Raw genomic sequence first — 288,358 nt, 5'->3', positions numbered from 1 at the left:
CAGCCCTAATCTGCTCTGCCAAATCTATCTTGGAACTCCATGATCTTACACAACAATCTATATTTGTAGGAAACTATAGCAACAGAGCACACCACTGCCTAGCACACAGATTATTAAATGGTTAGAAATATCACATCACCTAGCTCTGTCTCAGCTACTGTAACTACAATACACAGACTTCTCTGTAAGTCAAAAAATTGCCCAGCCCTTAATTACTTAATAGAACACTTCTCACCAAATAGAATTTTACACTGTAGAGAAAAATCACTAATCACTCTAACCAGATCACCTAATACTGTAGGTGACTTTCTATATTCAAATAGTGTGGCTAAACTATGGAACCACATCCCATTACCACTGAAATCTATTTAGAATGTAAACCCATTTAAAATACAACTACAATTTCACCCATCAAACCAATGGATTTGCTCCCATATATCTCTAGGATAAATGCCATTGCAATCTTCAGCTTGCCACATCTACAAACTCTCTCTCTTCAGAATCACATGCTCCACAACCAGTATTTACCAATGCTGGAAACATTTCTACTGCCACTCCAAACCATATACATAGTTTATGGAACACTGCTTGCCCCAATCTCTATACTGCCAATATAAACCTTATAGCCATATATAATGGTCCCCAAACCTGCTTAATACCCCTCCTCTTAACTACAACGTTAACATTTTCTCATATTCATAGTTCCTTCTCCTACTTCAATGTATTTGAATTTCTAAACACTAATCACAATATCTATTAGGTATATGACAGACCCACTAATACACCTATTTCAATGCTCAGTGTTCAACATCTACCAAATGCATAAGTTTTATGTTGTAACAGTTGCCTTTATTTCATATGTTGGTAATCTAATTAGCAAATGTATGAGTAATTATTAATCTATATTACTTAATGTCTCTTCATGCAACTACTGAATGTCTTTTAAAAATCTTTCTAATATGTTGAAGCATTTATCCTCAGACTTGCACTGAAAAAGTATTTTAACTAAACCCAGTCAAACAAACCCAATAAATAAAGGCAAAATAAATAAATACATTGTAGTTGAGGCTTAATTTAAAGAAGCTTTGGTTGGATAAGGAAGCTCTGACATAGTACAACCATAAGAGCTATGCTTTGTGAAGGAAGCATAGGAAATCCCAGAATCAACAAATACAAAGAGAGTTTAAAATGTTTTATAAAAGATTTAACCTATCAGTAAAATATGTTGCATTTTAAGTGTATAAACCAACGGCAAAAAATGAAAAACAAGAAAAATACCAAACGAGGTCCTTGCCAGCACAGTGAACTCCACCAAACAATCCTTAACGCAATTTTATTCTCATATAAAACAAGCGTTTTCGCCACAGGAAACTGTAGCTTCATCAGAGGAAGTATAAAACCAAGAAGTGCACTCCGTATTTAACATAAGAGATACCGGAAGTGACATATTACAAACTTCACAGGTTAATACATAGATTCCAACTTTAGAAAATATTTACTAATGTATGTGTTATACAATAGAAAAAAGTAAAAACAGGAGTATACTCCACATATTTAAAAACCCTATGTACTTTAATACATTAAAAGTCACATTTAATAAAATATTATATAAAATAATAAAGAATTCTTTTTTTATTATTATTTTTTAAGAAAGAAATATCCATTTAACATCGGAAACAAGACCAGCTAAAAGAATTTTTGGGATGTCTATAATGTGGTACACTAATTATTGCTTAATTATTATTTGTTTAAAGCAGTTAAGTGTGTAACATATATGTTTTGGTCAGCTCTCAACCAACACGTATTTAATAAATTGGAACAAAAAATACTGCCCAAATTATTAACAAATGCCAAAAATAAAGGTTGTTTTTCATGTTGAAACTATGGTCCTCAAAACCATACATTTTACCCTAAAAGATGAAATTAACAACCCCATTGTTACTATTAACCATTTTGTACAATTCTGTGAATAGCTTAATAGAGGAAACAAACATTTCTCCATTTTATGCATTATCTAAGATAACTCCTAAGTTTTAAAACTGGGGCTATATTACAATTGCTATTAAGTCCAGGGTATCTGAACGTGTCCAGGCGCAACTGCCATTCTAGTTCTCGATTCTCGAGAATTAGTGAAAACGGGCCACCTCTCATCTTCAAAGGAACTTGATCGATGGCCATAAACTGGAAGCTGTGACCTGGGTTTAAACCTATATGTTTTGCTAGTGCGTTGTCATTTTTATCATTCTTGATTGCGTATATATGTTCATACATACGGTCACATACCCTACGGTCCGTTTTTCCGATGTAGAACGCTTGACAACACACACACATAGCTATGTAAATAATAGATTTACTTTCACAATTTAATGTGAGCCTAATATGGTATTTTCTATCCCTGACCTTAAATGTCTCACTTGTTCTGACCTTATTACACAATTTGCAAAAGCCACACTTAAACATCCCACTCCTTTTCTGAAATATATTTTGCGGTCCATCTCTCTGAACTAGTTCTTTCAAGTTGTGTGACTTTTAATGTACTAAAGTACATAGGGTTTTTAAATATGTGGAGTATACTCCTGTTTTTACTTTTTTCTATTGTATAACACATACATTAGTAAATATTTTCTAAAGTTGGAATCTATGTATTAACCTGTGAAGTTTGTAATATGTCACTTCCGGTATCTCTTATGTTAAATACGGAGTGCACTTCTTGGTTTTATACTTCCTCTGATGAAGCTACAGTTTCCTGTGGCGAAAACGCTTGTTTTATATGAGAATAAAATTGCGTTAAGGATTGTTTGGTGGAGTTCACTGTGCTGGCAAGGACCTCGTTTGGTATTTTTCTTGTTTTTTATTTTTTGCCGTTGGTTTGTGGTCTTTTTGTGCACGAGGTGTCCTGTTAGTCGGCATTGCTTGCTCCACTGTTATACTACTTTATGGCAGGCGTTAATGAAAACGTCAATACTGACCTTGCCGGCTTAATAGCCGGACTAACTGAAAGACTCGACCAGCTTAATACCAGGATGGATGATATGCAAGCCGCAATACGTACGTCGAGGGCGGTAACATCTAATGTGGGGAACGTTACTACTTTGAGTCAAACCAGTCTTGATGACTGGATTCCGGCAGGACAACCGGAACGCCATCAATCTTCGAATAGTACAAACCTGGGGCCAAACAGTATTATGGACAGTACGGCTTCACAACTCAGTAATGGACTACAGGTTAATGAATCGACAGTACGACCAGCCAGCTATGCCGGTGTAGTCACCAACGAACGCCCTATTGCACGGACTGACAGAAGGGAAACAGTGAGTGCAATTCCTAGACTTGACGTTACGAATTCTGGCTTGCCAGATTTAGGTGACTGGTTATTGGACACTACCAACCTGACTTTTGGACAGCAAAGTATGTCAGTCAATAATGATGGTTTAAATAACAGAAATGTATGTTTAGCAGACAAATTGAAAACTTTTGACATAAAATTGCTTAAGTTAAAGAAATTACAATTAGAGTCTGCTTATTTCAAACAATGTGTCAATGAGAATATTATACCTAAAGGGTTACGTAACAGTTTTGTACCATCAGGTTTAATAACTGACCAAGCTTTCTCTTCTGATTTAGAAGATCTTTTCCAACAGCAGGGGATTCAACTGCTGGAACTTATCATTAAATACTATGCAAAACACATAGACTTGTTAATGGAAGAAATTAACATACTGGATAATGACATAAAAACAGATTTAGATTTTAATAGATATAAATTTGATTATGGAAGGATCTTATCCAGTATTGATACTTTACTATTCAAGTTAAAATCTAATAAAAGTAAGAAACTTGTTAGAGATAGAGAAGCTTACTCTAACAATTGCGCTTATCCCAAATTGAAGGGATTTAAAGCCACTCGATCAAGCCCTGTGAGTGATAGTCAGATGACAGAAACAGTGGATGATAGGGGAGGTCTTGATGACATAATAGAAGAAAATAATGAAGCCCATAGTAGTACTGGGCCAAGACGGAGCAATAGAATAAAAGGCTCGGACAGTAAACATAGTGGGTCAGGAAACAATCAGAACAACACTGGTGGTAGCAATAATGTAGCGAATCATGGTAATAATAATTTTTTAGGCAAACGCAACAACAAGCGTTATGCGAACAGGAGAAAGAACTAGAAAATATGTTCGATGTGGATGGACTCATTGACTCTAATACATCAACCATACATTTAACCCAGGACTCCCCAGTTATATTGACCAATAGAAATAGAGATTTCAAAATATACAACTTCTCCGATGTAATGCTGGATGAGCAACTAATAGAACTACTAGCTTATGGTAACTCATTTGTTCCAAGAACTCCTGGAAGTATATCTAGGGAGATCATTGAGTTGAAGTCTTTTGTAAGAAAAATGAATTTAAAGCTATTATTTAACCAACAAAATGAGGTGGTTAATCAGAATACTGAAAGGTACAGCAATGGCCTGCCAAATTTAAAACTAGCTAGTGTCTTTAATCCACCTTTGCATGCAGATCTACAACTCTTTGAGAATATCTGTGAAGTAGATCTTAGACATCTTGCTGGTAAAAAAGTTGTTGGTATAAACCAAGGCAATTTGAACATCACTAAGGAACAACTTATGTTACTGGATGAGCTTTGTAGGTTACCAGTACGCTTAATAAAACCTGACAAGGGAGGGGGCCTGGTCCTACTAGACAATCTCACATATAATGAGAAAATGGCAAAGGTGTTAAACACTGACGCTTACATCAAGGCTTCAATAAATGAGGTGAATGGACAAACTCAGATGATCAGAGGTTATTTTAGGGATTTATTCTTGACTGGGAAAATAGATATAGATTTATATAACTATATTGATATAAACTGCCCAAAAACACCAGTCATGTTTGGAATCCCTAAAATCCATAAGAGCATTAATGACCCCCCTATGAGAGCATTGATAGACGGGAGGTCGTCTATCACATACCCTTGTTCTAAGCTCATCACCAACATCTTGGATAAGTATATTAAGGCCATCCCTAGCATATGTAAAGATTCTTGGTCTTTCCTGCGTAACATCAATGATGTCCCACACAATGGTGAAAATAATTTTCTAACCATTGATGTGGTGGACTTATACACCTGTATACCTCACCAAGAAGCGGTAGAGTGGACTGGTTCCTTGCTTCAAAGCTTGGGGGCCTCTAGATTAGAAGTGGATTTGGTAACAGAATTGCTCGATATTGTTCTAACCTCCAACTACTTCATTTTTAATGGCGACTTCTTCCTCCAAAAACGAGGTGTGGCGATGGGTTCCCCTTGTGGGGCTGGAGTAGCCAACTATGTTATGGGTTATTGGGAAGCCAACATGTTAAGGAAGATTCCTGGAATAACCGAACATGTGGTGTTCTACACCAGGTTTCTGGACGACATTTTCATACTATTCAGGGGTTCCGAATTGGAAGCTGTGGGCCTGGTTGAAAGTATGAACTCTACAACAGAATTTTTAAAATTCACATTTAAATTTTCAACATGTGAAACTGATTACCTTGATGTTAGACTTATAAAGGATGTGGTAAATGGAGGATTGACCTCCACAGTTTTCAGAAAGCCAACCTACTGTAATTCTTTCCTGCACTTCACCAGCTTCCACCCGTTCCAACAGAAACGATCTATCGTTAAAGGACAGCTGGTGAGGGCGGGAAGAATGTGCAGTACGCTAAATGACTTTAAAAAAGAATGTGAATTACTGAGAGAAATGTTCAGAAACCGAGGATACCCTGACCAAATGTTGGTAGACCTAGTCGAAGAAGTAACTATTAAGAGAGTAAATGGTTTTTATAAACCTTTACTACTCGTACATGACTTCAGTGACATGTACCCTACTATAAATTTAGCACAAAGTGAGACTAACGTGGACAATGAGGTGACAGAATTAATTACAACTTCAAGTGAAGAATGTGATTATTCACTAAGTTTTATCACCATGTTCAGTAGTAACTCTAGGGGGGTTCTGGCCATAATATGCAAAAACTGGCACTTTATTTCTTCAAATCCACTTCTGGCTGCAAAATTGGGAAATAAACCAAGGTTTATCTTTAAGAGATCACACAACTTGAAAGAACTAGTTCAGAGAGATGGACCGCAAAATATATTTCAGAAAAGGAGTGGGATGTTTAAGTGTGGCTTTTGCAAATTGTGTAATAAGGTCAGAACAGGTGAGACATTTAAGGTCAGGGATAGAAAATACCATATTAGGCTCACATTAAATTGTGAAAGTAAATCTATTATTTACATAGCTATGTGTGTGTGTTGTCAAGCGTTCTACATCAGAAAAACGGACCGTAGGGTACGTGACCGTATGTATGAACATATATACGCAATCAAGAATGATAAAAATGACAACGCACTAGCAAAACATATAGGTTTAAACCCAGGTCACAGCTTCCAGTTTATGGCCATCGATCAAGTTCCTTTGAAGATGAGAGGTGGCCCGTTTTCACTAATTCTCGAGAATCGAGAACTAGAATGGCAGTTGCGCCTGGACGCGTTCAGATACCCTGGACTTAATAGCAATTGTAATATAGCCCCAGTTTTAAAACTTAGGAGTTATCTTAGATAATGCATAAAATGGAGAAATGTTTGTTTCCTCTATTAAGCTATTCACAGAATTGTACAAAATGGTTAATAGTAACAATGGGGTTGTTAATTTCATCTTTTAGGGTAAAATGTATGGTTTTGAGGACCATAGTTTCAACATGAAAAACAACCTTTATTTTTGGCATTTGTTAATAATTTGGGCAGTATTTTTTGTTCCAATTTATTAAATACTTGTTGGTTGAGAGCTGACCAAAACATATATGTTACACACTTAACTGCTTTAAACAAATAATAATTAAGCAATAATTAGTGTACCACATTATAGACATCCCAAAAATTCTTTTAGCTGGTCTTGTTTCCGATGTTAAATGGATATTTCTTTCTTAAAAAATAATAATAAAAAAAGAATTCTTTATTATTTTATATAATATTTTATTAAATGTGACTTTTAATGTACTAAAGTACATAGGGTTTTTAAATATGTGGAGTATACTCCTGTTTTTACTTTTTTCTATTGTATAACACATACATTAGTAAATATTTTCTAAAGTTGGAATCTATGTATTAACCTGTGAAGTTTGTAATATGTCACTTCCGGTATCTCTTATGTTAAATACGGAGTGCACTTCTTGGTTTTATACTTCCTCTGATGAAGCTACAGTTTCCTGTGGCGAAAACGCTTGTTTTATATGAGAATAAAATTGCGTTAAGGATTGTTTGGTGGAGTTCACTGTGCTGGCAAGGACCTCGTTTGGTATTTTTCTTGCATTTTAAGTGTATGTCAAGTAAATGAGGTTTGGGAACAAACCGATTTGTCCAGGGACATCTTTAGTGTTTTGGGGTGTTAGGCAAAGATGATAAGAAAGGGATTAGGATTGGCAGAAGGGGGGTGGGGGAAGGATGTTAAGGCTAGGATGAAGAGGAAGGAGGTTAGGTAGAGCTGTGGGGAAAGAAGTGTTATTTCAATGTGGGGAAATGGGAGGATGTGAGATAGGTGTGGGGTGAGACTTAGAGGATTTTATGTCAGATTAGGTGGGAAAGGGATCAGATTTAGGAGTGAATTTGCTACCCACCCTCCATCCCTCTTTTTAAGGATATTTTGGATTTTGTTTACCTTTGCAGTTTGGGTGCTTGAGCAGAGAAGAGGGGTAAGCTTGTCCCTCTTCTGTTTTCACTCTGGTGTTGGGAGTCTGATGCAAGGAGTTTGGGGGATAAAAGCAAGCGGTAGGACACTGCTTTTATAAGTAAGAATAAGTGAGCAGTGATGAAGATGCTGCTTATTTCAGCAGGGTGAGCGGGGATACGCTGACCTGTTGAATCTTTATAGGGATGTTCATGTTGTGATTAATAAATTAAAATGGTTTGATAAAGTTATGTTAATGGAAGTTTAATAAAAAACCTGCACCAACTGGAAAGGTCACAGAAATACCTCACAAAAAGAATCTATAGCCTCCAACATCTGTCCTATGTGTACAGGCTCAGATCACTATCACTGTACTGGGCATCTTACAGATTTCTCAAAGATGATATGTGTCTCGCCTACAAGGCAATATCAGACCCTGCCCTACTAGAGATGTTCCATATCCATAAGTCTAACTCCTTGCACATTACCCACTTGTTAGTCCTTAATCTAATAAGTGACATCAACAAAACCTGCTGGAGAGACAGGTTTGTCTCCCAGAGGCTGCCCTGTCCCTGGAATAGACTTCCCATACATTTCAAACAGAGTACCTCGCTGACCCTCTTCAACAGCAACCTCGATGAGTAGATGGGAAATCACAAATTTCTCCCAGGGGTTCCACCTATGCCCCTCACTGACAGGGGCGACAGGTGCTGACTAAGGTTTCTTTTTTGGGGATAAACTCTTGGCTAGGCTTTTAAGGGCCCCAGGGCATTAGCCTAGTAACCTCCTATGATCCTATGATAAAAGGTCACCAAATCCCATTTTGGTGTGGTGTGTTTTATTGAAGTGTATCTGGACAAATAGTTTAAAATCTTTAGTAAAAAGATTTAACCTTTCAGTAAAACATATTGTATTTTCAGGATATGTCAAGTAGTAATTAGTTTTCTGAATGATGAGAAAAGCTGTACTTAAAGAACTTTATACAGATCACCCTGGAACCGTAAGAATGAATGCAACAGGAAGAAGGGTAGTCTGGTGGTGAAAGCTAGCTGAAGAGACTGTAAATGTATTTAAATGTTTTTTGTCACTTTATATGTAACAGAAAATCTGTAGGCAAGCACCAATATATCCACAGACATTTACATATATATATTGGGAAGGTTTCAATATGGTCTTTGTCAGAATATTTAGTAATAGGTTCATAGATTCATAGGTAGATACTAGGCTATCTGCCCTAGGGCATTTATAAGCCTAGCCAGAGTGTATTTGGCTTCCACCTCCTTATTAGATTAGCCTACTGTGCCTCTGTAAAGTAGGCCACAGAAGGTACCTCTTTAAGCATCGGAGCTTTCAAGAAATACCCACTGCAGAACCATTATTTTTTTCTTGTTAACAGACTTATCTAAGAGCCAATAAACCATGTATCCCCAGTAGGGTGAACCGTGACATGTTGGTAAACTCCCAGCTTTTGAGCAAGGAGGACAATAACCAAAAATAAATAAATAACCTACGGTTACCTGTTTTGAACTGTGGAAACCAACCGTGTCAGATTCCTCAAGGAATACTCTGTAAGAGCAGTTGATCAGCTCATGTGCTGAACTTCTTTCTATAATTAAAGGACTGAGTTGATTTTGAACTGTACTGTCTCCTGGTCATTTTTTATTTTTTTATTTTTTTTTGTGGAGCTGTTAAGACAAGCTACTGGAATTCTTCGTTTCAGTATAAAGGACATTTTGAGAACCCTGGAAGTTGGATGACCCGAGTGGCATGAAATGAACTACCGACTGACTGATGTTATGGAATAGTCCCAGAAATATCTGGTGTAATGGGTTTCCACAGTTCAGAACAGGTAGCCATAGGTTTTTATTTATTTTTGCTATTAACAGACTTGAAAATAAGTAAGCAAATAAATAAAATTCCCTTGTCATGAGAACCTTGAATGTAAAATTGCCACTTTAAAGTTTTCCTTTTCTACCTTTGTTCTTTCCTGTTACAGAATGTTGTACTATTTTTATAGTAGTACCAGTCTTGTGAAATCCTCTTCATTATACTGTATTTTCCATGCTGGTAGAGTTTGTTTATCATTTTTTGGCCCCATCTACCACAGCCAAGGTGGCCACCCCCCCTTCTGTACTTGGTGCTTTACTTGCATTATGGAGCATAGGGTGTTTATCATATTGCTCACTGTTGCAGTAGCCTTAGCTGTATGGGTTATATCCTGCCAAGGATGTAACAGCTGACCAGCTTTCATAGCTTCAGGGCACTTTCCATGCACCTGAACTGTCAAGCAGCTTGAGCTGAGCTGACTAAAAGACAAGTTTGGGAGTGAAGCCCTTAAGAGCTTTACTGACATTGAAGTGTATGCTCCTGTGAGGCTTTTAAGGATTGATGGTCATCTTGTGCTTTTCTCTGCTGGGCAGATAAGTTCCCCTTGGGGGAAAAATGTCCATTTTCTTGATTTTTGGTGATGTTTTAGTACTTTCTTCTTCAGGAAAGTTATCTTAAAGCTTAGGAGTGTTTTGTTTTAATGGACTGTCTCGAGACTGTAACATACTTTTAAATGGAGGACTTGTTTTTTTCCTGTCAATTTAAATGTAGTGTAAAGTAACTGCAAACATTTTTTCTGTGGAGAATTTGTTTATTTTTCTTTGTGGGGCTGGCATAGTGTTCTAAAGTACTTTTTACTGTGTGTTTTTTTTTTCTGTCAAAAAAGTAACTTTTGTGGACTGGTTGTGTTTACCAGCAATTGCTTCTTGTCTTTCCCAGGAAAGTGTCAACATTTTTGGCTTGACCATGGAACAACATATTGGTCCTATGGGTGGTCCTTCTTTCAGCCCTTAGGAATTTGTCTCAGCCTCAGGTGGGTGACTCTGCAGTTGCAATTTATTATATCTTAGGCCACTCATTTTATCATGGATCCCTCTGATGTAGCACCTGTAGCCACTATGGTTCTGGGGTTAGCCACGTCCTCTGCAGCTGTTGGGGTCCCGTCAGTGGGCAAAGGAGAGCCACTCTAGACAGTCTTGGGAGAGGGAACAGGTGAAGCTTCCCTGTTTTGTTAGAATGCTGTGCCCATGCCTGGAGAAGCAGCTGTTGCCATTAGTAACATGGCTGACCCCATTTTTTCCTGACAAAAAGAAACAGAAAATCAAGCACGTATCTACGCCTCCTTAAGTTTCTTTGGATAGGAGATGTTTACTGGTTCTGGCTCAGGGTTTAATTTAGGTTATTGATCCTTCATATAAAATAGTTTCTGTAAAAGAAATAGGGATTCCTCTTTTCCTGAAGAGATTCAAGATTCTAAATTTGAACAGGAAGATGCAGGAACAGATGCATTTTTTTCCTCAGCTTTTTGATTCAGACTGAGAAGAGAGCTCAGTTTCTGATTCCCCCTGTGGGTTTTTTTTTCTCTAAAACTATTTCTAGAATGTGCCAGTGTTTCAATGAGAGAACACAAGGTTTCTCAGTCCCTCAGAGAATACTATGAGTTGTTACAGAAGGATTTTCCACAACCTACAACTGATCCTCCTGTTCTGACAGATTTTGAATAAAGTGTCTGTTACTGCCTGCAGTCTTCCTGATAGTTAGCCAGCTGCCCCTGAAAAGGCAGATAGGATGTATAAAGTTCCTTCTTCTCTTTCATCTTTTCCCGTTACGGGTCGCCACAGCAGATCATCTGTTTCCATTTCTTCCTGTCCTCTGCATCTTGCTCTGTCACACCAACCACCTGCATGTCCTCTCTCACTGCATCCATAAACCTTATCTTAGGCCTTCCTCTTTTCCTCTTACCTGGCAGCTCCATCCTTAGCATCCTTTTCCCAGTATACCCAGTTTCCCTCCTCAGCACATGTCCAATCTCGCCTCTCTGACTTTGTTTCCAAACCGTCCACCCTGATCTGACCCTCTAATATACTGATTCCTAATCCTGTCCATCCTTGTCACACCCAGTGCAAATCTTAACATCTTTAACTCTGCCACTTCCAGCTCTGACTCCTGCCTTTTTGTCAATGCCACCGTCTCCAACCCATATAACATAGCTGGTCTCACTGCCCTCTTGTAGATCTTCCCTTTCACTCTTACTGGTACCCATCTGTCACAAATCATGCCTGACACTCTTCTGCACCCATTCCACCCTGCCTGTACTCTCTTCTTCACCTCTCTTCCATACTCACTGTTACCCTGAACTGTTGATCCCAAGTACTTAAACTCATCCATCTTCGCCACCTCTACTCCTTGCACCCTCACCATTCCTCTACCCTCCCTCTCATTCACACACACATATTCAGTCTTAGTCCTGCTGATCTTCATTCCTCTCCTCTCTAGAGCATATCTCCACCTCTCCAGGGTCTCCTCAACCTGGTCCCTACTCACTAGAGATCACAATGTCATCTGCAGACATCATAGTCCATGGGGCCTCCTGTCTGATCTCATCTGTCAACCTGTCCATCACCATTGCAAATAAGAAAGGGCTCAGAGCTGATCCTTGATGTAATCCCACCTCCACCTTAAATGCATCTGTCACTCCCACTGCAGACCTCACCACTGTCACACTACCCTCGTACATATCCTGTACCACTCTTACATACTTCTCTGCCACTCCTGACGTCCTCATACAATACCACAACTCCTCTCTAGGCACCCTATCATATGCTTTCTCCAAGTCTATAAAGACACAATGCATCTCCTTCTGACCTTCTCTGTATTTCTCCAACAACACTCTCAGAGCAAACATCGCATCTGTAGTGCTCCTTCCTGGCATGAAACCATACTGCTGATCACTAATCATCACCTCCCTTCTTAACCTTGCTTCCACTACTCTTTCCCATAACTTCAAGCTGTGACTGGTCAGTTTTATCCCTCTGTAGTTACTACAGCTCTACCCATCACCCTTATTCTTAAAAATAGGTACCAAAACACTTTTTCTCCACTCCTCAGGCATCCTCTGACTTTCCAAGATTTCTCTGGTTAAAAACTCCACTGACATTTCTCCTAAGCATCTCCATGCTTCCACTGGTATGTCATCTGGGCCAACAGCCTTTCCATTCTTCATCCTCTTCGTAGCTGTCCGTACTTCCTCCTTGCTAATCTGTTTCACTTCTTGATTCACTATCCTCACATCATCCAACCTTCTCTCTCTCTCATTCTCTTCATTCATCAGCCCCACAAAGTATTCTTTCCATCTGCTCAACACACTCTCCTCGCTGGTGAGTACATTTCCCTCACTATCCTTTATCACACTTACCTGCTGCACATCTTTCCCTGATCAGTCCCTCTGTCTAGCCAATTGGTACAGGTCCTTTTCTCCCTCTTTAGTGTCCAACCTTTCATACAACTCTCCATATGCCTTATCCGTAGCCACCTCTCTCTTTGCCATGCTCCTCATCTCCTTATACTCCTGTCTTCTTTCTTCATCTCTCTGACACTCCCACTTCTTTGCCAGCCTCTACCTCTGTATACTCTCCTGCACTTCCTCATTCCACCACCAGGTCTCCTTGTCCTCCTTCCTCTGTCCAGATGTCACACCAAGCACCTTTCTAGCTGTCTCCCTTACCATCTCTGCTGTAGTTACCCAGCTATTTGGTAACTCTTTACTGCCCCCCAGTGCCTGTTTTAACTCTTCCCTGAACTCCACCTCACACTCCACCTCACAATCACCCTTATTCAACTTCCACCATTTGATCCTTGGCACTGCTCTTACACTTGTCCTTCTCTTCTTGATCATCAACATCATCCTACAGACCACCATTTTATGCTGCCTAACTACACTTTCCCCTGTCACCACTTTACAGTCTTTAATCTCCTTCAGACTGGCCCTCATGCATAGGATATAATCCACCTGTGTGCATCTTCCTCTGCTTTTGTACATCACCCTATGCTCCTCCCTCTTCTTAAAATACGTATTCACAAAGTCCACTACCATCTGACCTTCTGCATTCCTCTACTTAACACCATACCTGCCCATCACTTCCTCATCCCTGTGTTCCCATCACCAACATGCCCATTGAAATCCGCTCCAATCACCAGTCTCTCACCCTTGGGTACACTCCCCACCACTTCATCCAACTCACTCCAAAATTTTTCTTTCTCATCCATTGCACACCCAACTTGCGGAGCGTATGCACTAACAACATTCATCATTACACCATCGGTTTCCAGCTTCATAAACATTACTCTGTCCGAAACTCTTTTCACCTCCAAAACACTCTTGGCATACTGTTCCTTCAGGATAGCCCCTACCCCATTTCTCCTCCCATTCACACCATGATAGAACAATTTGAACCCACATCCTATACACCTGGCCTTACTCCCCTTCCCATCTGGTCTCTTGCACACACAATATATCAACTTACCTTCTCTCCATCATATCAGCTAGCTCTCTCCCTATACCAGTCATACTACCAACATTCAAAGTTCATACCCTCACTACTGCACTTCTAACCTTCCTCCTTTCTTTCTGCTTTCAGGCATGCCTTCCCCCTCTTCTTCTCCTTCGGCCAACAGTAGCCCAATTTCCGCCAGCACCCTGTTGGCGAACAGTACTGGTGGCGGTCGTTGTTAACCTGGGCCTCGACTGATCTGGTATGGAAATCTGTATTGTTGTCCGCATATATTATTTGGCAGAGGTTTTACACCGGATGCCCTTCCTGACGTAACCCTTCCCATTTATCCGGGCTTGGGACTGGAATGAAGAAATGCACTGGCTTGTACATCCCCAGTAGCTGGGTTTAAATGTTTAGACATTATTCCAAAACTGACCCAGCAGTTATAGCTTTAGTCGATTCCACTGCTGCTAAGCACTTGGTGAATTCTAATCCTTCTGTTTCTAATAAGGATGGAAAAAGTATTGATGAGAATGGGGAGAAAGTGTGTACTTCTGCAAGTTTTATTTTCAGAATTTTAAATTATCACACACACAAGTATGAGGAAAAATCTGCTTTAAGAACATCCACAATCCCTTTTTCTCATTTTTGCACATGGCGTCAGGGTATCACAGTTTATTTTATTGCACAGGTCACTACTCATTGTTTGCAGCTTGTGTGACCGGTGATACTTCTTCAAGGGCTATGGCCATGGCCTCTGGTATTGTTTTAAAGAGGTTTGCATGGCTGCATTCTCAGAACATCACAAATGATAAAAATGAGATTTAAAATTCTACCTCAGACAGAGATTTAGTGCGTAGCCCCTCTGCTGCAGAAGTGATCAAAAAGTATGACGAAAGGGGCAAGGCTGATCGAGGGAATCCCTATCAGTTTTCTGCCCTCCTTTTCCAAATTGTCCAAGGGATTTTTTTTATCTCCTCATCCAGTTTTGACAAAAAAAAAACAGAATAAACAGTCTAAGAAAAATTCAGGTGAACAGACATTTAAGAAGAATCCTCCAGATCAGACTCTCACGTTTCCACGTGTTCCTCATCACATGCTGTCCCAGAGAGTGATAGAACCAGATGTTCTTCGTGTTTCACTGTATGTTCTTCGTGTTTTACTGTTGTAGTCATCACATTTGGGTTATCCCTGTCAGGGTAGCCCTCGGCTGGCCAGAATGCCAGAGGCTTAGTATTTCTGCGTCAGTTTCTGTCACTTCAGGACTGATGTCAGGTCGTCAGTAGTATAAAGTAAGGCAGCAAACACCATTACAGTAGTCTTTCTTGCCGCGGAGCCCGAAGCAGAAGCAGTTCACACGAATGCTGCTGTTGTACGCATGATACTGACAGTTTAATACACAACATGGTTGGATGGCTGTCATATACTTGAGCTCACATCTCAGTCTACAGATGCTTATCTGATAAGACTTATTGTTTACTATGGCTTACCTGGACATACTGTGACTGAGAACAGAACCCAGTTCTCAGTTGTGGAATGCTGCAGTTTTGTAGAATTTATTCATGAGCTGCACCACCACATCACAAGTCAATTTCTTAGCTGAAAGAAGAAGATACACATTTCAAGGCAGCTATGAAGCTACTAAGATTCAATGTTGTAAATCGATAAGTTTAACTTTTCCAGTTACATTACATAACAACTCTGAAATGCACAGGGCAGGGCACACAACTGCAGAACTGCTCTCTATTAGACACACCAGAGCCAGAATTGACTTCAAACTGACTGAGTGAAATTGTCAGAAAGAAACAGAACTTACAAAAATTCCACGCAAAGTGTACATCATTCAGTTGGAAAAGATCCATTCTGTTGTTGGGATACAACTGCATAAGTCTGTAGTGGACTCCAGGAATCACTGTGGATAAAAGATTACAAATCATTAAACAAAAGTATGTTAAGATTCAATTATGTGTGCTGCTAACATACTTGGGAAATGCATTTAAATACTTTGGGCTCTCATTTTGTTTGAATACATATTTTAATGTTATCTCAGCGGGACAGACCAGACTACTGACCCCCCCCAACACACACACACACACACACACACACACACACACACACACACACACACACACACACACACACACACACACACACAAATGCACCCACCTTTCTAAGCTGTTTTCTGGCTGCAGAAGGTACTGCTTAGAATGTTTGTTGTGGAATTCATGATGTCACATGATGTCACAATACTGACACATCAGTCATTAGGCTTCTAGAATGTACTACCAACTAGAATGTGGTAAGAAAGTGCAGTTTCACAAGGAATACAGGTAGTTAACTGCTTTCCTGAGAAAAGAAATTCACCCCACAGCAGGAAAATGTAGAAGGCTGGTTGTGACTGACCAGCAAGAAGAAAATAGTAAGAAGAATATATATAATGCAGAACATTTCTCGTTTATTTTGGTCTGAAAATGAGAGTGGTAATCAAAAAATACACTTACTCAGTCTATTTTTTATTTGCCAAAAGCTCATGTTTAGGCCCAAATGATAACTAATGATGTTTAAGGGTAACAATAAGTACTCTTTGTTGAATTATCATATCTTTAACAGTTAATTCTAAATGATATGCTGATCTGCAATACCTGCTGACTGGTCAAATCACATATTACCTCTGCTTTTATGTTATCTCCCGTAGGTTATCTACAAATCTGAATGTTCTCATTTTATATTCATATCATCCTTATTTTCTTTTATCTGCCTGATATTAATGCACATTTTTTTTCATTTTACTGGTTATCAACAAGTGATATAATTCTACAACTTATTTAGTGATTAATGAGCACAATTTTTCTCTTTATATAACAGACAACCAATTGGTGTACATTTTCCACCAGCTGTTTGCCAGAATACAGTGGAAAAACTTATTTTAGTATCTGAGTTCAGCTGCATAGTCACTGATTAATGGGAAGATAGAAAGTGAGCATCTCTGGATGGAGATGTAAGATTTTGTAAATGGAGCAAGACTTTAATATGACATATAAAACATGAAAATGTGTCTTTGGTAAACCATACATAAAATATACTGAACACGTTTCAGACACAAAATGGATGGTCATTATACAGGAGATATAAAAGCCACTCATAATGTTCTCCCTTCACAAGCTTCCACAAGCCAAAAGGCATGAGAGGCACATCTCTTGTCTTGTCTTGATCAAATACTTTTGAAAGTTTTGTGTCTACCAAGTACAATGTTAGCATCACTGCATAGGTGGTGAAACATAATGTGGCATAGGATTAGAAATGGTTTGAGAATAGTACTTTCTGGAACAGTAAAATCTATTAAGTTGCAGTAAGCTATTTTACTCTAATCAAGGATTGTTAGTATCACTTGCGTCTAATACCTTAGCTTACAGCGTATTTATTAATTTGTCTTTGTTAACTAGGATTGAGCACTGATCCACATGAACCTTTTTCAGATTCAGCTTGGGAGAACCGTCTAGTTAAGCTCAGATTCAGAGACTACGCAAATAAAGTCTGAGGATATAAAACCAACGTCTGTGGGAAACAGCTCATGATCAGTTTAATTTTTTTGCACTTGAGTGTGACATAGGTGCTGTCATTCAAGCAGCAATGCCTTCAGGAGATGGAAAATAAACCCCTTACCCATTAAGATGAACTTTTCCATGTAGAAACAAGTATTCTGAAAACAAGAAGAAAAGATTTATGAATATTTGCATTATTTCATTCAATCAATTCCTGAGGGCTAGAATTCAAACTGCTTACTCACCACAAAATTTACTTACATTATTTGTCGAGCCTAAGAGTTTGCCTACAATGGCAGATGCAATAATTGAGAGATACAGTGTAATATTGCAAACCTAGCACAAATAATTTATAAAGTTTCCAAAGGTCACACCAAGACTGATGGACTCCATACAGCTCCTTTACTTGATATTCTCAGATAATCTCACAGAAGTAATAATAGAGCAGGGGAACGATGTATCCAAAGAACACATTCAGGACATTCCTGTTAAAGCAATTTGTAAACTTATTTGTTCCTTACCGCATGTCAGCCATCAGCCCTCCTATAACTAACAGTTTCATTCATTGCCCATTAAAGAGAAAACCAGTTGCGGGGGACTGTTATCTAGGAACCCATCAGGTTTTCTATTTTAAAGGCACAACTTCTGCCCTGGGAGTTAACATCCCACTTGGAACACAAGTGTTCTGTGCTAACTTCTCCCACCAGAGTCAGCAGGCCTCAATGCACCCCTCATGTGGGGACTTTGACCCCTCCCATCCTTACTTATATATACTAACTCCATGACTGCACAGCCACCAAGAAAAATAAAAACACCACACACAGTGAAACAGTATTGGAGCACAAATACAAGCAGCTACAAATCTGGGAGTAAAACATGATGCTGACCATTGCAGCCCACACATACTCTGCTAGACTCACTCCCATATTAATTCCTAAGATAAAAAATGACACCAACATAAACTTTTTATAGACTCCAGCACTTTTCAGAGAAATTAGTTTAGCTGGAATGAAATTTCAATGAAATGATATAAACCCAATGCCCAACATAGATAGACTATTTTCATATGCTTGATCTCACATCTAATCAATAGATAAGCACTTCTTACTGCTTAGGGCTTACCGTGGTTTACCTGGACATATTATGACTGACACCAAAAGCCAGTTCACATCTATGGAATGATTTTATTTCAATAAAACTGAATAATTCATCCATGAGGTGCACAATCCATTCATCCAACCATCCATGCATCCATCTACAACCTTTTTTCCCATTTTTGCACATGAGGACAGGGTGTCACTTTAACAGTGACAGTCATCTGGAGCCAAGGTTCACACTGCTGGGTTACTAGCTGCAGCAACACAAAACAAATGTCCTCATCTGAAAATAGCATACATATATCTTCAAGGCAGTTATGAAGTGACTATGATACAACTGTGTAAATTAATAAGTTTCACTTTTCCAGGTACAGCACAGAACAATTCTGAATTGCACAGAGCAGGGCACAAACTTACAGAACTACTGTCAACTAGACATATCACAGCCAGGCTGGACTTCAAACTGATTCTGAGTGAAATTGTCAGAAAGAAATAGAATTTATAAAACTTCCATCATGGCAGTCATGCAGAGCATATATCATTCAAGTGATGAAGATTCATCCACACCTTGGGATACTACTGGAGCCATCTAAACTGACCTCCACAAATCACTGTGGATAAAAGATTAGAAATCATTAAGTAACAGTATGATCAGATTCAAACGTGTGCACTGCTAACAAACTTAGGAAATGCAGTCTGGGTCGACTATTTGCAAATACAGTTTGTGAGATAAACCAGACAACTGAACCCTCCCAACCATACATTAACATATACAGACATATTCCTAAGTTGCTCTTATCGATGGCTACAGAAAGCTCTGCTTAAAATGTTAGTTGTAGAATTCATGATGTCACATGATATCACAACACTGACGTAGCACTAACTAGACTGTGGTAAGAAAGTTCAGTTTGACAACAACGATTTCACATAGTTAACTGCTTTCCTAAGAGAGGAAATGTATCCCCACTAATTGGAAAATATAGAAGGACAGTCCTGACTGCATATCAAGAAGACGGGGTAAGAAAAACTATGTATAATAACAAAGTATACAGTGGAGAGTGATAGTCAAAAACTATACTTATTTTGTTTGATCTTTTTTTCAAAGTCTCACGATTAGGCCTAAATGACAGCTATCACACTATAAAAGTAATAGAAAGATCTTTGATGTAATATCAATTTATTAATTGTAAATTCCAAATGATGTGCTATCTGGAATACCTTCTGATTGGTCATATCACTTACTCCCTCTTCTGTTACGTTATATTCCTCATGTTATATACAAATCTGAACTTTCTGATTTTATAGTGATATCATAATTTTGTTTTGCCTACCTTATGTTATTTACAAAATTGTATTGTTTTATTTTACTGCTTATCAGCAAGTCTTGATGATATATGTGATGCTTAATATACACAGAAGATTTTTTTTTGTATAATAAAGAACCACTTGCTATATGTTTTGCACCAGTTGTTTGTCAGAATTCCTTGGAAAACGTTCCTAAGCATCTGAATTCCTGCACATATTTGCACAATTTCCTGACTGTTTGGAAATACAGAAAGTGACCTTCCTGGGAAATTAAGTAAGATGTTATAATTGCTGCAAGACTACAGTATGAGAAATAAAACCCAAAAATGTGAGTTTGGTAAATAATACATAGAATATATAGACTTTGCTACAGAGAGAAACAGGATGCTCCTTCTACAGAAAAAGTGAAAGCCATTCCTGAGGCCTCCCTTCACAAATTTCCACAAGCCAGAATGAATGAGAGATAGTTTTTTGTTTTCCTTTCCTTGGTCCATTACTATGGTAAGTGTGTGCCTACCAAGTACAATGTTAACACCACTGTATAGGCTGCTGAAATATAATGTGCCCTGGAATAGAAAAGACTGGAAAATAATGCTTTCAAGAGCTCTAAAAATTGAATTGTAATAAGTAATTTCTACCCTAATATACACTTAACCATTATCACTTGCTCTTGACATCTGAGCTTGTAGCATATTTATTAATTTATTGGTCTTTTTTAAGTAGCATAAAACATTGATTCACATGGACCATTTTCAGACATCCTGTGAGCACTGCCAAGTTAAGATCAGATTTACACACTATGTAGACAGAGGCTGAGAGTATGAATCCACAGTGTACAAGGAGCAACTCATTAGCAGCTCATAGCCAGAATGTTCTGCACTAACTGCCAAAGAGGTGCAAAGATTCAGGATGGCATACCTTCACAAGAAGAAAGATCAATTGCTTACCTATGAAGAAGCCTTTCTCCAACTTGTAAAAAGTATTCTCAATACAAGAAGGAAAAAGATTTTTGTAATACAGAAATTCCACCAATTTCTATAGGCCAGAAAATTCAAGTTGGTTACTAACCACAAAACTTGCTTTCATTATTTGTAGAGCCTATAAGTTTACCTGCAATAACAGCAGCAATAATACAGAGGTATGGTTCCCATATGACAAAACAACAGATGGCACAGGAAGAAACTGAAGAGAATGTGCCACAGCAAGATGCTATAGAACTTTCTATAGAATGCCCGCAGGAAGTGGAAAACAAAAAATATGTCCTCAGTTTAGAAAAAAAATGAGCTAAGAGAAGAGTTGCTTGATTTAATAGAGATAGATAAACATTAATATCAATGAAAGAAACAGACTGCAGAAGGTCAATAAAACCCAAAAAGTCAGAAGTTTGATAAAACAAATGAGCACAATAATTAGGACTCTCCATAGAGATCCATGTTGTATAACAGAAGTAAACAGGTTATATTACTGTGCAGCTAAATGAATAACTGATAAAGTTCTATCACAAGAGCATACTCTAAGGTAGTAAGGGAAAGGAAGGGGAGAAATCAAATATTATCATGGAAGTATTGAATACAGAAAACTATAAAGCAATTAAGACAAGAAGTGTCATTAAGAGTATAGACGAGGGAACAGATAAACAAAGATACTTAGAAAAATAGACGTGATAAAAACAATGCGAAGTATTAGAACACATCAGGATCTATCATGCACTATCGCAAATAAACTAAAAATCTCAGCACAGATGGAAAAACGTAGAAGATACACATATAAATATAAAGGAAAAGTACAAAATAAGCAACCAAAAACGTTTTACAAAGAATTGGGAAACAAGGTAAAACAAACTGAAATACCACCAAAAAAGAAGAAATAAATACATTTTGGAGAAGTATTTATGAAGATCCTGTAGAACATAACAAAGATGCTAAATTGACAGAAGAAATAAAAGAAAGAATAAAAAGTTTAAAGGTAAAGGATATGAAATGGGATGAAGTAACAGCTAGAGAGATTCAAACAAAGTTAAGAAAAGCCTCTCACTGGAAAGCCCCAGGCCCAGATGCAGTACCTAACTTCTGGTTTAAAGTATTAACATCTTTGCATGAAGATTTAGCCATGAGTAAGAACTATTTATATGCACATCCCGAACAGACACCAACCTGGCTAACAACAGGAAAAACAATGCTCCTACTTAAGGGTGACCCTGTAAGCTACCCTAAAAATTATAGACCAATAACGTGCCTTCTGATGGCGTATAAACTATACACTGGAATTCATGCCGAAAGAGTTTATAGTCATTTAGAAGAAAATTCAATTATGGCAATAGAACAAAAGGGCAAGAAAGTCATATGGAAGAAAGGATCATTTGTTGTTAAATAAAGTGATAATGAAGAACTGTAAAAAGTGGAAGAATCTAAGTATGGCATGGATTGACTACAAAAAGCATTTCATAGTATCCCACATTCATGAATAAAAGAGTGCTTAAAAATGCATAAGATACAACCTACACTGATTGAATACAATACAGTGACCATGAAATAGTGGCAGACTACTTTGCAATTAAGCCATGATAAAGGACAAATTATTATTCCAGGGATAAAAATTCAATGGGGGATATTTCAGGGTGACGCTCCATCACCACTTCTATTCTGTCTTACCCTTAATCAACTAAGCTGTCTACTTAACAGCTTAGGCCATGGTTATAATTTGGCATCTAGAAAGCAACAAAGTGTAAAGACTTCTCATCTTCTCTTTGCTGATGGTTTAAAACTGTATAGCTATCAGATGGGGACCTGAAAGCACAACTGCAAGTTGTCAAAACTTTTTCAGGTGATATAAGAATGTAATTTGGTCTTGATAAATGTGCAAAAGCAACCTTTAAAGCAGGAAAACTGCAGCACCAGGAAAATATCGGTTTGGGACAGGAATGTGATATAAAAGAACTTGAGCAAGAGGGAGCTTATAAATATGTGGTAATTCATGAAGGATCAACAATAAAACATGAACAAACGTGAATAAAACTTAGTAAAGAATACTTTATAAATTAATCCTGAAAACAGCACTGACATTTAGGAACAAAATCCAAGCTATAAACCAATTTGCTCTTCCTGTCCTAACTTAGTTTTGGAGTGATTGACTGGCCATAAAATGTGTTGGATAGATTAGATATTAAAGCAAGAAGGATGCTTCATGCTCACCAAATGATTTGTAAAAATCAGTGCATACCAAGATTATATATTCCCCTTTTTGAAGGAGGGATGGGCCTCCTTGAAGTTGATTACATCAATAGATCTGCAATTGTGGGACTGCACACGTATTTGATGATCTCACAAGATGCAAATGTAGTGAAAGTTTTGAAACATGAGGAGAATAAATCTAAGATGACTTCCCTGCTTAGGCTAGCAGAAGCATATCGGCGTCAAGCAGGAATGGAAATTAAACCAGAAGTAGATAAAAAATCAGGGACCAACTGAATGTGCCAAAAAACAAAAGAAAGAATATAAGGTGAAGAACCAGATGAGAAGGCAAGAAATGTGGAAAATGCATAAATATAGTTGCAAACATATACCCACAGAACTGCTCTTCATTAAACATATCAGAGCCAGACTGGACTTGAAATTGATAGGCAGTGAAATTGTCAGAAAGAAATAATACAAAAAAGTTCCATCATGGCAGTTGTGCAGATCATGCATCATTCAAATGAAGGGATACTACTGGCAAGGTCTGTAGTGGACTCCAGGAATCTCTTTGGATAAAAGATTACAAATCATTTAAGTAAAACTATGCTAAGATTCATGTAAATAAAACTATGTTAAGATACAAATATATGCACTGTCAACATACATGGGAAATTAATTTGAACACTCAGGGCCCACATTTTGAAAAATAAACTTTAAGGTTTTCTCTCTTTGTGGGACAAAGCAGACTACCAACACCACCCTCCACACACACACACACACACACACACACACACACACACACACACACACACACACACACACACACACACACACACATCATCATCATCATCACAAACACACAACTTCATAAGTGCTTTTTCTGCCTGGCTACAGAAATCCTGCTTAGAAAGTCAGCTGCGGAACTTGTGATGTCACATGATCTCACAATCGTGATGCATCAGTCATTAGGCTTCGAGAATGTACTACCAACTAGAATGTGGTAAGAAAGTGCAGTTTCACCAGGTGTTCAGCTTATTAACTGCTTTCCTGTATATCAAGAAGAAGTTGTAATAAAACTGATATATAATGCAGAACATTGCTGACTTATTTATGTTTGAAAATCAGAGTGTGATCGTCAAACTATGCTTACATTGTTTGATCTTCTTTTATTTCTTATAAGTTCATCTTTAGGGAAAATATTACACAACTAATTCTATGAAAAATGTGACAGTAAGATTGTTGATGTGTTATCAGTTTGTCAGTTCCAAATAGTGTATTTGCAATACAACCAAATTGGTCAAATCACATCTTAACTCTTATTTTTATGTTTTCTTTGTGCTATATACAAATTGATTTTTCTGATTTGATAGTGTTATCCTCCTTATTTAGTGTTGTCTATTTAACTAATTTTGTACTGTTTGATTTTATTGCTTATCAACAAGTCTGGATGACTCTAAAAAGTATGTGGTGATTAATATGTACAGAGCCTTTTCTCTGTAGAATAGACAATCACTTGGTTTACGTTTTGCACCAGCTATTTAACATCATACAATGGAAAACTTATTTTTTAGCTTATTCCATCACTACTGGAGCTTCTCTTGCAATTAATATAAGTACTCCTCTTTGGTGCTGCAGTAGCGTTGTCGCCTCACAGTAAGATGTTGTCCTGTTCGATTCTCAGCTAAAGCGTCTTCTGTGTGGAGACATGCATGAAGGGGCGTACCTTCGTTGAAGGTTGTGCATCAGGGCTGGCAACTCAGCACGTAAAAAATCTACTGCCAATCATTAGCGGACCAGAGTTCCGCTGTGGCGACCCCTAACCGGGAAAAGCCTAAAGACACAACTCCTCTTTTCCTTTGCCCCAGGTATTCTGCAGAATAACCATTCTGAAAACCTTTCTTTATTAAATCCACATGTTCAGTTCTTTCTGAGTGCGTCTCCTGTAACATAGCTATTTAAGAATTTTAATTCACATGTATTTTTGCACAATTTGCTGATTATTGAGAAGACAGAAAGTAAACATCTCTGAAAATTATACAATGCTGAAAGTCTACAGTATGAGAAATAAAAGCTGAAAATGTGACTTTGGTAATGTACAATATATAGAATATGTTCCAGACAGAAAACGAATGCTCATTCTGCAGACAATGTCCCTTCATATACCACTACATGTCAAAAAGCACAAGGCTTACATTTTTATTTTGCCTTCATAAATTACGATGAAAAGTGTGCATCTACCAAGTACCATGTTAACACCAGTATATAGGCTGCTGCAAAGTAAAGACTTACTTTTACACAAACTGTAAAAAACTCTTGAATAATAATCAGTCATTTCAACACTAATCAATTATCAAAATCACTTGCATGTGATCCCTCAGTGTGTAGCACTGAAAATGAATCAGAACTTAATCTATGAGGAAAAAAACAAATGGTTAACAGTAAATAAGCAAAGCATCACAGGGTCAGTATAGTTTATTGGGTTAGAATCAACTGAGAAAGATTGAAGCTGACTGTCTCAGCATGAACACAAATTCAGAGGCTACAATCCTGTCTCTACTACAAAAATAGAATTTAGCTTTTATCGTTTGAAAATGTGTTGTTTCTCAGAGCTTACTTTATAAATGCTGTCAGATGCATTCTATTTTTAAACAAGATATTCCTGTTATAAGCACTTCTTATTCATTCAGCATTAATGTCAAACTAATTACTCATTCCATTTATCTTATTCATAGGTTCATAGGTAAAGGCCATTTTATGCATAGCCAGTTTCTCTTTTTGTGGTTGAAATAACTTGGTCCATTGTAAAGACTTACACTGGGTGATGCCATATTTTCACCATGCCACATTTGATGGCAACAATTACTAGGCTCACACAACCTGGAATGCCAACTATAATCAGTACAAGCTGCATTATTTTTTCCTCCCCAGCCATTGATAGAACCTTTCAGCCAACAGAACCAAGTTTCTTTTTTATAATTGTGCTTTTTTGAGTAGTTTCCTCAATTAGCCTGAAGAGGTTCCTGCTTTCAGGTTCCTTATTAGAAATATAAGAATAAAAATGCAGCATTTTGTAAGGAACACAAACATTCCAGCAAAGCAATCATGCAGGGAATGCATCATTCAAGTGATAAAGATTCATTCTTTCCTTGCAATACTACTACAGAGGTTTGAAGAGGACTCAGGAATCACTGTGGATAAAAGATTACAAATCATTAAGTAAAAGTATAATAATACTGAAATGTGCATGCTGTTAGCACACTTGTAAAATGCATTTGAACACTTTGGGACCACTTTCAGAATATACACTTTTGTGCTGTTTTAATGGAATAAACTGTACTACTGAACCCCCCCCCCACACACACACACACACACACATACACACATAAATACACAAATACAAACATAGACCTTCCGAAGCTATTTTTTTACCTGACTACAGGGAGCTCTACATAGAATACAAGTTCTTAAATTCATGATGTCACATGATAACACAGTAGTGATCCTTCATTCATTAGGTTTCTAGAATGTACTACTGTCTAGATTGTGATAAGAAAGTGTAGATTCACAGTAGGGAGTTGAGGTAGTTAAGTGCTTTCTAAAGAAATTTACCCACCACATTGGAAAATGTAGGATAGTTGTGACTATATTTAGAAAAAGAGGCAAGAAAACTGGTATGGAAGGTAAAAAGTAAAAAATGCACCAAGATAACACACAGCAAAACGTTTAATCACAGCAAAGTACAAAGTGGTAAGCGCTTTCACAACCGAAGTTGCTTCATCAGACCTGCTATACCTAGAAAACTGGTATATAATGCAGAACATTCATGACTTATTTATGTCTCAGAATGAGAGCATGATAGTCAAAACATGCTGACTTTTATTGATTGTTTTTTTATTTGTCAAAAGCTCATGTTTCAGACCAAATGATATCTAATATTCTGTAAAGGTAACGTTAAGATCTTTCAGGTATTATCATATCATTAATTGTCAATTCCAAATGAAAGCTGCTGAAACTTAATGTTTCACAGCAACTGTAAAAAACATTGAATTGTAATGTCATTTCTACACTAATCAAGAGTTACCAATATCACTTGCTTGTGACACCTTAGCTTACAGCATATTTATCAATTTATTAGTCTTCATTAACTAGGATAGACACTGATCCACATGGACCATTTTCAGAACCAGCATGGGAGCACTGTCTGTTTAATTTCATATTTGCAGACTATGGAAACAGAGACTGCTGGGTATAAAACCACAGTGTGCAGGATGCAGCTCATTAACAGCTTATAGCCGGAATATTCTACACTACCTGCCAGAGAGGTGTAGTGATTCAAGAAGGTGTGCTTTCAGGAGATGAAAGTTCGGTTACTTACCCATTCAGAAACCTTTCTCAAACTAGAAAACAAATATTTTAATTTTTGCAATAGCTCCTGTAGGCTATAAAGTTCAACTTGGTTACTGACCATACAGTTTGCTAACATTACTTAGTTAGCATAATAGTCTGTCTACCATAACAGCAGCACTAATTCAGAGAGAGAGAGAGAGAGAGAATAATATTATAAATGTAGGAGTAACAAAGAGTTTAGAGTTTCCAAATGTCAGTCTAAGGCTGATGGAGGGTGATCGACTCCATACAACTCTTATTACTTGACATTTCAGATAATACTACAGAAGTAATAATAAGGAACGATACCCTTCCTGAACTATATGGTAGAGTTGTATAAACTTTTGAGAAAACCCAAATGATACATCAATCATCAGTGTGTATAACAATTATACAAACGTAACAATCAAAAGCATGTTGATTCATCAATAGCAGATCTTTAGAATGATGGCTGATAGAAAAAATTGCCAAAACAACTTTCAAAAAACATTGAAAGATTTTTTTATAGGTGGGGCAAGCCTTCTGCCCTGTTCATATTTGAGGACACCCTACAACTCCTCCCCAGACTGATAAATACATACTCCGAAGTTGCACAACAGTGGAGAAAAGCACATCAGTAAAAGTTGCTTCATCTTTAATTTGATTGACAGGCATTCAGTAGATTTGCTGTCGATAAACTGACAGGTTCTTTGACAATCAATCCTATGATACATCAATCATCAGTGTAAAGCCCAATTCAGAGATTTTTTGAGATGAGACATATAGAAGCCTAGACAAAAATTCTTGATAAAGCTTGGCTTGTTCTTACTTACCATAAAAGTGACTTTTTCCAGCCCCCTTTTACCTCGTATCATTTTTATGAAAATAAATAACTGCATCATTGTGAAGGTGGCACAATCGAATAATTCACAGTCTGCATAAGGAAGCAGGAGATTTTTCATACTCCCTGGGAATCTAGCTAAATGCTAGTAATCACTGGTCTCTCATAAATCCTGCAAATGATGTAACTTAGGAACTCTTCCTGTCTTTATAAAATTCACAGTCCCTTTTTATGTGCATTTGCACTGTATGCCTGTGGGATACAAAAAGTTCAGTCATGCGTTTTTCACTGGCTGCTTCAAATCCAGGTACACTTAGCAGCATCCACCAAGAAGAAGATACAGGCCAAGGCTTACCCAGCTGAACTTTGAAGATCAGGAAATTCTAGATAGAGTTATAATTAACAAGGACATAGAATGGGCTTTGGTGAGTTTGTATGGCCCACAGATGGGGAATGGGAGGGATGTGTGAGCTTTCTATACCCATGGATACCAAGGTATATATAGTCTTCACTATAACTGCCATGGGGACCTTCCATAGACAAACTGGGGACATATTAGGTATTAATTGCCAAAAGTATGCCAATACGGGAAATGGTGCACGGCTGAAATTGAAAATCTCAAACAACAAAAAGCCAGCACCAACGATCAATATCCAAGTTCCTCCTTTAATTAAAATAACATGATAGCACAAGGCAAACAGACTGGTTTTGGCTAGCAAGTCTTCATCAGTGTGTGATAATTCCAGTGAAATCAAATCCCAACATTTATAAACAATGTCATGCCCTCATTATCCAATCACAAGTGTTCATTTAAACCCGGTGAAAAAAGAGCACCGACATAATAATCCACTTCTTTTTTCTTGTTAAGGATGTCATGCCAACCCATTTTATCCTTTAGAGCTTTTGCATCAGGAAATTATATTATTTCCATGGGACCTATACCAACACAGGATCTGTTTTGAATAAAACTGAGTGATGGTATGTTTATTTAACATGGAATACCAGCGTCCATTGGAATATTACATTTTTTCATCTGGATTTACATCAACAAAGGACTCTTTTTGATTTCAACTGTGTGATGGTATGTTGATTTATGATGGAATATTAGTGTCCATCTACATATGCATTTGTTTGAGTCATGTTGATGGCAGATTATGTTTATTATATTCTCTGCTTATGAACATTGGCTGTGGACATTTTTTGACTATGGACTTTGGCACAGTTGGCATTTAATGTTTGCTGCATTAATGAGAAAGTCTAATTGAATTTCATATCATATCATGTTTTTGTCTGTTGTATATATATCTTTGTAAATATATTTCTGCTACAGTGTTTTGACAATATATACTGAAGTTTATTGGCAGGTCTAATGCACTTATAGGCCCTAAGTTTGATTATTGACAGTATTGTTATGGCCAACATGGATCTTACTAAGTTATTAGAAGGCCCAGCAGCAGATAAGGAAGATGTCAGGATTTTTGATAACTTAGTCAGTAAGGATTTGGAATGTGGGGTGCCTGAAAACTCCTGCACTGAGGCCTTTCAACAACTAGGGATGATTATGAAAGAGTTAAGATCCAATGTATGGCACCAGAAGTTGTTTAGGGCATATTGTTCTAATAAGTTTTGCCCTAGAGGGCTTAGGATATGGTTACAACCATTTGCCAAGTCTCCCGATGACCAATTGATGTCAGAATGGAGAGCGGCTTTACAAGAAGCCTCTATGATGTTTGTAAACATTCTTCATTCTTTTTCTGAAAGACAGACCAGTGAATTTATTACACAGGTTGGTCAGTTATGTGATAAGATCAAAAGATATGAGGGCGACTCAACATTTCACTAAAGAATTAATTGATAAGGAAAAGGATCTCAAAACACATATGGTAAATAAATTTTCAAGGGATTCTAGGGATTATAAGCTAGGCCAATCTTTTGTAATTCAGAAAAATGTTAAATTTGCTGATATTAGACCATCCCCCTGGGTACCCTCTAGATGCAAAAAGAAAAAATCCATTCTTAAGAAAAGTGGGCCTGGATTGGGAACCTCAGGTACATCTGGTGAAGAGTTTTTCTCCACTACCGATACAGATTGGGGTACACCTAATACATCCCCTTTACCTAAAGAGAGAAATTATGGTTTCCCTTTAGGCAAACCAGGAGGAGGAGGGGGGGGGGGCTGCAAACATCATAGGCATCAACCACACATTGGAGACATTACTTCAACTGATGGCTACATTGATATTACCAATAATGTGTTGAACATCTCTTCTTATGTTTTGAATTCGGATGAAATTGAGTTACTAAATAAAGGTTTAAATTTCGTACCCAGTTATTTGGTTGGAGAGGAGATTTTTCCACAGGATGTTATTAATTTCTGTAGAATATTGAATCTCTGGTTGTTTTTTTCAAACTCAATCTAATTGTAACAGAAATTTAGATCCTGGGATGTTTCATTTTAAAGCATCCACGTTTATGCCACCTCCCAACGGGAATGTTATGGTGTTCCAGGATTTAGTCTTGAAGGACCTACATACCAATTATGGTTCACATGTGAAAATTTCTCCACATAATCTTTCCCATTTAGAACAGCAAGCATTAGACAAACTGAGCAAAAATAAAGAAATAGTGGTGAGCCCAGATGATAAATGGGGACTGGTGGTAGTGCGTGACTGACAAATGTATCTGATGAAGGCACGTGCACAATTGTTGGATCAAGGGACTTATAAGAAGATGTTTTTGGATCCCACACTGGTATTTAAAAAACAGATTAATGATTTTTTGGAATTAGCTAGAGAGGAAGGCATTATAAGCAAAGAAAACAAATTAGAGCTTATGGTCAAGGAACCATTGAAGCATTATATATATTTGTTACCTAAGACACATAAGAGCTTGCAAAAACCTCCTTGTAGACCCATAGTGTCAGGGACAGAGTCTTTAACAGAGCCACTCTCAGCCTTTCTGACATACTATTTGAAGCCCCTTTTGATTCATGTGAGGTCTAGAAAACAAGATACAATGGAATTTTTGAACATCATTCAGGATACACAAATTGAACCAGGGTGGCACATGTGCACCTTGGATGTCAGGTTCCTATATGCAAACATAACACACTGGGCAGGCCTACAAGCCTTGGACTATTGGTTGGGAAAAAACTGCCTTATATAGTCCAGGCTTTAATACTCTATTGGTTTGTCTAGCGGAACATGTGTTGACAAACAATGTGTTCTATTTCCAACAAGAACGCTATCTACAACTTAGGGGAACAGTGATGGGAGCATCTTTTGCTCCCATCTATGCCAATTTATTTATGGGTTTTGTGGAGGAACAAGTGATCTATGATCTTATGCATAATATATATCTTGAATCAATGGACATATGGTGTAGGTACCTTGATGACTGTTGGTTGGTGTGTCGATCTGGGGTTGAATATCTACAGGAGTTTGTTGAGTACCTCAATGATAATAAATGGGGACTACATTTTACGGTGGATTATAGCACAACTAAAATTGTGTTTTTGGATGTGGATATACAGGTAAAATCTGATGGCATTATGTTGAGTCAGGTACATAGAAAACATCCAGAGATTAATACCTTGTTACATTAGGAAAGCTGTCATCCCAAACACGTAATCCATAATATTCCAAAATCCCAATACATGAGGGTATGACTTATATGTTCATCGGATGAGATGTTTTCAACACATAGTAAACAATTGACGGATAGAGTTTTGAATAGGGGTTGCAACAAGAAACAAATCTGGATATTAGTAACAATGCCCAGAAATGGGATTGTAACTCTTTATTGCAGTATCAGAGACATGAACCCAAAACCGATAATCAACTCAGGCTAGTCACTCAGTATGGTAATAACATTTCTGTACTGATCAACATAGTTAATAAGTATTGGTATATTTTGACTTCAAATGATAGTTTGAATAATGTAGACCTCCTCAAATGTCTCTTTTCATATAGAAGAGGCAAAACTATGGGGGGGTGAATCATTACAAATGGTCATGTTATAGTATGGCCAATACTCAACAAACTACTTTGGGTGGAGGACTAGTCAGAGGTTGCCATCCTTGCAATCACTGTAGTTTTTGTAAATACATTAACACTACCAAGAAATTTAATTCCAAGAATACATCTCGGGTTTTTGATATACATATGCAGGGAGATTATATTTTGGAATGGATGATTTACTTAGTGACCTGCAGTTGTCAGGCATTCTACGTAGGACAAACTTCACATCCATTTAAGTTACATATTTCAGAACATTTGAGTGACATAAGGTGTGCTAGACATAACAATGCCCTTTATAAATACACATTAAAACATGATTCAGCTCAGTTTAGGTTCACTATTATTGATGGAATTAGGTTCAAAGATGTGGATAAAATGGGTTGGCATGACATCCTTAACAAGAAAGAAAAGAAATGGATTATTATGTTGGGTGATCTTTTTTCACCGGGTTTAAATGAACACTTGTGATTGGATAATGAGGGCATGACATTGTTTATAAATGTTAGGATTTGGTTTCACTGGAATTATCACACACCGATGAAGGCTTGCTAGCCGAAACCAGTCTGTTTGCCTTGTGCTATCATGTTATTTTAATTAAAGGAGAAACTTGGATGCTGATCGTTGGTGTTGGCTTTTTGTTGTTTGACATATTAGGTATCCCACATACTTCTCTTTTGAGAGTACTTCAGCATTTCGTTGACATACTTTTGGCATACATGGATCTGCACATCTATTTCCTGGTGTAACCTCAGGACAAAGACAGTACTGTGCATGACTTCTATGGGATGATATTCTTTCCTGGGGTACTTGATGCAATAGATTGCAGCCTTGTTACCTTCATGGCCACATCTGGACCATGGGAGGGAGTGGTACCATAACAGGAAGGACTACTATTCCATCAATTACCCGATAGTGTGTGACGCATGGGGTGCATCACAAACATATCAGGCCTGCATCCTAGTATGGCCCATGATTCTCATATTTTCATATAAGCTCTCTCTTGTGTCTCTTTCTACATGGTAGGATCCTTCGTGGTCACTAAATTGATAAATGAAAAGCGTGTCATTTTTCCCTGCCTTTCCTTTCACAGTATCACCACAGTGATAGTATAAGTATTACTGAGTAATTAGGGCCCCTTTTTTATGTATTTCCCCTGTTTTGTTGTGCAGGTGATGCAGACTTCTTACTCAGACATTGGCTAACAATAGCTGTCCATAACTCCCAGGAGATTCTGAGGAACATTTCAACACCACTGTGTCCCAGACATGGATTGTGATTGAGTAAGTGTTTAATCTGCTGCAAGCCCATGTCTATTCCCTGGATGAGTCTTGGCAGTACCCTTCAGTATGACCTTACTAATGCATGCTGAGTTACTCTGATGGTAGTATCTGCTAGATGCAGGTGAACCTCTTGACACTGACCTAATAGTTCGTGTATGAACTAGACCTAGATCTTGACAGTGAAGTCCTTACATGTATTGTGAAAGTGTGATGAGGCCTGGCTACCTCCTTCATTGAGGAATCCACTGGAATGCCTGCTATATTTTCTTGTGATACACGTGGTGTGTGGCCTATTCATCTGCCACATGCTTAGACAGTTCCCCAGCCATGTTCTCCCGTCTGCCCAATGTTTGTCTGGCAGTCCTACAAGTGTGCATATAGAGGATGACATGGATTTTGTGTGTGCAATCATACTGCACATGTGAATCAGCATGGCATTATCCCTAGCCTCACTCATTCCCATGTCCTAGTAAAAGTCCTTCTGTATTCCCTGAAGTGCTCTAATCATCTCTACCTGATGATCACTGGCAGTAACCTGTGCATGAACTATGTCAAGGCACATCTACTGTTTGGCAGCGAAGGCATCACATGTCTGGAGTGAACTTTAACATATGCCTTCATCTGGTACCGCTGTGTACAGGTGTGACAGTATGTACTGCTACCTCAGACAGCATAGTCTCTTCATCAAATGGTCTCTGCTGTACACAGGAAGCAGGTGTTGAGCTGCATGCTGTCCCCATGAGGTAAAGATGCATCCTCATTTTGCTACTTGTGGTAAGACATTGTCGCTTGCTAAGGAGTTATTCAGTTGTGATGTAGGTAGTTCAGCCAGCACACTTTGCCACTGTGTGCCACTGTCCTCGGGTTGTGACATGACTATTAGAGTTATGGTGTCATTGTTGACATCCGCCCTGCAGTCAACATCTGCCTGCTGTGCTAAGGCACAGGATGTGTCTGGCTCTGGTTCTGGACCTTTGAAGAGACCTGTGAACAGCAGTATAGATAGGAGAAGGCAAAAGGAGCAACTTCCCTAGGTTCAAAGTCTTGGGGAGGGGTGCAATCAGCTGGTCCATATTTCCTTAATGCTTTTGAAAGCACTGTAATGATGTGTGTGTTGTCTAAACTGTAGCAAACTGCTTGCTACATTGTAACAAGTAGTTTGCTACAGTTCATAGGTTCATAGGTGTTTACTAGGTTAACGACCACAGGGGCCTTTTTAAGCCTAGTCATGCATACCAAATCTCTGACAAGTTCTTGTATCCTTGATAAGACTAAGCAGAGGCTTGGGAGATGAAACATTTACAAGCAGGAGCATAGTCAGTTAGCCATTTACAGGCTGCCTATGTCCATTAGCGATGAATTAATTTTCCCCATCCAGTTGCTACAAAGTAATACAAAGCTTAGGTTTTTCACATAGTCCTTCTTATCTGCTGAACCTTTGAATTTAGAAAGTTTAGTCTTTTGGTTTCCTCCCACATCCCAAAGACATGCGGTAGGTGGATTGGACACTCTAAAATTGGTCCTAGGTGTGAGTGTGTGTGTGTGTGTGTGTGTGTGTGTGTGTGTGTGTGTGTGTGTGTGCCTTCTGTGGAAGGTTGGGCGCCGGGCTGACAACTCGACACCGTAAAACTCCACTGCTAATCATGAGCAGACAGATGATCTGCTGTGGCGATCCCTAACCAGGAAAAGCAGAAAGAAGAAGAAGAAGAAGTCTTTTGACATAAGCGGGCATGTTCTTCAAAATACCTTTGCTTTTCCTTATTTATCACAAATGCGCTGCACTTAAGTTATTTACATATAAGTGTAGAGGTACTTCTCAGATATAAATCACTAGATATGTGAAACTACTGGACTATGCATACCACCCGATGCCACAATACTGATGCATCATCAGAAGGATTGTAGAATGTAGGGCTGACTAGACTGTGGTAAGAATGGGGAGTCTCACAACAGGGATCTCAGTCAGTTAACTGTTTTCCTGAGAGAAGAAATTTATCCCACTGAATGGGAAAATACAGAAGGATAGATGTGACTGCATATGAAGGAGAAGTGGTATGAAAATCTACACATAGTGTGTAACATTTCTGATTTTTTATGTTTCAAGGTGAGAGTATGATAGTTAGCAAATATGCTTACTTTGATATTTTTGAATTTTCTGAGGTTTATGTTTAAGCTCAGTTGTTAAGTATTACTTACTGTAAAGCGGTGGCATGATTATCTTTGATGTTTTATGATTTCATTAATTGTCACTATCAAATTATGTGTTATCTGCACTACCTGCTGATTTGTCAATTCACTTATAACCTATTCTCTGATGTTATCTTCCTTATGTTATATTCAAATCTGAAATTTCTGATTTTATAGTGTTATCATTTTTTTCTGTCTTATGTTATATAAAAATGTACTGCTGGATTTTACTGTTTCTCAAGTCTTGTTGATTATAAAACATATGTGGTGATTAATATGCACACAGAGCCTTTTTACCTATATAATAGACAACCACTTGTTGTAACTTTTGTATCAGCTGTTTATCAGAATATGATGGAAAACTTATTAAAACATCTCAGTTCATCTGCATATTGCTGATTACCGGGAATAGAGAAACTCAGCATCTAGGGAAATTATGCAAAGTGTTATAGATGCTACAAGACTATAATATCTGAAATAAAAGCTGAAAATGTGAGTTTTGTAAATCATATGTAGAATATATATAGAAAATTATTCCAGACTGGAAAGGGATGCTTCTTTAAACAACAATGTGAAAGCCATTCATGAGGGCTTCCCTTCACATATTTGGATATGCAAAAATGCATGAGAGTTGCAGTTTTGTTTCTAGCCTTAAACTATTACTGCGAAAACTTTGTATATACACAGGCTGAGGATATGAAACCACCATCTACAGGAAGCAGCTTATTAATGGCTCAAAGCCTCAATTTTCTACACTGAGGGAGATGCGGTGATTCAAGAAGCCATTCTTTCAAGAGATGAAAAATCAATTACTTACCTATTAAGTAGCCTTTTGCCGGCAAGGGAATAGTATTCTCAAAACAAGAAGGAAACAGTTGTATTAGTTTTTGTAATACAGAAATTCCATATCATTAAGGCAGTTATGAAGCAACTAAGATACAATGTTGTAAATTGATGTTTCACTTTTCCACTTACATTACAGAACTAGTCTAAATTGCACAGGGCAAGGCAAACAGCTACAGAACTACTGACTATTAGACACATCAGAGCCAGAATGTACTTCAAACTGACTGATGGAAATTGTCAGAAAGAAATAATACTTACAAAAATTCCAGCATGACAGTCATGCAGAGTATAAATCATTCAAGTGGAAAATATTCATTCTGTTGTTGGGATACTACTGCAGAAGTCTGCAGTGGATGCCAGGAAACACTTTGGATAAAAGATTAAAAATCAGTAAGTAAAAGTATGTTAAGATTCAATTATGTGTGCTGCTAACATACTTGGCAAACGTATTTGAATACTTTGGGCTCACTTTTGTTTGAATGCATACTTTAATGTTATCTGAGTGGGACAAATCAGACTACTGCCCCCCCCCCCCCCCCCCACACACACACACACACAAAGAAATGCACCCATCTTTGTAACATGTTTTTCCTGTTGGCTACAGAAAGTACTGTTTTAGAATGTTAGTTGTGGAATTCATGATGCCGCATGATGTCACAATACTGACACATCAGTCATTAGGCTTCTAGAATGTGCTACCAACTAGGTTGTGGTAAGAAAGTGGAGTTTCACAAGGAATTCAGTTAGTTACCTGGTTTCCTAAGAGATAAAACTCACCCTACAGCACAAACATGTAGACGGATAGCAGTGACTGACTAGGAAAAGGAAATGGTAAGAAAAATATACAGTATATTTATTTTGTTCTGAAAATGAGACTGGCAATCAACTTCAGCTGTTTATATCATATTTACCCCCCAGATGATAACTTATACTGTTTCAGAGTAACAATAAGTTCTTTGAAATTCTAAATGATACATGATCTGTAATACCTGCCGATTGGTCAAATCACTTATTACCACTGCTTTTTATATTATCTCCCATATGTTATTTATAAATCGTAATTTTGTAATTTTACATTAAGATGCCACCTCACAGCAAGAGGTTCACTGCTTTGATTTTTGGTTGAGATGCCTTTTGTGCGAAGTCTGCATGTCCTCCCTGTGGTCGTGTGTTTTTTCTCCAGGTGCTCTGGTTTCCTTCCACATTCCAAAGACATGCAGTAGGTGGACTGGACACTCTAAATTTGCTGAAGGTGTGAGTGTGTGCACGAGTGAGTGGTATGGATAAACTACCACAGCAGGGCTAGCCACCTGATGGTGTAAATCTTGGCTCGAGATGATTGTCACTGTTGAAGTGACACCCCGACCCTACGTGCAAAATGGGAAAAAGGGCTTGAGGGTAGATGGATTATTCTTATTTTGTTTTGTCTGCCTGGTGATTATGCACATTTTTACTTTCATTTTACTGGTTATCAAAAAGTCTTAAGTGATGATTCTAAAAGTTAGTTAGGGATTAATATGCACAGAGGTTTTTCTTTATATAGCAGACAACCAGAACTAATAATAGAGTAGGGAACGATGTGTCCAAAGAACACATTCAGGACATTCCTGTTAAAGCAATCTGTATGCTTTTTTTGTCCCTTACTGCCTGTCAGCCATCAGCCCTCCAGTAAATAGTAGTTTTATTCAATGCCCATTAAAGAGAAAAGGAGATTCAGAGGACTGTTATCCAGGTACCCATCAGGGTTCTCTGCTTTAAAGGCACATCTACTATCCTGGGAGTTGATATCCCACTTGGAACACAAAAGTTCTGTGATGTCCTCTCCCACCGAGTCTACACCCATGTGTGGAGGTTGTCTCCACCCTTCCTTACTTTTATATATATATATATATATATATATATATATATATATATATATATATATATTAACTCCATGGTTGCACAGCCTCAGAGAATAATAAAAACACAGGACACAGTGAATCAGTTCTGGTGCCACGATACAAGCAGCTACAAATCTGGGAGCACAAAATGATGCTGACCATTGCAATCCACACATACTCTGCAGGAGCACAACATGATGCTGACCATTGCAGTCCACAAATACTCTGTGGGAGCACAACATGATGCTGACCATTGCAGCCCACACATACTCTGCTAGACTCACTTCCATATTAATTCCTATGATAAACAATGACACCATCAGATACTTTCGATAGACTTCTACACTTTTCAATGAAATAAGTTTAGATGGAATGAACTTTAGAAGAAATTATATAAACTCAATAAACAACATGGATTGACTGTTTTTATATGCTTGAGCTCATGTCTTAGCTGGTCATCTGAAAGCACTTTTTACTGCTTAGGGTTTATTATGGTTTACCTGGACATATTGAGACTGACATTGGAACACAGATCACATCTACAGAATGACTTAAGTAAAACTGAATAATTCACTCAAACGCAACCTGGATAACTGGATGAGGAACAGAAAATACACCCCTGGGATTCCACCTGTGTCCCTGTTGGACAGGGACATCGGGTCCTGACTTGTCGAAACATGGGCAAAATTCTTGGCTAGGCTTGTGTGGGTATCAGGGCCAATAGCCTAGTAACTTCCTATGATCCTGTGAGGTGCACCATCCATCCATACATCCACCCATCAATCCACAACCCCTATTTTTCCTATTTTACATGTGTCGGGGTCAGTTTAACAGTGACAGTTATCTAGAGCCATGGTTCACACTGATGGGTGGCTAGCCATAGCAACACAAAACAATTTCCTCATTTGAAAAAAGCATACATATATCTTCAAGGCAGTTGTGAAGCAATTGTGAGACAATGTTGGAAAATGGTAGCTTTCACTTTTTCATTTACATTACAGAACAACTTTGAATTGCACAGGGCAGGATACACACCTACAGAACTGTTCTCAATTCTGCACATCAGAGCCAGAATGGACTTCAAACTGACTCTAAGGGAAATTGTCAGAGTGAAATAATACTTGCAAAAATTCGAACATGGCAATCATGCAGAGTGTAAATCATTCATGTGACAAAGATTCATTATCTCCCTGGAATACAGCTGTTGACATCTAAACTTGAATCTATGGATCACTATGGATAAAAGATTACAAATCATTAAGTAACAGGATGATCAGATTCAAACGTGTGCACTGCTAACATACTTGGAAAATGTGCTGAACATTTTGGGTCCAATTTTTTGCATATACATTTTAATGTTATCTCTGTTTGTGGGATAAACCAGACAACTGAACCCTCCCAACCATACGCTAACACAATCGAATGAGAAACGCTATTAGTAGGATACCTTAGAAGTAAGCACGAATCCAACAAGCAATAATACCACCAGTTTAATAAAAATATTTAAAACATATACTTCAAATTGTTTGTGTCTTTCGGCTTTTCCCGGTTAGGGGTCGCCACAGCGAAACTCTGGTCCACTAATGATTGGCAGTTGATTTTTACGTACCGGCTTGCCAGGCCTGATGCACAACCTTCAACGAAGGTACACCCATTCACGCATGCCTCCATGCAGAGGATGCTCTAGCTGAGAATTGAACCTGTCAGCGTCTTACTGTGAGGCGACAACGCTACTGCAGCACCACCATCGCAGGTAAAACATATACTTCAAATACATATCGGATTTAGCGCTTTCATCCACTGCAATGTGGACTTCTTCAGAATAGTTTTAATTAATCAATTAGCCCCTTTATATACCTTCAGGCGCCAAAATAACAAATTTCATTCCTTTAAAAAGACATGCACTAATAAAAACATTTTTTATACCTATATTATATAAAAAAATATAAAAAGTATAAAAAAATGCTTTTATTAGTGCATGTCTTTTTAAAGGAATGAAATTTATTTTGGCGCCTGAAAGTATATAAAGGGGCTAATTGATTAATTAAAACTATTCTGAAAAAGTCCACATTGCAGTGGATGAAAGCGCTAAATCCGATGTGTATTTGAAGTATATGTTTTAAATATTTTTATTAAACTGGTGGTATTATTGCTTGTTGGATTCGTGCTTACTTGTAAGGTATCCTACTAATAGCTTTCTCAGTCGATTGATTCGTTAGTTGTTGTAAACGCTATTTAATTGTTTTTTCATACACTAGCACACACAGACATATTCCTAAGTTGTTTTTCTCTCTGCCTATAGAATGTTCTGCTTAGAATGTTAGTTGTAGAATTCATAATGTCACATGATATCACAACACTGATGTAGTACCAACTAGACTGTGGTAAGAAAGTTCAGTTTCACAAGAAAGATTTCACATAGTTAACTGCTTTTCTGGCAGAAGAAATTTACCTTCTCTAAGTGGGAAAATGTAGAATAATCATTGTGACTGCATATCAAGAAGAAGGGGTAAGAAAAGCTATGTAAAATACACAGCATGCAGTGGAGACTGATAGTCAAAAATTATGTTATTTTGTTTGATATGCTTTTTTTCTTCAAAAGCTCATGTTTAGGTGCTCATGATAACTATCTCATAAGATCTTTAACGTGATATCAATTTATTAATTCTGAATTCCATATGATGTCTTATCTGCTATACCTTCTGATTAGTCATATCACTTACTCCTTCTTCTGTTATGCTATATTCCCTATATTATGTACAAATCTGAATTTTCTGATTTTATACTCATATCATCCTTAGTTTGTTTTCTCTACCTTATGTTATTTACAAAACTGCATTGCTTGATTTTACTGCTTATCAGCAAGTCTTGATGATATATATGATGCTTAATATACACAGAAGATTTTCTCTGTATAATAAAGAACCACTTGTATGTTTTGCAGCAACTGTTTGACAGAATTCCTTGGAAAAATTTTCTTAAGCATCTGAATTCATGCACATATTTGCACAATTTAGTGAATGCTGGGAAAACAGAAAGCGACCTTCCTGGGAAATTACATAAGATGCTGTAATTACTACAAGACACAGTATGAGAAATAAAAGCTGAAAATGTGAGTTTGGTAAATAGTACATAGAATATATATACCATGCTCCAGACAAGAGCAGGATATTCCTTCTACAAAAAAATGTGAAAACCTTTGATGAGGACCTCCCTTCACAAAATTCCACAAGTCAAAATGCTTGATCAAGTACTATGGTAAGTTTGGAAAGCATGTGTCCACCAAGTACAATGTTATCACCACTTTACAGGCTGCTGAAATGAAATGTGCCATAGAATAGAAATGACTACAAAATAATGCTTTCAAGAACTTAAAAGTAATTTCTGCACTAATATAGACTTACCACTATCACTTGCTCATGACACCTGGGCTTATACCATATTTATTAATTTATTGGTCTTTTTTAAGTAGCATAAAACATTGATTCACATGGACCATTTTCAGACATCCTGTGAGCACTGCCAAGTTAAGATCAGATTTACACACTATGTAGACAGAGGCTGAGAGTATGAATCCACAGTGTACAAGGAGCAACTCATTAGCAGCTCATAGCCAGAATGTTCTGCACTAACTGCCAAAGAGGTGCAAAGATTCAGGATGGCATACCTTCACAAGAAGAAAGATCAATTGCTTACCGATGAAGAAGCCTTTCTCCAACTTGTAAAAAGTATGTGCAATATAAGAAGGAAACAGATTTTTTGTATTACAGAAATCCCTTCACTTTCTATAAGCCAGAAAATTCAGTTTGGTTATTAAACATAAAAAATGCTTTCGTTATTTGTAGAGCCTACGAGTTTACCTACAATAACAGCAGCAATAATACAGAGATAGAGGATAATATTGTAAAAATAGGGTTTATATTAAAATCAGCAAACACTTAAAAAAGCGAACACTGATTAATCGATCCATGTAAGCGAAAGCTTACAATCCCGAACACTCGGAACAGCGAATTTTTTTTTCCCAGGGAAAAAAATCACTATTCCACAAAAAATAAATAAATAAATAATAAACACCCCCCCTACCTAAATATACCAATTTCGAGATCACACTGCATTGACAAAAACTGCAAAGTAACGGAGGCGGCCAAGCAATTTCTTTCCCCGGGAAAGAAATCGTTTATATGCAGTTTCACTATTTTGTTGTTTCGTGCTTTCAAGTTTGATCAAGATGCATTCCAAGGATTGAATCTTTGATTATATAATAGGAACCCTACAAATAGTAGCCAAAACCAGTTTAGAGTTTCCAAATGTCACACTAAGGCAGACTGACTCCACTGACCTGCATTACTTGACATTTCAAATAATACTACAGGAGTAATAACTGAGTAGGTGAATGCTTTGTCCAAAGAATACTTTCAAAACATTCTTGCAAAGCAGTTTTATATTTTTTGTCCCCTACTGCCTGTCAGCCATCAGCCCTTCTGTTTATAATAGGCCCATTTACTGCCCATTAAAGAGAGATCCAGTTGCAGGGGACTATTATCCAGGTACAGATCAGGGTTTTCTGCGTTAAATCCACAAGTACTACCCTGGTAGCTGACATCCCACTTAGAACACAAGAGTTCTGTGATACCTTCCTCCTCTAGAGTCAGCATGTACATTACTGCATACAGTCCCCCTGGAAGAATACTGCACTATTCCACCACAACAGAGCCAGAATCACATCTGTGGCCCATATGCAGGCTGTACTGTTGTTTTACTCATCGAGTCTGTCTCATAGCAGGTCTAATCAACTCTGCCCTACCAGAATAGGTGGGCCAACATTGACAGCATACACCCACCTTACTGACATGGCTCTCCTTCACATCACAGGTTGCAAATCCAACACTGATCATTTCTTCGTCACCAAGGCCCTACCCTTTTATTCCATAGAACCTGGTCCTATAAATGCAGCTTTGCTAGAATAAGTAAGCTCTGACATCATACTACTGTGAGTGTTAAATTTTGAGAAGGAAGCCTGACAATTCCCAGAATCATCAAATGTTAAAAGAGACTTTAGAATGCTTTATAAAAAAACGATTTAACCTTTAAGTGCAACATGCTGGGTCTTGAGGGGCTGTCAAGTATTAATAGTTCACCCATGTGCATTCTGAGAGCTGCTTCTCATAACTGGTTTACACCTGTCTTTTTTGAGGAATTGATAACAGTCAATTAAATGTCCCATAGTAATAGTTTTGCTCTGGATAGAGAGAGTTTTATACAAGCATTAAATACTAATAATCTGTCTTTGCTGAGGCCCTTCAGCCTGGCAATGTATTCTCTTGCAGCATTTTATCTTTTTATTAATGCTTAGCATATTTCAAACTACCACTTACATTTATATGAAAGGTTGTCCACATATTTTATTCAGAAAGAAGATTCTGTATGCTGGTATCTCAGTTTTATTTGAGATTCCAATATTATAACAGTTCCCCCTGAACAATCATGAGGGTCCATGTTTGCTATTCTTGCTCAGTGGGTATGAGTATTCAGACTTCATGAAGCATGCTATATATTGGAGCCGATGTGCTTGGTCCATGGTCAGGACTTACACTGGGTGATGCCTTACATACACCATTCCACATTTGATGGCAACAAGTACTAGGCTCACACAACCTGGCATGTCAGCTGTAAATGGTATAAGCTGCATATTTTTTTCTTCCCCAACCATTGATAGAACCTTTCAACCAAAAGAACAATGTTTTTTTCCCCCATTTGTGTTTTTTTTGTGTGTGTGTTTTCAATTAGCCTGAGTTGGCTCCTGATTTCAGGCGCATTACTAGAAATATAAGAATATAAGTATAGTATTAAGGAAGGAACACAAACATTCCAGCATGGCAATCATGCAGGGTATGCATTATTCAAGTGATAAAGATTCATTCTTTCCTTGGGATCCTATTACAGAGGTCTGCAGTGGACTCCAGAAATCACTGTGGGTAAACGATTACAAATCAAGTGAAAGTATAATAATATTCAAATGTGCATACTGTTACCACACTTGTAAAATGCATTTGAGCACTTTGGGACCACTTTCTGAATATACACTTTTATGTTATCTTAGTGTGATAAACTGTATTACTGAACTCCCACACGCAAGCACACAAATATAGATACACACTTTCATATGCTGTTTTTCTGTCTGATTACAGGAAGTTCTACATAGAATGTGAATTCTTGAATTCATGATGCCATATTAGTGATCTCTCAGTCACCAGGCTTCTAGAATGTTGTACTGCCTAGATTGTGGTACGAAAGTGCAGATTCACAACAAAACAAATTCACTGTGCAATGAAACAGTTCATTAAACCAAGAGTAAAACAAAATAACAAAAATGGAGAGTCATGATGACAGTATCCACAATATCCACATTTAATGAGAGAAACCACCATGAGTAAAAAACACTCCCCGGGATTCGTGAAGCTTGCACCATGCGCCAGAGTAGCGTCAGCGATCTAGCGTCAAATATGGCCGTCGAGCGATTCAGGTAAGAGTTGTTTCCACATGTACTACCAGCGTATGCCAGAGCTGCGCAGCCCCCGGCGCATGTATGCTAATTACCACTTGCGCAGCAGTGTAGCATGCAAATGATGTTATATAGCGATTCATGAAATTGTGCAGGCGTAGCGTAAGCATGTAGAAATGTAAACCAAAAAAAAAAAAAAAAACGGTTAAATTTTGTCAGACATAAAATCGGAGCCATGAAAGCAGACCAAACTTACGTATTATAATGTTAATATATGCCAATGGCTAAATATATAGCCAATGGCATAAAACAGCATGCACAACATATAAAAAAATAACATTTAATTTCATGCCTACACCAACGCAAAGTGAAACCGCAGTGCATCTGTGCGCAAATGGGATCATAAGGAAAATATATTTAGATGTCATAAAACTGTAATGTAACGCAATTCATTGATATCCCCATAATAGTCAATGGCACGCATGCTACACCACAACCATGGCGCAAAGGTTGCTAAGGGTCTGTGACAGTGTTCCTTGCAGTAACTAGGAATTAGCAGTTAATGTCATGCAAATGAGTCAAGTAATACTGAATCGCAAATGCCCTGCCAGCGTAAGGATGTACCACATGGTGTAGCATTACAACACCGAGGAGTGGCCTTGAGGTAAACATGACATCAAGAGAGGAGCGCACCATCGTAGCTGTAAGCACATTGGATCATTGCTAGTCCATGTTGCGTGTTGCTAAGCAAAACTGCAGGATAGGGGTGTGGAAGTAGCCATAGCTTTGCTTAGCTGAGAGCACACAAAGTAACTGAAAGTTAATGTGAACGTGGATGGAAATGTGCACGAAACCCAGTAAACAGCTTTGCACGACACGCACCACAGCTGAAACAGGAAGGATACGGGAAGACAATAAGGAAATGCTGCAGCATGGTAATTGGAGTACAAATGAGTAATTAACACCTAGAAACTCACAGTAGGTCATAGACAACAGCTAACAAGGCTGCTAGCAGCTACCTGCAGAACAGGAAAGGGGAGGTGCCGTACAGCAAAGAAAAGAGAACTGTCACAGCAGAACAAAGCAAACTTGCAGTATATCAGCTACATAACACATTTCCCAACACAGTCCTGGGTTGTGGAAGCACAAAACAAGAAAGGCGGCAGCTGGATGCATGCCTGACAATGGGAGGTGAATCAGGTTGAAAATAGAAGTAAAGGGCAATAGATGAATCACGGCAGACAAGCATAAGTCAACACCAAAGGCCCCACAATAGTAGTACCTGCTGTAAAACCAATAATTAAGACCCTGCAGCTGGAATAGCACAAATACACCCAGTTACACCAGCATCATCCATTGTAGAATAGTATAAGGTGTGAAAGCCCCCCCCACACACACAGACACACACACACACACACACTTGTGTATTCCCAGACACTCTGCACCATTGGTGTATACAGACGGAGAACTTTTAATAGGTATATGTTAGGGACTGCCATAGCTTTGATTCACCAGCATGTGTTGGAGACTGACAGTGGTGTGGAGGATGATGCTGACAACCATCTCAGGCACTGGAGGAGGAGACGAGTGTTCAGACCCAGGGTAACCTACCAGGGGCTACATGATCTGGAGATAGTAGAGTGTTACAGGGTGGACAGGAACACCATACAGCAACTTGTTGAGCTGTGCTGGCCATGCCTCAGAGCCAGAAGTAACAGAGGGGAGCCCATCCCAGTGGACACAAAGGTATGTGTAAGCTTGAGAATACTAGCCACAGGTACCTTCCAAAGGCCAACTGGGGATATAATGGGGATCTCACAGGAATCAGCATCCAGGGTACTCCACCAGTTCCTGGATGCCATGTTACCACATGCCAATGAGCACATATACTTCCCCCAAATGCAGGAGGAGTTGGCCAGTAAAATGCGTCTCTTCCACTATATGGCAGACAACCTGGAGGTACTGGGTGCAATAGACTGCATGCACATACACATCAAGTCACCACCTGGTGAGCAGGGCAGGTGCTACATAAACCGCAAGGGATTCCCCTCCATCAACTGCCAGGTCATGTTCAATGCCCACGGCATTATCATGGATGTGTGTGCTGGCAGTCCTGGAAGCTATCATGACTCCCACATCTGGCATGCCTCACAGATGTTTCAGGTATTTGCCAGGGGGGATGCTGGCTATGCACTGGAACCGTGGATGATGACTCCCATCAGAAATGCACACACACAGCCACGCAAGAACGCCATAATGAGGCACACACAGAAACCAGAATCATCATGGAGCATGTGCTTGGGATGCTGAAATCACAATTCCGTTGCTTGGACATATCTGGTGGAGCCTTGCAGTACTCTCCAGGAATGTGTGCCCACATCTTCATAGTATGTGCCATGCTACACAATATGATCCTGCGGAAACAGTTGCAGCAGGAACAGAATGGTGAAGGCCCTCACAGCCTACCTCCATTGCCAAGGGACCCACAGGCCAGGGGGACTCAGACCACAAACACCCTGTGCTAGCCCCAGTAGGCAGACGGAGGTGTGCCCAGTATGCCCATGCCTTGGCAAAGAGGGAACGTATAGCACATACACTGACAGTGTAGGCACTCATGGACTGACACCCTTCTCCACCTGCACACACAGCAAACATGGATGGCACACACACACACACACACACGACCACCTGTAAATTGTCATGTATAGGTTGTCTACTGTGTGCATCCTACATAGGTAGCCCTCAACTATTGTACACACAACTGCCATTGGCACAAGGTAAGTCAATACCTGAACAGTAAATTAAGCTATCAGCATGTGTCCATACTGTATGTACAGGTTCATAGAGACATAGGTAGGTACATGACCAACCACCGAGGCCACTCATAAGCATAGGCAAAATGTGTCTGCTGTCGCCACCCCATCGATCAACTAACTGTCTCTCTGTGGAGCAGAGCCACTTGCGGGATCCCTGGGGTGTAGCTACTGTTCACCATCCATTCTGCAAGGATTCCCTGGAGTGTCATTGAGGGGATTTGTATAATGTAATCAGGGATGTAGTTTAAAATAATGGGGAGTATCCCTGATAGGAATCTTCACAGATGTGTACATGTTACATAGTATACCTTAAACACAGCTTACATATATAGGTAGTTCTCCACAGAATAATAAACATGTGGAACACACAACCGCTGAAATGTGCGTTAATCACCCTTGCACTACCAGTGCCTGCTCTGAGAGGTAGGATATCACTACCAGGATTAGAACATGCAACCATGCACACATTCATCACAATAACATACCACTAAGCTACCTGAGATGAACCAATGGCAGTCATGTATACTGACAGGATAAAACATAAAAGGTAGGAATGTGTTGAAATAGGACAAACCAGCATGTACCCAATGAAAGGTGTATGTTATATATATAAAAAAATATATATATATATATATATATATATATATATATATATATATATATATATATATATATATACATCATCATTATATATATTGAGAGGGAGAGAGAAAGAGAGAGAGATATGTCGATATATGGGGATCTACATATATATCTAGATATATAGATAGGTTAACAACATCTACATAACCATGGAGGTACATATAAATGGAATACCTACCACATACCGACTGCTTTACATACAGATGCTCGTAATCCTGAGGCTTAAGGTCCGAAAGAAAACAGTACCGAAACACCAGATGCACGAGGTGTAATCTCACGATGTTAATGGACAGTTAGTCTGTGCTTCTGGTGTTGCGGATTGGGTAGGTTACTGTGTGTACATGTGTTTCTTAGGGCTGTAATGTGTGTGTAAGTGTGTGTTCTGTGTGTGGTGTGTGTTTTTGGGGGACTGTAATGTGTGGTTGTGGATTAGCTTTGTACGTCTGTTTGCACGACCTAACATGTAGAATATAAAAGTAGGGGGTGGTGTGGGAGGCACAGACACCTACATGGGAGGTGTAGGGGGGGCATGGCCACCTGCTCATATGTAGTGTAGGATGGTTTGTTTGGATGTGTTGGGTAGCAGTGTATCTGTGTGTGCATGTGTGTGTTCCATGTTCGTGTTACCTTCTCGAGTTACTGTCGATGTCAGTAATGTGGGGCATGGGAGTCTGGTCCCGGTACTGTGTGAGTCGGAACACTGTGGTTCCGGGATTCCATAGGTCTCCCGTATACAGCGGTTGAAGTGTTCATATATGCATATAATATAGACCATAGCAATCACACATTCCGCCACTACCAACCTTTATGAACAAAGAATAAGGAGAATATATGCCTATACACTATTACAAATATGCGCTATGGACATGAGCCAGTGATAGTGTTACCACCTGTCCCACTTTGCGAGGAACACTCCCTCTTTGGGCGGTTGTGTCCTGACCAAATATATTAAATGTGGCAAATGTCCTGGGATTGTAGGACATAATTATGTACCATATGTACTGCAATAGTTGCATACAATAGTTACTTCTGTATCTAAAATACCTACATGTTACAGGAAACAGGATAAGCAACTAAACTGCTACAACAATAAGCTTATAATTAGGCAAGAAGGGAAAGTTCTATCCCTTGTACTGACCGTGGGTTTGTGTTGGCCTGTAAAATTAGATATGTGTCCCGAAAAGGACCCACTATGGCCATATGAAAATGTGGCAACCCTAGCCAAAGAGGGTCAGTCACCAACACAACTACGATGACTGCAAATACCTATGACATAAATACACAGCTATCATGTAGCAACACGTTATTACATTCAGATTTATTACCAAAGGGATTCAAGGACTAACATCACCTGCATGCTATACAGGAACCACATAACAGTGCCTTAATGAATCAGCCATTGTATTAGTCCACAAAAGGATAGGTGTTCAAATAGGGAAGGAACCCTCACGCACATAGCGATTATGTATAAAAGCAGTTCCTACACACCTGCATCTGCTATGCACACCCACCATCACCCCCACACCCAAACATATTACAATACAAACTGTAATAACATCACAAATCATTCACACACTGTACGACATCTGTAGAAGCCTTAACATACCTTGTCAGAGACACACTAACATGGCCCTATGTGAAATAGCTGCTGTTATACAGTGGAACAGCTGCTGATATAATAGGGTTTGTTTGCACTAATCCCGTTACAGAGGGTTGTATGTACACGGGGATGTGTTAGCAATTAGTGAGTAACAGCACAGTATGCTACACTTGTACACCAAATCAAGGATGTCTGGTGAGCACACTGTACACCACATAACAGTTCATGCATAGCCATATGGCCTTGAGCTGGCCAAACATCCTTGCCAGACTTAAACATCTGCAGAAGTATCAGGTGCAAACAAACCCTGCATAAGTAGCACTGTTCCGAAATATAACAGCTGTACTCACATGTAGAACTAAATCATCTGGCCATTACTCACAGTCCACGGGAGTCATGAAGCTAATATAGCTCTGTGTGTCTCCATATAGCTGTTGAAATATATCGCAATAACACATCTAGGCCATCTCCCTCAAAAGTAAGGCAAACGGACAACGCCCAAAAGGAGTACTCACTTATACACCACTGTTGCCATGGTATTGGCTAATGGAGTAGTTGCACAGCTGATGTGCATCCAATTAACTACTTTGAAACAGCAATTGGTGGAAAGGATACCACATGTTACCGATATGTAACTAGAAAAGGATGTGTTATCACACATTCAAACCATCCGTATATACCAGCAGAACGTTACAAAGAACATTGAAATGCAAACCGAAAAGGATTGAATCAACAGTTAACGACACCTCGGGTTACTAATAAGGTATGTAGAACAGTCAGTATGTCTGTGTATGTAGTACTATTCTGTAGTATTTAAAGTGCACGCAATCCATATAGTGGAAACAGTTATCTTGTAGTGATGTATTGTTGAGCATAGTAACGCTTGTAGCATTTGTGTGTACTGCTGTAGGTCACAAGGCAAACACTGCATACACCACAAGGGATGCTATATAAGGGCTTAGAAAAGAAATACTCCTCACCAGCCAATGTCAGTGGCAGGGCTGGTCCAACAAGTATGTGCTATAACAGGGGATATTATATGATAATGTATTGTAACTGTAGCCATATGTATGGGTGTATTACAGAGAATAACATGTGGAAGGTCAGGCCACTGTGCAAGTATGTTTTGCATTGTGGGATATTGTGCCAATAACTGTGTAATGTACAGTAGTGTAGGCAGATATGTATTACAAGCTACATAGCATTACTGTAATGCTAGGAAAACATTAGTTATGTCAATTGGCATTTACAATACACAATAACAGGCTACATACATCTTTTAGTGAGCCGACAGTTTATCAGCATGATAGCAAAGTAAAATGGAAGAGCTATTTAACTATCCATGCACATAAGACATGTAATATGTGCAAAGGTAGGTACTAGGCTGTCTTACCAAGGGTATCTGTAAGCCTAGCTAGCATGTGTTGGCTTTCACCAGCCCCATAGGTTGGTTCCCTGTGCCTCTGAATGGCAGAGCCAATAGTTCCCTGTGCCTCTGTCCAGCAGAGCCACTGCAGTGATCCCCGGGGTACATGTCTGTCTCCCATCCACACATCAAGGTTTCCTTTGAAGAGTGCTCATAAGGAGCCCTGCCTGATGTACATTGGAATCATGTTCCAAAGCATAGGGAGTGTCCAGGTCAGGAATCTATCCGTCCAGCACGTCCTACTCATTGTTGTGGTTAGGTGTATATCCCTAGAGCATGTGGCTCTCAGGGGCTACTGTTTAGGTAGAGCATATCCAACAATACAGGGTTGGACATGGGACTTGTATGTCAAGCAGAAATCACCTGTGAGTATGCGATATGCAACTGAGTACAGCTAGAGTTTCGTAGGTTGGGCTGCATAGGTCATCTGTTTGAGGTCAGTAATCCTCTTGGTGTGGTACTGGTGTGGTCTTCCAAGCTGCTGCAGTTGTCTTGTAAGGTATATCCCAAATGGGGTGTTGTATTCTTTAATGGGTCTAATATGACATGTGTAGAGTCACAGTGGCCCCTCTGATCTGGACAATAAGAGCACAAACAAAACCCAGAAGACCAAGTATACGAGAAGAAACACAGACTGGCTGAAAAATGAATCCCTTTACTTCGAATAAGTTAAAATAATACAGACATAAAGGCAAATATCTAAATGAAGTAAGCGCTTTCGTTTGGCGGTTGCCAAACTTTTTCAAACAAGTAAAACATCACTTCCTGTTAATTAAATACCCTAATTTAGTGATGTAATACATACTTGAGAGACAGCCTTACAAGACTATCTGCAAATATATAGAGCTGAGTATATTTTTCTGTATTATTCTGTATTATAGAGCTAAATAGTTGCTTAGATATCTGTTGTCTTAGTGTTCTGCAAATATACAGAGATCAGTATATATTTTTTTGGTTTTATAATTTGCACTCTGATTCCTGACATCTCTATTGAAACTTTCTTTCCCACCCCCTCAATTTGGTTTCTATTGCTTGTGTGTTGTTAACTCAAGGGTCCCTTAATTTGAACTGTTAATAGCAGCAGTCTGCATTTAAAGTGTTGAGAGACAGCCTTACAAGACTATCTGCAAATATATAGAGCTGAGTATATTTTTCTGTATTATTCTGTATTATAGAGCTAAATTGTTGCTTAGATATCTGTTGTCTTAGTGTTCTGCAAATATACAGAGATCAGTATATATTTTTTGGTTTTATAATTTGCACTCTGATTCCTCACATCTCTGTTGAAACTGTCTTCGCCACCCACCCCCCTCATTTTGGTTTATATTGCTTGTATGTTGTTAACTCAAAGTTCCCTTAATTTGAACTGTTAATAGCAGCAGTCTGCATTTAAAGTGTTGAGAGACAGCCTTACAAGACTATCTGCAAATATACAGAGCTGAGTATATTTTTCTGTATTATTCTGTATTATAGAGCTAAATTGTTGCTTAGATATCTGTTGTCTTACTGTTCTGCAAATATACAGAGATCAGTATATATTTTTTTGGTTTTATAATTTGCACTCTGATTCCTCACATCTCTGTTGAAACTGTCTTCCCCACCCCACCCCCTCATTTTAGTTTCTATTGCTTGTGTGTTGTTAACTCAAGGTTCCCTTAATTTGAACTGTTAATAGCAGCAGTCTGCATTTAAAATGTTGAAAGACAGCCTTACAAGACTATCTGCAAATATATAGAGCTGAGTATATTTTTCTGCATCTGTATTATTCTGTATTATAGAGCTAAATTGTTGCTTAGATATCTGTTGTCTTAGTGTTCTGCAAATATACAGAGATCAGTATATATTTTTTTGGTTTTATAATTTGCACTCTGATTCCTCACATCTCTAATGAAACTTCCTTCCCCAACCCCCACCCCCCTCATTTTGGTTTCTATTGCTTGTGTGTTGTTAACTCAAGGTTCCCTTAATTTGAACTGTTAATAGCAGCAGTCTGCATTTAATGTGTTGAGAGACAGCCTTACAAGACTATCTGCAAATATATAGAGCTGAGTATATTTTTTCTGTATTATTCTGTATTATAGAGCTAAATTGTTGCTTAGATATCTGTTGTCTTAGTGTTCTGCAAATATACAGAGATCAGTATATATTTTTTTGGTTTTATAATTTGCACTCTGATTCCTCACATCTCTGTTGAAACTTTCTTCCCCACCCCCCCCCCTCATTTTGGTTTCTATTGCTCGTGCGCTGTTAACTCAAGGTTCCCTTAATTTGGACTGTTAATAGCAGCAGTCTGCATTTAAAGTGTTGAGAGACAGCCTTACAAGACTATCTGCAAATATATAGAGCTGAGTATATTTTTCTGTATTATTCTGTATTATAGAGCTAAATTGTGGCTTAGATATCTGTTGTCTTAGTGTTCTGCAAATATACAGAGATCAGTATATATTTTTTTGGTTTTATAATTTGCACTCTGATTCCTCACATCTCTGTTGAAACGCCCCCCCCCCCCCGTTCTTGGTTGTAGTTTAAATTTGGTGGCTTTTGCAGTGCCTGCCCCACTGTAGATTTGATCTAGGACACTCCCCCAGTCCCATCTCTTTACCGCATTCTACCTAATAAACCCTTTCTGCACTTGCTTTTAGTCCTTTTTAATTTAATTACATTTTTTCAAACTGTGTGTGGACTAATATTGCTACATACTCAAGTGTGCCAGCTTGCACTGCATGTGAATTGTTTTTACTACTGTTTTTGCTACTTTTCTGAAAAAAAAAATGTAAGCCTGTTTCCTACCTTTCCTGTAATTAGTGTTCCAGATACAGATTTGCTGTATCCAGGACTATTTGTAAGCTTCTGAGCCCCCAAGCCTTTCTGTGTTGGAAGGAAGCCTTCTAGCTTATCAGTGGAAGTGGTAAGCACTAGGTAACCTGTCTACCACATAAGGAGTGATTCTGGCCCAGAATTTGTAGATATTAGCCATTTGGGCGGTCCTTAATCTCTCTCAACTTTCTGATTTGAAGGCCTGCATTTGCACTTGTTTCTGTCCTGTAACTCCTGGGCCCATCTCATTTGCTCACTCAAAAAAAAAATTATCTGCTTTTACTGTATTTATGTTTCTTCCTACTTTATTTTGCTTTTGCGTCATCTTAAAAGAACTCAATTGTATTTATTACTGCTTGGTGTAACTCATTCTAAGATTTTTAGTTTAAGCATTTGGGCTTCAGACCAGTTGTTTTACATTAGGAAGGTTTGTGGTCTGCACTGTGGTGGCAGAACAGGTAGCTTACATCCTTCTAAGTTGGGAACTGCTGATTGATGGCTCAGTGTCTGTTATTCTAAAAGTGTATTAATTCTGTTTTAAGCACTTGGGCTTCAGGCCAGTTATTTTACATTAAAAGGGTTCGTGGTCTGCACTCTTGTGGGAGGAGAGGCTGGACTCTGCCCTTCTAGCTGGGAATTTCTGGTTAAAGGCTTATAGTGCCTGCATATCTAAACTTCCTCTTACTGAAATTGGTACACCTTGTTTGCTGTAGCATAGACTAGATCCAGGCCTGCTGAATCTAGCTTTGTTTATATAACTTGAGCACTAATCCAGGCATTCTTTAAAGTATTCAATTGTATTTATTACTGCTTGGTAGTAACTTGATTAAAGTGTAGCTATCATTCTAAGTCTTTTGGATTAAGCACTTGGGCTTCAGACCAGTTGTTTTACATTAGGACGGTTTGTGGCCTGCACTGTGGGGGCAGGACAGGTAGCTTACATCCTTCTAATTTGGGAACTGCTGATTGAGGGCTCAGTGTCTGTTATTCTAAAAGTGTATTAATTCTGGTTAGAACAGGTAGCTTACATCCTTCTAAGTTGGGAACTGCTGATTGATGGCTCAGTGTCTGTTATTCTAAAAGTGTATTAATTCTGGTTTAAGCACTTGGGCTTCAGGCCAGTTATTTTACATTAAAAGGGTTCGTGGTCTGCACTCTTGTGGGAGGAGAGGCTGGACTCTGCCCTTCTGAGCTGGGAATTTCTGGTTAAAGGCTTACAGTGCCTGCATATTTGAACTGCTTCTTACTGAAATTGGTACACCTTGTTTGCTGTAGCATAGACTAGATCCAGGCCTGCTGAATCTAGCTTTGTTTGTATAACTTGAGCAATAATCCAGGCATTCTTTAAAGTATTCAGTTGTATTTATTACTGCTTGGTAGTAACTTGATTAAAGTGTAGCTATCATTCTAAGTCTTTTGGATTAAGCACTTGGGCTTCAGACCAGTTGTTTTACATCAGGAAGGTTTGTGGCCTGCAATCTGGTGGCAGGACAGGTAGCTTACATCCTTCTAAGTTGGGAACTGCTGATTGAGGGCTCAGTGTCTATTATTCTAAAAGTGTATTAGTTCTGGTTTAAGCACTTGGGCTTCAGGCCAGTTATTTTACATTAAGAAGGTTCGTGGTCTGCACTCTTGTGAGAGGAGAGGCTGGACTCTGCCCTTCTGAGCTGGGAATTTCTGGTTAAAGGCTTATAATGCCTGCATATCTGAACTGTTTCTTACTGAAATTGGTACACCTTGTTTGCTGTAGCATAGACTAGATCCAGGCCTGGTGAATCTAGCTTTATTTGCATGCTTGTTGTTTGTTTGCTTGTTATTTCCCTGAAACGCTAATTCCACCTAAAACGCAGCTTTTCAGCGCTTCTGTGGATCCCTAGTGATATCTGCATTGCTTACTGTACTTATTTCCTTGTTTCACTTGAAAGAAAGTTACTGTTTGTCGTTTTTGCATTTAAGTTACCTGTAACACATTGCATTTAAGTTACCTGCCACTTGCTCACTAAAGCAATTATATAAGTCAGCACTAAAATATTAAAAGCACTACACCCTCAAAAACTCCCCTTGAGTACCTCGTTCCCCATTGGCCCTTTTTTTTTCAATTATAAAGGAATTCCCAATACTTTTCTAGCATGTCCAAAGGTCAGCTGTCAATCTCCTCTCCATTCCAGCTGGTGAATCTGGGAATCTTGAGGCAATGCTACAACTGCCTCATGTACACAGACAACCCTCTCCTCCTCCCAACAAATTGCAACACATGTGAGAGATGCAACCATATAGCCATACTGGAGGCTAAGCTCTCTCAACTCAGTACTGGTGAAACCAGTCAGGAGGAGAAGGAAACCACACTCACTACAATTCCAGTCTCACATAGACCTACCATGACAGCAAACCAAACACATAAACACACAAAAACATACTCAGAGGCTCTAAATAAAAATCTGCCTAAGCAGCAGAGACCTCCAAAGCAGGCACCCAAGCAACCGCTACCCCAAAACAAAACACTTGCAAAACATAGCTCACAAAGCCAGTGTGCCGAACAGTCACAGCCCTTAAGGCTAAACAACACACCTGATACACTTGTAATAGGTGACTCTATCGTCAGGCACACTGACGTCCTGCTCACAAGGCTGAACAAGGAGAAGGTCATGGTGAGCTGCCTGTCGGGCACTAGGATCCGTCACATAACACAAGCACTCAGGTCACTCCAAGGCAAGAACAAATATGACTCAGTCATTGTCCATGCTGGTGTGAATGACCTGAGACGTACCTCCCTGGACTACATGAAAAGAGACATAGAGGAGCTCTCTGAGCATGTAGCCCAGGCCGGTATGACCCTGACCTTGAGTAGCATCTTACCCTCACCAAGAATTATGCCACAATATGAAGACAAGATGATCAGTTTCAACAATTGGCTTAAGTATTGGTGTCATTCAAAGGGGATCCAATGCCTGTCAGCCTGGGATGACATACTCGACAAGCCACGATGCTTCGCTAGGGACGGCTTGCACCTGTCACACCTGGGCTTTCAGATATTGGCAAATGCTCTTGCTACCCCCATAGTGCCTTTTTTATGCAAGGCTCAAAAGACAAACCCACCTCCATAGGTATCACAAGGGATAAGAAACTAAGAGTAATGCTACTCAATGCCAGAAGTCTAAACCTCAAGATGCACACACTCGAAACTCTCCTTAGCATGGAGAACATCGATATCTGTGCAGTAACAGAAACCTGATTCAAGGCTCCCGAGAGCACCCCAGCACTGCCAGGTTATACCTCATACCATGCTTTTCGGCCCCAAAACTTGGACCGAACCACAAAAGGAGGGGGAGTATCAATATTCGTCAAAGATACCCACACCTCCAAGTTGGTGGCACAGCACGAAGCATCAGAGACTATCCATGTGCAACTAACAGTGGGTAAAACTGCCTTCCAGTTTATAGCCTGCTACAGACCACCTTCCCAAACCCAGGAACCCCACTCAGCCTTCCTGAGAACACTGGAAAATAAGAGGGTCTCTCCAAATACCATTATATTGGGTGACTTCAACTACCCAAACATAGACTGGGAGCATTACTCTAGCTCCATCACCTTAGCCCAAAGGTTCCTAGAATTTATAAACTCAAATGCTATGGAACAACTTGTTACCACTCCCACAAGAGGGGAAAACATACTGGATCTGATCATCACCAACATGGGGACTCTATGCTCCAGACCAGAAGTGTATCCCTCACTGGTAAGATCAGACCATAAACTAATCTCACTGGATATTCACATCCTGACTCCACCCCCTGCCCTGAAAACCACAGTGAAAAACTTCTCTAAAGCAAATTTCACACTCCTCAAAACCGAGGTGGAATCCTTCAAAGTCCCCGGGCCTGGGGAAAATACGGCCCAGACCGCAGAATCCTTTATAAACGCATTCTATGAACACCTTCAGGAATGCATGGATCATGCAATCCCAAATAAAACCAAGACCCAATCCTCCAAAGGCAGACGTCCTGTCTGGTGGACCCCAGCCATAAACAAACTATACAATAGAAGGAGGAAGCTACTGCATGTTAGAGCAAAATCCCAAAAAGGAAAGGCATCTCTGATCAGTATTAGCAAAAAACTATGGGCACTCGTAAAATCGTCTAAGGCCAGCTTCAAGAGAAAAATTGCACAGGACACTAAGGATAATCACAAGGCTTTCTTTAGTTATGTTATGAACCTGGGTGGGAATTCCCAGATATGCTCAGAATTAGTCCAAAATGACAAAAAATACACCGAACCCACAGACATTGCCAACATCCTAGCTGACAGGTTCAGCGCAAACTTCTCCCCCCCTCCCCACCAAAAGGGCAAATATCTATCCCAGCAGAGTGCTGCCCCCCCTGACATCTCAAATGCTCAGGTAAGAGCTGCCCTCTCCAAAGCAAAAAACACAGCATCAATGGGACCAGACGGTGTCCCGGGTTGCGTCCTACATGAACTCCAATAAGAGCTAAACCCAAATATAAAACTACTGTTCAAGTCTCAGCCTTACTACAGGATATGTACCCAAAGAGAGGCATACAGCAACAGTGGTTCCTATCCAAAAAGGTGGTGCCTCAATGGATCCTGGAAACTATCGCCCCATAAGCCTGACTAGCTTGGTCTGCAAAGCTATGGAAAGGATCATCATGGACCTCATAAATAAAGATATTGGGGACCTACAGACACTGGATCCTACCCAGTTCGACTTTGTTAAGGTCAGATCCTGCCTCTTAAACCTGGTTGATTTCTTTGAAACAGTCCCCAAGGCCATTGACATGGGGAAGGTGGTCCACACAGCCTACCTGGACCTCGCAAAAGCCTTCGAAACAATACCCCACTCGGGCATTATAGATAAGCTCACCAGCTTAAATATAAACCTCTATATCACTAGATGGGTTGCAAACTGGCTCAAGGATAGAACCCACATGATTAGAATTGCTGGAGCCATGTCAGACTCCAAACCAGTTACAAGTGGCGTCCCACAAGGCTCAGTCCTGGGACCTCTCTTGTTCGGTATATATTTCTCGGAGGTACAGGCCAACACGGAAGGACTGTGGCTGACCAAGTTTGCAGATGACTGCAAACTGGGCGCCATAATCGATTCTACAGCCAACACAAGCATCCTCCAAAAGGTCCTCATAGAAACAGACAACTGGCGCCAAAGCCATGGCCTCAAGCTAAACGCCAAAAAGTGTATAGTCATCCCCTATGGCAAAAACAAAGTGCCCACAAATTACCACATAGGTGGTAATCCAGTAAGTACAGAAGAAGTAATTAGGGACCTGGGGACCCAAGTTGATAGCAATCTCTCATTTGACAACCACGTGGCCAAAGTGGTTAGAAAAACATTTTATATAGCCCACCTAATCATGAAGGGATTCACATCTAGATCAGGGGAGGTCATCGTGCCTCTTTACTCATCCCTCATCAGGCCCATAATTGAGTACAATGCCCCTTTTAGGATGTACCTTACTAGACACCTGCAGCAACTGGAAATACCCCAAATGTACCTCACCAAGAGGATCAAAGTGCTCAAACAGATGCCATATGCTGCCCGGTTAAAGAAACTCCAGCTTTACTCAATGGCATACCACCTGCTCAGAGGCAATCTGTGCCTGGCATATAAAGCCATGTCCAACCCGGAATTAATGGACATGCTGCACCTCAGAAAATCCAAATCCCATCGAGCTACGCGCTCGAGAAACTTGAACCTCAGCACTGAAATAAATAGGACATGCTGGAGGGACAGATTCATAACCCAGAGGCTCCCTTCACTCTGGAATAAAATCCCAGTCCAGGTTAGGCAGAGTCCCTCATTGACTCTCTTCAAGAGGAATCTTGATGAGTGGATGGGAGATCATAGGTTTACCCCGGGTATCACTTCTGTGTCACTGTTAGACAGTGGCACAGTATACTAACCTTGAAAAAGGGCATAGCAAAATTAATTTAAAATGGGTGGCGAAAGCCAAACGCACTCTGGCTAGGCTTATAAAAGCTCTAGGTCAGATAGCCTAGTATGAACCTATGAACCTATGAACACTTTAAAGAAACAATGTGTCCTAAATAATGTAACAAATAAACATTGCGTTTTATGGATCAACTGATAACTTCTGTCAACCACGTAATGCACTGTCGCTTCTATCAATCAATAACCAAACATTCAAACCATTCATAAAATCCTCAAAAAATAAACCGTATGAAACCCAAAATTTTCCATTTGTAACTTCTTTATTTTTAACAGAACATGATCTAATTCAGTCAATTTATCATGGTAAGTTTTAGGCATACCTGAATTAGAATTCGTTGTAGGTAGAAAACCGAGGTCTTTATTTAACCAGGAAGAAAAATCATCATTTCTTATTGTAGTAGTAACTGCTGCTCTGGATGGCCATTCATCCATACCTGCATCTATTCGATTCAAGGGGGTAGTAGTAGGTGAAGTAGAAACCCTTACATCAGGTTCCCCAGTGTTCGACCCATTTATATCCACAAACGGGTTAGAATGGAGTGAAAGATTGGAACATTGCGACAGGTTACGTTGTTCAAGCCGGTCAGGCCTGTCAGTTAGTTTTTGAATTAACTGTGTTAAGCTGCCAAGCATGTTATCTGATCCAGTTTCAGTCTCCATCTCAGCCAAATCCATGTAACTTAAAAAACCAAGACAATAAGAGCACAAACGAAGACCAGAAGACCAAGTATACGAGAATAAACACAGACTGGCTGAAAAATGAATCCCTTTACTTCGAATAAGTTAAAATAATACAAACATAAAGGCAAATATCCAAGTGAAGTAAGCGCTTTCATTTGGCGGTTGCCAAACTTTTTCAAACAAGTAAAACATCACTTCCTGTTAATTAAATACCCTAATTTAGTAATGTAATACATACTTTAACCATGAACACTTTAAAGAAACAATGTGTCCTAAATAATGTAACAAATAAACATTGCATTTTATGGATCAACTGATAACTTCTGTCAACCACGTAATGCACTGTTGCTTCTATCAATCAATAACCAAACATTCAAACCATCCATATAATCCTCAAAAAATAAACCGTATGAAACCCAAAATTTTCTTATATACATATTAACATAATGGAATGTGTAAAAGTTAAGTTATGTTAATATAAACTGAATTAAATTGAACTTTTGATTAACATTAATTAACATTAATTTACTTTCACGAAAAACCCTACAACTACCCAATACCTAAGCAGTCTCTGTTGCACGTGTTTCTTTGACAAACCTTTTGTCAACAGGTAAATGTCATCAGTTTTACATAAATTATTCCACATGCAACGGTAACTGTGAAAAAAACCTTTTATCGTACTTGTTCCTTTTTTGATTACAATTCCAAAGTTTTTGTGCGATGTACACAGATAGTAAACCAGACCTGTAAATAGACTTGTGAAAATATATTTAAAAGAATGTATTTAAAAGAAAAAGTACATGTTTAAAAGAAAAAGGCTTCAAAACACCCGAAATGAAGGTGTAGTGATTCAATACTATATGTAGTGCGTGTAATATTAGTAAACCTTTGCCTGACAAATCTAAACCTAGCATAAATATTGTTTTAAGTTGTGTTTTTATTAGAATTGTTGTTTTTATTATTTTGAATTTTGTTTATATTATTTTTAAATGAAATGTGCAACTACCTTAATAAATTAAAAACAAATTTTCAATGATATATAATTAATTTATTGATCTATTGTGATAGCGTGTACAATAATAATAATGAATATAATATCTTCAATAAATAATTATTAGTACTTCAGTGATAATGTAATTGATATGTAAATGTATAAATGTATAAATATTAATGTATAAATGTAAATATAAATATGTAAGTATATAAATATGTAAATATGTATATATATATATATATATATATATATATATATATATATATAATTATATAAAAACTATGTGAATGCATAATGTAGCAATATAACCACTTAAGTATACAAATACTAAAAATAAAAATAAGTACTAAAAGTAATAAAATGCTAAAAGTAATGAATGTATTAATAATGTATGTATATATATATGTAAATAATGTAAACAATGTGCCTGTAATGGAAATAAAGGCACATGTCAAAGAACAAAGTGTAGATCCTAGTACAATGTAAGTACTACATAGTGGAAACCTAAAAAGACACTCAATAAAATAAAACATAGCTGTGCAAGAATGTATGAAAATGTAAAAATAGTTATGTAAATTCCTAAAATACATATTGTTTATGTAATTTATGTATATTTTATGTATAATTTATATGTGTACCCAAGAAGGATGACCTATAAACAAGTTATCTCACAAGAGATTTTAATTTTAAAATACTAGCAATAGAGATTGCATTATTCAGTCCTGGCCAATTATGTGCATTAAGTTTTATTTGCCATTGTAATTCTAGTTTTTCTACTACTTGTTGACATGCACCACCCCTGGCGTCCAAATTTAAAACATCTAGAACAACAAATTTGAAAGAATGGGATGTATGAGTATTAACGTGTTTAGCTAAGGCATTCATTTCATTACAATCACGTATAGCTCTAATGTGTTCTTCCATATGGTCTTTCAATTTCCTTTCTGTTTTACCTACTTAAAATGCCGTACAGGCACAACATAGGGCGCAATATACTATCTTTTCACTGGTACAACTGACTTTTCCTTTATTTGAATCTTTGTACCATTAATTATTAATTCAGTGGTTTCAAACATGTAACAGCAGTATTTACACCTACCACATTTATACATTCTGCCATATTTTGTATTATGTGTGTTTTCCAAACATTTTTTTCAAATTTGTACCCTTTCTGTACACTATGGATGGGTTGTAATCAAAATGCTGGTGTAATGATGGATCACCTGTTAAAAGTTGCCAATTTTTTGTGAGTATCTTGTTAATGAAACCACTGTCAGAGTTAAAAGTAGTAATGAAACTTCTAGTGAAGCTTTTTACATCACTAACAGTTTGAATGTTAGTAACATTGTGCATAGAATTAATCAAGATTGAAGTATTCAGTTGTATATTAATTTATCCCATAGTGCAAGCCTTCGTAGCATCTGTAGTTATATTGTACACTTGGTTCAACAGAGGTTTAAAATATAAATTGTCACGTTTTGTTGTTATTGCTAACATAACATTGTTTATCAGTCTATTGGGATACCCTCTATTTTTGAACATTTCACTTAAATTCAGACGTTCAGATATAAAATCCTCCCTATTACTAATCATTCTTGCTGCTCTAACAAATTGGCCTTTTAGAACTGCTTTTTTTGAACATAAGGATGGCAACTATCAAAGTGCAAAAAACTATTACTGTAGGTCTTTTTTCTAAATATTTTTGATGTAGCTCTCTCGTTATTATAATCTTTTTCTAATAATACATCCAAATAAGCTATTGAATTATTATTAAATGTGGCTGTAAATTTTAAAAAGGAAGTAGTTAAATTAATATAATTTAAAAATTCATCTATCCCTTCTTCATTTCCATTCCATAAAATAAATATATCGTCTAATAAACACAAATAAGTTTTACAATAAATAAAAAATGGGGAATTAAAAATACATTTTTTCCCATACACACATTACTATATTTGCATAGAGGCCTCCGCATGGAGACCCCATAGCTACACCTTCATTTTGTAAATAAATGTTGTTGTTGAAAAGTATAAAATTGTTTTTTAAAATAATATCTAATAGTTGATAAAATAAATTAATACTGTTTTAAATTAAACCCTTTTCCATCAAATATAACTTTACCTAATCCATTCCTTGTTGATGCGGAATGACAGAGTACAAGTCTTTAACGTCTATAGTTTTTATAGTTTCAGACCCATTGTGGATGCACAGGGTTCTATCACTAATCCAATAGCAAAATTTATTGACAACAAATTGAAACCATATATACATTCAGAAAAACATTTACTAAAAGATTCTAGGGATTTTTTGTCCACAATAGGGTCTGTAACATATAATGAAAAGGATATTTTCCTCACTATAGATGTTAAAGACTTGTACTCCGTCATTCCACATCAACAAGGAATGGATTGGGTAAATTTATATTTGATGGAAAAGGGTTTAATTCAAAATAGTATTAATTTATTTGATCAACGATTAGATATTATTTTAAAAAACAGTTTTATACTTTTCAACAACAACATTTATTTACAAAATGAAGGTGTAGCTATGGGGTCTCCATGCGGAGGCCTCTATGCAAATATAGTAATGTGTGTATGGGGAAAAAAAATTATTTTTACTTCCCCATTTTTTATTTATTGTAAAACTTATTTGCGTTTTTTAGACAATATATTTATTTTATGGAATGGAAATGAAGAAGGGATAGATGAATTTTTAAATTATATTAATTTAACTACTTCCTTTTTAAAATTTACAGCCACATTTAATAATAATTCAACAGCTTATTTGGATGTATTATTAGAAAAATATTATAATAACAAGAGATATACATCAAAAATATTTCCAAAAAAGATCTACAGTAATAGTTTTTTGCACTTTGATAGTTGCCATCCTTATGCTAAAAAAAAGCAGTTCTAAAAGGCCAATTTGTTAGAGCAGCAAGAATGATTAATAATAGGGAGGTTTTTATATCTGAATGTCTGAATTTAAGTGAAATGTTCAAAAATAGAGGGTATCCCAATAGACTGATAAACAATGTCATGTTAGAAATAACAACAAAACGTGACAATTTATATTTTAAACCTCTGTTGAACCAAGTGTACAATATAACTACAGATGCTACAGAGGCTTGCACTATGGGAGAAATGAATATACAACTGAATACTTCAGACTCGATTAATTCTATGCACAATGTTACTAACATTCAAACTATTAGTGATGTAAAAACCTTCACTAGAAGTTTCATTACTACTTTTAACTCTGACAGTGGTTTCATTAACAAGATGCTCACAAACAATTGGCAACTTTTAACAGCTGATCCATCATTACACCAGCATTTTGATTACAACCCATCAATAGTGTACAAAAAGGGTACAAATTTGAAAAAATGTTTGGAAAATACACATAATACAAAATATGGGAGAATGTATAAATGTGGTAGGTGTAAATACTGCTGTTACATGTTTGAAACCACTGAATTAATAATTAATGGTACAAAGATTCGAATAAAGGAAAAAGTCAGTTGTACCAGTGAAAAGATAGTATATTGCACCCTATGTTGTGCCTGTACAGCATTTTATGTAGGTAAAACAGAAGGGAAATTGAAAGACCTTATGGGAGAACACATTAGAGCTATACGTGATTGTAATTAAATGAATGCCTTAGCTAAACACGTTAATACTCATACATCCCATTCTTTCAAATTTGTTGTTCTAGATATTTTAAATTTGGACACCAGGGGTGGTGCATGGCAACCACTACTAGAAAAACTGGAATTACAATGGCAAATAAAACTTAATGCACATAATTGGCCAGGACTGAATAATGCAATCTCTATTGCTAGTATTTTAAAATTAAAATCTCTTGTGAGATAACTTGTTCATAGGTCATCCTTATTGGGTACACATATAAATTATATATAAAATATACATAAATTACATAAACAATATGTATTTTAGGATTTTACATAACTATTTTTACATTTTCATACATTCTTGCACAGCTATGTTTTATTTTATTGAGTGTCTTTTTAGGTTTCCAGTATGTAGTACTTACATTTTACTAGGATCTACACTTAGTTCTATGACATGTGCCTTTATTTCCCTTACAGGCACATTGTTTACATTATTTACATATATATATATATATATATATATATATATATATATATATATACATACATTATTAATACATTCATTACTTTTAGCATTTTATTATTTTTAGTACTTATTTTTATTTTTAGTATTTGTATACTTAAGTGGTTATATTGATACATTATACATTCACATAGTTTATATATATATATATATATATATATATATATATATATATATATATATATATATATATATTTACATATTTATATACTTACATATTTATATTTACATTTACATTTATACATTAATATTTATACATTTATACATTTACATATCAATTACATTATCATTGAAGTACTATTAATTATTTATCGAAGATGTTATATTCATTATTATTATTATTACTTTACACACTATCACAATAGATCAATAAATTAATTATATATCATTTTAAAAAAAATTTAATTTATTAAGGTAGTTGCACATTTCATTTAAAAATAATATAAACAAAATTCAAAATAATAAAAACAACAATTTTAATAAAAACACAACTTAAAACAATATTTATGCTAGGTTTAGATTTGTCAGGCAAAGGTTTACTAATATTACACATACTACATATAGTACTGAATCACTACACCTTCATTTCGGGTGTTTTGAAGCCTTTTTCTTTTAAACATGTACTTTTTCTTTTAAATACATTCTTTTAAATATATTTTCACAAGTCTATTTACAGGTCTGGTTTACTATCTGTACATCGCACAAAAACTTTGGAATTGTAATCAAAAAAGGAACGAGTATGATAAAAGTTTTTTTTCACAGTTACCATTGCATGTGGAATAACTTATGTAAAACTGATGACATTTACCTGTTGACAAAAGGTTTGTCAAAGAAACACGTGCAACAGAGACTGCTTAGGTATTGGGTAGTTGTAGGGTTTTTCGTGGAAAGTAAATTAATGTTAATTAATGTTAATCAAAAGTTCAATTTAATTCAGTTTATATTAACATAAACTTAACTTTTACAAATTCCATTATGTTAATATGTATATAAGAAAATTTTGGGTTTCATACGGTTTATTTTTTGAGGATTTTATGAATGGTTTGCATGTTTGGTTATTGATTGATAGAAGCGACAGTGCATTACGTGGTTGACAGAAGTTATCAGTTGATCCATAAAGCACAATGTTTATTTGTTACATTATTTAGGACACATTGTTTCTTTAAAGTGTTCATGGTTAAAGTATGTATTACATCACTAAATTAGGGTATTTAATTAACAGGAAGTGATGTTTTACTTGTTTGAAAAAGTTTGGCAACTGCCAAATGAAAGCACTTACTTCACTTGGATATTTGCCTTTATGTTTGCATTATTTTAACTTATTCGAAGTAAAGGGATTCATTTTTCAGCCAGTCTGTGTTTCTTCTCGTATACTTGCCCCTCTGATCTGGATGCTAACCCATTAGAGATTAGGGGGGCCATGTAGAAGGATATTCTAACCACCTTGTCATTATGGGTATCAAAGGAGAGATTGCAATCTACTGGGGTTTCCAGATCCCATATAAAATTTTCTGTATGTAGGGGACTAGAACCTATGTGGTAGTCCATGGGTAATTAGTTATATCCAAAGGGGATGACTATGCACTTTTAGGCATTCAGCTTGACGCCATGATATTAACACCATGTATCCGTCTCAGTCTGACTCTTCCAGAAGGTGTCTGTAACAGCTGGGGAAACAATTGTGTCCCCTAGTTTGCAGTCGTCTGCAAACCTTTTCAGTCAAAGCCCTTCTGTGCTTGTCTGTACATCAGAGAAGTATATACTGAACATGAGGGGTCCTAGGACTGAGCCCTAAGGGACGCCAGTTGTAACTGGTATACAGTTGGACCTTGGGTATGCAACTCCCACTGTGTGGGTTCTGTCCATGAGCCACTTTGCAAACCATCACATGATGTAGGGGTTAATGTTCAGGAGGATGGGTATGTTGATAATACTAGAAGGAGGAATGGTGTTGAAAGCCTATGCGGGATCTAGGTAGGCTGTGTGGACCTCCTTACCCTCATCTAATGCCTTGGTAACTGCCTCTAAGAAGTCCACCAGGTTTAGGAGGCATGGTCCGGCCTTAACAATGCCAAACAGGGAGGGGTCAAAGGTTGGGAGGTACCCAATGTCTCTGTGACAGTGATTCATGATGTGCACCATAGCCTTGCAGACCAGGCTAGTCAGGCCTATAGGGAAATAGGTCCTGTGGTCTGTTGTGGTGCCACATTTGTGGAGTGGGATAACTGTTGGTGTGTGCCATTCAGGGGGAACTATGCCCAATGTTAGGCTATTATTGAACATGGTGCATAGGTGGGGAGACAGTACAATCTGAAGTTTGTGTAAAACGCAGCCTGGGATGTTGTCCAGTCCCATGGATGCTGTGATATTGCCTTTAGAGTGTGCAGCTTTGAGAGGGATCTGCCAGGATGTTGCCAATATCAGTTGTTTCTGTAATGTTCATGCCTTTGTGCTGTAACTCAGAAGAGATCTGGTTGTTGACATTGAGATATGTGACATAGCTATAGAATGCTTTGTGGTTGTTGTTGGTATTAGTTGCATTATAGTTTTCATAGCTAACTTTGGAGGATCTTATAAGGGATCTCACCTTCTTACTGAGGCTGGCCAGGGATCTCCTCCATGCATGGTATTGTACTCTCGTTTGCAACAGTGTCTTCCTCCTGTAGTACAATATGTTTATGGCAGGGGACCACCAGATTGGTTTAGTTAATTAGGAGTATATCGTCCTGGTTCTGTTTGGGATAGCGCAAGCCATGCACTCCTGTAAGTGCTTATAGAGTGCATTTGTGTAGGATTCAGCAGTTGTAACAGTACTGTCCATCTGCACGGATGTCATGAAGTCCACCACGTCTGTCTTAAGAAGCATGTAGTTGGCCTTGTAGACATATTATACTGTGGTTCCCTTAATGGGAGGTAGGTGTGGGATGTGGATATCAATGGTGTTCAGCACATGGTCTGATTGGACCAACGAGTTTGCTACAGCACATAGGTTCAGAAGTGATCACTAGGCTAACAACCACAAGAGCCTCTTTAAGCTTAGTCATGGATCTCAAATCTCTGGCAAGTTCTGGTATCCTTGATAAGCGTAAGCAGGTCCTTGGAAGATGAAACATTTAGAAAGCAGAGGCCTGAGAGAGGAACCATTTACAGGCTACCTGGATCCATTAACAAGATAGGTGTCAAACCAGGGATTCATTTCCTGTTCTCCATCTAGTTGTCCAAGTTACAATTGAACTGGGTCAAGGAGAAACTCTGCTTCACTTGAATGCAGAGTCTTTTACAGAGAAGGGATAGTCTCTGGGATACAAACACATGGAACATGAATGACACCATATTAGAGCAGTATTGATACAATGTTGTTATCCAAACTTACTCTATTGTGTTGTCCTCTGCTATAATAGTAATACATATGCATGTATGTGCTTGCTGTGAGGGCATGGTATTCAGTAGATTAAAGTACTTAATAAAATAGTTCAAATTAATTAACATTTGTTGTTTGCCTTCCCTTTATGCAGTGACAGTGACAACTGTCAGCAGTGAACCTCTTGACAGATGTAGACAGTATGAAAATGGGACCTTACACATTCCCGATCATGTCATTCATAATCCATGGCAATAATATTAACTGTTATATCTTACATAGAGAGAAACTGGTCTATAGAGCACAATGAATTATACTGATTACAGCCTTTTCCTATTAATGCTTATCCCTGTTAAGAAATGATTTTCAGTCATATGTTCTTCTCAAGGACTGCCAGCAAAGAAAGAAGCCTAAAGTGGCAGACAGACCAGTGAAATTTGAAGCTCACTGAAATCCAAAATGGCAGACTGAGGCCATTTGGCATAAACTGTGAATGATTTAAGAAGTTCTTATGCAAACGAGGCTCAGCCATTCTGAGCTCTATGAATCAAACTGCTGTGCAAATGTGTATTCGTTTCTATAGGTGTAAATGCATTTCAGCTAGCTGTAGATGAGGATGAGGTGAGTTTAGGTCAAGAACATGTGAAACTGCAAATCACACCTGTCACATTCCAGCATGCTATACATTGGGTATTTTATAGATGTAATTCCAAGACTGAGAAAGACAGAAGTAACTCTTTCTGACTGATGCCAATCCACATTACCTTACTTGCCTTTCACAGTCCCTATGACATGATGCAAGGAAATACCAGCAACCTAACCCAGGGTAAAAAAAATAATGTAGCAACAAATGACCAACTCTAAGGTTAACTGAGTCTGTAAGATAAGTGTAACTATTAAACAAAAACTACAGACTACGGAAACGCTTAGTAGCTCAAAATTTTAATATGAACAGATATCATATAGCAACAAAGCTTTTGGGCAAACAGACCCTTCTCAGTGCAATTTAGTCAAACTATAGAAGTGTATGCAATCACTTAATATAACATTTAAAATTATCACATGATGCAGCATACCAATCAATAACATTCACAATCATCCACTGAGACTCTTAAAGAGATATTGTGAAATTCTATACAATGTAACAATACAGATTTAAAAACAGAATGTATCAGCTAGAGGTCTGTGAATATAACTGGATTACTCGTATGCAATCTGCCTTGTTACCTGGAATTAATGGTATGGTTAGTATTAAATCAATATTAAAGCTGAAGCAGAACTGTTTCCACTGACATTTTAAATTTTTATAGCTGATATATTCTGTTTTTAACGCATAAAATACTAGTATTTCTTAAAAAATAAATGTTAATTACTGCATGTTTCAAATCATTGTCCTGATAGTGTATCCCAGGAAGGTTTTAACTGATTTACACAAAGGAAAATAACTTGTAACAAATGGAACTGCATGGGACTACATGTCTTTTTAGTACATGGGGACCATGAATGATACTGTATTAGAGAATTCTAATTATCATTTCAACAGGTATCAGCCCTATATGGGTGTATGGGCTGGGTAGAGTGATGTCACACCACACAGGGTGTGCTTCACACCCTACTATTCCCTATTTCAGACTTCTATATATCATTCTTGTATTGCCACTCTGAAGACATGTCATCTGTTAAAGCCCAGAGTCAAATCCCAAACTGTTCGACCAAGGACCTCAAACTGCTTATATACCTGGTGCAGGAGTCACACCTACAGAAGCTGGAACAAACAGCAACTGGTTCAGAATGGGAAAAAATTATATTTGGTAGGAATTAGAGAGATCACCTGTAATCCCTTGCAGAGATTCCCCACTCCATGGCCCAGGTCTGGTACAGGTACGATGAGCAGCAAAGGTGGAGCAAGGACTAGCTGGCTGGTGGGATTCAGAGGCTCAAAGAAGAAGGACAGAGTTCTATATAAAGTAAAGCAATGTCTTTCAGCTTTTCCCAGTTAGGGGTCACCACAGTGGATCACCAGTCCACAGATTGACTAGCAGTGAATTTTTATGGTGTTGAGTTGTCAGCCCAGCACCCAACCTTCACAGAGGGCACACATGCATGCACCTACCTGGATGTTTTTAAAACTCATTAGACCACAGGGAGAACATGCAGACTCCACACAGAAGGTGCTCCAGCTAAAAGTCAAACTGGAGAACCTTTTGCTGTGAGGCAACAACACTAATCACTGCACCACTGTAGCTGATAGAGTTATGCATAAAGTACTGTGTTTTATTTCTAATATGGTAATGTACACACACACACACATACACACACACACACACACACACACACACACACACACACACACACACACACACACACACACACACACACACACACACACACACACACACACACACACACACACACACACACACACACACACACACACACACATCACACACACACACACACACACACACACACACACACACACACACACACACACACCACACACACACACACACACACACACACACACACACACACTTTATGAATATGATATGCAAAGCTATGGAACACATCATTATAGACCTAATAAACAAGGATATAAATAATCCCCAAACTCTGGATGCCACACAGTTTGGTTTTCTGAAGGGTAGAGCATGCCTGCTCAACTTGGTTGACTTCTTTGAGTCAGTCACTAGAGCTGTGGATGAAGGCAAGGTGGTTCACACAGCCTACCTTGATCTGGCCAAGGCCTTTGATACCATTCCCCACTCAGGAATCATAGAAAAACTCAGCAAAACTAGGCATCAACCCCTATATCACTAGGTGGGTAGCAAACTGGCTCACAGATAGAACCCACAGTATTAAAGTAGCTGACTCCAAGTCAGACTGCAGACTAGTCACAAGTGGAGTCTCACAGGGTTCGGTCCTGGGTCCTCTCCTGTTTGGTATCTACTTCTCTGAAGTCCAGGCCAACACAAAGGGACTCTGGCTGACAGAGTTTGCAGATGATTGCAAGTTGGGAGCTATTATTAACTCCCCAAGTGATGTTGACATTCTACAGAATGGCCTTACTGAGACCAATGACTGGTGTCAGAACCATGGCCTTAAGCTCAATGCCAAAAAAATGTGCTGTCATCCCCTTTGAGAAAAGTCCGGTTCCCATGAATTACAATATCAATGGTAGTCCACTGAACGCAGAAGGCATTATAAGAGATCTGGGAACACAGGTTGACAGCAACCTCTCTTTTGATCATCACATTGCCACTGTGGTCAGAAAGTCCTTCTATGTGGCACATCTCATTACTAAGCGTTTTGCATCCAGGAAGAAAGAGGTCATTGTCTCCCTCCACTCTTCCCTCATTAGGCCAAACATTGAGTACAATGTCCCATTTGGCATGTACCTCACTAGACACCTACAACAACTGGAGAGCCCATAAAATTACCTCACAAACAGGATCCTAGGCCTTAAACACTTGTCCTATATGGACAGACTCAAAAAACTCCAACTATTCTCTGTCTCATATCGCCTACTTAGAGGCGATCTCTGCATGACTTACAAAGCCATTTCTGACCCAGCTCTGATAGAAATGCTACATCTAAAGAAATCCCAATCCCTCCACACCACATGCTACAGAGACCTCAACCTCATTACCACCATCAACAGAACGTACTGGAGGGATAGGTTCATAACCCAGAGACTGCCCATGCTATGGAATAGACTTCCCATACATGTCAAGCAGAGCACCTTGCTGACCCTCTTCAAGAGAAACTTGATGAGTGGATGGGAAATAGGAAGTTCACCCCGGGGATAACTCCAGTGGCTCTACTTGACAGAGGCACTGAGAACTAAGGTCAGGTGGCACGATGCCAGGATAATCTTATGGATAGACTTGTAAAGGCCCCAGGGCCATTAGCCTAGTACACACCTATGAACCTATATATATATATATATATATATATATATATATATATATATATATATATAAATGTGTGTGTGTGTGTGTGTGTGTGTATGTGTGTGTATATATACAAGTAGTTGGATACTTTAATGCTTCTTAATGTTTACATATGTCAGTATGTATATTTACACCAAAATACCCACAGACACAAATTTTATATATATATATATATATATATATATATATATATATACTGAAAGCTCATTTGCCCGACACTCATTTTTCCCAGACCAAATGACTGAAAGCTCATTTGCCTGAAAGCTCATTTGCCCGAAAGCTCATTTGACTGACAACTAGTATTAGCAAGAAAATGGAATATGCCCCCCTCCCCACTGCAGTGCGACCCTGAAGTTAGAATATATAGTTAGGGGGGGTGTGGGGGGTGAAGCCCCCCACTTACTTTCCTGTTACTAAGCAATATTACATCAAAAGGTAACAATATCATATGAAATGAAGTGGGGGCTTCGCCCCCCACACCCTGCTAGGGCTGTGCCCCCCACACACCCCTACCTATATATTCTAACTCCAGGGTCGCACTGCAGTGGGGAGGGGGGCATATTCCATTTTCTTGCTAATACTAGTTGTCAGTCAAATGAGCTTTCGGGCAAATGAGATTTCAGGCAATTGAGCTTTCAGTCATTTGGTCTGGGGAAAATGAGTGTCGGGCAAATGAGCTTTCAGGCAAATGAAGGTGATCCATATATATATATATATATATGTGTGTGTGTGTGTGTGTGTGTGTGTGTATGTGTTTCTGTGTGATATGACTATGTATATATCAGAAAATCAGTTTTAATACATTATTCAAACCAGTACCAATTTTAAGTTTATTCCTTTCTTTTTTTTTTTTTTTGGAAAAAAAAGTATTGTTGGTGCCATGTCAAAGTCATAACTACAATATTTCCAATGAAACATTTATTACCAGGATTTGTTAAGCACCAGAGTTCAGTATGAATTGCTGCATAAAGTTTGCTACTTAATCATAGTTACAATTCTATTTGTAGTGTGAAAGACATTATAATTATTTTGAAATGTCATCTATAGACACATTTGCAATGTTTTGTGATTTCTAGAAAATTCTTCTTCACCCAAAATGACTGAATAGAGCAAAGCCCCACACCCAAGCTAGTATGGGGGGGGGGGGCATGAAGCAATTGGATTCTCTGCATAACTTTCATAATGTTTCCCTTATCACAAACTGAACTGCTTTAGGCCACTCTAAATTAATTACAAAATTATCATACCAAAAAACTAATGGAAACCATCATAAATATATTGATACACACAGTTACACATTGATGAGAACTTTCATTAGAGTTTAAACTGGTCACTTGAAATTTTCTGCAGACTTAACCCTTGTATTAATCTTGACTTCCTTCCTGAAACTATCTTCCAAAGCTTTTATGACAACATACTTCTCTGAACCCGATCAATACAGCAATAAGCAAACATCACACTCCTACACAGACACTATGTATCATATTAGGAATGTTGAGAACTGGCATTAACAATTTGTTAAAGTAACTCACTATAGTCTTCAAAACAGAAAAGCATACACCATAAAAGGTTAAAAAGAATTAACACCTTGACAAGTCTGAATAGTTTTGCAAGAAATACTTTCCCATTGCCCAGTCACACATCAGGCAAAATAGTAGAGTTCTTCAGAACATGAGGTATGCATGAGGTAAACATTTTATGACATCTGTCCCAGCTGGTGTCGACTGCATCACCACAGACCCTACCCCCTCGATATTGGATCCTCCACTATCCTACCAACAGTCAGTGGAAATGTTTGAGGCTCAGTGGGCTGGGAGTCCTGCAGGTGCTTCAGCCTCTTCTTCCGTTATCCTTTCACCTATACCCTCTTACCTTTTTCACACCTACATGACCCTCTCATATAAAAAACTTTTGAAAAACTAGGGGGCTCTATCACCTGAGAAAAACATCATGTACCACCTCTCCCACCTTCATTAGCACAACCCTCTTGATGTTTTTCCCTTCTGTGTTCCCCTCATCGTTGTGTTTCCCCTTTTGCAAACTTTCCTGTCTCTCTCTTTCCGTTCTTTATTGAAACTGTCAGGGTGCCCATTTAAGGATACCCCAATATAAAATATGTTAAATCTTGTATTTATTTATTTATTTATTTTTAATATCAGTAAACAACCAAAACCAACAGCATAAAACAAGGTAACCAAAAAATAAAAAAGACTGCTGTACCAGATGTCACTTGGACTGTAAACCAGGTTTAATGTTTTTTTTTAAACAAAAAAAAAACATTTTTATTAAATTATCATGTATGATATAGGCCATGTTATTATTATATAAATGGCAATAAACCATAACAACACAAGCTCACTTGAATACATTATACCTTACAAACCGTTACAACACGACTGTAGCTGCAAACATTATACATCACTTCTAATATATCCAGTCATTGTCAGTCAAACATTACACACAGTAGCTGATGTAAATTCTGCCTTCTTTTAAACTCATTCCTCCTCTGCATGAATTGGTCCCACATTTCCCATTTTTCCCTATGTAATTTGCTCCTACCCTTTTCCAAAGATCCCAGTTCCAGTTGTTTTATCTCTGTTACTATCTTCGTTACTTCTAGTAAAGTTGGTTGAGACTTTGATTTCTACTTCCTAGTACTTGCTTTTTTGGCAGCCATCATAATTAGACTTAGCAAGGCCTTACTATGTCTATGCAATTCCGATTCTGTATCATAGCTCAAAAAGATCATTTCCCTAGTTACTCCAATTTGCTCACCCAGCATCTCCAACAGTGCAGACTGCAGGGAATCTTTAAAGTCCGCCAACTCATTACACTCCCAGAAAATATGCTTCTAGTTGCCTCTTTCTTCCCCATCACACCTCCAACATTTGCTGTCTACCTGAGGAAAAATTCGTTGGAGCCTGCTAGAGGTATAAAAATACCTATGTAAACACTTCCAGGCAAAGATCCTAAATATTCTAGATTTGTTGCATATTTGGGAGACATACATATATTCCCCCATTGTTTCTTTGTGAATCACTTATCCAGTCTCTCTTCCCAATCCTTCCTAACCTTCTCTGATTGATTCTTATAGTGATCATGCAATATTTTATATGTTCTACTAATTATTCCTTTCTTAACAACAATTTCTGTTCCAGATTCTACCAAAAACTCTTCCAGTGCTGGTCTTTCATTTAGGACCCCCCTATTTCTTTCTCTTTGCCTATAATCTGATATCAATCCTTCATAAAAAAGGCAATCTGTAACCTGCAGTCCAGATAAGTTCTTGGCGTCTTCCCATTCTATTACCTTTCCTTGTCTAGTTATTTGCTCCCAACACCTTGGTTCCTTTGACAGTTTTTTCCAATATATTCCAGCCCCCTCTTGCCTATTGTCTGCATCCCTAATTGCAGTCATTCCTATCAGCAGAGTCTCCTTTCTCCACTCCCATATTGGCTTAGTTCTTAGAATACCTTCTGCTACTTTATGAATATAATGTTCAGTATGATTATTATTGTTCTCCTTAAAGGTCTATATCCAAAATCCCACTCTCTCCCTGTTACTTGAGCTCCCCCCCCCCCCATTTCATCATTATCTCGTTCCATTTTGAATTATAGTTTTCTGCTTGTGCTATGCATAGGAGGTTTAACTGTATTGCTTGGAAATACCCCCTCAACTCGCGTAATCCTAATCTGCCCTGTTCTACTGGAAAAATAAGCTTATCCCACTTGACTCTTGTCGTCTTCCCCTCCCATATAAAATCCTTCAGCTCTTTATTAATTATTATCCACAACTTCTCCTCTGGTTGATAAAAATATGCCTGACCTGTGTATAAGAGTAAAGGGACTAAAAACATTTTAACTGCTTGTATCTTACTATCAATATCCATACAACAGAGCTTCCACTTTCTCAGTTTTTGTATTTTTTGTATTATGTTTTGTTTAGTCTCTTCCCACATGTCCTTAGCTGTCACACTGGTATCATTTTTAATCCATACTCCTAAATAGTTCATTTTCTCATGTCCCTATAAGTATGGATATTTATTTAACATTTGCATAGCAGGAAAGTCCGACTTGGAACAAAGCCAATTTTCAGCAAAGGCCCGGGGAGAAATGCTCCAAATGCATGTCTTTGTAACATTGGAGGACACAGAATACCCGAGGAAACCCACATGAATCCAGGGAGGACATGCAGTATCCACATAGAAGGCACCCCAGCCGAGAATTGAACTAGAGAACCTCTTGCTGTGAGGTGATAATGCTACCACTGCGCTGTCCTATTTTGCTGAACCAATTCATATGTCAGTACATAGTTTCCCATAATTGTTTTTGTTTTAGCTTCATTAATTTTGTATCTTAAAAAGATCTGAAACTATCTCAGTATGTTCCATAGCACTGTAATGTCCCTTTCTGGTTTTGTCAGGTATAAGAAAGCACTGGGAACTAACGTTGGGTGACACGATGCCGGACCACTTCTATTGGCTAGGCTTGTAAAGGCTCCAGGACCATTAGCCCAGTACACACCTATGAACCTATGAACTTATAAAATAATGTCATCTGCAAATACAGCCAGCTTTTCTTGACTACCATACCAATTATATAATTGAATGCCTGAGTCCCTTATTTTCTTTGCCAATTGTTCTAAATATAATGCAAATAACAAAGGGGAGCGAGGACACTTCTGCCTGGTTCCTCTGCTTAAGCAGAGATTATCAGAGAGGACCCCACCCACTTTAATTTCACCTCTGACCCCTCAAATATCTTCCTAATCAATCTTATAATTTTATCACCCACTTTAATTTTGCCTCTGATCCCTCAAATATCCTCCTAATCAACCTTATAATTTTATCAGGGAATGCAAATGATTCCATTGCTCTGCTCATAAAGTCCCAGCTTACTCTGTCTAATGCTTTCTCTGCATCAAGACCTACCAACCAGTGGTATTTTCTTACATTCTGCTTCCCTCTGGATCATTATTCTTCTGTTAATGTTGTCAAATGTCTGCCTCCCCTCCACAAAACCACATTGATCCATACTTATCAAATTTGGCATCACTTTTGCCATTCTTTTACCCATTATAGACATAAACACTTTATAATCATGATTTAGTATTGAAATGGGCCTGTATGAAGCTGGATCTAATAGGTTTTTACCCTCTTTAGATATTACAGCTACTACCACTTTCTTCCAGGATGTTGGTACTTCTCCTCTTAAAATACTGTTAAACAAAACCTTCCAGATCTTTATCAGTTTTTCTCCTCTTAGCTTCCAAACTTCCACAGGAATACCATCTATTCCTGGGGACTTTCCTGTAGATTGGTTATACATCACTATTTTTAGCTTATCTCCTCCTATCCTAACCATTAGTAATTGAGCCTCCTCTCCCTCTAGCCTTGGCATATTTAATTCTTCCATAAATATTTCCATTTGTACCTTTTCTTGATTTCCATATTTCTCTGCTTTATACAGACCTTTATAGAATTTCCAAAATATTTCTAATAGTTCTAGAGGATCCCTTGTTATCTTCCTTGTTATAAGCTCCATAAGCTTGGTGACAGCCCAGTCTACTTTCTGTTGCCTAAATCTTTGTGCTAAAACTTTTTGTGCACTAGAGTTATTATCAAAAAACAATTGCTTAATAGCAGTCTTTTTAAACTCATGCATATTGTTGAGGTAATCCCTCATTTTATGTTTAGCATTCTGCAGTTGCTCTTCTTCTTGTTCTGTGAGATTCCCCCTATACTGCAATACTTTAACATTTGTCAAAGTAATTCTTGCTACTTCTTAACCATATCTCCCTTCCTTTTATTTCCACTCTACTTTAAATTCCACTTTAATTTTATCCCATTCCCTAGGTATACTTTCTGAAGACATTTCTATCTTCTCTAATATCTCCTGAATAATTTCCACTGCCCATTCCTTAAATTCTTTTCAGCAAATAGATGGGAAAGCACCAGTGTCTCATTTTTATTTCATCACCCTGTGTTTTCATTTATGTTACTATTGGCACATGATCTGAAATAGTTATTGGGTGCAGATCAAAACCTTCAGTTAAATGCACATGTTCCTGTAAAATGTAAATTCTGTCTAGTGTAGCCCAGTTTTTGTATCTTGAGGAATAATATGTAAATTCACTCCAAACTCCTGTTACTGAATTCATGTCTTCCTTGTCAAATATTTTCATAAATATCTTTAAAAATCTACCCTCCTTTATTATATTTTCCCTTCTTGGCCCCTCAGACACATCTTCACTGTTGCAAATCAAATTCCAGTCCCCACCTATAAAAAATATTCCTTGCTGACAGCTGATTATTTCTCCCAGAATTTTCTTAAGCTCCATTATAGCAGTTTTCAGTGGAATGTAAATACATGTCAGTGTAATCCTTCTCCCTTTCCAGGAGCCCTTTAGAAATACAAATCTGTCATTATTATCTTTTATATTTTCTTCTACTATTATTGGAGTTCCTCTTGAAATTAATATACGTACTCCTCTCTTCCTTTGCCCCAGGTATTCTGCTGAATAACCATCCTGAAAACCTTTCTTTATCAAATTCACATATTAATTTATTTCCAATTGTGTCTCCTGGAGCATAGCTATTTGCACTCTACATTTTTTAATATAGTTCACTTCTCTTTCTTTTTTGTATTTATCTGTGAGACCATTAACATTTAAAGACATTATCATATTCTTGACAGATTATTATTTCCATCATTTATATATAACAGCTTTTTTGTTAAATGTCAGGTTCCAGCTTTTGCGTTACAAGCATGCAGCATTTGGCAGGTTAATCTTTTATACAATTGTTTCTTTTCATCTCCATTTGAGCCTATGCCTCATCTTGCAGAATTTTTTGTTTTATTGAAAACCTTCAAACAAAATACACACACACACACACACACACACACACACACACACACACACACACACACACACACACACACACACCCATGCCCCCCTAAAACCTATTAACTTAATAATAACACACAAAACTATATACATAATAAAAACAAATGTTCTAAACTGATAGCCACACCCACAGCCTAGAGACAACCAGAAAGAAAGGTAATTTTGCTAAGATGCATGATACAGCCTGTGCTTTTTGTAAGTGCTATCTGGTTTTGTCTTATCTTTATAGCTCTCCCAGCTAAGAAAATACTTGAATGCTTTCAGTAAACATTTTCTCCAAGCCATTTCTCTTTATCAGATTGTCTTCTGTTGACACGCAAACCCGACACATACTGCTAAGGATACTTTGTTTACCAGAAAAAACGTATAATATTTAATATTGTTTTCCATTTATATGCTTTGTAGTAAACTTGTTGCTGAATAAATCCTAGGGTTAACTCAATCATTTCCCTATGCAGGCATGAGAAAAAGCACACTAATTTTTCTTTTGTCATGCTGTAATAACCAGTCTTTTCCTCTCTCTATCCCCCCCCCCACATTGCAGTATCTACATTTCTTAAAACTGAACAAGGAAAATGAGAGAAGAAGGGAGAATAAGAAAAAAAACGAAAGCACCTGCTTATATTAGTATCGCCATTACATAAAAAAAGAACTAAGAAAACTTTACTTCATAGCGTGCTAAGAAAGTCATGCAGCATTTAAACATTATCATTAATAAAAAAAGAACTTAGTTTTACTTACAATTAACTTACTCCCTTCTTTTCCCCTCTCCAAAGTAGTTTTCTGAAGATTAATGACATAATGTAGGGCATACACTTTAGAGTGCCCTACAAGTTTAACAAAATCCACAATTATTGATTTATCATCCCACAGTTGTTGATTTCCAAGTTACTAACTTAAATCCTGTTCATCTCCATCTCCCAAATCCTGTCTCTATTTCATTTCCAACAAGTTCTCAATTCTTCTAGTTAATTATTGCATTTTCTTCCTTCTATCAGGCAACTGAAACAGTGGACAAGATTTTACGGGCTCAGGCTCCCCATAGTCTTTATCACCAGGAGAACACAAAGCAGAACCTCCCTCTGATTCACAGCTCACCCTTTGTTGGACAAAATTTTGTATTTCCTCCTTAGCATGTACCTTATCAAAAAATAATTTTGCCCCTCCAGTGAAAAACAGTGAATATGGCTGGGTACAGCAGTTTGAATCTCATACCTGCTTTTTGACATTCCCTAAATAATGGAATACATTTACTCCCCTTTTGCCTGGTATACACTGAGTAATCATTCTCCACAAACACTCTACTGTCTTCCACTTTTAGCACATTATCCTTCTGCCACAGTTCTGTCAGAATCAACTCCTTTTGCCGATAAGACTGCATCTTTACTAGTAACAATCTAGGTTATTTTCTAGTAACCAGATATGGAGCGTACACATCATGTGCCCTTTCAATTAACAGTTCTTGTTGTGGAATACCAGTCCAGATGCTTATTTGTGCTTTCATAAAATTAGTACATAAAATTAATACATAAAATCTCAGTTTTTTCCCAAAGTGCTCTATCCTCCAAATCTATTATTTTTTTTAAACATCTCTTCTTATGCAGTCTCATATCAGCCAGCCTTTTCTTCATTTCAACCTCTGAGTTTTGCACTTCTGTCACCTTATTTGGACATCTGTTTAAAGCTTCTTCCATTTTCCAGCTTTTTATTGTTTGTGTTTATATACTCCATCAATGTTTCATTTATTTTAACCAGTTCTGTGTGCAGCTGCTTTATACTCTCTTCTAGGTTACTGGAAGACATGTCAGGAACTTTTATTGATTTTTGCTGAACTGCAGTACTCCTCTCAGTCTGTGTTTCTTTCTCATCTTTTGTAGCTGATTTTCTTCCAGGTCCTTTATATTTCTTTTTTCCTGGCATCCAGGCAGTAGACTCACTAGCCAGTTGCTGAAATTTACCCAGAAATCTAAGTCCACTGCCTTTTTTTGCTAAGTTACTGTTTTCAGACTGGGACAGCCAGAATTAAGCTGTTACTGAATGTGCGGCCATCTTGGAAAGTTCCAAACCATGCTTAATGTTTAAAAACAACTGAGTTTAAACACTTTCCATTCAATTCAAGCAATAACTTCTTCAGTAACAAAGTAGCAACTGTTATGGTGGATTATAAAACCTTATAGGTGCCAAGTTTAATATATTTAATTAAAGCTTACCATGTTGTTCTTCATACTGAATGCTGCTAAATTTTTGTTGCATTTATATATATGTATGTGTATATATATATATATATATATATATATATATATATATATATATATATATATCTTTATAGGGTACCTGTCAAATCTTTGAACGCTCAAAATTTCGAACGTTACATGGTCGAGACCAAACGTTCGAAATTTTGAATGCTCAAAGATAAACTTTCAACTGTACCGTACGGTGCAAATAGGGAGAATTTCCCTTTTCTGCACTGAAGTGTGGTCTCGGAGTTGGTATATTTAAGTAGCCCCCTGCCTACATTGTTGCAGTGTTTTTTACTGTGTTTTCTTTTTTTTTTTTTTTTTTTTTTTTTTTTTTTTTTTTTTTTTTATGTCGAACATCCAAATGTTGAACATTTCTTCTCGACCATGTAATTTTCAACATTTTGGATGTTCGAACATTTAACATAGACCCTATATATATATATATATATATATATATATATATATATATATATATATATATATATATATACTTGTTCGATAAAGAAAAGTAGATCCCCACTTCAGCGAAAGTGCACTTCAATGAAACTGCACTTTCGCTGAAGTATACTCACTGGATCCCTATCGTAAACAACAAACACACAAAAAACATCTTTTGCAGGGGGGCAAGCTCCCCTGCACCCCCACCCCCCACTTTAATATTCTCACTCTGAGATTGCACTACAGTGGGGAAAAGGGAATATTCCCTTATCCCCACTGTACCATGATCTCAGCACTAGTTTGCTTAGTTGTACAAAATGTCGATATACAACTAAGATGATATGCAAACTACATGTTTTTATAACTACTTTTTTTTTCTTATTTTGATATTCCCACGAAAGTGCATTTTCAACAAAATGCACTTTCGCTGAAGTGCACTCGCAAATTTACGTTTCGTTGAAACATAAATTCATTGCAGTGACTGGATCCTGTTTTTGCGAATACCTTGCTTTCTTTTAGTCAGGCTTAATTATCATTTCTTACTCTTCTATGATGACTTAAAAGACAGAGATAATCACACAGAACGGTATTCTCAGCACCTGTTACTTCTTTTCCTTTTTGTGGCCAGTTTCATCATTTTGTTATGCCTGAGTTGTAGTCCTTAAAGTCATCTTCCCTCCCCCTAAACACATTCCCTTCATATTTGTCAAACTGGCAAATTTGAGCTGTTTGCTGCTGTGACTGATCACATCAGGAGACAAAGTTCATGTGCTGAGAGCAATGTTCTGTGTGATTATTCTTGTTTGTTTTTTAAGTAGTCATTGAAAAGAAAGAAATGGTAAATAAACCTGACTGACAAAAAGAAAGCAGGGTGTATGTGGAGACACATGTAAAGTTAATGCATTAAATGGAGCTTAGGGGCTATGGTGTAATATTTTAAAACCAAACACTGCATTGTGGAATACCAGGAGGTAGACTAAAAAAATCAAGATGCCAAACCCATGTGGGCAGACTATGGAATTACATTTAAGAATATAAAAAAGTATATAGAGTCCAAAAGTAGTGTTAAAATGTAGGAAACATCAAGGCTTGATGAAATAAACATGTTTTTTTTTTCAGTCTGTGGGTACGGATCTCGTTTAACATATTTACATATAGGCGTAGTGGAACTTCTCATGCATAACCACTACATATGTGAAACTACTGGACTATGCATACCACCCGATGCCACAATACTGATGCATCATCAGAAGGATTGTAGAATATAGTACTGACTAGACTGTGGTAAGAATGGGGAGTTTCACAACAAGGATCTCAGTCAGTTAACTGTTTTCCTAAGAGAAGAAATTTATCCCACTGAATGGGAAAATACAGGATAGATGTGACTGCATATGAAGGGGAAGTGGTATGAAAATCTACACATAGTCCATAACATTTCTGAATTTTTTTATGTTTCAAGGTGAGAGTATGATAGTCAACAAATATGCTTAAGTTGATCTTTTTTATTTGTCTAAAGGACATAGTAAGGCTGATGGACTCAGCTGAGATCCATTACTTGACATTTCAAAGAATAATACAGAAGTAATAATAGAGTATATGAATGCTTTGTCAAAACAACACACTCAGGACAATAATATTAAAACATTTCATTAATCTGTTTTGTCCAGTACTGCCTTTCAGCCATCAGCCCCCTTATAACTGAAAGGCTTATTCATTACCCATTAAAGAAAGACCCAGTTGCAAGGGACTGTTATCCAGGTACCCATCAGGAGTTTCTGCCTTGAATGCACAAGTACTGCCCTGGGAGTTAACATCCCACTTGGAACACAAGAGTTCTGGGATGTCTTCTCCCACCAGAGTCAGCAAGTCCCTCTGCATCCCCCATGTCGGGACTTTGTCCCCTCCCATCCTTGCTTATATATATTAACTCCATGGTCACACAACCTTCAAGAAAAATAAAAGCACTGCACACAGTGAATCAGTACTGGAGCAAAAATACATGTAGCTACAAATCTGGGAGTACATGATGGTGACCATTGCAGTCCACACATACTCTGTTAGACTCACTTCCATATTAATTACTGTGATAACAAATGACACCATCAGATACTTTCTATAAACGAGTACACTTTTCTATTAAATGAGTTAGGATGGAATGAGCTTTAGATGAAATAATATGAACCCAATACACAGCATGGATACACTGTTTTCATATGCTTGAGCTCAGATCTCAGTCTAACGCTGGTAATTTGAAAGCACTTTTTATTGCTTAGGGCTGACCATGGTTTACTTGGACATGTTATGACTGACATTTGAACCCAGTTAGACATTGTTATTTAAGTAAAACTGAATAATTCACTCGTGAGGTACACCATCCATCCATCCACAACCTTTTTTCCCATTTTTACACATGGGATCAGAGTGTCACCTTAACAGTGAAAATAATCTAGAGTCAAGGTTCACACTGCCATGTGGCTAGCCATTGCAACACAAAACAACATCCTTATCTGAAAGAAGCATACATATATCTACAAGGCACTTATGAAGTGAATATGATACAGTGTTGTAAATTGGTAAAGTTCACTTTTCTAGTTGCATTATAGAGCACCTCTGAATTACATAAGGCAGGGTAAACACCTGCAGAACTACTCTCTATTCACCACATCAGAGCCAGATTGGACTTCAGACTCTGATTGAAATTGTCAGAAAGGGATAATACAAAAATTCCATATTGGCAGTCATGCACAGTATACATCATTCAAGCGGAAAAGATTCATTCTGTTGTTGGGATACTACTGCAGACTTCTGTAGTGGACTCCAGGAATCACTGTAGATAAAAGACTACAAATCATTAAGTAAAAGTATATTAAGATTCAAATCTGTGTGCTGCTAACTTACTTGGGAAATGCATTTGAACACTCAGGGCCCCCACATTTTGAATGCAAACTTTAGGATTATCGCTGTTTGTGGGATAAACCAGACTACTAACCTACCTCCACACACACAAATCATCATTATCACAAACACATACCTTTCTAAGATCTTTTACTGCTTGCCTACAGAAATCTCTGCTTAGAATATCAACTGTGGAACTTGTGATGTCACATGATGTCACAATACTGATGCATCAGTCATAAGGCTTGTAGAATGTAAAACCAAGAAGAATGTGTGAAGAAAGTGCAGTTTCACAAGGTATTCAGCTAGTTGACTGCTTTCCTGTATATCAAGACGAAGTGGAGCATCGGGTGCTGACTTGTCGGAACATGGGCTAAATTTGTGGCTAGGCTTGTAAGGGCCTCAGAGCCAATAGCCTAGTAACTTCCTATGATCCTATGATCCTATAATATATAACATTGCTGACTTATTTATGTTGGAAAATCAGAGTGTGATAGTCAAAATATACTCACTTTGTCTTATCTGTTTTTTATGTCTAGGTAAAACATTATACAACTAATACTATGGAGAGGTAATGGTAACATTGCTGATGCATTATCAATTCATTGTCAGTTTCAAGTGGTGTGTTATCTGCAATGCCTCCTGTCTGGTCAAATCACATATTAACTCTTATTTTTATGTTTTCTTTGTGTTATATACAAATTGATTTTTCTGATTTGATAGTTTTATCCTTCTTATTTTGTTTTGTCTATTTTATATTTAAATTTGTATTGTTTGATTTTACTGTTTACCAACAAGTCTTGATGATTCTAAAAAGTATGTGGTGATTAATATACACAGATCCTGTTGCTGTGTATAATAGACAATAATAAGGTTTAAGTTTTGCACCAGCTATCTGTTGGCGTACAGTGGAAAACTTGTTTAAGCATTTTAATTCATATGCATATTAGGACAACAATGGCATTGACAAAAAGGCAAGAGTTTGAGCTGGATGTGGCAGAATTAAAGATGTTAAGATTTGCACTGGGTGTGACAAGGGTGGACAGGATTAGGAATAAGTATATTAGAGGGTCAGCCCAGGTTGGAAGGTTTGGAGACAAAGCCAGAGAGGCACGATTACGTTGGTTTGGACATGTGCTGAGGAGGGATGCTGAGTATATTGGGAAAAAGATGCTAAGGATGAAGCTACCAGGTAACAGGAAAAGAGGAAGGTCTAAGATAAGGTTTATGGATGTGGTGAGAGAGGACATGCAGGTGGTTGGTGTGACAGATCAAGATGCAGAGGACAGGAAGAAATGGAAACAGGTGATCTGCTGTGGTGACCCCTAACGGGAACAGCCGAAAGAAGATGATGATTAGGACGATTTGCTGATTACTGCGAAGACAGAAAGTGAGCATGTCTGGAATTTATATAACATGTTGTAAATGCTGAAAGATTATAATATGAGAAATAAAAGCTGAAAATGTGAGTTTGGTGAGTCATATGTCCTATATATAGAATACATTCCAGATAGGAAAGGGATGCTCCTTCTGCAGGCAATGTAAACATCATTGATGAGGTCCTCCTTTCATGTACATCCCCATGTCAAAATGCACGAGGGTTACTGTTTTATCTTACCTTTATTAATTACTATGAAAAGTGTATATCTGCCAAGTACAATGTTAACACCACTGTATAGGCTGCTGAAATGCAATGTGTTACACCAGTAGAAAAGACTTGCTTTCACAAACTGTAAAAATATTGAATTGCAATGACTCAGTTCAGCATTGATAAAGTGTTATCACTATCACCTGCATGTGACACCTCCGTGTATAGCACTAAAAATGAGTTAAAATTTATACATGGGAAAAAAGTGATTAAACAGTAAATAAGCAAAGCATCATGGCTTCAGTATAGATTATTAGCTTGGAATCAACTGACAGAGATTGAATCTCAGCTTTTATATATATTCAAAGGATATAGTCCTGCCGTTATGAGAAAAATAGAATTTAGCTCTTATCCTTTTAAAATATGCTTTTTCACAGAGCTTGCTTTAGAAATGCTGTCTGAGGGGAGACAAAGATGGCCACCATTCTGTAGACACTGTACATCTACAGCTCTCCAGATACTCGGAATAAAAATCAACCCTGAGATTATACTACAAGATTTTTTGTATTAATCGTTGGATATAACTATTCTACTACAATCAAACATTGCCTGAAAGGTAAAAGAACAGAAGGAAACTAATTAAATTCACAGGATTAGAGCTGATTGTCTGCCTGACTCTGAACAGAGTATTAAACAAAGGAACTGTCTGACTTCTGTTTCACAATGTCAAAAGAGGAAAAAAGCATGGAAACAACAACAACTAAAACCAAATTATCAGCACTGCAGTGACCAGAAAAAGATTCAACAATCAAAAGGCAGAAAACTGTAAAACAACAGGAACTTTTAAAAGCTGGAATGACAAATAAACCGGATCAGCTGGCTAACATGGAAGACATCAAAACTGCTTTGTTGCCCATACAAGAAGCTTTAAAAGAACTTTCAAACCAGGTACTTTCTTTTGGTGCCACATGCAGTCAAATTCTTGAAAGGATGGATAAATCAGAAGCTAGGATATCCGAAAATGAGGACAGAATAACATTGCTTACAAAAAAACAGATATTCATGACCTGGACATTCAATCTATGCAAAACAAGATTCTGGACTTGGAGGCAAGATCCAGAAGGAACAACATAATTATTAGAGGAATTCCTGAAACTATTCAATATAATGATTTAATGTCTACCATTATACAAATACTGGAAATATTGTTCAAGGACTCTGATATGGCTAAGCAAATTGTTATAGAAAGAGCCCATAGAGATCTCAGAGAAACACAAGCCTTAAATATTCCTAGACCGGTTTATGTCAAAATTCTCAACTACCAGGATGTAAATAAAATAATTCTAACTGTTAAAAAGAATGGAGGTTATGTTATGTGGCAAAATAATAGAGTTTCTATGGGACAGGATTTACCATTGCAAATAAGACAAGCCAGACAAGCATTAGCTCCATACTGCAAGTTCCTTATTGAAAAGAATATTAAATTCCAGATGAAATACCCTAACACATTAATTTTTACAGTTGATGGATCCAAATATTCCATTTCTACAAAAAAAGAAGCAAAACTTACCTTTTTGAAGATTTTCAAATCCCTCCCAACTTTGGAAGCTTAACTCGACCATTCAGTCTGTTTACAGCAACGTGGATACTGGGATTCCCTGCCTACTATACCTCGAGGCTCCAAAATCCTTTGTTTGTTCTTTCTTCTTCACCAGGCCCCTTGGTTAATAATTAACAAGTTTTTTTTTGCAGGTCCAGCTTGTTTACGAAGATTCCACGAACTTTTACAGCTTCTACAAACTGTGTTCCTTCGTGAAGCAACAAGAAGTCCTTTAGATGCTGCTGAGGGTCCGCTTTCATTGTGGCACATCCGGAAGTCCGCCCACATAATGGTTCCCCCTTCGCGAATTCGAAGACAAGATTTCATGACCAGGAAGTAGATAGAGCTCTGTGGAAGAAGGGGAACCTACTGGGAACGTAAAACGAGGCTTTGTGGACTTTTAATGTATGTTTCAACTTTTATTTCTGTAAAAGGGAATGTGAATTCATTCAGGTAGGATTTAAACTGAATATTAATGTAGTGGTCAAAATGTGTCATTTAACTAATATGGTAGAAGTAACATAAAGTCATCATAGTTATTCTATTTTCCTAGGTAGTTTGCCTGAATGTGGATGTGCTAATAATATTGTACTGTACTGCAATATTTATTCTCCTGCTTTTAGATTGTGTTTTAATACTGTAAATGTTTAGATACAAAGGGGTTTTAATGCTGGGATAGTTAGTAAATTAAAAGCACATAATATATCCTGGAATTTCTAGGAAAATGAAGGTTATTTTTCTGATGTGGTTCTGAATGTTTTGAGAACTGTGCTATTTAGATATTATTTTATATATTTAAATATAGTATCTGCTAAGCATAGTTAATGCTACTTGTATTCACCAATGATGCTGTCATCACAATGTTAAATAAATTAGATTAGATAAACAATGTCAGATTTAATGCTTTAAATATAAATTAAACATATAGTGAATTATCTTGAAGTCAATAACATTACTGTTTAATAGGAGTACTGTCATATATCTGTTTAGGTTAGATTTAAATAAGATAATTAGATATTCTAGGGTAATATAACCAAATTATAGAGCTAATAATATATGTTAACTATTAGAGAGGTAGAATAGTAATTTTGAATGTAAGGAATATCATTTGTGTTAACTAAATAATGTGTTCAAGAGCTGTAGATAGATACCAGTGTTTAGTAGGGAATGTTTTGGTTAGGTTTTGTAGAGTTAGATGTAGTTATTATAGGTTTTTTGCATGTTTTTAGTGTGCTATTTTGTAAGATAAAGAACAGATATTTAGTAATGATGTGTACCAATAGAAGTTTATACAGTGTAAAAAACCTATGTATGTCCTGGTCCAGGGGAATAGTGGATAGGCACTGGTTAGGGATGGGACATCAAGATTGCTTCCAGATATTATATACTGTGCTAATACATCTGAATCTAGTATCGTCTTTCAATTTTAAAATATACTTTAAAGTTTTAGAAATCTTAGTATGTGGATAATAGACTCATGGAATGTTAAAGGGTTCCAGAACTTGAAAAAAAGGAAATTATTTTTTCATTTACTCCTCCAGTCAAAAGCATGTTTTATTTTATTACAAGAAACCCATTTGACTAACGATCAATGGACTGCCCTTAAAAATAAGAAATGGATCAGAGAGGTGGTAGCTTCGGAAGGGACAACTAATAGTGCAGGGGTGGCGATTATTATTAAAAGTCAGTACCAAGAGAAAATCCTAGATTTTAAAATGGACAAAGAGGGAAGATGGTGTTATGTGGTTCTTGTATCCAAACTTTACGATAAACCAGTGATACTTCTTAACATATATGCCCCATGTACCAATCAACAATTTTTCATAACATCACTTTATTTTATCCTGAATCAATATAATAATTACTATATAATAATAGGAGGTGACTGGAACACATACCAAGACCCTAAATTAGATAAATCAAGCTCCCATAGGTCCTTTAATAACCAAGCAGTGATAGCACTACAGGAATTTAAAACAGATTTTAAATTATATGATCCATTTAAATACAATAAGAATCAAATGAATGCAAATAACTTTACATTTTATTCAAGTTGTCATAAAATGTGGTCCAGGATCGACTTTTTTCTAATTTCAGACGCACTAATGTTTTTTGATCCCTATACATACATACAAACTCGACATTTGCCGGATCATTCTAGGATTACATTAACTTTCAATAAGGACACTAGTCATAAGATACGTTTTAGAGGTTATAATTGGACATTAAATCCATATTTATTGAATAAAGAAGATGTAATAAAAGAAGTTCAGGAGTCCTTTAACCAATTACTAGCTAATCTTTCGGAACACCGTCATCCGTCTGACATAGAATGAGCAACTACCAAAGCACAAATTAGAGGAATGTTTCTCCAAAAGGCTACTTATTACAAGAAATTACAAGTGAGAGACATACAAGAATTGGAAACTAAAATTAAATTACTGGATCAGGATCTAATTGGGAATTATAGTAAACAAACTGAAACAGAGTTATTAAAATGTCAGAAGGACCTTTTTTTACTACAAAACAGTAAATTATTTTATGAACAGAAAATGCTGGTAAAATACGCCAATCACATATAGACCCCTTCAAAAGCATTAGCACGTATCATTAATCAATCGAAAATACCTTCTCAAATCTCTGAAATACACTTTAATAATAAAACATATACCAATACTGAAGATATCATGAAGGCATTTGAACTAATATTTTCTCAAGTATATGGTGAGCAGCAGGAAGTAAATATTTTTTTTCAATAATCATTTTTATTGTTTTGCCAAACCATTATACATTTCACACACTATTTACATTATGTACAATATTGCTTCCAATGTTTTAGTTCCATTTTGAATTTCCCTATAATACATTAAGAATAAATATCATTTTAACCAAGTACAGGAAATTTAAATCACAAAAAATTAAACATAAAAGCATCTACAATAGACAATTATAAACCAACTCAAGCCAATAATTTGTATTATTTCTACATTTTCTATCTAATCCAAGAATGTGTTGGTACACATACAGAATGTCCTGACGGAAAGTGGATAGGAACCGCTACGCCAAAATAATATTAAAGATTTGTTCCCAAATTTTTATGCTGTTTATACTTTTCTTATTATTTCTAATTAACAATTTGTGCGCTAATATATGCTTAATCGCTAACAGCCTGAAATTTTGCCACGACACCTGTGCTGGGTTAGCAGGAAGTAAATATAAATAAGAGTAATAATGATTTTCTGCAGAAAATTATCTTTCCGAAGATTGGTGATGAGCTTCATATGAACTTAGTTAAACCAATTTCTTCAGAGGAGATAACTGATGCAATTAAGAAGTTGAAGCCATATAAAGCTCTGGGACCGGATGGTTTGACCACGGAATTCTATAAAACTTTTAGTGATATATTGGGGAAAATACTTCCACAGGTATTTAACTATATAATTAACAATAAAATTACTGACCCGCACTTTAATGCTTCGAAAACTATTCTTATACCGAAAGAGAATGCTGATTTACAAAACCCGGATAACTATAGACCTATTTCACTTTTGAATATAGACATGAAAATTATGACATCGATTTTGGCTAATAGATTGAAGAAGGTAATTAACCTGATAATATCAGAAGAACAAGCCGGTTTTATAAATGGCAGACAAACTACAGATAATACGTTATCACTTCATACACTGATTTCTTATGCCACTCACAGGAACTTTAATGCGTATGCACTCATAATTGACGCGCAAAAAGCTTTTGATAGAGTGAACTTAGAATGTTTGTTTGATATTTTAGCATGTTTTAATATACCGCAAGAATTCATTTTAACTTTAAAAAAACTATATAATGATCCTTATACAAATCTAGTTATTAATAGGAATCTCTCAAAAAGAATTCAAATTAAGAATGGTACCCGCCAAGGAGGTCCGTTATCTCCTATATTATTCAATCTATATTTAGAACCATATTTCTACATATCAAACAAAATATTTATCACAATGCTCCAATAATTTATGGTACGAATATTTCCATGGCTGCTTTTGTGGACGATCTGAATATTTACTGCACAACACCTGTTTCAGATATTAAGAAAATATTAAAAGCTGTGGAAGACTTTGCAAAAATATCTAACTACAAAATAAATTTAAAAAAAAACAAGGTATTCCCATTAAAGACGCCTACACCCTTCTCGCTTTTACCATTGGTAGGGCAGGTAAAATCCGAAGAAAAAATTAAATATTTAGGGGTTGTTTTTTCAACAGATAATATAGACTTTTACGTAAATAATGTTAAGTTAATTTGGGAGCAGATAGTCTCTGATTTAAAAAGATGGGATAATCTGAAATTACCAGTAATGGCAAAGACCTCAGTTATTAAAATGAACATACTTCCCAGAATATTATATATCTTTAGAGCTACTCAAGTTCAAATTTCCAGGAAATTCTTCAAACAACTTCATACAGAATTAGCTAGATTTGTATGGGAACCTAGAAAAGTTAGGATATCTTATGACAAACTGATGACTCCGAAAAACAGGGGTGGGTTGGAACTACCGAATTTTGAAACATATTATTTAATAATAAATGCTAATAGAATTCTAAGAGTAGTTAACTTTGATAGGATCAATTCGAAATGGGCTCCTAAGTGGTTGATTCTAAATCATAAACATGTTGCTGGTCTGGGTATTAATTGTAAGGCATTACCTTTTTTAAATAAAGATACCCTTAAAATGTACGCTTTGATGGAGCATATCAGAATATATATAATATCAGTACAAAGTCTGTTTAACTCACTAAATCTTTTACAATATATGATGATTTTTCAACCATTTCATAAAAACCCGAATTTGAAAATTGGTAATCAGTTGATAGACCTTAAGAAATTCCCACTTATAAGTAACTTAACCATACTCGATTTATATCCCTTTCTAGGTATCTCAATACATAACATACTAAGAGAGATGGATCTCCCTAACTCGTATTTAATTATAATAAGACAGTTAAGGGAATTATCAATAAGCTATTTTAGTAATAGGAATTTCAAAATTAAAGAAGAAGATTTAAACATTTGCCTAAACTTATGGCAAACTTTAACACAGGAATGTAAATATATAACAGCGTCATATAGTTTGATGAAAGATGTGAAATACAATAACCAAATACTTTTATCGAAATACTGGAAGGAGAAATTGTTAACGATTGAAGATAGTAAAATAGTGAGAGCAATTAACTTAACCTTAAAATCAGTGTCCCTTCAAAAGTTATTATTTACTCAGTTGATGATATCTAATAATGCGTATTATACGCGTCTCACTTTACATAAATTTAACTCAAAAAATTCACCCAAATGCCCATATTGTATAGATCAAATGGCTGACCTTTTACACATGTTCTGGAGTTGTAAATGTATTTTTAAACTCTGGAATTCTTTGAAATTCCAACTACAAAAAATGGGATATCAACAGTCTACACTTTCTTGGGAGTTTATGATTCTGCATATTCCGCCAACTAATTTGGATAGATCCCAAAGGATCATACTCGTAAATATTTTTTTGTTAATGAAGCTGTATATAGCTACAAATTGGTTGAATCCATCCCAGACTTCATGGAAAAACTTCAAGAGTGTAGCGATCAAACATATCTTAGCACACAAATTATTAATTAATGATCATAAGAAAAGTGTAAATAATACAAAAATATGGGAGCAAATCTTTAACATTGTCTTAGCTTAAGGTTCCAATCCACTTTTCTCTAGGAAGTACAGACTAATTATGGAGTTTTCTATAGATAAGCCTTATATTGATACTAGATTTTTATTCTCTTTTTCTGTAATATCTATTTAGAAGTATATATTTATGTATAATGACTCTATGTAACTGTTGGAAGCATTCATGTATATATTGTAAATATGTTGTAGTATTGTATTAACATTTAGAAAAAAAGAAAAATAAAGAATTATTATTGAAAAAAAAAAAGAAATGCTGTCTGAAGCATTTTATTTTAAAACAAGCTATAGCTGTTATAAGCACTTCTTATTCATTCAGCTTTAATATCACATTATATATTCATTTCATTTATGTAATTTATACATTCATAGGTAAGTACTAAGTAGACTACCCTTACAGGCCATTGTAAGCTTAGCCAGATTCACTTTTTGTGCTTGAAGTATCCTATACCATTTGGTTACAGATTGACCTTACCCAAACCTTGGTCGATAATTATATATTACACCTAATAAGAATAACTAGGGTTATACCATAGACAATTTGAGAGGACCCATGCATGAGATACAACATTTAGGAGCTGCTTCTGTCCATTAGTAGTACATTTGGTGAGGAAAGAATTATATTATCATTATTATTACATGAGATAAATGAGGGCAGTACAGTGGTGCGGTGATTAACATTGCCGCCTCACAGCAAGAGGTTTTCCGGTTTGATTCTCAGCTGGAGTGCCTTCTGTGTGGAGTCTTTATGTCTTCCCTGCATTCGCGTGGGTTTCCTCCGGGTACTCCAGTTTCCTCACACATTCCAGAGACATGCCTCAGGAGTGTTTCTCCCCGGGTTTCTGTTGAAAATAGGCACTATCGAGTCAGACTTTCCCAGTCAACAAATGTTAACTAAAATAAATAATAAAATAGTTGTCAGGCTGTGCTATACAGTAACAAAATAGCAAAATGACAAACAGTAACTAGGAATTAATAAAAATTAATTTGCAGCATAAAAAAGTACTGCAACAGTAATAAGAACAGCTGATGCAGAACTTAATGTAATCAGTCTGCAGAAAGTGTCAGGTATCTTGGGCAAGTCACAGAAGTGAGGCACAATGTGTGTTTCTATTCTTCACATTTAGACAACATAAAAAAAGTAAAAGTAATGCATATGTTTTTGTCCCTTATACATATTATTTAAATTATTGTCATGATATATGTATATATATATATATATATATATATATATATATATATATATATATATATATATATATATATATCTAGATATATATATATATGGCTCCCCTTCAGTAGATCGAACATATAACAAGTTCGAACCTCATATGGCCGAGACCATATGTTTGAACTTGTAAATGTTCGATCGGACTGGAAGGAGATCTCCATACAGTGCGGAACGGGAAGATTTCCCTTTTCTATAATGTAGTGTGATCTTTGAGTTGGTATATTTAAGTAAGGGGGTGTGGAGGGTGCAGGGGGTGTAGCCCCCCTGCTACAGACGTTTAATTTTGTTTTTTGTTGTTTTTTCTTTTTTTACTTCAGTGTTCGAACTATTACTAGTTTGAACATATGGTCTCAGCCATATGTGGTTCGAACTTGTAATATGTTCGATCTACTGAAGTAGATCTATATATATATATATATATATATATATATATATATATATATATATATATATATATACTTTATATATTTTCACACATTTAAGTATGTTTTAATAGAAAATTATAGGTTAAGATGTATTTTATATTTTCTTAACAGAATATTAACTGTGCTGTAACTGAATATAATATGTCAGGCATCAATGCCTGACTTTTTTTTCCATTCTGCTGATCCATAGTCAACTGATTTTCATGCTAATTTTATCTAGTAACATGCTAATCATGTACTTTCTGAGAGATGCTTCTTATAACTGGCTTATATATGCCTTTTTGAGGAATTAAAAACAGTCACTTAAATGTTCCTTTATAGTGATAGTTGTGCTTTTGACAGAGAATGGAATTTTATATAAGCATTAAACATTTATAATCTGTCTTGGCCAAGGCCTTTAGCCTGGCACTGTATTCTCTTGCAGCTTTTTATTTCTTTATTAATTCTTAACATATTTCCAGCCACCACTCACATTTATATGAAAGATTGCCTGCATACATTATCCAGAGGGAAGATTTTGTTTGCTGGAGTCTTATATTTGAGATTTCAATACTATAACAGTTCTCCCTGAACAAACATGAGGTCCCATACTTGCTCTTCTTGCTCAGTGGGTATCAGTATTCAGACTTCATAAATTGCCCTATATGTTGGACCCGATAAGCTTGGTCCATTGTCAAGACTTGAACTGGTTGTTGCCCTACATACTCCATTCCACATTTGTGGCAAAAGCTTTTAGGCTCACACAACCTGGAATGCCAACCAGAGGTGCCGGAAGTTGTTGAAGGCTGGGTAGGGCAGAGGCTGAGAGGACCACTTAGTGATCTAAAAAGGGCAATTTTTTAAAACTATTTACAATTTTTTTAAACTATTTACTACCACAACATAGGTTCACTTGGAGGACATTTTGAGCATAGCCAATTTCCCTTTTGGTGCTTGAATTAACATTTCCTGATTGGGCTTACCTATCCCATGGCTGATAATTGTATATTAGCCATAGTGAAAATAACTGTGATCATACTATAAAGAAATGAACCACTGGTGGGAAAGCAGCAAATACACAAACGACCAAAAAAAACCACTTCCAAGCCGATAACTAGTCCCCGTACACTCAAAGGAAACCAACTGGTGTGAAAAAATACCACCGGTCTTTAAACACACTTTATTACATAAAATAACAAAAGGTCAAGCGCGTCAAATAGACTTCCTCAGAACAATGGGTATCTAAAATCATTCAGCTTTTATACCTTTGAAATCAATCAATTGATCAATTAATGAACCATTTAAAGCTACAGGAACACAATATAAATAACTTGTGTATATACTCATTTAAATACTTTTGAATCATTGGATAACGCATTAAAAAACATAAAAATAAGGATGAAAATATAAAACTTAAAAGTACAAAGGTTTGAATCAATAAAATATTGTACTTAAAGTACATATACCAGTTATTTTATTCTATTAGCTCTGTATCTCAACTCAGGTTTGATACTAATGGCATCGTTGATGCCCGGGAATTCACATGCATTGACCATAAGTTGCCACCTAGTTTCTGCCCTAAGCAACTTATTGGTCCAATACCCCCTCTAGGATCCTTACTAACTATTTCCAAAATACCAAACTTGAAACCATGAGTAGGATTACTTTTGATATGTTTGTACAGGGCATTTTTCTCGTCCATTTTTATAACATTGTAACAGTGTTCATAAATCCTACGGTTCATCCTTCTTTCTGTTTTTCCAATGTAAAAACATTGGCAAACTGTACAAAGGGCTAAATAAACTAAACCTATTGTAGTGCAGGAGCCCGAAACCAAATTTATCTCAATCCTAAAGGGGCCCAATCTCACCTTGGGGGTCTCCAAAATGTATTTACATTGTTCACAGGCCCCACATTTATGTGTCCCTTCCTTTCTTTTCTTTCCTTGGTAACTATGTTCCAGAATATTCTTTAAAGTTTTATTTACTTTATAAGTAAATAGGGGTTCAGTGCCTAATATTCCCAGTACTTCCTTATTCCCCTTGAACATGACCCAGTTATTCTTAATAATCTTCTTTACTTCTTCGGATGTTTCCCCATAGGTAAGAACCATAGCCTGGGTGAAGTCCTTCAAGTCTTTAGGATCTCTCTTCATGACTTCCCCACCCGTTCCCAATAAGGGAATATATCTGTGGTTCCATTCACTCATAACCTGATTCCTAATTTGTTCCAAAAGGTCCGATGGATACCCCCTATTCAGGAACATATCCATTACCAATCTGGTTTCTTCTTCTGCATATTCCATCTTGGAACACATCCTTACCACCCTCACCATTTGTCCTTTAACAATATTTTGTTTAATATATGGGGGGTGGTTACTGGAGTATTCCAAATAATCATTAGAAAACGTAGGTTTCCTAAAAATTCTAGATTGAAATTTATTAATTTCAGAATCCCTAGAAAGTTTAACATCTAAACAGGAAATCTCGTTTGAATTACCATTACCTGTAAATTTAAAATAATCACACACTTGGTTAATATATTCCATAAAAGAATGGAACGACTCTACATTCTTCCATAAAATAAAAAGGTCATCCAAAAACCTAAAATATAAATGCCAATCATTATTGTATATCGAATTTAAAACATATCTTTTCTCCCACTGGTACATAACTAAGTTTGCAAAAATGGAGGCACAGCTACTACCCATGGCCACACCATTAATTTGTCTATAAAATTCTCCTTGAAATGTGAAAAAATTATTCTTTAAAACAATCTCCATAAGTTCTATTATAAAATTAATAGTGCTCCCCCTTAAATTGGTATGACTCACCAAAATTTCACAAAAAAATTCCAACCCTATCTCATGCGGGATGGAAGTAAAAAGATCAACTACATCTATTGAAGAAAAATACATTTCATTACTATAACATTCATCTTTCACTTTTCTCAAAAAATCCCAGGAGTCAATTAAAATGTGTTGAATGGGTGTTAAGGCCTGTCTCACAATCCGATCAATATAAATACCTATAGCGTAGGTAACACTATTATGGGCGGATATAATGAGCCTGTAAGGAGGATCCTTTATATCCTTGTGTGTTTTTGGAATACGAAATACTATAGGTATTACAGGATATTCAACGCTAAGGAAGTTATATTCTTCCTCATTAATGACCCCTTGAAATAAGGAGTCTTCCAACATAAATTTTATTCATCCTTATTTTATGTTTTTTAATGCGTTATCCAATGATTCAAAAGTATTTAAATGAGTATATACACAAGTTATTTATATTGTGTTCCTGTAGTTTTAAATGGTTCATTAATTGGTCAATTGATTGATTTCAAAGGTATAAAAGCTGAGTGATTTTAGATACCCATTGTTCTGAGGAAGTCTATTTGATGAAAGCGCTTGACCTTTTGTTATTTTATGTAATAAAGTGTGTTTAAAGACCGGTGGTATTTTTTCATACCAGTTGGTTTCCTTTGAGTGTATGGGGACTAGTTATCGGCTTGGAAGTGGGGTTTTTTTTGTGATCATACTATAGATAATTTGAGGGGACCCATGTAAGAGACGCAGCATTTAGTGGCATGAGTGGCAGTCCTGGAGTATGTTTTCTATTACCCATCTTTAGATCCAAGTTGCATTTGAATATGGATGAATGAGTTTTGCTTTATTTTTATGGATAGTCTGTTACGGAACAGTGGTAGCTTCTGTGATATATATCCATTTCTCCACAACATTCAGTTTAGATACCTGGACTGAGTATTTCTGATACCATTTGACTTGCTGATGTTCAGTAGGTCCATCTGTATTATGTCGGAGGATACTTTGTATGCCAGACATGTCTTCTCTAAGCACTCTGTAGGACACTGAGTATAGTAATAAATCTTTGAGGTGGTCCATGCAAAACCTATTGTTTAAGACTTGTATCCTTTTAGTAAGGTATCTCTGTGGGTATTCCAATTGTTGCATGGATCTGGACAGATACATGCCAAAGTGAGCATTATACAAAATGATTGACCTAATGAGGGCTTTGTAAAGGGGGAAAATAACATCTCTATATCTAGTCACAATCAATTTGTTTATAAGCTGTGCAATATAGAAAGTCTTTCTTATGACTCTGGGCACATGTTGGTCAAAAGTTAGGTCACTGTACACACAAGTTCCCAAATGCCAAACAACGGGGTCATTTCTCAGGGGACATTGTTAATTTGGCAGTTCCCTGGTGTAGATGACTTCCCAAAGGATATAATAATGTATTTTTGTAGTTTTGTTTCAATTCATGATTCTGGCACCAGTTATTGTTTAAGACAAACCTTCTTGCATGATGATTAAGTCATTTGGAGATTCAATAACTGCTACTAGCTTGCAGTCATATCAAACTTAGTCGGCCAAAGCCCTTTGGTATTTCCTTTTACATTTGAGATGTATATGCCAAACAGAAAAAGTCCATTGATGACTGGTCTCTTCCCCTATTTTGATCTCTTGCATCCTGTGAGCAAGTTGTCAATCCAGCCAGTGATGTAAGTGTTCCTACATTATTCATCCTTTGTACTACACCTAAGTAGGGGTTGTGTCAAAACACTTGGCCAGGTCAAGGTAATGTGGTGTGAACTGTTTTACCTTCATCCATTGCTTTCGTGGCAAGAGCAAAGCTTAAAATTTGCCCATGATTTTGAACCTTTCACACTTTCTTCCAATTCTTGCCCTAAGAAGTTGAGAGATCAAAGCATATGTTTGGCTGTCCCTGATTTTTGTGTCATATTTTTGATCTGTTCCTCATATGTGTGATTTTCTGGCAAATGCATGAGGATTGCAAAACTTAAATAATGATAGACACTTGAGTTTCGGACAAACACTGAGCCATTTGCTAAGCAAACAATACTGTCTCACAATGAAAACAAATTTACCATGAGCAGTAAACCTCTCTGCTCTTGAAATTCACATTCATTGAAATGGCATGAAAACCCGTATTAATTTTGCATCTAGCCAGTGGAGGACTAAGCTTACCTCTGGGCTGTTTTCAAACCATAGGCTCCTTACACATTTTTAGGGCCATGCATAACATGTATGTGTTCTTTGATTCACCTTCATGATTGTATTAAATTATATTCCTTGTATAATGCAGCACCACTTGTTAGAATGTGTTTTAAATTTGTAGTTTTGAGCAGTCTTCTAGTAAGCAATGAAACAAATTCAGAAAATGTCAAACATAAAAGGCCACACAAACTTCTGTCATTACAATCCACCAATATCAGTAAATATGCAAAATCTCTGCAGAAGTAAGTAATCTAAATCATTCGGCATTAAAGTGATCTGTAACTAATGAAGAGGTTGCTGCTAGCAAACAACTTTATGTTTCATTGTTTCATCTACAAACAAAGTGCCTGTTGTCCTTGAAGAATAAATTGCCTATGTTTCATTAAAAAAATGATAAGCTAGTAATATTGCAATAGGGAATGTATGGCAAACTGATAACAGGTTCATAGTTATTAGGTAACTCCTCTAAAGGAGGACATTCATAGGACTGCAGCATCTACTCTCTTTAAAGTACAACACAGTACAGTATTAGAGATTCATCTGCATACTGTGGGAGTAGAACCCACAGCTTTCTGCATCAAAAGCAAATATTCAATGCAAACAACTTAGCATAAGGAGCATTAAACTTATCTTCCCCTGAAGCTCTCAGCTCCTTGTAAAATACACTTGACACTTAATCTCTCAACTTCACAGCACAAAAAAATCTGGAAAAAGCTGAAATGTATTTGGGGGGGGCAAAGGCCCAAAACCGGGGACGCATTTTAAATATTGCTTGTATAATCTTAGAAAGTGGCTAAACTAAAGTGTTTTGTTTTACCATGTGTTTCCTGAATGTTAGGAAGACTGAAACTTAAAGGGCTATCATTATTTAGTGAATTCAGTTCTCACTGATTTGCCAGAAAACCACAAATTTTAAGAGGAACAGACCAAAAGTATGAGCCAAATATTCTGTGAAAATCTGGACATTTGAGAGCTATGGACTCAACTGCCTGAATCACAAGTGGTGGTATGGGTGGAGAATCCAGGCTCTTGTTCCTTGTACCTAAGGTACAGGGTTTGAGCCTGAGTAACACTAACCACCAGGTATACCTAACTGGGCCATTTACACACACACACACACACACACACACACACACACACACACACACACACACACACACACACACACACACACACCACAAACTCTCTGAAAGCAATGGGCAGCAGTCAACTCTCTGGCAGCAATGATCACCACTTGGGGGGCAGCATAACTTCTGTAACACAGAATAATAAGAGAACAAAACTCTCCTTACTGCCGGTAAGGAAGCACGGCTCTGGCAGTTTAACTTCCATGCGTGGATTCCATGTTAGTGTGCATGCATGCATGAGTCCTCCAAACTCTTTAGTTTAACTTCTGTGCAAATCCACAGCTAGTTACTTTTTAGTTTAACTTCCATGAGAATCCATGTTCACATGCAACACATGCATGGGTCCTCCAAACTCCACTTCATTAATCTTGCAGCTGTAAATGTGGGGGGTGGGTGCTGCCTCCCCCTTGCTCTACGGTTCCAGCCATTGATGCCAGCTATAAACAGTATACTGAATTAATTTTTTACTACACAGCCACTGATAGAACCTTTCAGTCAAGAGAACTATGTTTCTTTTTCTATTTTGGCTTTTTTTCATTAGTTTCCTCAATTAACCTGAGGTGGCTTCTGATTTCAGATTCAATATTAGAAATATAAAAATATAAGTACAGCATTATGTAAGGAACGCAAATATTCCAGCATGGCAATCATGCTGGGTATACATCATTCAAATGATGAAGATTCATTCTTTCCTTGCAATACTACTACAGAGGTTTGAAGAGTACTCAGGAATCACTGTGGATAAAAGATGACAAATCGTTAAATAAAAGTATAATAATTCTCAAATGTGTGCATTGTTAACACACTTGTAAAATGCATTTGAATACTTTGGCCTACTTTCTAAATATACCCTAATATGTTACCTTATTGTGGTAAACTGTACAACTTAACTCCCACACACAACTATGCAAATATAAACATGCACTTTCCTAAACTGTTTTTTCTGACTACAGGAAGTTCTACATAGAATGCGAGTTCTTGAATTCATATGTCACATGATGACACAATAGTGATCATTCAGTCATCAGGCTTCTAGAATGTAGTACTCTCTAAACTGTGGCAAGAAAGTGTAGATTCACAGCAAGTAGTTCAGGTAATTAACTACTTTCTAAATAAATTTACCCCGCCAAGTGGGAAAAGTTTGAAGGATAGTTGTGACTGCATATCTAGAAGAAGTGATAAGAAAATTGGGTAGTTACGTATTATCGCAACCAGATTTTGCAATACAATCTACTTTATAGACGTTTAGTTAGCAAGTGAAAAAGAAACGTATTAAAAGGGTAAAGTGTTCAAAAGTATTCTGGGATATTGGTAGTGCTTCTTTTGGCAATTATCACATACAATTTTTAGGATTTGTAGGTAGCATGCTGTAAAAACATTAAGCGTTGAGTTCAGCACTGAGAGTGGTTACTCGTCTACGTTTATTGGCTTGAAAGCACTGTGGGACTTGGCGTACGATATGTAAGTTGCTTTCATATTTGAAGACACACATTGATCCATGTATGAACACTACACATCTTTTCCATTGACATACCAGGTGACATACATGTCCTTATTACCAAAAAAATGTAGAATCCCACATGTGAGTAGCTCTGCTTGTAATACCACATGACAGGCTTCGTGTTTGTCAGAAAGAGAGCATCCAATTCAAGTGTGTGTGTGTGTAATGCACGTAAAACTGAAAGACTGTTTCTTGAAAAGTTTGACAGCCTGAAGGTACTGCAAACTTTTTTTTCTGCAATAACGACTTTAAAAACACCGAACCGTGTTTTCTGAAGTCATTTCTATTCCAGGAAGCGAATTTCGCAACCCCAAAAATCTGGTTGCGATAATACGTAAGTACCAAAAATTGGTATATAATGCAGAATGTTCCTGACTTATTTATATCTGAAGATGAGACCATGATATTCAAAATATGCTTACTTTGATCTTTTTTTTTGTGAAAGTTCATGTTTAGAACCAAATGATATCTTATATAAAAGTAGCATTAAGACCTTTGATGTATTATCAGTTCATTAATTGTCAATTCTAAAAGAATGCTGATGAAAGATAGTTTATCATAGCAACTGTAATAAAAAATTGAATTATAATAAGACATTTGTACATTGACAAAGAGTTAGCAGCAGCACTGTTTGTGATCAGCGTACAGCATATTTATTAATGTATTCGTCTTCATTAACAAGGATAAACACTGATCCACATGGACCATTTTCAGAACCAACCCAGGAGCACTGTCTGGATAAGCTCTTATTTGCAGACTATGGAAATAGAGACTGCTGGGTATAAATCCTCAGTCTGCAGGATGCAGCTCATTAACAGCTTATAGCCTGAATTTTCTATACTACCTGCCAGAGAGGTGCAGTGATTCAAGAAGCTGTGCTATCAGGAGATGAAAGTTTGATTACTTACCCATTAAGAAGGCTTTCTCAAACTAGAAAACAAATATTTTAATTTTTGCAATACAGAAACTCTATTAGTTCCTGTAGGCTATAAAGTTCAAATTGATTACTGACCATACAATTTGCTGACATTATTTGGTGAGCATAATAGTCTGTCTACAATAGCAACAGCACTAATTCAGAGAGAGTATAAAATTATAAATCTAGGAGTAACAAAGAGTTTAGAGTTTCCAAATATTAGTAAGGCTGATGGAGGCTGATGGACTCCATACAGCTCTATTACTTGACATTTTAGACAATACTACAAAAGTAATAATATACCCGCAGTAGTGGTGCTGCGGTAGCGTTGTTGCCTCACAGCAAGACGTTGTCCCATTCGATTCTCAGCTAGAGCGTCTTCTGTGTGGAGGCATACGTGAATGGGCATGCCTTCACTGAAGGTTGTGCATCAGGGCTGGTAACTCGGCTCATAAAAATCCACTACCAAACATTAGCGGACCGGAGTTCCACTGTGGCGACCCCTAACCGGGATAAGCCAAAAGACACAACAACAACAACAACTACAAAAGTAATAATAAGGAATGATACCCTTTCTCAACTATAGGGTAGTTATATAAATGTGTGACAGATGCTGCTATGATACATCAATGATCAATGTGTATGACAATTATACAAACATGTAACAATAAAAAGCATATTGCTTCAGCAGCAGATCTAAAGAATGATGGCAGATTCAAAAATTTTGAAACAACTTTCTATAAACCTTGAAACAATATCTTTTTACAGTTGGGAAAGCATCCTTCCCCCTTCATAGGTTCATAGGTTTGTACTAGATTGGCCCTAAGGCCTATACAAGCCTAGCCATAACAATTCCCTGGCTATTTCTTTCCACAGTATTTACTTCCCTTGACCCCTGTCTAGCAGGGTGACTGATGTGATCTCCCATCCAATCATCAAGGTTCCTTTTGAAGAGGGCCAAAGAGGCGCTCTGCTTGACATGTATGGGCAGTCTATTCCAGAGTCTGGGGAGTCTCTGGGTCAGCAATCTATCCCACCAGTCATCTGTGAAATTTGTTAGCCAGAGTCCCTTAGTGTTGGCCTGTACTTCAGAGAAGTAGATGCCAAACAAGAGTGGTCCCAGGACTGAACCCTGAGGTACTCCACTTGTTTGTCTGAAGATGAATCTGGAGTAAGCTACTTTTACAGTGTGAGTTCTGTCAGTAAGCCAGTTGGCAACCCATTGAGTGATGTAGGGATTAATGCCCAGCTTAGTAAGTTTATCTATGATTCCAGAGTGGAGGATGGTGTTGAAGGCCTTGGCGAGGTCCAGATAGGCTGTGTGGACCACCTTACCCTTGTCCACGGCTCTGGAGACTGATTAGAAGAAGTCAATCAGGTTCAGGAGACAAGATCGGCCCTTCATGAACCCAAACTGCATGGGATCCAGTATTTGAAGGTTGCCAATCTCTTTGTTTATAAGTTCCATGATAATACGTTCCATGGCCTTGCAGATCAGGCTCGTCAGACTGATGGGGCGGTAGTTCCCGGGATCCAAGGTGGATCCCCCCTTGTGGAGTGTGATAACTGTAGCTGTGCACCACTCAGTGGGCATGAAGCCTGAGGTGAGGCTATGATTAAACATGACACTTAGGTGAGGTGCCAGTTCATTTTGTAGTTCATATAGTACACAGCCTGGGATGTCGTCTGGTCCCATGGATGCTGTATTCTTAGCTTTGGAGAGTGTGTTTTTTACCTGTGTGGCCATTATTACCTAAATTTGGCAATCCTTTAGTATTGGGATGGGCCCTTTAGGGGGTGAGAGGGGGGTAAGGTTTGCACTGCATCGATCTGACAGGATATTGGCAATATCCTTGGGATCAGTATATTTAATGCCATTTTGTTGTAGCTCAGATCAGATCTGAGCATTGCCATTTAGATTCTTGACATAGCTATAGAAGACTTTCTGGTTGTCTTTGGAATCTTTGGCAATTTTATTTTTGTAACTAGTTTTGGAGGATTTTATGAGGGATCTCAGCTTCTTACTGAGGCTGGTAAGGGAGTTTTTTGCATCCTGGGATTTTCCTCTTTTCTGCAACAGTTTCTTCCTTTTGTTGTAAAGTTTCTTTATGACAAGGGACCACCAGATTGGCTTCCTTTTGTTGGAGGAGAGCATCTTGGTTCTATTGGGGATGGCATGATTCATGCATGAGTGGATGTGCTCATACAGTGCCTTAGTGTAGGACTCAGAAGTCGAACTTTCAGTTCCCGTCTGCATGGGTGTCATGAAGTTTGTCACTTCTGACTTGAGTAGCATGAAGTTGGCTTTGGAGAAGTTTTTTACAGAGGTTTCCTTACTGGGGGGTGAGGGTGGGATGTGGATGTCAAGGGTGATTAGCTTATGGTCAGACCTGACTAACGAGGGGGTGACCATGGGTTTGGAGCATCGATTTCCCATGATGGTAATGACCAGGTCTAGGATATTGGAGCCCCTGGTGGGACTAAGGATTAGTTGATCCAGGGTGTTGGAATTTATGAATTCCAAGAACCGTTGGGCAAAGATGTTGGTACACAAGTAGTTTTCCCAGTTAATGGCAGGGTAGTTGAAATCGCCCAGTATTAGGGTGTTTGTTTGCATCTTAATATTTTCCAGTATGTTTAGAAAGGGGTAGTGAGAATCTTGGGGCATGGTGGGGGATCTGTAGCAAGCTACAGTTTGGATTGCAGTCTTACCTAGTGTTGTTAGTTGCACCTGGAGAATTTCAGACGCATTGTGTTGGGCAACTAGCCTGGTGTTGTGAACATCCTTGGTGAATATGGACACTCCTCCACCTTTAGTGTTTTGGTCCTAGTTTGGTGGCTGAAAAGTGTGGTAAGAGTTGTAGCCTGGTATTGCAGGGGTGCTCTCTGGAGCCTTAAACCAGGTCTCAGTTACTGCACAGATGCCGATGTTCTCCATTTTTAGGAGTGCCTCGAGAGAGTGCATTTTGAGGTTTAGACTTCTACCATTGAGTAGCATTACCTTCAGATTTTGCATGCTTGTACCTGTTATGATGGTGGATTTGTCCTTTGAACTTTCCCTAAAAAAGGCACTATAGGGATGGCAAGAGCCTTAGCTAATAACCTGAATCCCAGGGGCAACAGGTGCAAACCCTCTCTGGCAAAGCATCATGGTCTGTCGATTATGTCATCCCAGGCAGACAAATACTGGATCCCCTTTGAATGACCCCAGAAGCTTAGCCAATTGTTGAAGTCAATCATTTTGTCCTTATACTGTGGTATCATTCTGGGCAAAGGCAGGATGCTACTCAGGGCTAGGATCATACCTGCCTGGGCCACATGATCTGGGAGCTCTTCCCTGTCTCTTTTCATGTAGTCCAGGGAGGTACATTTCAAGTCCTTCACTCCAACATGAACAATGACAGAATCATATTAGTACTTGTTGTGGAGTGACTTGAGTGCATGCTTTATGTGGTGGATCCTGGCACCCCACAGGCAGCTGACTGCAATTTTCTCCTTGTTCAGCCTGGTGAGTGGGACATCAGTGTGCCTGACTATAGCGTCACCTATGACTAAAGTGTTGGGTACGTTGTCTTGCCTTAGGGGCTGCTGTTGGGTGGCACACTGGTGTTGTGAGCTATGTGACACTTTGGTTATGATTGGTGTTTGTTTGCGTTTCAGCTTCAGAGGTCCTTGTTGCTTGGGCAGGTTACTGTTAAGGGCCTACACATATGTGGGTTTAGTGTTGCTATGTGTGGGTGTTGATGGTGTGGATTTAAAATGGCTATGTGTTGCTTGAGGTGTAGTGTGGGTGTTAACCTTCTCCTCTTGACTGTCTAGCACAATCTTGGCTGGAGAGAGCTTTGCTTCCAGTTTGGCTATGTAAGTGCATCTCTCGCAGGTTGTAGTGTTGGGTGGTAGGAGGAGAGGGTTGTCTCTATACATGAGGCAATTGCTGCAGAGCCCCAGTATGCCCAGATTCACCAGGTAGACAGGAGAAATCACCAGAAGTTGACCCTTGGACATGCCTGGTTTGGTGCTTTTTTTTTTTTTTTTTTGAAAAGTACAAGAGCTGTTTACCCTTACCTTAGCAAGGTACTTTGCATTTATAGGTTGTTTAGTGCCTACGATTAATTTCTCCTTATTAACAAGAAGAGTTGAGTGCTTGTGTCAGTTTAAGACTTCCTATTGCTTTCCAGCAGGTTTTAAAACAAGTGCTAGTCACAGGGATGCTTAAAGGTAAGATGAAAAAAATGGTTTATCCTAAACACTGCAGTGTGCACTAGAGGAGTTAGATGTGAAATTAGGTAACTTAAGTTTTACCTGTCTAAAAAGTTAAGTTTTAGTGGAGAATCACTATTTTTAAAACAGCAAGATGGATTGAATGTTAAAGAACATCCCACACCTCCTCTACAGACTTATAAATATATGATTTGAGGTTGCACAACAGTGCAGAAAAAAGAAAATTCCACTGCCAGCGAAAGTTGTTTCATCTTTAATTCAATTGATAGGCATTTCAGAGATTTACTGTCAGTAAATTGACAAGTTCTGTACAAATAAAAACAAAGAGTTTGTGAATGAAGTTCCTCTTAATAAGTGGAACTGAGTGAAAACAGATAAAAAGAGGCAGCAAACATGGCCAATGGTAAAAGCAACAAAACAAAGCTTTAATGAAGTAAGTGCTTTCACATCTCCAACGACGCTTCCTCAGACTTTCAAAAAAACATTACAATGAAGAATGCATTTTATACCCTCATAAGGCACTTAATTAGTTCATATTAGATATTCAAATTAGGTCCTCTCCCAAGATCTTAAAGCAACAACATGCTGAAAATAGCTGCAGTTAGCTGAACCATAAAAATATATGACCAACTAGATGAGTCCATATGCCTATAAATAATATTATAAAATCAACAAAGCATATACAATAAAAATGCATTTCATTGCATTGGGAAGCATAACAAAAACGTATATATAAGAATGAAAAAGTAATGTATCAAAAAGTTCTAAGAATATGCCGACTATAAAACGAGAGATACAGTATACTTAGCCTCATGCACAAAATGTTCTGCCTTCTACATAGGAAAGACAAATCATGCTTTGAGAGACAGAGTAAGAGAACATATATATGCAATAAACAAAAGGATGAAGGGAATGCCTTAGCCCAACATGTACTTAGCTATGGATCAACACATAGGTTTTTATTCTTGGTTTTAGAACTCAATTCACCATAACGACAGATTAGGCAACATTACGATCCTAACTGAAAAAAGAGAAACTAAATGATAAAGTAACATTAAAGCCATTTTTGCTAGACAGACTCCTAAAACATTGCTAGTAGGTCTGTAGCTGTACTAAGTAGGACTTGTGTATTTCAGCAAGCTCTTTTCTTTCTTGAATGAGTGGATGTATGCATTTTAGATAAAGTCTCCTAACTATTTTAAATTTTCAATTGTTTGTTTAGCCATACATTTCTAGCACATATTCTTAGCACTTTTTGATACATGACTTTTTCATTCTTATATATTAGTTTTTATGTTATGCTTCCCAAGTGAGTTTTTCTATTATTCCTGAGTGGGGAATGGTATCAAAGGCCTTGGTCAGATCAAGGTAGGCTGTATGAACCACCTTGCCTTCATCCACAGCTCTGGTGACTGACTCAAAGAAGTCGACCAAGTTGCGCAGGCATGATCTACCCTTCACAAAACCAAACTGAGTGGGATCCAGAGTTTGGCAATTCCCTATATCCTTGTTTATTAGGTCCATGATGATGTGCTCCATAGCTTTGCATATCAGACTCGTCAGGCTAATGGGGCGATAGTTTCCAGGGTCTGTAGTCACTCCTCCTTTGTAGAAAGGGATGACTGTAGCAGTGCACCATTCGGTAGGAACAAAGCCTGAAGTGAGGCTGTGATTTAACAGGGCACACAGGTGAGGTGCCAGTTCACTCTGTAGTTCATATAGACCACAGCCAGGGATATTGTCAGATCCCATAGAAGCTGTATACTTGGCCTTGGACAGTTCTGTTTAACCTGTGTGGCAGTAATACTGAGTGCCTGGCAATCTACTGGTATTGTGATTGGTCCTCGGGGGGGGGAGGGGGGGTAAAGTTGGCACTGAATCTGTCGGCCAGTATATTGGCAATAACTGTTGGCTCAGTATAGGAGATACCATTGTGCAGTAGCTCAGAGCAAATCTGGGTATTGCCGTGGAGATTCCTTACATAACTATAGAAGGCCTTGTGGTTGTCTTTACTATCTGCTACAATTCTATTTTCATAGTTAGCTTTGGAAGATTTGATGAGGGAATCTCAACTTTTTGTTGAGGCTGATAAGGGAGTTTTTCCAGTCTTGGGACTTCACCTTATTCTGCATCAGTTTCCTACTTTTGTTGTAGAGTTTGTTTATGACAGGAGACCACCAGATTGGATTCCTTTTTTGGAGGAGGGCATCTTTTTGGGTATGGCGAGATCCATGCATTTGCGTATGTGTTTGTACAGTGCATTGATGTATGATTCGGCTGTCATGCAACTATTCTCTATTTGCATGGGTGCCGTGAAGTTAGCCACCTTTGTTTTTAGGAGCCCAAAGTTAGCTTTGGAGAAGTTTTTCATGGTGGTTTCCTTTGCAGGGGGGTGGGAGGGATGTGGATATCCAAGGTGATTAGTTTGTGGTCATATCTAACCAGGAGGAGTTGACTATTGGTGTAGAGCAGCTGTCATCCATGTTGGTAATGACCAGGTTAAGGATATTGCTACCTCTAGTGGGGGTAAGAACAAGCTGGTCCAAGGCATTGGAATTAATGAATTCCAGGAAATGTTGGGCAAGTGTATTGGTACATGAGTAGTTTTCCCAGTTAATGGAGGGGTAGTTGAAGTCACCCAGTATGAGGGTGTTAGGCTGGACCCTAATATTCTTTAGGGTAGATGTGGAGTGTGAGTCTTGGGACATGGTTGGGGACCTATAGCAGGCTATGACCTGAATTGCTGTCTTACCCAATGTTAGCTGCACCTGAAGCATCTCAGATGCGTTATGTTGGGCTACCAGTCTGGAGGCATACACATCCTTTATAAATATGGAAACACCACTGCTTTTGAAGCTTCGGTCCAAGTTCTGGGGTCGAAAGGTGTGGAATGGGTTGTAGCCTGGTAGTGCAGGGATGCTTTATGCTGCCTTGAACCAGGTCTCTGTTATGGCACAAATGTTGATGTTCTCCATTTTAAGGAGTGCTTCAAGTGAGTGCATTTTGAGAATTAGACTTCTAGTGTTGAGCAGCATGACCCCCAGATTGCATTTGTTTGTAGCTGTTATGGTGGTAATTTGGTCTTTGGAACACTGCCTAAAAGAGGCACCATAGGGGTGGCAAGAGGCTTGGCCAGTATCTGGAAGCCCAAGGGCGACAGATGTAGGCCATCCCTGACAAAGCATCAAGGTCTGTCAATCATGTCATCCCAGGCAGACAGATACTGGATCCCCTTAAAATGACACCAGAAACTTTGCCAATTGTTGAACTCAATCATTTTCTGCTTGTACTGTGGTATCATTCTGGATGATGGTAGGATGCTGCTCAGGGCTAGAGTCATACCCGCCTTGGCTACATAATCTGAGAGCTTCTCCATGTCTCTGTTCATGTAGTCCAGGGAGGTACGTCTCAGGTCATTCACGCCCACATGTACAATGACAGAGTCATATTTGTACTTGTTGTTGAGGGACCTGAGTGTATGTGTTATGTGGTGAATCCTGGCACCTGACAGGTAGGTGACTGTTACTTTCTCCTTATTCATCCTAGTGAGTGGGACATCAGTGTGCCTCACTATCGAGTCACCTATGACTAGTGTGTTGGGAATGCTGTTTTGCCTTAGGGGCTTTGGAGGAGTGGCACACTGTTTAGGAGAGTTATGTGATTAGTGTTGTGTTATGGTGCTTAAGTTCATTTCTGCCTTGGCGGTCTCTGCTGTTTGGGTAGATTTTTATTGAGAGCCTCCACAAAGGTGGATGTGTGGTTTGTGTTTTTATGTGAAGGCAGTGCCAGTTTGTGTTCTGGAGGGCTATGTGTTCCATGTGGTGTGATGCAAGTGTTGACCTTCTTCTCTTGACCAGCTATTCTGGTGTTCGCTGGAGAGTACATGGCTTCCAATTTGGATATATAAGTGCATTTCTCACAAATCTGAGTGTTGGGAGGTAAGAGGAGAGGGTTGCCAGTGTACATGAGGCAGTTTCTACATTGCCTCAGGATGCCCAAGTTCACCAGGTTGATAGGAGAAAGCACAGGGAACTGACCTTTAGACATGCCTGGAGGGGTGGGCATTAATAATAAGCACTGGAGCTGTTTCCTTATAGAACGTTTAGTGCTGGTAGCACTTTTGTGTGCTACAATAATTGCTACAAGAAGTCTGGTAAAGTTTTAGACTAATACGGTAGTAAAAGTGCAGGAGAGGAGAGAACTAGCATATCTAATGGAAAAATTGAACAGCAGACTTTGGCACTGCTCAGAAATCTGTATCAGGACTAGACTAGTTGCAGTAAAGATGGGAATCAAGCACAACACAATGAATTACACTGATTATAGCCTTTTCCTACTAATGTCTGCTTATCCCTATTGTTAAGGCATGATTTTAAGTCATTCATTCATTCATCTCAAGAACTGTCAGCAAAGTTTGAAGCCTAAAATGGCAGACAGGTCAGCAAAATGTGCAGCTCAGTGAAATTCAAAATGGCAGACATTTGGCCATTTGACATAAATTGGGGATGATTTAAGAAGTATTTATGGAAATGAGAGTCAGCCATTCTGAGCTCTATGAATCAAATTGCAGTGCACATGTGCATTCCTATCTATAGGCATAAATACATTCAGCTTGCTGTACATGAGCTGAGCTTGGGTCAAGAATGTGCAAAACTGCAAATCACACCTGCCACACTCTAGCATGCTATACCTTGAGTATAGTACATATGCAATTCTAAGACTGAGAAAGGCAGATGCAACTCTTTCTTTTTTTTTACTTAAATTATTTTTATTTTGATGAAATACAATCATTTAATACATTCATAACATTCAATAACTATTTACAGTATTTACATTCAGTCTGACAAAAAGGATTCAGATAAAAACATTTGTAGTTAAATAATAAGTTAATATATAAACTATAATAGTTAGGAAGAGATTGGTTCCATCTGTAGGGTATCAATCAAATTCAAAACTTTCCTCTACGGACTATTAACCAATGGCTTAGGAAAAGTTCTTAACTCTTTAGTTCTTTTCTCCGTTATTTATTTATTTATTTATTTATTTATTTATTTATTTATTCCACATTTGTTAACTGGGTTGGTCCAGCTGGGTAAGAAGTTACCCTTTTTCAGTGGAGACGCGAGGGGAAAAGCCCCAAACAGACATACAAATACATACGAATAGAGACAAATTAACAATATTACAGAGCAAAACAATCTTATGGATACAATGGATAAGAAAAACATAATGTACTCAATGGAATAGTACATAGCTATATATACAAAAAGTGTAGTAATAGGTTGTAACAGGAGAAACAACAATAACAAATCCAGCTGGTAAGCAGGAGGGGAAGTTAAGGTTGTAGGTAAAATAATGAAAAGAAACAAGGTATAATTAGATTAGTGGCTAGAAGAAGAATTGCGTAAGTGCAGGGGCTTCAGATTTGAGGGAAAGTAGAGTGGGAGTAAAAAGTAGACAGGGGTGACTGCACAAGGGGCCATAGTATGCATCCATTAGTATCCATTAATATGTATTTCTTCAGTGATGACAGGAATTCCTCCATTGTGGGTGCTACATTAGAGTTCCTACTTCTAGGTATACATTTTCTGGCTATTGCTAACATTGTCCACAACAAATACAGGTCATCTTTCTTCATATTATTACTATTAACAACATTCAATAAAATTAAAGACTTTGTCAAAACAAATATATCAGTATAGATAGCTTGAAGAAATGTGTTACTCATTCCAATATGGTTTAATATTAGTACAGTCATAAAAAATAGTGCCATTCCAGCTGACTTTCCTTTCATTTCATAGTCCCCATCACAAGGTGCAAAAAATACAATTAACCTACCACAGGGCAAAATAGAAAATGATCATTAAAGAGTAAATGACAGAGTTTTCTGACGTAGTTTTAAACATTGGTTCTGTGACCTCCTTAAAAGTGCTACAGGAATTGCATTTAGCACAACTGAATGCATGTAAATCAAAATGTGATATTTAACATTCACATTTAAAGAATACTAGTGTTTAAAAAATAAGTTAATTACTGCGTGCGTCAAACCTTTGTTCTGATATTACATCCCAGGAAGGTTTTCACTGATTTACTCAAAGGAAAACAACTTATAAAAAATGGATCTGCATGAGACTACATGTCCTGTTAGTACATGTGGACTATGAATGACACTGTATTATATACATACATGCATACAAATATTTCAAGCATGGGCATTAATGCCCTTCTAGCTTGCTAATATACCAAAGCATGTGTTACCATAATAAGTGTCTGAGCTGTTCTTAAAAATATCAGAACTAGTACTTGCTTTAAAGAAATTTGGTAGTTATTCTATGCATCAGCTGCTCTCTCAGAGAACCAATTAGTACACTTTTCATTCCTATAGAATCTTCTGCATAGATTGTCTGATGTTTCTCTACTACTTTTTGATAATCCCAAACCTTTCCAGAGGTAGTTGTCTCTAAATGCTGTATATACCTGAATAAGATCTCCTTTTAGATATCTATAAGAGACACTATACAAGTTCAGATGTTTTTGTTTTTCATAATAACTTAAATTTTCACATCTATGGATGCCCTTGGCATATTTCCGCTGTACACTTTCCAGTTTACTCATGCTTGTTTTCTTATAAGGTTTCCATATTGTTACTCCATACTCAAGTTTGGGTCTAATGTAACAAACAATGGTTTCATTATTTCTGAATTTCTAGACTTTATAATCTTTTTATACAACCTATAGTTCTACAGCTATCATTAACCAGTTGGTTAATATGATTAGAAAAACTCATAGCTGGATCTATCCATATACCCAGGTCCTTAAATGAATCTACAGTCTTAATCACTGTGTGCTGTATTAAATATTCATCTTTCAATTTATGTCTCCCAAATCTCATATGCTTAGGTTTTGATGTATTTCTCAGCATATTATTCTCCTGTGCCCAAATGGTCAATTTAGTCAAGTTCTTTTGTAGACATATCTTATCTGTAACACATGTAATCAGTTTACCCAATTTCAGGTCATCTGCATACAGCCTGTAGAACACCTCAGATGAAAAAGTTAGGTCTGAAAGATACAATCTAAGCAAGTGAGGGCCTATGACAGAGCCCTGTGGGACACCCTGACTGTAACCAAGAATTTCACCTGTCCAGTTGCTGTATGATACTTGCCATGTCCTATTTGTAAGCCATGCAGCTATCCATATTATCAATAGTACATCAATACCTAGTTATTCTAATTTATTGATCAGTGTTTTGTGTATGATCCTGCAGATGTTGAAGTTAAATCTATATAAATTACATCACAGAACAATTTTTCATTTATAGCTGTTGTTATATTGTTATAGAACATCATGTTACAGGTGGTGATGGATGTCTTTTCAACATATGCATGCTGATATATGGTTTCAAGTCCCAGCCTATCCAATTCTGACAATAACTTATCCAATATTACCTTCTCCATTGTCTTTCCACAACATGAAAGAAGACTTAAGGGTCTATATGATTCTGGGTTTGTCCTACTTCCCTTTCCCTTAAAGACAGGTTTAATAAACACGTGTCCAGTCTTGGGGAATCTCCCTATATTTATACAACCTAGTGAATAATAGATATAATGGTACCCCCCCCCTTTTTTAATTTCTCCAAGTCTTTTGGGTTTCTAATACCATGACAGGAATGGACCCCATTCCTGAGTCAAAGTACGAATAAAGTTCATGAAATTAGTATTGTTTGCCTTTGATATTAGCCAGAAGTGCTCTTCGCAGCACCCGCAATATGCCCAGTACTGACTCCTTATGCAATTCATACAGAGTTACATGTATTGGCAACATATCTAAATACGATTGTAGATTCTTTTTTATAAGAGCCATTGCTCCTACTACAATTGGAACTGTCTGGGTATCTTTCTTCCACATTGCTCTTGTTTCTGTCTGCAGATCCCTGATATTTTATGACTTTGTGTCTCTCTGTATGCGAGACACTATAGTCACTGGGTGTGGTGATTTCAATGATCAGTGCTACTTTTGTCTTCTTTTCATGGGCCACTATATCCGGTTTTCTAGCATCTATCTTTTGAACTGTTGGTAATGGGTGATCCCATGTGGTATAGACTTCATTATTTTCTATGATGCTTTATGGCTCATGCTCCCAGTGTTTTTCAACCACTTTAATACCATAATGTTTGCACAATCCCCAGTGCAACAGTCTTGCCACATTATTATACTGTTCAGTATACAGTCCTTCTGCCATTAGTATGTCACAACCAGCAACAAGGTGTGCGACTGTTTCCAATTCATTTTTACAAAACCTACATTTGTCTGTTTCTCCCATATGTTCAATGGACTTTGTAAACCAGCGTGTATGTAGCCCACTATCTTGTGTCGCCAATATTAACCTTTCATCTCTTGGTTTAAATTTGCCACTTCTTAACCATTCCTGCAGTCCTTCCTGATCAACATGAGGTTCTTCAAGAAGTTTTCTATACTTGCAACTATATTTTTGTATTTTCCACACTTCTTGCCTACTCATCTAGTACTTCACCTATTATTCTTTCTTTTGCTTTTTGGCACATTCAGTTGCTGCCTGATTTTTATCTACTTCTGGTTTGATTTCCATTCCTGTTTGAAACCGATATGCTTCTGCTAGATTAAGCAGGGAAGTCATCTTAGATTTATTCCCCTTATGTTTCAAAACTTTCACTACATTTGGGTCTTGTGAGGTCAGTAGATATGTGCAGAGTCCCACAATTGCAGATCTATGCATGCAATCAATTTCAAGGAGGCCCATCCCTTCTTCAGAATGGGAAATATATAATCTTGGTATGCACTGATTTTTATAAACCATTTGGTGAGCATGAAGCATCCTTCTTGTTTTCCTACCTAATCTATCCAACATGTTTTGGGGCCAATCAATCACTCCAAAACTGTAAGTTAGGACAGGGGGAGCAAATTGATTTATAGCTTGTAGTTTGTTCCTAGGTGTCAACACTGTTTTCAGGATTAATTTAAGTTTTCTAAAGTATTCCTTGTTCATGTTTTATTGTTGATCCTACATGAGTTCCCAAATATTTATACACTCCCTCAAGTTCTTTTATATCACATTATTATCCCAAACTGATGTTTTCCTGGTGCTGCAGTTTTCCTGCTTTAAAGTTTGCCTTTGCACATTTATCAAGTCCAAATGACATTTTTATATCATCTGAAAAAGTTTTAACAACTTGCAGTTGTGTTTTCAGTTCCTCATCTTATGAGCTATACAGTTTTAAATCATCGACAAAGAAAAGATGAGAAGTCTTTACATTTTGTTATTTTCTAGGAGCCAAATTATATCTATGGTATAAGCTATTAAACGGAACGGTCTGCATTATCTAATCGAAGAGGCATTACAGAGAATGCCTTTTCATCGACCCCTAAAGAGCAAACTGCCAATTACGTGAACAGCCAAATCAGCTATTATTTTCCCCTAGGGAAAAATCGCTGATCAGGCCAGAAACGAAACATCACTTAGAACACCTCAAAGTGAGGGGCTTCACCCCCCACATCCCCCAATTTGGGAGGCTTCACCCCCCACACACCCCTAACTAAATATACCAACTCTGAGATCACACTACAGTGGGGAAAGGGGCAAATTCATACTGATGGCCAAGCAATTTTTTTCCCTAGGAAAAAATCGCTGATTTGGCCATTCACATAACTGCCACTTCGCTCTTTAAGGGTTGATGAAGAGGCATTCGCTGTAATGCCTCTTTGAGGAGATAATATAGACCCTAAATAGACAGTTTAATGGGTTAAGAGCAAGGCACAATAGCAGTGGTTGACAGAGTGTCACCCTGAAATATCCCCCTTTGAATTTTTATCCCCGGGATAATAATTTGTCCTTTATCATGGCTTAATTGCAAAGTGGTCTGCCACTGTTTCATGGTCAGTGTAATGTAGTCGATCAGTGTAGGGTGTATCTTATACATTTATAAGGACTCTTTTATCCATGAATGTAGGATACTATCAAATGCTTTTTTGTAGTCAGTCCATGCCAGATTCTTCCCTGGTTACAGTTCTTCACTATGACTTTATTTAACAACAAATGATCCTTTGTTCCATATGACTTTCTTTTATTGGCCTTTTGTTCTTCTGCCATAATTGATTTTTCTTCTAAATGACAATAAACTCTGTCGGCATCAATTCCCATTTATAGTTTATACATCGTCAGAAGGCACATTATTGGTCTATAAGTTTTATGGTAGCTTTCAGGTTCAGTCTTAAGTAGGGGAATTGTTTTTCCTGTTGTTAGCCAGGTTGGTGTCTGCTTGGGGGTGTGCATATAAATAGGACTTACTCATACTAAATCTTTGTGCAAAGATGTTAATACTTTTAACCAAAAGTTAGATACTGCATCTGGGCCTGGGGTTTTCCAATTAGAGTCTTTTCTTAACTTTGTTTCAATCTCTCTGGCTGTTACTTCATCCCATTTCATATCCTGTACCTTTAAACGTCTTATTCTTTCTTTTACTTCTTCTATCCATTTAGCATGTTTGTTATGTTCCACAGGATTTTCATAGATACTTCTCCAAAATGTAGCTATTTCTTCTTTTTTTGGCAGTTTTTCAATTCCTTTTACTTTGTTTCCCAGTTCTCTATAAAACTTTTTTGGGTCATCAATAAATTGCTTATTTTTGTACTTTTCCTTTATATTTATCTGTGTATCTTCTAAGTTTTTCCACCTGTGCTGAGATTTTTAGCTTGTTATTTGCAATAGTGCATCGGATCATAGGATCATAGGAAGTTACTAGGCTATTGGCTCTGAGGCCCTTATAAGCCTAGCCAAGAGTTTAGCCCATGTATAGACAAATCAGCACCCGATTCCCCTGTCCAACAAGGACATGGGTGGAATCCCAGGGATGTATTTTCTATTTCTCATGCAGTTATCCAGGTTGTGCTTAAAAAGGGGTAAAGAGGTACTCTGCTTGACATGGAGAGGGAGTCTATTCCACAGATGGGGGAGTCTCCTGGACACAAATCTGTCCTGCCAACAAGTCCTTTTGATGTCACAGACCAGGTTGAGGTCAAGTGTGTGGGTTACTCAAGTGGAGTTTGACTTGCAGATATGCAGCAAACTCATCAAGGCAAGGTCCGAGATTGCCTTGTATGCCAGACAGAGGTCACCTCTGAGGAGTCTGTATGAAATAGAGTAGAGGGATGGGGCTTTTAGCCTATCTATGTATGGTATATTTTTGAGGCCCTGAATTCTGCTGGTGAGGAACCTCTGTGGTCTCTCAAGCTACTGCATGTGCTTTGCGAGGTACATGCCAAATGAAGCGTTGTACTCAATAATGGGCCTTATAAGGGAAGAATACAGAGATGTTATGACCTTCTTGTCCCTGGATGAGATACCCTTACTTATGAGGTGGGCCATGTAGGAAGCTTTCCATACAATGGAAGCAACATGGTGGTCAAAAGTCAGGTTGCTATCAATCTGGGTGCCCAAATCCCTCACGACTGACTGCGTGCTTAGGTCATTGTTATTAATGTGATAATTTGTAGGGATGTCACTTCCCCCAAAGTGGGTGATGATGCATTTTTTTGTATTCAGCTTGAGGCCATGTTTCTGGCACCAGTCATTTGTTTGGGTGATACCCTCTTGGAGGATGTCCACATCACTAGGGGAATTAATGACAGTGCCCAACTTGCAGTCATCTGCAAACTTGGTTAACCATAGCCCACTGGTTTTGGGCTGCACCTCAAAAAAGTATATCCCAAATAACAGAGGCCCCAAGACTGAACCCTGGGGTATGCCACTCGATACGGGTCTACTGCTTGAGGTGGCTTCACCTATTTTGACTAGGTGGGTTCAATCAATGAGCCATTTAGCTACCCATCTGGTAACATACATATTGATGCCTAGTTGAGAGAGTTTATTATTCCCGCATTGGAAATAGTGTTGAAGGCTTTGGCCAAGTCAAGGTAGGTGTTGTGCACTGTCTTCCCCTCATCCATGGCTTTGGTGACTGTCTCAAAAAAGTCGACCAAATTTAACAGACATGACCTCCCCTTGATGAAGCCAAACTGTGTGGGATCGAATGTTTGGAGGTTGCCAATGTCCTTTTTAATGAGGTCTATGATAATCCATTTCATGGCCTTGCAGATCAGGCTAGTTAGGCTGATGGGTCTATAATTTCCCGGATTGGAGGACCTTTGTGTAAAGGGTTCGCAGTGGCTGACCTCCACTCAGCTGGGACAAAGCCGGTACTCAGGGTTTGGTTGAATAGGGCACCTAATGGTGCTGCAAGTTCTTTCCTGAGTTCATATAGGATGCAGCCTGGGATGTTATCAGGTCCCATGGAGGCTGTATTTTTTGCATTTGAGAGAGCAGTGATGACCTGATCCCTAGATATAAGGGGAAGGGGGCAGGTACTGGGAATTTCCTGATTTACTGATGAGGGGGACAGAGGGGTGGAATTTTCACTGAATCTGTCACCCAGCAAGTTTGCTATATCTACGGCATTTGTATATGTGGTGTCGTTGACCACCAGTTCTGAACAGATCTGGGTGCTACCTTTAAGATTACGGAAATTTGTGAAGAACCTTATGATTTTCTCTACTAGATGTGGCCAATTTGGACTCGAAGTTTGCTTTGAAATATTTCACTAGTGCTCTTTTGTTTAGGCTAAGAAGAGATTGCTTCCAATTGGACATCTGCTCCTTCTTGGTCCTGGACAGCAATTATTTTCATTTGTTATAGAGTTTATTTATTGCAGATGTCCACCAGGCAGGTTTACTCTTCTTTGCGGAGGATGATTTAGCCCTGTCAGGTATTCCTAATTCCATGCATCTTTATAAATGTTCGTATATTAATTTGGTACAGTTTTGGGAACTGGTGCCAGTTCCTAGAGAGGGGGAGGGGGCTGTGAAGCTGTTTATACCATCCCTCAGGAGGCAGTAATCAGCTTTGGAGAAGTTTTCTTGATTGACCCTAGCTAGATGGGGGTCAAGGGAGATGGAGACTTCGAACTTGACCACTTTATGGTCAGATCTTACAAGGGAGGATGATACTGCAGGGATGCTGCAGTGGTTACTCATGCTGGTTAATATCAAGTCCAAGATATTATCAACCTCTTGTGGGGGTATGGACTAGCAGCTGTTCCAAAGCATTTGCATTGACAAAACTGAGGAATCTTTGAGTATTTGCATTCTGGCATGAGTAGTTCTTCCAGTCTATGTTTGGGTAGTTAAAGTCACCCAGGATCAGGGTAAAGGGTTGAATCTTGACAGATTCAAAGAAGTCGAGATAGTCAGTTTGGGCATCAGATTTGGGGGCCAGTAGCTAACTATAATTTTTATAGGGGTCTTGTCAATGGTTAACTGCACCTGGAGTGTCTCCTGTGCATCATACTGTTTGACCAGCCTGGAGGTGTGTATGTCTTTAATATATATTGAAACTCCACCTCCCTTGGCTTTACTACCCACAGTTTGGGGTCTGAATGTACGATATGATGAGTAACCAGGTATGGCTGGGGTGCTCTCCACAGCTTTGAAACAGGTTTCTGTGACTGCGCAGATGTCAGCATTTTCCAGGGTTAAGAATGCTTGCAATGAGTGCTGTTTCATGTTTAGACTCCTAGCATTTAGCAGCATAATCTTTAATTTGGGTTTTGTTGAAATTTTATGTTGGTAGTTTTAACCAAATCACTTTTTCTAAAAAAAAGCACTATGGGGGAGAACAAGTGTCTTTGCCAGAAGCCTGAAGCCCAAGTGAGACAGATGCAGACCATCTCGGGCAAAGCATCGTGGTCTGTCGATCATATATTCCCAGGCTGTGAGGTACTGGATCCCCCTGGAATGACAACAGAAAATAAGCCAGTTGTTAAAGTAAATCATTTTCCGTTTGTATTGAGTCATCATTCTGGGTGACAGTAGAATGCTGCTTAATGCTAGGGACATACTTGCCTGGGACACATATTCAGTGAGTTCAATCATGTCTCTCTTCATATAGTCCAGGCAGGGAGGTAAATCTCAAGTCATTCACACGAACATGGACTATGACAGAGTCATAACAGTACCTGTTGTTGAGAGACTTGAGTGCATGTGTGATATGGCAGATTCTGGCCCCTGACAGACAACTAACCGTGACTATCTCTTTATCCAGCCTGGTGAGAGGCACATTTGTATGTCACACAATGGAGTCTCCTATAACTAATATGTTGTGTTTATGGTTAAGCCTTAGTAGTTGTGAGTCACAGGTGTGTGAACTATGCATGGTATGTGGTGTGGAGGGCTGTGGAGATTGCGTGTGTTTTTGCTTCAGAGGTTTTCACCTTGGAGGTCTCCTTTGTTTGGGTATGTTTTTGTTGAGGACCTTCACATATGTGAGTCTGTGTTGTGTAGGTGTGGGTGGTGTTTGAGGTGTAGTGATTGCATTGGCAACCTTCTCAGTGCTAGATATACTGGCTTGTGAGGGAGAGAGCAAGGACTCTAGGTTCCTAATGTAATTGCATCTCTAGCAAATTGTGCTCCTAGATAGTAGTAGTAGGTGGTTGTCTGTGTACATAAGGCAGTTGCTACACTGTCTCAAGATGCCCATATCAACCAGACTGGCAGGAGAAACTGTAGGAAATTGTCCATCCATATTTTTCAGAATCTGAGAGAGAATGCCAGGGAGAGCTATAGGGTAGGCCTAAAGCCCAAGTGCTTAAACCAAAACTAAGAGCTTAGAATAGCACAGTTTAAACAGGCTATAAGCAAACAGTAACAAATGCAACAGAAAAGATGCAATTGAACACTTTACAAAACAAGCCACAGCAAGTAGCAGAAAAATCAATATGAAGTAATGGAGCAGGAGGAGGAAACACAAATACAGTAAAAGAAGCTGAATAAAGTTTTTTTTGTTAGTAAAGTAGACAGTGAGAGAGGAGGAACAGAAGAAAATTCAAAGTTAAGGAACTAAGGGGTTTGTCCTTCCCAAATGATCTCTTTATTAGGTAGAATAAGCTAATGAGATGGGACTGGGAGGAGTGTCCCTAATCAAATTTACAGTAGGAGTGGGCAACAGAAAAAGCCACAAACTATAAGAACACAACAGCAGTAGGGTGGGAGAGTGGGGAGAAAACAAAAATTCAACCAGAGATCAATTCATATTGTTTAAGAAGCAATCTCTATCATGCACAAATGGAGCTCTATCAGGATGAGCAGAAATTCACTCAAATGTAATATGTTTATATCAGCAAGATAAAAGACCCTTCCAAAGCCACACCATGAGACAAACAGATAACACAAAAGCTGTTTGACCAGTTTTTCCTCTCTGGACTAAGTACACCACAAACTCACAAAAGGGGTGGGCAACAGCAAAAACCACCAACTTTAAGAACACAACAGCAGTTGGGTGGGGGGGAACAAAAATTCAGCCACAGATCAGCAAATATAGTAGAAAATGAGCTAAGAGAAGAGTTGCTTGATTTAATAGAGGTAGACATTTTAAGTCTATGGACAGTCCCAATTACTGTGTTCAATTATTTTATCAAACTTCTGACTTTTTGGGTGTTATTGATCTTCTGCAGTTTATTTCTTTCATTGCATGATATATTCTAATCTATTATAATACTGCACATTGCTTTTATCACTTCTATCTTTCTTAGTATTTTTGTTGATCTGTTCCCTCTTCTATATTCTTCTAACCATGGCACTTCTTGTCTTAACTGCTTTATAGTTTTCTCTGTTCGATACTTCCATGATGGTATTCAATTTCTTCCCTTCCTTTCCCTCACTACCCTGTGTTCTTGTGGTAGAACTTTATCAGTTATTAATTTAGCTGCACAATAATATATCCTGTTTACTTCTATTATATTGCATGGTTTTCTATGGACAGCCCTAATTACTGTATTCAATTGTTTTATCAAACTTCTGACTTTTTGGGTTTTATTGACCTTCTGCAGTCTATTTCTTTTATTGATCTTAATATGTCTATCTCCCTCTATTAAACCAAGCAACTCTTCTCTTATCTCATTTTCTTCTAAACTGAGGGCACATTTTTTTTGTTTTCCATTTCCTGCAGGCATTCTATAGAAAGTTCTAGAGCATCTTCCTGTGGCACATTCTCTTCAATTTCATCCTGTGCCATCCGTTGCTCTGTGGTACCGTAAGTTCTTGCTGAAGTGTTCTCAGGTCATTATTGCTAATTCCGTCTCCTCCCTGTGCTTTGTTCAGATCCAGTTTGCACAGTTCTTTTTCAATACAATCTAATTTGATTTCAGTATCTTGAGGTTACCTGGATGTCACTAAGACAACTTATCACTCCAGTTATGGAGCCAAACTGTTTTGCATAAGATTTTGTAACTATATCTATAATCTGTTGTGTCTCATAAATACATTTTAGAATCTGCACACAGTTTAACAGTTTGTATATCTTTACTCCATCCACATCTTATAAAAATATATAATTTACATAAAAAGGTTTCCTATTATGTTCAATATCTTTATATAAATTGTCTTCAAATGTTTCTTGATCTTGTCTTACGCTATGCTTAATCCGTTTGTCTAGCTTGTTTATTTCAGTTTTCGAAGTTGTAGTTTGACCTCTCTTCCATTTTTTACATTTTTTGTCTCTCACCTTAATCAGGTGTCTTGTTCTTATGAAAATATATCCCCCTGACGTTGTATGCCTGGATGTTAAGTATTTTTTTTTATTTTTTGTACTCCAGTTTCTCTTTCAAAACTTTCCACATTCCATCTGCAGGTTTTCCACTGAACACATCACTCTAGTTAGTTTTACATAATAAATGTTTTGCTTCTATACAATCTGTAATTAGCCTTCTGTGCATTAGTTTAGATTTCAGTTTGGCAGAATTATCTAGCAACAAATTAACCTTTATAACCCCATGATCACTGCGCATCAATGGTGGTAAAACCTGCCTTGAAGTAACAGTAATTTCTTTAGGAACACAAACAATGTCTAGTATGTTCCATTCCCTGGTAGTTTTTTTTTACAATCTGAAGCAATTGTTGTTCCTGAATATACTCTGTGAAAAATTTCCTTACTAATGTTGTTGAATCAATATTATTCCTGTCAGTTTCTCCCACTAATATTATTCTTCCCTCCTGTGTTTCATGCAAGAAATATATGAATTCCTGTAGGTCATCTGCACTTGACTTTGGTGGTCTATATTCTCCAACAATTGTTATATGTTCCAGGGTTGTCTCTATTGTCACAATTACACAGTCTATAGTATTGGTGTTATCATCGAGCATGTAATAATCATTGTTCTCATAGCTATCTTTAATCCCTATCATAACACCTCTAGCTGATTTTTGTTAGAATGTCTCTTACAGTAAAAACATTTATACCCTGACACAACTAGTTTCCAGTCATTGTTCTTTAACCATGTTTCACAAACAATAACAACACCAATCTTGTGGGAAAGTAGCAAATTTTCCAATAAAACAAATTTTATTATTAATGCTCCTAGCATTAACAACCATCAGAAATGCATCAAATGTTATCTGTGAACTTAAATTTTTCACCTAGAAAAACTACTGCCTAGTGTTTATCAAATGTTGCAAAATATCTGCTGCAAAAATTCTCTTCCCTGATTTTGACAAATGCACGCCATCCTGTCAGAATACATGTGTGCCAAAAACTAGGCTTGGATGCTCTACACATTTCCATTTTTTAAAACAGGACATTTTTCCATGTATGTATTTACATGCAGAATCTTTTCATTCATGGTGACATGACTATCCTTTCTATATGTGATTTGTGAAAAATACGCCCTAACACCAGTACAAGCTATACTATCTTAGAGGGCTGTAAGTTACCTACTAACAGTCAGAGAATCCTTTCGGATGACATCATTTGTACCAAAATGAATCAAAACAGAACCGTATTTCCTTACATTAAGGCATTCTAAGGCTTGCCTCACATCTTCTATTTTTCTCCTGGCGAGCACAACACTATTCAATGTTTATTATCTTCTCTGCAAATATAAGTATCATTTCCTCTAATAATTGAATCTACAATTGCAAGAATATCTTTTCTTGCCAGATCTGAGGCCTCTTCAACTTCTAATACAGTAATATCTGCTCTATCAGTTGTTACAAAAGAATGGTCTTCATCACCATTAGTCTTATTAATCCCACTCTTTTCATTGCACATTAAATTCTCATCCAGCTGGCTTTGTAGAGCCATAGCTTGAGCCATGTAGTCAACATGTTTTTCTCTTCTTTTGTTTCTTACAGTAATGTTCTTAAATCCTTCCACGTTCAATTTTGATTTCTTCCTTTTCACCTGCCCCTTGCCTCTTTTTTTTTACCTTCTCTTTTGAAAAAAAAATGATGCCATTTTTTGTAGACTGAAGGTTTTGTGATAGAAAAATGTTATCATTCCCTGTAATCTGTGTGTTACATAACAATGTATTAGAAAAGTGTAACTATCATTTCAACAGGTAGTAGCCCTATATGGGTGTATGGGCTAGGTGGAGTGCTGTCACATGCCAGTGGTGTGTTTCACACCCTAGTATTCCCTGCATCAGACTTCTACATATCATTCTTGTACTGCCACTCTGAAGACATGTCATCTGTTAAAGTCCAGAGTCAAGTCCCAAACTGGTCTGTCAAGGACACCAAACTGCTCATCTACCTTCTGTAGTAGTCACACCTACAGATGTTGGAACAGACAAAAACTGGTTCCGAATGGGAAAACCAGTATTTGGCAGGAGTTAGAGGGATCACCTGTCATCTCTGATAGGGATTCCCTACTCCAGAAAGCACATCCTTCACTACTACACTGACATGCAAGGGTGGCACAGGGACCAGCTAGCTAGTAGGATTCAGAAGCCTAGAAAAGAAGGACAAAGTTCTATAGAAAGTACTGTGTTTTATTTCTAATACGATATGGTAATGCACACACACACACACACACACACACACACACACACACACACACACACACACACCAACACAACACACATATATATATATATATATATATATATATATATATATATATATATATATATATAAATCACTTTACTATCTCGAAATACTGAAATCTCGAATTTCAGTATCTCAAGATGAAAGTGCTGAAAGTGTAGTTGAGCAAAACTGCACTTAACCGAATTTGACATGTCGAATCCGTGGTTATGGTGGTGCGCTACATGGGATTTGCTGTGTTGGTAAGGTGAGGTGTGCTGTGGGTTATGGTTTGCCTTCTGTTGTGTAGATATATCTGGAGATTCAGGTAAGTGTTGTTTTTTAAAGGTTTTGGGTAGGGATTTGAGTGTATGTGAGTGTGTTGGGAAGTTTTAGGTGCAGGTTAAGGTAGGTAGGTAAGAGTGTTACTGTGTATGTTTTGAGAGTGGTGGTGTTTGTACGTATGTGCTGTGTGTTTGTGCAAGGGGAATGTAGAGTGTGTAGTGGTGGATTTAGTGTTTTTGTCTTTTTAGTGTGACCTCGGCATTAGTATATATAAATAGCGGGAGTGTAGGGTAGGTGCGTGTATTTGTGTTGTGTTTGTGTGTGTTTTATTGATTTGTTGTAGTGTGGGGTGGAGGGTGTATTTAAAAGTCACGATTTTGAATTTCGCACTTTTGGGGTTTCGATATTGTGAATATTCAGCTTTATAGTCTTGAGATACTGAAATTCGAGATTTCAGTATTTCGAGATTCTAAAGTGAATCCATATATATATATATATATATATATATATATATATATATATATATATATATAAAGAGAGAGAGAGAGCTATAGCTAAATATATATATAGATATGTGCTTGTATATAGAGGTAGCTAGATAATTTCATATTTCTTAATGTTTATATATGTAGACGTATATGTATGCAAGTATACACATGGACACAAATCTTATATAGATGTGTGTCGATATGTGTGTGTGAGTGTGTATGTATGTGTGTTTCTGTATGATATGAAAATGTATATATCAGAAAAATCAGTATTATTACATTATTCAAAGCACTAGTAATGCAATTTTAGGGTTTTTTTTTTTTTTTAGAAAAAAGTTTTTGTTCTGCCATGTCAGAACTATAACTGCAATACTTCCTATGAAACATTTATTACCTGCATATCTGTTAAGCACTAGAATTCAGTTTGAATTGTTTCATAAATTTTACTGCTTAATCATAGTTAAAATTTAGTTTGTAGTGTGACAGATTTTATAAATACTTTGAAATGTCATCTACACACATATTTGTAATGTTTTTGTGATTTCTAGAAAATTCCTCTTCACCAAAATGACTGAATAGACCAAAGCCCCTCACCCAAACTAGTGTGGGGTGGTAAGAAGCAATCGGCTGCTCTGCATAACTTTGATTATGATTCCCTTAATGCAAACTGAAATGCTTTAGACCGAGCTTAATTAACTATACAATTATCATATCTGAAAACCTAAAGGAAATTATCAAAAATACATGCATACACACAGATACTGCGGTGGTGGTGCTGCGGTAGCGTTGTCGACTCACAGCAAGACGTTGTCCATTCGATTCTCAGCTAAAGTGTCTTCTGTGTGGAGACATGCGTGAAGGGGTGTACCTTCGTTGAAGGTTGTGCGTCAGAGCTGGTAACTCGGCACGTAAAAATCTTCTACCAATCATTAGCGGACCGGAGTTCCGCTGTGGCGACCCCTGACTGGGAAAAAGCCGAAAGACACAAACAAACATGCATACACACAGATACATATCAATGTAAACTTTCATTAGCGCTTAAAGTGGTCATGTGAAATTCTTTGCAAAGTTAACAACCCTTGAATTAATCTGGGCTTCCTGAAACTGGCTATCTTCCAAAGCTTTTTTGATAAAATACTTCTCTGAACCAGAAAAATACAGCAATAAGCAAACATCACACTCCTACACAGACACTAATTCCGCGGTGGTACAGCGGTAGCATTGTTACCTCACAGCAAGAGGTTCACCCGTTTGATTCTCGGTTTGGCTTGGGAGTGCCTTCTGTGTAGAGTCTGCATATCCTCCCCGCAGTTGGATAGCGTTCAAAAGATATGCTTGCGTAAATGGGCATTCCTTCGATGAAGGTTGGGTGTCGAGCTGGCACCTCGGCATTTTGTAAAAAAAATCTACTGCCAATCATTAGCGGACCAGAGTTCCGCTGTGGCGACCCCTTACCGGGAAAAAGCTGAAAAACAAACAATAATAACAACAACAGTCCTACGCAGACACTATGTGTTATTTTAGGAATGCTGACTGTTGGCTGTAACGATTTTTTAAAAATAACTCACTATAGTCTTCAAAATGGAAAAGAGTACACCATAACAGGTTTTCAAGAATTAACACCTTCTCAAGTCTGCATAGATTTGCAAGAAATACTTTCTCATCACCCAGTCACACATCAGGAAAAGACAGAAGAGTGCTTCAGAACATGAAGTATATATGAGGAAGAACTTCTTTGAACATCAGTTAAATATTAATTAATCTGATATAAGTTGTAAATAATGAATTGCTTTCAGAAATTATGTACACAGAACAGCACAGAGTAACTTACTTTTTTTTTCCTTTTATTTTTATATCTCCACAACTGAGGAGGAGATTGCATATAATAGACAAGAGAGCCAGATGAGGTTTGAAAGGCTAGTGCAGAGTTCTTGTAACTAGGACACATATGACAGTATAAACCCTTAAAAAGTGAATTACTACAATAACAAGTTTACAGTCTGATAGACTTTAGTCAGAGTACCAAAACTAAGCAGAGAAATGAATGTCAATTTCATACCCTTAGGCTTTTTTGAGGTTTATGGAAACAGAGACAGTTAAGTTTGCTTTGTCTATATTGATGAGAATGTTACCTGTGAATTCTGCTTCTACCTGACAGGAAGCTATAATAGTGATTGAAAATAAGGGAGTCATTGTTATATAGTCAGTCAACTAAAGGTAGACTAATTTTTCAAGAAGTTTAAAAAGTGAGAGAAGGATGGAAACATGCCTTAACATCATTGGTTGAGCCTCACTTGTGTATCTTGGGGAGAGATATAACAATGGTCTGTTTCCATATCTCTGGGACTGAGTTATTGGAGAAGTGGGTAATAACACTTGGGGGTGAGGCTGAGGGATATATTGCCACACAGCATAGGGATCAAAGACACTAGCATGGCAAGGCATAGTAGCAAGAGTGTTCATGGGCACGATGGTGAAAGTTTGGGCATGTAAAACAGATGTACACCATGGCATAGACATCATAATGCTGGGGCTGACTAACACAGGCATGCATGCTAGAGGGATAACACTACAGCAGGCAATATGGCAGGCAAACACATACCAGGATCAGATGCAGCAGAATAAAATTGAAGTTGGCGTGACATGGGTACTCTACACATATGGTTTACAGATGTTACAGAGCAGTGTGTGTAGAAGATGCATCTTAGTCAAAACTATAGGGCTCAGGCATGTGAAAACTGACTACATCACTTACTTGGCTTCACATTGGGTTCAGTAGAAGCAGATGAGTTACATCATCTTTGGACTCCTCAAGTTTCAGCAGTGCCTGGACTGAGACTATGACTGCTATATCATGGGTGGTTGTAATGCTTCTTCTTTGGTAAGCTTGTAGGGGGAAAATTTTTGATGTATTCTGGGCACAGACAGAGTGCACAAACACTGTGTCTTATTTAATACTGCTACCTTCTAGTGTGTCTGTTTGCGTGCATGTGTGTGCATGTGTGTGTGTTTCAGTCATGTCCTGGCTTGCTGGAACAAGTGAGGAAATCAGACATACAGAGAAAGCAGGATGCTACCTTCCCTCCATTCACACCTCCCTTGGTCCTATGCATGTTCCACAGTAGTATTGTATTCAACCAGGTCCTGCACTGCTCATTTATGGAGCAGGTGCTTTCCAGCTGGTGTATGCACTGACCAATACCTCTTTGTGATTTGCACCATGGGGAACAGTCATGTGACCTATCAGACAGAATCCCAGAAGTCATAAATTTGACATAGAAGGTAAGTTATGTTATCCTTACACATGATTATAAGCCAAAGTGGAAGCCTAGCAGGAGCTGGGGGATCCATCTGCTGGAATTTGTTCAAATATTTCTTCATATATTTAATTGTCATTTTGGAGTAGTAGAAGGGTGAGAAATAAGGAGGGTGGTTGGGTTGCAAATTGCTGAAGGCAGATGAGTAAGCTTGTTATTAGGAGATAAAGGACCAGAGATGGTTGTAATAGTACCATTTCCAATATTTGCTTTGTTGAGAATGTCACCCATTAATCGACTGATTTTTTGCAAAATTGTTTATATTGTTTAACCAAATTATTTTATTGAGATTGGAGTAAAATAGTGTTATGCTTCCCAGCTACTTTCTATATGAAGTTTCCTATGGATAGGAACCTTTCTTTTACTTCCAGTGAATGACTGTTTTTAGTGCAGCCAAGCTTAATCCCTGATTTTTAATAAAGCCTTCAGCCATTTGGTAAACCAGGTTGGGGTATGTTTAATGTAATAAGGAAGTGTGGGGCTGTCTTTTGTAGAGACGCAGTAGTTTATCTATCAGAAGTGAGGCTGTCTCTGAAGGATCCAAGGTGTTAAAACTGAAGCCAACTTTGTAGTTTACAGCTCAGATTTGAATGCAAACATTCTCTGGTTAGTCTTTGATGGAAGGTAATTAGTACAGCAGTGTTTTTTTTTTTTTTTGTGCAAGTGGTTTAAGAGGTGAATAAAGTGAAGATAGTGGGAGAATGGTCACTGACTAATGGGGCAAGAATATTGACAGTGGACATGTGATTATATGTTTTTGTAATTACATTGTCAAAAGGTATGATTGCAGGTTCTGAACTTGGATCTGGCTGGATTATTAAATAGCTCTGTGTTTTGGTCTGTGAAAAATTATTAATGTCATGTGCAAGGTGGCTGAGTAGATTAGCACTAATATCTCTTAGGACTGGTATATTCTTATATGGTTTAAAGGCTTGAAGTACTGGGTTGATTTGACTTTTATGTTTGTTAGGACTGAAAGGAGGTGGTAGGCTTAGGCAAAATGTACTGAAAGAGATTTACATGGGGGATTCTAATGTTATAATCATAAATAAATAACATTAAGAATTTACCTTATATGCCTTCAGTCAGGGACAATACTTCAGGATGTGCAAACAGAAATTTAATTCTTACAGCACTGGGAGACAATCTTCATAGAAGTTGTTAAGTCTCTCTGAAGAGAGACAAATTACATCTTTTATACATTTTCTTATCAAAACTGCCCATGCAGTTTTATTACGTTACAATGATTCTGACAAATAGAAAACTTTGCAAATGTCCACATCCCTCGTGATTTTCATCTCGGACTTCACGTGAACACCTTTCTTGACATGATCCACCTGCTTCCAAGTGGTCTTGTTTCTGACCTTGGATGTTTCAGACCTTCCCTAGCAACAACTCACTCCTAGCCTGGAGGAGTCAGGCTAACAAATTCCTTTTTGTAGTAACTAACATGCCTCAACTTCATGCAACATGTACTTTTTCCTTATTACATATTAAAAGAATGCAATTAAGATACAGAAATAATTTTAGCTTATGAAGCTGTATTTTTCCCAGCCCTGCGTACAAATTATATTTGCTTTTTAATAATCATATTATAGCATCATTAATGAACTGAAATTAATATTCATTTTAATAAGCTGATCTTGTCCCTAGCTATAGAGCCAGTTTGGATCATTATCACTGACAGAGTTTAAGTATGTTGGGTGAATTTTACAGTTAGATTTATGTAGCTGTAGAGTTCTTTCATCTATCCTTTCACCTGAAGGTGCAATGATGACACAAGAGAAATCTGGGATCTGATGACTGATACTTGCTGTGTGTCATCTTTAATCTGAAATTCAAACATTGCAACAAAGTTTGGGGAGCTGGTTGAGAGGAAAGCATAATGTTGCACAAGTTTTTTTTTTGTTTGTTTTTTTTTTTTGTTTTTGTTTTTTAATACTGGCTGTTAAGAGGACAAGCATAATTTGCTGGGTATAGCTTCTATTTAAGAGAAAGGGGTTATGATGAGATCAGTGGTGGCTCATGGCATCGGACTGCAGGACTGCAGCCCTCCCAGCTGTGTAAAGAAAAAGAAAAGCACAACACTTAAACAAAATTTTTTTTTAATTATAAAAATTGACTAACTTGCATAAAAAAATGAGTCCGACTGACTTGCAAAGTCTCAGAACTCGAACTGCGCATGCACGTTGCTTGGCGAGTTCCGTGTTTTATTTATTTATTTATATTCCTCATCTGGTTGCTGCCTGGACTGTTTCTGGCTACTGTAAAGGCAGTCCAGAGTATACGGAGTTCTGCATCAGTGCGTGATGCCCAGAAGTCTGTGCGGTAACCGCACAATAAAGTGGAAGGGAGGTGGACTGTCACATACGCAGGCACGTATGTGATATGAATGGCAGGGTGACTACTGATTGGTTATTGTTCTCTTTCGGAAAAAGAGAGCGAGAAACAATCAGTATGAACACCCATTGCAGGACAGGGTAGGTACATTTTTGACTAGGAGAACACTAATTTTATTAGTACTCTCTTTCTTTTCTTCTTGCAGAGTAGACTTTGCTTGTTTGCTACCGTACGCAGGTGCTAGTGCCAAGTGAAGTGCTATATTTGCTTGATTGCTCAATTTAATTGGCAGATAATATAATATTTGATTTTTGATTCCTGACTTTCTTAGTTTCTTTAGTTTGGGTGCTTCACTGCTTCTGCTTACAATACTGGTGGGGTTAATTACTACTGTGCTTGCTACGGGGAAATGAAGATTTCTGGAGTGCTGGATTGGATTCCCAAGTCTGTCAGCCAGCTAAAAGAAGCCTTTTGCTGTTCATGATGGTTGGAAACAAAACGGGGACAGTGACAGTGACAGTCAAAATAAACCAAACACTTTTCATCATTTATTTTTTGAGGTAAGGTAAGTCAGCGTTTTATATTTTTATATATTATATTACCTAATCTGACTGCCATGCCATGCCAGCCAGCCAGCCTTCTAGTTTCTGATTTGCTGGTTTGCAGTGTACTGTAACTGTAACTGTACCGTACCCTTTCCCATGGCTGCACTTATGGGAGGAGAGAGAAATTGTCTGTGAGTTTTTGGATCCAGAGATTTTGGATGTGAGTGTTTTTCATATGGAAGTTAGGGGGCTTGATCAAGCCAAATGCCTATGTATTTAAAAAAGTGGTTATCTCAATAAGGTTGTTGGTAACTTGGGTTGGTCTGTGATGTGGAGGGGGTTGGGCATTTAGTTAGTGTTTTGTTCACACCAAAGACCATGGATATTTTTAGCACTGAATTTTGGTTGTGTTAAGCCCATTTGTTTTTTTCTAAGATGTCTGTTTGGAGTTGAGTTTGTATTTCTTGGTATGATCATTGATCATGGACTGGATCTAAAGATTTCCATGTTGTCAGCATATTGAAGAAGTTAAAGATGGACTAGGTTGAAAGGTAGTTTATTGAAGAAGGGTAGAGATGCCAGGATTTTAACTCTGTGGCCCACCTGGTTGTGTGGGGGTAGACAGAGAGAAAAGAGACAATTTTTTTGGAATGCTCTGTTAGTGAGGAAGGTGTTGAGCCAGTGAATGCTTTATGTGCTGATACTAATGTGTATTAGGTGGTTATGGAGACTAGAGTGACCATATGTGTCAAAAGCCAAGGCTAACTCAATGAATACAGTGTTACTTTTATGCATGTTGTTTAAGAAGTTGTCAGTCAGGGTCCAGAGTGAAGTGATTGTACGCCTCCCTGACGAAAATGCATGCTGTTTGTGGGAGGTAGGTAGTGAGTTAGTTACAGACAATCTTTTTTAGCATTGATTTTGCCTATATGGAGAAAGGTCTGAATTGACTGGTGCTGTTGGTTTTGGTTCCTTTGGGACTGACATAAAAAAGTACAGATTTCCAAATTGTGGGTGTGGTGTCTGTTGTGAGGTAGAGGTTATAGATATGGGCTAGAGGTCTAACTATTTTGGCTCTGCAGTGATATATGAGTCATGGGCAGAGGTTGTTGATCTCAGTGCATGAATCAATTGAAATTTGTTCTAATAAGAGCAAGATTTGGTATTAAATTCAGGGTAAGATATCTGTTTCGTCCATAATAGATCTCTGTTAATGAAAAGATTTTTTTTTTTTCATTTGAAGGACAGGGCACATATTTTGCATTTCATTTAAAGTTAGAAAGCATCAATCCTGCAAATTGCAGTTTTTGGGGCAGAATGGATGAGTCCTGCAGTGTGCCACTATGTAATTACTGTACCTATTCTGTTTTGTTGTTTTCGTTCATTTAGATGTATTTATTTTATTTTATTTATTTTTACATTTGTTAACCGGGTTATTCTGTCTGGGTTCTTAGAAGCCCTTTTTCAGCAGAGACCCGAGGGGAAAAGCTCCCAAAAAATGTTTAAGTAAACAAATAGTAAGAACAAAGATAATAAACAAAGATCACATTTTAAGTATACATACTTCTGAAGTAATTACATAACATGCAATAAAGGAATATATAGAATGGATAGAAATACAATACAAGATATATATATATATATATATATATATATATATATATATATATATATATATATAAATTTCCACATAGTATGGCAAGAAACTAAGCAGAAATATGGTAAGACTAATGTCAATACATTGCTGGAGACTGAGATGTAGGATTATTTTCTACTGAAAGTTCAAGAGCCCTCGGCACATATGCCAAGACCTTGTGAGGCATTGTGTGTAAAGAGTCCTATCCATAGGTATACAGGATCTGCATAACATAACCGCATACACCACAGCAAATTTTACATATTTATTTATTCTCATTAATTCAATTTGTCCCATTTGGCACTGTTTATTTGCAGGAGAGAGCCAATATTGCATTCATGATTTGAGGAAACTTAGCCAAAACACCAGGGTAGTTCCTCTACACTTTGAAAAGTGCTGTTAGATATTGCCTGTTTAACTGTGATGTCAGTTGCTCTTGTAAGGTTTTTTTTCTCTAGTTTGGGTGTGTGTTAAATAGGATCATAGGAGGTTACTAGGCTAATGCCCCTGGGGCCCTTACAAGCCTAACCAAGAGTTTATCTCCAAAAAGAAACCTCAGTCAGTACGTGTTGCCACTGTCAATGAGGGATACTAGTGGAAGTTGGAAAGCAAAATGTACATTAAGTGACATAAGGGAAATCATTAAAGACTGAAGTTAGAATGTAATGACAGACATTGGAGTTTCAGACTTCATATACCCTTCAGAAAATTCTTGCTAATGCAAAACCTGTTGTTCTATCAACTTTCTAAGCTTGTAAGAGCAATATTTAAAAATTGTCCCTGTTTTTTGGTCCTTCTTTGTCCCGATTTTATACATGGTTTTGTCCAGATTTCTTACTCAGAGGTTGAGAGGTATGCTGCAAGATGTATATTGCTGAATGAATCTGACGTAGACTAAAATCTGCACATCGTAAGTAACCTTAACTAAATGTGCACAAGCCTGAGAGATGTTTTATGGCGGGTAATGCAAGGCAAAATACACAAAAGGTGTAACTGGGCTAGGTATACATACAAACATACAGAATGAAACTCTGTGTACTGTAGACTGCAGAGTGAAAGCATATGTGTGCATTGTATGTATGGCAATGTGGATATTATTTTACTCCTTTTTCCTTAGCACTGCTGAGATGTTTGTTATCTTAGTATACCGTATGTATGTTATGTATATATATATATCTTTGTTAGTTAGATCTTTTCTCCCCGGGCCTCATTGAAAAGGGGTTTTATTGCTCAGTCAGATTTTCCCAGAAATCAAATGCAATACATTTCCATATAGCAGCTACACAGCTTACTCATGTCTTGGAGAGGAATACAAATGCTAAACGGACCATGGACAGGGTACATGGCAGAGCTAGGTAGGAATCTTAACTGTCCAATGGAAAGGAAGGGCAAACTGCAATGTGTAGCTGACCACTGTAAGTAGGCAATATGAGGCCAAGAATAGTTGGAGTTTTTTGAGTCTGTCCGTATATAGGACAAGTGTTTAAGGCCTAGGATCCTCTTTGTGAGGCTCTCTAGTTGTGTTATGTACCCTATCTTCTGCCTGCTCCTTTTGCACTGCCTTCTCAGTTCTGCAAGAAACAGCTTCTTCATCAAGGATAATTGTAAACTGTTTTATTGATGCTTAACCCTATCTGTACTGGTTAGAATTGAATATTAAGCTAGTCCGAGTAATGCTGGCATAACAAGGAATATGTGTCAATTTTAGATTATGTTGGGCCAATTAAGTGATATCATCTTGAAAGTCAGTCATCCACAGTATTTGTACGCCAGTGAGGCAAGATGATTAGGTTGGTTTGGACATGTGCTGAGGAAGGGATACTGGGTATATTGGGAAAAGTATGATAAGGATGAAGCTGCCAGCCTGGTAAGAGAAAAAGAGGAAGGCCTAAAATAAGGCTTATGGATGTGGTGAGAGAGGACATGCAGGTGGCTGGTGTGACACAGCAAGACGCAGAGGACAGGAAGAAATTGGAAATGTATCCGCCGTGGTAACCCCTAATGGGAACAGCAGAAAAAAAAGACTACAAGCACTTATTTGGAACCAGGTGGGGTCATATGAATAGTGTTTGCTTGGGAAACTTTAAAACATTTCCTTTTGAGCCTCCATGAAAAAGGTGGGGGCGGGGGAAGAAATCCAGTATGACCTGATGTGTTCCAGACCAGACCAAGTACGAAGTACTGTTTGCAGCATACCGCAGAGGTAATTCTTCAACCTGTATATACATGTACCAATGTGTGCTGTGTAGAGTATTTATCATGTGCCATAGTGACTTGAGCATTTATTTCATGTAAATTAGTAAGCATGCCCAGCATTGATCCCACTGCACCCTAGCTCCACCCCTTTTGGTTTACCACACCCCTTCCCATTGGCCCCACCCATTCAGCTGTCTCCTGCAGCCCCCCTTTGATTTGAAGTCAACAGCCGCCACTGGATGAGACTCTAAACAATGCATTGGATTTGGTTTAGTGTTGCTATTTAAAACTAAGATGTAACAGTAGAGTTTCTTTAATGATGTATCCTGGAAATGTTTGTTTCGGATGAACTGAAGGTATTTTGCTGTTGGTACTTGTGGTGTGGCTTGACAGAATAGTTACAAAAGAAGACGTGTGCAAAGTTAATTTAGAATTGGACAGTTTGTTGATTTAATGTGCACTAACAAAGAGGGTTTACAGGGTGCAGAAATGTAAAGAGGTGAGGAAGGATTGTTTCATGAAATCCAACTGAAGTGACTTAGTATGGCAGAAGTCAGCGGAAGGGTAGGGTTAGTATGGTGTACATTTTTATTATTGTTTACTTAGATGGTTTATTTGCTGACCTGGGCAGCATGGGAATGAATAGCCATGTTAAACATTTGTGGTGATGTCTGTACATGAACCTGGCATGCTGTGCATTCTAGTCAAATACGTTTTGACTGGATCACAGGTATAGCAGGGATAGCATGTTGTACCAGCCAAATACAAGGCTGCAGAAGATGGCTATATAGGAAGAAGCAAAAAGTCATGTGCAGAAAGAGCAGAATGGTAAATGGCTTTGTTTAATATTGTAGAATAAGGCAATTAGTAGTGATTAATTAAAAAAACTGAAAGGGAGACTAAATAGGGAAATGTGTGGGTCAGCTTATTCAATATAACATGATAATAAGGCTCTAACGTGTTTAACTGGAGCCTCCAAATAGTAAGTAGTACTGGTTTATACAACTAGAGGTGGGCAAGATGGTTAAGAAAGGGATAGGAGGAAACTAAAGTAGGCCACACCCCTGGCTCAGCATGACCCAATTAGCCTACACATGAGAAGTACATGAAACCCCAGCCAGCATAATAGTGAAACATGTGAGTGAAACCTGTAACTTTAAGAATAAGTCACTATAAAAAAGAAGTTCTTTGCTATAATAAGAACTGGATAGGTAATATTCATAAGTAGCCAGCTGTTACTGCTACATCAGATGTTACTCCAGCCTTCTTTTTATAAAAGTGGTAAAAAGAGTAAAAAGCAGAGAGTAACTGGTTGTAAAAAAAGAGGGGACTCCTTACTAAATTTAGAAATAGCTCAATATTTTTGCTGCATTAAGTTGTAAATGGCACTACAGAAGCTGTTCCAACATATACATTGAAAAAGTAACACAAATGCTATTCAGAAACAAACTGCCACTCTAGTGTAGGAAATCCTTCCCTCACATCTCATTTCAAGAATAGAAGGCCAGATAGGCAGGTAGAAAGAAGTCTGCAAGCCCACTGTTCACTCTTAACAGTAAGCTTGTCCCAGAGTAAATGAATGCATAGATTGCCAACAAAGAGTAATTCCTCTACGATAAATTGCTCGGTACTTATAAAACAAAATAAATAAAATAAAAACTAAAGAGCATAGCAGAAACAAATGAACAAACCAAACTGCACATGAACTGCTCATGTTATAAAAAGCATGAACTTTAATAGAGATAAGCGCTTTCGCAAAATCACATTTGCTTCTTCAGATCACACGTAAAATGAAATACCATCTATTAAATACAAAACATACAAACCCTGTTCACCTTTCCCAACCAATAAGCATACAGACAATTAAAGTTGCTAAGTGACAAATTGTTTCTGTGTATTAATGACAAGATGTCTAGGTTAAACAAGTGCTGTCAGCAGTATGATTCACTATAATCTGTCCATTGTCTAAAAACTATTAGTTAAAATTAACAATCGCACTGAAATTTATATATAAAATATGTAACATAAAAAGTATGCAATAAACTAATAAAATAATAACTAAGTATATAGCTTCTTAAGCCTTCTCACTTTCAGGGCAGGTTGTATAGAGATATAATCATTTAAACCATATCCTTGCTGTGCTCTCAACTTTAAAATCCAGTGCGTTTCAGCCCATTCTGTGACATTAATCAAATCTCGTTTTCTCACATTTTGATGGACAATTTCCAACACCAAAACTGTAAATGCATGCTCTTGATCCTTCCCTATAATATGTTTAGCGACTTCCAACACCAAAACTGTAAATGCATGCTCTTGATCCTTCTCTATAATATGTTTAGCGACTTCCAACACCAAAACTGTAAATGCATGCTCTTGATCCTTCTCTATAATATGTTTAGCGACTTCCAACACCAAAACTGTAAATGCATGCTCTTGATCCTTCTCTATAATATGTTTAGCGGTTGCACTAAAAGTTAAGCCCTTACATGCACAGTAAAGGTGATCTCTTATGCTTTCACGCAGGCGTCTATTAGTTTTGCCTACGTAAAAGGAACGACAGATCACACACTGGGCAACATACACTAAATTCTTGGTATTGCAATCAGCCTGTGACCTTACTATATAAGTTTTTCTACTCTGAGGATGTATAAAAAATGAGGACTCATTGACCAATGAGCAAAAAGAACAGGCATTATATTTCCATACCCCAACCTCCCCAACAATATTCTGAATTTCACTTGCACTTTTAGGGTAACAAAGTTTATGTTTCAGTGATTTCTTGTTTTTATAACCAAAAAAATGATTAGATCTTACTAATCAAGCTATATCTGGATTCACTTGTAATATATGCCAAAAAATAAAACAGCTATTGTTACATAAAAACATTAGTTTTTTTAAAAAAGTACAAAATACAATGCTCATAGTGAGCATAACATGAGCAGTAAGCAGCAAAGGGTAATGTGCATATATTTTACATATATACATAAGTTTTATGGGGCTAGGGATGCAGTACCACTTCTCAGAGGTACTCCCAGGGCTATTGGCGATGCTCATCTTGAAGTGGCCTGTCTGGGAGGAGGAGCAGAAGCCTTACAAAAGACTATGTGAAGCTCCAGTACATATTTATTTTATGTTATTTTTTTATTTATTTTTTTTATTTAAATGTGTTTCAGATGTATCATTTTAATGTCAGCCAAGATAGTTCAGAAGAAGCATAACAACAGCAGATAGACAAATAAATGAAAAATAACAAGATAATAGTAAGATTTGTATTAATAAGGAAACATATTGTAAAGAATGAAGGAGTCTATGGGTCAATTGTTTGTAGGGAAATGAGGGAGATTCCTGAAAATAGTAGAGTTTTAAGATTGTTGTTGGAGGTTCTAGGTAATAGTCAGCTAAAAAGGATGAAGAATTAGTCCTTATTAAGTAGTTTGAATAAAAGACAATAAATAAGTATCCATGATTTTTGTAGCATGGGATGCTAATTGGCTTTAGTAAGGATCTGGCAGTGGTGTCATAAAAGTAATATAATGAATCTGAAAATCTGATTTGAAAGGGGCCGAAGAGTTATGATTTTTTTTCTTTTTTTTATTTAGAGACAGATGGGGTTAATGGAAAGGCATATTCTAACTCAGCTTATAGGATACCTTTGCCTAGAGCATTTCCTCCCTCATGTGAGGGAAAAAAGGAAATCTGTCTGACCAGGAAGTGAGTTTATGAAATCTTAGTTTTGGTTAGGAGACTATAGTGTTGAAAGTTCAGTTGTAGATCCAATCAAACCCTGTAGTAGTGGTCTTTGTTATCCATAGGTTCATAGGTTCATATCAGGTCCTTTATAAGCCTAGCCATATAATCCAAATGTATCCCATGAGTTATTGTGCCTTAGAGGTTATTTTAAGTGGTGCATGTTGGTTAGGGCATGATTTAATGGCTAAAACTGTCCACCAGAGACATAGTTTTCAAACCAGGGATGAATTTCTGATCCCCCATCCACTAATCCAGGGTGCTGATGAATAAGGTTAGAGAAGGGTTCTGTTTGACATGATTGGGAAGCCTATTCCAGAGAAATGGGATTCTCTGAGATATGTACCCACCCCTATAACCTGTTTGATTTAAGTCACTAGCACAGTTTAAGTCCTTAGATATAGTAGTTCTAGTGCTTTTAGTTTTGCTGATATTCAAAAAGTCCATCAGAGCAGGATCTTAGGATGCCTTGTATACTCCACATAAATCAGTATAGAAATAGGGCTTTGAGGTGATCTGCATAGCACATTGTTTTTATATTCTATATTCTTTTAGTGAGGAACCTCTGTGGATGTTCCAGTTGTTGCATTGGCCTGGTCAGTTACATACAGAAACGACATTATACTTAATAATGGGTCTGATGATATATGAGTACAATAGAACAATGACTTCCCTGGACCTAGATGCCATGCCCTTACGTATAAGTTGAGTGACATAGAATGATTTTCTTACAACCTTAAGACACATGCTGTTTGAAAGCCAGGTTACTATCTATGGTACAGGTGTCCTCAAATCCCTGATCACTGTGTCTACTTTTATGGGTGTTTTATCAATGAGGTCATTTCACCAGGTGGCAGACTTCCCAAAAGGTACTGTTATGCATTTATTTCAAATGTGTTTTAAGTTGTGGCTTTGGCACCAGTCATTCATCTGTGTTAGACCTTCCTATAAGATGTTAGCATCTTGGGGGTTTCTATAATTGCACCTAGCTTACAATCATCTGCAAACTTGGTAAGCCAGAGGCCTTTTACACTGGCCTTGACTCCTGAAAAGCAGATGCCAAAGAGGAAAATGCCCAGCACAGAACCCTGGGGGACTCCACTGGTGACTGGTCCAGCAAGATACATTGGTGTTTATGCCTAATTCCATGACTTTGTTTGCAATGCCTTAGCTAGGACAAGGTAGGCAGTATGCACCATCTTGCCCTCATCCATTGCCTTGGTGACCTTCTCAAAGAAGCCCACTAGATTCAGTTTGCATGCCTTGCTTTTGATTAAACCAAACTAGGTTTGTTCCAGTGTCTTGAATGTTTCCTATGTTATTGACACTCCTATGTCATTGTTAATTAATTCCATGCAAATTCTTTCCATGGTTTGCATATAAGACTAGTCAGTCTAATGGGACGATAATTCTTGGGATCCGTTTATGGTCCACCCTTGTACAGAGGGATGACTGTTGCAGTCTTTCATTTGTGTGGCATGAAGCCTATACAGAGTCTATGGTAAAATTGTGATACCATTGGCCCTGATAGGTCATATTTCAGGATATTTAGGACACAGTCTGGGATATTATTGGAGCCCATTGAAGTTTTATTCTTGGCCTCAAAGAGAACATCTTAGACCTGCTTCCTACCAACAGTTGTTGAGGAGAAGTCACCAGTTAGAAGGGCATTTTTTTATTTTTATTTTTATTTGGAGACAAAAATCATAAGATGATAATAAAGATGATGATAATGTAAGAGTGAAAGGGAAGGTCTACAAGAGGGTAGTGAGACCAGCTATGTTATATGGGTTGGAGACAGTGGCACTGCCAAAAAGGCAGGAGTTTGAGCTGGATGTGGCAGAGTTAAAGATGTTAAGATTTGCACTGGGTGTAATGAGGATGGACAGGATTAGGACTAAGTATATTAGAGGGTCAGCCCAGGTTGGAAGGTTTGGAGACAAAGCCAGAGAGGCACGATTACGTTGGTTTGGACATGTGCTGAGGAGGGATGCTGAGTATATTGGGAAAAAGATGCTAAGGATGAAGCTACCAGGTAACAGGAAAAGAGGAAGGCCTAAGATAAGGTTTATGGATGTGGTGAGAGAGGACATGCAGGTGGTTGGTGTGACAGAGCAAGATGCAGAGGAGAGGAAGAAATGGAAACAGGTGATCTGCTGTGGCGACCCCTAACGGGAACAGCCGAAAGAAGATGATGATAATTTGGAGACAAAAATCATAGCCCTGATTTTCTTGAGGCTGAGTAGAAGGCCATCATTATGAAGCCAAGTGGTTATAAGATTATAGGTTCATAGACTATTTCTAGGTTAGTTGCTGTTGTGGGCCATTTTTTAAGCCTAGTCAATCACCCAATGTGAGTATAAAACCTTGCACCTTGGGCTTGTAAGGTAAACACCTTAACCATTATGCCAACCTCCCACTTTAGTCAATTCTTTCTGCAATTTTATATTGGTAGAGGAGCAAGAGTTCTGTACTAGTAATATCATCACCATAAAGAATCATGGACAGGTGAGGAAGGTTAACAGACAACAGAGCCTTGGGAGACATCTCAGAGTAGTTAAGTGTTGTTGGAGGTAGAAGAACCTAGTATAATCTGAAATATTTGATGTGAGATGAAGTCCTTGTACCAGATGAGGTCTCTGGGACTGATTCCACTGATAGTGAGAGAGAAAGCTAAAATCTAGACATAGTGTGTGGTCTATTCGTTCAAAAGCTATGATTAAGTCAATTAGCATGTGCCTGTTTGATTCCCTTTGCCAATATTTTTAGGATTTCCTCAGTAAGGGTATAATAGAGCAGTCATTGTGCTACAATAAGGCCACAAGCCATGTTGGTAGCTGGACAGTAGGCTATATTTCTTCAGTGTGGGGATAGAAGATTGTTTACTAAGCTTTCAATGAGTTTACCTAACAGAGGTAGAATAGATGTTCGTATGAAATCCTGAGTGGAACATAGTTTTGAAAATTTTGAGAATGGAGTAAGAGTGGAATGTTTTCAAGTATTAGACATTATAATCCTGTGTAGGCAATGATTTTAGATGTGGTATAGTGGTTGAATTATGTGGTCTCAGCAGAGGTTGTAGAAACAAAGGAGAAATCTATCAGATCCTGGAGGGAAATCATTTGGGATGGAATCTAACACTTAAGCTATATCAAAAAGTTTTATGGAAGAGGATGAAAGGGAAGGTCAGGGTGGTGTCAATGAGGGGAGATAAGGACATTTGTATAAAAAAATCTGTTAGAGTGGGATTAATTGATGATGTAGACAAAGTGTATATACAGGATGGTTGGTGGGGATGGAGCAGTGCCCTGTGCTATCAATTACTAATTCCCATAATTGTATGGACATTTTGAAGAATGCAGTTTGTTGTTTTTAAAGAGGGGATGCTTTGTGGTGAGGTATAGCTTTCTTAGTTAGGTTTCAGAAAGTGAAAAACCTGTCTTGGTCTTCTGGCCTTGGGCTCTTTTTCCAAACAGTCAATGCTTGGTCTCTGGTTTCGAACCAGGCTTTGAGTGCAGAAGTTATCCAGTATTTTTGGTTGGATCTAAACAGTCTAGTGATTATGGGGTAGTGTTTTTGAAGAGTATAATAAGTCTGTGAAAAGGGAGGCTTTTTTGGATGGGTTTTCACAAAGGAGGATGGCCAACCAGTTCATTGTGTGCAACATAAGATTAAAGGTGTAAATGTTTTGGGGGTCTTGGTGAGTTTGAGCAGCGGTTTAGTAGGGGGGTAGAGATGGCAAAGAGGACTGAAGAGTGATCAGTCAGGGTAGGCGGAGTATGTTGATAGAAGAAACATTATTTGAAGTGTCTGTGATAATTATGGTATAGAAAATAATGATTGTTAGTTTTAAAGTTCAGGTCTGGGGGGTTCTAGTAAAACCTGCATGAGGTCATGTTTGAGAAGGAAAGAGTAAACATTACTGTGGAGAGGGCCAAGTAGGTTCAAATTGAAGTTATGATGGATTAGTATGTCTTTAAAATGTTGGGAGTTCTAAGATTATGTTTTGAAATATTTGCAGTAAGGATGGAGGAGACAAGTACATTGGTGAGATTCATGGACATATTGTAAAGCACATATAAAAGTAGTCAGTTGCTATTGGTGCAACATATCTTTTCTACAGTGATATCGTGTTTATAAATGAGACAAATAAGGTGCCTTAGTATCCCTATTTCTCTAAGCATTTGTCAAAACTTGTTATGATCTAGACAGTCAAAGGCTTTACAGTAGTCAGTAAAACAGAATTAACTATTTTTCTGGACTGGACTACTTTTTTCCATTATTCAGTGGATGTTGACAATCTGATCTCTGCTGTCTTTGCTGCTTCAAAAATCAATACCTCTGGCAGTTCTCGGTCCATATACTACTAGACTCTGTTTCCCTTAATAACAAAATTCTTCTGGAACAGATTTCCTCCCCATCCTTTTGTATTGCCTTTTTCTTCTTCTAATTCTTTCCACTGCTTATTTAAATGTGCCACATAATCTCTCCGGTTATTGTCTAAAACTCTTCATTTAGTATGATATATATTTTCCTATCTCTTTTGTCTTTTGTTAGCATTCTTTCTCTTGCCACTTCTAAACCTTTCACAGGTAGCAGTTTTACTACCCTAAACTTCTATTAACACTTTTTGATGCCACCTCCTTAACAATGCCAAAGACTTCGGTCCATAGAGCTTCTGGTACTCAATCGACCAGGATTAATCCCTTGAATTTATTCTTCATCTCTACTACATATATTCTATTTGAGTATTGTTAAGCTCATAATTTCACTGGCTTAGATGCTTGTCTCAGATGTTTTCTTTAATTTAATTTTAAAATTTGCAGTAGGAAGTTGATGGCCTAAGCCCCAATTAGTTTAGGGTCTTGGTTTTTGCTGACTATACAGAGCTCTTCCATCTATGACTGAGAAGAATATAGTGAATCTGATTATGGTATTGATCATCTAGTGACAACCTAATATAAATCAGTCTCGAAGGCTATTGAAAGAGAGTATTTGGTATGATCAGTGAATTATCTGTGGAAGAATTATACTAGTTTATGTCCCACTTCATTGCTTACTCAAAGGCCAGACATGAACTATTATCCCAGATGTTCTTTGACTACCAACTTTTGCATTCCTTTCACCTATGAATGTAGCATCATTGTTTTGTATGTTATTGACAAAAGTTGCTGCAGATACTCATAAAACTGGTTAACAACCTTATCTTCAGCATCAGTAGTTAGAGCATATAAACATGCATCACTGTAATGTTGAATGGCTTACCATGTAGTCTGATTAAGATAATTCTATCATTTTTGGGCTTGTAATAAAGCATTGATCTTTACACCCTTTTCTTAACTATGAGGGGTCATGTAATTTCTTCTGCAAAATTCTTTACCACAATAGAAGATCCAATTATTATGTGATGTAAAATGACCTATTCCAGTCTATTTTATTTTACTAATTCCCAATATGCCAATGGTGTAATTGTGATCCTATCCTTAACCATCTCAGGTTTAACTTGGTTAATCATTTTTACATGCCTTGTTCCAGAGGTGTTCAGTTCTTTGCAGCAGAGTACTTTTCTAAATTAATATTAATTAATTATACCTTAACAAAATTATCAGCTCTGTGAGTCAGTATCTTCCATTATATTATTTGGATCCACTACGAAACCCCTACTGACAAGATGCAAAGAAACCACATTGATAAACACCAATGCCCTGAAATACGAAGCAGGCAAAAACCCTGCTTGGCTTCATGATACAGACAGATGTAGCCCTCACTGTGACCCAGGCAAACAGGGTTCAATTGGCTGCCCTTAAACTCCAGCAGCCAGGCAGAGAAGGGAAAGAATGAAAGGGTTTCTATTAGAAGATCGAAGATGCATTATTTTGAATGCGTTTTGGTCGAACATAAAAGACTGAAACGGCAAAATATCAAAACGGCATGTAAGCAAATTCTTTCCCTGGGAAAGAATTCAATTGGCTGCTTCGGTACTTTGCCGTTTTCGGCACTGTAGGGTGGTCTTGGAGTTGGTATATTTAAGTAGGGGGTGTGGGGGGCGAAGCCCCCCACTTAATGTAATGTTATAAAGTGTTTTCTTTTTTTTTTTTTTCTGACAGTTCGATATTGTAAGCTTTTGCTTACATAGGGTCAATTAATCATTGTTCGTTTTTTTAAGCATTCGGTGATGTAATATAGACCCAAATGAAAGCTGATGATAACTCATCTTTCCAGGGAATGGAATGTAATTGCTTGCACTCTGGATCACACAATGTAGTGTTATCTCCCTGGAGGAGACAGCCCACCAGTCATACTGAAAGGAGAAGGTGGAGGGCCACTTTGAAGGAATGCCCCTTGCAGATGTGAGGAGACATGCTTCACAGCCTATAATATACCTAGCCAGGTGTATGCCAGTAAGGACCAGGGAAAAAAGAGAAAAATGTGAACTGTCCTTGATGGCTGTCTAGGAATGGCTTTTCCTTGTCAAATTTTGCCCTGGTTATAGGAAATAAATTGGTTGATTGATTAACAGTTGGAGTAGGTGGTCAACAGATCATTAGGGCACATTGTAGCAAGAAAGAGGCAAAACAGCCATTTTTCATTCATTTATTTATTTATTTATTTATTTATTTATTTATTTATTTATTGCTGAGGGCAATCCACTCTATACCCTAAACTTCTATACCAAGTCCCCAGTCACAGAAACATGACGAAGAGAGAAATCTTCCAAAACAAAGGAATCACCACTGAGGAATGCTAAGAAATCGCACCAGCAGTGAGTTCCTATGGAAGACACACAACATTCAGCTCTTCAGTGTCTTAAGATTTGCAAACTTGAGACTCAAGGAATCAAATCTCAACTGCATGTAGATAAACCATTATTCCCTATATTTATAAGCAGTTGTAAAGTTAAGAAGAATGCTAAAAGGAGTCTACTTTTCTATTTTTTGGCTTAAGATATCTAACTCGTGTCTTGTTTTAAATTTTAATATTGACCCTGAAAACTAGAACTGATTAGAATTGTTGTCCAAAGCAAAAACCCAGCATCATGTGCTAAACAAAATAGGTGTGCTCCTTGATAGAAATCACTAAGAATACCTTTAATATGATAATTGAGAAGTTCAGTAACTCAATAGTGTGTTGCTGAATCATTTTTGGTGTAAATTAATTGTAAGCTAACCATGGCAATTATATTAAAAGTTTTGAAACCATGAACTCAGAAGTAATAATAATAATAATAATAATAATAAAGGATAAATAAAGTAATGTTATCACCATCCATTAATGAGTTTATTCTTTATTTATACTTTTGTTGACCAGGTTAGTCCCTCTAGGCCAACAGTATCCTTTCAGGGGTGACCTCAAAGTGGCATTCATACTAACTTGGGGAAATGTGGCCAGGGTATTGAGGAACTTTCTCCACAATTACAACACTAGTGGTACATGTAGTTAATGAGTGTGACTGTCTGTTCTGTTCGTGGCACAGTGGCAGTTGGGAGAATTGCACACAAAACATAGTGTCTGGGGTGTATGGAATGATATATTAAAAGAACTGGTAGAACAGAATAAGACAGGGAAGGATATATCATGGGGCAGTATGAGGGAAAGAACATGGAAGAAGGACAGGAATTAAAGAAGAGATCATTTGCAGAAGTGGTCAGTGAGGATAAAGAAGTTAAAGGGGAGAAAACAAAACAGAAGGATCAGAAAAAAGTATGTAGTAAGAATCTAGAGTAAAAAAGAAATAGAAATGGGCAGGTATGAAGTATGGGGCAAGATTGCTGTGCCTTTATGAATAAAGGCACAAGAGGTACGAGCTTTTATTCTGATTTTAAAAAAGACTTATTGCGACATTTTCTTTGACATTGCTGACATATTAGAATTTTTTCTGGAAGAATATGAAAATAAAAAAGAAATGTACCCATGGAATAAATATACTGTAAAAACTTTCTTGGGGGAAACAAAGAAAAAATATATACAATTTCAAAAAGAAAGTGAAAGAGGGACTGTTAAAAATATTTATTAAAGAATTTTTGCAAGGAAGTAAATTATACTTCTAAAGGAATTGATAATGGAGGACTTTGGACAGGGTCTTGGGACTGTAATGTGATTTTGAAGATGGAAAATGATAAAATTACACATATTCCAAGCATGATTAATGTTGATGGTCCTAGAGCTGTTAAGTACTGGGGACAACCAAAAACATTTTTTTCTGTGGGAAGGAGGAACATTTTGTAAGCAATTGTGATAAAAAGAGATGTTAGTTATGTGGGGAAATTGGACATGATGCTAAAAATGTGTAAAGATATGCTATAAATGTAAACAAACTGGGCATGTATGAATGGACCGCGAGAAGGAGAAAAGTTTAGAACAAGATGTAGAAGAACAGAATAAAGAAAACATACATTATAAGGAACAATTGCAACAGGATGGATAACAAAAAGATAAAAGGCAGTTTAATGATACAATTCAAGAAGAAAACGTGCTTAATACACAAAAAGGGGAAGAGGAGAGGGGAAAGTGGAACAGAAGTAAGTGATCAGATAAGAAAGTAATGGAAGAAATAATAAAGTTTAGGAAATTAGAGCTATGGAATTTGAATAAAAGCACCTATAAAAGAGGAAAATTGGAAACAAAGATAAATTATTTTTTAATATCTAAAGCTACAAGAACAGTGATAAAAGAAGCAGTACAAACAGGTTTTTCAGATCATTTAACAATATAGATAGAAACAAATAAAAATAAAGAATATATGAAATTTGGGAAAAGAATTAAGAGAATTAATGAAAAAGAGTGGAATGTGAAAGGCCGAGAAGTAATAACAATGTTATTCACAGATCATTTGTCTATCAGAGAATTTTACAAAATTGGTCAGAATGGTGAATAATATTTAAGGAGAAATATAAAAAGAATGTATCTAACTTGGGAAAATAGAAAGAGACAAAAAGAAAAGAAGAAATATAGAGAAATAGACTGCTTTATATGGTCTTGATGGGAATGAAAGAGAAATTTTTAAAAGAAGAAGAGATTTATCAAAAGAATCAACAAAAAAATCAAGATTTATTATATAAACAAAACATTTTTACAAGGAAAAAGGAAGATGTATCACCATATTTCAGTAAGAAAGTAAAAGAAGTAAGTGGCATAGTGAGAGAAATGAAAACTAAAAAGGGAGAAATTGAAAGAAAACAGACAATTATTATGATTATCATAGTTCAGTATGTGAACAAGATGGGGAAAAAGAAAGACATACAAAGAAAAAAAAATCAGTGGAGGGTAAAACAGTATACAGAAGAAATGAACAAAGAATCAGAAAAACAAATTATATATTATAGATTTAGAAAACGAGACAACCGAAATAAATATAAGTTCAGCAGCCAGACCAGAAGGTATAGGATATCTAATGTATATGAATCTAATACAATGGCAAAAAGAAATTTTGGTTAAGATATTTAATGAATGGTTATATGATAGTATTAGTTATGTATAAATATGTAGGGTTGTTATGAGATCTATTTGGAAAAAAGGGGAAAAGAATGAAATTAAAAAAATGGAGGCCAGTCATTTTTGAATAATAGTTATTGCAAGCTATTTATGAAGACAATACAAAAAGATTAGAAAACAAATTGAATTGTATAATGGAGAAAGCTATTTATGTGGTCAAAAGAAAAGGAAGTCAAGAATTATTAATGATAAATAGGGAAATACTGGATGATATTAAGAGATGACAAAAAGAGGCAAAATTAATAGTGGCTGATAGAAATAAAACATTTGATTCAATAGAACATGATATTTTATGGCAAATAATGGAAGAATATAATTGTATTGTACAAATAAGGACATATGTGAATCAGTATATAAAAATACTAAAATTAGAATTTGAGTAAATGGTTGGTTAAGTAAAGAAATATAAATGAATAGAGGTTTAAAACAAGGATATCAAATGAGTAGTATAGTGTTTGTAATGGTTATGAATTGTGTAGTAAAAGGGATAAACAAAGCAATGGATAAAAGTAAATGTGTACCGGTAATGGGCATTTCATATTAGATTATTATGTCTTATGCTAATGATGTAATATTAACAGCTAAAACTAAAGAGAATAAAATAAAAAAGATAATTATATATGTACATAAAAGATTGCAAAAAGTTGAATTGAAAATTAATAAAAAAAAAGTTCAAAGGAGTTCAGTTTGAAAGAAAATATATCAGTATTGGGTACTGATTTTGTAGAATACCATATATTGAAAGAACAATGGGAAAAAATTCTGAGAGATTTAAAGGGACTTAGTGTAGAAAAAATTCTGAGAGATTTAAAGGGACTTAGTGTCATGTGGGATGATACAGGTTGTTATTTAAGAAAAAAGTGCATTTAAAACACAATATGCATGGAAAAACATATCATATATAGAGTAGCTACTGTGTATGTATACACACACACACACACATACACACACACACACACACACACACATATATATATATATATATATATATATATATATATATATATATATAAATATATATGATACCAAGAGAACTGAAGGAATGGATTCTTGAAATTATATTTAAATGAATTTGGGGGTCTAGGTTGAATCCAGTTAAAAGAGGGATATTATATATGGATAAGGATGGAGAGTTAGGTTTATTGAATCATGTAGTATATGGAGCCTTATTGAATCTCTACAAGGTGTTGGAATAGATAAATGGAAAGGAAAATAAATTGATAACAAGAATATTTAAGAAGAAATATGAAAAAAATGAATTTTAAATAAAAATAAATAAAAAGGAGAGAGAATGGAGAAATGAAGAAATAAAAATGCATCAAGAAAAAATAAAAGTGTGGAAATTAAAGATAGAGTGGATAAAAGAAAATAGGAAAATATGGTATAAAATATAATGATGCAAAACTATTGTGTGAATCAATGGGAACATTCAACAGAGGAAAAAATAGAGGCCATAAAGTAAAGAAATAAATGGTGTATGAATAATGTCATACATTAAGTTTTCTTGTGGAGAATACAAATTAATAAGTTATCAATAAAAGGAAATATGCTTTTAAAAAAGTAAATGAAAGATATGACATTTTTTGTGGAAAGTTAGAAACAACAGAGCATGTTTTCTTAACATGTAATATAATTAAAAAAATATGGGAAAATAATAGACCCCAGGAACTATAGAACCATTAGCCTGATCAGACTTATCTGCAAGGTCATGGAATGAATCATCATGGACCTTATTAACAAAGATATAGGAAATCTCCAAATGCTCAACCCCAGCTGGTTTGGCTTTGTCAAGGGGAGATCATGCCTATTAAACTTGGTGGACTTCTTTGAGACAGTCAAAGCTCTAGACAAGGGCAAATTTGTTCATATGGCCTACCTAGACTTAGCCAAAGCCTGTGACACAATCCTCCACTCAGGCATCACTGATAAACTCACCCAGCTGAGTATCAACCCATATATCGTCAAGTAGGTTGCAAACTGGCTCATTGATAGAACTCATACAGTCAAAATAGGGGACTCCACCTCCTCCAGCAGACCTGTAACCAGTGGTATTCCACAGGGATCGGTTCTGGGACCCACTACTGTTCGGAATCTAGTTCTCCGAAGTACAGGCTAAAACTAAAGGACTTTGGCTGACAAAGTTTGCTGATGACTGCTAATTGGGAGCAATCATTGAAACCCCTAGTGATGTCAACATCCTGCAAGAAGGTCTTACACAGACTAATGACTGGTACCAAAGTCATGGTGTTAAACTTAACACAAAAAAATGCATTATCATCCTCTTTGGCAGGGGTGATGTTCCTGCAAATTACCACTTCAATAGCAATACCCTAAACACACAATCATTGGTGAGAGATCTGGGCATGCAGATGGACAGAAATCTTAACTTTGATCACCACATCTCCACAGTGGTAAGAAGGCCATTTTATATTGCTCATCTTAAAAGAGGTTTTAACCCCCCTGTACTCTTCCTTCATCAGGCCAATAATAGAATACAATGCTCCCTATGGTATGTTCCTTTCCAAACACCTGCAGCAAATGGAGAAACCACAAAGGTTCCTTGCAAAGGAAATTCAGGGCCTTCAAGATCAGTCTTATGTGGACAGACTGAATTTATTTATTTATTTATTTATTTATTTACATTTGTTGACCAGGCTAGTCTAACTGGATACATGTCCATTTTCAGTAGAGGCCTGGGGAGAAAAGCTCCAAGCAGACAGGTAAGGACATTATTGTACAATAATAATATAGAAAAGCTATCAGCATATACAGATAATACCATTATTTGGGATATTTGCAAAAGAGGATGATCAAGAACAAATTCACAATAAATGAAAAAGTGTGATTATTTTTTTTTTTTTTTGGTAGGACAACATAGTACAGCAAAAAGGCCATAGAATAATTAACAGTAAAGTACCCTGGAGAAGAGAAATAAAAGGGATAGCAGGAATGTGTAAAGGTGGAGAGATCAGTCAGGGTTAGTGCAGGGGCATAGCCAGTGAGTTTTAAAATGTTCTTTGAGATGTTTTTTAAAAAGATGTGTGGAAGAGAGAGTAGAAAGTTCACTTGGAAGCTGGTTCCAGGCCTTGCCAACTGTGTTAGCAAAAAGAGAGTCTCCAGCTTTGTTTTTAGATTTAATAGTGGAAACTAGAAGCTTATCAGCTGAGCGAAGAGTAGTAAGGTTTTTATAAGGGTTAGTCAGATTATTGAGGATTGGGATATTATTAGGGTAGAAAAGTATCTTTTGGGTTATAGTAAGTTGATGATAGAGTAGTTGGTGCTGCATTTCTAACCATCCCAATTGTTTGAGGTTGAGACAGTGGTGTGTTCTAAAAGGGTTGCCGGTAGCAAATCTGGCTATGTTATTATAGCTAGTGGCAAGTTTGTTAAGGTTGCTTTTGGAAAGGTTAGTATAAATGGCAGAAGCATAAAACAGGGTAGAGATCAGATGAGTTTGGGCTATAGTGGTTCTGGCTGTAGGTGTAAGGAAGGGTTTGATTCTATACAGAGAACCCAATTTTTTGTTGACAGATTTTATGGTAGTGTTGATATGATTGTCATAGCTAAGGTTGTTGTCAATGGTTATGCCTAGGAGACGGGTTGTGGTATCAGGGGATATGGTGGTTCCATTGTTACAGGTTATAGTGAAGTGAAATTGTGGTGATTTTAGAGTGGGAGTAATGAGTAATAATTTTGTTTTTTGGCATTCAGGAGGAGGCAGTGTTGCATGAACCAATTTTCAACAGTATGAAATACAGACTGGTTAAGGGTCTGGATTGTGGTTGGGGACCTAGCAGAGCGGATTAAAGTAGAATCTTCGGCATACTGAATGCAGGTGGCTTGAGGAATTTTAGTATTTAGGTCATTAATAAACAATGAAAAGAGGAGAGGGCCTAGGATAGAACCTTGAGGTACTCCAAGGTTTATGGGGAGGGGAGTTGACAGCATATTATCCCAAAGGACTGCTTGATGACGGTTGTCTAAGTAGGATTTAAACCAGAGTAACGCTTGTGCATCCAGTGAATGGGCTTTTAATACCTCTAAAAGCAGATTATGGTTGACCGTATCAAAGGCTTTTGAAAGGTCGATAAATAAAGCGGAGGAATCACTGCTACTTTATGTTATACAGACTGCTCAGAGGCAACTTGTGCCTTGCATATAGAGCAATCTCTGACCCAGCATTAATGGAAATGCTGCACATTCACAAGTCAAATGGCACACAGGTCATTCGATCAAAGGACCTTAACCTGATATGTGACATCAACAGAATTTGCTGGAGAGACAGATTTGTTTCACAGAGGTTGCCCCACCTTTGGAACAAGCTTTCTATTCATGTTAAACAAAGCCCCTCATTGGCCCTATTTAAGTGCAGTTTGGACAATTGGATAGATACCCAGAAATTCACCCCATGGGTTCTACCTGTGTCCCTCTTGGACAGGGACAATAGGTGCTGATTTTAGAGTCTGCTTGAACCAGACACCCTTATGAACATGGGTTGAACTTGCCTAGGCTTGTAAGGGCCCTGGGGTCATTAGCCTAGTAACGTCCTATGATTCTATGATCCTATGATCCAAACAATTGTAAAAAATTAGAAGATTATAAATAGATAAATATAGATATGATTGCATGTGTTTTTTTATGGGAAAATATAGTAAAGAAAATGTTAGCAATTTGGATAAAAAAATGTTGCATTATATGAGCAATCTGGAATGAAAAACTGAATGAGATTATGTTCAATGGAAAGTGGATATTAGCAAGCAAAATATTTAATATTAAATGGTGGTTATGGAAAAAGGAGTAGAGGTCCATTCAAATGTAAAGTTTTGTTACAAATGAAGGAATGTAGAGCTAATATGAATTCTTTGTAAATATGTAAATGTGTAAATTGTATATAATTGTATAATAAAGAACCCCTACTCCTTTCATGGGGGAATATTTTGTTGGTGCACTTCATGCTTCTGCTCCTGGTGCAGAGGCAGCTAGGAGAAGCTGTGCAGTAATGGAGGGAGAAGAGATTTATTCTGTTGGTGATCGCAGTGTGGTTCTGTCAACAGGAAAGAAAACTGTTGAAAAGTGAGTGGATAGTACAAATTGTATTTACCTGACTTTAAACCTCAGGATTTTGAAGAAGTTATAACTGAAATTGTTTCTGGATGGAAAGTAGAAAATTGTCAAGAATGAGTTAAGGAAGAATTTGTAAAAGAAATTACTATTAGTGAATTGGATGAAGTACTTAAGAAAGTAAACGTTGATTCAGTATCAGCTCCAGATAGTATGAAATTCACAAGAATTTAGGGATTTTCAAAGATATTGATTTGTAAACATTTTGAATGAATGGTTGAAAGAAAGGTTTGTTTATGAAGAGTTATATATAGGGATATTATAACTTATATGGAAAAAGAAAATAATAAAATAAAAAAACGGAGAACTATTATATTAAATAATGCAGATTATATTTTTTATGAGGATAATAAAGAGAAGAATGGATGGAAGGATGAAGGATTTTATAGAAGAAAATATATATGGTATAAAAGGGAAGGGATGCCAGGAATTATTATTGGTGGTTTGAGAAGTGTTGCATGATGTTATAAGTAGAAGGGAAGATGTAAAACTTATGGTAGGTGATATAAGGAAGGGATTTAATACAGTAGAAAATTATGCTTTGTGGGATGTTATGAAAAGTATAGGATTTGGTAACAGAATTAGAAGAGTGTGTATGTCAGCATATCAAAATAATAGAATGAGAGTGTTAGTGAATGTGTGGCTGAGTAAAGAAATATGCATGAATTGTGATATAAGACAAGGATGGCCCATGAGTGGAATATTGTTTGCACTGGTAATGAATGCGATTGTGAATGAAGTAGCATATAAAATGAAAAATGCTGGATATGTGATGCAAAAGGAAGTGGTGACTCCAGTAGTTTTGACATATGCAGATGATATAGTTCTGGTTGCTATGAATAAAATACAGGCGAGTGAAGTGTTGGTTTGTCTGAATTATTTTTAAAGGAAAGAGGAATGACCTTAAACAAAGATAAAAGAAAGGGTTCTGTTGATGTGAAAATTGGAGGGATGTATTTTTAAATTAATTAAGTATCTTTGATAGCAATACAATTTGGGAAAAAATGATGTAGTTATGAGACAATGAGAGGATCTAATAAAATAAATGAAAGAAATATGTCTTACGTGGAGGACTTACAGATTTGCATTCAAGAAAAAGGTTTATCTGGTGAATTTTGTTTTAATGGGAAAATGTTAAATGTTTATATGATTCCAGTAAAATCTGAAAAAAGAAATTGTTCACTCATGAGCGCTCCTGCAAGTACAGCAGTGCAAGGCTCAACTCAGTAAGCATCCAGAAAACACAGACAGCACTTGGAGAGTTAGTAAATCCAGTGTTTTATTCATAAAATAGCAAGACAAACTGGTTTCGGCATAAAAACCAAAGCCTTCATCAGTGTGAATAAAGCTTCCACCAAATCATGTTTAAATAGGCTCCAAAACAACAAACAGTAATTGTAATTGGCTGATCATTATTGACCATTATGTCCAGGTGGGAACAAGCCCCCCAGTCTAACTATCTATTTTTTCTCTTTATTATCTAGAATTGTATGCCAGCCAATAACATTATTTCTTTTGCCCTTAATAATATCATTAATAGTGAACCTGAACCTGGCAGATGGATGTAACAAAACATGCTTATACAAGGCATTACTGGTCCTTTGATGTTTAATGTCACTGAAGTGTTGACTAACCCGAAGTTTAAAAGGATTAGATGTTTGGCCCACTTAAAAAGCCCCACGGGAACAGGTGGCAAGATATACCACCCAATCAGAAGAGCAATTAGCAAAAAAACAAATATATACCCTAGCTGTATTACGAGTACTAGAGCTGCTGATTCGATTAATACCACTACAATGGACACAATGACCACATGGATGGCATCCAGTAGCAGCCTCCCCTGTTAATGTTACCTGTGTCAGCCCCCTGTCACTGGTTAATTGGTGCTTATAGTGATTAAGATATGCACCCACTGTTTTCCCTCTCCTAAAACCAAAATGGCACCTGTCATTGACCAAGTGCCCAAGTTTATGATCCACCTGCAGTATGTTCCAATTACAATGAATAACCTGACAGAGCATGTCCGTTTTCCTACCCTATGTAGTAGTAAACCTAAGTTGGGTTGAGGTATTTTTTGATTTTATCTTGTATTTCATTAATTCAGACCTATCCTTCCCATATACCTCATGGCAAGCCATATTGCTGATCTCAGGCTTATAGACCCTACATTTAAATCTCTGAACCATATCCCTCCTGGAATTCTCATATTGTGTAGCATCAGAACAAATCCGTTTGAGCCTGATGAATTGTGATTTAGGAATGATTTGTGTAACAAGTGGTGGATGAAAGCTGGTAGCATGTAGTATAGAGTTATATTCGGGGAATTTACGGAAGACCTGAGTATCAAGGGTACCATCCAAATTCTTGGTGACCAGAACATCTAAAAAGGTTATCTGTTTCTGGTCATGATGACATGTAAATTGTAAACCCCACTTGTTATCATTCATATATTGAATAAACTCATTGAGGTATTCCAAATCACCCTTCCAAATCTGCCAGCAATCATCCAGATACCGACTCCAAATGTAAATCTCAGGTATATATATTGTGGAGAGGGTCATAAATTAATTGTTGTTCCAAATAAGCAATAAACAGATCTGCATATATGGGGGCAAAAGATGCCTTCATGGCTGTACCCCAAGTTTGCCAAAAAACATTCCTCCTGATAATAAAAAATGTTCATGGTTAGAACTCTTTCAATAAGCCCAATGAGAAAAGTATTAAAACCAGGTGGGTATAGCTCAGAGATCTGTAACCAATATTCAACAGCCATTAGGCCAGCCCAGTGTGGAATATTAGTATAAAGGGCTGTGATGTCCAGTGTACATAAATACCATTCAGGTTCTGTTTGGGCATCAGATAGAATCTGTAAAAATTCTGTTGCATCTTGTATTCTGGCTTGAACATATTTTAACAAGGGTTGCAGATACTTCGTGAGAAGGGCTCAGTGCGAGAGCCCCTCCCCGAGACAATAGGTCTGTCTGGTGGATTTATTAAAGATTTATGAATCTCTGGTAATAAATAAAGATATTGTCTACTAGAGTCCGTCACCATCAAATGTTCGGAAGTGGCTTTGGAAATAATGCCTTCCTCAACTGCCAAATTAATAAAGGTATCAGTTTGTTTCTTAAAAGAAGAACTGGGGTCAAGAGGCATGGGCATGTAATATCGTCGATCTCGAAGTTGTCTATGGGCTTCAGTATTGTATTGGCCCGAGTCCATTGCCACCATCGCCCCGCCCTTGTCAGCAGGCAGCACCACAATGTCAGTATTATTCATGAGCTCCTGCAAAGCTTCCCATTCATGATTAGAAAGATTATGTGTTTTAGGAATACCCTTACCATACTGTTCATGTAGATCTTTGAGGACCCTATGAACAAATAACTGTACTGTGGGGTGCACAGGTGGCATGAAATTAGACCTCCTGAACCAAAACAAATCCTCATTAGTATTGTTCAACCCATCTTGAAAAAATATTTTTAAATTCAACAAACGTGCAAAAGAATAAACATCATTTACAAAATCCTCCTCAAGTACAAAGAAGGCCAGGACAAGATTCAAACCTTTATTCAACAACACATACTGATTAGCTGTTAAAACATGTGAAGATATATTAAGTACATTCTGATCTGTCACTTGTAAATCATGTGTAATAAGGTCTCCATATTTGGAATATGTGTTGTGTTTTTTATGTTTCTGCCCTGCCTGGCATCTTCTGACCTTAAAGGGGCATCACTATTAGTGCGTTTAGGTGTAGGTGAAACCTGCATGTGTGCTGCCTCAGAGTCCGTGAAGGAAGAGGACTCATCTTCAGATGTACCCCCAAAAGAGGAGGTGGATTTCCGTAAAATGAATTTGGGACGTTTCCTTTTACCAAATTTGGGCACTGGATTAGCGAATTTGACATTCTTGTATGGGCCAAAAGGCCTCCCCCTCTAGTAATTTGTTTGGTCCCTATTAAATCTGTGATGTTTCTTCTCCTTCAATTGCCTTTCTAAAGATAGTAAATCCTGACCAAGTTGCTAAAGGCATGAATGGTAAATGGCCTGCCCCTCAAATTGTTTGGTTTGTTCACTGAGTAGCATAACCTCATTCAACCCCTGATCAATACATCGATCATAATAGGAAGCTAGTGCCTCTACAAACCCCATAAAGGCTTGCTGCTGTACTCCAGTCCATTGCTCCTCCAATTCCTGATCCATCAAATGAACTAAGGGTTGTGTCTGCACCCGGAGTCCCCCGAGGCTAATATTTTTGGCCATATAGGCCTTAAGAAGTCTCAAGTGCCAAACGTTAGACCGTAAAACCTTCATACTCTTAGACAGTTTGAGGAATATATCATTGCAATCCAGAGTATGTATGCCCTGATCAGATGTTGTTGGAATGCTATTCTGATTGTCAAACCCAAAAATGCTTAGATCATTATGATCCGAGGATAAACCATGTAGAAGCTGGTTCAAATCCATTTCCATATATTAATGGTAAATACAGATATGAGACACTAATATGTCAGATATAAATATATATATATAATATGATAGGCTGAGTAAATGCATGTCCCATAAAAAAGACAAGTATAGAGAAAAAATCTCAAATGTAACACCCCCTAAATCAGACCCAGTATGACTGTTACTGTCTTAATACTAAAAATAACGACCTGTAAGGCCCCAAAAAATACACATCATATAAAAAGTGCTCACATTATTAATCAATAAATGACACTACTTCACCTATCCATGATTCACATGGATTATGAATGAAACCAAAAACTGGAGTCAAGTACAGCACAAGAGACACAATGATAGCCACAGAAACACAGGAAAATACCCTGTACACATCTAATCATCACCTCCCTTCTTAACCTTGATTCCACTACTATTTCCCATAACTTCAAGCTGTGACTGATCAATTTTATCCCTCTGTAGTTACTGCAGCTCTGCACATCACCCTTATTCTTAAAGATAGGTACCAAAACACTTTTTCTCCACTCCTCAGGCATCCTCTGACTTTCCAAAATTTCATTAAACAATATGGTTAAAAATTCCACTGCCATTTCACCTAAGCACCTCCACGCTTCCACTGGTATGTCATCTGGGCCAACAGCCTTTCCATTCTTCATACTCTTCATAGCTGACCTTACTTCCTCCTTGCTAATCTGTTTCACTTCCTGATTCACTATCCCCACATCATCCAACCTTCTTTCTCTCTCATTCTCTTCATTCATCAGCCCTTCAAAGTACTCTTTCCATCTACTCAACACACTCTCCTCACTTGTGAGTACGTTTTCCTCACTATCCTTTATCACCCTTACCTGCTGCACATCTTTCCCAGCTCTGTCCCTCTGTCTAGCCAATTGGTAGATCAACATTGGAAACAAAATCTGAAATGATGAATCCAAATAATGATATTGATTCTATGGGCCCCATCTATTATAATGATAATAAGCACAAATAATACCTATAAAATCAAAAGTATTATCAATAAATTGTGCATCCACTGAAATATATAACTTACACATAATCTTCTATAATATACATACAACTGTAGGTACATACAATATATATAAATATCCCAACTTCCAGGCAAAACATATATAAAGTAAACACATACAACAGCAAATGTCCATTCAAAATATCAAGGTCCCTAATTGGTCCAGTCAATAGATATGAAGATACCAAATGTTTCCGAGTGTCCCGATCTAAGGATATGCTCATATATATCAAAAAATGGCAAAACAACACTTGTACCCATTTAGTGTCCTCGTGCTGGAGAATGAAAAAACACACCAAGTCCAAATAATATAAAGTTAATGATTACATGCTAGCCCAAGGAGACCATTCATGAATTAGAATCCAATGGCTAAAAGATGAAAATGAAATACAAAAAAGCCAGAAATGGGTCATATCAATGGCCTCGGCACCTACTAGGGAATATACAACATGCATATAATCATGATGGTACACAATGGACCTGAAAGCACATACTATCTATGAAAAAGTCCCAGTTCCATCCCTCAACATATGTTAAACAGACACATAAAACAGTTACCATCCTTTGCATATATCCAAACGTTCAAATTATATAACAAATACCAGACATAAATCCAAATATCCAAGTCCAAAAGGATAATGATAAATATGAGTCCCAAAATGGTTGAACAACTCCTGTGTCCATTCAATGGCCCTGTTATAACAGTAAGAAATGAAGAGATGCCAAATCCAGGGGGTATAAAGTAGATATTAGCAGCTGGCCTAAAGAGTCCTTCACGATTCCAATTCACCAACTGAAAGATGAAAATGATGTACACAAACTCGCAAAGATGCCACCACTGATAAAAATACGCCAATGCAAACCATATGGAAATGTAGGGCCAAAATCCATAAAGCACGATAAATTCACTTCAGCGAGAGGACAAGCCCTCATAAAAAAATGATGAATATGACCATCCACCAAGAAAATGTTAAGAGCAAAATGAAAAATAAATGAAATGGTGATAGCAACATCCCATTCTTGCTACAAAGGCCTGAGACAGCACACACACTGGTTTGGAGCCTATTTAAACATGATTTGCTGGAAGCTTTATTCACACTGATGAAGGTGTTGGTTTTTATGCCGAAACCGGTTTGTCTTGCTATTTTATGAATACAACGCTGGATTTACTAACTCTCCAAGTGCTGGCTGTGTTTTCTGGAAAAAAGAAATTGTGCAATTAGGATTTTCTTTTATATGGGGTTCAAGATTAAACCCAATGAAAAGAGTTGTGTTGCATATGAGTGAAGATGAATGGGAATTGGAGTTATTAAATCCAGTTGTTTATTCTGCTTCTTTAAATTCATACTGATTATTAAAGTTGGTAAATGAGGAAAATGAAAAATTAACAGTGGACATATTTAAATCTAAGTATAAAAAATTTGGGAGATGATAACAATAAGAAAAAAATATAAAGATTATATAAATGAAGAAATTAAAAATGGAAAGTGAAAATTGATGGGATGGAGAAGAATAGAGTGATGTGGTATAACAATGTAATGAAATAATATTATTATGTAAATCCATGGGAATATCTACCAGCAGAAATGATAAAAGCTATTAAAGTGAGGACAAAGTGTTCCACTAAGATTGCAGAGTGTCAGGATTTTCTATGGAGACTGGTAATAAATAAGTTAACAGTAAAGGAAAATATAGCATATAAAAACAATGTTGAAAGAGTGTGCTTATTTTGTAGGAGGATGAGACAAAACAGCATGCTTTTCTTGAAATGTAAAAGAGTGATTAACCTCTGGAAATAAAGTTGTGTGAAGATTTGTATTTATTTTAACAACTTTATTGCATTATCATTTAAGACATAGGTAAACATATATTTATATAAAAGAAAATAAACCATGTTCACATTTATACAATTATCAGCAATCCAACATTCCAAAATTGATCAATTCCTGACTTCCCTTAAACCTCATTCCTTCTCCAAAACATTAATCTGCATGTATTGTTCCCACAATTTAAATTTTTTCTATGTAATTTGCTGCTATTCATTTCTAAAAATGTGACTTTCTATTATTTTATATCTGTTACAGTATTCACTACTTCAAATACAGTTGGTTTACACTTTGCTTTCCATTTTTAGCAATTGCTTTTTTGGGAGCCAACAGACTTAAACTTAACAAAGCCTATCTCTATGCAATTCAGATCTTGTATCCCAGCTCAAAAAGCAATTTCCTTTGTTACACCCATTTGCCCAATCAGTTTTCTGATGGAGTACTCTGTAGGGAATTTTTAAAGTCTGCCAACTCATTGCACTTCCAAAATATATGTTCCCAGTTACTTCTTTCTTCAATATCACACCTCCAACATTTGCCACCTACCTGAAAAAGCTTCTTTGGAGTCTGCTTGGTATATAAAAATACATATGCACATCCGTCCAAGCAAAAAAGCCTAAATCTGTTAGACTCTGTTGCAAATTTGGGAGTTGTACATATGTCTTCCCACTGTTTTCTTTTGAATTGTGCATCCAGTCTCTCTTCCCAATCTTTTCTTACCTTTTCTGATTGATTCATACAGTTATCATGTAATATATTATGTGCCCTACTAATTATAACAGTTTTAACAGTGGCTTCTGTTCTAGTTTCAACTGAATACTCAACAGTGCAGGTCTTTCACTTGGGATTCTCCTACCCCTTTCTCTTTGCTTATACTATCAATCCTTGATAAGGCAGGCAGTCTGTTGTCCACAGTCCAAATGTCTTCTTGGCCTTTCCCACTCTATTACTTCTCTCTCTCTCTCTCTCTCTCTCTCTCTCCTTCTGTAAGTATTTGTTCCCAATACCTTGGCTCCTTTGTTAGTTTTCTCCAGTAAATTCCAGCCCCCTCTTTCTTATTCTCTGTATCCCTATTTGCAGTCATCCTTATCATCAGAATCTCCTTTCTCCATTCTCATGTTGGCTTACTTCTTAAAATACTTTCTGCAACTTTATAAATATATTCTACATGGCTGTTCACCCCTCTGCACTTTGAATGATAACTTTTTGCTTGAGTTATGTATATGAGCCTTAACTGTGTAGCTCTAAAATATCACTTCAAATCAGGTAATCCATCACCTTGTTCTACTGGAAGGATCAACGTATCCCACTTGACCTTGCCCCCTTCCTCTCCCAGATAAACTCCTTCAGCTCTTAAGTACTGTCTACATCTTCTCTTCTGGTTGAATAAAAATGCCTGACCTGCATATAAAACTAAAGGGGCGAAAAACATTTTCACTACTTGTATCTTGCTATCCATAGCCATAAAAAAGAGCTTCCAGTTTCTCAGTTTCTGTATTTGTTTAGTGTCTTCCTACATGTCTATAGTGTCCTTATAACAGAATCATGTTTTACCCATACTCCTAAATACTTCTTTTTATTATGTTCCCATAAATATGAGTATTGCTGAACCAATTCATGTCCAGGTACATAATTTACAGCTATAGCCTCTGTTTTATTTTAATTAATTTTATATCTTGAAAAGACTTGAAACTGTCTCAGAATGTTCCACAACACTGAGATTTCCTTTTCTGATTTCATGCCATACAAAATAATATCATATGCAAATAAAGCCAACTTTTCTTGATTATCATGCTAATTATACCCCTGAATTTCTGAGTCCCTTATTTCCTTTGCCAATGACTCTAAATATAATGCAAATAACAAAGGGGAAAGAGGTCAACTATGCCTGGTTCCTCTCTTCAGAGACATCTTATCAGAGAGGTATCCTCCCACTTTAATTGTATATATCCTACTAATTTGCCTAAATATTGTATCTGTACAAATGCTTCCATTGCCCTACTCACAAAATCCTTTCTGTTGAATGCTTTCTCTGCATCAAGACTCATTAACAATAGTGATATTTTCTTTCATAGGTTCATAGGTTCATAGGTTCATACTAGGCTATCTGCCCTAGGGCATTTATAAGCCTAGCCAGAGTGTGTTTGGCTTTCGCCACCCATTTTAAATTAATTTTTCTATGTCCTTTTTTGAGGTTAGTTTACTGTGCCTCTGTGACATAGAAGTAATACCCAGGGTAAACCTACAATCTCCCATCCACTCATCAAGATTCCTCTTGAAGAGAGTCAATGAGGGACTCTGCCTAACCTGGACTGGGATTTTATTCCAGAGTGAAGGGAGCCTCTGGGTTATGAATCTGTCCCTCCAGCATGTCCTATTTATTTCAGTGCTGAGGTTCAAGTCTCTTGAGCACGTAGCTCAATGGGATTTGGATTTTCTGAGGTGCAGCATGTCCATTAATTCCGGGTTGGACATGGCTTTATATGTCAGGCACAGATCACCTCTGAGCAGGTGGTATGCCACTGAGTAGAGCTGGAGTTTCTTTAACCGGGCAGCATATGGCATCTGTTTGAGCCCTTTGATCCTCTTGGTGAGGTACTTTTGGGGTCTTTCCATTTGCTGCAGGTGTCTGTTAATGTACATCCCCAATGGGGCATTGTACTCAATTATGGGCCTGATGAGGGATGAGTAAAGAGGCACGATGACCTCCCCTGATCTAGATGTGAATCCCTTCATGATTGGGTGGGCTATATAAAATGTTTTTCTAAACACTTTGGCCATGTGGTTGTCAAATGAGAGATTGCTATCAACTTGGGTCCCCAGGTCCCTAATTACTTCTTCTGTACTTAATGGATTACCACCTATGTGGTAATTTGTGGGCACTTTGTTTTTGCCAAAGGGGATGAATATATACTTTTTGGCATTTAGCTTGAGGCCATGGCTCTGGCACCAGTTGTCTGTTTCTATGAGGCCCTTTTGGAAGATGCTTGTGTCAGCTGGAGAGTCGATTATGGTGCCCAGTTTGCAGTCTCTGCGAACTTGGTCAGCCACAGTCCTTCCGTGTTGGCCTGTACCTCCGAGAAATATATACCGAACAAGAGAGGTCCCAGGACTGAGCCTTCTGGGACGTCACTTGTAACTGGTTTGGAGTCTGACATGGTTCCAGCAATTCTAACCATGTGGGTTCTGTCCTTGAGCCAGTTTGCAATCCATCTAGTGACATAGGGGTTTATATTTAAGCTGGTGAGCTTATCTATAAGGACTGAGTAGGGTATTGTATCGAAGGCTTTTGCGAGGTCCAGGTAGGCTGTGTGGACCACCTTCCCCTCGACAATGGCCTTGGTGACTGTTTCAAAGAAATCAACCAGGTTTAAGAGGCAGGCTCTGCCCTTAACAAAGCCGAACTGGGTAGGATCCAGTGTCTGTAGGTCCTCCATATCTTTATTTATGAGGTCCATGATGATCCTTTCCATAGCTTTGCAGACCAAGCTAGTCAGGCTTATGGGGCGATAGTTTCCAGGATCCGTTGAGGCACCACCTTTGTGGAGAGGGACCACTGTTGCTGTATGCCACTCTTTGGGTACATATCCTGTAGTAAGGCTGAGATTGAACAGTAGTTTTATGTTTGGGTTTAGCCCTTCTTGGAGTTCATGTAAGACGCAGCCTGGGACACCGTCTGGTCCCATTGATGCCGTGTTTTTTTGCTTTGGAGAGAGCGGCTCTTACCTGAGCATCTGAGATGTCAGGGGGGCAGCACTCTGCTGAGATAGATATTTGCCCTTTTGGTGGGGGGGGAGAAGTTTGCTGAACCTGTCAGTTAGGATGTTGGCAATGTCTGTGGGTCCACTGTATTTTTTGTCATTTTGGACTAATTCTGAGCATATCTGGGAATTCCCACCCAGATTCCTAACATAACTAAAGAAAGCCTTGTGATTATCCTTAGTGTCCTGTGCAATTTTTCTCTCGAAGCTGGCCTTAGACGATTTTATGAGTGCCCGTAGTTTTTTGCTAATACTGATCAGAGATGGCTTCCCTTTTTGGGATTTTGCTCTATCATGTAGTAGCTTCTTCCTTCTATTGTATAGATTTTTTATGGCTGGGGTCCACCAGACAGGACGTCTGCCTTTGGAGGATTGGGTTTTGGTTTTATTTGGGATTGCATGATCCATGCATTCCTGAAGGTGTTCATAGAATGCATTTATAAAGGATTCTGCAGTCTGGGCCATATTTTCCACAGGCCCGGGGGCTTTGAAAGATTCCACCTTGGTTTTGAGGAGTGTGAAATTTGCTTTAGAGAAGTTTTTCACTGTGGTTTTCTGGGCAGGGGGTGGGGTCAGGATGTGAATATCCAGTGAGATTAGTTTATGGTCTGATCTTACCAGTGAGGGGTACACTTCTTGTCTGGAGCATAAAGTCCCCATGTTGGTGATGATCAGGTCCAGTATGTTTTCCCCTCTTGTGGGAGTGGTAACAAGTTGTTCCATAGCATTTGAGTTTATAAATTCTAGGAACCTTTGGGCTAGGGTGTTGGAGCTAGAGTAATGCTCCCAGTCTATGTTTGGGTAGTTGAAGTCACCCAATATAATGGTGTTTGGAGAGACCTTCATATTTTTCAGTGTTCTCAGGCAGGCCGAGTGGGGTTCCTGGGTTTGGGAGGGTGGTCTGTAGCAAGCTATAAACTGGACGGCAGTTTTACCCACTGTTAGTTGCACATGGATAGTCTCTGATGCTTCATGCTGTGCCACCAACCTGGAGGTGTGAGTATCTTTGACAAATATTGATACTCCCCCTCCTTTTGTGGTTCGGTCCAAGTTTTGGGGCAGAAAAGCATGGTATGAGGTATAACCTGATAGTGCTGGGGTGCTCTCGGGAGCCTTGAACCAGGTTTCTGTTACTGCACAGATATCGATGTTCTCCATGCTAAGGAGAGTTTCAAGTGCGTGCATCTTGAGGTTTAGACTTCTGGCATTGAGTAGCATTACTCTTAGTTTCTTATCCCTTGTGATACCTATGGAGGTGGGTTTGTCTTTTGAGCCTTGCCTAAAAAAGGCACTATGGGGGTAGCAAGAGCCTTTGCCAATATCCGAAAGCCCAGGGGTGACAGGTGCAAGCCGTCCCTAGCAAAGCATCGTGGCTTGTCGAGCATGTCATCCCAGGCTGACAGGCATTGGATCCCCTTTGAATGACACCAATACTTAAGCCAATTGCTGAAATTGATCATCTTGTCTTCATATTGTGGCATCATTCTTGGTGAGGGTAAGATGCTACTCAAGGTCAGGGTCATACCGGCCTGGGCTACATGCTCAGAGAGCTCCTCTATGTCTCTTTTCATGTAGTCCAGGGAGGTACATCTCAGGTCATTCACACCAGCATGGACAATGACTTAGTCATATTGTACTTGCCTTGGAGTGACCTGAGTGCTTGTGTTATGTGGCGGATCCTAGCGCCCAACAGGCAGCTCACCGTGACCTTCTCCTTGTTCAGCCTGGTGAGCGGGACGTCAGTGTGCCTGACGATAGAGTCACCTATTACAAGTGTATCAGGTGTGTTGTTTAGCCTTAAGGGCTTTGACTATTCCGCACACTGGCTTTGTGAGCTATGTGTTGCATGTGTTTTGTTTTGGGGTAGCGGTTGCTTGGGTGTCTGCTTTGGAGGTCTCTGCTGCTTAGGCAGATTTTTATTTAGAGCCTCTGAGTATGTTTTTGTGTGTTTATGTGTTTGGTTTGCTGTCATGGTAGGTCTATGTGAGACTGGAATTGTAGTCAGTGTGGTTTCCTTCTCCTCCTGACTGGTTATGCCAGTACTGAGTTGAGAGAGCTTAGCCTCCAGTTTGGCTATATGGTTGCATCTCTCACATGTGTTGGAATTTGTTGGGAGGAGGAAAGAGTTGTCTGTGTACATGAGGCAGTTGTAACATTGCCTCAAGATTCCCAGATTCACCAGCTGGAGCAGAGAGGAGATTGACAACTGACCTTTGGACATGCTAGAATAGTATTGGGAATTCCTTTATAATTGTAAAAAAGGGCAAATGGGGAACAAGGTACTCAAGGGGAGTTTGTGGTGTAGTGCTTTTAATTTTTTAGTGCTGACTTATATAATTGCTTTAGTGAGCAACTGCCAGGTAACTTAAATGCAATGTGTTACAGGTAACTTAAATGCAAAAATGACAAACAGTAACTTTCTTTCAAGTGAAACAAGGAAACAAGTACAGTAAGTAATGCAGATATCACTAGGGATCCACAGAAGCACTGAAAAGCCGTGTTTTAGGTGGAATTAGCTTTTCAGGGAAATAACAAGCAAACAAACAACAAGCATACAAACAAAGCTATATTCAGCAGGCCTGGATCTAGTCTATGCTAGAGCAAACAAGATGTACCAGTTTCAGTAAGAAACAGTTCAAATATGCAGGCAATATAAGCCTTTAACCAGAAATTTCCAGCTCAGAAGGGCAGAGTCCAGCCTCTCCTCCCACAAGAGTGCTCCAGTCCCCACCTGCTTCCCTTTGGTTCACTGTTGTTCTATTAATATTGTCAAATGTTTGCCTTCCCTCCACAAAACTACAGTAATCCATATCTATCAATTTTGCAACACTTTTGCCATTCTTTTGCTATTACAGACAAAAACACTTTATATTCATGATTTAAAATTGAAATGGGCATATACAAAGCTGGCGTCTGATGGGTCTTTACCATCTTTAGATATTACAGTCACCACAGCTTTCTTCCCAGATGTTGGTGTTTCTCCTCCATTTAAAATACTGTTAAAGCAAACTTTCCAGATCATTATCACTTTCTTCCCTAATAGCTTCCAAACATCCACATGAATACAGTCTATTCCTCAATACTTTCCTGAAGATTGATTATACATCACTGTTTTTGTCTCAAATCCTATCTTAATTGTTAATTGTTGAGTCTCATCTATCTCTAACTTTGGCATGGCGAAGTCTTCCATAAATATTTCCATGTCTGGTTTTTCTTGATTTTCATATTCCTCAGCTTTATACAATCTTTTATATAATTTCTGAAATATCTGTAATACCTCTACTGGATCTCTGGTTATTTTTCTTGTTATAGGCTCCCTATGTTTAGCAACAAACCATTCTACTTTCTATTGCTTAAGTCATTGCACTAAATGTTTTTGTGCTCTGACGTTATTATCAAAAACACTTGCTTAACAGTAATCTTTCTAAACTCATTCATATTATCCAAATACTCCCTTATTTTCTCTTTAACACTCTGTATTTGCACCTCTTCTTGTTCTCTGAGAGCCCCCACTATTCTGCAATACTTTAAGCTTTGTCAGCCCCTCTAAATAATTCTTGTTACTGCTTAACCATATTTATTTTTCTATTCTTTCTATGCTATTTTTAAACTCCACTTTCATTTCATCCCACTCACTCACTACAATTCTGAAGAAATTTCTATTTTTCCTAATAACTCCTAAATAAGTTCCACTACCCATTCCTCAAATTCCTCTATTTTTTAACAGGTAGGTGGGGAAACACTAGCGTCTCATTTGTCCTTCATTACCTTGCATTTTTATTTTAGCTGTTATTGGTAGATTACCTGAAATAGTTATTGGATGAGTGTCAAAGCTTACAATTAAATGCACATGTTACTGTTAAATATAATTTCTGTCTAGTCTAGACCAGTTATTGCTCCTTGGGGAACAATATGTAAATTTGCTCAAGTTCCTACTACTTAATTCATGTCTTCCATGCCAAATATTTTCATAAATTTCTTCAGAAGCCTACTCTCTTTTATTATATTTTCCCTTCTAGGTCTCCGGAAACATCTTCACTGTTGCAAATCATGTTCCAGTCCCCACCTGTAAGTACTATTCTTTGCTGAAAGCTGATTATTTCTCCCAAAATTTTCTTAAGCTCCATAATAATAGTTTTAGGTGATGCTTTCTCATGGTCAGATTTGGAGCATACACATGAAGTGTCCTTTCAATTAACAAATCCTGCTGTGGAATACCAGTCCAGTTATTTATTTGCGCTTTAAAATTTGATACAGTCTGTTCCTTCCAGTTTCTGTGGTATAGCAGAAAATCCCAGGTTTTCTCTGTGTGCTCTTTTCTCTAAATCTACCATTTTGAGTAGCTGTTCTTTACTATCTTGCTCAGATAGATTTTTCTTCATTTTAATCTATGATTTTTGTAGTTTTATCAGTTCATCTGGATAGCTGTTTAAATCTTCTTCCATTTTTCCAGCCTTTTGTTACTGAGTTGATATACTCCCATTGTTTTCTCTTCAACTTTTCTGGTTGATTTTCTTTGTTCTCTAAATTTCTTCTTTCCTGGCATCCAGGTAGTATACGTACTAGTTAGTAATTGAATTTTAATCCAGCTGACAATATAACTGGCTGTTGTTTCTCAGTTTGTTTGTTTGTTTTTTATACTTGAAGAGATGAAATTAAGCTGTTGATCAATTTACAGCCATCTTGGAAGTCTGAAGAAAACAATTTTGAAAATATTAATGACATAAACAATAAAGATGTGAACATAGGGGGGACCTGGAAAATTGTACAGAAGCAGCAGAACAGAAATGGATTCTTCTGCTAAATGCTGAAAGATCTCCAGGTCTTAACAGTACTTCTTCATTAAAACCTTTTCTGAAGGCACACCCTCTTAGGCATAAATAAAGAATGCTGTTTTTATAAAGAAGGATTTTTACATAGTTTTTATATAGTTTTTACACAGTTCTTAAATGTTTTTAAAATGTATGCAAATGCTTTTGAGTATGTGTTTTATATCATATGTTATGTACTATGTATGCACACATTTTTAAATACTTTGTTCACTTTAATTGATGTGATTAATTAAATCAGCTGACTTTGTAGAGGATTATTTAGGATGAGCACTGTCTTTGAATGTTGTCTGATGAAGCGACTGGATATCATGAAAGTGCTTACTTTGTGTGTATCTTTGTTGTTTTATTGAATAAACAGTTTACAGTACGTTTCTAACCTGCAGGCGTAGTGCAGTATTTTTTACTTATAGATGTGAACATGATTACATATGGGTATTATAAAAAGAAAAAAATGAATATGTAAGAAGGATAGTAGAGTAACTGTCACATATTTTGTGGATATCAGACATGCAGAACATGAGGTGTTACATTCCAGTAATTACAGTAACTCAGCTTGGGATTAAGTAAAACTAAATGGGTGCAAAGAACCTGAATGTAGTTTTCAGGGAAAAATATATTTTTACACAATAGCAAAGCACACATTTCTTTTGGTGGCTAACCCACACACCATGGAAGGACTGTACCTAATATACCCTTGACTGCAATATAGTAAACTTGAGAGTTGTTGTTCCTCAGAGGTAACAGAAAATACCCTTTTGCACTGAAACTATGCAGAAAAGCATAAATTGATCAAATGAGTAAAAGTGAGTGTAAATAAATAAACAAAACAATTCACACAGGCAAATCCAGTACATCTATCCTCTTACTTCCAGTTGTCTGAAACCATGGAATTTATATAGGATTAATACTCAGTAGTATGAATTGGATAAAAAGGTTATTACCAGTACAGACTGCAGAGTGCAGATTAACTCAAAACCACTGAGAAAGCAATGGCTGACGTCAGATCAAACTCAACATTTAAGAGATTTGCCATTCTGTTAATAATTTTCTTTAACAAGAAATAAATATAAAATAATGATGCTGAGACAAGGTATTTCAAATCTCTTATATTGCTCTATGGTATTAGAACATTAAGTTAAGCACTAAGAACTGATCAGCAGAGGCCACTTGTGTCCTGATATTTCACACAATTTTCTTGAACTTAAATCCTGCTAGCTGATGAGTATTACTTATCACAGAGTGGGTAATTTTGTTGTAGAAGGTATTCTGCACTTAATATAAAGAACAGACTCTACAGAAACTTGACACCTTTAAGTGTTAAAAGCATAGTATTCTATTTTGTTGTTATAAAATGGAAATCGCAGAAAAAAAGGAATCCAATAGCTCTAAGAGCTCATATAACCATTTATTACATTTAGTTAATTCACGTGCTTGGCATGGGTTAGTACTTAACTACTCTATCTCAAACCAAGAAAGAGATACATCTACATTCTTGAGATGTTCTCTGTTATGGTTAATGATGATTCCATTGGTTTGACAGTGAAACATTGGAGGTTGGCATAATAGTTAAGGTGTTTACCTTACAGACACATGATACAGAGACTGACTGTCACAAGGGGTATTTGGCTAGGCTTAAAAGAGCACACAAGGGCAGTTAGCCTAGTATATATGAAATAATATGTTCTGATATTTATGTCACCACTCATCCAGATATTTCCCCTAATGTGTAGTGGCAAACCAGAACTTCCAAGAACTTTCCAAGCTGCAGTTCTCCTTCTAGAGGAGGTAGTTCTGCCTCAGTTTTTCTCATTTTTTCATTGCCTTTCTAAACTAGGTTCATAGGCGCTCCTACCTTAAACAAAAAAAAAATTGCATAGATGAATAGGCAATATTTTGTGTACTTCTATCAAAGTGATGGCACTATATAAGTTCTTTAAAGGATAACAATGGGATTCTGTTATTAAATGTTCAACTTCTTTGTCATTTTTCTCCCTATTTGCAGTTCCTGCTATGAATAAACAACTAAACAATTTTTAAAATATTTTAAATTGACTGTTTCTCTCTACTAGAACAGTACCTTACCATACAGTGTTTGTTTCACTTTCAAAAAAACTTTTATCCCATACTGGAAAAGCTTGCTGCAGTCTCCAGTTCACTGATGTCATCAAGACCGAAGAATATAGGTAGTTTTCTGGACAATTCCCTCCTCAGACTGGCATCACCACTACCATCATAAAAACCCACTCATGCTGTGATGTCATAGCTCCCTGGTACTTCCCCTACCCATACAGAAAGTAAAGGCTAGAACAAGGAAACAGCACATGAGTCAAGTCTCCTGCTGTGAGCTGTCAATCACAGCAGATAGCAGCTTAAATTACCCTTAGCACTTTGTCAGTTAGGGAAGTTAGGTGTGAAGGGGAATGGGAGACGAATCAAAGTAGTACAATTCAGGCTTCATAAAAGACTGCAGTTTAGCCATTCTAAAAAGAAGCAGCAGTAAAAAGCACTTTGAAAGTCTGTTATGTGGCATTTGTACTGTTTGTGTTTTAAGCAGTCATTGAATGGCATAAAATGTTACTTAAAACTAGCTGACTGAAAGACAGCAGTGTATGCATGTAAACTGAATGCATTGACAGGAACTTTAGGAAGAAAGAGGCCTGCATGATATAATTTTTTACAGACAATCACTGCATTTTGGGATACCAAGAGGCAGACTAAACAATCAGGATCATTTCAAGATGCTAAACCCCATGTTTTCAGACTCAGAGATTATGTATAAAAATATTTAAAAACCTGTAAATAGCCCCAGAGTGGTGTTAAAATATAGGAACCACCAAACCATGATGAAATAAACTTTTTTTTGAGTTAGTGGGTGTGATTCTCCTTTAAATTCTTCAGAATGCTAAATAAGGTCCCTCATTTTTAACCTCTGACTTACCAAAGGACAAATGGTCAGTGTTTGCTCTGAACAAGACACAGTGAGGCAATAACATGTGCAAGGGCACTTCACTTTTAGGAGTCTGGACTACAGTGTTCCAGCTTTTGTTGAGTTTAGTTAATCATAGAAGTTGATGGCCTAGATTATAGTGGGGCCAACATTGCTATTCTCAGACTTTCTGACATACTTGAGTGATCATTAAACATTTAACAAGACTGTGATGTCAGAATCCATTCTGGAAGAATGTTACTGCAGCCTTCTATCTGGAAAGTGTGGAGATATAGCCTGGATAAAAATAAGTAAAATAAACCTGCCAATTATGTCATTTAGTTTACTGGAACACTTCCACAGTCATTCAATGTAATATTCTCCAAAAATAGCTATATATATTTTTAACACAGTACTAGACTTGGTAATCTGTGGTGACCCCTAACCGGGAAAAGCCGAAAGACAGAAGACAGAAGAAGACTAGACCTAGTAATCTACACCTATGCTGATTACACATGTTAACAGAAGCTTCAAGGCAGTATAAGGTGTTATGTAATCCTTTGTCTTTTGTGCATCTTACTGACATCTATAAAAGTATGTATGAGAAATTACATAAATTCAAGTCAAGCCAAGAAGGTTGGAAAATTAGCATTTGGTTATCTGAAAAAAAATTAGAGGAAAGCTTTAAATGAGCTATGTTCTCAGAAAGATCTATGTATTAGCTAACTATCATAACAGAAGATAATACACTTACTCTTGATGCTGGTGAACTAGACAACAGGGGCTTCTATTCCAACAAGAAATACTGGAATGCATTGTGTAATAATGATACTACAGTGCAGTATAAGAGAAATGTATCTCACCTGAGATTTTGTCCTTCAAAAAGACATTAAATTAAGATCCCACATGCCTGGCTTGGAGATAGCACAAGTGAATGTAATAGATTTCACAATATTTATCAAAGAAACAGTAGGGGAACTTAATGTTTATTAAAACTTCCAAATATCAGAATGTGTTTCTAATATGAGAGATCATAACTCAATCCCTCATATCCCAGTGTATCTATCATAATTCTTTGAACATCATCTGTTATAAGTATGTTATGAAACAGCTCAAAAAAAAGTTTCATCTGGAAATTAATACAAAATATTAAGGTACTGGATGTTAATGAATTGCTTCCTGCACTCCAGGGTTTCATGTCCTCATTCACCATTCGCCCACTATATGTCACTGAGTAAGATATTTAACCAGACAATTCCCTGGGAGAATTGGGAAAAGTGGGGTATGGTTCTCACTGTTTTCCTGCACCATATACCTTGTAAATACATATGAGCAAATGCTGATAGTTATCATAGTTATTACTGATAAATCAAATTACATGAAGAATATGTGTGTGCCTTTTTAATGATAATTGAGTATATCATAATGCTGATACAATTAAGGAATCAAATGGTTAAACAAATTAATGAGTTTCTATATGACTTATTGTTACAACAAGTGATTTCTAGGCAGGCATATCAGTTTTGTTTCATTAATACATCCAGATGGCATGTAATATTTGGTTTCCCAAAAGTATAAAAGAACCTTAAACATCTATTAATGAGATCTGTTATTTTTGGCCATTGATTTGTTACTGCATATGCATCCCTATTATTAGATAAGTTAGTTAAACCATTATTAAGACATATAATAGCATGTATTATAGATACTGGTGAATTCTTGAATAGTTTGAAATTAATACAGCATTATACGTTAGACTAATGCAGACAATGAGTGTGGTTTAGAAGTAATAGAATACTGTTTTAATAAATATACAAATACATTTACTATTAGGGTTAATGTGGTTATTTCATTTGGTGGAAATAGTACTGTAGAATAATATACTTAAGTTTTCTGATATGAGGTTTTGTCAAGTTAAAGGGTCAGAAATGGGGCAAGTGCTGCCCCAAATTATGCAAACTTGGTGATAGCCCATACAAAGGAAGAACTGATTTTCAAGCTTTTATTGTTTCAAGAAGTCACCCTGGGGGTGTGACCAAGGATGAATACAGGATAGCAGCAGATTTCTTTAGCTCTACCAAAATAATATCATAAACAGGGAAATCAATCACCAAAACTTATCTAATGGAATATATTTTTTTCCTAAAATCATCTGGAGCATCATTTTCTACAATAATATCCAAAAAAGGAAGAAAACTTGACTGATTTTCCGGTCAGAAATCTTCGTGGAAATTTCTCACTCATCTCAACTCCTCAGAATGAGCTTCAGTAAAGCTAACAACCAGGATTCTATCCTTAAAAAAGAACTTCAGACATTACTATTAAATATGCAGGAACAAACAACTAAAATAGACAGAACTGATTCTAAAATAGATAACTTCAAAGAAAAACTACCAAACAAATGGACATATTACATGGAGACTTACAACAGCAAAAAATGCAGATCTCAGGTATAGAAGATGCTCTCAATTACATGAACAGCAGGATTAAAGAAGGGGAAATTAACACTGAATTTCTACTCAAATAAAACACTCATCTCCAATCTAAATTGGATGATTTGGAAAACAGATCTCGACGCAACAACATAAGGATTTTTGGGCTGCCAGAAAACATAGAAGGTAATATTATAACTTTTTTAAATACATGGCTTCCAAAAACTCTAGATTTACCCGGGGCATTTTCTTTCAGTATAGAAAGAGCCCATAGATCTCTATCATCTTCTGCCACTAACAAGAACATTCCTAGGTCAGTTATAGTAAAATGTCTATCTTCATATGATAAAGAGATGGTGTTAAAAATCTGCATGGGTTAAAGCACCTATAAAAGTCAATGATGCAGTAGTGCGCTTTGATAATGATTATTCTTCTCTGGTGACATCTAAAAAGAAAACCTTCTTACCACTGATAAGAAAACTTAAAACACACACAACTGAAAACTCATCTTTTATTCCCCATCAGGCTGAAAATCTTCTTACCTGATGGTCCTAAAATGTTTGAGGATCTAGACACTGCCTTGGCTTATATTAAAAAACATAAAATATTGGACAAGATAGAAGATATGGAATGGGCTAGTCCCTCGTTAAAAAGATTTGCATCTGGCACAACTTGAAAGTCAAAAGATAAACAAGAGACTAAAAAAAATAAAATGACTTGCTTTACAATATTGTGATTACTTTGTGTAAATTCCCTTGTTCCCTCAAGTAATCCACAGGTGACATAGGATCACCACAAAGCTTCTCAAGTTCACAAAATATGCAACCTGTTTCACTAATGATTTCTCTCTCTAAGGAACAAGTAACCTGATACACATTATATTTGTTGCTTTTCTAGTCTTACTTTCTGAGACCAAAGGTTAGTAGTATGTTATATTAATTTAATCTTACCAAATAATATTTTTTAATCAATTCAAAAATATTGCTTTGTTTAATACTGTTCAGATATAACTGCTTCGTGTCACAAAACGGAGACAGTCTAAACTCTTTACAACAATTAACATGCTATGATGCAAAAGCAGCTGATTAAAACAAAATAGCTATAAATGCAGTATTTTATGACTATATAATAGTAGGTGCATGATATATATGTACACTATTTTGTGCCTTGATGTAGTAGTAGATGAATGATACACTATATGTATTTTTTCTTTTCTTTTCTTTTTTTTTTTTAAGGAACATGTACACCCCTACAGCTTTTGGCATTTGCTTCTGACATTGTATAGCTTTGGGAGTGATGTGAGGTGCATGTATGTTATAAATGTACATATAATGATTTCCTATAGCTTAACATTACTGGGACTTTGATTCCTGGGGCTTGTGGAATACTTCGAGCTGTCTTTATACGACACAGAATCTTATTACACTCAAAATAAGTTGCTATCACTTACTTTCATCAAAGTTCCTGCTGGAATGTCTCAGGAGACAACTTCAGACACTGGCAACCTCAAGAATAGCGATCGCGAACCGTTTTCAAAATCTTCATCACCAAGCTGATCAACTGAATAGCAGAAAGCAGCCATCATGAACTTTGACCTTTGATTTCATCCATCTATGCTGCAAATCCACAAAGTAAACCAGTTCCAGAAAGCAGAACAGTTGCAAATGTGTAAATATGGAAATACGATGAAAACGGACTTTTTAACATAAAAATGTGAGCTTTAATCAATATAGTAGCATTTTATTTACATAATTCCTGTTTAGTAAGGCTACAGCAGATATCAATGTAATATTTTACTATTTAAACCACATGCTGAAGATTAGAAATGTGTAGAAGCTGAATTTAGAAATACATTAGATAGAATGTTCATAAAGTTGCTTTACTCAAATGCAGGACTGTACTTGCTGTTTTAAAATACATAGTAGATTGTACATTTGCTTTCTAGTACTGTTGGGTAATCTTATACATTGAACTTTTTTAATTCAGAAGCAGAGCTATTTGATGTATTATTAAGTTAGTATGCAGTATAGTATATAGAGTATATGAAGCTTTTAGCATACTGATTTCCGCACAATTTTATGATATCCCTTTGATTAATAAAATGTTTTTACTATTCTGCTTTTACTTTGATAATCAACACTCTCATCTCAGTTCTATAAACAAGCAGATAATAAATATATGTATCTTTCTATAGATGCATATGTTTATATCATTAACATCACTGTTATCATAACAACTGAAATAAATATTTCAATCTGAGTAATATAATGTGTCACAGAAGCATTAGTAAGCAGATATCTCTAAGCTCAGGGAAGTTAAGCATACACGAAACACCTACCAATTCATGTTTACATTAAATATTAGAAAAAGGAAAAAAAATTTTCATTATGTTTTTTTTTTATCTTCTTTGTTGTGTTGCAGTTATTACTAAGATATTAAATAAAAGGGACATATATAATGATGTTATTTTATCTAGTTAAAAATGTTCAAATGTGCTCAATAGTTGGTTAAATTGGTTATGCACATGACTTGATTTATTTACATTCTCAAGAAAAGGATCTCCTGTTATATTCCAATCCCTTTAAAATGTTTCAAAATGTGTAATTTAATTTGTAAGTTTCTAATGTTAACAGGCTCTTCTAGATATAAAAACATAATCCTTACAATATTTGGAATATCCAAGTTGAATTTTTATGATCTATATAAGCTATATTAGTTAAAATCTTTATTTCAAGTTCCTATATATGCTCATACAAACAATCAATGAAAAGTTTCAATGATTTATCATTCTGATTCATACATTCTTGCTGTTAGCTTAAACTATTATTTCTAGTTCTAAAGGTATGATATCAAGAAGCCTTTAATAAAATTTTGACATATAATAAGGAATAATTGTATAAACTGAATAAGTTATTTTATAATAGATATTAAAACTGATGAGTTTAGCTTTGGTTTTCAAAACATTAGTATTTATAGATTTTAGGTGGTAGCTAGAGTTCTGCTGTTATAGATAGAGAGGTAACTCGAGTAGCTGAAACTACTCAAATTCAGAGTTTATAACTCTAGCCTGGGTGTGAAGTTCAATCCTAACACTATTTTATTTGATTATTGTCATAATATGATTACAGTTCTGACATCCACATCATATCTTACAATCACGTTCTCATTTCTAATAAAAGTTAAAGACCCACAAGTCCATATAAAAACTTCACAAGTCAAAGTCTTGATTAATTTAACATCTAAAGAAAAGAATAGATTATTAATTCTTATAAAAATAATAAACTGAACACATTTTATCTTATGTTATATATCTCAAATGGTAACCTTAAGAGGAATCTCTCTAAACATTAACAGATTAAACAACCCATGTAAAAGGAGAAGTTTATTCAGATACCTTAACCTACATAGATCTAACCTAATATTTCTTCAAGAAACTCATCTCCTAAAAAAGACATAGATAAGCTAGATACCAACAAGTACACAACTTTAGTCAGCTCAGAACATACACTGAAAAAAGAGGGGTAGCTATCCTGTGGAACAAATCTATACCTACTCCCAAAATTAATAAGACATACAAAGATGACAAGGGAATGTTTTGTATGGTTACACTACAGATCAAGAAGAAGATTTTTACATTTATCAATGTATACTGGATACCAGGCATAGGTATTAGCACAGTGAAACAACAGTTCAATCAAACAGTACTCCTCTCCAAAGGAGACATCATATTAGCAGGTGATTTCAATTGTAATTTACATGAAAATGATACTACTACTCTTGGGAAGAGGATAACTACAGCTAGCACAAAACATTTAAAATATGTTATTAATTCATATAATTTGAATATACAGTCATAATTTAACACAATGGCAGATTTTAAGAAAATCTCAGGTCTGATATAATGAAGAAAACACAAAGATTTTGCCAATACATTCAGGAAAAAATATTCTTAATAAAGCTTACCATAAATATATACCTAATTCAGATCAAATAACTTATTTAGGTACTGTATTAGCAAGAGACATTGAATCTATCATTCATCATAACTATAGTAAATGTCTTGAAAACATACAAACTCTTTTTAAAAGTTGGAATAATATCCTTTCTCCATGGAGGAAAGACTTACAGTTATTAAAATGATTATATTTCTGAAGATACTATATATAATGCAATCATTATTACTCCCACCTACTAAGAAAATCATTAAAAAATTAAACTCTCTAATGTTAAAAGTCTTCTGGGCACCTCATAGACCTAGAGTGGCATTAAAGACACACATCAATAATTGGTCCCAAGGAGTTATAGCCTTTCCTGTCTTTGATCTATACTCTATCTCGTCTATTATCAAGACTATATCACTACTAATAGATCATTCATATGTCGCAAAATGGAAGAAATATTGGGAATTAATTTGTATGGAATTAACCAATATACCACTAACACACAAAAACATTATTATAAATAATCCTATACTATGGATACTCAAAGATTTTTGCACTTTCCCTATTACACCGAGACACATCAAATTACCCATTACATATTATTATTATTACTTTCCGAAACTTTATATATAAACATCCCGACTATAAGGAATGGATCTTCATTTTATTTCCCATAACATACACACAAGGTATACTTTTAACATCTAACCCTATTAAAACTTTGCTATTCAGGCAGAACAAATTAATGTACTGGCATCAGATGCTGCTGGACAATAAAGTTAAAAACCTAGATTTTTTAATCCAAGAACTTGATTTGGATGAAACTTGTTTAGAGATTAAGGCTTTCAGACAACATCTCTCTAATAAACTAGATTTAATATCACCGACAACTAAAGAATCTGTCCAAATACTGATAGATTACATGATACTAAACTTACATCAAAAGGTTTCAGATAAAAGCAAACTCTCACATTCACAAAATTATTAGAGATGAAACCTTCAAATGTGTAGAAAATTACTGGAATTATTCAACTCCATTAATAGAGAACTACCAAAACAACAAGATATGAATCATATACTGGAATCAGCTTCTAAAACAACTTCCTCAATTAAATGGAAACTTTATACCTGGAAATTCTTACACAGGTCCTTCTATACTCTTCTAATAATGAGCAAATATAATAAAAAAGATAACATGTATAAGAGATGTACTTCAGTGATAAATGTTAATTGGGCACATATGTTCCATGATTGTATAAAACTGAAGGAATACTGGACATCAATTAACAATTTTCTACAGGCTCATTTTACAGACAATTTTACAATCTCTAAATCACTAATCCTCTTCAATACTCCCATACCTAAATGTGTTAAAAAGGTTAAACTTCACTTATTATGGTAAATTCGAGCAGTGGCTAAAAAGATTATAACTAGGAATTGGATTTTAGATATCCCACCTTCTTTTAATGAATTTAAAAATGTTCTAATTGAGGTATATCAAAGGAACTAATGACCACTAAATCAAGAACTTCTAGGAAAGCAACTAGCTATAATATGTGGAATACTCTACAAAGTTTGTTAAAAAAAGACTTGGACCCTTGGTAATATGTTATAGTTATGTTAGAGGATGTAATTAAAATGTGGATGTCTTTGTAAATACTTTAGTTGTTTTATGAATGTTAAATTCCTTACTTGTCAATTGCTCATATAAATTACTATGTTCTACTGGTTATATGTTAAAATCAATAACCATGTTTTAAAAATAAAGAAGTCACCCTGTACAAGAGATTTATTGGCAATGTATTTGTAGTGTGATATAGAAATGAAGTTATCACAAGTCCAGCAGTAAGCAAACACTAATCCAGTTGGCTTTATATTTATAGTTAGTATTAGTCAAAATTGTTTGCCATTCTTGGATTTTATGGTATACCTCTGGGATAATAAAAATAACATATTCATAGGAAACCTTTAGAAAAGAATTGGATGCTGCATGTCATATGAAAAAGAATATCCATAAGTGTCAGCTAATGAGGGTCAGTAAGAATCCTACATAGGTTCATAGGTTGGTACTAGGCTCTCAGCCCTAGGGCCTATACAAGCCTTGCCATAATAATTCCCTGACAATTTCTTCCCACAGTATTTACTTCCCTGGACCTCTGTCTTGCAGGGCAACTAACGTGATCCCCAGGGTGAATTTGCTATCTCCCATTCAATCATCAAGGTTCCTTTTGAAGAGGGCCAAAGAGGCACTCTACTTGATATGTATGGACAGTTTATTACAGAGTCTCTGGGTCAGAAACCTATCCCTCTAGCATGTTTTGTTCATTGTGATGATAAGGTTTAGATCACTGGAGCGCGTATCTCTGAGGGATTGGGATTTCTTTAAGTGTAGCATGTCCAACATCTCTGAGTTTGACATGGCCTTGTATGTTAAGCAGAGATCGCCTCTGAGTAGACGATATGCGACAGGCAACAATACAGTTTTTATTTAAGCCAGAAAAAGCAGAATATGAAGTGAAATTTCCAAGGTAGAGCAAGAGAAGTTCAAATTATAAGAAAATGCTACAGCATCAATACATGTCACTTTTAAGAATTTTAAGTAAAGAGGGACCCATAAAAGTACAAGGTGTAAAATTTGCCAATACATTTCTAATAAATCCAAGAAACTTAAGCTTCTTTCCTCTTGCAGTTATTTCATTTTAATAGCTACTGCATCCATGCAACTGCCTATGTGATGTATATAGCTCAATGTTGGTGTGGGGTATTTTCTATGGGGAAAAATAGAAAGAACCATGAATAGGAGAATGTGGGAATATAACTACTATATGAAAATAAGAAATATTTATACTGCTGTCTGCAAACATATATTACTGAATGGGAATTGATAATAATTTTAATGTTTTACAACTATGGTATTAACAGATAATTCCACCAGTTAACATGTACAAAGAATTGATCGATCAGTAGGTTAAGTGACAGAATATAAAAACAGTGCATGTCTCTGATGGTCTGTATGGCCATTTTCCCCTTTATACCTTTCCCCAGTAACAGGATGGGCAAATAATTCACAATGGACTTCAGTCAGTGGTGTCACATGATTTTATCCAAAGATATTCAATATGTTTCAAATCCATTGCATTATACAGATAGTTACTAGGTATGCAGTCCAGAAGACCATTAAAGAGCCTAGCTCCAATTTCCCCAGAGTACTGCCTATTATGTAACTTGCTCAAAGTCACACAATTTGCAAATAGAGGTTGCAGGAATCAAACTTTAAACTATAGGAAGCAGCCCATTAACAATTCATGGTATTAATTAACTACATAAATAGGACATGCTGGAGGGATAGATTTGTCACCCAGAGACTCCCTATGTTGTGAAATAAAATTCCGGTCCATGTGAGGCAGAGCACCTCGCTGGCTCTGTTCAAGAAATCTTGACGGTGGGATGGGATCGGAGATTTTTACGAATTACCCGAATCTCTGTGTCACTGCTGGACAGAGGCACAACAAAATAATGGGCACAGTATTTTTTAACATAAGGGCGGGTGTAAAAAAAAAAACTAGGCTGCTAAAGGCTTATAATAAAGCTAGGGCAGATAGCCTAGTATAAACCTATGAACCTATGAACCTATAATCTTCTCTACTAACTGCCAGACATTCCACTGATTAAGTAATATTTGTTGCTATGAAAGATCCGTTGGGCTGAATGGATTTGGTCTGGTAGGGGGCAGAACATTAACCTGTAAGGAAAACTGAATGAAACACACTGCTGAAGTGTAATTTGGCTAGGGGTCACATGGCTGAGGCAAAGACACTGTGTGCTCAGAAATGCATGCAGCACTGTACCCACAGCTGGCACAACCAAATGTAGTGGGAGAGACTAGGTCCATGGTCTTCAAATTCCCTAGGGGTAGCAATCAGTATGGCAAGCACCTGCAGCCAGATGGCTGCTGGGCATGAAATTGACAGGGAAAGTCCAGTGTGCAATGAGCAATACCTTTATTAAAGTATTTGAGTAAGTGATGCATGTTCTGCTAGTTGTGCACTACATGCTTATGTAACTACAACTTGTAGAAATGTACACCAGCATGGAAGAAATCCAGCACTATGTTCCAGTATTCATTTCAGACAAGGCTCCTTAGGCACAATGGCTCTTCTACCAGGAGAAACAGGCATTCCCCTGAGTATGGATTTCCTGTGAGTATCCATCATGTTTTCTTGTTGCTGCAGTATAGTAAGACGGTCAGTGAGATGCATAGCAGGCCATCCTAGCAACAACTTCAGCCACCAGTACCAGGCCTCCTGCTGACTGTTTTTCTTGGAAGATCCAGGTTGGACAGGTCACACACATTCCAGAATTTAATAGAGTATGATGACAGAAACCACTGCAGCTCACCGGTGTGGTACACATACTTCTTAGGATGCCTTCTAATGTAGTAATGGTCCAGAAAGGTGGAAACATCCTGGCAGCAGTGGTTAGTATTGAGATAATGTCCAGAATGGCAGAGATGTAATCATCTAAGTGTATGAAGCCTAATGCTATCAGTCTGTGATTAGCTGTGGAGAATGTGGTTTACATACCACACAAGGCCATGAGGTGATGCCGCCGCAGATGACACTGTGCTGTCTGTGCAAAATGGAACAGGTGTCCATTCAATGTAGCCTTTGAAATGCCTTATGGCTCACACATATTACTGCCTTCTAAAAATATGTGAGGATCTAGGCAGATGCCAGGGTATGTCTTCTGTCCACTGCAATCTTCTTTTTGATGTCCCACATGCTGGGGTACACCACTCCATCTTCCATGTCATCAGGCAATACACCAAGGGGACAATGGTGTATTGCTCAATGGTGTACCAATCATCCCATGTAGTATGTACAGCGACAGCACGTCAGCCCATATGAAAAAGGCACCACCCCCCAGGACAATTAAGACCTTGCATACATCTTACTTATTACTAGCCTTTTTCGGCACTACTATGGTGTCCTTGCTATCCACATATGCCTTTTGACACAGCACAAATGTGTCACTATGAAGGGGATAATAGTCCACATGCACATTGACCTCTGTTATACTCTGGTGAGGACGTTTCACAGTGGCATAACAGGACATCTCCTGCAGGATATTGTCACTGACCTCCCAAGAGTATCCTCCATGTTATGACAAGGCAAGTTATTCCTTTTTGCCACACTCCACTTTATTTTGCAATGTAGCACTGCTACCTATGGGCCAATGGTATGTAGACTATGTCAATTTAGCAAAGTCTTCAGCAACTCCTTACCCTCAGCCTGGAGCGATATGCCTGACATGCACCTACTAGTCTTGTTTCACCTTTCTATAAATGCCCATTAACTGCTTGCAGTTATGAATTATTCCAAGTCATATAAGTAGCCTGCTGCTACCAGTATCAGCTTCCTGCACTGACTGGGCATTGTGATATTCTAGTGGCCAATTTGTCCTGCTCTGTATTCTGCTACTGAGTGCATCATGTCTGCTGCTGTGCTTTTGCTGGGTTGACTGACATCCATGGTCAGACTATGTGCTGTATTCAGTTGCAATGATCCTGACTGGAATTAGGTGCTCACTGCATTCTACGGATGCGGTGCTGAGCGATAGTCATGCTCTCCCAACTATTCTGCAAATAGAAGACATGGGTAACTGGGAAGCATCTGCCTATGTTTACACTATCATAGCAGCCACACTTCCTACTGACCTGATAAGCAGGCAAAGAACTGCTGTCTGTAGAGCAGGACTCCTCCTTTTTGCTAGAGGCTGTTCTGCTGCATACACTTCTGTCTCTGTATATTTGTGACCAACCTCTGGTCAGTTAGACTTGCTCAGCAACATTGCTGGTCCATGTGACACTTTCCCACAATGCAAATCTCTGTCAATGTACTGAACACTCAGCACTGTTCTCTTTGCAGGCTACCATTCCCATCCCCTTTATCTTTAAATGACCGATTGGAGAATCAGCACACTGGATTTTCCTGTGTGTGATAATGTACTTATGATGGACTCAACATAACTGCACTTTCAGCAAATATGTCCCTTTGGACAATTTTATAGCAATCAGGGCATACTGCTTGATAAACAGTTATATGGCAGCATTCTCCATACACCTGCTTGTCAGCCCATGTCTATGTTATCCTACTGTGATTGAAACCATTGATACAGGCAAGGTTTACATTTTTCCTTTTCACACAATGCTCTGGGGAAATGTAGAGTGTTGTGATGGCTGTACTATTTCTTCACCTTCTCCAGCTCTTTATATACCTATCAAGTATGTTTGCTGGTCCTTTATGGGTGGACTTGTGTTAGGAATCATTGCAGTTTGTCAGTTCATTTCACAGCATCAACATCCACAGCAACTGTACTGTTTGTCCTTCTGTTCCCACAGCTAAGTGATGGTAGTGACCACCTGGTTTTGGCATTTTTTTCCAATGGGGAGTTGTATCGTGACTTCATTGTCATAATCCAGGCTGAATAAAGACTCTTTGGATTTTACTATTGTATATAACTTTTTTCATGATTTTGTGGACATCTTCAACAGGATGATTATTTAATATTAAGTCCACATTCTCAAGTCTTGTAACATTTGTAGTTTGAGTAATCTCCTGAGACTACAGGTAGCTTCTGAAAGGGACTGCAAAACCAGTCTGCAAAGAGAGCTGTTTAATTTCTACATAAAACATCACTGGCCCAGCTTAGGAATATTTTGTTCTTTTGTCAAGAGAAGCCTTTTTCTGCTCCTTGCTTTTTTAACATTTCCTTTAGTAAAAATGTTCTTAACTTCACTGTACATGTCACATGAGTGTATTTGTATAGAGACACATACTGCTGTTACTGCACATTCCTCCTCCGCTTAAGATTATAAAATAAAATAGTTTATAAGTGGTGCCTAGTGTGATGCTATGTTGCTAACTAGATCTCCACCTTAGGTACTGTTAGACCTTTGTTGCAATAATGGCTGGGTCACTTCTCCTTCTTCCTGCTGTCTCATGCCTGGTAATCCAGGCACCTGGTATTGGGCTACATATGGGCTAAAGATTTAGAGGTGATGGTGAGCATTGGTCACAAAACACATTGGGCAGAACGTGCTGTGGTCACTGAGGTATGGGCCCAAAGGAGTATTATGAAAATGACAATGCACTCTCCTGTTTTCTTCTTTAATTTTTCATCCTGTCATAATGCTGTATTTTCCTCTTTTACTATATAAGAAGGGATAAATAAGTATATTTAGAGCTTTTAAACAAGTTTTCCTGTGGAATGCATAGCAGGGGAGCAGTAATCCTGGCAGCCAATCATTTCTGAAGTTGAGTTGTTAGTTGTTTTCCTTTTATTTATTTTTATTTTATTTTATTTTTGGCAGCTTCCAAGCTTCTGCCTTGAGTAAACAATTCAAGGATTGCCTGATGCATGAGATAAATGAGTGCTGTGCAGTCATTTGATGAAGAAGCAGAATGATTGGCTCTGTGCAGTGTAGCTACCACTTTATCTGGCAATAGGTGATAACATTTCAAAGCAATAGTGAAGAACAAAATGTTAGATATTATTCTACTAGGAGACAAGGTGTTACTTTTCACTCTGGGTCCCTAGTCTCAAGCAAGTAAAAGCTAAAATAAAATCAGTTCCTATGGAAATCAGTACATTCATTCATTTACGCAAAGTCGGTCTCTGTACTGATAATAGCCAAGGTAATGTGTCTTACAAAATAAGCATTGTCAGTGCTGAATGTTGGTTTACACTGGAGATGAACTGCAGGAAGCGTTATTGTCCTGTCCTTACTCTCACATTTAAATATTCCCAAAAATGACATTATTTTTCATCATCTAATTTAACAGGAAAACTTATGTTGTCTATGTTTGATATGACTTTTCATTGCTGTATTGTTCTTTGTCTCCTTGTAAAGATGTCCAAGGAATGCATATTTCAGGGATGATGGTGCAAGAGTGTGTACCTTACAGATTAAAGCAGATAGCCAGACAAAGCCAGTCAATGTTAAACAAAAGTTTATCTCCAACATTTGTTGCTGGGCACACCCAGTGCAAAGTACTGGGTGCAGGCCATATCCTTGGTTAACGCAAGTAGCACATAGTGTAAGATGCAGCAAACTCCTTTCAAAGACAACTGAAGGACTGTCAAAGACACGTACTGCCGCTGTTGTGTCCTGCTGACTGCTTTACTGATTTAGGTTAGAAAATATTCTAAAATTGCTGGCATCAGTCCTAATACACCATTTTAAAATATCCAAATATTACAAATGCCTCAGTCCCACTAGTAATGGTGTATGAAAGAATGACCTGAATCAATTACCGAAGCCTCCCAAACACAAGAAAGCTATGGTAGTGTTTAATTAATTTATTTTCTTTTATTTAATTACACTTTGTCGACTGGGTTTGTCCCACTAGGCCAATGTTTTTTTTTTTTTTTTAGGGAAGACCTAGTATTCATACCGGTTTTATTTATTGCATTTAGTGCCTTAGTTCCGCAGTTAGCTGTAAAGTGCCTCAGAATACAAAAATTGTGACCAGTTTCTAAAACAATTATTTTATTTCTGCTTCACTTAAAATCTAATTTTGGATGATTGTTACAAAGTCTGAATCCAATATATTGGCATTTAATGGTATCCACATTATTATCTTTAATTCATTCCCTCCAATGGATTTCTGCAAGTTTACACTGTGACTTCTAATGGGCTGTACCTAAGCCTTTTGATGTCTAACATATTAGTAGTACCAATAATTTAAACAACAGGGACACGCATATTACATCTTCTTTTTTTAAAAGCAAACATAAATGACCTTGTGTGGTACAGTTTGGAAATAGAGTTTATTAAAGTCTACAGAATTTACACTGTCGCTTTGATAATGTGCTTACATTTTTCATATTTTTGTCACTCTATTTTTGAACATGTTTGTCAATAGTATCCCACATTCCTACTCGAAGTGGAAAGAGTTATCTACCACTTTGCTATTTAGATTTTCAGATTTTTGGCTGGATATACCTACTTTTCAAGGGCCTTTGTACCTACTTTCAATGTCTGTAGGTTGAAAAGCATGCTTTATAAAGAATATGACCACAAACAGGACCGAACCCATACTTTGGTGAAATGAAACCAATAACCAAGATAAATGCCAACACAAAAGCACCAACGGACCAACCAATGTATTTATTTAGTGCTTTCATCCCTTTATTATTTTATGTTGCTAGTACTGCTTATGTTACTGCACCAGCTGTTTGGAGAAAGAAACTGGATGGGACATTGGTGCTATGTGAATGGATGGATGGCATATTTCTAGAAGGGGTAGCACATTTAAACAGAGCATTATCTAGGTTATCAAATTATTTTTCAAATGTAGTAAGAGCAAATGGAAAAAAAGTATAAAGGAAAAAAGGGATTTGAACTGTGAACCCTTTAACCATGAAACCCCTGTATTAACCTGCTGCATTAAAGTTAGGGTAGAGGGTGTCATTTTAATATACATGGAGGATCTTGGGCATTATGCAATGCCTGCTACATGTTGCAATGTACAAGGAAGAAGGACAGGAAATGTTAGACATGCATCTCATCCTCTACAATGGCTTCTGCCCTAGCATGCTTTTATTGAAGGATATGAAATGTGAAACTTAAACATCTGGCATTAAGGACTGACTGTAATTGTCTGTGAATTATCTGGGCAGGGAAAAAGGACATATTGTTGGTATTCTTACAGCAGGGACAGGTATGGAATATGTGGAGTGTGTGCAGGTGTGTTTGTTTTACTATGTGCTTGTGTGTGTAAGTAAGAGAGTGGCTGAGGGGGTGCCCTTGCTTATACGATGCATCTGCCATAGTTAACTGTCATGGGAAGTGTTGATCTGCACTTCATAATAGTTAAGTGCGATTCATAGACTTGCAAATTAGTCAATAATGAGGTCTTTCCACATTGTAGCTAACGTATCTATGAATTGCAAAACATTGCATCTCATTAGCAGGGCCTTTTCCCCCACAGACCTTAACATGATGCACTAGTACTTTAATGAAACCTCAGATTAATTTAAAGTACAGAAGATTTATTTACTCTGGTATTTTGGATATTATTAAGCAATGTATTTTCACTTTAGTAGCTCTTAGGCAGAGTGTTAATTTAAGTAGCTCTTAAGGAAACTGTTAGTGAATTTAAGGGTTTTCAATTAGAAAGGGGAGAAATAATATAGCTTTTGTTAATAATAAAGAGAAATTTTCAGGAGTAATTTTAGACAGAAGGTGTTGAAAGTGGGAGTTTCTTAAAATTATTGTAGTAGGGAATGTTGCAACATTGATAGATCGAAACAGGAGAAATTATGGTATTAAGGTATCATTCATTCATTTTCTGATCATGCTTAATCCATTTTAGAGTCATTGAGAGGCTAGCCTATTCCAGCATTCACTGGAAACAAAGTAGTGAATGCAGTAACCCTTCACAGCACGCACACACACACACACACACACACACACACACACACACACACACACACACACACACACACACACACACACACACACACACACACACACAGACTTATGGGTAATTTTGAAGACTGCCAATTTATCTATGCCACATATTTGCAATGTGGAAGTGCACCAAAGCACCTAATGAACACTCATAAGTAGAAGGAGGGCATACAGACTCTGCACAAAGGCACCTCTGCTGAGAACTGAGCTAAAGCACCAACCACAGAAAGGCAGCTACTACAACTGCTGTATCATTGTGTTCTTAGAGGAATGGCTGCTTTTGTATATTCCATTCAAAAATCAAAGAAAAGAATTGGCCTTTTGGATGATATTTATCCAGATGGGGCCAGATTCATTTGTGCTTACACTAAATGTAAATGATCTGTATTCAAGAACATTCCTACCACATTTTTGTGCTTTCTAGTCACTCAGAAAGGTTAGTGTACATGTACCCCAGGATTTAATAAAATCCATGTAGGCACAGTGTAGAGACTACATGGAATGTATCCATGTACATGGCCACGGTTCCCCTTCGGCAGGGATGCCATGCATATTAATGATGGCACGCTGCCGAGTGAGAGCTGAGAAACTTAGAAACTGGATGTAATTAATTATCATAATTACATTTTTTTTCATTTACGTTTGTGGGGCATGGAGTGCAGCAGAGCCAACTGGAGCTCATACATACATGGCAGACATCTGCCAGATATCTAAAAATAGAAACTGGATGCAATTTATTTATTTATAAGTGTGTTTAAGCATGTTTACGCGGTGCCATTGTGCTCAGCAATGCTAACAGGTAGTCTAGCAGTACACATGAAGGTATACTAGTTTTTATAACATCCAACTAGCTCCATGGGAAGAGATGAGGTCTTATGTGTAGTAGGTCCTGGGTTAGAGTCCATAACAGGCACACTATGTCTGTAAATAAATTTACTATTTTTCTTTAATTTCATTACAGTATTGTGAATTTTGGCACTGCTGCACTCTGCTAAGCACTGCTCATTCATGCTAAGCAGTGCATAAATGTGCTAACAGCTACCAATGTTTGTGCGGTGCTAAGCCTTGCTACAACCATGTTTCTGTGAGTTTTTGCACTGCTTGGCTTCACTTAGCTGGTTTGTGTGCTGCTAAGTGATGCAGCACTTTTTTGAATGTTGCTGAATGATGTGTAAGGGTGGGAAAACAGCCTATATTAAGGCCAGTAGGTGGGAATTCTGCAACAGTCATTGGAGTTCAATCAGCAGTTGGTATGGTTGATGGTGTTGGCAAAGATGTCTGATTTCAGCCACAGCAGTGGGGCATTCAGGAGTCCAGGGTCATAGTCAGGCTCCTTGTTAAAAGCCATGAGCCCCGGCTGATGCAGAGTAGATTCCAGGGTTCAGAGTGTAAGGTGGAGGCCTGGGATCATTTGGCCAGGGAACTCGTTGGTGTTGCTGGTATCCCCTACACAGATGAGCAGTGTTATCACCATTGTATTGACCTGAAAAGGAGGAAGAGGGGAACCCTGATCACCTGGGTCCAGGAAGCTCGAGCTGGGGATGTTCCAGAAATAAGTAAGTATGTCTTCCTGTGTCTAACCAAAATGCAAGCTGAATGTCTGCAAAACTGGTATGCATAATGGAGTGCTTTTCTCCAAACAGCTGCAGTTGAGAGGGCTCGCAGTGTCAAGTAGCATGCCGGGCACCTGGTCAGGTTGTGCCATGAGTGTGGTAAGTACAGATTTAGCATGCCAACTCTAGCGCAATAAGCAAGAAAGAGTAAAGCATTTACTGCAATGACGTATACACAAGGAAAACTGTACTGCAATAAATGGGCATGTCAAACTGTAGTGCAATAAATGAGCAATTAGAGCTGTAGAGCTGTAGTGCAATAAATGAACAATAAGAACTATATTTCAATAAAGCATTAGCAATACCAATAACAGTAAGCAAAATATTGTTGGCCAGGATTGTGTTGTCAAAACCACTGCAGTAGAGCTGTATGCATTGATTGTCTATGGTAAGGTAATAGCTGTATCCAGCAAATCTAATGGTCTGCAACCTGTATTGCTCAACTCATAGTACTGTCCAAGGCTGCCTCCAAGCCAGTATCAGTCACATAATGCTCTCTCTTCCTCAGACATCAGGTAATAAAGATATATGGGTGAGGTAGCCCAGTCCATATGCAGATATTGTGTGTGGACTTCACATAGTTCAAACCAATGACAATAAAATGCATTCACTAGCATTGTTGATTCCAAACTATAGCATTTTTCATATATGCAGTATGGTTGTATTCCATACATGTGTGTTCTACTGTCACAGCAGTCTAGTATAACACTGTAATAGTACTAGTATACCAGAGGAATGTCCTGTAACATGTAGTGCTCAATTCATAGTATAGTTCCAGGTGATCCCCATGCAAGTATCAGTCATTCAATAGTCAGTGGTTACTCTGTAGCTCAGTCTGTTAAATGCTTTGTATGTAGTAGATTTTGCCACACACAGTCCTGAGTTCAAATCCAGTGTTATGTAGCACTAACTTTTCAGTATCAGTCATGTAATGCTCACATTTTCTCTCTCACATGGAACACAACAAATATATGGATGAGGTAGCCCATATTATGAGCAGATAGTGTGTTTAGATTTCACAGAATGTTAACATCAATACCAAGAATGTGTTCATCAGCATTGCTGAGTCATAAATAAAGCTGTATAATCCCAGTATGGCTCTATCCTTTGCATGTCTGTACTAAGTTGCTGCAGTCAATTATTACATTATTTGCAGTTGTCCCCTGCAGTCACAGCTATTGGGTTCTACTCCCATTCCTGCCATCTAAAGCATTACGGCTGTCTAGTTTACTTACTGTATACCAACATGTCTCTCAAGTGTAAAAAAAACTAGTACCATAACAAACCAAAATTAAAAAAATAGCCGAAAACCAGTCTGGAACAGAAAGATGACTTCAGGTATAAAATAAAGACACTTTAATAGAACATTTTAGCGTTTTCATCTCCATATGAGACTTATTTATAGAAGTTGGTTATTTTCAACAAAATATATATATGTTTTTTATAAGTAATCAAAGGTTATAAGAATTCATTAGGTGAAATTTATTAACTTATAAAACAAGGAAGTGAAATCAAGAATGAAATTTATGATACATATATTTTTATGGCAATGTCTTTTTAAATTAATTGATGGTGATGTCACAGTATTTTTAGTATTTAAATGCAATCAATTTGATGGTTCAGGTTTATTTCTGATGAAGTCTCATATGGAGATGAAAGCACTAAAATGTTCTATTAAAGTGTCTTTATTTTATACCTGAAGTCATCTTTCTGTTCCAGACTGGTTTTCAGCTATTTTTTACTTTTATTTTTATTTTTATTTTATTTTTATTTTATGTCTCTCAAGTGTCACAATTTCTCATGATGTAATTAAAACTGCCTAATCCGTCTGTCACATGATTAGCAGATAAATTATTACCTGGAATGCAATGTATTACCAAATCCATTTACAGAACACCTGGATAGTTATGTAAGTCTACATTATGTGAAACTGTTCTGTGTAGTAGTGTACCTGCATTTGTTACTGTTTGGCCCATACTGACCCATGCTAACAGTCTGAGAAGTATGTACATACTACAATTGTAGTCACTGTACTCAAACCTGACACTACACACCTGTAGAATATATATGTCAGTGTACTGAGGGATATAATCTGCAATGTCAGTAATTAAAATTTTCTGTCTCTCCCCACCCCTTATTTTCATTTATTTATGACTATTTATTATTATGATTTAATATTAATATATTTTGTTAAAGTAAATATATTTTGGAAAAATGTGCTTCATTATTGATATGTTTTATTATGATTTAATAATAATATATTTTGTTACACTAACTAGATATTGGAAAATGTGGTTGATTGTTGTTATGTTTTATTATGATGCAATATTAACATATTTGTTAAACTGCTTTGTTAGCCATATGGTTTACTTTTGCTGGCATGCAGTTACTATAATGATTGTTATGTTACTTAATGTTGTGTTGCACATGTTATACATTAATATATATTTGGATGAATAAATATGATGTTTGATTCTGTTAATACTAATACTGGTTTGATTACTACTAACCGTAACATATTGCAATACCTAATTTACCACAGATCGTCAAGGTAGGCCGGTTCCAGCTGATCCCCTACCTTGCCTCAACTGGCCGTGGCATCAGGTCCCAGTATGTCTGGGACCCAGACCAGTGGTGCTCCCTGCGCCACCTCTGCACTACCTGCAGCATCAGGTAGTACCACCCCAGGGAATGTGGCCCGGCCTCCCCCCCTGGGAGCAGTGATGGAGGGGCTTCTTGTCTTGGTGCACAAGATAGTCCACCATGGCTATGACCTCTGCCTGCACTGGATTGAGGGCATGCTGGCCACCCTGGTGGAGCAGCCTCACCCTGGTGCCCAGTCACCAGCACAACCATCCTCAGGGCAGTGATGGAGCAGTCTTGACAGTCCCATGGATGGGGACGTGTATCACACTGCTGCTGTCTGGAGGTATGCGGGACTCAGATTCCACAACACCCTCCCTATCCAAGGTGTTCACCCTTCTCATGTCACACACCTCCCCTGTCTGCTATCTTGTCTGTCTTGTCTGTTTGCAAATGTATCCTCACCTACCCAACTTACCTCCCCCACACATACCTATATTCTCCCTTCTCCAACATTCCACTCACCTTAAAAAAATGGGCACCTGTCCCAAAAAAAATAAATATCGTCTCTTACATTGCTCTCCATTTCACACAGCTGTCCACTGGACACACACAATTCTGTCCAATCGGCTTGACAACACAATTATGTTGTCCTTACCCTCTCTCTGGGGTTTGAGAATCCAAATTCATCTACAAATTCTGTTAAAGTGCACAGTTGTTGCTGTACAAAAAAATGGATAGATATGGTTCCTTCCTACACCCTTCCTCCACATACCTCTCTGCCTTTCACTATATATTTCCCTCTGCTTGCCCCCATTTCACCACTTTCCTATCTCCCCTTTTTTCTTTTCTTTATATTTTTTAGTGAGGAGCTGCGCAACACCCCGCATTACTCAGCTTTGCTAAGCTCAGCTAAACAAAGCTATAATGACTATATGTGTTTCCAACATTGTAAGACACATGTACAAAACAAACACCTCTGCCATATTTCAAACCCAAACCCATCACACCTCCAGCACACTGCATTAACCCGCCACACCATACAACTCTTACTTAAAACAGATAGTTTAAATAAAACATAGTAATTGCCAATTACAGTCATTAGGTATGTTTCAGCAGAGCTCTGGACTGCATCACACCGTGCAAACTGGAATAAAAGTAATGGAATAAATGGGGCTGTATCTTGGACTCTGGTTGAATAGTACACCACTAGACAGCCAAACACATGATAATGGATGTAACTGAGGCCTGTGATAGCAGGTGCATGTGCCCTTTTATCAGCAACAAGTAGAAAGTCACCTGCTAAGGCATTCATAGCAAAATACATATTCAGCTGGGACTCTGGTCCAGAAATACATCCATATAAAGCCATGCACATACTGATGGATGTAGTAAATGTATGTCACAGCCTGTATGTGTGCACATATATCTTACAAATACACCCACTGTAGCAGTGACCCAGTAGCTCAGTCTGTGAAATGCCTTGCATACAGTACATCTTGCCACACACAGTCCTGGGTTCAAATCCAGTGTTGTGTGGCATTTCAATTACATTATTGTGAAGACAGCAATTAATGAATGTCTCATGCATTCATGATCCACACAAAGCATTTTAAAGTAAATAACTGCTTTTCACTGCTGGAAGTCACAGGTGTGCAGGTAGGGACACACATCACATATCCGTATAGCATCACTATATGTCGCCTAGTACTCTGTTATTGATACAGTTGCCTAACATACGTACCGTAAACATGTCATAACTGGAGTGTAAAGGGTACTGTCACCCTGGCTGTGCCTCTACAATGAGGCTGACACAGCTGATACAGATACATATACAGCTTGTTGTCCTCCAAAGTGTTCACACTCACTGCCTGTGTCTATTACATGCAGCAGCAGCTACAGCCTGTGGTACATACAGCTCTATGTAAAGGTCTCAGCTGCAGACCTACCCTTTCTGATTATGTAGTCTCCTCACCCCCAGTAATGTTCATCTCAACAGCTAAGAAAGGGGTCTGTTCTACATGAAGGCCTTATATATTGCACAGTGGTTGCATGCCATTGGCTAATGATAGTGCAACTCAGCTGTTTTGTCTGCAATTAGCATATCAGATTCACAGATTGGTTCAGAGGCAATTACCTGCTAATGAACAGTATGTTAAAATGCAAGCAGCTGGCTATTGGCAAACATTCTGTGTGAGGCCTTCCTCACACAGAGTGCACCTTTGTGAAACAGTACTAGTAGCACATGTCAACAGAGGAGTACTTCACCAGGTATGTAACTGTTTTTTGTGTATAACAGGATGCAGATGGGATAGGAGAGGTATGGGGAATAGGGAGTACAGCAGTAAGCCTGTCTTAGACTTGTGGTAATGACATGTCATTGATACCCTGCTGTCTTACACATACAGGGGATGTACAATATTTCAGGGATGTATTGTCTTTTGTCATTGGGGCACACTGTTGTTGTTGGACTGTCCCAATATAGTGGTCATAATAGCACACTGCTATTTGTCTGGCAGTGGTCCTATGATATATTATTGGGTGGCTGGCCTTAGGGGACACACCACAGTGGACCGGAGTGTTGGGTATATGATCATACAGCAGAATCTCTCATGGCACACAGGGAACTACCTCCGTAATGATACTATCTCAGTTGTATCTATGCAAGTAGTATGTTGTCACATCATGGGGTATGACATGTGTGAGCAAGCAGTGGATAGTGCTGGCCATTTTGTTCTTGCTGTATCTGTACATAGTGGACATCCATGTATTTGATCCTGTAATGTGTTTCCCTTTTGGTGTGTTTCAGGACTAATGTATCACAGAAGGCATGCCCCCTTCTCAGATGCAAAGAATGAAATAATACTTCAAGGACTACAGCAACATCATCACATTTTCCTATCCAGGGGAGGCATAACAGGGAACAGCGGGCTGCATTGTGGGCAGACCTTGTCCTGGATGTGAATGAGACTGGCCACCAGGACAGGACATATTAGCAGGTTCAACACCATGCTATGGACATGGTGAATGCTGCATGATGAAGGGCAGCTTATTTAGTCAGGGATTGTTCCGTCACTGGTGGAGGACCTGCAATGGAACAACCACTCACAGCCACTGACAGCTTCCAGGCCATCACAACATACATTGTGGAGGTGAGTGCCGCAGTGTCCAGAGCAGAGGAGAGTGCAAGTAATCTTACTGTGATCACCACTGTAATACTGTAGCAGTCATTCTGTCAGGCTATACGTACCTTTACGTGGGTGTCAGGTCTATGTGCTGTGGAGGCAGGTTAGCTCACTTGTACACTCATACACAGAATGTCAGCAATACATCAGAAAACACAGTAGCTACTGTACATGTGAGATATATGCAGGTATTACCATGTTGTGCTGCAACATGTGGTGGTACTGAAATTAGCTCACCCTCATCTTTTACAGGTCCATCCAGGAGTTGTCCAAGGCCATGGTCCTGCATCTGGTAAGCTTGATACTGTTTTGTTATGGAACATGTATATGCTATTAAGGGTAAGGGCCAAGATAATTCCCTATGTACAGTTAATGCTGTGTGTAACCAGAGTAGAATGTTTGTATGTTCCAGTCTGGAATAGTTACCTAAGTTTCTTAGCATGGCTAATCACAGGACTGTAGCTGAATGAGCAGAAACACTTTTGCAGTTATAGTTCAGAGTGAATAAGCCTCGTGGTGCATGAGGCAATTAATCCGACATGCCTTGTACATACCTAAAGGTCGATGGTACATACCTTAGGCATTGAAACTTGTATTTGTATATATTTGTTAAGATAGGTGTACTGGGTTTTATGTGCTATGTTATCAGGTATAGTGTTATACTGCATACCTAAAAGGTACATTATTCTGGCCAAGTGTCACGTGATTTAACTGATGTGCTTGTTATAAAGGTCTTGAGTCTAATGTGTATGTTGTTGTGAGGAAGTCTGTTGTGCATGAAAGCAGAAATGAGAGGATGTGAGAGTGGTAATACAGTTGTGGATTCTCATTATATGATTCTTTGTGTATTTTCCATACATAATAGTGCAGGTTGTAATGTACTGCTTTTGTCTTGGTTTCCACAGGTGACCGGAGGGTTGGGATCTCTCCCCTACACTACCTGATGTCAGTGTGTCTTCAGACTCTGATGATGATGGTGACCACTGTGAGGCAAAGGAGGGATTGTTGGGGGCTGAATCTGTCCCAGAGGTAGACATCCCCCTTCTCCCCCCATTGCCACCCACACAGTCTGTATACCTACACATACCCAGTCTCCACAGGCCTCATATATATGGGACAATCAGAGGGTGGAGACATTGAACAGGCCAGTGTGACAACTATGGCTTCAGTGAGTGTAGACACTGGCCATAGCCAGAGAGCTGGAGAGGTCCCACACAGGTGGATTGACAGGGGTCCTCATAGTAGGACTACTGGCCATCTACCACCTGTTGCAGATGTCACATTACGGGCCACTCGGCACATGTTTTGGGCTGTCATGGAGGCACATGCATATGCTGAATGGGACACCAGAAGTATGATTAGGGTTATGGATGCAGCCCAGTCTGTCATCCGTGACTGCTTCCACCACAATGGAGACACTCTGGATCAGTTCACTGATGCAGTGGACAGATGGTGGGCTGAGACAGTGTCTGTCTTGGACCACACATTGTGCTGGAACGTGTGGTTAGAGCTGGGCATCAGACCCATGAATGTAGTTCAGCAACACCATCTGCTGAGAGTCCACATGGCCATGCACAGTTACGCTCTCATAGTGGCAGTACTTCCAGCGCTACAGAGGGGAGTGTGCTGTCCACACCATGACATGGCAGGCTATGGGCACATGGTCCTGTGCATTCCCGTGGGGGACATGGTCCCAGACAGCAGTCACTGTCGGGTACTAGCACTGCGTTTGACCTTGGGCATGGTAGTGCCAGTGCAACTCCTGACAGAGCCAGTTCCCATGTTCAGGGCTGGAAACGGTGAACTGTCAACTCTACCATGTATGGTCTACAGCTGTCTAACATACACACATGTAAGGCTAGCACTGAGCTTGACTGTGCACATGCACACACTCACACACCACTGTCACATGCAGGTCACCTACAGACACACACAGCACCTCTCCATGCCACATCTAACCCGCTCCCCTTCCTGACTCACACACATGCTGTAAACCATTTGTGCCAGCCTAGACCTCCATCACCCCCACACATCACCCTGTGCAAATGATGATAATTGTGCCACATTCCTGTCATCCTTCCCATCAATGCAGGGGAATGAAGCTATGTGTCTGATGCACAGGGTGACTATATTACTTGACATCTACTTGTCTAATGCAGTATTGTTTTGCATGCCACTTGTAGTGGTCACCAACATATACTCTATGCTGGCATGTGTCATGAGTAAGCAACATACTTTTATGGACCTTATGTTGTATGATGTACTGGCGATATTGTTACACAATGACAGGTGTGTCATAGACCTGTGTATGTTTCTGTTGCAGGAGTCTGGGGGATAACCTATGAAGACATGGTGGCAGTGAAGCAGCAAAGCATGGCATGGCAGCACAGCAGAAATAAGGCGTCAGCAAGGTACAGCAGTATACATGCATGGCTCCATAAGTTCACATCTTTATGACAGTCTGCCAAGGACAATGGTGGTAGTCAGTGTACTCATGCATTCATAATTTGTGATAAGGTCTGCTACAGGGCCATGTGTGACCTTGCTGGAGTGCATATGCTGCCTATCTGTAGGGAGCATAGTAGATGGATTACTCATTGTAAGGACATTAACCTACTATGTGTTGTAAAACCTACATGCTTGTGGGAGACATTTGTATAGCAGACATAAACACACCATTGAAACAGACCCTATCTAATGGTACACAGAGCACTTCAGTGCACCTCAGCACATGCTATCTGTTTGATTGGCTGGCAGGCCATCATCTCAACATACGGCATCTGCCTAAGTCCCTCTTGGACTGGGGCAATATGTGCTGGTCCTGTACCAAGGTGTATACAGATGTCTCTGATTGTGATGACTGTATAGCCATTATCCTAGTAAGGTTTACATGTGCCATGGCCCCATAGCATGATGTATACTACTGTAACTGTCTCACACACAAACATGGCCACATTCAGGCTAGCACCACATCCACTCACTGCATACAGGACATGCCCAGACACACACATACTGCAAGTTGGCTGTATGTAAATTAGAACACTTACCTATGTACTGGTACACACTACAAATCACATTACCCAATGCACACAGCATAATTCATGTCTTTTAGTACTATCAGTTTAGAACTTATAATGCTTGTTGATACCAGCAAGCCTTGTTGTGGTCAGTCATTTTGGGGGCCACATCACCCGCTATAAATAAAATGATGCAAAACCCTACCTATGTCCATTTTACATAGGTTATCATAAGTATGCCATATAGATATACACATGCACCATGTTGAGCAGAGTTGGATTAGAACCCCTACCTCTCTAGGCTTATACACTATAGATCACACTACTTATCACACATGCCGCAGCTTAACTCTTGCTACTACACTGTCAGCTGGTAGTCTTAAGGTGGCTGACATCATCAGGCCTTGTAGAATAGGAAAGTGTAGAAGCCAGCAGCAAGTTACAGGCTCAAAAAGTGCATAACTATTGCACGTGGATAGCCCATGAGGGCATGTCCATTGCTTTGCAGGGGTATACACACACATGTACATACACACACACACACACACACACACACACACACACACACACACACACACACACACACACACACACACACACACACACACACACACACACACACACCAAGTGGGCTGTAGTGAGATTAGAACCCCTATCTACCTAGGCTTTTATACTATAGATCACAGCACTTATTGTATGCACCACAGGTTCAGCCGCAGGCACAGTACTTGTGCATTACACTAACTAGGCTTGTGCTGAACAGCATCTGTGGCCTTCAGAGTGATATAGGTTCATACTGGTATCTGCATCTAGTATCCTAACAGTGAGATAACTTTTGCTATCCTAGCTATGTGTGTACAGTTACCAGTATGGCCAAATGTGGCTGCTTCCAGTTAGATAGGTGACAGTGTGGGCATGGACAATGTACCCTGTTCATACATGCATTGACAGCTACCAGCTGAGATTACACCACTTGCTGTCTGTCTCTGTGGTGAAATCCAGCAAGCATAGAGGTCTGTAGGTAAGTGGATTATGTACTGTTGCACCCTTACTTTGGATCCTTTGAGCAATATTATGAATGTGTGATAGTACAGTTTGCTCACCATTATTAGGATATGTCAGAAAATACAGACATCCACACACATATTTCTGTATATAGCAGGGATGTATATATAAATGTAGCTGTGTGTGTATGATATGTATATGTGTTCTCTAGATACATAGGGGAGCCTATGTATCCTTTTAATAAATATAGCTATATAAATAGCGATAGATATACTATGAATGTTAGAGACAGATACTGACAGATGGATACGTATATGTATTTGTCTGTATGTATAGACATTTATACATAATAGGTCATTTCAATGAAGGACCAACAGAATTCTGCTCATTTTTACTAAGTGTATGAGCATGCCCAGTAGGACTGTCAGCACTTATAATGTGACTCCAGGCCATATCTACCTGTATTCTAGTCCAGGATTTTGTATGTTACAGACATTAACATCCGCCCCTGTTTCTGCAGTACTGCATTTCACTCAAAATGTCCACAGCATTCCACAGCTGTCTGCTGTACTAAATACATGACTGGGGTTGGTAATATACTGCATAACAATCACAAACCCAAAACGAAAAAGCATACACCATAAACTGAATGGAAAAGCAGACCAGGATGCATTTGATCTCCCTCACAAATAAAAAACAAATCATCAATAAAGCTTTTGTAAATGATGACATGATTAACAAAAAAATCCATATTGTACATATGCCTATTCTCAAACAAATTCATAAATAATATGGCATAAGCAGGGGGCATATGATGCCCCCATCGCTTTTCCTTCCTTTTGCAAAAATTACTGTCCACCAAAACTAAAACAATTATGTGTGAGGGAGAACTCCAAGAGCTGTATTAAATAATTTGTCCATGGACCTTTACCCAGCATGGAAGCCACAGCCTCCAAACCCCAACAATTCCTTATGCTTGTATATAGTGCCTTTGCATCTACACAGGCCCAATAAAAGTTTCTACCCCAACATTTACCACCAACTAAATCACATAATTCCTTAGTATTTTTCATATGTGAAATTACCTTAGATAAATGTCCCTTCAGTTGATGGTCAAAAAAATACCTAAATTTTGTAGGTATAAACCTTTTCCCAAAACTATCAGTCTCCCCGGGGGATTTTCCATGGACTTGTGTAGTTTTGGGATTATGAAGAATGTGGCATCCCTGGGATTCTTTACATATAGTTTTTAATGTCAGCAGCTGAAAAGAAACCCAACCTTTAGCCCCTTTCAGGAGCTCTAATAACCTCCCATTATATTTTTTCAGAGGAATTTTTTCCAGTTTTTCATACACTGTAACATCCATGAGTAAACTTTCAGCTATTGATGCATACTGTGCTTTCGAAAAAAAATCACCTAATTGCCCCCTTTGTCTGATTGAGTAAACACATATTTATCATTCTGTTCCCTCATAAATTGTAAAACTTTCCATTCTCTTCTATTTAAATTATAATTCTTGAAACTTTTTCTAACATTAGCATATTCCAAACGTAACTGTTTGAGTAATGTATTTTCAAAAATGCAAATGGATGAAAACACTCTAGGGGACATGAATGTACTAGCAACTGTTAGCATAAGCAATTGAAATTTACCATAACCTGGAAGAAACCAGCATTTTCCACATCATTGTTAGTATTTAAATCATCATTTTCCCAGTCAAAACAGATCATTTTCATGGATAGATAAACTCAACAAGGAATCATTTAAACTAACTTCATCCTCACATATCGTTGAATCTAAAACATTAGTTGCTACATTCACATTTGTATTATGAAAAAATACCCGGAGATGTAATTTACAACAAAATCTACTAACCTCAAAAAATAAATCCGCTAGACTGGGAAATCTTGTTGGTACAAACTTCATACCTTTCTTCAAAACTGTTTCCATATCAGATTTCAAAGCAAAGTCAGACAAATTCACAATTTTAAAGTCATTAAACATACTATTTTCTTCCTGTGCATTCTGAATTTGGCAGTCCTGATTGTCAGTGTCGAAACCCAAGACACTGAATAGAAATACAGTAGCCCCAGAGTCTCCAATATTGTTAATTCTTTACTTTTCGCCTGATGTTGTTGCTGAAATTCTTTGTCTGCCATTTTCAACCACAGCCCCTCATTTGGTAAGGATTGGGATGCTGCTCCTGACCTCCGGCCCCTTCCATATTCAGATTTTCAAAAGAAACACTTTTCCTACTAGATGACATTTCCACAGATGAAATCGATGAGTCTCGATTCTCGCTACACCTGGTCCCTGTTTGTGCCCTAGAGGATCTTACCCTCCCAGGCTTCTTCTGCCATGAAAACACTAAATTATTTTTGTAATCTTTTATGTCCCAATCAAGTTTTCTTTTTTTGCATGAAGTTACCCCTTCTTCCACCTTAACTACACAGGCTTTAATCTCACTCAGTCTGTGCAAAAATACATCTTCCGAAATGGTGTTAGCCAAAGTTTCCTGCAACTGCAGGATCTCACCTTGTATTTTCTCCTGTTGCCATTTGTTCTGTTTGACTAAAATTCTTAGCCAGCCCAGTGTACATGTTAAGGCAAGGAATTTCCACTCCTCCATGAGGTCACTCTCCTCATCAGAAAAGGCAACCTGTATATCCTAAGCCCCCTCGGTGTTATATCCAAGTTCACATACTTCTCCAGGAGCTTAGTATCATAGCACAGTGTCACCTCCTTAATGAGCAGTTTCTTGTGTTTACAAAAATTATCATCAAATTCTTCTGTGACTCCCTCAAACCATGGATCACCTGAAGCTAATTTCACATCTCTTTCCTTCCAAAATTCAGTCAGCAACAACATATTTTCAAAATGAGGCCCAACCATAATACCACACTTCACCATTCAGTGAAAAATGAACTATATAATAATCACAAACCCAAAACGAAAAAGCATACACCATAAACTGAATGGAAAAGTAAACCAGGACAACCTTCACAAAATGAACCACTGTAGATTCACAACCAGTTTTTATTGATGCTTCCGATTCCTAGTACCCCGGCCAATATACCTTCAAACGTGAATAACTTTAGACATCAATGCCTTACTTTAAATACATTTACAAAAACAATTAGATGTGAATTAACGACCCAATTATACTAATTAATCAATTTAACTGGTTCAAGGAACCCATAATTTTCATTCAGTTTATGGTGTATGCTTTTTCATTTTGGGGGTTAGTAATGTTACACCACCAATAGACTGACAGTCTGCATACCTCTCAACTGTCCTGATTTTCACAAAATGTCCGGAGTTTTGCCTCATATGTTTTGTCTGTTCCTCACACATTTGTGGATTTCTGGTGCTTTATTGAATGCTGACATCAATATAGTCTACTATCTACAGAAAACAATTGTGTCAGACTTTATATCCATTGGAACATATGTACTACTGCAACATCTTTACATTCAGTAAGGTTTATGTGACCAATATTTAAACTCTGTCCCTATGTTTAGGCTTTTGTCCCCCCAATCTTTCTGGCTTTGTCCAGATTTCTTGGAAGGTATGACATTCTGTGAAAACACCAAAATACTACTACCTCACATGCAAAAGATGTCAGTAATCCCAGATTAGAACCATCAATACCATCACCTATAGATAGTAATCTAGCCTTTGATCATCATATGTCTAGAGTGATGAGGAAATCATTCTATGTTGCGCAACTTATAAACAAAGGTAAGTCCAAGGAAGTCATTGTTCCACTATATTTGGCATTCATCAGACCTATCATTGAGCACATTGGCCCCTTTGGTATGTACCTAACCAGGCATATCCAACAATTGGAATGTCCACAGAGGTTCCTCACTAAAAGAATACAGAGCGTAAGTAATATGTCCTATGCAGACCGCCTCTAGGCCCTATCCCTGTATTTTGTCTCCTACAGGCCTTTGAGGGGAGATCTATGCCTGGCATACAAGGCACTGTCAGAACCCACTCTGATGGACCTCCAGCATATCCACAAAACAAACAGCACCAGAATTACCTGTTCTAAAGACTTAAACCTTGCCTGTAATATAAATAGGACCTGCTGGAGAGATGGGTATGTATCCCAGAGACAACCCTGTCTATGGAAAAGGCTCCTCATCCATGTAAGGCACAGTTCCTCCCTAACCCAATTCAAGTGCAACTTGGACTCAGAAATTCATCCCTGGTTTGGCACCTATGTCTCTAATGGACACAGGTAACCTATAAATGGTTCATCTCCCAGGCCTCTGCTTACACTTATCAAGGTTATCAGAACTTGTCAGAGATTTAGGATGCATGGCTAGCCTTAAGAAGGCCCTTGTGGTCATTAGCCTAGTAAACAGCTATGAACCAATGAAACCATGCTACTCCAGTGAGCCACACAGGTTGCTAGACAGAGAGGGGTCATCCATCACATATTCAACAGCATACATATGTACATTGTTCTCCTGCATGAAGAGAGACATACAGTGTGTGAACACTATCTATGTTACAGCCCTGAGCTTGCCTGGTTCACTGTTATACCATAGCTGATATTCTTTTAAAGTGGTTATATGGGTACACTGCTGTGTTGGGGGTGGGGGAACAATAGCACGTGATCAGCTTGAGTAGACAGTAGTCCAGTTATCTTGTGTGTCCACTGTTTAACATCTCCCTTGCCTGATGTCATGAATATTCCAACCATGAAGCCTAGTGAAAATTAAGGAACACATACTATTGGACTGGGTATCCATTGTCCTGTGGAGATGTTAACTCTGACCAAATAGCCCACTATATTTTCTTGCATAACAGCAGTAGATCCATACATACAATACCTTATTATAGTAACCCTTGCAATTAGTGTGTAGGTTAGAGAGCAGCTGACAGAACTGTAATTCAGGACTGACTCTGTGTGTTTCAAGTGGTACACAGCCAATACATGGATAGGCACAGGTTGTGTGAGTTGCCTGGCATCAGCTATTTTATTACATGTATGTGAGTGGGAGTAAGGTGTCAGTCCCTGGGGCTGTAGATTGTCAGTGTATGGGCTATGCGTTGTCTCTTAGCCAATGCCAGGGTGTACTAGGCATGGCTACGTCTGCCTACAGGGACATCATCAGGGGGCTCCTCCTCCTAGTCCTCCTGTGAGTGTGGCTGTGGTGACCTAGCCACTGGTGGGGGGGTTGTGTATCTCTTCCCTATACTGATCCTGCCACAGCTGCTTCCACAGGATCATATTGTGCAGCATGGCAGATACTGAAAACATATGTGCACATTTGGCTGGATAGTACTGCAGGGCTCTAGCAGATATATCGAGGCACCAGAACTGTGACTTCAGCAACACAAACACACATGCTATGATGGTCCTAGTTTGTGCATGTGCCTCATTATGGCATTCTTCCATGGGTGTGTGTGCATTTCTGATGGGTGTCATCATCCACAGTTCCAGTGCATAGCCAGCATCCCCCAGTAAATGGCCATATGGGATGTTCTCCCTAGCAAACATCTGGTACAGCTGTGATGCATGCCAGATATGCCAGCACACACATTCATGATAATGCCCTGGGCATTGCACACGACCTGGCAGCTGATAGAGTGGTACCCCTTGTGGTTGATGTAGATCCTACCAACCTCACTGGGTGTGCCTTGATGTGTACATGAGTGTTATGGCATCCAGTACCACAGGGTAGTGTGCTACATGGTAGAAGTGTTGCATATTGCTGGCCCTCGCCTCAGGGGTGAAGGGAAAAGAAATGTGCTCACTGGCATGTGGTAGCATGTGGTAGCATGGCATCCAGGAACTGGTGGAGTACCCTGGATGCTGATGCCTGTGATACCCCCATCATGTCCCAGTTGGTCTTTGGAAGATACCTGTAGATATTATCCTAAGGGCTACACATACCTTTTCTTCCACTGGGATGGGTTCCCCTCTGTTGGCTCTGGGCCAGAGTTGAGGGCGGCAGAGCTCAGTGAGTTCTTGTAGTATGTCCCTGTCCACCCTGTAGCACTCTAGAATCTCCAGCTCATGTAGCTCCTGGAAGGTTACCCTGGGCCTGAACACTCTTCTCCTTCTCTGTCTAGGCCTATTGTCAGCAGCACCATCAGCAGCATTGACTTTGGCATCTAGCAGATACAGATGTAGCAGACCTGCAGCAGCCTCTAGAATTCTCGAAGTTAAAATACCCAAGTCTGTACTCCAATGGTGCAGAGTATGGGGGAAAAATCAGATTGTAGGGTGTATACATACTTTATAGTGCTGTACTGTAGGTGCTACCTGCATGACTGGCTACATATAATGCATTGCACCTGCCTAATATATCATTGACATCATTTAATGGCCCTAGTTTAAGTTAAGCAAGGATCAACACTAATTAATACATCATTGGCCTTTTAGATACTTTGAGCACTGTGCCATTCCATGCAAATGCCCGCCCCTTAGGTAAACACTGCTTAGCAGTCAGTGCACAGCCCCCAAACTTCCACACTTAGCACAGAGGCTTACTGTGCAAACAGGCACAGCTAAGCTCCAGTCAGCTTAGAAGTTATTGGACACACCCTCTGTTGGTGTCAGTTACCTCCTCTGTGGACACCAATATGGTTCTCTGCCTACACAGAGGGGATATGTGGACATGGTTACCCCATTATGCTAGTCAGTATCTCCACCTCATTTGCATAGGGATCAGTGCTCACAACCTGGATACTACATGCTTCCAAGCCTTTCCATGTTAGCAACAGCACCAGAGCACCATTGTAGATACTGCACACAGGGTCCTGTAATACATTTCTGTCTCATAATAGTAATATTTGATTTTTCCAGTTTTTTTATATATTAGGCATGTTTGTGCAGTGCAGTATGCTGTGCAAACATGCTAAGATTATTAAAAAAATAATAATTTATTTTAGTATATTTACTATAACTTTTGGAACACACACACACAAACACACACACACACACACACACACACACACACACACACACACACACAGGATATTTTTGCTCATATCTGTGTGTGCTATGCCATTTCTGTCTATCTACCTACATTTTTACAGCCCCTTTTGTCTGTCCACATCCCTGCACATGGACTTTTTCCGTGTACACTATGGACACTGACATGGGGTCTGTAGAGCTGCCTATCTGCTAGCTGAATCACTCTACCTGCCTCATTTACATAAGATTCACCTGCTTATGAGGTGATTTGCATGCCACAGAAGTTTCTGTGTTGGCACACTTGTGCGTGCCACTCAGCAGTCCTTAATGGATCTAAAAATGTTCATTCCCATATTAGCAGCATGGCGCAATGCCTACATGGAAAAAAAAAACGTGTAGGCCTTACTAAATTACTCCCGTAATCTACACTTTGTGGTAACCTTTTTGAATCCCCCTTGATATTTAAGTCTTCAAGAAAATCAACAGGAAAATAATATTAGGAGGAAGAAGGTGTGAATTATGCTTGCATTTTCTGTTTAGTTAGAATGGTGTACACTTGGTGCACACAGTGTATGTGTTAATGAAATCCGGGATGTATTTACACATTACGTGCCCTATTATGTAGGATATGGGTTTAATTATGAAGTTGTGAAAAATAATTGGAAAATTATTTTTGGGGAAGAAGTTAGCTGATGTTATAAAATATGCAAATAAGAGCAAGACTTATGATAGAAATTTTGATACTGCTATAGATCACAGTTTTGTGCCTCAGCAGTTACAAGTTAAGAAGGACCCTTGGATTTAGAAGCATTTTTATGTCAGTTAGCAATTCCGTGCAAAGACTGATGATATGCAGAGTGTGGTCAGTGCAGAGACATACTTAAGGCAGACTTATCCCATTCCAGGTGACTGGATTGCTGACACTGTAGTGTAGTATTAGGAGGTGGGGGTTGCATTCCTGAGTGTGATGTCCTTCAGATGAGACAGTAAACAGCACCCATCTTCTCGCATTGGTGGTAGCTCAGGTGGATGTAAAAGATCCCCATGGCACCTGTCAAAAAGAGGAGGGGAAGTTCCCTGATGCCCTGGCCAATTTCCCCCAGTAGTATAAACACCACCTTAGATCTCCCATGAAAAAGCCACTATCCTAGTGGGATGAACCTGGTCAACAAAGGATAAATTAAAAAAAAAAAAAATAGTGACAAGAGTGGAGACTCAAGAAACTCAGCAACCTGCAGAGTATGCAAATGGAAGCATAATAACATGGTAATAAGCAACATTATCAAAATGAAGGCACTTATATCTACAAATGTGGGTAAATAACATAGCAGAGCAAATATATATATATATATATATATATATATATATATATATATATATATATATATATATATATATATATATATATATATATATATATATATATATATATATATATATATATATATATATATATATATATATATATATATATATATATATATATATATATATATAAACTCCAGTGTTAACAATTGGTGTAAACTCCTAGACTTACAGGAGGCAGACTATGGAATCATGTACTTTATAGCCACTACACTAATAAATCTGTATATGCAACAAACTGTATTTGCTGCCAGTACTCATAGTGTTACACATTGTCACCATCGATGGCACTGTATCATCCTTCTGGGCTTAAGCTATCATACCTCCATGATATTGAAACTGTGGACCACTACCATGGGACATGTACACAATGCAGGAGCTGGTCAAGATGTGCTGCCCTTATATGCAGGCCTGTGAGATAAGTGAAGTACCTATCATTGTGGAAGGTATGTGTGGCTTTATGAACACTAGATATGGCGGACCTTTCACCTGCCAAAAGGAAATATGGTCTGTGTATTCTAGAAACCTGCCACAAGGATATTGTATTAGTTCCACAAGCCATGCTACAGCATGTGGGGGGGGGGTATATGTGGTTTCAGTGTATAACACAGGAGACAGCCACCCCATGGGGGCTTTTATGATGTAGCCCATTTATCTGAGTTACTATAGATTGTGCCTACATTTCAATAATGGCCCCACATGTGGACAGTGAAAAAGGTATATCAGCTGTAAGGGGTCCCACACCATCAATTGTTATGTGCTCTGTAGTGCACAGGGTATAATATACAATTTGTGTGAAGGACACTGAGACATTATGCATGACTGCACATATGGCACACATCCAACTTGTATCAGTGATTTGTGTGTGGTGATGTTACCTAGGGACATCTCAATGGCAATGCCAGAGCTACACTGAAGTCATCGTTAATGGCACCTATCAGAAATCCCCATACCATGGCAAAGAATGGCTATAATTGTGTCCTGTCATAGATCTGTGTCCAGGCTGAATGAGTGTTTGACCTGATGATGGTTCCATTCCATTACCTGGATGTATCTGAAGGTGCCCTGCAGTATGACCCTACCACTAGCAACAATATATTTTCAATCAGTGCAATGTTATATAACTTCACTATATGCAAGCAGTTACAGCAGGGCAGGCACATTCAGTATGTGAATTTTCTAGACTCAGCAGCGGAGAACATATCTGATCAGCAGCCTGTGGAGGAGCTGGCTGCAGGAGAGAACTATGCCAGATGAGGCAGGTGCAGCATGTTGTGGTACCAGCAAAGAATCAATGGCTGGTTCATAACTATGGGCCACTATAAACCAGTACACAGAAAATAAAAAGTGATGCATGTAAACCTTCAACTAGTCTGTGCTTGAACATGCATAAAGTAGTCATGCTGTGCATCAGACATAAACTACCCAGATGACAAAGTACACAGGGCAGGGCAGAGTTATCATCATATGCACAAGTGGGCAGGGTCACAGTGCTAAATGTCATCAATGAGCAACTGTGTCTATGGCAGCACGTTTGAATGATATTTGCTGATATGTGTGTCAGATGTGTTGGAGGTTAGGAAAGTGGGATACATTTGCCAAGTAGGGTGTGCTGTCTCCATGTGGTAAGTGTGTGTGCGTGTGTGTGTGTGTGTGTGTGTGTGTGTGTGTGTGTGTGTGTGTGTGTGTGTGTGTGTGTGTGTGTGTGTGTGTGTGTGTGTGTGTGTGTGTGTGTGTGTGTGTGTGTGTGTGTGTGTGTGTGTGTGTGTGTGTAAGTGGACATTGTCAAAGTCTGACTGACTGTTTACTGGGACACAGCCTCTGCAGATATTGCAGCACTGTGTTGGGATATGAAGGACAGGTCCATTGCACCAACAGGAGGTGTGTACACGGGTTCCTATTAGATGACCAAGATGCATTCTATCGAATGCGTCTTGGTCGAACTTAAAACAACGAAAAGTCAAAATAGCAAAATGGCTTTTAAGCAAATTCTTTCCCAGGGACAGAATTCGCTTGGATGCTTCCATTACTTTGCCATTTTTAGCACTGTAGTATGATCGCGGAGCTGGTATATTCAAGTAGGAGGGTGAAGCCCCCCACTTTATGTATTCTTTCAATTTTTTTTTTTTGGAACAGCGATTTTTTTTTCCCTTGGAAAAAAATTCGCTGTTCTGAGCTTTCAAGATTGTAAGCTTTCACTTACGTGGGGTGAATTATTCATTGTTCACTTTTTTAAGCATTTGATTATATAATATAGACCCATGTGCACAAATGTCCATCAGCATACCCTCTCCATTGAGGGCCACAGGCATGAACCAGATCATGCTTTGAGTATGAATGTGAGTGGTGGCCCATGCCATGGATGGACTCGTGGTGAATGCCTCACTCATTTGTATATCCATATTGCAATGTACTAAACTTGACTCTAAATTGGGGAGAGGAGATGGTGCCTGCATGCCTAACCTTGACCTCCATTTCCATGGCAACCACCTCCAAGGAAGATAGTTATGGAATGGCCATTGTGGAGTAGTGCACTATTTGTTCCATGACATTTGAGTCAACAAAGGCCAGGGACTTTTGTGAAAGTGAGTTTGGGCTCATACAAGTTTCCCAGTTAATGGAGGGATAGTTGAAATCACCCATGGCAAGGGTGTTAGGTTGTACTTTAATTGTCCCAGGTAGGTCTAAATAAGCTATATGGGCTTCTTGGTTCATGGAAGGGGACCTGTAATTGATAATGACATAAAGGGGGCATCTTACCCATGATAATTTGGACTTGGAGTAACATCATAGAGTTATCTTGTCTAACCAGTCTAGAGGCATAATTATCTTTAATGAAGATAGATACTCCATCTCCTTTGGTTCTCACATATTTAATTTGTAGTCTGAAAGTGAGGAAGGCATTGTAGACTTGCAAGGCCAGGGTACTTTCTATTCCCTTAAACCAGGTTTCTGTGACTGCGCAGATGTCAACATCTTCCAGGGAGATGAGTGCTTCCAGAGAGTGCAGTTTCTGACTTAAACTCCTAGCATTTAGCAGTATGACCCTAAGTTTCTTTGTGTTTGATATTTTTACATCAGAAATTTTGTTTTTGTGACCTTGCCTATAAAAGGCATTATGGGGGAGGCAAGTGCCTTAGATAGCAACTGAAAGCCTAGCGTGCCAGGTGAAGACCATCTCTGGTGAAGCAGTGTGGTCTGTCCACCATGTCATCCTAGGCTGACAGGAACTGGATCCTCTTAGAGTGACACCAGAAACTAAGCCAATTATTGAAGTCAATAATTTTCTGTTTATATTGTGGTATCATCCTAGTACAGAGTAAAATACTGCTCAAAGCTAGGGAAATACTGGCCTGGGACACATATTCAGAAAGCTCAATCATGTCTCTCTTCATATAGTCCAGAGAGGTACATCTCAAATTGTTCACGCCAACATGAACTATGATGGAGTCATTACTGTACTTGTTGTTGAGAAACTTGAGTGCATGTGTGATCTGATGAATCATTGCACCAGACAGACAGCTGACTGTAACATTCTCCTTGTTTAACCTGGTAAGTAGGATGTCTGTATGTCTCACTATACAGTCACCTATAACTAAAACATTTGGAATAGATGTACATTCCCTTAAGGGCTTATTGGGTGAGACACTGGTGCTAGTGTTTTCATGTGTATTGGGTGTTTTGGGTGATGTGTTAGATCTAGCATGTTTGTGTTTTGGAGGTCCATGGTGTTTAGGTAGGTTTCTAGAGAGTACTTTTGCATATGAAGGTTTATATGTTGGGTGTATGTACATATTATGAGTAGGAGTCGTGGTGTGGGAGCGGACAACCTGTTTAGTGTTGCTGTTCTGAGAGTGAGAGAGCAGTGACTACAGATTCTTAGCGTAGGAGCATCTGTCACAAATTATACTTGAGTGATTTAGGAGTAAGGATTGTCAGTGTACATGAGGCAGCTGCTACACTAACTGCAAAAAACCCATGTCAACCAGGCTGCCAGGAGAAAAACAGGGAAACTGACAGTCTTGCAATGTTTGCACTTGGTATCTCCGCAGAAAAGGAGAAAAAGATGGAGGTATCTGGCAGGGAGCTATTTTAGAGGGACTAACCTATGGGGTGTACAGTAGGAGGTCTATAAAAAGGGGAGCTATAGTGTCTGATGTTGATAAGTAAGACGTAAAATTGCTGCTGGGTGGTTCACTAAACAGCTGAGAGCTGTTCAAGAATTGCTCTGCTAGATAGCAGCCACTTCTAAGGGAAAATATGTCTACTGATGCTTTTTGCATCTATAACTGCCAAGAGTTACCTCCTCTGTGAGGCAGTGCAAGAAGGTACACTACAACAGCACAAACAGGAAAGCAGCTAATACAAATAAAGCAATGAAAAAACTGAAAATTATCCCTGAACCAATAAAAAAGCTCAGACTGAGCTCTGAACCAGTAGCCTTCAATTAGATAGTCCTACTGTATGCTCCTGCCACAGGGGCACAGGGTGGGTTTCTTGGAAAAAAGATGTCTTGATTTTTAGTGCTCCGTTCACAAACAGAACTGGATTCAGCCAGAATGAATCCAATATATACTACGGCCAACAGAAGTGCAACAGAATAACAGAGTAAAGGCAGAATACTTATTTTCATAAATTAAACAAAGTAAAGAGGCGCACACTTTTTTCTTAAATAAATTCTAACAACAAAATAAAACAGCAGAGCAGATTTTTTCTTAAATAAAAGCAGCAGTTTGTATGAAATACTGTCAAAGTGCAACTGTGCAAAGTGCGTGCGTGTGTGTGTGTGTGTGTGTGTGTGTGTGTGTGTGTGTGTGTGTGTGTGTGTGTGTGTGTGTGTGTGTGTGTGTGTGTGTGTGTGTGTGTGTGTGTGTGTGTGTGTGTGTGTGTGTGTGTGTGTAAAATTAACCAAGATGCGTGAAAAATTACGCAAAATAATGGTTTAAAAAACAATAAAAATTATTTAAGGCTCTAGCAACTCAGATCGAATCTACTAAACAACAGCAATGCTAACATCAGCACGTTAACAGTAACAATAAAACATTCACATGCTTCTGTGCTTTTTGCGAGGATTAACCTCTGATCATGCAAATTCAACTACATGTTTTTTTATAGGAGACAAATCCCCTCCAGATTTCAACTCTGAGATCACAGAATCCTCAGGGAAAAGGTATCTTCCCCATCAGGGGGGGATTGTTGATATCACACAACGTTTAACCATCTGTTTTATCAACCAAACTGTATTGACAAAGCAGATGTTGACCTAAGCTACACTCGACTAAAACAAGTGTATATTTTTATTTTATTTTTATTTATTTTGCATTTGTTAACTGGGGGTGTCTGACTGAGCCAAAAAGGCCCTTTTTCAGCAGAGGCCCGGGGAGAAAAGCTCCACAAAGAAAAATTACAGACACATTTAGTTATTTAGACATGATCAGTATACACACAAATTACAAGAGACATGTTTTACAGTGGTATGTGGCACATAAACATTTACAGTGGAGAGAACAAACAAAAAAATATTAATTTTAAAAATAAAGATAATTAATAGATTTGTGGTATACAGCTGAAATTTGGAACATAGGTAGAATACATACATAGTACACAGGTACAGTACATACATTGTAGATTAGCCAGTATCTGTGAGTAAGATTGAAAACTATTATCAAGTGCTCTAGATTTAGTATGTATATGTTATCCACTTTCACTAGCCTGGGGAGCAATCATGGCACTGCCAACGTTGCTTGAGATGTTGCCTGATGAGGTCTTTAAAGGAGGCTTTGGATGATGTGTTTTGAATACTAGTAGGGACAGAGTTCCATTTTTTAGCCACTGAACTACTATATAGTGCAGCTCCAAAGCTATTGTAGCTGTTGGTGACTTCTAGTAGTAGTTTGCTTGATGATCTAAGAGGCCTTTTGGCTGAGTGATGTACTAGCTTTTTGAGGACAGGACACTTATTGGGGAGGTAATAGATAGAATGACAGAGGCAGAGCTGATTGTAGGTTAGGAGGTTGGGCAGTTCATGCCAGTGGAGCTGTCTCAAAACAGTACAGTGATGAGTTCTATATGAGCAATTTGCAGCAAAGCGAGCAATTCTGTTATAGCAGGCTTCCATTTTGCTAAGTTCAGTTTTGTTGAGATTAGTCAGAATGGAAGATGCATAGAGTAGGGTGGATAGAAGTTGGGAGCGAGCAATGGCTGATCTTGTGTTGTTGGTAAGAAATGGTTTGATACGGTAGAGTGACCCCAGTTTGGCATGTACTTTTTTAATAATTAAGTTGAGATGACTATCAAATTTTAGGTGGGAGTCTATGGTTATTCCCAATAGCTTAGCCTGTACCATTGGAGCAATTGGAGTAGCATTTGTGGAGTAGATAGTGAATCAACTGTTAGTGTTTTTGTTAGAACTGGTTATAATCATAAGCTGAGTTTTCTTTGGATTGAGGATAAGTTGGGCTTTGGTAAGGTAGTTTTCAACATCAGAGAATGCTAGTTGAGTTGTTTGCAGGAGGGTGGAAATGTTTTGTGCAGCACAGATTAAGGTAGTGTCATCTGCATACTGAATGATAGATGCATGCTGTGTGGAGATATGGAGATCATTTGTGAAGACTGTGAATAGTAGTGGTCCTAAGACAGAAGCTTGTGCGGCTCCTATAGTTATGGGCAGCTGAGGAGAGAGAGAATTTTCCCATTTCACAACTTGGTACCTGTCAGTTAAGCAGCTTTGGAACCAGGTAAGAGTGGAATTTGATAGATGATGTATATGTATATCAGACATCATCATCATCAATGCCTTTTTCTGATTTTTCTACATGGGGTCAGTGTGTCACATCAACTGTCAGGATTTCTATCCATTCTGCCATTCTCCTACTTTCTTTGACAGTAATGCCTGACAGTCCCAGGTCTTCTCTCACAATCCATCCATCTGTTTGCTGGATGCCATCAATTCATCGTGCCTTCATCCTATCTCTTTCAAATCTTCTTCACCAGATTGTCTTCTGCTTTCCTGCACATTTGTTTAAACCACCATAGTTTGTTCTCCTTGACATTCTCTGCAATTGGAGCTGCTTGGGCTTTTGCTCTGATGTCCTTATTTATTCCTCTGCCCCACACAGTGCATCCTACCAGTCATCTTAGGCACTTCATTTCCATGACCTCTAGCTTCCTCATATGCTTTGCATTTACTGCCCAGGTTTCTGTACTATACAGTAGTTCAGGTTGTATCACTGTTTTTTACACCTTACTTTTCAGCTTCATTAGCATCAAAAAGATATATCTATAAAAGTGCAGAATTTAGTTTAGTTTAAGGATTGCAAGTGCACTTTTTCTTAGACGTAAAAGTTAATGTCTTCTGAAAGTATACGGGCATTGACACAATGTGTCCAGTGCTCTGAATGCCAAAATGAAGAAATTCAATGAAGTGTGGGTAAACGGCTGGAGTAACTATGACTCTCTTAAGGTAGCCAAATGCCTCATCATCTAAGTGACTTGCATTAATGGATGAATGAGATTCCCATTATTCCAACCAACTATCTAGTGAAGCCACAGCCAAGGGAATAGGCTTGGCAGAATTAGCGGGGAAAGAAGACTAGTAAACCATCCACTAAATGTCCCATCCCCTCCATCTCTACTCCACCTCGCACCCACCACCACTCACTAAGATCCAGCAACAAAAAAACACTAACTAATCACTAAAGCCTCTGCCTAACTCTGAAGCAATCACCAAAGCCAAATTAGCCAAATTATAACCCCTCCCCTTCCCACCATACCTCCCATACCATCATGCACCCTTTAAAAAAAACTTAAAAAAAGCAAAAAAAAACACATAAACATGCTGGCTATGCCCATACCACCCACCACCCCATCCAACCACCACTTCCCACCTCCTACCCTACCTTCCTTCCACTATAGGCCAGCTCATGGGCCATAAGCCAGTACTTATTATCAGTAACATTTGTTAATATCTGTTATGTACTTTATAGATAAAGTTTCTAAGTAAGATAAATTGTAATCTACTGATGTACTAGTTCTTCTACTGCTGTATTTGTAGTAATGTTTGTCGCTATGTAATCATAAATTGTATTGTATGTAACTACTGTCTGTGTATTTTTTCTCCCGTCTTTTCTCTTTAAATGGACTTTTTTCCAAACACGCTTTACCGGACACAACACCGTCAACAAATAAAATAATAAATAAATAAAGACCCTACTGAACTTGAGTTTCAATGCATTTTAATGAATGTGAGATTAAAGGGAAGAGAAGTTTACTGTTGCTCATGTCAAATCTGTTTTCAATGTGAGATTGTTTTGTTTAGCAAATGGCCCTTAGTGCTTGTACTCTAAAATTAGATTTTTTCCTCTAGTCAATAGCAAATGTCAGAGGTGCGATGGGGAAGAAAGAGGTAATTGGGAACACATTTTTTGGGAGTATAATAAGTTGGCAGATTTTAATAATTCTCCTACAAAGTACTCTGTCAGAAATATTGGCAAAACAAATGGCTATAACTAAGGAAATGATTCTTTTGAGCCTAGGACACATTATCTGAATTGCTAGACATGGTAAGGCTTTACTACATTTAATTTTGTTGGCTGCCAAAACAGCAATTACAAGAAAATGGAAAGCAAAGTCTAAAGCAACTGCATTTAAAGCATTGAATGTTGTAAAGTAGTAAGGATGTGAGGGCTACTTTACTCTGTCTGAGGTGTAGGGGGCACGACCCTCCAACAAGAATGCTGTTTTTTGGTATTTTCCTCAGACTTTAGCATATTCAAAGTGATTATTTGAAGAAGTTATTTTTTATTTATTTATTTACCGGGAAAGTCCAACTTGGAATGAAGCCAATTTTCAGCAGAGACCTGGGAAGAAACACTCCAAATGCATGTCTTTATAATGTGGTAGGAAACCCACATTAATGCAGGGAGGACATACAGACTCTGCACAAAAGGCATCCCAGCTGAAAAATCAAATTGGAGAACCTCTTGCTGTGAGGCAACAATACAACCACTGTATCTTGTGCCATCCAGGTTATGGTTTGGATTTTGATATATTGGTTCTGGACATACCTTGTTTTCAGTGAATCAGTACAGACCTGTACACAACTGGAGTATGGAGTAAAGCAGGGATGTCAGTGTATACCATGTCCTTTATGTTACTGAAGAATGCTGGGATTGCTACTTTCAATACCTGTTTGAGGGGTGCTTAGTATTATATTATATTATAATATGACTCATCTGGTGATGATGTCTCATGCAGAAGATATAGTAATTGCTGATAAAATAAAATCTGGATTAAAGGAATGTCAACAGAATTAAGAAATTGAAATGTATGGGTTTGAATGTTAATAAGAGTAAAAGTAAAGAATTGGTGTCTCATTTAGAACAAAGGAATATATTTGTCTAGCACTGAAATTACTATGCTGGACAGCTGGTTTGAAAATGTGACTGTGGCATTAAATATGTGGCACAGAGGTCTTGAAAATTAAATACTACAAGAAAATTATGGAAAATAGTTAATCTTTTTTTGTGAAAAAAGCATATTCTATTAATTCTGTGTTTATTGTAAAATACATGGGGGTATACTTCTGAAAGAAAATAAACTTTTAGAATTTTTTTTTGGAACTTTGGGATCGGTGGTGCCTTGACTGAATCTGATACAAAGACGATTAATATAAGTAGTGTAGATAAGGATGGTCTTGGGATGCTAAATATGACAGTTTCTTTTACTATGAATATTGAAAATATTTTTGCATGATAGTACTAATTTATCAGGCAGATTGCATAATGTAAACATTGTAGGATGTGTGACTCTCAGAAAAATAGAAAAAAAAGAGATTGTTGCATTTTCAGTGTCAGGACGGTAAACTGCATCATGGAAAAAATGATACAAAGGAAGTTGAATATAGATGCCACACTTAAAAATAGAAAAATATAGTATAGTACAATAATGCATATGATATACTTAGCACTGCATTTGGGGGGATTTAACAGCTATGCCTAGTACTGTAGTTAAGGCAATAAAGTAAAGTCAGCAATAATTTGAATGAGAAGGTTGGTACCACCATAGGATAGGTTACCATTCTATCAACTGCCAGGTAGTGTGTGATGTGCATGGCTGTGCCACTACCATACCAGCCCAACATCCTGATACTACCATGTTTCACACATATGGCACAAAAGTTCACTTTATCATCACTTCCTGAATGGTAGGATCCCACATGATTAACTTGTTGGTAAGTACACACAAAATAACTTTGCTCTCTATAGCTATTTCTCTGCATAGTGACTAAGGTATTAATGACTGTACACCCAGTTTTCATGTGTCCCCTCCCTGTTACATTTCTCAAGTGACACAAGCTACCCACTTGAACGTTGGTGAATGGCACCAGTCCATAACCCTCAGGGAGCTGCTGAAGAGTGCTTTTGCATTGCCCTGACGCAGACATCAGCACTCACTGAATGAGTAGTGTGCCTACTAAAAGTTGGTACTACTGCCTAAATGAGTTGGGAGTCAGGCTTCCAGTATCACCATCTTACTGGATGCAGAATACTTACTGCTTGCTGCATTCTGCTTAGCATGATTATGCATCAGTTTGGTGTCCAGTTGCCATAAGTAGTGATTGATAGTTGTCATGCAACTCCCTCTGTCTTTTGTTCCACCAGTAATGATAGCGATGGTGGTCATAGGAGGTTACTAGGCTAATGGCCCTAGGGCCTTTACAAGCTTAGCCATGTTATACCTGTGTTCCTTAAATGACCTTGGTTAGATGGTTGTTATTCACACAGTGAGTCTATGATCAGCATCAACTGCCCCTGTCCATGAGGGACATAGGTGCCACCCCCAGTGTGATTTTACGGTCTCCCATACAATTGTCTAGGTTGTGCTTGAACAGGGTCATTGAGGAGCTCTGTTTCACGTGAAGTGGGAGCTTACTCTGGAGGAGTGGCAGTCTCTGAGAGAGATATCTGTCTTTCTGGCATATTCTGTTAATGTTGCACACTAGGTTGAAATCCCTGGAGCAAGTGACTCTTGTCCCATTTGATTTGTGGATGTGCAGCACTTCCAATAGGGCAGGGTCAGAGGCTGCTGTGTAGGCCAGGCACAAGTCAACTCTCAGCAGCATGTAGGATACAGAGTACAGTGACAGAGCTTTCAGTCTTTCCATGTAGGTCATGTTTTGGAGGACCTGAAGTTTCTTGGTGAGAATCACATGTGGTCTCCAGCTGCTGCAGATGACTGGTGAGGTACATGCAAAAGGGAGCATTGTACACTATTATTGGTCAGCAGAAAGCAGTATAATGGCACCCCCACAGGCAGGCTCTTGCAAGGTTGACAGCAGTGCAAGCAAAGTGGTGGCTTCTAGTCCAAAACTATGGGCTATAACACTCAATGTGTGACAGTGTAAAGTTACAAAGATAATACCTGATGCAAGCAGTGTTACCTGTGGCCAGTGCTGAGATGTGCATGGTCATCTACTCTGTGCATTAGACATTCTTTCACACATCATACACAAATATGTGCTTCATATGGTCATGGTAGTCATTTGCACAGTACTTTTTTATATAACAAGAATTAACATTGCCCCCCCTACACACACACAAACACACATGCATGCGCACACATGTCGGTAAGTGCGAATCTCACTCCTTACACTCCTTACATATGTGGTTTATTACTTAGCGTACTTCTCTGTGCCACTTCATGGGGTTATTGTTGGTTGAGGTATGCGTTTTCAGAAGCATAGCTAGGATTCTGAGGAGGGGATGGCTGTCCCTGGTGCAAAATGTTAGGGGGTGTACAACTGGAAGATGCTGATGATGTGATACTGTAGTTCCAACATTCATAAATGAATGTCAAATCTGCATTTGTGTTCACAGCTGAAGCACTAATTCTGCGGTATTTTAACTGCAGCAAGCCACATGTTACATTTATAGCAAGTGGTGTCTTACAGTTTCATAGCATAAGACCTTTTTTTCTGATTATCAACTTTGTTCCTCAACTTAGAGTTGAGTGGGTACAAGATGAAGGAACTGTACAGAGTGCCAGGTAACATTGCTGCAGTTCTGGATATTATACTTTGTAAAGTTGTGATTCTGTGTCAGATTTGAATTGTGTCATACACAATGCACCCTAATGGCAACATTGAGGATGTTCTCATAGATCTTGAGCACAAACTTGCATGTAAGCTTGATGTTTGAGTTGCTAGAATGACAAGGCCTACTACCTGCAGGGGAAGCTCTTGACATTACCTGAACTGTATTACAGGAACTGGACTGCAACTCAGTGGTTCTACCATGTGATGTTGGTCTGATAATGACTAACTGTATTATTCTTTGGTGAATTCACATTGATGCCTGCAGTACTTAGTTGGAACACATGTGATGTCTGGCTTACTCATCCACCATCCATATGACCCAGTTCTTGGCAATGTCCAATGCTGTCATCAATGTATGTCTGATACATCGTCACCAATGTGTGGATACCAGGTGACATGAAAGCCATGTGAGCAGCCATGCTCCAAATGAGAATCATCTAGCATTGTTGTCACCATTCCCTTGCACTGCTAAATCTTCTCACAAATACCCTGCAATGCATGTCTCTTGTGCCAGTTGTGATTAATGTTTTCACCTGGCACCTCATGCATAGGCTGCACAGAGGATAATGGAACTCAAGATATTTTGTGTCTTCCTCTGCAAGTTCAATCAGTCCAAAAGAAAGAGGTGCTGAGTTATGAGGTGATCCCCCATTTCTGGTAGGGTCATTTCATCATGACGTACTATGTACAAGTCTGCATCACTGATTATAGAGTTATCAATCTCTAGCTGGTAAGGGGACTTTGCCAGTTCTTATTTCAATTAATTGCCACTATCCTGAGACTGTGTCGCAACTACGACAGTAATGGCACCATCATCAACATCCATTATACTGTCATCACCAGCCTGAGGTGGTGCACTACAGCATGAGATTGTTTCTGCTGCTACACCTGTGAACAAATGAATGCCTGCGATTCTAATACACATTGCAGGCAATAATATCCATACATACCATGTGCTGTCTGTTCCTCTAGTACTACAGCTAATAACAACCTGAGGAAGAAACGTTTGAAATGTGTATGTAATCATTCACTATATTTGTCTTAATACACTATATTACACAGCAGGTACTTATCAGGTGTTGAACTGTGGACAGTGTGACCTGTGGAATTGTCTTACTCCTAACATTGGAACCATATCATTAGTTTTCTTTCTAAATTATGCCAATGTACATATAATTCCCCCTATGGCATTTATTTCACCCAGTACTTGATTCCATACCTTAGCTCAGTCTGGCTGTCTTGGACCCAATTTTCAAAAAGATGTTTTCCATATGTCTTAAGTACATCCATGAGGACATGGTTTTCCTCAGCAGTGAGGATGTTTCTGCTGTGCCTTGCTCTGTAGTACTGTAACATTTTTTCCTAATAATATCAATTTTGGAAATTAATACTTGTGACTGAGTGAATTAGAGTTTGTTTGTGTCTTTCGGCTTTTCCCGATTAGGGGTCGCCACAGTGGAACTCCAGTCCGCTAATGATTGGTAGTTGATTTTTACGTGCCGAGATACCAGCCCTGATGCACAACCTTCAACGAAGGTATGCCCATTCACGCATGTCTCCATGCAGATGACGCTCTAGCTGAGAATCGAACTGGAAAGCGTCTTACTGTGAGGCGACAATGCTACCGCAGCACCACCACCACGGATCAATGGTAAATTTGCTTTAAGCAATACTAAAATTAAGCATTACTGCCAGTGGTTATGGAGCTTATATTGGTCATGTTTGTAACTAAGAAGTTATTTCCCAACTTCCATTGTGTGTTGTTTTTTTTTTTTTATATATTTGGCCTAGGAGATACAGTAAAAATTGTGTGCTTGCACTGCAGGCCTGTAAAGATATGTTGGAGGGGAGGAGAAAGCTATCTGTCCTACCTGATAACTGTTGGCTCACTTCCTGAAATACAATGAACACGTATACAGCCTAGTTTTGTGCATTGCTATTGCCTGGTACCAGAACCTATAGTAAAAAAGTGGATTAATTTGTAAGTGCTGGATATGAAAACAGGAGCTTTATCCATTAATGTCACTATACTTCATACTTAATTTTATCAACACAGTTTCACTTTACCTGCATTTTAGAAGCTATTTCTGAAGATTTCTCAATAAACAGCAATGTTATGCATCTAGTCTTCTATTCTGATCTCAACTATACATATTTTAAACTACTGTTTTCAATTCTGGATATCCATGAATCTTCACAGAAATGCAGAAACTAAACAGACAAGATGGTGACATTCAGAAAGTGTAAGTAAGATGTATTTACTTTATGAAGTTCTTATGCAAATGAGGCTTGTCAACACATAGCTCTATGAATCACATTAATACATACGTGCAAGTGAACCAAACATCATAGATAATGCCATACCTCTGTGAACCGGCTACAACAAGCTAATGCACATGCACCAAACATCATAGGCAATGCCATAACCCTTTGAACCAGCTAAAACAAGGAAATGCACATGTACAAAGCATCATAGGTAATGGTATACCCATTTGAACCAACTACAACAAACTAATGCACATGTATCAAACATCATAGGTAATGCCATATCCCTGTGAACCAGCTAAAACAAGCTAATGCACATGTACTAAATGTGACAATAGGAGGTACTGCCAGAACTGCTAGCTGGAATTTTGTAAATAATTATACGTCATTTGTGAATATCAAACCGATTTATACAAGATGCTTGTGTTACAAATGTATTAGAACTATATGTCATGTGTATATCAGACTGATTTGTACAGCTGTTTGTGTTGAAAAGGTATTTGTAAATTGATTGTGTTTGAAATATATCCACAGTGTGCCAAACTGGAGATAACAGAAATGTACATACACTATTGTAACTGTTTAAATGTATATATTTTAACAGGGGAAACTGGAAGCTTAAACACAGTCCAGCAAACTTTAAAATATATCTGAAAATATAAATATGAAAATATGGCTAGGCCATAAACATGCTATAACACAGGTTTCAATGCAACCAGAGACACAAAGTCTGTACTAGGAAGCTTTCTGTATTAGTGAATTAATTCCTAATCTGGAAGCACAGAGCTATGAAATTGTTTTATGACTTTCAGCACCTGTCTCAGATCTGAGTAAAAGCCCTTGTGTGTGTATTTTTACAGGTAGGTGCTAAATCCTGCCAGCTTCCAGCAATGGGGGTTTGCATGAGAACTAGAAGTCAGATGACCAGAAGTTATGTCATTCTGCAAGCTATCCCAGAAATAATATTTTAGATATTATTTTGAGAAGTCTCTTAGTGAGACTGATCATTTGGTATTCTGTCTTGGGCCTGACAACAAGGACCATTCACCACATCATCTGCCTTGCTCTATTAAGTAAATAGGGAATAACAATTCTCTTACATTCAGTCAGGAATATAGTGAAGCTTAGTTTAGATATTGTTTTTCTTTATTTGTCTGAGTCTGTCCTTTAACGTTATTTTAAATATTTCCTGTGATTTTAAACTCTGATGTCACTCTGAATATATACTTAGTATTTTCGTGTTCTTTTATTATTTATTATTAAATATATTTAAACCTTTCATTGTGGCTGATCTTTGTAGACATATTTAAGTTTTGACAGTACTTGCATATTTATTTGGTGACACTCCTAATAATCTTTCTCTTGGTCAGACTACCATTTGTATTAATATTAATTTCACTCAGTATATTGGTTACCCTTGGAAGAGCCTTAAGGTAGCTGGCAGAAGTGTCTGGTGGCAGTCATAACTACCTTATAGTCTGGGCAGAAGGGGGCATAGCTAGTAAATCTGTGCCAGCCCTTCCCAAGTGTGTGTGTGTGTGTGTGTGTGTGTGTGTGTGTGTGTGTGTGTGTGTGTGTGTGTGTGTGTGTGTGTGTGTGTGTAAATCAAACCTCAAAGAGTGTGTATGCCGGCTACTTGGGCAGGGACATGAGCCACTGGTTGGACAGAGAGAGTGCTGGAGGTCTTGGCTTGGACAGTCAGCTGAGATCTCAACTCAATAGCTGTGCCAGTGGGGAGTCTTATTGGGGATCTGGAGAAAGAGGGAGAAACCAGCCCCAGATTGACTGTGTTCCCCATGTGCTTTTATGGGAAATTGTGCTTCACTGCGCTTGATGCAGAGACCTGCATCTGGAGATATTGTGTGCATACCTGTTATCCTCCCAGTGAATGTCCCCCATTGGTGCCAGTGGTGAGGATTGTGGCTCCTTGATTACTAGCCCAGAGGTGGGGTGTCACACTTAACATCATAGGTAATGCCATATCCCTGTGAACCAGCTAAAACAAGCTAATGTACATGTACTAAACATCATTGGTGATGCCATATCCCTGTGATCCATCTAAAACAAGCTAATGCAATGTACCAAACATTATAGGTAATGCCATATCCCTGTGAACCCAGCTAAAAGAAGTTAATGCACACGTACCAACCATCATAAGTAAGATCACACCCCTGTAAACAAGCTTAAACAAGCTAACACACATGTATCAAACATCATAGGTAATGCAATACCCCTGTGAATCAGCTACAACAAGCTAATGTACACGTACCAAACATCATAGGTAAGGTCATACCCCTGTGAACCAGCTACAACAAGCTAATCCACATGTACCAAATGTGACGACTGGGGAGAGATGGGCGAAGGCTGCCAGCCTAGTCAAAGAGAATTTGATATATAATTCTATCAACTGTATAAATAAATGTAAAATACAGGCTTGTGTTTTTAAATGTAGGAAAACACTGTGAAATGTGGAACTGCAAAATATGTGACAACATTGCACTCTACTGGCCCAGTGAAGTATGTTGTATCCTTTCATGTTAGAATTCGGCCCGAGGGTGGCTGGATAAAGATTTCATGCCCATTGTTTTAAGGCTAAAGTTTATGACTAGAATTTAGATGTGGAAGGTGCTTTTATTGCTTTAGTTTCTTTTAGCATATACATGTGAAATGTCATGTATCCTTGTAAGTTTCTGAGGAGATTTTAGATTGCTAAATAATACAGTTTGTGGCCTGAAAACTCAGACCAGGTGTTAAGATGATGCAATATAAATACTGGGAAAACCTAAGTGTCAAAAATGATGTAATTTTGGGAGGGCCTTAGAGACATGTTTGTTAGTAATGTTTAAATACTATTTCTCACAAGAGACAAGGAGCATTTTGATCTAGACATCTAACTTATCAGCACTCTGCTTATGCTCACATGTAAGTTTTTTAGCACTGTGATATCTTGTATGAATAGTTAAAGCTAGTAAAGTTTAATTAGGTAGTTTTATTTGAAACCAGACCTGTCCTACTGTATTACTTTAAGTTTCTGTGTGATCTGTGAACTCTTAGATATCTCTGTGGTGTAGTAGTTTTGTCTTGTGTTTTAATTATTTATTATTAAATATTTTTAAAACCTTCTACCTGTGGCTGCTTTGTGTAGAGATGAAGTATGCTTTAGAGTACATTATATATTTATAGAGTTTACTGTCTAAGCCCTTCCAATAAGCCTTAGACTATATAGTCACATTACCATTGGATATTAATATTGCACAGTAATAATTGGACACCCTTTTAAGGGCCTTTTAGTAGCTGATATTATTAACTGGGTGGTGGCAGTAATTACTACCGTATAGTCTGGGTAAAGGGGCACAGCTGGAGAATCTGTGTCAGCCTTTCCCAGGAGTGTCTGTGAAGTTGTATAAATACTTATCTCAAAGTGTGTGTGTGTGTGTGTGTGTGTGTGTGTGTGTGTGTGTGTGTGTGTGTGTGTGTGTGTGTGTGTGTGTGTGTGTGTGTGTGTGTGTATGTGTGTGTCAGCTACTTGGGCAGGGACACGAAGCACTGGTTGGACAGAGAGGGTACTGGAGGTTCTAACTTGCCCAGTTAGGCTGAGATCTGGACCCTATAGATGTGACAGTGGGGAGTCTTATTTGGGACCTGGTGAGCAAGGGAGCAGCCAGCCCCAGACTGACTGTGATCTCTGTGTGCACTTAAGGTAAATTGTACTTTACTGCGTGTATTAGTCATCCTTTCCTCTCCTAGGAGATGACCTCCCTGGTGTTAGTGGTGAGGATTGAGGCTCCTTGATTGCTGGGCCAGGGCACGGTCATCACAAGGGGTGGCAGTGGTGGGATCTACTTCACATACTAATTGGCTCGTAGTGGTGTGGGGTAGAGCGAATTCCTGTAGCTTATGTACAGTGATCTCTAAAAGTGTTTTGTACTCTAAAACAGCCACGCAGTGTATACCAAGAGTTCAGATCACAATTGTTTATTTATTTTGTTAGCTTAGTGTTAGTCAGGGTGAGCAGGCAGCATGTCAGCAGAAGAGTATGGAAAGCTGACAAGGAGCCAGCTGGCAGAGATGTGCCAGGCTAGGGGGCTGGTGCATGGAAACTTGACTAAGGCAGACCTGATTGAAGCCTTGGTTACAGCTGTATCAGAAAACAGCAGACTGGGGGATAATCATACTGACAGTGGAGATACAATATCCTCGGAAAATGGACAGCTCAACCTTTCTGCAGTGGACTTAAAAATCCAGCTGGAGCTAAAGGGACTTGAGTTGGAGGCCAGGCGTATGGAACTGGAAGCAGCCAAGAGAATGAGGAGCGTAGAAGCTGAAGAACAGAAATGGCAGAGAAAACATGAGATGAAAATGCTGACTCTTCGCCAGAGTCATGGAGGTAATGGGGAAGGGAGTAACTGGACCCCAGAAGCACAAAAGGTCAGTAAATTTCTTCCACAGTTTAAAGAGGGGGATAATTTTGATTCATTCATATGTTTGAGCAGGTATGTAAACAGTATGAAGTTGACCAAAGGCTCTGGGTATGGTTCCTGACCCCCTTACTCCATGGTAAAGCTGTAACTTCTTTAGCAAAAATGCATGACACTGACTGTTTTGATTATACTGCTGTAAAAATACATTTGTTAGAATGTTTTAAGCTAACACCTGAAATGTATAGGAAAAAGTTTCATGAGCATAGACGCAAGGCAGATGAAAATGTATGTGAATATGTTGTTGAACTGAGCACTTGTTTTCATAGCTGGGTGAGTGGATGTCAGGTCACCACTTTTGAAGGGCTGGCAGACCTTTTGGTAAGGGAACAAGCCCTCAACACTTTGTCTGGGGACATGAGGATCTGGTTAGCTGATAGAGAGTGTGCTACTTCAGAGGAGTTGGGGAAGAAGGGAGACCTATACCTAGCAAGCAGGGTAGCCCTGCAAAGGAAAGGGACCCCTAGTACTGCTCATGGTACTAAAGGAACCCATGGTGGGCAGCACAGACTGCCCCAACAGAATCTGCCAGTAGCAGGGGTAGCCACTAGTCCAGGTACACATCCAGGAGCTAGGGTTAAATGTTTTGAATGCAACCAGTGGGGCCATGTGGCATACAGGTGTCCATGAAGTCAAGGTGGGGAACCACAGATGAGGGAGCCAGTAAGTGGTAAAGACAAAATGCCAACAGTGTGTTGTCTTCAGACAACAGGGGTATGGAACTACCATCCTGCAGATGTCCTGAGAGGGAAGGATTTGGATGAGGCAGTACTATGTACTTATGCAGTTAAGAGCAGTGAGGCTAAGAGACAAGCATGTGGGTCTGGTTGCCTGGGGGAGATTCAGACAGACTGCATACTTGCAGCCAGGACTGTTGAGGTGGTTACTTGAGGGAGTGAGCTACGCTGTAGTAGTGAGACTGAATGTGAGCCACAGCTGCTTGTGGGTACTGATGTTCCCTTGGACAGGGTAACTGCAAAAGAAGAGGTGAGTAGTAGTACCAAGGCTGACAGTGAGGCACCGCTGTCAGAGGATGCCAGACTTCCTGTGGAAGGGGATCTGGGAAGGGTTACAAGGAGAGACTTGAGACAGGCTCAGCTCTCAGCCCCTACATTGCAAGGCCAGAGGCAGGTAGCTAGGGAGGCACCTGATTCTCAAGGGAAGGGTGAAACTGTATACTGGAACAAAGGGTTACTGTACAGACAGTGGACTCCTGAGGAAGGGCTAGAAGGTGAGAGAGTACAGCAGTTGGTAGTGCCTAGAGCTTACCATCTGGCACTTCTAGCCATAGCCCATCATATTCCCTTTGCAGGTCATATGGGCATATAACATACAAAGAGGTGTATTATGCAAAACGTCTATTGGCCTGGAATTTCCAGACATGTAACAGGGTACTGCAGGACCTGTGAGTAGTGCCAAAAAGTAGGCAAATCAGGAGACAAGGTGAAAGCTCCTTTGATGCCTTTGCCTGTGACTGAGGAGCCATTTCAGAGGGTAGCTATGGATATTGAGGGTCCTCTGAGTAACCCAAGTTCCACAGGGAAAAAGTATATACTAGTGATTGTAGATTATGCTACACGATACACTGAGGAAGTGTCTTTGTCCTCCATTGAGGCAGAGAAGGTGGCAAATGCTTTGCTAGAGATTTTCAGCAGGGTAGGTTTCCCAAAGGAAATACTGTCTGACAGAGGTGCCAATTTTATGTCAGACCTGCTGGCTTGTCTGTGGAGGTCCTATGGGGGGAAGCACATGAAGACCACCCCCTACCATCCCCAGACTAATGGTCTTGTTGAGAGGTTAAATTCTACCATCAAGTCCATGCTACGGGCATTTGCAGATCAGTTTAAGAGGGATTGGGACAAATATTTGCCCCATCTGTTGTTTGCTTACAGAGAGGTTCCCCAGGAATCCACAGGTTTTTCACCCTTTGAGTTGCTGTATGGGCATAGGGTGAGGGGACCTCTCAATTTAATTCAAGATGAGTGGGAAGGTGAGTGTGAGTCTCACAAGGAGTCTGTTGTGGCATATGTCCTGAACCTAAGGACAAAGCTCAGGGAACTCATGGGCCTGGCCCAGGAGAACCTGACAGAAGCCCAACAACAAAAAAAGGTGTGGTATGACAGGAATGCTCGAGCTAGAGAGTATGCTGTAGGGCAACAGGTGATGGTTCTCGTTCCTGTCAGACACAACAAGTTGCAAGCAGCTTGGAAGGGACTCTACAAGGTGGTAAGAAAGGTATGTGCTGTTAACTACATGGTGGAAGTGCTAGGCAGATGGCAGGCGCACAAATTGTACCATGGTAACATGATGAAACCTTACCATGATAGGGAGGCCCTTGTGCTGAGCATTTGCAGTGGATTGCAGGAGGAGTCTGAGGGAGATCTGGGGACTGATCTCCTCAGTGAGGCTCGGGCTGACACCTCAGTGGAAGGGGTAGCAATGTCCTAGCAGCTATCTCCTACCCAGGTTCGAGAAATCTGAGCAGTGTTGCAGGAGTTTGTGGACACGTTCACCGGCAAATCAGGGAGCACACACCTGGTGCAGCACCAGGTGGATACAGGACCACAAAGGTCTATCAGACAGGCCCCTTATAGGGTGCCTGAGAGAGTCAAACAGACTCTGAGGGAAGAGGTACAGGAGATGTTGGAACTAGGGGTGATTCAAGAGTCCAACAGTCCCTGGGCCTCACCAGTGGTGTTGGTGCCAAAGATGGATGGCAGCAACATGTTCTGTGTGGATTACAGGAAATTAAATAGTCACACAGAATTGGATGCTTACCCCATGCCTAGGATAGATGAGGCCCTAGAGCAGCTGGGTCGGGCTAAGTATCTTACAACCATTGATCTTACCAAAGGTTACTGGCAGGTGCCCTTGACTCCCAGTGCTAGAGAGAAGTCAGCCTTTGTGACTTCTTTAGGCTTGTATGAGTTCACAAAGATGCCCTTTGGGATGAAGAATGCCCCAGCAACTTTCCAGAGGCTGATAGATCATATCTTAGTAGGAGCAGGAGGGTTTGCCCTGCTTACATGGATGATATTGCTATCTACAGCTATTCCTGGCAAGAGCACCTTCAGCATGTCAGGGAGGTGCTGGGCAGACTACAGAGGGCAGGGTTGACCATTAAGCCGAGCAAATGTCAGGTGGGTATGGCAGAGGTCTCCTACCTAGGACACAGAGTGGGGAGTGGTAAGATAAGGCCAGAACCTGCCAAAGTGTAAGCTATTCAGGCATGGCCTGCACCTGTTACCAAAAAGCAGGTGTGGGCATTCTTAGGGACAGCAGGGTACTACAGAAAGTTTGTTCGCAATTATAGGACCATAGCTGCTCCACTCACAGACCTGACAAGGAAGAACAGGCCAGATAAGATAGTGTGGACCCCAGCATGTGATCAGGCATTTCAGAAGTTTAAGGAAGCTTTGGGAGGACCCCCTGTGTTAGCCAGTCCAGACTAAAGCAAATACTTTGTTGTGCAGGTGGATGCTTCAAACTATAGGGTGGGGGCTGTACTTAGCCAGATTTCTTCAGAGGGAGAAGAGCACTCAGTGGTTTATCTCAGTTGTAGGCTCCAACCCAGGGAGGAATGCTATGCAGCGGTAGAAAAGGAATGTCTAGCCATAGTGTGGGCACTACAAAAACTTCAGCCTTATCTGTATGGAAGAAAATTCACTGTGATGACAGATCACAACCCTCTAACATGGTTAAACAGAGCCAGTCAGCAAAATGTCAAGTTGCTAAGATGGAGTCTGGGGTTGCAAGCATATGCTATGTCAGTGCAGCACCGCAGTGGGAGTAGCAATGCCAATGCAGATGGGCTCTCAAGACAGGGAATGGGGTGAGGTACACCCAAATAGACCTGACACTATCAAGCGATGTTTCTCAAGGGGCACTTGAAAAACTTGCTTGAGTTCCCTGGGGGGAAGAGATGTGATGACTGAGGAGAGATGGACGAAGGCTGCCAGCCTAGTCAAAAAGAATTTGATATATAATTCTATCAACTGTATAAATAAATGTAAAATACAGGCTTGTGTTTTTAAATGTAGGAAAACACTGTGAAATATGTGACAACATATGTGCAAAATATGTGACAACATTGCACTCTATTGGCCCAGTGAAGCATGTTGTATCCTTTCGTGTTAGAATTCGGCCAGAGGGTGGCTGGATAAAGATTCCATGCCAATTGTTTTAAGGCTAAAGTTTATAACTAGAATTTAGATGTGGAAGGTGCTTTTATTGCTTTAGTTTCTGTTAGCAGATACATGTGAAATGTCTTGTATCCTTGTAAGTTTCTGAGGAGATGTTAGATTGCTAAATAATGCAGTTTGTGGCCTGAGAACTCAGACCAGGTGTTAAGATGATGCAATATAAATACGGGGAAAACCTAAGTGTCAAAAATGATGTAATTTTGGGAGGGCCTTAGAGACATGTTTGTTAGTAATGTTTAAATACTATTTCTCACAAGAGACAAGGAGCATTTTCATCTGGACATCTAACTTATCAGCACTCTGCTTATGCTCACATGTAAGTTTTTAACACTGTGATATATTGTAGGAATAGTTAAAGCTAGTAAAGATTAATTAGGTATTTTTCTTTGAAACCAGACCTGTCCTACTGTATTACTTTAAGTTTCTGTATGATCTGTGAACTCTTAAATATCTCTGTGGTGTAGTAGTTTTGTCTTGTGTTTTAATTATTTATTATTAAATATTTTAAAACCTTCTACCTGTGGCTGCTTTGTGTAGAGATGAAGTATGCTTTAGAGTGCATTAGATATTTATAGAGTTTACTGTCTAAGCCCTTCCAATAAGCCTTAGAATGTATAGTCACATTACCATTGGATATTAATATTGCACAGTAATAATTGGACACCCTTTTAAGGGCCTTTTAGTAGCTGATATTATTAACTGGGTGGTGGCAGTAATTACTACTGTGCAGCGGTTAGCATTGCTGCCTCACAGCAAGAGGTTCTCCGGTTCGATTCTCGGCTGGGGTGCCTTCTGTGTGGAGTCTGCATGTCCTCCCTGTGGTCGTGTGGGTTTCCTCCGGGTGCTCCGGTTTCCTCCCACATCCCAAAGACATGCAGTAGATGAATTGGACACTCTAAATTGGCCCTAGGTATGAGTGTGTGCGCCTTCTGTGGAAGGTTGGGCGCTGGGCTGGCAACTTGACACTGTAAAACTCCACTGCCAATCATGAGCGGACAGATGATCCGCTGTGATGAACCCTAACCGGGAAAAGCCGAAAGAAGAAGAAGTCTGGGTAAAGGGGCACAGCTGGATAATCTATGTCAGCCTTTCCCAGGAGTGTCTGTGAAGTTGTATAAATACTTATCTCAAAGTGTGTGTGTGTTGTGTCAGCTACTTGGGCAGGGACACGAAGCGCTGGTTGGACAGAGAGGGTACTGGAGGTTCTAGCTTGTTTAGTTAGGCTGAGACCTGGACCCTATAGCTGTGCCAGTGGGGAGTCTTATTGGGACCTGGTGAGCAAGGGAGCAGCCAGCCCCAGACTGACTGAGATCTCTGTGTGCACTTAAGGGAAATTGTACTTTACTGTGTTTATTAGTCATCCTTTCTTCTCCTAGGAGATGATCTCCTTAGTGTTAGTGGTGAGGATTGAGGCTCCTTGAATGCTGGGCCAGAGCACGGTCGTCACACCAAAGATCAAAGGTAAGGCCATACCCCTGTGAACCAGATAAAACAAGCTAATGCTCATGTACCAAACATCATAGGTAAGGTCATACACCTGTGACCCAGCTACAACAGGATATTGCACATGTACCAAACATCATAGGTAAGGTCATACCCCTGTGAACTAGCTACAACAAGATAATGCACGTGTACCATACATCATAGGTAAGGTCATACCCCTGTGAACCAGCTACAACAAGCTAATGCACATGTACCAGACATCATAGGTAAGGTCATACCTCTGTGAACTAGCTACAACAAGATAATGCACATGCTTTCATATTACTTATATACAAGTTTTCAGGCATCATTCTTTATTGAGCTTGGTTACAAAAATGGGCCTTTCTATGAGACCTCAGTATAGACCCCCAAGCTGGTGTCTGAAAGATATAAAGTCTTTTTTTATCTGTAGAGCAGGTCATCCTCTGACAGATTAACGATGTGATTGGAGGTTCATTTAAAAAGATCAGTCTATGGAGCAATCCTGGAGATGAGCTGAGTGAATTAATTGGTACTCCTTGATCAGGGGAGCAATGCATGAACAGGTATGATGACATGCAGAAGTGAGTGCACCCTACCCCACCAGCTTGCCAAGTGTGTGGCAGAAGTTTAGGGGAGATGGCCAGAGTTTAATAATAAGTAGGACGACTTCATTATTATTACATTAATGTTTATAAATATCTCCAAGGTGTAGAGACAGTGTAGAGTTCATGGCAAACTTAATTTTTTTTCTATAAATTTATTTAACAATCATTTGTTCTGTAATTCTTGTAAGCAACTGCTATGTAATGTTTAGCATTTTTGTATCCGTAAGTCATATTTCTCAAACTGCAGACATCTAAGTCTAGACAAAGGCTCTTGAACAGTAGGTACATTCAGCCAAAAATCAGGACACTTAATTATCATACAGTTTGTATACCAAATAGCATAATCCTTCCCACTTCCAGGATACCACTCAGAAACAAAGTTTTTTAAAAAGTGAGTGCTAACCATAAAATGTACTCTCAGTGTTCATATACTGCCAACATTAAACATCAAAATCAAGGAAATCGTCCAAGAGACCACTGCTTGCCGAAAAAATGGAAGGTCCCTACAATTTAAATTAAATGTAGGGGAAAGCAATGTCCAAATTTAAAATATTTCAAAGTTGTACACATCATTTATATATTCCTCTAACCATCAATAAATCAGTATTTTGTTTCACTGGGGACTACCCCGTGCCAGTATTCCCCAAGCTATTTTCCTTTTTGTCCTCCATTTTATGCCTTGGAAAATAATTCTGAACATTCAGTGACCTCCATACCTCATACAATAAATCAAATACTTCTAAATTATGCAGCCTTAAGATGATAAGGTTGTTCCATAATCACTGAACTGAATGATCACAACCATATTAAATAAAAAGAAATACTCCTCAGGCTTAAAAGATTTCACATGACTCACACTAAAACATAAACATTTTACAAATGATCAAATGAAAAATAATATACATGTGGAGCATTAAAAATGTACAAGCCCAGGTGAAAGATACTGCCTCAAGCTTAGTATGACATTCTACAGTATTATAACATCCATAATGTAAACAGTGCAACAAATTATTCATTATCATTTAAAATAAAGTAGAACAGGGAAGTAATCATGTTACCAAAAACTATGATACCTCAGTCACCTTGAAATGTACCATTTCACTGAATTTCACTGAAAAAGAATGACTTGCTTTGAGGGAAGCAATATTTGTTCTACTCACTAATCACTATGGAAACTGAGGAGACAATGAATCCTTCTTAGACTTTATCCATCAGCGTTTTTCTGTTCCCTCCAGGAGACCTCTTGCAATCACATTTAGAACTGCCAGTTCATTAAGAATTTTGGACATACAAGCTATTGAGTAAGCCAAACAAATAGGTATTGGCATAATGACTGTCTATATAACACTTTCTGCTAAATGCCCGAGTAGAGCAGGGACAGAAGACCAGTTGCCTGGACAGTTTAAAACTAAACTGGTCTTGACCACTGAGGACTATGGACTGCAGTGGAGACAAAAGAAATGCTTGACTTGGGGTGCTAACAGAATAGGAATGGGGTGTTGAACTCAGCTAGGCTGTAAGCACTAGTAGTACTCTAATAGTAGGAAAAAGGAAAGGATAAAGAAAAAAGGGGGTGAGGGTGCTACTGCACACAGAACAGCAAAACATCCACAGGGGGGTTTGTTTCTTGTGTGTCTGCACATGCACAAGTGTGGCTGCATGCGACTGCCACATAGTATTTCTTATCTGACAAAAATCAGTAATAAGATAAGTAAATAACATTTAAAATGTACTCTAACAGAATGGTGCCCTATGTGCCTATCTGTAAGATTGGCTATTTAAGGAATAGAAAAGTGTTAAAAATATCTGACATTATATTCATGCTTTGGATGAACCATTGAACCAAGGCCCCATCTGCTTGAACTGGAGGTAACTCAGGTGGATGGAAAAGATCCCAGGTCATCTATTAAAAAACTAGGGGAAGCTACTAATGCTCTGGCCAAATTTCTCCATAGTAGTATGAATATTATCTCAGGTCTCTCCTGAAAAGAGGTTTAGTCTAGGGGGACTAACCTGTTCAACAATGTATAAATCATTAAATAAATAAAATAAATTTTCATCGACAAGGGATTATGACAGAATGTATGGCAGGGACTGCAATTCTGTAGTAAGGGACACATTTTATATATATGGCAATTGTATCTGCTGCCCTTCTAAGGAAAGTAGAATAGAGTATAATGCATTTAGTAAGGGAGTGTTTCAAGTGTTTTTTGATGATTATTAGTTTCCTCAAGTGAAGTGAAAGGTAGCTGAAAGTTCAGAAAAAGGATACCAAAGAAAAGGAAAGTTTTGGACATTGGTCACTTGGAGTATTGAGTAATACTGTGATATTTGTGCAGTAATGGGATATAGAAACTGTAGTTTTAAAGAAACAAAGACACAGTTTGCAGCTGCATTTGTGAATACCCTTACACCTTGCTATTACTGCTGGAGACCCTGTATACAATGAACTAAATCCAATAGGTTAGCATTTATCCTTGTCTCTTTCTCAGTCTGTGTAGAGACTACAATCCCAACATTATATAATTTGCACCTTTCCATATAATTTTGTATACTTTTATACAAGGTTTATAGAGTGCCTTTTGTTTTCTTTATAGTTATTTTCTCGTGCCAGATCAGGAAGGTTAGCATACCTACAAAGTATATAGGCTTTTATCAACCTTGAAATTAAACTGTCACACTGAGATAACACCTGGCAAGTGTCTTATCTTTTTTTAGTAGTCTCGTGTTTAAGCAATGCAGAAGAATGCATGCTGTGTCATTCTTTATCTCTGGTTCCCTAATCTCTTTGGAAACTAAAAAAAAAAAAGTTTAATTCAACAAAAGTTACATTCCAAAGTCAAAGATGGTGACATCCCAGCTAACCAAACTATGTAGTCATCTGATTCTGATAAGCTCCAGGAGGCATAAAACACTGCTCATGTAGAACATTAAGAATCAGAAATCAAATAATATTTAAAATAACCTTACAGATCTAAGTGATACAACTCTGGGGGTGTGCAGTGTTAAGATGTTTTTGTGCCACCGTCTATTGTACAAAAACATATGCACATACATACTTACACACGTATGTGGCCATGCCCACATTCACACACAAGCAAATGTACAGGCACACACATGAAAACAGCAGACCCTGCGAGGACATCCCCAGATGAGCAGATGGTGATCTTTCCCAAGCCTGGGAGGCACGTGCCTGGTCTGCTCCTAAGGGATTTGAACCTGTAAAAAAAGAAAAATAAAATAAATAACAGAGAAACAAAATAATAAAGGAGAAATAAATGGATAACCATAATAAGAAAAAGAGAAAACAAAGTGAAGTGTAGAGAGACAAAAAAAGAAAATGCACAATAAATCTACACATCATGTTTACATGCTAAGTCATTCTCTACCGAAATATTGCAGGAAAATCTTTATTGAATTCAAACTTGGTACAGGAAGTGCATATGCATACAGTGGGAGTAGTCATTTGTGAAATGATTTTGTACTTGGGAAAATTATATGAGTAGTGCTTATGCATACTTCAAATGAATTCATATGGCAAGTGCTTGTGACTTCTTGAAGGAGAGTGTATCTCTCAAGTTACGTAGAGACAATATATCCAATACAGTACTGAAATACCCTTTGTAATTATTAGAAGTAATCAGTTAAAACAGGAACATTAGCTTGAACTGCAATGGTTTCAGCTGCATTTCTTTAATCTGCATATATATAAAAATATTTTCCTTATGACCAATACAGAAAACAGTTGTAAAAGGAGTACAGTAGTTATACACAGACATATTTTTTACAAAAATATAACGATTTCAAATCCTTCTTTAAGATTCTTATACTTATTACAAACTAGTAAGATAAAATTCTCTTGGACTTCAGTTAGACTTATGAGATTGTATTATATTTCTTCCTCAGTTGTAATTAAAAGAGAGAAGATAATTCTTGTTTGGCTGTATTTGCTGTACTTGTTTATATATATATATATATGGGTCTATTTCTAAATTTCAAAGTTTTATAACTTCAAATTTATGATCAAAGTTTTGAAACTTCTAACCATTTAAATGAAGGTCACCATACAGGGTGGAATGGTATAGTTACTGTTTTCCTTGCTGTACTGCAGTCTCAAAGTTGGTATATTGAATTATCAAGGGTGTGAGGGGTGCATAGGGTCTTGCCCCCTAGAAAAACATAAAAAAAATATTTTTTGTTTTTATTTTTTATTTTATTTTTTTTTTACATTTCAAAGTTTCAAAACCTTGATCTTATGGTCCCGCCATAAGAAATTAGAAGTTTTGCAACTTTGAAATTTAGAAGTAGTCCCATAGATAGATATATATATATATATATATATATATATATATATATATATATGTGTGTGTGTGCGTGTGTGTGTGTGCGTGTGTGTGTGTGTGCGTGTGTGTGTGTGTGTGTGTGTGTGTGTGTGTGTGTGTGTGTGTGTGTGTGTGTGTGTGTGTGTGTGTGTGTGTGTGTGTATATGCGTGTGTGTGTGTGTGTGTGTGTGTGTGTGTGTGTGTGTGTGTGTGTGTGTGTGTGTGTGTGTGAGTGTGTGTGTTCCTGTCTAAGCAATAACTCCTTTTTGTTTTCTAATTTTCTTTTACATATGTATAGCTGTAAACATTTTACAATGGGCACCAATATTTCTTGTCATGCAAGAGAAAAATAAGTAAGAAAAGTATGTAGAATATTGTTTTCAAAATAGGCTCATAGATTAGCACTAGACTAACTGCCTTTGTGGGCCATTTTTTCAGACTAATCAATTAGCCCATGTAATAATCAAACCCTGCACCTTCTGTCTGTAAGATAAACACCTTAACCATTATGACAACCAAGCTAAGTACTAAGTTAGTTGCCTTCACAGACCATTTGAAGTCTAGCCAATTTCCCTTCAAAGGTGAGAATCATAAACTGCACCTTGTGTCTGCAAGGTAAACACCTTAACCATTATGTCACCCTTTCTCCAAATATTATGCTGTGTTTGTGATACTTTGTTTAGGTGTAACTAATTCACAAAGAGATTTCCTTTGCTGTACAAATGACTCTGATCTGAAGGGTAATGTAGAAGTAAAACAATATTTCTCAATAAAGTTTGTGATGGCCATTCACTTGGACAGCAACCCACACCCCTCCCCAACCTCCACTCTAACTATGATGTGGTGTCTCAGACTTCGGCCATTTTGTACGTGCAGGCAGAAATACTTTTGAACAAATAACTGTCTTAAGCAACTGTTTTAATTATATTTCTATGGCCTACCCAAAACTGGCTTCATGTAATGTGACTATTGAGTCATTTTATGGATAGTAATACATTTTAATGTGTCATTTTAATTTTATTTTCATTATTTATAAATCCATTAGCAAATACTTTTTCTTGTAATCCAGTACATAATTTACAGAGTTACACATACAGATTATTACTGTAATAAACTTGTGTCACATTTGTATATATTATTAAAATCTGTTAACACATTACTCATATGTATCTTTTTTTGCATGATTACAAACATACATGATTTCATTTGCATTTCCTAATTGTACAAGTAATATTTTCAGTTACAGGTATCTTTCTTAGAAAATACCTCTAGTTATGCCAACTTGTTAATTTTTTTCTTTAATATGAATCAATGTAATAGTGCACAATAGAAACAAAAGTTTTTTTGTTTGTTTTTGTTTTACTTTCTTTAGAAATCTGGCCTTCTCACCACTACATGGTCTACCCACTCAGCCATCTGGTCAATCCTACACTTCCGCAAATCATTGCAACAGTGGTGGCACTGCTGGCTAGAGTGGGATATACCTGTCAGGGATGACAGGTGTTCACCCTAACTCCTGCCAGATATTGATTTTTTCCAGGTGGTATTCCATATGCATACCTTGATCTTTTTTCAATAAGAATCATTGAGAAGGTAGAGCATTATCATGGTCTCCTTGCTGGACCAGGCAGGACTGCGTCCCTGTGCCTTCACAGGTGATGCCATCATTCAAAGTGCCAGAATAACAATTACACTGAGGATAGTATAGTCAGGGATATATTAATCCGGGTTAGAACAACACCCTGTGGGGTGTGACATTATCTTAACTAAGCCCTGTTTACTAAATGGGGAATTACAACAGCTATGGATAGTACTGCCAAGTTTGGTTTAACCAAAACTGCTTTGTCGCTACTTTTTTTCTTAAAGGAAACCAGTTACCTTTACCTTCTATGCTTCATTAAAATGGAAATATATGATTAATAATTACTATTGCTGATGCTCATCAGTAAAGGTTATTTTTTGTACCCTAACACCAGTGTGTCTCAAGTAGTACAGTAGAATTTTTCTTTTAAGTTTTCTTTTTGGGGGAGTGAAAATAATTGTCTGTATGTGTGTTATTTTTAAGTGTTTGGAAGTTATGATTTATTTGAGGTGCTAGGAGTTGACATACAATGTTGGATGGGCAGGGATTACACTTCTGCAAGCTTGACATTCAGATGACTTAATTTTGTTTTTCTTTAAATACTTTCTAATTTTATAGAGTCATTGATTAGTACTAGGATAACTGCATTTATGGGCCATTTTAAGCCTAGCCAGTTACCCCATTATGGTTAGTCTAGGGCCAGTACATTCCAATGGCAAGCTTGGGAAAGCTGAACAGTGCTACAGACTGCAGAGCTGTCTGCAGTATGTCTGTGTCAGTCTGATATGCATTCGTGTTACTTTGGCCATTCATTCATGATCAGTGAAAAAATTAAATTCACCAATGCATCTCAAGACATGTTTGCATAGTAGTTTGATTCATAGAGATGAATATAAATTAGCCTGATTTGCTTGTAACACATGTAATTATACAAATTCTGAAGGCAATGCTACTCAATGATAGATGTCTAAACCTCAAAATGCACTCTCTCTCTCGAGGCACTCCTAAAAATGGAGAACATCGATATCTGTGCATTAACTGAGACCTGGTTCAAGGCTCCAGAGTGCACCCCTGCAATACCAGGCTACAACACTTACCACACTTTTCAGCCACCAAACCAGGGATGAAACAATAAAGGTGGAGGAGTTTCCATATTCACCAAGGATATTCACACCACCAGGCTAGTTGCCCAACACAATGCGTCTGAAATTCACCAGGCGCAACTGACACTAGTTAAGACTGCAATCCAAATTGTAGCTTGCTACAGATCCCCCACCATGCCCCAAGATTCTCACTACACCTTTCTAAACATCCTGGAAAATATTAAGATACAACCAATCACCCTAATACTGGGTGATTTCAACTACCCTGCCATTAACTGGGAAAACTACTCATGTACCAACACCTTTGCCCAATGGTTCTTGAAATTCATAAATTCCAACACCCTGGATCAACTAATCCACAGTCCCGCCAGAGGCTCCAATATCCTAGATCTGGTCATTACCAACATGGGATATTGATGCTCCACACCTATGGTCACCCCCCCCCATTGGTCAGGTCTGACTATAAGCTAATCACCCTTAACATCCACATCCCACCCCCACCTCCCAGTAAGGAAACCTCCATAAAAAGACTTCTCCAAAGCCTACTTCATGCTACTCAAGTCAGAAGTGACAAACTTCATGACACACATGCAGACGGGAACTGAAAGTTCGACTGCTGAATCCTACACTAAGGCACTGTACAAGCACATCCACTCATGCATGAATTGTGCAATCCGAAATAGAACCAAGATGCTCTCCTCCAAAAAAAGTAAACCAATCTGGTGGTCCCCTGCCATAAACAAACTTTACAACAAAAGGAAGAAACTGTTGCAGAAAAGAGGAAATTCCCTGGATGCTAAAAACTCCCTTACCAGCCTCAGTAAGAAGATAAGATCCCTCATAAAATCCTCCAAAGCTAGTTATGAAAATAAAATTGCCAAAGATTCCAAAGACAACCACAAGGCATTCTATAACTATGTCAAGAATCTAAATGGCAGTGCTCAGATCTGCTCTGAGCTACAACAGAATGGCATTAAATATACTGATCCCAATGATATTGCCAATATCCTGGCAGATCAATTCAGTGCCAACTTCACCCCCCTCTCACCCCCTAAATGGCCCATCTCAATACCAGGAAATTGTCAAATTCCAGTAATAGCAGCCACACAGGTAAAAAACGCACTCTCCAAAGCTAAGAATACAGCATCCATGGGACCAGATGACATCCCAGGCTGTGTACTACATAAACTACAAAATGAACTGGCACCTCACCTAAGTGTCATGTTTAATCATAGCCTCACCTCAGGCTTTGTGCTCACTGAGTGGCGCACAGCTACAGTTATCCCACTCCACAAGGGGGGATCCACCTTGGATCTCGGGAACTACCGTCCCATCAGTCTGATGAGCCTTATCTGCAAGGGCATGGAACGCATTATCATGGAACTTATAAACAAAGACATTGGCAACCTTCAAACACTGGACCCCACCCAGTTTGGGTTCGTGAAGGGCTGATCTTGTCTCCTGAAACTGATTGACTTCTTTGAATCAATCTCCAGAGCCATGGACAAGGATAAGGCAGCTCACACAGCCTATCTGAACCTCACCAAGGCCTTTGGCACCATTCCCCACTCTGGAATCATAGATAGACTTACTAAGCTGGGCATTAATCCCTATGTCACTCGATGGGTTGCCAACTGGCTTACTGATAGAACCCACATTGTAAAAGTAGATGACTCCAAATCCAGCTCCAGACACGTGACAAGTGGAGTACCTCAGGGTTCAGTCCTGGGACCACTCTTGTTTGGCATCTACTTCTCTGAAGTACAGGCCAACACTAAGGGACTCTGGCTAACAAAGTTCGCAGATGACTGCAAAATGGGAGCCATTACTGAATCCTCAAATTATGTGGATACTCTACAAAAGGGACTTACAGAAACAGAGGTTTGGTGTCAGAGCCATGGGCTCAAGCTCAATGCCAAGAAATGTATAGTTATCTCCTTTGGGAAAAAACATGTACCTGTAAATTACCATATAGGTGGCAGTACACTAAACACTGAAAGTGTGATAAGAGACTTAGGGACACAGGTGGAAAGTGGTCTCACCTTCATTAACCACATTGCCACAACAGTCAGGAAATCCTTATATGTGGCACACCTCATCACTAAGGGCTTTTCATCTAGAAAAAATGAGGTCATTGTCCCACTGTACTCATCCCTCATTAGACCCATTATAGAATACAATGCCCCATTTGGTATGTACCTCTCAAGACATCTGCAACAACTGAAAAGGCCACAGAAATACCTCACTAAAAGAATCAGAGGCCTAAAGCAGCTGCCCTACGCTGACCGCCTTAAAAAACTCCAGCTATACTCTGTTGCATATCGTCTACTCAGAGGCGACCTCTGATTAACATACAAGGCCATGTCAAACCTAGAGCTGTTCAACATGCTACACTTAAAGAAATCCCAATCCTTCAGAGTCACATGCTCCCGAGATCTAAACCTTGTCATCACAATAAACAAAACATGCTGGAGGGATAGGTTCCTGACCCAGAGACTACCCAGACTCTGGAATAGACTGCCCATACATGTCAAACAGAGTGCCTCTTTGGCCGTCTTCAAAAGGAACCTTGACAATTGGATGGGAGAAAGGAAATTCACCCCAGGGATCATGTCAGTCACCCTGCTAGACAGCGGTCCAGGGAAGTAAATAGTGTGGGAAGAAATAGCCAAGGAATTGTTATGGCTAGGCTTGTATAGGCAGTAGGGCCGATAGCCTAGTACCCACCTATGCACCTATGAACCTAAATGGCATTGTATTTTCAGCAATAAGTTGAGCGGCACCATATTAATTCACAAATAGCCAAAATAGGTGACAAATGCATTCAGATACTGCAGACTTTTTAGAGTAAGGATATGTTTTAAAAAATATTATAATTTAATAAGAATCACTTAAAATATTATTTCATTACTGAATTAAGGGTCATATTTAATGAATTTATTTATATGATATGCATGTTATGATAGTACTGACTGATTGCTAGATTTATGTTATTTAGAAGTTGGATTTCATGACAACAGCAGTGGAAATGATTGTTGATGACAGAAAATTATCATTACTATGGTATAATTTACTGACTGCATACATCGGTATAAATGCAGTAATATGCTGAAGTTCTGCAGTGCTACAGACATTGACAGGCATGTGTGATCAATTGGAGATTTTTCCAATGAAAGTGATGAATAAAAAATGGCAGTATTATGTACATAACAATGGCAGAGGGTGGAGTGAGGATTTTTTTTTTACAAAAGTGATTCATTCATTACATGAATGAACTATAAGTAATATATTGCAATTCCCCGGGGTTATATTGAGATTTATCTGTGTAATTATATGGTTTGTATTAAGCAGCATTTTTATTTAATGTGGGTGGCAGGAAGCTCTGGCCATGTTTTATACTTTAAAAGCTGATTAAATCAAAACAATCTTGTCACATTTGTTGACTGTGGCCCTTTTTTGCATAGTTAGTAATGATGGTAAGTAAGGGATCAAAGCAGACAAAGGATAACTTCAGCCATGAGGAAAACTGGGTCCTCATGGCGGCACTTGGGGCATATGAGAAACTTCTTTTTAGGAAAGGAAGGCCCAGACAAGCCAAGAGGAACACAGCCTGGAATCAAGTCGTTGTTGAAATGAATGCAGTGGGTGACAAAATTCAAGCACTGGCACAGTGCAAGAAAAGGGCAAATGATATGGTAACGTGCTAGAATCAAAGCCAGGCAAAGTGCAGTTTCCTGCACCACTATGGGAGGATCTGAATCTTATTCAGTCAACACCAGATGAGGAATACCTTCTATGACTGTGACACAGAAGATGGTGGGTAACAGGAATAATTAGATGCAATGCTGACACTGCTCCAGCTTACCAATGTCTGCAGCAGCAACACTCATCTGCTCATGAAGGTTGGTGTAAAATCAGTAAAATACATTTATATAGAGAGAGAACTGAATGCTAACAAGCAATGATATAATTAAACACATCACAATTATCAGACGAACCTTATGCATCAGCAAAGAATGGAAATGAAGGAAGTATGCATACTAAGTGTCCCACTCTCTCCCTTGTAAGCTTGCATTACTGTATGCTGTTGAATTGTTGGCAATATTTCCAAATGTTTTTACTGGGTCAGCATTAACTATACCAATAGATTTGGATGATATCAGAAGCAGAATGGATGTTGCTGCTGGTGATGATGATGATAACAGTTATATTTATCAAACAGCCTGAGGAAAGTGGCAGGCAGCCCCCAGGATTAATGGCAGGCTCTCTCACCCCACATGTTAGTAACTCTGCAGAAAGTGACAGTGCATCACAAAGACAAACATAAACTGACATTACACAGGAAGAAAACCCCTGCACCTCTACACCAGTATATCCAAATCCTTGCACCCCTACACCAGTATCTCCAAACTCCTGTACCTCTACACCAGTACCTTCAAATCCCTGCACCTCTACACCAGTATCTCCAAATCTCTGAACCTCTACACCAGTATCTCAAAACCCATGCACCTCTAGACCAGTACCTCCAAATCTCTGCACCTCTACACCAGTACCTCCAAACCCCTGTACCTCTAAACCAGTACCTCCAAATTCCTGCACCTCTACACCAGTATTTCCATATCTCTGCACCTCTACACCAGTATCTCCAAACTCATGCACCTCTACACCAGTATCTCCAAACCTAGAAGAACACGTAGAGGATGATGGCATGTATTCAGAGGTAACAGTGTGCACAGTGACACCTTTACAAAGGGGAGCCAGGGGCAAGAATTTCTTACAGCTACCCCAGGAAAGATGTAAAGTATTGGCTGCCCAATAGGAAATGCACCATGATATTGTTAGGGCTTAGAGCACTGCTACGGAGAGTCAACTGAAAATGTTCAGAGTACTCCAGGGTATGAGTGATGATTTCCAGCACTACTTGGAAATGGCAGAGAGTAGGGATAATGCCATGATCACACTGATGTGGAATATTATGGCACACCAAGTAGTGTGCATTCGTACACTAGTTAGGACACACCAGAGTTAGTTGGAGTCAGTCCTGCAAGTGGCAGAGGATAGGGGTACAAGGTACTGTCTTGACACATGACAGGTGATCACATGATATTACTGTTGCTTCTCAGGCCAGTAATGTCAATACTCAAGCTGAACAAGCACAACATATATCCCACAAGCCATGCCACCATTCATCTACACCTAGCAGAATGTAACAATCATGGTCACGCAAAACTGTCAAGTCAGTGACAGCAGGAACATCTGCATCAAACAGGTCACGACATAGGACGAACTCACCTTACAGTTCTCATGGTAGTCTCTCCTCAAAATCATTTGCATGATCTTCGACCCTAACTATAGATGTGTATGACTCATTCAGTCTTGAACTACTGTAATGAATTATTCTTTCCTTACATTTTTGCCTTTTTGGACAGCAAGCAGCGCTGAGCAGAAGTGGTTTTGGTACAGTCAAGGCAAGCAACTCAAACCGAGAAATAGCAAAGCTAACAGCAAGTCAAAGCATTTTCACTGATTGCAACTCCAAAAGATTTGGAGAAGCTTCTTTTTATGTAATGCATCTGTGATCGGCGGGGAAAAGTGGAAAAAATATGACTGTGAATCGCAAATGGTGTAAAACATACTTCATTAGCATATGAAGATTTGTATCACTCCTCATTTACATACCTTTATTTGCACATTTGCATAAGCACATTGGATGTCATTGTGCATTTATGTAAATGACCTCTATGAATCGCAGCTCAGCTGAACTTGTCTGCAAACATCATGGAGAGCCTTAACACAATTGTGTAACTGACTATGAATACTGTCCTTAATCAAACAATAATTAACTTGCTTAAACACAGAGTTCAACTAAATAAGAAAAAAAGAAGCAAATATTGTGGCCAGAAAGTACTAGTGCAACAAAGAAAATATAAGTGCAAGTTCTAGCCAAAATGTTGCCCCACTGTTTTCAAATCTGGTTTGTTGTGACCCTATCTAATAGAATGGAAGAGAAATATTAACAGCCTGGGGTTAAGGTTTACTTTTTTATTGCCATTGCAAGGAATACAGAATAAATATTTAGAGTAGAAATATTCATTTAAAGTACTATCTGATGATAGTAGGTGCCAGAGTCATGGACTAACATTAAAACTGTCTGGTTAAAATAAGTACAATTATTCAGTACTACCAGTGGTAAGTGACTGCATTTATAAAATACACTGCAGTTTCATAATGTTCTTGTTTATCTGCATGTTTATAGCAACAGCACTTCAAAAACCACAGACTGCATTCACTGCTTAAATAATTTCGCAAACATTGCAGCAGAAATTTTACAAGACAAATAAATGAGGTGTTTGTTTACATACTTGCAGAAAAATGAGCTGCCATCATGGCTGCTTGTCTTCCTTTAGGAGTCCTTCAGATTCATCATTGTTGTCACAACAGCCTTTTTAATAGGATGAAACCAATGGGGACATACTTTAAAGTCACCATGTCTTATTAATTAATCCTTAAAATAGTAAAGATAGGGCTGGAAAGCACTCACATCAGTCCTAGTCACACAGGTTAACAAAACTAGGCCTTATAAAGAAACCAGCTAAAAATGTATCTCACCACAGTTACAGCAATTACAGATGATATAACTACTGTATGCATGCATGTAAGTGTTTGCTGCATGGTTTCTTCTCTAATGAGTATGCAGTGGTCTGTCCTGTTACTAGACTATCACAAGTAACTTCTGCAGTTATAGAAATACACTTACAGTAATCAGGCTACATTGTATTGTATTACATAGCTCTAAATGCCCATCATTAGATAAAAAGACGTAGCAGGTCTGAACTCAGTTTTCTAAGCATGTCAGTTTAGATTAGGGATTGCAAACCTTTATCCACACATGGACTAACTGGACATTCAGAAAAGGTTTTATGTTGTCTGCTTCTTCAAACAGATAATGAAAACTACAAAACTCACATTGGATGAAGGTAACTGTCAAAGGACATGACTTTTCCAGAAGACATGTGCTCACAAGCAGCAAAAAGTCTGTATGGCTTTTGACACACTATGAAACAATATGTTAAAGCTCTCTGCATCCAAGGAAATGTTCTGTTTCTTCAGAGAAATACCTTCAAATTAAAGAGATTTTATTTTATTTTAAAATCCTATGGGTACATGCTTTGGATAGGAGAAGGCCAGACTGGACAATAATTTCAAGACAAGATAATCTGTGGATGTCACAGCACATTGGGCTGGGAATGGGTCTGGAAAATGGAGAGCTGACTGGGGTAAAGGGCCAAATACTGCATCTTACATCTTATCCAAGCTGAGAGTTGGGTCTGTTTATCAGTGCTTGGGAACTCACAGGAGTGCATGTGTGTGTGTGTGTGTGTGTGTGTGTGTGTGTGTGTGTGTGTGTGTGTGTGTGTGTGTGTTTATATGCATACAAGTGAGAAAATTTCATATTTCCTGCATCTCCTTCCCTTAAAGTGTCAAGGCTAAGCAGCCCCCCAATAGGTACCACATATTATCTTTTATGCTGTCCCAGTCTCTGTCATTCAACCCCCATGCTTGACATCATCCTCAGAATTGCAGCTGTTGAAGTCTCTTCACTTCTGATCCTGTCAAGCATGGATGAGTTTAAATCAGGCAGTAAGTACCTTTAGGCTTACTGATGGAGAGAGGGGCTTGAGGTTGATGGTAAACAATTTTCACAATAGGTAGTAGGCACGGGAGATAGAGGCTACATCAGAGAGAAGACAGGGCCAAAATAAATACTAAAAACAGAGAGCAAAAGATCACAGCACCAGACACCACATAGCAGGGGCTTTCAGCAGAGATATGCAATATTCTATATAAACATGAAAAATAGCATGTGTTATTCCTCAGGAGAACTGCCATTTCAGTACAAATGCAGTTTCTATACAGTATCAGATATATCCTACAGATTATCAGTATTTGTAAGAAAACAACTTCATAATGAGGATAAGTTGTAAGGTGGTGCATGCAATTAAATATATTTGTTTGAACTGTCTTCATGCTGTTTTTGGACTTAAATTGGAATTGTTGTCTCCACTGTCTAAAATGCATAACTAGTTGGTAAAACAAGTAGTCTGACTGGTTAACTCAGGCAATTAAGTCTCCAAAAACAAAACACAGAGCTGTAAAACTGCATAAAAGATTAACCACAACAAAAATGCAATTGCCGCTATGAAATTACCACACTGGAAATGCAAATGCCAGGTTTAAGGCTTTTGTCTTTCTTTATTTTTAGACTTGAATAGGCAGTAAAATTACAATGAAAAACCAAGAGAACAGGATCACCACTCTAAGGAAGACTCCTCAGACACCAGAAAGTTAATGATTGCTTTCGTTCCTTTAATTAGTAAACCAGATCTTCATCAGATAAACTCCCCATTAAAAAATCGCCCTTATATTATAGAGGTAATCCAATCAAACCTCATCATTAATTAAAACCCAAGTACATTTAAAGGAACATTCCACTTACATCATGTCGCATATTGGATTAAAATGGATACAATTCATTAAAACTTAAAATTATTAGATTTTTTTACTTTTGAAACTGGAACTAGCTGACAACAATCGACTACAAAATACTGACATTTAAAGTTGAGCTACTTTTAATGTTAGTAAACTACTAATGGAGATTTTATCATTGACCACTGGGAATTGTGTGGCATTAAGTAGAACCTACCAATAAGTTTTTCTGTATTCTAAATAGGAATATTTATCTTAGATCCTGCTGTCGAAATGATAGGCCTTAAAGGTGGGTCATTTTCATTTGAATGAATCATAAAAATACAAAAAATACTAGGTATTCTTACTTTTTATAACTTCAACAAGCCATCAGATATTTCATTAGGGTACAGGATGTTTTAGCCCTGGACATTTTGACCCCTGCATTAACACATTCCATATCTAGATCTGTAACAAGGCTTTGTAAGAGTTTATAATACTCAGCATGAATAGTAAAAACATATGACAGTCATACACAATTGCTCAGAAAATAACCTGTCATTAGACAGAACAAAATATTATTCACTCCCAGTTTCTTAATGGGCTAACTTTAATATATATATATATATATATATATATATATATATATATATATATAATTGATTAAAATATTTGCATTGGGTCTACATAAAACAATAATATTATTAATATTAATTTCTTATGACTGTAATGTTTAAAATGCTAAATATGTTAACTTTCTGTGTAAAATTCCTGATTGATGTTATTGTTAATATGTTAAAAACTATTGTTAATTACATTAATTATATTTATGTATTAAATAAAATTTTAATTAAATTAACATTTACATATTAAAATGTTAAATAATATATTACATTTCTATATAAAATTCCTAATTAAAATATAAAGTAGTAAAATGCTTTTATTAAATTTAATTGTGATGAAATAGTCCGGGGTCAAATCATCCAGGGTCAAACTGTCCTGCTTCCTTTAATTATTAATTTGTAAGTCATATAAAACAAGATCAATTGCTCAATAAGCCACATGTATTTCATTTTTGACACTTGTACATACTGGCTTAGATGCTTTAATATATTATTCATTCTACTTGCATAATAAACCCAGTTCATAATCACCAACCCTCCCTCTTGATCTGGTTTTATTAATCTAATGTTCTTATCATGTTTATGCAAAATCCTAATATCATTTTCCACCAATTTCTCAAAAGCCACACAAGCAGGATGCAAGGAATGGTTATAAAGACTTTTACTTGTAAATACCAAATCTGGATTGTTAATGTTATCACTATTTTGTTACAAAATAGCCAAATTTAAGTTCCAAACATATAATTTTAAATCCCGCAATGTGCCCACCAGATTAAATCTAGTGGAAGAAACAAATGTCAAGCCCATACAAGGAAACATGTTCAGTACTTATTTTTCACTTGACTAAAGTTGTAGATTTTAAATCATTTGGTTCTAGAGCAGACACAGTACCTGTTTCACGGGACTACAGACAGCCTTGTGTTTTCCTATTTATATCACCTCTCCCACGGTATTGTCCATTGATTCTTGTTGCTATTCACCATCAATTTGTAATGGTCCCTCTTCTTTTCTATTGACCTCACTGATCTGTGAGGTCCTGGTGTTAAAAATTATTGTTCCTATTCTTGGTCTTCTGTATCCACATTACCATTACTGTTGTCCTGATTGTAGTATGCCACATTTCTCTGTTTCTTTGTTCATATAATAAACTTTTTTTCTTGTTTTACAAATCATTCTTTAGCAATTTTTTTTCTTTCCTAACATTTATTTCTTTACATTTATTGTCAGTCTTGTGAAACAGTTCTTCATATGTCTATTTGTGTAATTTAAAAGCCAAATCTATGGTAATAAAAGTGAGTAATGGTTATATCTTATATTTTAATACAACCATTGCCCTTTCATTGCTCTTCACTAAAATCTTCATTTTTGTTTCACCCTGAAGATCAAAAAATTCAGTCAATTCACTGTCTAAGATGGAGCCTTCCTCCATTCCGTTCATAAAATGCTACATCCTAAAGCATTTTTATAGTTTTTTATGTCATGGTTTCTTTAATTAACTAGAGTAGGGAGTCAGGTGATGGTTTCTGAAGTTATTTAAATTCTATCTTATATTATGTCATGGTTCTGATGAAGTTTAAAAACACAGGAATACAAAAGAACTGAACATGTCATTTGCATTTCCAGCATGGAGATTTCATAAGGACAACTGTATTTTTCTTGTTGGCAATTATGTCTATGAGTTGCTAACAAGTTTTATTTAATATTCATGTATTTTATTTCCTCAGTTTATACTATCTGATAATGATTACTTAACTGGATGGTATTTTAGGGCCTATTGAGCCTACTTAGTAAACAAACAAATAAAATAACTGAATACAGTTTCTAAAAAGTGACTGAATCATTTATCAAAATTGACAAGTCAATGGTCTGTAGCTTGATAAAAATAGCTGTTTCTCCAAAAAGAGCATCAGTTAAGTACCAGTTAAGTTTTTATTTCAAAGTGGAGCAGTCTAAGAGCTGATTTGTTTAGAGTAAGAAACATACATTTGACATGGAGGATGGAAGACACAGACCCCCACTCACTGGAACAAAAAGCTAATCATAGACAGTACTCCTTTAGAGAAAATTATAGTTGGTGGTAATCAGAAATGTTTGCTGTGAGTGGGAAGCCTTAACCCAAGTGGTTTCCCTTCATGGTAATCTTTACAGATTCACAGATTGCACTACTACTGATGTTTTCTATTAGTAGGAGCTTCAGCATTGGGGGGGGTCGGGTCAATAGTGATTAAGGAAGCAGAAGATTATTACAATAAAATTTGTCAATTATTAAATAATGCTGATGATAATGAAAAAGTTTTTATGAAGTATGCAAAGTGAGCTGTGAGATATATTGATTCTATTATTGAAGAATGAGTACTTCAGATTTTTTAAAGGTTAATAATGCAAGTGCTTATTTTATTTTGGTCTCCCCAAAGTGTATAAAGACTTCTTAAATCTACCTCCTAGACCAACTGTTTCTACCAATGGTTGTGCTTTTTGAAAAGCATATTAATTAGCCTGTCCAGAAAGTTAAATCATATTTGAAATATTCTTTCAATTTTATTTAAACAGTTAAAAAATGTTGTTGTATAAATTACAATTGTTCAAGAAACCATGTATGTTTTTTCTATTCAGTTTACTGAAAGATGAGGGCCTAGAAAAGGAACCCATTGCAAGTGATGAAAATTGGATTGCTTATTGAAATACCTGATGTTCTTATAACTTACAATCTTGTAATATTTGATGGCCAAATATATAAACAAAGGAGTGGGTTGACCATGGGAGCAGCCATGGGAACAAGTTATGCCAATTTATTCATGGCAGTTTGGGGGAAGAGAATATTTTCTCCACCTACTAAATGACATGCATCATTTTTTTTTAATGAATAAGAGTGGGGGTCTTTTATTTATGTACAAAAAGAACTCTTATTTACAAAATATTTACACATTTTAGAAATGTACAAATATATATATATATATATATATATATATATATATATATTTTTTTTTTTTTTTTTTTTTTTTTATTTATTTATTTTACATTTGTTGACCGGGCTAGTCTAACTGGATATATGTCCATTTTCAGTAGAGGCCCGGGGAGAAAAGCTCCAAGGAAAAAACTTACAATTTAATAGAGAATAACATCAAAACAGTTTTATAAAGCAATGATTGTACCATAAAAGCAGTATAATTTTAGCCTAACATGTTAGCTAAAGAAATTCTTAAAAGAATATAAAAAATAGAAGAAATAAAAGTTTTTTTTTTTTTTTTTTCAATTCTAACCTACTGAAGTTGGTTAAAGTATACTGCATTTACATTTACAGTTTACATTTGTTTATATATACTTTTTGAACAAATGTAACATATATATATATATATATATATATATATATATATATATAAATCTGTTTACATATATTCATAATTTCCTTTACAATCATACTAAAGTTTCATCCCTATTAGACCCCCCAATCCTTTTTCCATAACCACCATCTGATTTTACTTAATGTTGTTGCTAAAATCCTTTTACCATTGAACATAATTTAATTTATTCTTTCATTCCATATAACTCATATAACATAAATAACTGTTCTATCTATTCTCTTAATGTATTCTTTACTTCTATTGTTATATTTATAGTTAATCATATCCATGTTTATTTTACCCATTTTTTGTATCTTCGAAAAAATCTTCTTTGCATAGTTTTCCCCATAACTTTCTTAATATTTTACATTTTAAAAACACGTGCTCAGTAGTTTCTCCTTCTTCTTTACAATATAAACATATTTTATCACTTTTCTTTTTATATGGCATATTTCCTTTTATTGTCAGTTTATCTACTACCAATCACCATAAAAAAACTTGATATTCTACTTTCTGATTACACCATTTGATTCTTATTTGTTATAGCTTATTTTTTCCTCTGTTAGATTTTCCCCTTGATTTACATAGTAATATTTTTCATTGCAGTCCTATACCATACTTTTCTGTCTCTTTCTATGTCATCAATTTTCATTTTCCACAAAACTATTTTTCTTTGTAACATTTTATTTCTTCATTTTTACACACCTTTTCTCTTTTACTCTTTTTTACCATACCCCCAAATGTATCATATTTATACAATTTTCCACAAAACTATTTTTCTTTGTAACATTTTATTTCTTCATTTTTACACACCTTTTCTCTTTTACTCTTTTTTACCATACCCCCAAATGTATCATATTTATACAATTTTATTACTAATCTGTTATTTTTTTAATTTATCTACATTAATACAGTGTACAAATTTAATGAAGCAGCATATACCACTGGGTTAATTAACACTAAATGTCCTTCCTCTTTATTTACATACAAAACTCCTCTTTTTATTGGGTTTCATCTCGAACCCCAATAAATGAAAAACGTATCTGCAATAACTCATTTTCATACACTGTTGGCAACATAAATATACTAGCTAAGTATACTATTTTCCCATCAGTAGTAAAATTATCAAATGAGACTTTTATTCTGAATGATAATTTATACATTCTCCAGAAAAGACAGGTTTGTTTTATTTCTTCTATTGTTTTTTTCCATTGAATTTTACTTACATCTTTATTCCCAAATTTCATATCTGACAAAGACATTTCATTCATTGTAAAATATTTACTCCCTGTCTTTCCTACAGCAGTTAAAGCTTTACTTTTCTCTTCATGTAAAGCCATCCATATCACAACTAAACACTCATTTGTGCAAATTATTACTTATTTTATCCAAATTTTGTTTTTGCTATTATTATAATGTTACCTGCATATGTTAACAGAACTGGAATTCATAAACCTTCAGGTGTTATATATCCTACCTCCTTCATATGGTAAATTATTTCAAACACTGTCACATAGGTTCATAGGTTCATAGGTGTGTACTAGGCTAATGGCCCTGGAGCCTTTACAACCTAGCCCATAGGATTACCCTGGCATCATGCCACCCAACCTTAGTTCACAGTGCCTCTATCAAGTAAAGCCACTGGAGTGATGCCCGGGGTGAACGTTCTATTTCCCATCCACTCAGTAAGATTTCTCTTGAAGCGGGCCAGTGAGGTGCTCTGCTTGAAATGTATGTGAAGTCTATTCCATAGCATGGGCAGTCCTTGGGTTATGAACCTGTCCCTCCAGCATGTTCTGTTGATTGTGGTAATGAGGTTGAGGTCTCTGGAGTGTGTGGTGTGGAGGGATTGGGATTTCTTTAGATGTAGCATTTCTAACAGAGCTGGGTCAGACATGGCTTTGTAAGTCAAGCAAAGATCACCTCTAAGTAGGCGATATGAGACAGAATAGTTGGAGTTTTTTGAGACTGTCTATACAGGACAAGTGTTTAAGGCCTAGGATCCTCTTTGTGAGGTATTTTTGCAGCCTCTGCAGTTGTTGCAGGTGTCTAGTGAGGTACATGCCAAATGGGGCATTGTACTCGATGACTGGCCTAATGATAGAGTAGAGGGAGACAATGACCTCTTTCTTCCTGGATGCAAAACCCTTAGTAATGAGATGTGCCACATAGAATGACTTTCTGACCTCAGTGGCAACATGGTGTTCAAAAGAGAGGTTGCTGTCAACCTGTGTTCCCAGATCTCTTATAATGTCTTCTGTGTTCAGTGAACTACCATCAATGTTGTAATTCAAGGGAACCGGGTTTTTCCCAAAGGGAATGAAGACACATTTTTTGATATTGAGCTTAAGGCCATGGTTCTGACACCAGTCACTGGTCTCATTGAGGCCTTTCTGTAGGATATCAACATCACTTGGGGAGTTAATAATAGCTCCCAACTTGCAATCATCTGTGAACTTTGTCAGCCATAGTCCCTTTGTGTTGGCCTGGACTTCAGAGAAGTAGATACTAAACAGGAGAGGACCCAGGACCAAACCCTGTGGAACTCCACTCATGACTTGTCAGCAGTCTGACTTGGAGTCAGCTATTTTCACACTGTGGGTTCTATCTGTGAGCCTGTTTGCAACCCACCTAGTGATATAGGGGTTGATGCCTAGCTTAGTAAGTTTTTCTATGATTCCTGAGTGGGGAATGGTATCAAAGGCCTTGGCCAGATCAAGGTAGGCTGTATGAACCACCTTACCTTCATCCACAGCTCTGGTGACTGACTCAAAGAAGTCGACCAAGTTGAGCAGGCATGATCTGCCCTTCACAAAACCAAATTGTGTAGGATCCAGAGTCTGGAGATTCCCTATATCCTTGTTTATTAGGTCCATGATGATGCATTCCATAGCTTTGCATATCAGACTCGTCAGGCTAATGGGGTAATAGTTTCCAGGGTCTGTAGTTGCTCCTCCTTTGTGGAGAGGGATGACTATAGCAGTGTGCCATTCAGTAGGGACAAAGCCTGAGGTGAGGCTGGGATTGAACAGTGCACACAGGTGAGGTACCAGTTCACTCTTTAGTTCATGTAGAAAACAGCCAGGGATACTGTCAGGTCCCACAGAAGCTGTATTCTTGGCTTTGGACAGTGCTGTTTTAACCTGTGCAGCAGTAATACTGGATACCTGGCAATCTACTGGTATTGTGATTGATCCTTTCGGGGGGGAGGGGTAAAGTTAGCACTGAATCTGTCTGCCAGTATATTTGCAATATCTGTTGGCTTGGTATAGGAGGTACCATTGTGCAGTAGCTCAGAGCAAATCTGGGTATTCCCATGGAGATTCTTTACATAACTATAGAGGGACTTGTGGTTGTCTTTACTATCTGCTGCAATTCTGTTTTCATAGCTAGCTTTAGAGGATTTGATGAGGGATCTCAACCTTTTGTTGAGGCTGATAAGGGAGTTTTTCCAGTCTTGGGACTTCACCTTATTCTGCATCAGTTTCCTCCTTCTGTTGTAGAATTTGTTTATAGCAGGAGGCCACCAGATTTCTGGAAGAGAGCATCTTGGTTCTATTGGGTATGGTGAGATCCATGCATTTGTGTATGTGTTTGTACAGTGCATTGGTACATGATTTGGAGGTCATGCAACTATTCTCCACTTGCATGGGTGCCGTGAAGTTAGCCACCTCTGTTTTTAGGAGCCCAAAGTTAGCTTTGGAGAAGTTTTTCATGGTGGTTAACTTTGTTGGGGGGTGGGAGGGATGTGGATTTCCAAGGTGATTAGCTTTTGACATGCATAACTAATACAAAGAGTACACAACTCATTGGAAATCCCTGTCTTATTCAACTCTTAATATGCCCCCCTTGGCTTAACCAGCTATTTACAAGCATTTTTACTTTATTACTGTATGCTGACATAAATAATTTCTTTTCTCACTTATATTATATTCTTTCATATTACCCATAAGAGTTCATGTCCAAGTGTGCCAAATGCCTTATCAAGGTCTCCTATCATAATTTTTGCTTCTTCTTTTCTATTTGTAATATCATCCACATTTTCTCTATCATTAATAATTCTTGACAACCCATTCCTTCTATACTATATATACCATCTTTTATAATATTTTCATTTTTTGTTTCAAATATCTTTTGTATTATTTTCATAAAGATCTTATTATCATTATTTAATTCTGTCAGTCTCCAATTTCTTATTTTTATTTATTCATTTATTTATTTATTGACATTTGGTGACCAGGAAAGTCCAGCTGGGTCAGAAACCCATTTTCAGTGAAGACCCAGGAAGAAAAGCTCCATTCAGTAACTAAAACATTAACAATGACATGAAATGACAAATAAATAACAGATTGGAGTATAGGTATCAGAAAACACAAAAACAGAAGGTTCAGAAGAGGAATGGTAGGTTAAGAATAATAGTACAAATAAATAAGTAAGATGTAGAAGTGAAAAGAAATGTTTAAAAGCAGGTAAAGGGTTTAGGGGATGTTGTGGAGTGTTATATTGAGAAAGAAATTATTGGGAAGGAGATATAGGAAAAGAGGGGTACAGATAATGAGGGGCTGAAAGGATGTGTTAAGTTAGAAGAAGGTTGGAAGAGGGTAAGAAGAAAGATGACAGGGGAAAGACAAAAGTGAAAAGGAAGGTGGGGGTTAGTTGTTGGTTATGGAGCATAGGGAGTTCCATGAGTTGGGTAGGTGTTTTTTTTAGTGTAAGCTTGAATCTTTTGTATTGTCTATACTGGTAACATTGTTTGATAGATTATTCTATAGCTTAGCTATGGTACAGGAGTAGAGATATTGGCCAGCTGTTCTATTGAGCTTGTGCACATGGAAAATATTACAAAAGATGATAAGCTGTCAGCAGAGCGAATATTTTTAGTGGGAATGTGGGTATGCAGTATAGTTTGTAAGGCAGGACAGCTGTCAGGATTGTATATTAGTTTTTGTGCAATTGTGAGTTGTTGGTAATTAAGATGTTTCAGAGCATTGCAGTGGTGGATGTGGTATGATGAACCTATAGCAAATTTGGATATTTTGTAATAGCAAGACTGTAGTTTGGTTTTGAGTTTCATGTGTAGACTAGTAAAAATAGGAGCTCTGTAGAGTAAAGAGGGGATCAAATAAGTATTTGCTAGTTTCCATTTGGTATTAGGATCCATACAGTGTTTGTGTCTATACAGTGTCCTTACTTTAAAATGATTTTTTATAGCATTATGTATGTGTTGGTCAAATGCGAGTTTGTTGTCTATGGTGACACTGAGTAGCTTAGCACTTGTTATGATTTCAATTTCTGTTTTGTTTTAGGAATAGATTTTGAATTCAGATGTGTATGTTTTGGGAGTGAAGAAAAAAGTTTAGTTTTATTAAGGTTAAGCAGCAAGTGTGCATCACTTAGCCATGATTCTGTTCAGGTAAAGTAAGTCTGTGTTTTTTGCAACAGGTCTGGTATGTTGTTAGAGGAGAAAATGACGGAGGAATTGTCAGAGCACTGGACTAATGTGCTGCAGTTGCAGTGTGTAGATTGTTGAATACATTGACGAGGAGGGGGTCCAAGAATGGACCCCTGTGGGACTCCTATTTTGTTAGTCTGGTATTGAGATAGGTATCATTGCCATTTTACACATTATTCTGTATTAGATAGGTAGATATTAAACCAGAGCTTGAAGGGTGCTGAACGGTCTAATAATGATAGCTGCTGCAGTAATTTGTCATGTGAGACTGTGTCAAAGGCCTCTGACAAGTCTAGTAGTAAAATAGAGGTATATAGGTTTGAGTCTCTGGTTTTGTTGACTATATATCAGTAAGAGATAAGAGCAGTTGTTGTACTGTGAGATGGCCTAAGCCATGTTGAGTGGGTGTAAGGAGATTGTTATGGATGAGATGGTTTAAAAGTTGTGCATGAATACACTTTTTGAGCATTTTGTTTAGAGGGGAAAGGATAGAAATGGGTCTTTAGTTTGTCATTTCATTCAATTTACATCCTTTGTGCAGTTGAGTTATGATGGATTTTTTTTCAAAGTGTAGGGATGTTTGATTCCAAAATGGAGTGCATGATAAGAATGCTGACTGGATAAGCTATCGAGTCAGCAGCTAGCTTTAAGTATTCTGGTGGAACATTATCATAAGATGAGGAACAAGGTTTTAGTTTGAGCAGAAGTTTGCAAATTAATGAAGTAAGTACAGGTTGAAGAGCGAATGGAGGTATCTGAGTACTAGGTGTTGGGAGATTTTGATAGTGGGGAGAAGAGGTATTGTTATTATTAATGGATGTTTGGGAGGGAGGGTTTGTTAGCTAAGTAAGACTTAGAACTAGGGTTAAAATCTGTAGCCAATTTTGCTATGCTGTTGATGAAGTGGGAATTAAACCTATTGGCCACTTCAGTTGGAGTCTTGTCTGTATTAGGAGAGGGGTTTTGTGTTGACCCAGGGGTAAGAAGTGATGTAATGGGTTTCCAAAAAGTTTTTGGATTTTTTTATGGTTGGTCAATTGCTGTGCAAAGTAATTATTTTGCCAGTATTGACAGATGTTTTTATTTTATTGTGTAATTGCCTGTAGTTTTGGAGATTTGCATCAGTTCTGTTTTTAACCAATCTTTCCATGCTCTGTCTCTGATTTGTAGCATTTGTTTGGTGGATTTAGTTAGCCAAGGTGCATGTTCAGTCTTTATTCTTTTTGTTCTGAGGGGGCTAAATTGTTAAGAGTATCTAAGAACAGTTTATTGGAGTAGCACACAAGTGTTAGACATTTTAATAAAGACCAGTTGATTGATTTTAATATGTTATTAAACTGATTTTGGCTGAAGTTTGTTAGGTTTCTAGAAATTTTATAGGTATGGGTTTTGAGTTTATTTGGGATGTGTCTATAGGTATATGCAGGCAGGTGATCACTTAATGTATTGAGAAGTGAATTGGAGTTGGAGTATTTGTGGGGGTCAGAAGGATCCAGTCAAGGGCAGAACTTAATTATTGCTGTTTTGTGCTCTAGTGGGAGAGGTGATAAGCTGTGTAAAGCTGTAGAGATTGATACTATTTGTTGGTGCATCAGTGGATTGGTTTAGTCAGTTGATATTAACATCTCCCATGATTACTGTCTCATTTGAGATGTTTTTATTCATCCATGAGAATATGTCTTCTAATATGGGGATGTTGTGGCCTGGAGGTATATACACTACTACAATACAGAGTTGTTTAGTATTGTTTATTTTTAAAGATGCAATGAGAATTTCAGCATTGCCAAAGGTAGGAACTGATTTGGAGAGAAGCAGAGCTGTATAAATGTTAGGATATATTAATGCTATACCTCCTACTTTTCTCTTGATTCTGTCATTTATGTGTCTTTCAGATGTGGTTTTAACCAAGTTTTAGTGATGGCTACCATGTCCGGGAGTAATGTGCTAGCCAGGAACTGAATTCAGTTATTTTGTTACAAATACTGTATATATTCAGGGTAACAAGCATCATTTGTTTTCTGGCAGATTTTTGTTGGGGGGAGAAGTCCTGAGGGGTCTAGGATTAGGATGGATGTCACCACATTTTGTTAAGTTAGTAAGGTGGATGAAATATTTGTTTTAGTCAGTTAGTATTTTGTACAAGAAAGAGGTTATATATAGTCATGAAGATTGTTCTAAGTATAGTCCCAGTATTCTTATCTTTGAAAAGTACAATATCTTAGGTTCAATAAGGCTAGGTATGATATTTGAAAAGCTATTTAGATATTTTTGTGGTGGGTTGGAAAGGTGGGTGATTTTGATGCTAGGTTTATTTGTGAGTACTTTAGGGAAGTGGTATATATTAGTATTATTATAGCTGCAATTATGTGTAAGGTGAGAAGAGCAGTAAGTTTAAGTTGTAACATTTGTGTTGTATGAGATGAAACTGGAGCAAGAAAGATGAGGTAAGTTAGGTGTGTTTTAAGAGATGGATTTGTGTGCGGAGACAGGGTAGGTAATCTGGGAGAGTGTTTGCTGAGAGAGATGAGTATGCTGATGTGGGGTAACCAATTGAAAAATAGAAGATAATCTGGGATTGGGAAAGAAGAGATTAGGGGAGTAGTTTATAATGAATAAATGTAATTGATTGTGGGGTGGGTGGGAATGGGGGAAGGGTACAGAGCGGTGTGAGCCAAAATGAAGCGAACGGCAAATGGAACAGGGAGAGCCAGTCCAGGTATGTGCTGACAAAAACAATCACTCTGAAATCTTAGCTGTTTTGCATTAGTTAGTCCTTTAAGTTGGTACTGGTTATTCTAGAAGCTAATGAGAGTCCTTTGGTTTTGGCAGCTGCATACCATAAAATGTTATCTTGTAAGAGGGCTAAAATAAATGAGACACTTGGTATTGACTCCATATTTTAAGTTGGGATGGAAGGCTAATAGGAAGATATAAATTTAGTGAAATCAGGTAGCCAATCAATTAATATAGAGGCTTAAAGGAAAGTATAAATTTAGTAAAGTCTGATAGCCAATCAAATAATATAGAGGGGAGTAGACTAGAACAAAAATCCCTGCTTCTGGATCAAGCGCTTGTACTTTGCAAGTTAAGGTTTATCACATAATACAGCTTTCATATGACCTTAATGGTAAAGTGAGACATGCATTTAAGCAATGCTAGGTTCTTCAAGGGTGGCTATACATACTGATTGCATTGACTTTTTTTAAGTTTGTTTCTGCAGCAGAACAGAGCTATTACAGTGCCACGAACACTAGGATACACTGCAAGATTAGGGTTGAGGAAAAAATTGAAATGGTAGATAATAGTAAAACAAATTAAGTTCAAGTAGTAGTATCATCCACTAAATATATAATATAGCATTATTCACAGTCTAGTAGATCAGATGTAATTTTCAGTATGGTGAAATATCTCTGACTAATTACATTCAATCTAGCAACTAATAGTGTAGGTGAAAACAATCCCAATACACCGTGAGACCAGCAGGGGAGGAATTATTTTTAAAAATGGTCCACGATGGTTTGGAGGTAGAAGTAAACTCAAACCAGATGTTCGCATGGAGGGGAGGAGAGGAACCAGTAAAGAACCAGTAAAGAAATACCAACAGATGTTACTATGCAGGCATTAGAGCAGATTCAGGTGTGTGCTGACAAAAACAGTCACTTACTCTGAAATCTTAGCTGTTTTGCATTAAGTAGTTAGTCCTCTAAGTTGGTACTGGTTATTCTAGAAGCTAGTGAGAGTCCTTTGGGTTGGGTAGGTGCATGCCAAAAAAGGTTATCTTGAAAGAGGGCTAAAATAAATGAGACACTTGGTATTGACTCCATATTTTAAGTTGAGATGGGAGGCTAATAGGAAGAAGTTGGGAGGGTGGCCTAATGGTTAAGGTGTTTGCCTTACAAACACAAGGTGCAGGGTTTGAGTCTCACATGGGATAATTGGCTAGGCTTAAAAAGGCTCACAAGGGCAGTTAGCTTAGTACTAATCTATGAACCTATATAAATTTAGTGGTCAGGTAGCCAATCAATTAATATAGAGGCTTAAAGGGAAGTATACATTTAGTAAAGTTTGATAGCCAATCAAATAATATAGAGAGGAGTAGAATAGAACAAACACAAATCCCTGCTGCTGGCTCAAGCACTTGTACTTTGCAAATTAAGAGTTATCACAGAATACTGCTTTCATATTATCTTAATGGTAGAGTGAGACATGCATTTAAACAGTGTTGGTTTCTTCAATGGTGGATATATATCCCGATTCCATTTACTTTTCTTTAAGTTCATTTCTGCAGCAGAACGGAGCTATTACAGTGCCACAAAGACTAGAATACACTGAAAGATTAGGGCTGAAGAAAAGACTGAAATGGTAGATAATAGTAAGAAAAATTAAGTTTAAGTTTAAGTGTGTGCTGACAAAAGCAATATTTTTATTTAATTTATTTTAATTGTCTTCTATCTTAAGTATTCCACTACATAAGTATTTATACATAAAACCTTCATTAACCATTCATTCAAAATCATTAAAAATATTTTTGCCATACCCTCCCTCTACCCCTTAATAGTTATACTCTTTCCTATCCTTGCACTATCTCCAGCAACTGTTTATAGAGCCTTCTCAAACCATTTACCATCCATCCCTGTTCTCTAGTTTTTGGCTGTAATATATTTTTGCCCACTAGATGGCACTCTACACTAGGCTAGTTCCTAGTACACCTATCTGTTCTCCCCAGAATTGAACTGAAACTGAGATAGTGATCAAACCTTAAGCTAACAAGGAAGCCTAAGGAACTTTCTACTGTCCAGTATTAGGACCTCTTTCCAGCCCTGTATTTCCCACTCTAATACTTTACTCCATACTTGCAATCAGTTATCCCTTACTATCACTAACACTGTTTCCTACCCTCCTTACTTACCCATATCAACTGAAAGTACCTCTGTAATTAGCTACTTACAGATTGGTTTTGCTGACGTTTCTTCACTTACTTGTCTCTACCCGCTCCTCTACCCTACCCCAATTCCCACCCACCCCAAGTAGTCCTACTCTTATACGATCTAACCACACCCCTTCCCACTTCCATCTATCACATTAACCTCCCCACTGGCCAACCACTGCAATTCCCTCCTTTCAATCACCACTCCCTATTTCACCCATCACCTCTCTCTCTCTCTCTCCACACCTATTATACCTGCTGTCCACATCTGAAACCTACAACTCACCCTTCAGAATGTATAAACTACCACCCCCAACCCTGTTATATATGTTACTCACACTCACACTTCTAACTCCTTTAACATTAGCCTACTTCCTAATCTCCCATGAACACCCATTATATCCACACCTTCACTACCCCAGTAAGCTAACTACCTCTCCTTCTCTACCTACCTCCAGTAACCATTTTAACATAACATCCATACTCAGCTATCTACTAGCAAAATACCATAGAACAGCCCACATTAAATATAATTCTCCCAATTTCAGAAAATACCTACATCCATATACCAAATTCCCAAATCCTAGACTGAAAATACTACTCCTATCTTTAAAAGATGGAGACATTCACCCAAACCCAGGCCCAAAAACTGACACAACTACTCAACTCCTCAACCCCACCACTTCTACTATGCATTCACTTACCAAACCACCAAACTCACTCTTATTAGCACACCTCAATATACGTAGCATAAACAACAAAGTTGCAAAACTACATGCTCTCTTAGAAGTCTACTCCTTTGACATCCTTTGTCTAAAAGAAACTTGGCTAAAACCTGTAACAAAAGACATAGAAGTCATCCCACCCGGTTATAATATTTTACGACTTGACCGTACAACCAAAAAGGGTGGTGGGATAGCTATCTTATTTAAATCTGGATTACAGATTACCACCTATGACTTTAAACTACCCCAAGACTCTAACACTGAAATCCTTATTACCAAGCTTCAACTCAACACATTCAAATCTATTTATCTTATCTGCATATATCTTCCTCCTGGTAATAACACTGCCATCTTAGAATCCATCCTATGCTGGTTATCTCAGAACATACCCCAAGAAACAATTATCCTAGGTGACTTTAACATTGATTGGAAGAGCTGTAGCAGTAGCCACCCTACCACCCATATAAACCTATTTGGACTTATTCAAATGATTACCTCCCCTACCAGGATAAACAAGCCTAATAAGAAGGAAAGTACCTTAGATTGGATTCTCATAAATAACCATGCCCAAACTTATGAAGCTGGAACCCTCCCTGATGACATAAGTGATCACTCACTTACCTATATAATCAGACTTAAAACCAATCTACCCATTCCAACCATTTATAGGGCTATCAGAACCAAGAAAAGCTTTAACCCCAATCTCTTCCAAAATGAACTAAGAGCATGTAACTGGTTTCTCTTACAAAACTCCCACTTGAGGAAGCTGTTAATTACTTTAATTCTAAATTCCTAGCCATACTAGACCACCATGCACCAATCTGCTCTATCAGAATGAAAACTAAATCTGCCCCATGGCTCTCAAAAGAAACCAAGCAGAAAATCCATCTCAGAAATAAATCCTGGAATCAATATTGTTGTAAAAACCCTGTAGACCAGCAAAACTTCAGACAACTGAGAAACAGCACTAAAAAAGCTATCATGTCTGACAAAAGAAACTATTACCTACAATTCCATCAGACTCACTATAACAAAACACAAAAGTTCTGGGCAAGTATTAACCAATTACTACGCCCAGGGCAATCCATCACACCAAACCCAAAACTTAACTCTAACTAACTCTAACACTATCCCACCCCTCCATTTCTCTTCCAACCTATCCCAACAACATATATTCTTACCCTCCTCCTAAAACTGAAACCATGCTCTCCTTCAGCCGACCAACTACCCGCTGAATATCTACAGTTAGCAGCCAAGTCCATTGCCTATCCCATTTCCATTCTCATCAACAGAACCATCAGTGAAGGACACACCCCTAAAATCTGAAAAGTCTCCCATATTATTCCCCTACATAAGGGTGGGAACTCTACTGAATTCCCCAATTACCATCCCATAGCCCTACTTTCTCCCTTGGCAAAGATTATGGAAAAATGTATCCACAAGCAATTGCTAGACCACCTAATCCAAAACAATTTACTGTCCAGCTGTCAACATGGTTTCATACCTTCACACAGCACTACTACTGCCCTTCTTTCCTTCACTCACTGTATCAACAAAAAGCATAACCTTAATAGGCTTTCCTCTGCACTGTTTATAGATCTGTCTAAGGCATTCGATATGGTAAATCACCAAATACTTATAAATATCCTCAAATCTCTGTCACTAGATGCACTAGCTATAACATGGTTCCAGTCCTACTTAGAAAACAGACAACAGGCTGTTCTTTGGCATAATGCTCTATCTACCCACCTGCCTGTTAACCTTGGTGTCCGCCAAGGGTCCATATTATGACCTCTTCTGTTTTCTATATTTATTAATGACCTTCACCTAGAAATGCCCCAAGCTACTTGCATTCAATACGCAGACGACTCCACACTTATATGCTCAGCCACATCAGTATCTGCTCTTCACTCCCTTACCCAAAAGGTGTTTAACACAATTGAACAATGGTTTACACAGCACTGTCTCCTTCTAAACCCTAAACAAACCAAGCTCCTCCTTTTACCCCTACTTGTAAGTTCCCCCTTATAGATTTCACAGTCACATCCAATAATGGTACTCTCATATCCCCAGATCCAACTACCAAACTACTAGGTATCACCATAGATAACAACCTCAACTTCGACACCCATGTCAACAATACTCTAAAAACAATCAACAGAAAACTAGGCTCTCTCTACAGGATCAAACCCTTCCTCTCTCCTGCAGCTAAAATAACTATCGCTCAGACCCATTTAATCACTACTCTCCTCTATGCCTCACCCATATGCACTAATCTATCTAAAAACAACCTTAATAAAATGGAAAACTCCTGCAATAGCATAGCCAGATTTGCTACAGGCAACCCTTTCAGAACACACCATTGATACAATTTAAAACAGCTAGGATGGCTTGAATTTCAAAATCACCTTAAATTCCACCAACTGACCATTGTCCATAAAACTTTTTACCAACCTACAAATACCCCCATACTATCTACCCTCATCATCCCCTACAATAACCTCAAGAGCTTTTGATCATCACATAAACTTCTTGTCAATATTTGTAAATCTAACAACAGGGCTGGGGACTCTCTCTTCTCTAATACTGTTGGAAAATCCTGGAACCTTCTCCCCAATGAACTTTTCTCACTTCCCTCTATATCACCTTTAAAAACCAAACTGAAACTTTTCCTCAAAAGACACTGGCTGTGCTCCTGTACTGAACCTGATTGATCAACTAGCTCTTCTTATTACATTCAGCCTACTCATCTTCTTCTCAGTAATCAACTTCCTTATCTTAATAACAGCAAACAGTCTCCTTCTACATACTATTCCTTACATCTTCTTAATGACATCAATGTGAATACTTTTGAACTAATTAATTGTATATAATCCGCTGCCTTACTCACTTGTATATCATGTGTTGAAACTGCATGTGCATTATACTACTTATACGTGATTATTTTCCACTAAGTTATGTACTTCTGACCTATTGATTATGTCTTACTAATGTACCTGCACTGTGCATTGTTTACCTTAATTTGTATATGATTTTGTCATGATTTTGTCATTGTTCTTCATTGGAGCTTATCTCCCGGGCCTCTACTGAAAATGTACATATATCCAGATAGACTAGCCAGGTCAACAAATGTAAAATAAATAAATAAATAAATCCCTTAATTTTATTTTTTACATTTCATACCCTATTCCACCTGGTCCTGCAGCTGAATCTATATTTACTTGTCCTAATACTTTATATAGCTCATTTAAAGAAATGTCCTTTTCAGACTCTTTATTCAATTTTCTGTTAGCTTTTTAATTTCCATGTTTTTCACTACCTTCTTTTTTCTTTAAAATTTTTTGCACATGCTATACTACACTATTCATAATATTTTCCTTGGTTCTTTCTATTTCTCCTATTACATTTTTTATTTCTCTCATTGCACTACCATCTTCTTTTACTAATCTGCTAAATAACTTGATACTTCTCGTTTTCATTGTACAGAATATCTTTTATTTCATATAATTCTTTTCTTTGTCAAAATAGTTTCTATTATTCTGTTCTAAATCCTCAAACACATTATTATATGTGTTTATATTTTCCTTTCTCTACTTTTCTCAATGTATATTGTCACTGTAAAAATGTTTTTTATATTTTTTCCTTAAATATCATCCACATTTTGGACCATTTTTTTATAAAATGCTCTCATAGTAATATGATCTTCTCATAACTGTACTACTAATCTTTTTCCTTCTACATTCCATGCTTTCTCGTTTATCCTTTTTATTCCTTTACTTATTTTTATATATTCCTTGTTTTCCTTTATCACTAGCCATATTGCAAGATGATCAGAAAATCCTGTTTCAACTACCTCCCCTTCTCCTATAACTAAACCTTCTGATACTATAAAATAATCTATTTCAGTTCTATACATACCCCTTTTGTAAGTCCATGAATTTTGTCCCAAAGTTTTAACTTACCGCATATGACTTCTAACATTTTTCTTATATCATTTCCTTTTTTTATGCTTTTCTCTTAAATCACAATTAAAGTCTCATCTTCCTATAATATTCATATTTATCACAACATGGTCTAAAAAACCTGATGATATAAGCTTTTCTTTTCTTTTCAATTAGTATAAGCATATAATGATGTAATTCTATATACTATAAGTTTGTCTGTTTGCAATCTTTCTTCATGTGTTAAAAATCTTGTGTCTTCTAACATAATTACATCTACATCACATGTATTACACCACTCCAAAATCCCTGTTCTTCTTAATGTGTTCTTAATACTATTCACATTCATAAAAAGCACTCTAAATTTTTCATTTTTCATTTTCCTTAGATTCACAGTTTCATAAGTTAATAGCTAATAACTAGGCTAGCTTCCGTAATAGGCCATTCTAAGCCTATCCAATTTACCTCCAAAATGTGAGAATCAAACACTGTACCTTGTGTCTATGAATCAACACCTTAACCATTATACCAACCCCCAAACATTAGCCAGTGTTTGATGAATTTTGTTATTTGCTAGTAATTACAGGTGTGGGGGTAGCGACATTCTTTGATTTCCTGTCCTTGCCTATTTAAGTGGTACAGTGTGAAATATTTTCTGCTTAAAAACCTCAGCTTTGGCCGGCTAAGAACTAGCTGTATTCAACTGGACGTATAAGAGAATTTAAGTACCTTTATCTGCACTTTTTTTCCAAAAATACAGTATTTAAATTGATTTTAACTGTGTTGCAGGAATATTAACTGAACTGGAAGTTTTGACTCTGCTCTTCAGTTAGTCCCACCCACCCTCTCTGTTTTTGTTTTGGTGTTAATCTTAGTGGCCTTGAAACTGCCCGCCCCTCTTGTAAATTTGTGTTTGGATACTCCTTCTGGGCCCATCTCATTTGCTTACTCAACTGAGTGCAGTGAGATCATATTCTGATTTCAGGCACTCCTACTGTGTACAAAGAGAGCATCTGGGAAACAGAAAAAAAAATTAAGCTTGTTTCCTGCCTTTCCTGTTAAGTGGTATAGACTATTTGTAGGCGTCTGAGCCCCCAAGCCCTTCTGTGTTGGAGTTTCAGCACTCAAATCTGTTTCTTTGATCTCAGCACTTGTTCAGAAAAAAAAATTCATCTGCTTTTACTGTACTTGTGTTTCTACCTACTTTATTTTACTTTTGCATAATCTTAAAAGTACTCAATTGTATTTATTACTGCTTGGTGTAACTCATTCTAAGCCTTTTGGTTTAAACACTTGGGCTTTGGACCAGTTGTTTTGCACTGAGAGGGTTTGTGGTCTGCACTGTAGTGGCAGAACAGGTAGCTTACATCCTTCTAGGTTGGGAACTGCTGATTGAGGGCTCAGTGTCTGTTATTCTAAAAGTGTATTAATTCTGGTTTAAGCACTTGGGCTTTCAGGCCAGTTATTTTACATTAAGAGGGTTTGTGGTCTGCACTCTTGTGGGAGGAGAGGCTGGACTCTGCCCTTCTGAGGTGGGAATTTCTGGTTAAAGGCTTATAGTGCATGCATATCTGAACTGCTTCTTACTGAAGTTGGTGCGCTTTGTTTGCTGTGGCATAGACTGGATTCAGGCCTGCTGGATCTAGCTTTGTTTGTGTAACTTGAGCACTAATCCAGGCATTCTCTAAAGTATTCAATTGTATTTATTACTGCTTGGTAGTAACTTGATTAAAGTGTAGCTATCATTCTAAGTCTTTTGGATTAAGCAATTGGGCTTCAGACCAGTTGTTTTACATTAGGAAGGTTTGTGGCATGCACTGTGGTGGCAGGACAGGTAGCTTTCATCCTTCTAAGTTGGGAACTGCTGACTGAGAGCCCAGTGTCTGTTATTCTTAAAGTGTATTAGTTCTGGTTTAAGCACTTGGGCTTCAGGCCAGTTATTTTACATTAAGAAGGTTCGTGGTCTGCACTCTTGTGGCAGAAGAGGCTGGACTCTGCCCTTCTGAGCTGGGAATTTCTGGTTAAAGGTTTATAGTGCCTGAATATTTGAACTGTATCTTACTGAAATTGGTACACCTTGTTTGCTGTAGCATAGACTAGATCCAGACCTGCTGAATCTAGCTTTGCTTATATGATTGTTGTTTGTTTGCTTGTTATTTCCCTGGAACGCTAATTCCACCTAATACGTGGCTTCTCAGCGCTTCTGTAGATCACTAGTGATATCTGCATTGCTTACTGTACTTATTTCCTTGTTTCACTTGAAAGAAAGTTACTGTTTGTTGTTTTTGCATTTAAGTTACCTGTAACACATTGCACTTAAGTTACCTGGCACTTGCTCACTAAAGCAATTATATAAGTCAGCACTAAAAATTAAAAGCACTACACCCTCACTCCCCACTGGTCCTTGTTTTCAATTATAAAGGAATTCCCAATATTATTCTAGCATGTCCAAAGGTCAGTTGTCAATCTCCTCTCCGGTCCAGCTGGTGAATCTGGGAATCTTGAGGCAATGTTACAACTGCCTCATGTACACAGACAACCCTCTCCTCCTCCCAACAAATTCCAACACATGTGAGAGATGCAACCATATAGCCAAACTGGAGGCTAAGCTCTCTCAACTCAGTACTGGCATAACCAGTCAGAAGGAGAAGGAAACCACACTCACTACAATTACAGTCTCACATAGACCTACCATGACAGCAAACCAAACACATAATCACACAAAAATATACTCGGAGGCTCTAAATAAAGATCTGCCTAACCAGCAGAGACCTCCAAAGCAGACACCCAAGCAACCGCTACCTCAAAACAAAACACGTGCAACACATATCTCACAAAGCCAGTGTGCCAAACAGTCACAGCCCTTAAGACTAAACAACACACCTGATACACTTGTAATAGGTGACTCTATCGTCAGGCACACTGACGTCCCGCTCACCAGGCTGAACAAGGAGAGGGTCATGGTGAGCAGCCTGTCGGGTGCTAGGATCCGCCACATAACACAAGCACTCAGGTCACTCCAAGGCAAGTACAAATATGACTCAGTCATTGTCGTCCATGCTGGTGTGAATGACCTGAGACGTACCTCCCTGGACTACATGAAAAGAGACATAGAGGAGCTCTCTGAGCATGTAGCCCAGGCTGGTATGACCCTGACCTTGAATAGCATCTTACCCTCACCAAGAATGATGCCACAATATGAAGACAAGATGATCAATTTCAACAATTGGCTTAAGAACTGGTGTCATTCAAAGGGGATCCAATGCCTGTCAGCTTGGGATGATATGATCAACAAGCCATGATGCTTCACTAGGGATGGCTTGCACCTGTCACCCCTGGGCTTTCAGATATTGGCAAAGGCTCTTGCTACCCCCATAGTGCCTTTTTTAGGCAAGGCTCAAAAAACAAACCCACCTCCATAGGTATCACAAGGGATAAGAAACTAAGAGTAATGCTACTCAATGCCAGAAGTCTAAACCTCAAGATGCATGCACTCGAAACTCTCCTTAGCATGGAGAACATCGATATCTGTGCAGTAACAGAAACCTGGTTAAGGGCTCCCGAGAGCACCCCAGCACTACCAGGTTATACCTCATACCATGCTTTTCGGCCCCAAAACTTGGACCGAACCACAAAAGGAGGGGGAGTATCGATATTCATCAAAGATACCCACACCTCCAGGTTGGTGGCAAAGCACGAAGCATCAGAGACTATCCATGTGCAACTAACAGTGGGTAAAACTTCCTTCCAGTTTATACCTGCTACAGACCACCCTCCCAAACCCAAGAACCCCACTCGGCCTTCCTGAGAACACTGGAAAATATGAAGGTCTCTCCAAACACCATTATATTGGGCGACTTCAACTACCCAAACATAGACTGGGAGCATTACTCTAGCTCCAACACCCTAGCCCAAAGGTTCCTAGAATTTATAAACTCAAATGCTATGGAACAACTTGTTACCACTCCCACAAGAGGGGAAAACATACTGGACCTGATCATCACCAACATGAGGACTCTATGCTCCAGACCAGAAGTGTATCCCTCACTGGTAAGATCAGACCATAAACTAATCTCACTGGATATTCACATCCCGACCCCACCCCCTGCCCAGAAAACCACAGTGAAAAACTTCTGTAAAGCAAATTTCACACTCCTCAAAACCGAGGTGGAACCCTTCAAAGCCCCCGGGCCTGTGGAAAATATGGCCCAGACCACAGAATCCTTTATAAACGCATTCTATGAACAACTTCAGGAATACATGGATCATGCGATCCCAAATAAAACCAAGACCCAATCCTCCAAAGGCAGACGTCCTGTCTGGTGGATCCCAGCCATAAACAAACTATACAATAGAAGGAGGAAGCTACTAAATGATAGAGAAAAATCCCAAAAAGGGAAGGCATCACTGATCAGTATTAGCAAAAACCTACGGGCACTCATAAAATTGTCTAAGGCCAGCTTCGAGAGAAAAATTGCACAGGACACTAAGGATAATCACAAAGCTTTCTTTAGTTATGTTAGGAACCTGAGTGGTAATTCCCAGATATGCTCAGAATTAGTCCAAAATGACAAAAAATACACCGAACCCACAGTCATTGCCAACATCCTAGCTGACAGGTTCAGCGCAAACTTCTCCCCCCCCTCCCCACCAAAAGGGCAAATATCTTTTCCAGCAGAGTGCTGCCCCCCTTGACATCTCAGATGCTCAGGTAAGAGCTGCCCTCTCCAAAGCAAAAAACACAGCATCAATGGGACCAGATGGTGTCCTGGGCTGCGTCCTACATGAACTCCAAGAAGAACTAAACCCAAACATAAAACTACTGTTCAATCTCAGCCTTACTACAGGATATGTGCCCAAAGAGTGGCGTACAGCAAAAGTGGTCCCTCTCCATAAAGGTGGTGCCTCAACGGATCCTGGAAACTATCGCCGCATAAGCCTGACTAGCTTGGTCTGCAAAGCTATGGAAAGGATCATCATGGACCTCATAAATAAAGATATTGGGGACATACAGACACTGGATCCTACCCAGTTCGGCTTTGTTAAGGGCAGATTCTGCCTCTTAAACCTGGTTGATTTCTTTGAAACAGTCACCAAGGCCATTGACGAGGGGAAAGTGGTCCACACAGCCTACCTGAACCTTGCAAAAGCCTTCGATACAATACCCCACTCTGGCATTATAGATAAGCTCACCAGCTTAAATATAAACCCCTATGTCACCAGATGGATTGCAAACTGGCTCAAGGACAGAACCCACATGGTTAGAATTGCTGGAGCCATGTCAGACTCCAAACCAGTTACAAGTGGTGTCCTACAAGGCTCAGTCCTGGGACCTCTCTTGTTCGGTATATATTGTTTGGAGGTACAGGCCAGCACGGAAGGACTGTGGCTGACCAAGTTCACAGATGACTGCAAACTGGGCGGCATAATCGACTCTCCAGCCAACACAAGCATCCTCCAAAAGGGCCTCATAGAAACAGACAACTGGTGCCAGAGCCATGGACTCAAGCTAAATGCCAAAAAGTGTATAGTCATCCCCTTTAGCAAAAACAAAGTGCCCACAAATTACCACATAGGTGGTAATCCATTAAGTACAGAAGAAGTAATTAGGGACCTGGGGACCCAAGTTGATAGCAATCTCTCATTTGACAACCACGTGGCCAAAGTGGTTAGAAAAACATTTTATATAGCCCACCTAATCATGAAGGGATTCACATCTAGATCAGGGGAGGTCATCGTGCCTCTTTACTCATCCCTCATCAGGCCCATGATTGAGTACAATGCCCCTTTTGGGATGTACCTTACCAGACACCTGCAGCAACTGGAAAGACCCCAAAAGTACCTCACCAAGAGGATCAAAGGGCTCAAACAGATGCCATATGCTGCCCGGTTAAAGAAACTCCAGCTCTACTCAGTGGCATACCGCCTGTTCAGAGGCAATCTGTGCCTGACGTATAAAGCCATGTCCAACCCGGAATTAATGGACATGCTGCACCTCAGAAAATCCAAATCCCATCTAGCTACGCGGTCGAGAGACTTGAACCTTAGCACTGAAATAAATAGGACATGCTGGAGGGACAGATTCATAACCCAGAGGCTCCCTTCACTCTGGAATAAAATCCCAGTCCAGGTTAGGCAGAGTCCCTCATTGACTCTCTTCAAGAGGAATCTGGATGAGTGGATGGGAGGTCGTAGGTTTACCCCGGGTATCACTTCTGTGTCACTGTTAGACAGAGGCACAGTATACTAACCTCGAAAAAGGGCATAGCAAAATAAATTTAAAATGGGTGGCGAAAGCCAAACACATTCTGGCTAGGCTTATAAATGCCCTAGGGCAGATAGCCTAGTATGAACCTATGAACCTATGAACCTATATATATATATATATATATATATATATATATATATATATATATGGATTCACTTCAAAAGCTTGAAATACTGAAATATCGAATTTCAGTATTTCGAGCCCAGAAAGCGAATCCACAAAACCATGAAAACTCAAAACCATGAAATTCAAAATCTCTCACAACGGAGATTTTGAATTTCTCGGTACTACTGCACACACACACACACACACACACACACACACACACACACACACACACACACCATTCTCCCCACACACACACATAGCCTATCTACTACATGAACGCAGGGGGGCAAGCTCCCATGCAACCCCCATGTGGGGGGCTGCACCCCCACACCCCCCTACTTAAATATTCTCACTCTGAGGTCGCACTATATACAAGCACACACAAAAACTACTATACAAGCTACATTCTGCTCGCACACACACATCACAGCAACAAAACACACTGAGACACACCACAGCCCCTACCCAAAACCCTTAACACACACACACACACACACACACACACACACACACACACACACACACACACTTACCTGAATACATAGCCAGTTCAGAAGCAGGAAATTCAAAACTTCCGGTATTCGAGGTTTTGAATTTCGTGCTCCTAAGCTATCGCTGTCTCAGGATTTGGCTTTCTGGGCTCAAAATACTGAAATTCGATATTTCTGTATTTCAAGCTTCTGATGGGAACCCATATATATATATATATATATATATATATATATATATATTCTTGTTCATTTGTTTCCTTTCTTTGTTTTTTTTTTGTAATTATCCTCTTACATTTTCTTTTAATGTCTTTTATCCTTTTACCAGAAGAATTATTTTTTGTTCTTTTACTACCTCTTAAATTCATGTCTTTGTCATCCATTATTTCAGAACTTCTTCTATGTCCTCTTTATTATTTTTTCATCTTATTTTTCTTCTATTTCTACTACTTCTAAAATTTCTTCTCTTTGCTCATTTTTATCTTTCCTTACCTTATTTTCATTTTTGCAATCCATCCAGAAATGTCCAGTTTTGTTACATTTATAACATTTTAATTCATAGCATCATGTTCCATTTCTTTTGTGGCAGTTACTTAACAAGTGTCCTTCATTTCCAAAAAAAAACATGTTTTGGGTTGTCCCCAGTATTTTACAGCAACCCTATTCCCCCTCCACATTTACCATGCTTGGTATATGTATAATGTTTTCTCTTTCTATTTTTAATACAATATTAGAAGCCCAGCCACTAGTCCACAGACCCCTTTTGTCATACACATTTGTAATCTCACCTACTTATTTACATAAAATTTTTAAATGTCCTCTTTCTAACTCAGCTCAAAATTTTACATGATTTTTCTTCTTTGTTTTCCTGTTAAATGTTATTATCACATAACGATTCCATGGGTTGCATTCTTTCTTTTCTTCCATGTTTTCCAAGAAAAAAATCCATTAAAAAATAGTCTTAAGAATAATGCACACAATGTATCTTTGCTAATAAGAATAAATGTTCTTACCTCATGTGCTTTTACACCCAAAGGAGATATTACATTGTCCTGTACTTCGTACCTGTCCATTCATTTATCTTCTTTACTTTGAATCCTTACCATGTACTTCTGTTTTTCATTTTCATCTGCCTTCTTTTCTGCTACTCTATTTTTGTCTTCTTTTACTTTCTCTACATATGGTTTCTTTTCCATCTCACCACTATTCTTCAGGATTGTCTCTGCATTCCCCTTTTGTATTTTCTCCATAATGCCCCACAGGAAACATTTCCTTTATTTTCTGGTTCACTCTGCACCACCGTTTATTTTAGTAAATCATCCTGCAACCCATCTGACTGGATGGTTGTAATTATATATCCATCATTGTTGACTCATCTCCATCAAACAGATTTCTTTAAAACATTTCCTCAGAATCCTGCACACATTCTCCCATCTCAGTATTTGCTTTATCCTCAATTCTTTTCACCACTCTATCATCTCCTTCTCTCTCCATCTGCCTCTCTGTTTTTCTGGGCCAGCTTTGCACCTAGAACAGAAACAGGAAGTGCTCCTCAAAAATGGGCCTCACTCCCAACAATGACAAGTAGGGGAAGTTCCCAAATGCTATGACCAAATTTCCCCCTAGTAGTTTAATACCACTTCAGGTCTCCCCTGAAAAGCGATCACTAGCCTAGTGGAACTAACCTGATCAACAAATGCTAAATAAAAATATAATAGATATTTTATTAAAGTGCATGCTTACATTTGTATTGCAGTTTTGGTTGGACAAAGTATTGAACTACAAGTGAAAATATTCCAAAAAACACTACAATTAATTCCAATTTCATATGGAAGAAACACACAATACATGACCTAACTTATTTTACTGCCTAAGGATATTACTATATGTATTTTGATTACATGCAGTCATACATGGACATTTATAAAGTACAGACTATTAATTAAAGATAATAATACTTTAACTTCCAATCAGGGCATGCATGATCAATTTAATAAACTGCTTGCATCACATTTTCAACACATTCAAAACACTGAAGAGCTGAAATGTGGAGGGGGGTCAGAACCGTAAAATACAAAGGCATAATGTAACCACTAATATTAAAGTTATAAGTGAAATGCATAATGAATGAAAATCAAAAAGGAAATATTATTGAAACATTAATGTATACAAACATATTGCAAATTAATGTGGGATGAATAAATAAATGTGTTAAAACAGTAATAATCACAAGTATTCCCATTCTGAGTCTAATGAATATATGTTAGGTAGATATTAAATTGTCTATTAGGGAAGTAAAAAAATTACTAAATAGTTAACTGAAACATTCATAAAGGCAGTAGACCCTTTTCTGATAGAATCATTAATAATTTTCTGCAAAGATGCACTGAAATCTGGACAGGTGCCTACAGTGTGGAAATGGGAGCTGTAATTCCTATACCAAAAGGTGACCATACATATAATCCTATAAATTGTGGGCCAGTCAATGCTATTAGTACATAATGTTGGGGGTTGACAAAATAGTTTAGGTGTTTACCTCACAGACAGAAGGTACAGGGTTTAATTCTTACCTCTTGGTTGAGAAATTTGGCTAGGCTTAAAATGGCTTAAATAGGCAGATAGCCAAGTACTAATCTATGTAAAGTTTCTGAAATATTGGTAAAGTTGTTTTTTACATGGTGCATTGTATCATGCTATACATTTCTAGAGAATACGAGGATGACTCTTAAGCTTGGGATACTACTTAATGCCCTTCAATTAGAACTATCAAAAGCATTCAACATTCAAATCATCAAAAGGCCAAGAGTTTCAACATTAACTCTACTCAGACCCTCATTAAAGTAGCTATCAAACAATACACCCAGTTTATCACTATTCATCCAGGTACAACAGGCCTGGCAAAACAGAAATGCAAAGATCCTGGGTTAATGGATTATGAAAATTAAAGCATGACTGTGAATATTGGCTTGTACTTGTTTTAAGGTTTTGTTACTAACCTTCCCTGTTTTATATAAGTAATGATGTCATAACGGTCCTCATTCTCTTTTCTTGGGTCACTCTTTTATTCCATCAGGAATATTACTTTGTAATCTGTGCATTGGTTTTCTTATTCATACACATGGGTACACTTACAATGCTATGGTCTTTGATAAACTGTATTCAGTTTGGAACCTGATTACACATGTACAGCACTGCAGTAATGTCAACAGAGCAATTTACCTGCCTATCCTAGATCTGTGCATATTATATCAATGTGATTGTGTATATGTCAATGTCTGTTTATAACTGCTGTGTCATATTACTCCTTTTTGCAGTATAAGCCATGCACTCTGTACTTATGGGTGTAGTGCCTGTTGTCCTGCTAGTGAGATATCTACCCAAATATATGTGCATACAGCCACAAAACTATATGCTGTTTCTTAGGCAGCACAATGTTTTAATGAGATCTCTCCCTCGCAAATACATGCTCAATCAATCTCCAGTTACTGATCTGCTGTCACTGCTTTTGTAGAGTTTGCATGTTTTCCCAATATCTGGGTGGGTTTTCCCTAAGTACTCAATTTTCCTGTTAATATATTCTGGTTACTCTAAAATATCCAGATATTTTGCCTTTACCATTGCCCTTATGGTCCAGAAAATAGTTAAAAAGGGTTCAGAATGGTCAGTTCACTTATCTGGCTAAACCAAATTAAAAATATTTAGCAAGAATCAATTGGAATACTTTTCAGATATGTCTACATATTTTTCTGTATGTACCTCTTTAAAGCTGTATGTCTAGATGCCCATTTCTGTTTGCATTTAGTATTTTGCTGATATTCTGATATATATTTATTTTGTTCCAGGGTTTGCCTATGTGTAGTATGTTTCAGATCAAGATTTCATATTGTTACAAACTGGCAGGCCTGTATAATTGAGATATATATATATTGGTATCTGTTTTGATACTGGACTACATACTGATGAAATGTGATAGTTGAGCTGTCCTGTGCATCACAGATGCTAATCTACATTGTATACCTTATTCTGGAACACTTGATTTTAATGAGACTGTTTTGCAGCATGCATTATTCCTGTTGTTATCTTTTACAGAGCCATGACTGGACATCCAAGTAACCAAAGAGAATAAGGCCCCAATGACTGGATGACACTGATGTAGACAATTCACCTCCTCACTAGGACAGAAGTCAGGATGGATAGATTGCCTTAAGAGACCCTGGCCGTAGTACACTTATGGTTGGTCTGTGACATGAAATGCATCGGTCATTTGAAAAGGCCTTTGGTGGGTGGGTGTTTAATCCTGCTTTACACATTTGTTGGAGATGACATGCATCTTGTCTTGGATCATGCAGGCAGGAAGGGTATACACACCTGGTGAATGATGTGAGCAAGGTATGCTCTCTTTTACCATGTAGCTGAGGTGTGATTACCAGCATTATACCCTCAAATATCTTACAGAAGGTACATGCCTGTTTCTGGCCATTGATTGAGTCTCTGTACATTTCCTGTTTACCTTTGCTTTGGCTATGCACTTTATTACATACACAGATGATGCACAGCAGGTACCCACTAATAGCTTCACATTGGAATTTGCTGTTGTTAACTATAACATTGTTCTATACTGCAGGTATGATGCATATCTCTGTATGTTATGTTTGTTTACAAAAATAAAGATGTATATTTGCTTATTTCAAATGAAACATTTGCAAGTTATTTTCCTGGCCTGTGATGTTGATGTACAAATGTGGCCATGCACAGAAATAGACTACTTTATGGCCATTCAGATGTGAAAATAGAGCTTTTGCATGAATGGCCCATATCTCACCTTAATGTGCTATAACAAAACTCTGGTTAATATCCCTGGTCATATTCTGATTACTGACCATCCTTTATTCATTTAATTCCATATTTTACCATGTAATTTGTGTCAAATTAAACTGTCTTGTTTGTTGCACTTGTCTGCATTGTGCTGCCTTTTCACCTCCCCCTTTGAGCTTTATTTGTCCCAGTTGATTATTATCTTTATAAAATAAAAAGGAGGGCCCCATTCCAGAAAAAAAAGATACAATTCCAACACTGACAGCTTCCCTTTGGACTGCTGTTTATCATACATGTACTGCCTGCTCCTCTGCTTTCTCCCTCCTCTCCCCAAAAAACTGTTTTTCTACCACCTCCATTACTGACAGTACTATTTATATTACTTGCTGCTTTCTTTGCACGTGGTCATGCTCTCCACAACATATTTTATATTACCAATATGACTACTACGACAGGGCTTTGATATATATATATATATGACTCTTATTAAGCAACATAACACATTTGTGAACCTTTTGTCTGGGGCAAGACTGCTAACAGCTGCATACTTAAAATAATTGTTTGCAAACAGCTATGGTTTGTGTAATTGTGTTTCTTTGTGCCCAGATAATCTTTTAGTCCTATAGGAGTACTGATCTGGTAAGCTGTCAGTGAATTGAGTTCCTTAAGACATCTTATCACTCTTCATATTGGTTCATTTGTGAAGATTCCTGTCTTTTCAAGAAGCTGTGCTGTTTGCATATTTAACATTATTCACAACTTGGGGGATAGCGAGTTACTCAGTAGAGTCCCAGCATAATGCCCCACCAAATGTTTCGGATCCAGCACAGTGATAATGATGACTGGGGTTAAAATGCTGCACTGCATGAGGAATTTGAGTGGAATATGTAAAAATGTAAACTTGGTGGGAAGGTTAATGTGTTTGTTACATGCAGAAACTATGTTGTTTAGAAACAATTATTTGCCAGTGATTATGAGACTTAAACTACATGTAGGGCATAAATGTCCTATTGACGTTGGGTGTCTTCAGGGATTCAGCCATGGGGCACAGGACAGTTGACTACATGTTATTTTGTGCAATACCACAGCAATCCACTAATCCAGTCCTGTGTTATCCATAAATAATTAACTATCTATTATACAAAATATATGAGCAGTGGTAGCCAACTAATTACTAGGAACCAGAGCTCTGATTCCTAAAAACAGCTTAAAGCATGTTGATAAAAGGGGCCACCTGATTGATAGCATGTGTTTCACACATAAACAAAACTTTAGTGGGATATAAACATTGTAAGTTTATGCATAAACTGTCACCCATAGTACACAGATTCACTGCAAAGTATCTCAGATGAGAGCCAGAAACACTTCATGCTGGTCTGCCTTAGGCATAGTGAATTTACTTTTCAGAAAGCTTGTGTCTCTATTTAAATTTACAGTCACTTTTCCTGACAGAGAAGATTTGCTGATGGTTTATTCCTGAATTTATTGTTTCTTTCTGGTTGCCAGTAAATGTGATGCTACAGTGCAGAATTTCTGTCAGTTGGGAATTTTGATGCCATCATAACATTCTTCACTATTAATCATGTCTTAGCTGAGGCCCTTGTGCTAACATAACCACTGTGTGTACACCGAGTGTCATTTAAGTGCAGAGCTAACTGAAACAAAAGTATTGCAATGTTAAATCTAAATATACTATGCAGTCTTTCCAGTAACAGTTGAAGCAACTGTAATAAACAACAAGTATTCCTCAGGAGTGTCCACAGCATGCATTTGCATTTGTATTGGGTGTTTTTTGTTCATCTCTATTTCATTTGTACTTGTTTGCTTTGTGAGATGGACATGACCTGACCAGGATGAAATGGGTATTGGAGAATGAATGATTGAACACTTTATTGCAACCAAGTTAACCAATTTAGCAGGAAAAGTTGTGATTTCAGAAGCTTACTTGTATGTTATACAGTGGGAGAGTTTTACCTCCTGTTGAAGTGCACTAGACTTCAGTCAGGGTGTGTGTGTGTGTGTGTGTGTGTGTGTGTGTGTGTGTGTGTGTGTGTGTGTGTGTGTGTTTGTAAAATCTGTTATATCTTTTTGTCCCTCAAGTTGTATAGCTGTACTAAAACAGCACTCAATGAATCTGTTGAACAGTCTACAGAAATGACCATTTATCTCAGAGCTAATTAGAAAACCATTTTTTTTATCTTAAAATAATGTTCCTTTGCAAATAAAGGAGTGAAACACACACTGTGCATAAATAGTAAATACATCCAGTAAGCACTTGTTAAACTCATTTATCTGTTTTAATTTCTTCTGCTGCTTTTATAAATGCACAACTACTAAACCAAAATATACGGAAACATGAAATTACATGCATGGGTAGGCAACTACATAGTACATCAAATCACCCTTGCTAAATCACATCAGCAGCGACAGATGGAATGTGAATGTTCTTGTTATATAATGCAATTATTTAAAACAAATGTCAGGTGTTTCCTTAAAGACACTATATAATAGCAATACAGCATGGCAAAGTTCAAAAAACATTATATAATAGCGATACAATGATTATCATAGCCATCTTACCCACAATGCATGGAAAGCTGTAATAAAAATAATCATCCCCCTAAACTATAATACACACTTCCACTTTTTGCACGTAATAATAATCCTACCACTAAAGCATTACAAAACTACACTAGAATATGTTACTTCATAAACCTATCAGAACAGTGTACCCACCACTGCCATCTACTGTCTAATGCAAAAAAAACATTCTTTCCATAACTGATACTTTTTTTTGCATCTGTTCTATTGAAATGTATTAACTATTATTGATTTCTGTCCTGACATTAACAAGTAATCTCAGATCAATAGAAGCCTCCTATCCATTAAGAAATCAAACACAAGTCACATCTGTGATGCTCCTTTTCTGGGCCAGTAATCAAGGAGCCTCAATCCTCAACACTGACACCACTGACGGACATTAACTTGGAACAAAAATGGATACACAAGTATTTCCAGATGCAGCTCTCTGTACTGAGTGCAATTTCCCTTAAGAGCACATAGGGAGCACTTTCCATGCCCTGGAGCTGGACACTCTCTCTCTCTCTCTCTCTCTCTCTCTCTCTCTCTCTCTCTCTCTCTCCAGGCCCCAAATAAGACTCCACACTGACACAGCTATAGAATTAAGTCCTCAGCTGAGTGTTCCAAGCCAAGTCCTCTACCACCCTCTCTGTGAAATCAGTGCTCTGTGTCCATGTGCCAAGTAACTGACACACACACTATTTGAGATTTGACTTTCAGACAGACACACACACATACAAACACACACACGCACACACACACACACACACACACACACACACACACACACACACACACACACACACACACACACACACACACACACACACACACACACACATACATACACACACGAGAAAGGCTGACACAGATTTACCAGCTATGCCACCTCTGCCTAGACTATAAGGTAGATACTGCCACCAGAACACTCCAAAGTCAGCTACTCTAAGGCTCTTACCAGGGTATCCAATTATACCTACTAAAATTAATACTAATACAACTGGTAGTATTTGAACAATGCAGCAAGGCTTTCAGGAGTGGCCACAGTGTCACCAAATAAATATAAGTACTCTCTAAGATTAAAATGTTCTCTAAAAGACCAGCCACAATGAAATGTTTAAATATATTTCATAGTAAATAATAAAAGAACATGAACATACTAAATATCCATTTACAATAAACACCAGAGTTTCACTCACAGGAAATATTAAAAATAACACCAATGGAAAGATTTACACAGCTACAGAAAAACAATACTTAACTAATCTCACTATGGTTTCCTGACTGATCTAAAGAATTACTGTCCCCTAGTTCACTTACTAGAGCAAAGCAAGATGACGTGGGTGAGTAGTCTTCATTCTCATCAGGTTTCACAAACAGACTACTGAGAGCTGACAACTCTCACTAATATCTAAATATCACTTCAGTGCTGGCTGTAGAATGACATCACATCTGGTCATCTGACTGTGATTCCCACACTACCATCTTTACTACAAACTAAACCAGAAACTAACACATATGTCTCATAATACACACACAGAGCTTTGCTAAGATGTGTTATAGCATTTGGAAGCTATAAAACCATTTCAAAGTTCCACCCTTCCAGGGTAGCAATTAGTTCACTCCTAAGGACAATGCTGTAGGATTCTCAATCCTGGTTTTCATAGACATTTTGTCTCTGGCTACAATCAGAACTGTAAGATACAATCTTTAATACCTAAGGCAGGTAATT

The sequence above is a fragment of the Protopterus annectens genome, chromosome 2.part1, assembly GCF_019279795.1.
Source record: "Protopterus annectens isolate FY-2018-M chromosome 2.part1, PAN1.0, whole genome shotgun sequence".
In the NCBI taxonomy this organism is placed as follows: domain Eukaryota; kingdom Metazoa; phylum Chordata; order Ceratodontiformes; family Protopteridae; genus Protopterus; species Protopterus annectens.
Note: the sequence above shows the minus strand (reverse complement) of the source record.